The sequence below is a fragment of the Pleurodeles waltl genome, chromosome 8, assembly GCF_031143425.1.
Source record: "Pleurodeles waltl isolate 20211129_DDA chromosome 8, aPleWal1.hap1.20221129, whole genome shotgun sequence".
Lineage (NCBI taxonomy): Eukaryota > Metazoa > Chordata > Amphibia > Caudata > Salamandridae > Pleurodeles > Pleurodeles waltl.
The window spans coordinates 1,454,382,728-1,454,671,085 of NC_090447.1; the positions used below are offsets into that span (position 1 = coordinate 1,454,382,728).

At 44.5% G+C, this 288,358-nt stretch overlaps 1 protein-coding gene across 4 annotated transcripts; it reads right to left on the reverse strand.

The window, feature by feature from the left end:
- Positions 1–35,317: 35,317 nt before the first annotated feature.
- LOC138248762 (OX-2 membrane glycoprotein-like) lies at positions 35,318–159,161 on the reverse strand. Of its 4 annotated transcripts, XM_069202637.1 has the most exons (8): positions 158,655–159,161; positions 134,833–134,865; positions 110,971–111,052; positions 97,332–97,661; positions 78,473–78,802; positions 68,737–69,009; positions 62,669–62,755; positions 35,318–36,478 (listed from the first exon to the last, which is right to left on the reverse strand). In XM_069202637.1, exons 3-7 carry the CDS (start codon positions 111,050–111,052, stop codon positions 62,694–62,696), a joined length of 1,077 nt encoding a protein of 358 aa, XP_069058738.1. In that variant the 5' UTR covers positions 134,833–134,865; positions 158,655–159,161; the 3' UTR covers positions 35,318–36,478; positions 62,669–62,693. The 4 variants fall into 4 exon arrangements, with proteins under 4 accessions (XP_069058738.1, XP_069058736.1, XP_069058739.1 ...); XM_069202635.1 differs by lacking the exon at positions 134,833–134,865; XM_069202638.1 differs by lacking the exons at positions 134,833–134,865; positions 158,655–159,161 and adding an exon at positions 157,029–157,147.
- Between the last annotated feature and the right edge of the window lie 129,197 nt (positions 159,162–288,358).

Below are 288,358 nucleotides of genomic sequence, written 5' to 3' on the forward strand. Positions count from 1 at the left end.
AGTCGCATCTTTAAACAACCAAGCAGGTACCTCAGGTCCACAGGACTGCTACTCGTACACATCCCATGTATACACAGAAGCAGATCAGGAGTCCGGGCATTCTTTTACATCAATTCTAAAGTGTGGAACTGCCTCCCATTTCACATTGGAGCCCCCTCCTCTTCTTGAATTCTGCAAGAAGCTGAAGATCTGGTTTGTCGAGTAACAAACCTGCCATAGTTGGGCCATAGGCATGGCTAGATACACACACCTTCTCCGCACCAGGATACCCTCACCGGTGACAGTGCGATTTACAATTACACATAAGATAACATCCAAAATAGGGAACCATTTTCCCCTTGTGCAGAGCTCTTGTATCCACTCAGAAGTGTGACCAGGGAAATCAGAAGCCCACTTAAAACCAGTTGTGAGGGTAGCTTCTATTCCACTAAGTTTTCAGCCAACCTAGCTAGTGTGGGACTTTGGTACAAAGGCTTTCCTTTCTTCCTATCTCTCCTTGAACTCACCTATGAATGGGCAGGCCTCATATTGCTGCCTTTGAAATTAAATAAGTTATTGGGTCCACCCAGTGACCTTCCTGAGCTCATGTTGAAGAATTTAGTACGCCCAGTCCACCCTGTCACCAGAAACATTTCCTTTGCTCTGGAAGCAGTTTTCACATCTCATAAAGGTCAAAGACTTGCTAGGCATCTGTTGGCAGGCTAATACAAATGAGCATTCAACTTCTTCAGGCAGAGAAAAACTAACTTTCTAAAAGTTTATTTTCCTTTTGTTTTTAAGAACTGGCTTCACTCTTGGACTTGGCCCTCTCTTGAAAGTCACCTCCAAACGTTTTGCCCTCACACCTCCCTTTTTCTAAATCTAGTTTTTGTTGGTATTAGGGCTAATCAGTGCTAAAGTGCTTGCTCCCTAAAACATGGTACAATTGGTTTACACCTGTTGACATATTTAATTTACAACCTAGGATAGGTACTACATGTACCGAGGGCCTGTAAATTAAATGCTACTAGTGGACCTGCAGCACTCATTGTGCCACCCACTTAAGCAGCCCTTTAAAACATGTCAAAGGCCTGCCCCTGCAGGCTATAGTACAGGTTTAAGCTGCCAAATTGACCTGGAAAAATTAACTTTCCACTAGGCCTAAACATTCTTTATTAAAACATAGGCCTTGAAAATCTTGTAGGATGCATTGTATTTAAAAAATAGGACACGTTTTTACGTTTTTCGTGTCCTGCCCTAAATACATTTTTCCCTACTACAAGCCTCATCTCTTCCATTTTATATAATTGGGTACCTTATTACATTTAATTAGTGCTAACCTCTGATTGGGAGCAGGTTTGAATTTCAAGTTTGGACACTAATGAATTGTAATTTCAAATCCTTTTTAATGGTAAAGTCTGATTTGGGATTTCAAGTCACAATTCTGAAAATGCCACCTTTAGAAATGTTGCATTTTCTTGTCCTAACCAATTGGTGCCTGCTGCCTGTGTCACATGACTGTGAATAGCTTGGCAGTTTGAAGTTGTGTAATGCTCCTAGACAGTGAGACAAAGGGGTGGGTGGAGCTGTTCCCAACCTGACTTACATTTCAAAGGGCTGCCTCCAGCACACATACACAAAGGAACCTGACACCAGACGTTTCTCACACCAGACTACTAGGAGCCTTGGCAGGGAAAGGGGAGAACCTTCCAGAAGCAAATGTGGGGGTAGCCAGGATGTCAGCTCCACTTCAAAAGACTGGCACCCGGTATAAATATTGGACTTGCTGAACCCCCTCTTCAGTACACTCCTGGACCTGCAGACATTACAGAAGGACTGTTGTGTTCCCAGAGGACTGTCCTACTGCTTGAGGCCTGCCTTGTTCCCTAGAGGCCGTCCCTGTTGCTTGAGGCCTATTCTGCTCTATGGGAAGGAAGACTGGACCTCTTCCCCTCACTCCAGGCTAACCTCAGTGGCTCCAAGTGTCAGTTGGCTGACTTCCTGTTCTGATCTACAGGGTCACAACATGTTCCAGAGGCCTACAACTTCACAGCAGAACTGCTGCACTGGACCTGCAGCTGGGCCTGCCTGAGCCCTGCTGGCCTCTCCTGAATTGAGCCACTGATCCACTAGAGATGCCTCTCCAGGTCTGACCCTTGGCCAACATCAGAGAGAACTCCTCCTTCCCTAATTGAAGGTTCCATCAATTGAAGCCTCGCCTCACAGCTGAAAGTTTCATCATAACTAACACTGAGCAACACAAAGCTCTGCAAATCCTTGCATATCTCCAGTTCTACTGGTATCATTTTATTGATGAAATGTACAATTTTACCTGAATTGGTTTGGGATTTGTCACATGTTCCACTTTTAAGTATCAGGTACCCTAACTTTTGGGAGACAAGGGGTAGTTAGGTGTGACTTAATAATACTTATGTTTTTCCTGTCTGTCCATAAATGGTTATTTTGACAAGTTAGATAGCAGGTTTTTAGGCTGCTGCAGTCAGGCTACCCATGATAGGCCTGAAGCGATGTTTTACAGGCTGATCTTGTTTATGCCACCATAGTGCTGCAGTCTACAAGTGCCATTTACCTTCCTGGCCCTGGGTGTATTGCTTGCACCACAAACTAGAAACCTATAGGCAAGTTAAATAATTCAACCAGAAGTAAGCCAATTTAACCATGTTTAACGGAGGAACGCAGGTACATTGCGCCTGTTTAGCAGGGGTTACACAGAGTTAAAAAACCAGCAAAAAAGGATCCAGAAAAAGGTGAAAAAATTTGGGGTCATCATGCAGAAAAAGCTGATCTGCTACACCTTAGCATGTTAAAGCCCGACATACTGGCTATGCAATGGTTGTTTTATTTTGCATCAACACTCCATATGGAGTGTATGTGTCTCCTTGCTCTCTAACTACATGGTCCTACGTGGCCCCCACATGCTCTCTTTTCACGCTTCTCCCCCCATTGTTCATCTTGATAAATGTTTTACTTATTTGTATTCACCTCTACATGGGCCCAGCATCTGCAAAGTACTACCGGACCTCTTTGTTTCCTTTTTTTGTGCACGCATTCAGTTTTTCATTGTTTTATTTTTACTTTTAACTTACTGTTCCCATATATCTGCCATGTTAGAACAGTACATTTACAAGCATTCACAAAGCCAATAGCTGATTATTGGAAAGGATTGCAATACATGTGTGAACTTGCTTGTCTCTAAATTGCTTTACAGAAGAGCAAGAGAAGCAGACATTGAGGTCAGAGAACGTGGGACCTGTTTAGATCATATGTTGAGCTGATTGGCAGCAGACATAGAAACTTAAACTAGCAGAGAGATCTCTTGTCAAAGCATCAAAATACTGAAGGCAACAGAGAATGAGAGTCTAACACTCCTGGACCAAAAGCCTACCCTGAACACATATCTTAGGTACCCTATGAAAGATGTTGAGATCTTACCCAGCCCACATGCCCCTACATACATTTGTCCACCAACTGCACATGAAGAAAACACCAGAAAACATACCAGAAAAAAAGCCCAGCCACCACAGTCCAAGAGCTGTTGGTTACTTGAATTTAACATGTCATATATTTGACAGCCGAACTGCCAAACATTCTTGGAGCATGCCCACATGCCCGCTCCACAGTAGCCCAACACCTAGATTCTGAGAATAAGGCCTAATTCACCAAAGGAGCTGGCTCTAGACCAAGGGAATGAGCCTGCCTTTTAGCATACCCATCCCCCACCAGTGCAGAAACACTATCACCAAAGCTTCATAATGGAACTGAAACAAGATCTCAGAAACATCCTGGCCTGCCTCCTGTACCACCAGTCTCAACACAGCAACAACCTCTCCAAATCCATCTCGGGAGCTGAAGACAGGAAAGGAGACCTTTACCTGATGGACGCAGGTAGACAAAGTAAAGTCAGACAGATCAAATGTACCTAAACCTTTAATATGTTTAAAACTAAAAATGTAAGTAATGAAACAAAGTGAAACGAATGGGCAACCAATGTAAACCAAATCAATAAGGAATTTATTATAAAAATAAAAACTATATATTGAACAATAAAAACTATATATTGAAATGGGAGCATAGCATGCTAAAACCAACAGTAACGTAATTGTGATATATTTTAAGAGAAAGGGTTTTTTCTGAACATAACAGAAAAAAAGAACCAGGTTTGCAGTATATTGTAAATGTCAAATTGCAAGAACAAGAACATCAAAGATACTTATTTTTAAAAGATAAGTGAAGACACTAAAATGCTACTGTAGAATGACATCATAGTCATCAGTGTTCTGCAGGACCACAAGACACAGCCTGGAGCAGAGCCGAACAGTTACTAGGACCTGAGTCAAACCGACCAACTTGAGAGTCTGCAGCTGAAGGAACTGTTCAGCGGCCTCCTTGCTAAGGTTTAGCTTGTATTCTTCCTCAGCTTAGTCTGGAACCATTACCTCCCGTCCCTCCCTCGCCTTCCTTTCCCAACCAATGAGGCTCCTTGCCTCCCCCAAAAAGTCCCCCCCACCTCCACCACTTTCTGTTCTTTTTGTCTAACCCGCTAGACTTACCTTCTCTTCCTCCTCCACGGTGGGGCCTGGGGGGCCTCGTGTTGACTCTCGGAGGGTCCGCTGCTCCTCGTGGTGGGTCCCCCGGCAGTCGCATCTTCCTGTAGGTCGGCGGCGCTGCCTTGTGGGACACTTCTTCCAGGTCGGCTGATGGAGTCGGACAGCTCTCTGGATCTGCACTTCTGGGTCTTTGCCTCGCGTGTGCTGGGCTGCTTCTCCGGTCGTGTGGATCTTCCTGGATGCGGTAGGGCGGGTGTTTCTGCCCGCGTTTTTCTTGTTTTTGATTTGTTTACTGTGCTGTTTCCATTGGCTGCTTTTAAATGGGGTGGAGGGGGTTTCTCCTTTATTTTACTGGCTGCTGTTGGCATCTTGGGTGCATTTTGTGTTTGGATCATGTCAAGGCCGGGTCCTTCCAAATGGCACAGGATTGTTTTTTCTTCTTCGGGGGAGGATGTTGAGGTTCCCCTTACCACTCTTGGTGGGCGCCAGGTTGCTCTGGGGGTTCCTTTTCCTCTCATGTCCAGGGAGGAGGTTCAGGACATGATTGAGGTGGCTGTGTCTAAAGCACTTCAGGCTGGGGCTCCTAGGCCTGGGCGTTCTTCTGCCTCCCGTCCTTCGGGGGCGGTGGAGGGGTCCTCTTCATCAGATGATGACGCCCCTTCAACGTCTTCTGGTGGGAAGTATGTCTCCAGGGAGGAGATGTGGGATGTTCTGACCCATGTTCGGGACAATTTGGGGTTTCCTGTTCTTCAGCCTTCTGGGACTGATTCCCACTTGTTCCCTCAATGTAAGACACCTTTGCGGTTTGCCATGCCTTTCCAGGGCCCGGTTAAGGATATGGTTTTCCGTGAGTGGAAGGATGTGGACAAGCCTCAAGTTCCTCGCTTCCTTCAGAAGTTGTAGTTGCTGGACGGGGAGAAGGTGTTGCCCACTTCCATTATGCTGGATTCCATTTTAGCTACTTTAATTGGCAATCCTGAGGACTGCGTTCCTGCTGATGCCACTGACAGGAAGGTGGATTCGGGTCTGAAGAGTGCCTTTGCAGAGGAAAATTTAGCCCTCAGAGCTGGTACTTTCTCTGCTTATTCTGCCCAATCGTTGGTGCAGGACTTTGACAAACTTGTGGTGGCTGTGCAGGAAGGTTCTGAATGTTCGGAGCTGCTTGTGGTTATGACTGGCATGTCTTCTGATGTGGTAAGCACTTCGGCTCTGGTTTCTGGGGCTTTGATTGGGGCTCAACGGTCCCTCTGGTTGAGGATGTGGAAGGTGGATCCAGGGGAGAAGTTTGCTTTCCTGCGGCTTCCTTTTGAAGGCCATAATTTGTTTGGGGATCAGTTGCCTTCCATGCTTTTGAAGCTTATAAGGAGAGGAAGCATGCCTTGCCTTACAAAGGTGGTTCCTCATCTGGCAAGGGTTGGCGGAAGCATTCTTGCTCATCTCCCAAGATTGATTCCAGATCTTTTTCTTCCAGGAAACATCGTTTTTAGCCCTGTTTTTCTCCTAATAAATCTGGGCCTTCTGGTCGGGGTGGCCTCAAGAAGGGTTCCTGACAATCACTGTGCGCCTGGCAGTTGGCCGGTTGGGGGTCGTCTGAGACACTTTCTTCACGTTTGGCAGAGGGATGTCAAAGATCGCTGGACATTGTGGTTCTTCCAGATATGGGTATTCGTCCTACTTCCCTGCCTGTGAACAGTGCCCGGTGGGGGCATTGTTGGAGGGTGTCCGGGACTTGCTTGTAAAAGGGGCCCGAGTTCCTGTGGGGGTCAGGGTCAGGGTGCTTATTCCGTCTTGTTCCTGGTTCCAAAGGTGTCGGGGGGTTTTTGTCCAGTACTAAATCTCAAGTGGGTGAATTACTGGATATTTCCGGATGCTGTCCATTCAGACAATTTTTCCTCTAATCAGTCTGTGGGATTTCCTGGGGTCTCTGGATCTGCTTACCTGCATGTTCCCGTAGCCTTGTCTTCTCAGAGGTTCCTCCACTTAGCAGTAGGCCGGGACCATTTTCAATTCTGTGTTCTGCCATTTGGCCTCAAATCCTCTCCCCAGATTTTCACCAAGGTGCTGGCTCCTCTGGTAGCTCTTTTGCAATCTGAGGGTGTGTTTGTCCATCCATCCATATTTGGATGATATTCTGATTCAGGCTCCCAGACGGGTTCTGTTGCGGAGTTATGTGGCACGGGTGCTGTTTGTCCTGCAAGGTCACAAGTTTTTGGTCAACTGGGGAAAGTCAGATTTGGTTCCTTCCTAGGATCTGGTTTTCCTCTGGGCCCGCTTTCTAACTCTCCAGGGCTTGGTGACGGTGTCTGAAAAGCGGTTGTTGTGTCTCCAGTCACAGGTGTTGTCGATCTTGTCCCAAAGTGCTCCCAGAGTCCTTCAGTGGTTGCGTCTGCAGGGTCATTTGGCGTTGTTGGTTTTTCTGGTGCCTTGGGTGCGGTTTCATCTTCTTTGCCTGATGAACTGGTTTCTCGCTCATTGGTTTCCAGCTCCAGGATCTCTTCGGACACGGATTCATGTGTCAGGATTCATTCGCAGGGAGTTGGGTTCCTGGCTGGTGCCTACTCATCTTTGATTGGAGGTTCCTTTGTCTCCTTCCCGCCCGGTTATAGTGATGACCGATGCCAGTCTCTCCGGATGGGGCGCGTGGCTGGGGTCGGAACAGGTCCAGGGATTTTGGTTGCCACAGGAGTTGAGCCGCTCCTTGAATTGGAGGGAGTTGAAGGTGGTTCTTCTGGCTCTGGTCCATTTTCAGGGGCCCCTGTAGGGCTTGGATGTGCTTCTCCGGACGGACAACTTGGTGGCCAAATCTTACGTGAACAGACAGGGTGGGACCAGGTCTCGTCTCTGTTTCGGATTGCGAGGGGCATTTTCGTTTGGGCTCAGGAGTGGATTCTGTCTCTTCGGGCCACTTACATTCAAGGGGTGGTCAATGTTCGGGCGGGTCTGTTGAGCCAGTAATTCCTTCGTCCCAGATTTTTTCCCTAGGATTGCCTCTGTTACATCGGCTGGTTCGCATGTGGGTCTTCCTGTGTTGGATTTGTATGCCTCCCTAGAGAATGCGAAGGTGAGGCACTTTTGCTCCCGGTTTCGTTGCCCTCTGGCTTGGGTGGTGGACGGGATGTCATGTCCTTGGCATCAGGATCTTCTGTATGCATTCCCGCCCTTTCAGTTGCTCTGTGCTTTTCTGGTGGGGTGCGTCTTCTGAAGGCCAGGGTTCTCTTGATCACTCCGCATTGGTCACGGGCAAATTGGTTTCCGTTGCTTCAGTTGATGGCCTCCTGTCACATGTGGGCTCTCACTCTCTGTCTTTCGCCTCTGGTGTTTCCTTGCCTCTCTCTGGGGTCGTTGCGGCGGTTGAACTTGACGGCTTGGAGTTTGAACGGAGGGGGTTAATGGGCTTGGGGGGTTCTGGTCCCTTTGACTTCGACTTTGCTGGCTTCCCGGCGTCATTCCACATTACTGTTTTATGGTCGGCAGTGGAAAGTATTTTCTGCCTGGTGTTTGCGTCATCTGTTGGATCCTACGGAGGCTTCTCTGTTTGAGGTGATGCAGTTTTTTGCAGGATGGGGCCCATTTGTGTTTGTCTGTGGCATCTTTGCGGGTGCAGTGGGGTGCAATTCAAGCTTTTCAGGGTCCCTGGCGTAATCTATCTGATAAGGGTTATTTGATGCCTAGATTTTTTCAGGGCCTTCTTAACTTGTTTCCTCATCCGGTGCGGTCCTTTCCTTCCTGGGATCTTTCATTGGTGTTGGAGGTCTTGACTGGTCCTCCCTTTGAGCCTTTGGAGTACTGTGATTCACGTCATCTGACGTTGAAAACTTTTTTTTCAGGTGGCCATTACTTTGGCCCGACGTTTGGGGGAGTTGGAGGCTTTGGCCGGCTCTTTTCCTTTTTGTCAGAATTTTCCTGATCGGATTATTCTTGTGCCTGTTCCCTCATTTGTTCCTAAAGTGAATTCCGCTTTCCATACTCGGCAGTAGGTTACCCGGCCTGCCTTTTGTCCCGACCCTTCCTCGGCTGAGGAGGTTCAGTTGCATTCTTTGGATGTGCGTAGGGCATTGTTGGAATACCTGCGGGTGTTTGCTCCTTTCCGGAAAGGAGATGCCTTGTTTGTAAATTTTGGTCCCGCTCGGAAAGGGGAGAAACTGTCCACTGCTTCCTTGAGTTGTTGGATCCGCTCACTGGTTTTGATTGCTTATTCTTTGAAAGAGGTTGTGCCGCCTCCGGGGATCCAGGGACGTTCTACCCAGGATATGGCTGCTACAGTGGCTGAGTTACAGGGCGCTTCTGTGGTGGAAACTTGCAGGGCAGCTACTTGGGCCTCTCCTTCTACTTTTGTTTGTCATTACAGACTGGCGGACTTGGGGGGTTTGGAGTCTGTGTGTTGCCCTCTATGATGCAATAGGAGGGTTCCTTTCCGGTGTCCTGTTGTGTTGTGATTAAATTTGTTGCAACTCAGTGTCCGTCTCCTGTGTTTCTCTTGCTACATCTCATTGGTTGGGAAAGGAAGGCGACGGAGGGATGGGAAGTAAGGTGTCCATTACTTACTGGTAATGGCATTACTCCTAGTCCTACTCCCTCGCCTACCTGTCCGTTCCCTCCCGCCCTCCCGGTACGGAATGCCTGAGTTCCTGTTTTGGGCTTGTTTCTGTAGAGGAGGTGGTGGGGGTGGGAGGGACTTTTCAAAGGGGAAGAGAGGGGTCTAGGGAAAGGAAGGTGAGGGAGTAGGACTAGGAGTAATGCCATTACCAGTAAGTAATGGATGCATTACAACAGAATGTCTGGTGCTACACACAGCTCATTGAGGTTATTTTGACACTGGCTTCTCTGCAGAATAGAACACACTGCCAGTACATCATTTTCCCCTTACGTGTCTAGACATTTGGCCTCTTTGCCTGTGTTGGAGGATGATGTCTTGCCTTTCAAGGACTGCGAAAACAATGATGGATGGAATGGTTAAAATAATCGCCGCCGCTGACAATAGCTCAGGGACACATTCCATTCCATCTTTTATCACCCACCACACTACTCTAGAAAAAGGCCCAATTTATGCACATCAGTACTGACCCAGCTCCTCAAGGGAACAATCTGTCCCAAACTGACAAGTGAGGCACCCACCACAACCAAGCTGCACCCGACTGAAGAGCTCCATCTTGGGTAAAACCGACCCTGGATTGCTTATGATCCAGTTCAGAAAGGACCTGGCTTGGCAGTTTAGGCTGGCCTGTTCATACTGGAGCAGGATCAAGACCGATTTGGATATGGCTGATCTGATCTGATGTGTCAGGTTGGGCAAAAAATGATTGGCTGGTATGCAGTCCCAAGTAATTACCAGTGACTGAGATTAATTCAAGCACACTACCAATCATTTTTTTAAACTCTAGTTTCTTTTCAGGGAAACAACCACCTCCTCAGTGGGAGAGTTCCGAGACAACGAGGAGCTCTCCCGATAATCACTATATATATTGGTCAGACTTGGGCACTGCCAGCTCGTCATTTAATTTTCCAGATCTCATGGTCCTGCTTGAAAACCTGGAATAAATGGCCAGGTTAAGTTTCAATAGGAGAACCAAATCTACCAGCAGAGCATTGATGCAGTCATATATGGGCTTCAGCGCTTGGCCTTCAATGATCAGTACCTCTACATACTTGGCCTTGGCAGAAAGGCAACTCTTGGACAGTTTCAAGTTTTGGCATCAGGGACATGTCTGACTCAGGTGCTCATTACGTGTCTGGTCCTGGGACTGCCAGACTCGCGGTGGTGGTCTGACCGCCGCCAAAGCAGCAGTCCAGCCTCCACTTAATGACCTTGGTGGAGCCTCCATGATCCAACCACCGGCACTGCCAGGTTGCCACCTGTCAGTCTTAATCCACCAGGGCAGCCCTGCAAGCAGCAGTGCCATGTAAAGGCTGGCAGAGATTGGGGCCTCTGCGCTGCCCATGCTCCTGGCATGGGCAGGGCAGGAGCCCCCATGGACAGTCCTGTCACACTTTTCACTGCCCAAATTACAGGCAGTGAAAAGCGCAATGGGTGCTGTTGCACCCAACGCACGGCATCATTGCCACCGCCTCGGTTACGAACCAGCATCAATGTTGTGGTGAGTTTCCCGCTGGGCCAGCAGGTGGAAATAGCAACTCTTAAAAGGGCCAGCGGGTGGAAAACTGGAGTGGCAGTTTTCCGTCCTAAAGAGTTAGGCAGGCAGCCTCCGCCACCCACCAAACTCTTAATAAGGGCCCTAGTATCCAGATCAGACAAGCGTGGCCTCTTATGTGAACGCGGTGGATGGATCCAAAGGGCCATTGCTGTTATGGTCAGGACAGATTATGGGGCAACACTGGTGGTACTAGTAAGCAAAGGTAGACCACAGCTTGCATCTGGCTCTCAGACACAAGGGGATGCATTGGGGTACCCAGGAGCTGCTCTGAAGGCACCAGAAACGGCAGAGGATGACTCAGTGGACCTCCCTTGCAGTTATCTTCGTGAGCAGAGCATTCAAAAGGGATTGGAAATCACAAATTAATATTTACGTGCACATAAGTGACACTTTTGGGACTCAGACCCATTATATATTTTCTCAATTTACTTCACTAGTCCCAAAATAAGACTGGTCTGCTTTGGAAGTTCTAATTAATTTTATCGCTCGTTTGCAATTCTGTTATTTGGTTTTGGTACCCTCTAGTTCCCAGAAAGATTCTGAGATGTTCATGTTGCAACAACTTTACACTTACTCAGCAAATAGTTTGAGCCAAATAAACTGGAAAATGATAGGGTATACACATTATGCCCTTTGATACACAAATAGGATAATAATCTAAAATAAACGATTACGAACGAACGAGTGGCAAGCAACAGCTAAACACTGTGCAATAACCACTGTGCTGAGAAGTAGAAATGTAAACCCAGAGAGAATAGCTTATTTTGGAATATTGAATCAACATCTGGAATCCACCTGGCAGCCTGTGGTGGCGCGTCATGAAGTTCTAATGAATGCCAGGCACCGGATTACTGCAGAGGAAGAAGTGGCCACAACATCTGAAGAGGTTATGCCGAGTGCACGAACATGGAGGCAGGTCGCCCAAAATAACAATGTTGTGGAGAGAATAATATGTATGCATCTTATACATTATGTTATAGCAACTGGATTTTCTGTAGGAAAGCTGAAATGTACTTTTTTCTAATGCAAACTGCACCTGAGGTAACACTATCCAACTTACTCAAAATATTACCCCCAAACCCTCTTTAAAAAAACCTAACTGCCTTTTACAAATTTTTTAAGAAACCTTGCCATTGTTTATCATGTCTATCTGTGAAAAGTTGAAGCTTGCTAGTTTTTGCCACGGATCAGACGGTATTAAGTTTAAGTACCGTGTTTGGAATTGTGGTCTGCACACTGTATTTCCTCATAGACCTTCTTAATAAATAAATATGTTGCAACTTCAACAAAACGAACCTAAGAATTATTTTATGAGCATGTATATTGACACGTGGAGAGAGCTAGAACTCTGCATCCTCTGTCAGTAGAAGAACCTCCAGGGTGTAGAAGGGATGCTTAGCAGAGGACATTGTGGAGAACAGAGCTGGCTTGCAATACCTACTCAGTATTCAATGGTTAACTCCATCACACGCTGGTCCCTTTACGTATTCACCTATGTCCCTCTACCCCTTGCCTACAGCTTATGAGGGATGCACCTCATACCTATGCACAGTAATTAACTCTTTATACGTTATAAAGCTCTATTTTGTGTGGGAGTATATTACGACGTGATATGTCACGTATTTTGTTTTACCAAAGAGTGTCTGGTATAAATAGGTGGGTCTGTTACTTTAGGCCTCTAATGCTAACCTACATCAAGTGTAAGAGTTAGCATAGATTTTTAAATTACGCTTAATTCTCACAACTATCTCATTAGTGTCCACAAACATGAAACATGAAATCACCTTATTTCATGGGACTATTATAAACATCATGTCTCCGTTACTGAGTAAGGCAAGAGTCCTGCATGCTACAAGGATCTGTTCCAAAGGGCATCCTGGCATAAGAAGCATCCCATAATGGATACAGCCGTCGGAAGCAAGGGCTGTAACAGAAATATATTGAGGGAAGGTTCTATGGTTTTCTCAGCAGATAATGAAACATCCACGAAGGATATCATCAGGGCTAATGCGTCAATAATACTCTTGGTAGCTCTAATACATGTGTGTAATATACAAATAAGTGTAATAATTCCTTGGTGTACGTACACTGGCTTCAGATGCAAATGAGAAAGGGGCTCTACACAGTGAGACGTCCCTGGCATGTTTGTTGCTTCGCTCTACATTCCTGTGCAATCAGTATTGTCCACAAGTAGCTCTGAGACAAAACACCGTAGGTTCAGCATTGAAGGACCACAGACTGTAAACTCTAAAAAATATACTGGATGGTGTAAGAAAAAAAGGAAAGATTGCTTTAAAAACAGTAGGAAATTAAAACAAGATTTATAAGTGGCGAGGCAGACGGGGATGGTCTAATTAAAAGTTTCTCCATGAAAGTTTCTCTATGACTTCTAATCCTTTCTGCACATCAAAAACCTTCAGCATGCCAAAAGCAGGAAGCTTGCACGAGGCAAGAATTACCTTCTGCAGCCTCATCTTCTCACAGAAAAGCTGTTCATGAGTGAAAACACCAAGATGAAGCCTTTGTACTGTAGCCAAGATGAAAGTTTAACACTTTGTTCTGATCTTCAAGATAGGTCATCGTTTCCAAGTCCCGGATTTTGGAAACATCTGCATCTTCTGTTTCTTAACTTTAAACACATGAAAAAATCCATGACACCTTCAACTACCAGTACATGGGTTCAAGCTGGAGCAGGTCTCCTCAAAGCTCCAGTTACTCTCCACAGAACAATTTTCCCTTACAACTTAATCCTAGATGATGTTTGCAGCAAAACCAGATTCCTATGTCCATATACTGTAATTTCGCATGATCATGCAGGAAGAATGCCATCTTTAAGTGGCTCACTGGTTTTATTTCTGCCAGGATATAATTTATTTTGGTCCAGGATCTTTTAGGGTCGAACCTGCAAGTGCATGTACTAGTGCATGTGTCTCGCTTGCCAAACTCTTGTGTACAGTAACGGGATTTAGAGCCTGCCTGTCGCTCACCCTTTGTTGGCTTGCATGGCACTCTTCTTTACAACTTCGTAATTTGTCCACTTCAGGCCTGGCATAATTTCCATTTCTCTCTGTGGTGCAGGGACCAAGCACTGATTGATTCAACTAAATCAGTACCTATCTGCTGCTCCTGACATGATTGAGGTACTATTTTGTTATTTTTAACTTCTTGTGCCCGACAAACAGAAGGCTTGTGACTGGCAACAACGCACCCAGCAGGACAAAAACAATTGCAAAGTTTTTTTTTTTTATAACTAACTTTCTTTTATTTTGCCAAGTTGTCCTTTCTCACTTTCCACTCACATTTTACTTTGTTTTTGCTCGTGGGCACTGTTCTCAAAAGGTTAGGTGCAGTAAACCCCAATACACACCACTCTAATCCGCCCCACTACAACTCACTGCGATCTACCCCACTTTACCACAATCCAATCCACCCCACTCCAATCCAAACCAGTCATCTTAATCTAATTTGCCCCACCCCAATTTGCCCCACTCTGTTCCAAAACAATCTGCTCCATTCCAATTCAAAACAATCTGGCCCACTCCAATCCAAAACAATAGGCCCCACTCCAATATACCCCACTCCAGTACAAAACAATCTGTCCCACTCCAACACGGTGTGCCTCACTGCACTCTGCTGTACTCAAATCAAAAACAATCTACTCCACTCCAACCAATCTACTCCACTCCAACCTGCCCCACTGCAATCCAAAACAATCTGCCCTGCTCCAGTCCACCTCACTCCAATCTGCCCCACTTTAATCCAAAGCAATCTTCCCCACTCCCATCTGCCCCACAACAATCCAAAACAATCAGTCCTATTCAAATCCACCCCACTCCAATTTGCCACACTCCAAACCAAAACAATTTGTCCCACTCAAATCCACCCCTCTCGTTTGCCCCAATCCACTCCAAAACAATCTGTCCGCTCCAATCCGGCCCATTCCAATCCACCCCCTTCAGTTCACAACAATACGCCCCACTCCAATCCAAAACACCCCAATCCAACCCAATCCACCTCACCCTAATCCACCCCACTGCAATCCAATCACCCGTAATACAATTTCCCCACTCTAATATGCCCCACTCAAACTAAAACAATCTGCCCCACTCTAGTCTGCCCACTCCAATCCAAAGAAATCAATCCCACTTCAATTTGTCCTACTCCAATCTGCCACCTTCCAATCCCAAACAATCTGCCCCACTCCAGTCCAAAACAATGTGCCCCACTCCAATCCAAAACAATCTGCCCCACATCAATCCAAGACATCCTGCCCCACTCCAATCCATGACATCCTGCCCCACTCCAATCCATTTCAGTCTGCCCCACTTTAATTCAAACTAACCTGCCCCACTCCAACCTGCACCATTACACCCTGCCCCACTCCAAGCCCAAACAACCCACTCCAATCAAAAACAATCTGTCCCACACCAATCCAATCCACCTCACCTAATCCCAATCCAATCCACCCCATTTAATCCAATTCACCCTACTCCACAACAATCCACTCCACTACAATCAAGTCCTCTCCACGCCGATCTAGTCCACCCCTCTCCAATCCAATCCACCCGAATCAAGCCGAGTCCAATCAAGCAGAGTCCAATCTACCCCACTCCAATCCACTTCACCCCAAACCAATCCACCCCAATTCACTCCACTACAACCCACCCCACTCCAGTCTATCCCTCTGTGCTAAATCCTCCCACCCCAATCCAACCTATCCCAGTCCAACCCAACCTACACCAATCTAACCCACCCCACTCAAACCCACCCTACTCCAATTCATCCCTCTCCAATCCAATCCACCCCTCAAAGCCACCCTACTCCAATCCTCCTCACTCCAATAAACCCACACTACCCCAGTCCACACCACTCCAATACAATCCACATTAATCCACCCTACTTCAGTCCAATCCATCCCACTCCAAACAACCTTTATCCACACCACTTCAATCTAATTCCATCCACCCTACTCCAATCCACTCTAATCCAATCTACTTCACTCCAGTCCAACCCACCACAACCCACTCCAATCCATTCCACCCCAATTCAATCCACCCTACCCCATCCAATCCACTGTAATCCAATCCACCACACTCAATCTAACCCACTGTACCCCAATCAATTCAATACACCCCACTCAGTCTGACCCACCTCACTCCAATTTAGTCCACTCCACGACAATCAGATACCCCCAATCTGATCCATCCCACTCCACAACACTCCACTCCAACCCACCTCAATGCAATTCACCCCAGTCCAATCCACCCCACCCAAATCCAATCCATCCCATCCCAGTCCACCCCCTCCAGTCCATCCCACCCCATTTCAATCCAATTCACCCACTCCAATCCACCTCATCCTATCCTATACTAATCCAGCCCACCCCATCCCAGTTCAGTCCACCACACTCCAATCCAATGCAGCCAGCCTATCCCACTCCAATCCACCCCACTCCAGTCCAATCCACCCACCCCAATCCATCCACCTTACCACACTCCAATCTGCCCCACCTCAATACAATCCACCCCACTCCAATCCACCCCAATGCAATCCAACACACCCCACCCCACCCCATTCTAATCCATTCCAATCCACCCCACCATATTTCAATCTGCCCCACTCAAGCCAATCCACCACACACTACTCCAATCCACCCACTCTATCCTAATCCAGTCCACCCAACTCCAATCCATCCAATTCATCCAGCTCACCCCACTCCAACCCATCCAGCCCACCCCAATCCAAAACATCCACCCCACTCCAATCCAGTGAATCCAATCCACCCCACTCTAATTCTTCCACCTTACTCCAGTCCAATCTAATCCACCCCACCCATATCCACTCAACCCCATCCATATCATTCCAATCCAATCCACCCTGCACCAATTTAACCCACCCTCCTCCAATCCATCCCACTCGAATCCAACCCACCCTACTCCAATCCACCTCACTCCAATCCACCCAACTCCAACACAATCCACATGAATCCACCCTACTTCAGTCCAATCCATCCCACTCCAAACCACCTTAATCTACACCACTTCACTCCAGTCCACCCCTCTCCAATCACTCTAACCCACACCAGTCCAATCCACCCCACTCCAATCCAATGTAATCCAATCCTCCACACTCAATCCAATCCACTCCAATTCACCCCACTCAGTCTGATCCACCTCACTCCAATTTAGTCCACTCAACACCATGACAATCAGATACCCCCAATCTGATTCACCCCACTCCAATCCACCCCAATCCAACCCACCAAAATCCAATCCATCCCACCCCATTTCAATCCAATCCACCCTACTCCAATCCACCCCACCCCATCACACTCCAATCTAATTCAGCCAGCCTATTCCACTCCAGCCCACCCCACTCCAATCCATCCACCCTACCACACTCCAATTCACCCCACCTCAATGCAAGCTACCTCACTCCAATCCACCCCAATCCAATCCTCCCCAGTGTAATCCAACACACCCCATCCTAATCCATTCCAATCCACCCACTGTATTCCAATCTGCCCCACTCACTCCAATCCACCACACACTACTCTAATCCATCCACTCTATCCTAATCCAATCCACCCAACTCCAATCCATCCAGCCCACCCTACTCCGACCTATCCAGCCCACTCCAATCTAATTCACTCCATTCCACCCAATCCATCCGCCCCACTCCAATCCTATCCACCCCACTCCAGTCCAATCCACCCCACTCCAGTCCAGTGAATGCAATCCACCCCACTCCAGTGAATGCAATCCACCCCACTCCAATCCATTCCACTGCACTCCAGTTCAATCTAATCCACCCCACCCAAATCCACTCCACCCCAGCCATATCACTCTAATCCAATCCACCTACCCCAATCCAATCTAATCCACCCCACTCAAATCAACGCTTATCCCTTCTACCTCATCCCATTTCAATCCACCTCACATCAATCAAATCCACCCAACAATCCACCCCACTCAACTCGAATCCAATCCACCCACTCTACTCCAATTCCATAAACCCCACTACCTCTATCCACTCCAATCCACTTTATTCCACACCACGCCAATCTCTGCCACTGAACTCTTATCCCCTCTACTAAATTCTATGACACTACTCCTCCTACTTCACTTTACGACATTCCAACAAATCCACTCTGCAAGACTCTACTACCCCACTATACTGTGATACTCCATGCCACTGACTTTTAGCCATGCTGAACAGTAGCTACACTGCTGTTCAACATGGCAAACCATTGCTGAAGCCAATATATCTTGTATAGGCGAGACCTATTGGCTTTGCCACTGCTTGTTTACTTTCTAGCCATAGAAGAGAAGTTCCACATGCACAAGCAGGTTCCCCTGGAAGAACCAGGCAAACCCCACATTGATGAGGGTCAGCAAAAGCCTAGGGATGAAAGCCTTTGGAACAGCTTTCTAGTACCAGAGATTCAAGACAACCGAGGCAATCCTGGCAGGCAATCAGGAAGTTTAATATATGGCAACCTGAAAAACATTTACATTCTTCTATTCCAATTAGCTCGGAGTCATTTGTACTAAGAAAATCTAAAATGTAAACAAGTCAGCAAGTGGTGAGTTAAACTATAATTACATGCTTAAATATATTTTTTTTTAAATCCCACAGTCCCTTTTACCAATGAGTGTCAAGGAAGGATTTTCCTTGACCCAATGGTCATGATGGGCCAGCACAGCTGCTACCGCTCTGGATCAACCCCACACTACCAGCGGTCAAATGTGACATGGAAATCCTAGGATTCACTTTCCGCCTATGTGTTGGGCTGTCTTTGTAGAGCAGTTGCTGACTCCCCCAGCCATGAAACGTGGGGTTTCAGGTTGATTATGTGTCCATGGTACCCAGTCAGCCAGGAAGATGGATGGCCTCTTGCTAAAATTACAGCTCAGCTTCAGCAAAACTATATTCACTAATTCAAGCATGAATCAAACACCTAAAATATTCAATTAATCTTTTTGGATCCTATTACTATACGGTGTAGATTTGGTTTCAATAGCATTTTGTCTTTCAACGATTAACGAGTTGTAATCTATGTTTTCCATTTAACATATACTTTGCAGGTAGGCTGCAAACATTGCAAAATTGCATTGTCTAACCTACGTGGTTTCATTGTAGATGCTAGTGAGTAAAGATTTCACTCATTGAGGCACCCCATTGTTACACTTTGCATAACAGTGCAAATAAACATTTGATTATTCACCAGTCAAGCATGGCAACTTTCTACTAACAAAGATTGTCCTTTTAAGGAGCACACGTGTAACTAGGTCCGGGTCCGTAGGCCTCAGCTAATCCAGAGGTCAAACATACCTTTACCTGGCAAGGGCTAGGACAAGTGGGGTGGTGCACCCTTATATTGGGGGGTGGGGAGTAACTGTAACCTAATATCATTTCATGAGGAATCATTTGCAAACAAGAAAGGCTAATAAGCACGAAAGGTAATCCGCCTCTAAGCACTTAGAGATAATTGGAATCTGTTTTGTGTGCATAGAAATCCTACTGTGAATAGAATGTGTTTTCGCGTAACCTCTGCGTAGGTGGATGTACAGAACGTTTTTAACAGTGAAATGCCAGGGGCCTAGTGAAGCAGATTTACTGTGAGCTGGTTGAAATTGTGAATTCCACTTTCCGAAAACATAACTCAAGGAGTCTGCACCAAACATACTAATGGTGACAGAGGCTAGCTCAGAACTCCTTATAGGTGTATTTGTGGCACTTTTAGCAGATTCATACCACTGTTTTTCTGCACTTTATAATACTATTCAGAATGTTTGCTGTGCCAGGTCTTGCCTGAATAGATTGATGTTGATTTACCGAAATTACATCACAGGAAGTGACATCATATTAACTTTGACACCAATCTTTCCAGGGCATGATGACACTTGTGTTTTGATCCTCTTACTACCACACAAATTGCAACAGTTGATATTGAAACGCTGGTTAAGTGCATGATTAATACAGTAATAGTTACTAACGTGGATGTGTGGCGTTTTAATTTGGGTACTGCATTGATAAACCAGGGGCTCAGTCATACAAACATTGGTACGGTCATCATGTGCCTTAGGCATTTATATGTAATTGAAGTGTAAAATACCCAGGCCCAAACGCTTTAGGCTCAGACTTACAGCAACAATGTTCTCCCGTTCTTGTCAGAATTTATTGGCAAAGCATGGAATTAAAAACATAAAATGAATACAATATGTGTAACCAATGTTCTGTTATAATGAGAATGTCAACTTTTGAAACCCACTTGTTGTTCAGAATAGAACATTTAAGAACCAACACAATTGTTGTTATATAGCACCACAACCTGCATGATGCTGCCCTTTAACCTAATGTACTTTGCCTGTGTAGCCCCTTAAGCCAAGCCTCAGGCCCCTCAGTGTCAAGTCTTCAGTGAGAAGTGCATGGGATCTCTTTACTACACCCCGAAATAAGATTCCCTTGCCTATCTACTGTCATTATTACACTGAATTACTTTTGTAATCCAGTCATTTGCAAAAAAGAAGTCCATTCAAATGAAGGGGAAATTATGAAATGAATATAGGTTTGACCATCTTTAGCTTTAAAATGTCTTGGTCTCTGTTGGACCTGGCCCTTTTTGAAGAGCATCCCCAAACTTTTTTGCCACCCCCTCCTATTTTTTATGACCTGTTTTCGCTGGCTTTAGAACTCTGGGCACTTTACCACTGCTAACCAGTGCTAAAGTGCATAAGCTTTCTGTGTAAACTGTATTTGTAATTGACTTTTCCATGATTGGCACACTTGACTTACTAGTAAATCCCTAGTAGAGTGCACTAGAGGAGCCCAAGGCCTGTAAATCAAATGCTACTAGTAGGCTGCAGCACTGATTGTTCCACCCACACGAGTGTAGAGTTTTAAACTGCCAATTCGACTTGGCAAGTGTACACACTTGCCAGGCCCAAACCTTCCCTTTTTGTACATGCAAGGCACCCTTAAGGTAAGCCCTAGGTAGCCCCAAAGGCAGGGTGCAGTGCATGCTAAAGATAGGACATGCACTGATGTGTTTTGCATGTCCTGATAGTGAAATACTGCTAAATTAGTTTTTCACTATTGCAAGGCCTAGCTCTCTCATAGGTTAACATGGGGACTGCATTCAAATGGCGTTTAAGTTCAGTTTCCCGTTGGTAACAAATTGAGATGTGGAGTTTGGGGTCTCTAAACTCACAATTTAAAAATACATCTTTTGGTAAAGTTGTTTTTTAGATTGTCAGTTTGAAAATGCCACTTTTAGAAAGTGTCACAAAACACTTATCCACGTGAAACTCATTTTCAATCAATTTAAATATTACAGCAGAAAAATCTTGCTACTGGTTAACTCATAAAACAATTTCTTAAAAGAAGACAAAAATCATCTGTCTAGAATCTTTAAAAAAAAAAAAAAACACCACTAAATCCAGTACCAACACATATGTGAAAAACGTGTTTTCAATGCTTTGGAAGCTGCATCAGCATATAATGGTGAATCATTTTTATAATCATACTTTAGGAAAATAAACAAAAAGAGTGATAGTTGAAAAAAGTGATCCCCAAGTGAGAAAAGACACCACACCATAAAACAATAAAGAAATTGCTTATAGTTCTGTGATCTTTGGTGTATCTCACAAAGACAGCCTCTTGTTAAGTTATAAAGTATGCCGGTCAATAAACTGATTGATAAATCAAAACATAATTGAAGAGGTCTTGTCTGATTAACGTGTCAACAGCGTTTGGACCCTCATGCTGGATACTGGGGTCTCATCAGGACAAAAAATGACCCAGGGAATGGTGAAAGGTTGGAATTATTAAAGTCTCAGCTGGATGTTGAATATTGGTATCACTGTCTGACTGAGAATGGTGCTTTTGCACCTTAATATAAGAGATGGGTAGACTGGCAGCATCTTCCCACAGTGGGAAACAATGTATTTTCTCAATTCTGAAGTCTGGATATCCAGCAATAGTGATACCAATATGCCTCACATATCATCACCGATTTAGTGGCCAGATTCCCTGGTAGCATAAATGACTCCTATATATTCCTATCTATTCAGGCATAGTGGAATCTACACACGGCTACTTGGTGAAGAGTTTGGAGAAGGATACCTACTTGGTACTTTAACACAGAACAATGTAGCATAATGTACAGGTGAGGTTATAGATGACAATGACTCAATATTCACTTCTGTCATTGTAGGAGACAGTGCGTATGCAGTGCGGTCCTTCATCCTCACACCATACCTCAATCCAGCTACACCAAGCGAACGGCCTTACAAAGCTGCACATAGGATGACGTGAAGTGTTATTTAGAGGACCTTTGGCCTGCTGAAGATTCGCTTTTGATGCCTGCACAAAAGTGGTGGGGCACTACAATGCAGTCCTGAGACATGCTGCAAGATTGTGGTTACATGTTCTATGTTGCACAAAACTGCAACATCAAGAGGCATACCCCTGGAGCCCTCAGACACGGAGCCGGATGAGGATGACGACTCATTACTACCCAGTCACCGAGCAGATGGATCAAGAGCAGGAGAAGGCAGACAAAAGCGTGCAGAACTTATGCAGAATTATTTTTGAGGTAAGTAATGAAGAGGTCACATATTGTACCTTACTGCTACAGGTATCACATTTATTGCCTTAACTTCAGGTCAAATATGTGGACATACAACATAGGTAGTCCAAAAGCACTACCTGTACCTAAATCAAATGCTCCACAATAAATATCATATAAATAGTGCAGTGTCACAAAACAGCAAGCCCTGGATTATGTCTCCATTAATTTTTGCGTTCACACACTCCATTGGAATGGTTAGTGGGCTCAGCGGCAACTCTTGTAAAGGCTTCTGAGACCGCACTGTCTGGAACTGCGATGCCTATACTCCATCAGAGTCAGTCACACTGCTGAGGCTAGGGTGCTCCTCACTATACTCACCACTAAAATCACAGTTCCCAGTGATCCAGGGTTGCCTTCATGTTCTCCAGTGCATTGGTAACCAGCACCAATCCCCGTCCAATGTCTCCACTACAATGTACCATCTCCACTTGCATGCCCACGGCATGTCGTGACAGTAAAGCAGTTGTATTTGTGAGACGATGGACAGATCTGCTAAACCCATGCAATCTACCCATCAATTGGTGATGACGCCTACGGTGGGTGACGTGGTCCTGCAGCATTACTGTGCAGAGTTCCTTAATTGCATTTCTCATCTCCCTTAAATTGTCTGCTGCTGCTTTCTGTCTTTCCAACACTGTTGCATTCAGATGGCACAGTTCTTATTGAGAGACACTGACTATGCATTGACTTCATGTGCTTACTGTAGGAGGCTGGCCTGCTATGTAGTGTGCAAAGCTAGGCACAATGTGCAGGGGGTCCAGGCAACCACACAGTGGTTTACAGAGGTAAAAACTAGATCACCTAATGCTCTAATTTTTAAGGTAGCTTGGTCGAGCAGCTACGCCAATCTTAGAGAGGTGCAAAGCATTTGTTGTACTCACAGTATCAATTATGCAACTCACACAGTCGAAGAAATAACTTCAGAACAATTTATAAAAATAATTCAGATTTTTATGTAATTTTTGAGACCAAGAGTATTAAAAATTGTTTAAGTACTTTTTGAGATATGGATTTTTGAAGTTTAATAAAAACAGTGTTTTTTGCGTAATTACGCATCATAGGAATCAATGAAAAGTCAACTTTAAATATATACATAAAATCGTACCGTTGAGTTACCAAGTTCTTCTTTTGCAGGTTGGTTGGGGTGGTCGGTGGGCACGATGTGCCAGCCGGAGAAGTTCGATCAGCTCCAGGTTCCGGTGGGAGCAGCGATGAAGTCTTTGGAGCTGTTGCAGGGCCACTGAGAGGGAACACTTGGAAGAAGCACTGCACCGGTAAGTTTAGAGCTAGTTCCTTAGGGTCCCCTTGGAGTGTTGAGGTAGTCTGCAGTAGGGGTCCCTTAGGGCACAGCAGGTTCTTCGCTACAGGGCGGCCGGGTGCAGAGCAAATTGGTGAGCCAGGAGCTGTGAGCAAGGATGCCCTTTGGAGCTGGAGGTAAGTCGGTTCAAGGGTCATTTGCAGGACAACAGGGGCGCTCTGGCAGGATGTCTGTGGTGTTCCTGAAGTTCCTCGACTGGGCCTTCCTCCTGGTTCTTTTTCAGCCCGGGCAGGCTTGTTTTCCTGGTGTCAGATTGTCAGCTCACCAGTACCCCAGGGTATCGCTATGGTTCGACCACTAGAGGGTACAGTGCCACCAAACTTGGCACACTGGCAGGGTTTGTCTGTGCGGTCATCAGAGTGTCAACGGGTCTGGCTGCGATTTACGGTTCTGGGGTTAGAGACAGTCAGTGAAGTGACCCTCAATGGGTTGCTGGTTTCCTCTGTGTTGCAGAGTGGTACCTCCACTCTGGAGGGAGTTATTGGGCGATTGGTGAAGCCTAGAGGTCCTCTGGGTTTCTTGAGGTCAATCCAGTTGTCCAGCAGTTCCTTAGCAGCAATTGTTGGGTCCTGGAGACAGCAGGCAGGGTTTGGTGCCTTTTCTTTGTGCAGCAGGTCCTGGGATCTTCTTTGTGCTGGTCTTTGTGTCCTTCGAAACTAATTACCTGGTCTAGGGATGACCACTAAATACAGAATTTAGTAGGCATTTTAGGGGGGAACCTGGTAGTGTCCACGGGGGCACTTACCTTTGGGTGGCTGCACCCACTATAGTGACCACTTCCCGTGAAACGGAGTGTCCGCCTCGCAGGCAACACCTTAGGGGTGGAGCATGGCAGCTGGGGCCACACCCCCTACTCTTTGTGTGGTTTTCCACCTCTGCTCCCGCTAAAAGGGGTTTGCAAACGGGCTGACCATCTGCTGCTAACAACAGGCCTGGGGGTGGCGTTTCGAAGGCGATAAGCCCTTTGAAGCTCACCAGCAGGGCAGTGCAGATTCCTGAGGGAGGGAGCGTTAGCACCTCCACCCAGGAAGGGCATTGTTTTACAAATCAGAGAGACAGAGATCTCCCCCAAGGTTTGTAGATTGGGTGTCTGGAGGTGGCAGGCTGGACAGAACCAATCAGCAACCATGCAAGGGTAGTTAGCTTTTATTGGGGGGCACCTCTAAGGTGACCCCAGGGGTCATGTTATAATAACTCCAGAATTGGTACCAATTTGGATTTATCATTCTGAGTTGTTTGATCCCAAACAACCCAGGGTTCAGAGTAGCCATCATATAGCTGTGAAACTCATACTGACCATTGTCCAGCACATGCATTTAAAATGGATGCTCTGTTTATTTCCTGTGTCCTAGGTTTGGCAAGGAGACAGTGGGGGCATATTGCTCATGTAACTATGCCCTCACATAGAACAAAGTGCACCCTGCCTTAGTGCTGAAAGTCCTATCAGAAGGGTGACTTAACCATACAGTATGCAGTGTATAGTAGACAGGGCACCCAGGCAGTGTGCCATGTCGAGTTTGCATTTTAGGATTGCACAAGGACATTCAGCCTGCTATGGCGGTGCTGGGTGCATCTTGATGTATGGCCCTAGAGTTTGGCACAATCAGTGCTGCTACCCTTAGAGGCCTACCTTTAGTACACCATGCCCTGGTTACCCAAGTACCATTTACTAGGGACTTATAGTGGCAGCTAAAGGTGTTTCCAATTAACTTTGCAATTTTAGGGAAAAAACACTGGCACTGGGAACCTGGTTAGCAGGATCCCAGTGCACTCCAGTCCAAGTTGCATCCAGAAACCAGGCAAAAAGCAGGGACGTACTGCAACAAGGTGCCAGCTTCCCACACTTACATTGTAGGCGCTGCACCTTCAACATTGATGCCTCCAGACCTCCACACATAGATGGGCCCTCACCTTTCTCGAAGCTCAGCCTGGTATCTGCTCTATATCTCCTGAGAGGAGTGTATTGGCATTGGAAAAGGGACTGACGTCTGTGGGTGCGTCTATCCTCTGAAGGTAGCGTATGCACATCTTCTGTCAGCTCATCAGACTCCAGATTGAACTCAGAGAGTGGTTCCACTATTGCCTTGCGTCTGGGTTGTGCAGGTGTTATGGACACATGGCTGGCTTTTGTCATTTCCCCCAGGTTCTGTTTCTCCTGCATGTTGTGCAGAGACATCTGCAACATCAATAAGCAGTACTTCAGTTACAAATTATTTTTGCATGTCTCAGTTCACAGTTTCATTTTGAAGTAAACAGTTTCCCTGACATGGTGTTTCTGCTTGCCATTCGTCTTGTCTATCTGTGTGGGGCTGCACAGTGCTGCAATGTTTGATCTTGGTTCACTGTTGGAGTATGGACTACCACTCCCTTTTGGCATTGTTTGGTTGCATGGAATGTGTGGCACAAACTATTTTAATCAGTGAGTGATAACACTGATTTTCTCTAGGGGACAATTTTGCCTGCACATATGGTAATTCAAATAATTGTTGTCCTTACCTTTGCTGGTGCCTGGTGTGTCTATGTCAGTGACCCAATGATGGCTGCAGAGTTGCCTCCGTCTTGTCCTCAAGGGGGTGGATGGTGTCTGGGTGGATGGTCCTCCACCAGTGCTCCTTGCCTTCTTAGCCTGGTTGCTACCCTCTCCTGTGCACTTGTACATAAATTGTACCAGCGCTTGCGTAGCTCCTCAATGGAGCACAGTGCCACACTCACCGCGCTGATCTTAGCCTAGATCTCACTCAATAATTTGCCCTTCTCACTCTCTGGGACATGGAGTGAGTTTTTCCCAAAGAACTTGTCATGGCTCTTAACCACCTCTTTGGTGAACACCTCCAGTTCCTGCTCACTGAACTTCACCTTCCTCTTTCTGCCTAAAGCAATCTTGGCATTCCCCTCGGTGGCAATGTGTTTAGGTCCTGGCTGACACTCCTGACCTGCACCCTGATGCTAAGCTCAAAGAGTCTGCCTCCTCCTGTGACTCAGGCTTCTGCAAACAGCACTTCATGGCTGTGAGGTCATCAAACTGCTCCAGAATGCAAAAATCACAAATTGTGGTTACCAAGTAGCGGTTCGCTATTTTACTGAATCACTATTTTGTAATCGCAATTTGCGATTGCAAATTTTATTTAATAGCAAAACGTTTTGCAAATATTTTGATACATAGCATTTAGTGAATTCCAAATAGCGATTCGGTAAAAATCACTATTTGGTAATCGTTAATGCAGTGCTTCATAAATATGGCTCTAAATGCGTTACATACCTGTCTCCTAAATTAAGCGTGCCAGCTCGTTGCCAAGCTACTAGGGGTTGAGCCAGGGGCTAATGTTTTAAGACCCTGAGTGGACCCAACACTGTTTGGTGGCCTTATTGCTAGTGGTAGCTGCATACTTACAACTACTAATAACCAGCCTCCAGCACACTCCACTGCACTTCGTGCCATTCCACTGTACACTATTGCACTCTATTCTGCACCACTCTACTCTATGCCACTTCACTGCACTCCGCACCATTCCACTCTATGCCACTGCACTCCACACCAATGCACTCCATTCTGAACCACTGTACTTTTCGCTACTCTGCTGCACTTTGCATCACTGCACTCCATTCTGCACCACTCTACTCTGTGCTACTCCTCTGCACTCTGTGCTACTGCACTCTATTCTGCACCTCTCTTCGCCACTCCACTAGTCTGTGCCACTGTACTGTATTCTGCAAAACTTTATGCCACGCCACTACACTCTGTGCCGCTGTACTTTATTCTGCACCACTCTATGCCACTGCACTTTGCGCTACTGCACTCAACTCCACACCACTTCACTACACTCTGTGCCACTCCACTCTATGCCACTCTAATCATCTGTGCATCATTGCACTGGCACTGCACTCTATACATCTTTGTTGTTTGTGATCACATGTACCTCATGCCAGACATCTGGATACATATTAACTGGCCTACATTGTGTCCACATCCACCTGGATTTGTTATCAGGATTTATTTACAACTCCAAAGACAACCACTGTTATCCCCAAACAAGAACTAAATGTCTCAATTATTTTATGGTCTACAGAAAATTGTATAAGAAGGGACTCCAATTTGATGTACTTTGAGAGACAGTCCTCAAACCCCCACTCTGTAACTGCTCTCCCAGCTGTAATGTTTAATTAAACAAACTGTTCCTACTTTGCCAGATGTCTCTTGTACGTTGTTTTTAAGGTAAGATTTGCATTCAAGAAACAACTTTACTCTGCGCCTCTACCCTGCACCACTCTGCTCTATGCTGGTGCACTCTACCTCACTCTTATATACACCACTGTCCTCTGTATGCCACTGTACATAAACGTTGCACTTGTATAACACACTACTCACCCATTAGGGTCTCAAGTTGCTGTACGCATACCACTGTGGAACCCCTCCTGGCTTTTCCCTGAGATGCACCCACTCCTGGGCAACCCCCAGGGTGAAGCCAGGCATCCAAGCGCTGTCAGGGCCTTTGTGGAGATTAAGCAAGCTATTGCCCAGAGTTACAGAGTGGGACCCATTAATTAGATTAGGCACTGAGGCGAGAATTATCTGGTCCAAGGGAATTGAGCCCAAGATCCGAGGCGGGAATAGAACCATGGTCCTGGGCCAGATCTCTGCATCAGGATCTGCGGCTCTAATCATTGTGCCACACTTCTCCACTACATCACTGCACCACTATACTCTGCACCACTCTACTATAAGCCAACACTCTTTGCCATTCTACTCTATACCTATGCACTCTACCCTGCAACACTCCACACCACTTCAATCTGAAAATCTACTGTACACCATTCTACTCTACACCACTGGACTATGCCAATGGACTCTACACCATTTTACTCGAAGCCAATGCACTGTATGCCAAGCTACTCTGCACCACTGTGCTTTACGCCACTTCACTCTAATCCACTCTACATGCCACAATACTCTACTCCATTAAACTCTACTCCACTCTTCCACTTTATCCCACTCTGTGACACCACTCCACACAACTCCCTCCACTCAACGCCACTGTACTTCACTCTATTCTATGACACACTACTCCATTCTATGCCACTTAATTCTGACACTATGGCACTCGACTCTACAACACTATATCATTCCATTCTCCTACACTTCTCAACAATCTACTTCACTCTACTGCACTCTATGCAGCACCATCTACGCCGCTCTACACGGCTCCACAACACTCCACTCTGACAGTCTACTCCACTGTGCACCCTCCACAACACAACACTGTACTCTATGCCAGTGGTTCCCAACCTTTTGAGTTCTGTAGACCCCGACTTTATCATTACTGGAACTCAGAGAGACGCACTGAATCATTATTGGAATCTGGGGACCCTCCACTGAGTCATTACTGAAAGTCGGGGCCTTAATCTGTTAACATTATGTCATTTTCTAAGCAGTCGCGGACCCCCTGAGGATGCTTTGTGGACCCCTAGGGGTCCCTAGACCACAGGGTGGGAACCATTGCTCTATGCTATTCCATGACACAACTCTACACCACTCTACGATCCTCTAAATATACTTCATAACGCTTCACTCTACTCAACTTTACAGCACTCCTTTCCACTCTCCCATACCCAACTAACCTTTAGAGATGCTGAACAGCAGCCATGCTGGTGTACAAAATGGCTAAAATATATTGGCAAAGCCAATAGCTGTTGCATAGGTGAGACCTTTTGGCTTTGCCAGTGCTTTTTTCTGTTGCAGGAAGTAAACACGGTTGTGAAAACACTCTTACCTTTTGTTCCAAGGCAAGCCAGGGTTCGCAAATGTGCCCCCAAAATAGCGTCAGGCTGAATGGAACCGTGCAGAGATTGAAGAATATGATTACAGTTTGATAGTGTGACCAGAACTATCTCAGTACTTCGGCGTGTCCAGAAGATGAAGTGGAGATAATGAGAAGTCAATTTTAAGCCACAGGTAAAAGTACCAGATTTAGAAAGCTTCCACATGAGAAGCAGGAAGAAAATGGACAGAAATCAATGGAGCTGGGATCTTTACGACTGGAGTAGTTATGTGGGAGAACACATAACTACTCCATTATACTAGATGAAGTTTAGTTACTGTACTGCATTTTGCACATAGTTCACCACGAATATGTGACCGAAGAATTGCCTGAACAACTAATATATATACATATTCTAAACAACTAATAAACCATAAAAGCCAAAAAGAAAACCTTACCTTAAAATTAGTTGTTCAGGCAATTGTTATTCAGGCACAATTGTTGTTTAGACAGTAGCTGTTCAGTACTTAGTTATAGAGACTTTTTAGTTGTTTAGAAGTAGTGGTTCAGGCAAGTAGTGGTTTAGACCTAGTTGTTCAGGATGTTTCCCGTTCAACACTATTGCCAGTGTAAGGCTTCTGACAGTGAGGTCCACATTACGAAGGGTACCTAGGTTCAGTGACAGGTCTTGGTTGTTGAACAGAAGTTAAAAATAAAGTTGATTAAATGTATGATACTGAAGATGCCCATGACAGATAACATGTTTCTACCTCTAAAATAACGCTAATCAGACTGTTAAGGGTTTGGTTTAATAAAATAGTATTGTATGGCTGCTATGCCCGAGGCAATGGATGGTCCTAACCGATTCTGTACTGTTGGTACATTCATAAGATTACAGTGGGCACAATATCTTTTAAAAAGGTTCGGCCATAGCCTACTATGAAACTGGTGCACGCATCCGTAGGAATGTGTCCATTCAAAGTGCTTCTGGCTGTGTGTACTCCTTTCATAGAAAAGCCAGGAAGGTGACTGGGTTATGCAATAAAGTGTGCTGTTAAAAATGCCTATAAAATTATTAGGCCAACACTCTGCCTGTCCTGTGCCACTGAATGGGGTCTGCCACTTGGACACTCTTCAGGCACTCTGCTTGTCTGGTGCTGTCCTTCAGTGGAAGGAAATGACCCCACCACAGCACGGTAGAGGTCAATGTATGACACAGGCGTGGGCAGATGGAGTGCAGCTTTGTCCAGGCGCTTCCATCTGTAGAGAGGTACAATTGTGCTCACAGAGGGCCGCTTATCAGGCCAGATGAGGTATGGAGAGGATACAGATGTGCTCCATTGAGACCACAAAGAAACCGGTCGGGTGTTGCAGTTTTGGGACCTATATCCTGCCGTTATGAACCATAACGGGGCCAACACCTGGCAGAGCAGATGGGAGCCCTAGATAGTTCCCTCCAACGGGTATATGAGGAAGTAACAATGAAGGGCAGCGAAGAATGTCTGTAAATAATCACAGAGGAGCCCACAGGCTCAGGAGCTGAACACCACAAACCACCGGTGAGCAACTAAAGTAGGCCACAATAAGAGCGATGGAGGAGGAGCAACCAACCTCAAGCAGCTATCTACTCTCAAGGTGTCAGTGTGTCCCTGAAATGCAGGCTACACACACTCAAGAACTTTTAACCTTCTGGTCTTGAATGAAAGAATTCCAAATCAACACATGGACTCTCAAGATGTTTATTTCCCATCGTACGCCTTGACAACTGTTAGTGCAATCCAGATGGAGCACCGCTCCCTAATAAATAATTCAGTAGTCACTGACATATGGATCTAGGCCCCCAACCGGTTTATCTAGAATCTGCTCGATTCAGTCTTGAAAAGATATTTCCTTCATTACCATAGACACAGCCAATAATTCTACGATTGAGTACACTGTATTTCTCCTGTTCATTAACGAGGTAATCGACAGTCAGATGTGTCTAACACGGACGTCTGCAGTTCTGTGTGCAAAATTACAAATCACATTTGCTTACCTACAAATGAGCTTTTTTTTTGTTTAAACTTGAACCATTTGCAAACCTGCAAGGGCACTTTAGGAGCATCCCGATGCTTGGTGACCATACATTAGCAACCCCCAATAAAAGAGTCCATTTACACCTACGACTTATGCGACTGGGATTGGTACTTGTGGTTTATGCTTTCACACAAGGGGCCATATTTGTAAAATAGCTTTTTTTAATATTAGGTTGAGTTCCGGAGCATAAGGGCCATTTGCTAGTCCCCACAATGAGCACCATGCAGTGGAGTGGACTCTGGGCCTGCTGCCCTTTGGTACCTCAAGAAAGGTGGGAGATCACAAACCATGTGTTGAACTGTCCAAAGCAAAGAGGGACCATAGCTACTCGGGAACAGTTACTCCACCCTTTCTCTTTTCAGAGTATCAACATCCTAGGATATTAAACGCTTTAGGCTGAGCAATGGGTCTGCTTTAAATGTAAGTCTTGATTTCAACAGTTCACAGAATATTGGTTGAGAAAAGAAACATTTAGACTTCTGTGAATTTAAGTAAATAACAGCTCTACCTTAAGTTAAATTCCTTTGCTTCGTCTGACTTTCTGTTAGTCTTATGCCTACGTTGCACACTGGTGGCTTGATGAAGGGTCTTTCTATTTACAACATGAAGGCAGTATTTCTGAACCTTCCTATGCTGCAACACAGCTTTAAAAAGTCCCAAGCGCCTACCGCAGAAGTCAGCCCCCCCCCCCCCCTCCACCACCCCCACCTCCACCACCCCCACCCACCAGTGTTTGCTCAGCTACCGTATGCTTATCTTGGTAGAAAGCCTTTCAGCACTGGCTTTCGAACATGCAAAGGAAAACATCAATTAAACTGCATGACAACCACTTTCCTCATGCTACCGAGTGAATCATCATCTCCAGTCAATCACCCGGTGCTGGTACCGCAAGCCTGAATCAACAGCAGCACCACCCTTTTCCATAGACCATAATCTGAAAATCATCACAAGGCGTGGAACAAATCCGTCTGTCTCACCGCCCGGCTGATGTGTGTGTAATGTCAATGCAGATGTCAGCGTTGTTTGTCCCCCTGTAGACTGTAAACCTGGACTGCTCGGCAGCCTCTAACCATTAGCTTTCTGCCAGGGTTTCCATGATCCCACTGACTTATAATTAAAATGCTGTGGTTCTGACTTTATCTGCTTCTGGCCCGTTTAGAGCATATAATCCAGAACTCTGACTCCAAGCACCACATCTTTCGCAATGCCTGTCTCTGGTTGGCTCGAGTGCTTGGAAACTCACCTTGAATTCCCTGCCTCCATCCTTCTTTGACTGTGCTACTAAAATTCGTGATACTCTATTTTTTAATCGCCACAAGAATCCACATATGTTTCCTCATCTGAGAACTGCATTCTCGACCCCCAATTTTCAACCAGCTGTGCCACTCCAAGGAGATATTTATTACCTAACCCTGATGTATCTTTCTACCTTTGTGCATCCTCCCCGCTGCCTTAGTTTGTCCACACACTGGAAGCGACTAACCCCTCACCAATCTACTTATATGTACAACATTTATTCTTTTCGCCAGCCTTTGCTTACCCGCACCTTGGGTTAATGTTGCTATTCTTTCCACTCCACCCTATTTTTTTATTATTATTTTTTTAACCTTTAATGTGCATGTACTGTACACCGGGGTGGATCCTCCTGTATGGAGGAGTGTCGCCCTCTCCCCAGGCAGCAGCAGCTGCAAAACATTTACAAGAAAACGATTATTAACTATGTTTATTATCGTTTTCTTGTAAAAGAGGCAGGGTCACAGGCCATGACAGGGATGGAGGGGGAGTGCACAGCAGTCCCCCTTCATGTGCAGGCATGTTTGGCCTGCCGTCTCAGGCCGGCCAAACACATATGCGCACTAGGCTCTCTCCAATCCGGCACTGCGCTGCTTTCATGCTGCCAGCAGCATGAAAGCAGCGTTAAGGTTAGACGAAGGACAGGCTGGGAGCCTATGCCTGCAGTGGAAGACTGAGGAGCGGATCGGAGCGGTGCGGCAAGAAAGGTAAGTTTAAAAAACAATTATTAAAATATTAGATATATATTTGTTGTCCCACGCCACACGCCGTCCACCCCTTTTCCCTTCCGTGAGCCACCAATGACTGTACAACTCCTTTTGTCAGCTCTTGAACCACACTTCGCTCCAACATTTTTTCTTGCTGATTTAATTTTACTTTGTTTTTTTTCTCGCTACATTTGTACTTATGGTTGAACTATCTCGATCCGAATCGCCACAGCAGGGGAGTAGTTTGGACAGTTAGACCGGGGAGGAGGGAGAGCGGTGGTGAGGTGTGAGCTGCAGATTACTTAATTACACTAGCACATAATGGTAAAATACATTATAGGACAAGCAGGGCGCACATAGAGGGGCTTAAGGGGCAGCGGAAAGGGGTCGGGGATGCACATTGGTTGGGGTACTAAGTTAGAAAAAATAAAATATTCTGTGAAATAACTGACATTTGTCAAGTTCTTCCAACCAGACAGTGGAAGAGGTTAGTTGTGTGTTTTTGTCTGTGTGTAAAAATCCCTGGTGCAATCCAACAGACACCTCACCTTGTCCGACTGAAGGCACTTGTACCCAACTATTTATCAGAATTACATTTAATAGGACGGTGTAGCACCCCAAACACCCCTCCACCCCTTTTAGCTATGCCCCTACTTGCTGGCTCTATAATAAAACTAAAAATTATAAAGAACATCAATTTAGTGACCTGATACTGCACTCCTCCAGCTGAGGGTTTGTTTGTGTAAAATGTATAGTTACTGGGTTTCATGCTGGGTCAAATCAACCACAATGGCAATGAATTTAGCTTAAAAAGACCTACTCAGTAGCAAACAGGCATGGCACGTACATGCTGTAAAAGCTGATCCAGCAGAAAAGCAATACTGGACTGTAGAGCCAGACAAGGAACGGGATCGCAGAGCTGGAAACAGTCCTAAAGTGGCACTTTCAACCAGCTGCATTCAGCTGCCAGCAATGCGCATGCGGACATTGAAAATGAAATTAAATTAAAAATTCCAGCATGCGCAGTGCTGGCAGCTAAACTCTGTAGCCTGTATTTATAGGGCTAAAAGCAAAACTACATGACAATTTCTGCCACCTAAAAAGCCAGGACTGTATGAAGGTGTCGCACACCATGGGGTCACCTGGCATCTATATGAACTTGCAGGGCACTGTATATAACACAGAGAGAGAGTTCTGGTTTCTGTGGCAGACACTAAAGTAGGCTTCTCTGTTGAGTAACTCTGCAAGCTGTGCTGCTGTGTGCATCTAAATTGGAACCTTTTGCTTGGCTGAATGAATATATGTAAACCAAAATTGAATATTCAAGACGAAAACGTGTGTATTTTCACAATTCATAAGCTGAAGTTTGGAGAAAAAGTTCGTGAATTTTCTAAATATTTAAAGTGGATTTTTGAGTGATAAATCATCTGGGAAGATTTTTGACTAATATTACTTTTGTGACGGTTGCTGCGCTGTGGCTGGCATGTATTATCGACACAGAAGCATTCCAAACTGATAAAGCCTTTTTTACATTACTGCCGGCAACAATGCTTGATGCACGGAGGTGATCACTGGTGGTAAACTTGCATATGGTGGCCATTAATGTAATCTTGACTGATGCAGTCCTTATAACAGCATAAATAATGAGTAGCTCACAATTATTTTAAATGAACACATGTAGCTCCTATTATGCAAAAGGTTTGAGTCCCGTGCACTAAAGACTGATGATTCTGCATCCATGTCAGAGTCACTCTTTCAAGAATTTGGCCTTTTCCAACCTTTCGAACTGCAGGTGGGATGTGCAAGATTGAGGTGCACAAAGTGAAAAAAAACTTGTTTCCTGGTTCTAATTTTCATTTAATAAATAACTTATATTAACATCAAATACAGAACAATATGGTAACAACACAACAGTTAAACCACATGTAACTTCCATGCGCTTGAAAATCTGCAAATTCGGTCTATCTAAATACCGCTCATAAACCATTACACGGTGTGGCTTTATCCCATACCAGCTGCTATTAAACAGAACAACGCTGCTCAACTATCCGGACCCACGTTTGACAGAACTATCTATGAACTTGAACACAAATTGAAAAAGGGATGGGGAAACTATTGTATAACTTGATTGCTTATAAACATTACAGAGCTTTCTTTCATCTCATTCTTGAATTTTAGTATTATCCAGACATACTAAACTCCTGCCAAACCAATTCTTGTACTTCCAACTCAACTTGCCTTGCATAGATACCCACTTTGTTTTTCATAAGTTTGTGACATACATCAACAAGTGCTGCATTACAGTTTTGGTTTAACCATAAACAGTTCCCTTGACTGATCTAACATTTGTCTTCATACCCAGGGAACAAGCTGAGCTCCTCTGTGCAGAACAACAGACTAAAACCAAGGGTAGTCACCTCCTGTTTTACATTTCTTGCTTAAACCTGCTGACCACTCGCTCCTTCTTGTTTCCTAAATGGTTTACACGGCCAGGAAAGCTGCTGTGCTGCCGACTGCAGGCTTGTAAACGATGAAGGAGGCTTTGAAGAGGAGGGAGTCCTAAAGAAGTAGATGGCGCAGATCATTTTTCTTGATAAGTATGATCCGCTGGCTACAGAATGAAGATTCATCTTCAGCTGGGACTTGTGGCATCAAGGAAGCTGACATATTTTGCATTGCCCGGTCCAGGTTAGAGAGGCCCTTAGCTTGGACTCTGGTTTGGAAATTTTCATCCTGGCCCTTGTAGTGCTCGATTCTTCAAACAGCGGGAACAGAGTTGGTTAGGTTTTTATGGCTAATGAATGTCTCATGGATTTGATGTGTCCACTTACGAAGTAGAGATTACAAGACTTGATATTGACATAGGAAAGCAGTAGGAAGAAGCAATCTAGCTCAATATCAGACAGCCACACTTGGAAGTGGCCTTTTTGGTATCATTGGGGTGGAGAAGACATTCCGCTATGGTTAGATCGAGGCAGGTACTTCATTTCATGCCTGTGTGAGAAAAGGTTTGAGATCTAGGTTAGGCAAGTCTATTGGAATAATACTTTTATTCTACTAAATAAAATGTAAAACTGATGCAACATATTAATATTCACGGTCTCACAAACATCTTCAGATCATATTCAAAAGTAGACATAAATGGTACATTAGATGGGTGAGAACATTTATGCATACAGGGAGTGCAGAATTATTAGGCAAGTTGTATTTTTGAGGATTAATTTTATTATTGAACAACAAACATGTTCTCAATGAACCCAAAAAACTCATTAATATCAAAACTGAATATTTTTGGAAGTAGTTTTTAGTTTGTTTTTAGTTTTAGCTATGTTAGGGGGATATCTGTGTGTGCAGGTGACTATCACTGTGCATAATTATTAGGCAACTTAACAAAAAAAAATATATACCCATTTCAATTATTTATCATTACCAGTGAAACCAATATAACATCTCAACATTCACAAATATACATTTCTGACATTCACAAACAAAACAAAAACAAATCAGTGACCAATATAACCACCTTTCTTTGCAAGGACACTCAAAAGCCTGCCATCCATGGATTCTGTCAGTGTTTTGATCTGTTCACCATCAACATTGTGTGCAGCAGCAACCACAGCCTCCCAGACACTGTTCAGAGAGGTGTACTGTTTTCCCTCCTTGTAAATCTCACATTTGATGATGGACCACAGGTTCTCAATGGGGTTCAGATCAGGTGAACAAGGAGGCCATGTCATTAGATTTCCTTCTTTTATACCCTTTCTTGCCAGCCACGCTGTGGAGTACTTGGACGCGTGTGATGGAGCATTGTCCTGCATGAAAATCATGTTTTTCTTGAAGGATGCAGACTTCTTCCTGTACCACTGCTGGAAGAAGGTGTCTTCCAGGAACTGGCAGTAGGACTGGGAGTTGAGCTTGACTCCATCCTCAACCCGAAAAGGCCCCACAAGCTCATCTTTGATGATACCAGCCCAAACCAGTACTCCACCTCCACCTTGCTGGCGTCTGAGTCGGACTGGAGCTCTCTGCCCTTTACCAATCCAGCCACGGGCCCATCCATCTGGCCCATCAAGACTCACTCTCATTTCATCAGTCCATAAAACCTTAGAAAAATCAGTCTTGAGATATTTCTTGGCCCAGTCTTGACGTTTCAGCTTGTGTGTTTTTTACAGTGGTGGTCGTCTTTCAGCCTTTCTTACCTTGGCCATGTCTCTGAGTATTGCACACCTTGTGCTTTTGGGCACTCCAGTGATGTTGCAGCTCTGAAATATGGCCAAACTGGTGGCAAGTGGCATCGTGGCAGCTGCACGCTTGACTTTTCTCAGTTCATGGGCAGTTATTTTGCGCCTTGGTTTTTCCACACGCTTCTTGCGACCCTGTTGACTATTTTGAATGAAACGCTTGATTGTTCGATGATCACGCTTCAGAAGCTTTGCAATTTTAAGAGTGCTGCATCCCTCTGCAAGATATCTCACTATTTTTGACTTTTCTGAGCCTGTCAAGTCCTTCTTTTGACCCATTTTGCCAAAGGATAGGAAGTTGCCTAATAATTATGCACACCTGATATAGGGTGTTGATGTCATTAGACCACACCCCTTCTCATTACAGAGATGCACATCACCTAATATGCTTAATTGGTAGTAGGCTTTCGAGCCTATACAGCTTGGAGTAAGACAACATGCATAAAGAGGATGATGTGGTCAAAATACTCATTTGCCTAATAATTCTGCACTCCCTGTACAAACTAAAAAAAAAAAAAAAAAAAAAAAAAAAGATAAAGAAGTATTGATGGGAAAAGAATATTTCAAATATTTCCCTTCTCTCCGTCATACAGGAATTAGAAGGTTTTCAGACAGCAAACCATCTTTCCCTGGATATTATCACACCTCAGAACAAGCACTGGCAAAGCTAATAGGTCCGGCTTTTACATGCCAATGCATTTAAACATATTTGTGAATGTAAGCTTCATTTATGAAAGCATATAACATTGAAGCATGCCCGATTGGCTTTGCTACTGCAAGGAAAAAAACTGCAAAAAGAGACTGTGGTAGATTAAGAATGAAAAAAATTGAAAAATAAAATGAAGGCAACAGATAGTGTTATGACACACTACACTTTTCAGGTGCAAAATAGTCTAGCAAGCATTCAAATGGAAGCTCAGAAGACAGAGTGAGAAACTAAACACCCTACAGCATGAGATGGGAGAGTAATATGTTCAGGGTGGCGCCAAAACACACTATGTATAGTTTAAAGAATAGTTTTTAGATGTGACTTGACAGTGCAGCTGTCTTAAGATGTACTGTGAACTGTCTTGTAAGCATCCTGCAATTACAAGGCCAATTTCCTTAAAACCAAGATTAAAACCGTAAGTGAGGGCTAGTTAAACCAATCACAAAAACAAAACTAATACCAGTAAGAATTGGGAGCCAAAAAACAAGGCTACTGGAGCAGAGGACCTCAAACCTGACACGAGAAAAGCTCCCACATCTATGCAAAGGGATAAAAAGAAACCTTCACGAAGGCCAGGCAAACTTTGTGGGTCAGCATCAATTCAGTAAGTCTGTCTAATTCAGGTCCATCTGTTATGGGCAAAAATGGGGAACAAAGTGCATGCAGTAATTTTGTAGTGACGTGATATTAAGCGGGGCTAGAGATACTACTTATGAGTCACTGTGGCTCAAGTAATGAGAGTGGTACTCCAAATCTTCTTGTGCTAATTGGAGGACACGCTAAACAATAGCATGCTAACAATGACCTATGATTAAACTCTTCAGTATTTTGGAGAAAGCAGACATCTAGTATAGTCAGGTATAACTTCTCTCATGGTTTACAACACACTGTGTTGGGCAATTGTGATACAATGTTCCTGCACCAACAACCTCACTTCATGGGATATTCCTTGCTAAGGCGTATTAACTCCTAAGTTTTCAGATTGATGGACATAGAATACAAAAACATTCTGTAAAGTTGTGTTGACATTAAAGCAAACTTTAAACTAAATTTAACATTTTTCTGAACACTAATGAAAACTGGGGCTGTTATTTGATAATAAGAGTCCCTGCAACAGAAGAGGAAGACTTCTTAAGAGTGGACTACGTTGCATATGCACATATGAAGGCCACTGCAAGGTACTAAGAGTTCTAGCAGGCACGTACGGATTTCTAAGCACAGAAAACAGGATGTTAACATTCTTGATTATAGCTCAAACTCGTCTTCCGCAATAGAACATAAAGGCCCTCATTCTGACCTTGGCGGGCGGCGGAGGCCGCCCGCCAAAGTCCCGCCGTCAGATTACCGTTCCGCGGTCGAAAGACCGCCGCGGTAATTCTGACTTTCCCGCTGGGCTGGCGGGCGGTCGCCTTCAGACCGCCCGCCAGCCCAGCGGGAAAGAGGCTTCCACGATGAAGCCGGCTCGGAATCGAGCCGGCGGAGTGGAAGCTGTGCGACGGGTGCAGTTGCACCCGTCGCGTATTTCACTGTCTGCGCAGCAGACAGTGAAATACATGTAGGGGCCCTCTTACGGGGGCCCCTGCAATGCCCATGCCAGTGGCATGGGCACTGCAGGGGCCCCCAGGGGCCCCGCGACCCCCCCTACCGCCATCCGGATCCCGGCGGTCGGACCGCCGGGATCTGGATGGCGGTAGGGGGGGTCGGAATCCCCGCGGCGGTGCAGCAAGCTGCGCCGCCGTGGAGGATTCAATGGGGCCGCGGTACACTGGCGGGAGCCCGCCAGTGGTGCCGGTCCGACCGCGGCTTTACCGCCGCGGTCGGAATCCCCATTGGAGCACCGCCGGCCTGTCGGCGGTGCTCCCGCGGTCCTCCGCCCTGGCGGTCAAAGACCGCCAGGGTCAGAATGACCCCCAAAGTGAGGAACCTTGGAATACCTTTCCATTTTAATTAATTTTCTCTGATTTAAAAGCAATGAGACAAATGTTGTTTCCACCTCCAATATCAAACTGACAAGGACTTTTATTTGTGTTTTATACCTTACTGCTTCAATTCTTTGCTTTTGTGCCTCACCATGGGTTATAAATCTAACCCCACCACTGCCTATTATCAGGTGGTGCTATCTGCGGCCTGGTGATAATAATGTAAAATAAACATAGCCTTTCCTTAACTTTAAAAGGAATTCTAAGAGGAAAAACGTTACCCTGTGCCTATTTAAAATTAACACAAGGTTGTGAGGTACTCTGAAAGTGTCTAGGAGCTACTGGGAGTTTGCGATCCACTGGCTGGAGGCACCTAAGCTAGATTATCCCAGCCCAGTTTAAGGAAAACATTTGTGGTCTAAGCCAGGTTTCAGTGTCCTGAGCAGTGCTGCTGTAATACACATATATGAAGGGGAGGATTGAGATCTTGCAATGGTACATTGCTCCTTGTTTATATAGCAAGCACTCTAAAATCAATAAGCAAAAGAAGTGTCCCAATTATGAGGGCCTGCGAGATTTAATCATGGGTCATTTGATGACTCGCACAGTGGTGGACAGAGAAATGGTTCCATGCCGGTCATGTCAAAAACCACCACAACCAGTTGGCTCTTCATAACCTTGTTTAAATGTCTACAGTTATGGAAATCTTCAGGTATTCTCTTAGTGCACCATACCTAGGTTTACTCCTTCAGCATCACTTACCTTCTCGCTATTTCTGGGGAAAGCTATTCCTTCACCTCCCCCTTCTTATGTTCCCATCCTCATTTTACCCAATCCTTCATCCTGTTAATATACCTGATGAACTTTTTATTTAACATCATTCTTCTTTTTACCTTTGTTGTTTCCATTTATTTCTTGTAATAATGCAAGGCAGCCCAAGACGTGGGTAGGCTATGATTGACAATTTTCCTTCCTGACAAGTTCACTTATCTTGCTGCCAGTCATCATTTTTGACCTGTTCTTGTGTAAGGCTAATAGTTTGCAGCCTTGGAACTTCTTCTTTTTAACATCTCCCACCTTTGCTCCTAATGTTTTTTGTTAGTTATATTTAGTATATCAAGCCTTCTTCACCTCACTGCTGGCTCACCCCCTCGCTCTGCTCTTTCACACATCTATTTTCCCTCCGTCGCTAGGGGTTCAGGTTATTTGACATCTTTTTTCAAATAATTAGTCACATCCAAGTCATTGTATCATGAGTAGTCGTGCACATGCATCATCTCATATACGTCTAAATTTACTTATAAATCCATCTCATTAATCATTCCTATTTTTATAGTTTCTTAAATAAGCCTATTCAATCTCTCCACTTGCACATTTGATTTGGAAAAACATTGCAAACTATGTTGGCTTTACACCATCCCTTGTCAGGAAAGAAACCATTTCCTCAGAAGTAAACTGGACCCTATTATCATTAACAACTTCAGCAGATGGCCTTTCCCTGCAGAAAACCCTACTGAATTATAAGGTGATATCCTCTTCTTTTTGTTATAGCTGAGTTGTGTTAGTTGCAAGAATGCTCGAGTTCAATTTTATTGGCATTTAATGAGTAGGCCTTTATATTGTAGTGCACATGAGTGGGTGCAATTTGTATTAAATAAAAAAAAAAGGGACAATAGTATCCAGTATAACAACATAAGAAGCAGAGCGAGTTCGGAGTTACCTTCTAACTTCCAGCTTGTCTCTACCCAGTGGCGTAGCTTGGGGGGTGCAGGAGGGGGCGGGCGCAACATCTGGGGGGGGGGGGACTCGAGTGCTAAAATCCACGGGCTAGGGGGCGCAAATTACTTGCCTTGCCTCGGGTTAGGGGGCGCAAATTACTTGCCTTGCCTCGGGTGCTGACAACCCACGCTACGCCACTGTCTCTACCTCCAGGATATGACTCTTCCAGGAGGGTCGAATCTTTCAGCAGAGTCATATGGTGTGAAGTATGTCCCCCGGCTGTTTGCCACATCATAGGCATTCTGGGAAAGGCATCCTTTCAAAGGGCCAACATTTTTTCTACTCAGGTATGTCTTATGCACACATTTAACCTGGATTACTCTTCATTGGGTACCTCCCGAGTTATGGTCACCTCCCGAGGGGGAACCATCTGGGTTTCTGACATTCCTCATCCTTGAGTTTTGCCATGCCATTCTCCCATGCCTGCCAGAGGTGTCAAATGTAGCAGGGATATATTAATCACCAGTGAGCAATAAAGTAAATATATTTTGTGTCTTTGCATGTGCTCCCATCTAAAGATTCTACTCAAGAGGATTAACGTCCGGGGGATATGTCAGATGTCCCATGTCAGAACTGGAAGTGTTTGAAGAACAGATGGACCTGCTTCTAGTAATTGGAATAAAGGTCTGCAAAAGAATGCAGCCTTGTACCAGACATCATGTCACCCGGATGAGAGATTCTAATGGTTGCCACCTTCAAAAGCCTGACAGGGCATGCTCCTAGCTCAGTATATTTCCCCTTCACAGCTGGGTTTCTTTCATCAGTTTGTCTACCCTTTCCACTGTGTGCAGAATTTCCTGCCACAGCTGTAGCACAGGGATTGTCGCAGGAGGGACACCCAACTGGATATTTACTACATTTAGGAATTGTATGTGGTGTTTTCCTCCCATCACCCATTGCTGTCACAAAGGCAGGGTCGCTGCATGGGCATTGAAGCCATTTATTCCTAATTATCAAGCGTGAGGCCTGATACTTTGGAACTGTGCCTGCTGCACCATGCCCTCCATCATATGAGGACTTGAAGTCTTTTTTTGTGGGTAAGCGGAGGAATGCTACAAATCCAGAGAAATCCAGGAATAAGAAAATTGGTGTTGGTGAAGAAATCCCATCGCATTTTGCGCAAGTAATCGGAGTGAAGAACCCATTCTAATTATGGATGGATGCACTGTCGCCGATAGGACAGGGGACCAAAGGAGAAGTCTCTACCTAGCCTGTCCAGTAGAGCCTTGGGTCTTCTTAGTCATATGTCCGTGGGTAATGGAGACCTTCTCTGGCAATTTTAATATTGGAGGTCTGACTCTGCCACTCCAGTTGGGTAAAAAACTGTTTTGGGCAGGATAGCCCCAAGCCCTGAGAACTTCCCGAAGACCTTGAGCATCTGCAGTACTCGGGCCAAGACCATCTAGGGGTACTGTAGGTTAAGATGATCTGAGTACAGTGATGCCTTATCTTTAACCAAAAGCACCCATTGAAATTCTTTCAACTGGGTGTCAATCTTGAGCCGTGCTTCTAGCAGCTTGGTGGCAAGGGATAATACTAGACAGGCCCCGTCTTGATAGCGCTATATATTGAGAAGGCATCTGATCGCAGACCTCTTACCCCGACTCTTGCCACCAGATGCATATAAAGGACGTGTATAACAGAGGTATTTGGGCTCTATATTTTTTCTAGGCATGTAAACTGGCGGTCCCACTAGACCAGTTCAAATGCCTTTTCAAAGTCTATCACTGTGAAGTGACCACCTTCCCTGCTGATCTCTGAAATTTGACATCACAGTTATTTCTTAATGTATATATGAATTGATGCCAACATAATGGGGAAAGTAATTGAGAAAACAAACTTCTCACCCACAATGCAGCTACATTTTTGCACTTGTACAAGGTCCAGCAGAATTTTTCAAACAAGTTGAAGATTGTATGTGCTATTCATGCTCATGAAGTTTGAACAAGAAGATAATTCGGCATGGCCAGAAGCCAGTCTCAACCCTCTGACCAGTGATTATCCCAGTGTATAGCACCGATTGTGTTTATATATATATTTTTTTTTACCGAATGTGTCTTCATAAATAGGAGAAGGAAAGTCCTCATATCTATTCAATGAGCTAGCTAGGAAAAAAGGCAGGTCTGATAGCTGCCAATCAGAACGGTCTCAATACACGGACCCTGCTCACAACTCAAAGTAAAGCTGGAAGTTCGTGCCATTCGGATTGGTAAATAGGGGTAATCTCTTAAAATACCCCATGAGCAAGCTGCACAAAAATCCTGGGTTCCAGTAAGACTGCAGCAGTACTTACAACGTGTAAGTATGCGCTAACCTTGTGTGGATGTTCCAGTAGGAAAATTGTGCTCACCACACCCACCAGTGACCACATACACAGAAATGCGAGGGCTGTTGGTGGAAGCGGGAAAAGGGTAATAGGGCTATAGAGCAAAACAGAAATATGGGACTTTACCACTCTAGACTCACCTCTTCTGTTAGTCAAGGATGGCTGCAGGAATAGTGGATATCTACAGGGCAGGTGATGCCATTATGGTTTATATGGCGAACTGTAAAAGTTAACTTTTCATTAAGTTAACTTTTCATTTTAATTTTCTCATTTTTTTTTTCCAAAGTGTTCCATTTACAAACAGCAGGTCTTTTGCTCCCAGTGGCCAGTAGAACACTTTGTTATAGTTATAACTGAAAAATGCAGTCATTATTTAAATAGAAGAAATTTAAAGCACAGAAAAATGTTCCATGCTATGAATATTTTTGCACTTTAAGTTTGTCCCATTTAAAAAAAAATGGTTGTATGTTTGTGTCACACAGGTAACGGTGCCGCAAATGGTGAAAGGTATGTCATGTGCCACAATTACATAAAATACAGGCTATCAGACACCCATACATATATGTACTATTCATATGCACGCATGTTCATACATCCCCGAAGACCACTATCTCAATGACACACATGGCAGCCTTGTCATAGTGCACACAGTCAAAGTATTTTGTTTGAACCATAGTATCGGGCTCTGTGGACATTAGACTAAAAGTCAGTGAAGCTGGTTGTGGGGGTGCCTGGAAACAATAAGCGGGGTTTTTAGCCATCAGTAGCACATGATGATTTTCACCGATCTGAAGTAGCTCTTGCTTCAGAAAAGTTTGGAGAACCCTGATCTAGCAGGTCTCCTCCTTATGACCAGAAAATAATGAGAATAGCCTGCAGTGCCACCCCATGGTACTGTTTTGCAGAAAGGGAGGATGTTTCTGCTAAGTTTTAGATATGATAAGCCCCACAGACAAATGACAGTCGGACATAAGTAGCAACGAAAGAATCTCACAAACACCCTTGATTAAGATATGCCGATGGAAAAAGCCCCTGCTGCTTTATCAGAAATGGCAAGCTTGGAAAGAACAGACTGGCATTGTATCAAAGGAAATTCTATTCACAGAGATATATTCATCAAGAACAAGAACAAGGCTTGCTTGAAAAAGGCATGTGCTTTCCAAGGAACAAAATACTTGAGGTCAAAGCTTGATGCCATGGCTTGGGTTGCATAGAAAGAAATGTTTTCTAGAGCACTTACAAGTCGAATAAAGCGTACTATTCACCAGGACATAAGATAACAAGGAGGCTGTGCTGACAGCATTTGCAGCTGACCTAACAGCGTGACAAAATGGTGGCAATGAGAAAAACAGTCTTGACAGTGCGGTGCAGTGCAGAGCTTCAGTAGCATGCCCATCAGAAACACGAGGACCAACTTAAGGTCCCGTGGAGGCATAATGAAGGGCCTTGCAGGAAACATGTGCGTGAAAACCTTTAATACCTTCATTACAACAGCTGACTTTAATAAAGAACACTGATCAGGCAAGCATAAGATAGAGTGCAGACATATAAACTAATTATGGCCACCCCAAAGCTTTGCTGGGCCAAAGTCAAGACAAACAGCAAAACATCTAATAATTTGGACTGTAGGGGTCAAGTTGAGAGCTACTGCACTAGGTCGTACATTTCTCACAATGCCCTGAAGAGACTTATTTAGTCAAGGGTCCCATAGCGACAAGAATCACATCCACAACTGCAGCAGGTAAGTTGAAACTGCTCTGTTATTGCCGCTTAATCGCCATGCAAGGAGGTGTAGATTCATGGTCAGGATCCAGTCTTGTTGCAGAGACAGAAGGTCCTCCCGGAGAGGCAGACAAATCTGAGGACAAATGCTCAAGATCACCACATAAGGTAACGGCCCTCTCCTGACCCATAAAAATAAATTGGACCAGGCCTATCCTGACATTTCTCAGAACACTAGTGGAAAGACAAGTCCTATTCAACGCTTCCTTCCATAGCGGAACCTTCACAGATAACTAGAAACACGCGGAGGTCAAAGCTCTACTGAAGAAACCTTCTGCAGGCACTGATCAGTATATCCAGAGTTTCATGGACAGAGCGGAACTGCCAGGCTCATCCTCCTCGACCTCTCAGCAGTTTTCAGCACCGTATCGCAAAGCACTCGTGTCAAGAATTCACAACTCTGGAATTCAAGGACCTACCCTAAAATGGATCGCCTCCTTACTCTCCGACAAAACACAATGAGTCCGACTCTCCCCGTACACCTCTAAACCCAAGAAACTCACTTGTGGAGTTCCTCAGGAATCCTCCTTTAGGCCGACCTTCTTCAGTGTGTACATGGCACCACTCAACCACACCATAAGAACCCATGACAAACATTTTCTCCTATACCGAAAACACACAGTCTATCCTTTCCGTCACCACCGAGTACACCAGGACCAACTAGATGAGGGAGAAATGCATAAAACTTAACACTGACACAACTGACATCCTGATCTTCGGTAACAAGAACTTTCTGTTGGACTCCTTGTGGCCAATGGATCTTGGGCCCACACCTTTTCCCATATGCCACGCCAGAAACCTCAGGATCATCCTGCATGAGAAGCTTGCGATGTTCAAACAAGTGAACGCCATGACCTTGTCCTGCTTCTTCATACTCGGAACACACCAGAAGACCTTCAAATGGCTCCACACATAAATGAGACTCACTGTCAACCAAGCCCTCATAACCAGCAGACTGGATCATGGCAACGCACTTTACGCCAGCATCTTCAACTAACTCACTCAAAGACTCCAGCTCACCCAAAACACTGCTGCCAGACTCATCCCATACGTCCAAACAAAGTGCTCAAATCACTCCCCACCTCATAGAACTATACTGGCCACCCATCCAGAAACTTTGCCAATTCAGCTGGTTGCCCATGCCTACAATGCCCTCCACAATGCTGGATCTTTGTACCTCAAGGACAGCCTTCAACTCTACCATCCAACCAGAAATCTACGATCAGCCTCACTCACAGTTGCATAAGTCCCCGGCAAGCGCAGAAGCAAGGGAGGAGTATCCTCCTTCAACTACACCAGCACCAAGACCTGCAATGACCTCCGGCAACACATCAAGACCTCTCCATCGCTACTCAACTTTGGCAAGAAACTGAAGACCTGGCTGTTCAACTAGGAGCTCCTCAAAACCTTTCCTCCTGCTCCAGCACCTGTATAGCCTCACAGGTGATAAGTTGTGCTCTACAAATCGATTTAACATACCATTCTCCATTCTGACCCTGCCAGATGATTGGCTAAAAGGTAGATACTTGATGGTCCAGGAGGATGCATGAGGTAGCTGTCTAAGAAGCTTCTGAATTTACTTCAGTAGGACTCAGGATTAATCCAGTAATATCAAGATCATAACCCGAATGTCCCGGGCTCTTTCTGGAGGTGGGAAGTCTTTGAATGCTAGAGTGTCCAGGATAGCCTCCGAGAAGGCAATCCTCTGTAGGTGCCAGATGGGGCTTTGGTTTGGTAATTTAAATTGTTGTGGATTAAAGGGCAATATTCATTCGATGATGTATAACAACTGCAGTGACCCTGCCTTAAGCAGCCATTCATAGAGATGTGGGAATACATATCCAAGTCCTGTGAAAGTGGGCTTTTATCACCGCAGTCCCATTTGTAAACATTTGAGAGGCAGAGACGAGGCTGGATGGTAGAAGGGCACATTGGTAATGCTCCAACTCAACAACGAACTAAAGGTAGCATTTGTGGGGCTGTAGGAAAGGCACATAAAAAGTATACATCCTACAAGTCTAAAGATATCTTCAAATCCCCCAGGATCCAAGGCAGAAGGAACCTAGGCCAGAGTAAATATTTTGAATTTTTGTATGGCAGGAAAGCCTTCAAAGAGCAAACATGCAAAATAAGCTTGAATGCTCCATTCTTTTTGGGCACCAGGAAGTGGTGGGAACAGCATCCCCTGCTCTTTTCTAATTCAAGTGCACTCAAAATGGCATCATCTACCATTAGCAATTTGACTTCTTGCAAAATGTTGGTGGCATGATCCACAGAAAAGTGAGTGGGAACAGATGTGATACAAAAGGTGATAGCAATAGCAGGGTATAATCTTTAATAACAATTCGTAGCACTGATTAGAAGTGCTGGATTCCCATTTGTTAGGAAAAATCGAATCCTGTCTCCTACCAGCTGCACATAGTCCAGATGGTCCGTCAAGGGGAAATCAAAGTGGCACTGGAGTTGGGGGGTAGAGGGAGTGAAATACTGCTGTCCTTGGTGATGTACATGGCCCTAGCCACCACCATGTCCCTTTGGAGGCAACAAAAAGTCTGGGCCAGTTTCTAAACATTTTACAATGGCTGCCAGTGCCAAAAGGTTAGGAAGAATGGGTAGCCTCTACATTTTTTTCAAGTATTGCTGGTTAGACTGGTGAAAGTAAGCCAATGGGAAGGGCTGTAACATGGCCATGTGTAAGATTTTCTAGCATCAAGTCAGACCTTTCTCCGAAGTGGCTGGATCCATCAAAAGAAGTGTCCATTAAGGATGCCTGAACATCTTCAGAAAATCTTGTGTCAAGGCCAGTACTCAAGGTTTTGACAGCAACCTGTCTGTCCTGAATTGTTTGAGCGTAGGCTGCCCTGAATTAGTTAGAGGCAGCTGGCAAAATCTTGCTGGCCAACTCCCAAAAAGCAGAAGAGTAATGCATATGGGGACTGAATAGGAAACTGGAGGTGAGAAATATTTTTTTTTGTCCATGCCCTAGTTGTCAGTGCAGAAGGAAAGAAGGGATCATGTTCGGGTTGACCTTGCTCATGTAAGCCTGGACTTTCCATAGTCAGATACGGAGTAAAAAAAGGTCGGGTCACCAAGGGTTGGCCTGGATAGTCTAGCCACTAGATGAATGACTGGAGGAGCAGTGCACACCTTTGCCCAAGCAACCATTAGGGTATCTGTGAGGGCCTCATTAAAAGGAAGTAATAAGTGTGAGATTTCCATCAACAAGTCTGCTTTTGTTTCAACCATAGGTAATTGCAAATCAAGTACTTAAGAGGACTTGCAGAAAAGCACCACAAAGCAGGCACTTTCCACAGTGACTAGATCTGGAGGACCTTCTAATTCAGTTTCAAGAAAATTGTCAAACTCCTTAGTATTTTGTAAGTCCATGTATAATCTAGCATTCGTATAGACAGGTGGATCAAGTTGTTCATCTCCTGTTCATCATTGCGAGCTATGTTCTGAAGCCCTTGAACAGTGTCTGAATCAGAACTGAAAATGGCCTCTACCCTCCTATTGTACTGGGGTAAAGGGAGAGGCTCTGTATCAATCATAGTTTGAGGCTGTATTTGGTGATTTCATAGCATGACAAAGGTCAAATGTGGACAGTAGTCAGCCCTTGGTATTATATCGTCTTTGGGGCAGGAATGGGTGCTGACTTAGTCTAAGTTGGCACCGGTGCAGTCAGGACTGGTGTGACCTCAGAGCCAGAGTGGAACTGAGGGCCAGTACTGAAAGGAACTGGGAAGGTCCCAATAGAGCTAGTCAGCACAAGGGCTGGATTCACCAGCAGAAGTGTCAGGTGGCTTCTGTGGGGCAACAAGGTATTCCAGCAGGTGACAGTATCAACTTGAAGATCCTGCAGCATAGCATCTTCATAGCCTCCCATATTCTGCACTACTGATGGTAGCCAAAGGTCACTGTGCATGCCTAGACCAGCCACAGAATAGGCTTGGTGTCAGAAGACAAATGGGAAGTTGGGCCTTGGAATGTGAAATGCTAGCTTGTTGCCTGTTCTCGAATGACGAGCAGACAAATCCCACTGGGCTTTTTTGTGCTTATGGCGATACATGTAGGTACAACTGAAGCTGGGAGTGGCAATTCTGATCTTCGTTAAAGGGTGCAAAATAAAAGCCAAAATAAAGGAACTTAGAGCACAAAAGTGGCACCTATATGCTGCTCTTTAAATTCACTCCCATGATGGTACAAGGTTGTTGTGGAATCAGATATTGCCACCTGCAGATGTACGGGAGACATTACTGTTGACAATCTGGATCCAGTCTAGGAGCCAGAGAATATTCTAAAAGGTGAAGAATAGTAGCCACCAAAAGTTGCTGAACCAGCCTAAGGGACTCTGTCTTCACTAGTCAGTTGTTCAAGTGCCAAAATACACAGACTCCTGATCTCTGCAGTGAAGTTGCTATGACCACAGGCACCTTCATAGAGGTAGACGTGGCCAAAACTAGTCCGAGTGGAAGGACCACAAACTGATGTCGGGGCCCCACTGTGAACATCAAGTAATATCTGCGGGGCAGGAGATTTTGGGAATGAAAACTGGTGTCTGGCAAAACAACAGACAACATCAAATTTCCCAAAGCCAACAGGGCTTGGTTCAGGGACAGCATCTTGAGCCTCGCTTGTCAGATTATCAATTTCATAAGGTAAAGGTAGAGACAGAGAACAGGTCTCAGGTCTCCATTCTTCTTAGGGATCAGGAAGTAAATAGAAAAAATCCAGTGCCTTTGTCTTCTGCATGGACCACTACTATGGCCTCTCTTTCAACATAAGGCTCAGGTCTCTGTCTCCTTGATTGAGGCATGGTCTGGCAAAGAGCATAGCAAGGGAAGAACGTAGCCCTGAGAGATCACCTGGATGACCAGCAGTCCGAAATGATTGCATCCCAGTTTGTCAGAAATGAGACCCTCACCCCACCCAACCACAGGATGGTGGTGGAAATGGGGAGGGGATGTGGGAGAATTCAGAGGGCTTTAGTGGCAGCAGAGAATACAGAGAAGAAAGTCTAAACCACCAGTGATGGGTGGGAGAATAAAATCTGAGGGCCAGTAGCAATCAGCATATAGACTGCTGACTTGAAAAAGGGTTCTCTTAGGGAGCATCTGAGCCTAGAGCCACATTCTTAAAAGGAAGCAAGGGCTTTGCAGAAACTTTGGAGGGTTGCAAAATGTCCATCAGAATGTTTGACTTCAGTTTCACAGTTGGTAAAGTCTGTTCAAAGACCTCCAACCACATTCAAACGTTATGAACAATAAGACCTACCCTGAGGCAGGGCCAGAGAGACAGGCAAAGTCTAGACCACTGCAATTTTGTGAATTCAAATCAAGGCAGGTACCAATATTATAAGAAGGCAGGAGGTGAACAGCTTCTGAGTACTCATGTTCCGTTCATCCATAACCCTTATCCTCCAAAGGTAAAGCATCTGCATTTGAACCAAAAATCTCTTCTTAGAAGGACTATGAAGCACTATATAAATCTCTACCCAGTTCTTCCCAGGAACTGGGGAGACGTTTACATAGTGATTCATCGCTGAAGTTAGCCCTGACCTTTTCCTTTGCCACACACTATACTTACTGCTATTGTTAGAAATGGGGTTTCTAGTTGGCAGAGTTATACACCCTTGTCCAATTATAGACCGCAATCCTAGCCAGGGTAAGTGATAACACAATCCAAATTATCCTGTGCCCACCCTCTCATACCTTGGCACTGAGCCATCAGGCTTAACTTAGAAGGCAATGTGTAAAGTATTTGTGAAGAACTTTACACAATAACACAGTGAAAACACCACAAAAAGACAACACAAAGGTTTAGAAAATTAGGGGAAATTTATCTGAATAAAATACTGCTGAAAAAATTAACATCTAATGCACACAAGCAAAGTTATTACTTTTTAAAGACTGAATCCAACTAAAGCGCCTAGAAAACACAATGGCTAGTACTGGGGCTAACACCCAAACAATCAGGCACCACCTATGCTGGTCACGGAGTCACACGGACCCCTAGGTACAGTACCCTTTGAAAACGAAGAACAAGGACGACGCATGGAGTCAGAAAGAGGCGTCAATGGAGTTGGTGTGGAGTCAGTCTTTTACGGCTTCTGAGGAAAGAGGCATCGGTTCAGCGCTCCGAAGTGGGTGGTGAGGCTTTGGTTCTGTCCGGATGCAGGGGGAGATGATGTGTCGTGATCTGTGATGCGTTGATTCCTTGTGACCTGGCGGGGTCGCTGGTTCCGGTCTGTCATGATGTGATGTGTCCGGATGACCATGAGTGACGTCAGCGGAGTCGTGGCAACATCGGACTTGGGTTGCAGGCCGCAGTCATTGTGTGTAGTGATGTCCACGGAGCGGGAGCAATCTGCAGCACCTCTGGAGTTGAAGTCTTTGCTGTCCCCGAGACTTCGGAACAAGAGGGAACCTCAATCCAAGCCCTTGGAGAGCACTTTTTGAGGGGAAGGCAGAGTCCTTCCAGCACAGTCAGAGGCCAGCAGGGCTTCAGGGCAACACCAGGGCAGCAGTACTTTGCATCGGAGCAGTTCAGAGAGTCCTTTGGGCACCCAGGCAGGTCTTCCAACAGAGCTCAGGTGCAGGTCCAGAAGTGTCTGAGTTGGTGGGGTCAGAGACCCAATTTATATACCCAAAAATGCCTTTGAAATGGGGGAGACTTCAAAGTGTGGTTTTAAAGTGCACAAGTTCTCCACTTTAAGCCCAGCCCTGTCTGCCAGGGTCCCAGTGGGGGGTTATCAGTCCATTGCATGAAGGCAGGCCACTGGCCTTTGAAATGTAAGTATCAAACCCTCCTCCCTTTCGGACCAGGCAGACCCATTCAGTATGCAGACTGCATGCAGGACTGAGTGTCCTGTATTGGTGCTTGTCTGGGTCAAATAAATAAGGGAGCTGTCAACCAGCACAGACCAGACAATGCCTGGAAACAGGCTGTAAGGCATAGATGGTTTAAAGTGCAAAGAAATGCTCACTTTCTAAAAGTGTCATTTCTAAAATAGTATTATATCCAACCTCACCAATAAGCAGGATTTTCTATTACCATTCTGGCCATACTAAATATGACCTGGATACCCCTTTCAGATCAGAATCTACCACTCAAAAAGTATCTGAGGGCAGTCCTAGTACTAGTCTCTAGTCTCTAGTACTAGTACAGGAGCAGGCCTCACAGTAGTGGAAAAACAATTTAGAAGTTTTTCAATACCAGGACATTTAAAACACATATGTGCATGCCCTGCCTTTTACCTACATAGCACCTAGGACCTACCTTAGAGGTGACATATGTAGAAAAAGGGGAGTTTGAGGCTTGGCAAACACTTTTAAATGGCAAGTCGTAGAGGCAGTGAAACTGCACAAACAGGCCTTGCAATGGCAGGCCTGAGACATGGTTAATGGGCTACTTATGTGGGTGCTGCAGGCCCACTAGTGTTATTTAATTTACAGACCCTGGGCACATGTAGTGCACTTGACTAGGGACTTAGAAATAAATCAAATATGCCAACTTGGGATGAACCAATGTTACCATGTTTAAGGGAGAGATCATATGCACTTTAGCACTGGTTAGCAGTGGTAAAGTGCACAGAGTCCAAAAACCAGCAAAAACAGGGTCAGAAAAGTTGAGGGAAGCAGGCAAAAAGTTGGGGGATGAACACCCTAAGCTGTCAGGTCTAACAGCTCACTGGTCGATGCCAGACCCAGCTCTGTGGGCAACATCATCAGCTTTGGGGATGATGCTGAGGGAAGCCCCAAATGAAGGGGCAGTTAGAGCCTTGGTCAGTTTCAGCTTTGCCTTAGAACCCAGGGCTGAAATCGGTAAAATGAGTGGCAGCCAAGCAATCAGGAACTATCCCCATCAAAACACACCACTTTTCCCAGTGACGTAATCCAGAGTGTTGCTGGGCTAACATGAAACGATCCGGTGCAGCTAGCCTGGAGGCCTAGACATGACCTGTGTTGATCAAAAGATCAGGGAATTCCGTTCTCCGTTTCCAAGGAACTGTGTGCTTTCCCAATGTCAAGGAAGAGTCCAGTGTTCTTTCCAATGCATTTTTACTCCTCCAAGGACATTTGCCGATCCAAAAGGAACATAATGAGGCTTAGAAAAACAGGAACTAACGTCAGTGAGCAAGTTAGCGCCAATGGTACTGCGTTTGAACACGTTTTTGGTTGCGATGGTACTATCTGTCCCTTTAAGAAACAAAGGGTAAACCCTTGTGCTTCAAATGCCAGGAAATGAGGAATGCTTGAAAGCATATGGATGTATTCATTGGAATAGTGAGAAAGAAAGCAGGCTGCTCAAATACAATTTAAAGCCGACAAAGGCCATACACTAAAGCTACCTCACCACAGACAACTAACAAGGGGCGTGCAAGAAGGTAGATCAAAGCCTTTAACAAGCATCACTGATTGACTCCAGATCACAAACTACTGGAGTTTGTATGAACTTAGGTGTTTGCTTCTAAATAGCATGATTATAAACAGCAATTGTAAAATGTGCTTCACAGCTCTCTCTATATATGAGTCATGGGACCGAGTGACTCCTCCCTCCCTTTCGGCACCATTACGCATGGGCATCGACTCTATCTTAGATTGTTTTCCCGCATAGGGTGAGGTAGGAGTGGTAGAATGAGAACAGTAAAGATATCCATGCAATGGAATAGATTTGTATGTACATAGTTTAGTTTAGTCTAAAGGAATGTTTATTTACATATATACAGTTTTCTAATTGCAACTCAAACGGCTACAGGCTCCTCTGCAGCGGAACATGCCACGAACTGATGTACACTGGGTAAGTGACATTTTCGGTTCAATGGCATGTGTAGCTGCAGAAACACATGCTGTGCATAGACTACAAAGCAGTAATCCTCCCAAAAGCGGTGGTCAGCCTGTAGGAGTTGAAGTTGTTTGAAATAATGTTCTTAATACAGCCAGTCCTACTGTGGCTTGGTGTGTTGCTAACATATCTACACAGTAGTGTTTGGTAAATGTTTGAGGTGTTGACCAAGTGGCCGCCTTACAAATCTCTGTCATTGGTATGTTACCTAGAAAGGCCATTGTTGCCCCTTTCTTCCTAGTGGAATGTGCCTTTGGTGTAATGAGTAGTTCTCTTTTAGCTTTTAAGTAACAAGTCTGTATGCATTTAACTATCCATTTGGCTATACCTTGTTTGGATATAGGGTTATCAGCATGGGGTTTTTGGAATGCGACAAACAATTGTTTAGTTTTCCGAAATGGTTTTGTGCTGTTTATATAGTACATTAAAGCTCTTTTAATGTCTAACGTATGCAGTGCTCTTTCTGCTACTGAGTCTGGCTGTGGGAAGAAGACTGGAAGTTCCACTGTTTGGTTTAAATGGAACGGTGAAATTACCTTTGGTAGAAATTTTGGATTAGTGCGGAGAACCACTTTAGGTTTGTGTACTTGTATAACGGGTTCCTCAATAGTGAAAGCCTGTATTTCCCTAACTCTTCGTAGTGAGGTGATAGCCACTAGAAATACTACTTTCCAAGTTAAGGATTGGACTTGACAAGAATGCATGGGTTCAAAGGGTGGGCCCCTGAGTCGTGTAAGTACAATATTAAGATTCCATGAGGGTACCGGTGGTGTTCTTGGCGGTATGATACACTTTAGTCCTTCCATGAAGGCTTTAATAACTGGTATTCTAAATAGTGATTTTGTGTGTTTAATTTGCAAGTAAGCAGAGATTGCAGTGAGATGAATTTTGATGGAAGAAAAAGCGAGATTTGCTTTTTGTAGGTGTAGTAAATAACCCACAATGTTTTGTATGGAGAAAACTAACGGTGTGACTTTGTTTGCTTGGCAGTAGAAAACAAACCTTTTCCATTTATTAGCATAGCAATGCCTTGTGGTAGGTTTTCTTGCCTGTTTAATGACTTTCATACACTCATTTGGAAGATTTAGATAGCCAAACTAAGACTTCAGGAGCCAGATTGCTAGGTTGAGCGTTGCTGGATTGAGGTGTCTGATCTGTTGTTTGTGTTGTGTTAACAGATGCGGTCTGTTTGGGAGTTTGATGTGAGGTACTACCGAGAGGTCCAACAGTGTGGTGTACCACAGTTGGCATGCCCACGTGGGTGCTAGGAGTATTAGTTTGAATTTGTTCTGACTCAGTTTGTTGACTAGGAAAGGAATGAGTGGGAGAGGGGGAAAAGCGTAAGCAAATATCCCTGACCAATTGATCCATGGAGCATTGCCCTTGGACTGAGGGTGTGGGTACCTGGACGCAAAGTTTTGGCATTTTGCCTTTTGTTTTGTTGCGAACAGATCTAGGTCTGGTGTCCCCCACTGGTGAAAGTATTCTTATAGTATCTGGGGATGTATTTCCCACTCGTGAGTTTGCTGGTGATCTCGACTGAGATTGTCCGCTAATTGATTGTGAATGCCTGGAATATATTGCGCTATTAGGAGAATGTTGTTGTGAATTGCCCAATGCCAAATCTTTTGTGCTAGGAGGCATAGTTGTGATGAGTGTGTTCCCCCCTATTTGTTTAGGTAGTACATTGTTGTCATATTGTCTGTTTTGACAAGAATGTGTTTGTGAACTAGAAGAGGTTGAAATGCTTTTAGTGCTAGGAAGACTGCTAGCAGTTCTAAGTGATTTATGTGTAGTTGTCTTCGTTGACTGTCCCATTGCCCTTGTATATTATGATTGTTGAGGTGTGCTCCCCACCCAATCATTGATGCATCTGTTGTGAGAATGGCGTGAGGCACAGGGTCTTGAAAAGGCCGCCCTTTGTTTAAATTTACAGGGTTCCACCATTGAAGCGAATAGTGTGTTTGGCGGTCTATTAACACCAGATCTTTGAGTTGACTCTGTGTCTGCGTCCATTGTTTTGCAAGGCACTGCTGTAAGTGCCGCATGTGTAGCCACACGTTTGGGACAATTGCGATGCATGATGCCATCATGCCTAGGAGTTTCAAGACAAATCTGACTGTGTAGTGCTGATTTGGTTGTATGTTTGATACCATGGTTTGGAATGATTGTACTCTTTGTGGGCTTGGAGTGGCAATCGCTTTTTGAGTGTCGAGTGTTGCTCCTAAGTATTGTTGTAGTTGGGATGGTTGTAAGTGAGATTTTTGGTAATTTATAGAGAACCCTAGTCTGTGTAGGGTATCTATTACATACTGTGTGTGATTTTGACACCGTTGTTGAGAGTTGGCTTTTATTATCCAATCGTTGAGATATGGGAATACGTGCATGTGAGGTCTCCTTATATGGGCCGCTACTACAGCAAGGCATTTTGTCAATACTGTGGGTGCTGCGGTTATCACGAAGGGCAATACCTTGAATTGGTAATGCTTCCCCTGTATTACAAATCTGAGGTATTTTCTGTGAGATGGTTGGATGGGTATATGGAAATACGCATCTTTTAGATCCAGTGTTGATACGCATTCTCCGTGTTTTCGTAAGGGGACTACATCTTGTAGTGGGACCATGTGGAAGTGTTCTGATTTGATGAATAGGTTTAGAGTCCTGAGATCTAAAATTGGTCTTAGCATTTTGTCCTTTTTTGGGAATATGGAAATATAGGGAATAAACCCGTTCCCTTTTGTTGGTGAGATACTAGTTCTATGGCTTGTTTTGTTAATAGTGCTTGCACTTCTATTTGTAACATGTCTAGATGTTGCAGCAACAGTTTGTTCGCTCTTGGGGGAATATCTAGAGGAAAATGTGTGAATTCTATACAATAACCATGTTGGATAATTGATAGGACCCATGTGGCCATGATTATGTCTGACCAATGTTTGTGGTAAAGTGTTAATCTTCCCCCCACTGGTGATGTGTGTTGTGGAAGGGTGACAGGCAAGTCACTGTTTGTCATTAGTGGCCTGCTTAGTGGGCTGAAACTTTCCCCTTGACCTTAGGAATTGTCCCCTGAAGGACCCGCAAAACCTCCCCTATATTACGGTTTCCTGAATGTCCCTCTATATTGGGACAAGTAGAGCGCGCCCATGGCTTTGGCCGTGTCAGTATCTTTCTTCATCTTTTCGATGGCTATGTCCAATTGTGGCCAAACAGTTGTTGCTGATTAAATGGCATGTTCAGTACTGCCTGCTGTATCTCAGGTTTGAACCCTGAGGACCTTAGCCAAGCGTGCCATCTAATTGTGACTGCCGTGTTCATCGTTCTTGCAGCAGTGTCTGCGGAATCCAATGCCGAACGAATTTGATTGCTCGATATCGCCTTCCCTTCCTGTACCACCTGTTGAGCCCGTTTTTGATATTCCTTGGGGAGATGCTGGATGATATCACTCATCTTGTCCCAATGAGCTCGGTCATAACGTGCGAGGAGGGCATGACAATTTGCAATACGCCACTGGTTGGCAGCTTGTGACGCCACTCTCTTTCCTGCTGCATCAAATTTCCGACTCTTAATCTGGAGGTGGTGCATCTCCTGATGATTGTGAGTTGCCTCTTTTCCTTGCAGCACCAACCACTACAGAGTCCGGAGGCAGCTGTTGTGTGATGAACACTGGGTCCGACGGGGGTGGCTTGTACTTCTTCTCCACCCGCGGTGTGATGGCTCTCCCCTTCACAGGCTCTTGAAAAACTTGCGGAGCATGTTTAAGCATGCCTGGGAGCATAGGCAGGCTTTGGTCGGAGGCATGCGTGGAGGCCAGGGTATTAAAGAGGAAGTCATCCTCCAATGGCTCTGAATGCATGCTAACATTATGGAATGCAGCAGCTCTGGCCAAGACCTGGGTGTATGAGGTGCTATCCTCCGGTGGAGACTGTTTTGAAGGGTAGCACTCAGGGCTATTGTCCGAGACAGGGGGATTGTAGAGGTCCCAGGGGTCTACATCATCTTGCGACTGCACAGTGTGTGTGGGTGTCTGTGCAGTGGGCGTGGCAATAGGTGGCCCTGTCCTTTGTGGCGAATGTGGGAGAGAAAGTTCTGGCGAAAAATGGCGAGTTGACGATTTTTCCCAGGCCACTTTAGCTCTTGGCTGATCAGTCTCTGATTGTTCCTGGAAAGCCAGCTTTCTCTTGAATTTGAGAGGAGGGGCAGTTTGGATCTTCCCAGTATCCTTATGGATCTGTATCCGTGCCTGCGTTTGATCAAACTCTCCAATTTGAAGCTCCTCCTCAAATCTGTGCCTCTCTTTTAGCTGCTTAAAGAGCCCATGTTCTTATGTGTACAATGTCTTTTTCGGCTCCGAAGCCGGTTTTCTCAGCACCGAAATGCCCATGCTGATGGAAGGTCTCAGCTCCGAAAGGCTCTTTCCAGGTTTAGTCGACTCGACAAGTCGGTGTCGAGGTTTTTCGACACCGGGCTCTCGGCTGAAGTCGGAAGACTTTGGCATGATTTTGGCCTTTTTCAGTGCCGAAGGTATTGCTTGGTCACTGCTTTGTTTTTTATGGGTCAAGCCATGGCCTTCAGGCAGTGTCGTCCCCGAAGCCTTATGTTTCTTAGGCTGACTGTGGGGTTGGCTCGGGGCAGACGTACTCACTTGTTGGCCTGCTGTAGGTGGTTGGTCTCCGTCCGAGTCCGATCCCTGAATGGAGATAGCCATCTCCTCCTCTTCGACGTCGAGGTGTTCCGAAGTTTTCGATGCCATGTGCATCCGCCTCGCCCTCCGATCCCTCAAGGTCTTCTTTGATCGAAAGGACTTGCAGGGCTCGCAATTATCTTCTCTGTGCTCCGGTGACAGGCACAGATTACAGACCCGATGCTGGTCTGTATAGGGATACTTAGCGTGGCACTTCGGGCAGAAACAGAAAGGGGTCCGGTCCATTAGGCTTCAATGGCGTGTGAGTGGTCGGGCCGACCAGGCCTCGGCTGGGCGCGGAAGCCCCGAAGGGCCACTGAAGCTGTGTCACGTCGGTGTCGATGGAAGATGCTTCCCGATCGCAAACAATACCAACGCTTTTCAAGGAATTATAGTACTTTTCCGATTCGAACAACGGAGCGAAGAGGAACACGTCTGAACCCGATGGCGGAAAGAAAACAAGATGGAGTCGATGTCCATGCGCAATGGAGCCGAAAGGGAGGAGTCACTCGGTCCCTTGACTCAAAAAGACTTCTTCAAAGAAAAACAACTTGTAACACTCCGAGCCCAAACACTAGATGGCAGGAACAGTGCACAGCATGTGTATCTGCAGCTACACATGCCATCGAATATATATATGGAAAACGTCACTTACCCAGTGTACATCTGTTCGTGGCATTAGTCGCTGCAGATTCACATGCTGTGCACAGTCCGCCGTCTGGTGTTGGGCTCGGAGTGTTACAAGTTGTTTTTCTTAGGAGAAGTCTTTTTGAGTCACGAGACCGAGGGACTCCTCCCACTTCGGTTTTCGGCGTGGTATCTCGGTGCCGAACGTCTTCGGTGCCGCTGTCTCTGCGCCGAAGTTTCTCGGAGCCGGTCTCTCGGCTCCGAGGTTGCTGTGTGGCGGTATCACGACCGGAGTCGGATGACTTCGACACCAGCATGCCCTTTTCCGGTGCCTTGGCTCGGTCACCTAATTTTTGGGTTAAGCCATGGCCTGTTGGCAGTGGCGTCCCCTGGGCTTTTGTGGTTTGTTCGTGAGTTTTAATTTTCGACGTCTTACTCACGGTTGGTATGTCTTCGGCGTCGGATTCCCCCGAATCCGACTCGTGGATGGAGAACGCTTCTTCCTCGTCCTCGATTTGCTGTTGTCCTGTCGGCGTGGACGCCATTTGCAATCTCCTGGCTCTTCGGTCTCTGAGCGTCTTCCTCGACCGAAACGTGCGACAGGCTTCGCAGGTATCCTCCTTGTGCTCGGGGGACAGGCACAAGTTACAGACCAAATGTTGATCTGTATAGGGATATTTATTATGGCATTTAGGACAGAATCGGAACGGGGTCCGTTCCATCAGTCTTGAAGTCGCACGCGGTCGGGCCGACCAGGCCCCGACGGGGGATTGAAATTACCCCGAAGGGCTACCGGAGCTCTTCAAGATTCGGTGTCGATTCGTTCTAACTAACCCGATACCGAACGCAACAATACCGACAAATTTATCCGAGATTCTAACTAACTTTCCGACCCGAAACACGGAGCGAAAAGGAACACGTCCGAACCCGATGTCGGAAAAAAAACAATCTAAGATGGAGTCGACGCCCATGCGCAATGGAACCGAAGTGGGAGGAGTCCCTCGTCTCGTGACTCGAAAAGACTTCTTCTAAGAAAAACAACTTGTAACACTCCGAGCCCAACACCAGACGGCGGACTGTGCACAGCATGTGTATCTGCAGCTACACATGCCACCGAACATATATATAAAGATGGAAAACAGATAACTGAATCTGACCTTGTTTAATGTAATATGGTGCTCATGTTAAAGTGGTCCAATTCCTGTAAGCTGAGTTTGAGCTACATAAAAATGTGAAAAAAACCTGCAGGGGGAGGGAAGGGATGTTGGAAAGGTTTCCTACAGGGTCATCCTGATTTTGTTTTGCCTTTTGCTAAAGCCTATTTTTGCTGCCTGTAGAACTCTGTGCACTTTACCCCTGCTAACGGAGACAAAGAACTTGGGTGTGGGGACCTGCTCAGTTTTTCTGTCAGGTTGACAATCTGCACTGTGCCCGACATTAATTTACTTCAACAGGACATACAATGTCACAGACAGATATGGCTAACACCTGGGCCTGCCGCTTTCATTGTTCGCGGAGCCAGTCAAGCACCAGGCTCAGTGGGAGAGGAGCTGCCTACCAGAACCAGTTTTGAGTGACAACAGAGGAGGGGTTACTCATTTCCCGGGCCACACCAATTGGATGAGCAAAGTAGCTCTGCATTGAGGAATAAAGGTTCTGACATATTGGTTTTAGGGAGAGCGCGGCACTGTGGGGTTGTTTTACAGTAACACACATGGGAAGTGCTGCAAAAGTAGGTAGGGTTACCCAAGGGAACATTTATCCCATTTTTTAGGGAGTGGCCAGGGGCTACCCCACCCAGTGGGCATAGATGTGGCACCCAGAGTATCCTCCTCAGATCATCGCTGGATCTTTGGAAGAACAGATGAGGACTGGACCCGTTGTCTGTGGCCTAAGGCTCTGACGTAGGCTCCTCGTCATCGTCAAACACAGCTTTGACCACATCCTGCAACCCAGGCCCTGACTTTCTGCTCCAAAAATATTTCTAAACGTGAAGATACATTTTTGGTCATATCGAGCTTGGTGTTGTATCCGACCTGCAGTACATCATGGTCAGCCTTGAAACTTACTCTTGCCCGGGGGCAACCAGATGACTGAGTGCAATTGGTGCTTAAAGCTTTTGTGAGCTATTTTAAAATTTTCTTTCAAATTCATAACTCCAGTTCTAATTCTGAATGTTTACGTTTAAGTGTTATTTTATTTACTGAAATGTACTCTTTCATCCCATTTCCTTAGCTCATAAAAATGATTTCAGTTCAATCTTTGCTCACAATACTTACTCTATTTTCCTTGACCACCATGTCACTATATTACCGCAACAGCCAGAGCTGCAAGTAACACAACATTTGTAACATAAAGAGGATGACCTACAAGACAAACAAAAAAAAGAAAAGAATCAGAGAGCTTTAAAATGAGAGTAAAAATACAAAAGCAGAAGTGAAAAATATGTGCCATTAATTTTTAGAAACATTAATCCGTTAGTCCCCTTCAATAACCTCTCTCATTTGAAAGATGAGAGCGCGCTAGAACAATTAACACGATCTATAGGAAACGATGATTTACATCCACAAATGTTCTACATTAACCCATCTATTTCGCAAGACTGCCACAACTGAAGAGCTCCATGAGCAACAATGCACACTACTGCAACAATGGCAACACGAATTAAAAAAACACAACACATATCCTCTACTATATAAATTCAAAGAGGAAATGTATAGACATACTTTCCTTATCAGTGGTTAATGCACATATATGAAACAGAGTTAAATTTCAATGTCATTAAGGTAAAAACAGACCACTGACTCTTTTGAACATTTTATGAAATTGACGATCACATTAATGTCAGAGACATTAAGGGCCTTATTACGAGTTTGGCGGACAGTTTAGGCCGTCCGCTGAAATTCTGACAGGGAGGTTGCGGCCATACTGGCTACCTCCCTGCCGGGCCCATTAAGAGTTTCCCGCTAGGTCAGCAGGGAGACACCTCGGTTTCTGCTCTGGCTTGTAATCGAGGGTGCACCAACAGCCTCGCAATGTTCACTGTCTGCAAAGTAGACAGTAAATACTGTGAAGTTGGTGGCCAGGGGGACCCCTGCACTGGTTTTCCACAGCCTTCTATGGCGATGCTACTGCCATGAAAAGAATGGCAGAGAATGAGGTCGTAATCATCAGGGCAGTGCTGTTTGCAGCCCAGCCCTGGCAGATTAGGGAAGCCACAACAGGGGCTGGCGGGTCCCTCTGCGGCACGACCACCGTGGTCAAAATATGGCACTCGGACCGCCGCATTGGTGGCGGTCCGACTGCCGCACTGGTGGCGGTCCGACTGCCATCTGCGAGTCTGGTCGTCAAGTGACCACCAGACTCGTGATGAGGCCCTATGTTTCTAAGGCACCTGAATAGCAGGACAAAACTATACTTTCTACAAAGTGTGGGTCGTTTCACAAACATGCTTTATTTCCTCTATGTTGCAAAAGGCTACACCCATTTGCACTACAGAGCTCACCTTAGCAAATCTAAGGTGTAGCTCGATGAGTACCTTCTAATACGAGAAGCATAAAGCAGACTGTCACATTCAATGATGAGGTTTTCAGTGATATCATTCAAAAGGTCATGAGTATTGTAATATACAATGTCATACGTAGTGCATGGTGAGAGGGCAATTTAGTGAGCTCAGTAAATTATAACTGGGGAATTTCAGTGGATTTGGATTTTAAATATGTTTGTGTTATCTCAACACTTAACTATAACGTCACTTTACCCTTTCGTTTTTTTCCAGTCAATGACTGAGTTTTTTTTTTGTTTTAAACATTAGATAAGATCTCTTTACCATGCCTAGTGTAAAGTCATCTTAAACCTTGTTCTTTCAGTTAACATGTAGCCTAGCACTTCAAATACAGTTGATAAGATTCCATCTTATTTTGACACATGTCCAGAATCCATCAAACTTTAAATACCCCCCCCCCAATCCAAAATGGGACAAGGCGGCCAAAACAGACATTCAAAAATTCAGAAAATGGTAGTCAATTGTGGACTTATGTATTTTTTAAGATTGTTGATACCACTTATTAGAACATAACGCTGAACAGTTTGATGCACCCATACATCAACTATCACAGTTTTTCCCCTGGTATTTAGTATTTTTTTTAATATGGTGGTAATCCTTGTGAGAAACATTCTGAATCACCATTATTGCCTATTTCATCGCTTTTAACTAGACCAATTGTTCTGACCTCACCTCCCTTTTTTTTTTTTTTATCTGCAAGGCTCACATTCTGTTATCGCCATGCATGATCATTTCTATTGAGTTTTTCAGTTCCCACCCGCAAATACCCCTTGCCAGTATACCGGTAGAGCAGAAGAGAAAGAGGCCTCTAAAAAAAGCAGAACTATGGGCAGAAGTGGTAAGATGCCTTTTCCATGATCCAACAAACTATTTGTTATTTCTGTATTATTCAGTCATAATGTGACCGTCATCATCCACAAGCTAACAGATCAGAACTTCCCAACTGGCAAGTTAATATGCCAGTCATGTGTACTGACATGGACATAAATAAGAATTAACTTTTTCCTTTTCCTTGGAAACTTTGCAGACGTATTAGACCAATACTGGACAAATTAAATTGCCAACTACTGGGCAGAATTATTAGACCAACACTAGACAAAAAGTATCAACTACCGGAACAAAACAACACCATTTTGATATTATAAGTGTATAAAAGCCACTACATTTGTGACATCACAATCCTCCTTGGCAGTATTCAGGTAGGCAAAGCTGTTCCAAAGTTATGTGTGGTAATATACATCAAGGTATACAAGCCATCAAGGCATACAAAAGCATGACAGAGGAAATCAGCCATCCAGGAGAGAGAACTCTTTCTTGCCATTTGTAAACTGCATAAAGCAGTTGTTACTCCAACAACTGCTAGGTGGTTGAAGAGGGTCATGCAGGAATCTCGCAATGATAAGAAAAACTTTTTTAATACACATTCATCAAGAAGGGCCATGGCTTCCAACACCTTTGTTTTGGGTGGGAGACTGGAAGACACCCTAAAAGCATCATACTCAACTTTTAAGCATCCTGACTCTACTTTTAAGTAATAAACCAGATGTAACTACTTTGCTGGTCATCAAGCTTTAAACTAGTCTAGCCCTATGTCCAGTCCTGACTTAGTATAACTAGGATTTTTTATATTCTAATGTAAAGTTCCAATTCTATTAAGGACGACGACCAGAACATCATTCCCACTCGATGATCAGGAGTAAGTCTTCTGACCCAAGGACCTTTCTTTAGAGGCTCACAAGGCCACTGGAATATATATATATATATATATATATATATATCAAAAACGAAGTTGTCCTCATGTGAAAGCGCACTCCCAACAGGTTAATTAAACGGGAAGAAAAAGCAAAGCCAGCAACTCACAGTGAATTTCTTTAAGCTGTTTCATTATTCCTTAGTTATAAAATCATCTCTGGACACGCCTACATAGGTTTTGCATTTGGGTTCATTATTTCGTTTGGCTCCAGCAACCCACTTGGGGCAAAATTAAAAAATTGCAGGACCACCATAACCAGCATGCACTGCTCACTTGAGAGGCCCACTGGGGCGGACTGGTATTTAAAGAGACTAATCAGGTGCCTGCAATTAGACAAGCGGAAGCCATGCCGGTCTTTTCAACAAGAAAGAAATGCCTGGAACACTTCCAGCACTGGCTGCACCTACGAGGGTGAAACACTTCTATATTTTTCTCTGCTGAAGAAAGGATTGACCTAGAAACACGTGTCCAGAGATGATTTTATAACCAAAGGCCTGGAATAATGAAACAGCTTAAAGAAATTCACTGTGAGTTGCTGGCTTTGCTTTTTCTTCCCGTTTAATTTACCTGTTGGGAGTGCGCTTTCACATGAGGACAACTTCGTTTTTGATATATATATATATATATATATATGGTAGGTAAATGACTTTTTCATGGAGTTATGTCTAATTTAATAGTTCTCTTGCAGTTGATAAACGCCCAGTTAATGTTGATCTTATACAAATGATGTTGTTTGGATATATATCTTCCCTATGAACGACCTGAGAATATATATATGTTTTTTGCATGGACTGAAACGTTCAAGAGAGCATGGTCTGCAAACACAAACCAGCTACTGTTGCACAAAGAAAGAGGGTGAATGATGGTCAGTTTTCTGTCATTGGCGCCAGTTTTGTGTTTACTTGGCTGAGTTTTCATTGGAAAGATTGTTCAATATTGCTGCTGGAAAGTTAAACTCCAATGGGTTTTGGCTCTGAGTAAGAACTGGTAATGTTATTTTTATTTAAGTCATACATGATAAGTGGCATGAAATTGTTGCATTTGAAATGACAATTCTTCATACATACAGAGCTCTGTTTTCATGGCCTGGGCTGAAGTAGGCCCCATTTAGGCCTCGAGCCCACCTTAGATTTTACCATAATCAGGAGCAGAATGTGCACTGATGCTTTGTGATGATATGCTGTTCTTCAAGAACTCTGTAGGAAGCTTTTCGTTGCTTTCAAGGCTCTGCCTGCTCGCTCATTGTATGCCTATTCAGTCATTAGATTGCTATTGTTTATGTAACCAGATTTCTACTGTTGTTTTCGATGACATTCAATGAAAATGAAGTTCATTATTATTCGGTAAGGGAGATACTGCTAGGAGGGTGGCATTACATAGGCTCAATTCTGTATTCTGATGCGACAATGTGTTAATAAATCTGCTCACCTTTTTTTGACTGCATTGTCCACTGCTTTCAATAATGACATTTTCTATAGAACCAATGATGTTGAGCCCGTCTTGTCTCTTTTCAGAGCCTCTAGAGATGCTGCCCGATTTATTATTGATTTCCTGCATATTCTGGACTTGGACAATTGTTCAGATTTTGCTCATGCTACTAATTCCGTATGACTGGTTTGTTATTCATTTTTAGAATATCTATATGTTTGCCTTCTATATTTAATTTAATGATTTGGTTTAGTTGCTTATATAGCACGTAAATGCCTTCCGGTGACTCCAACCAATCGTTTGGAATAAACTCCCCAGAAAACGACATGCACAGAGAAGATTTATGACAAAACTGTCTAAAAGAACAGGATTTTCAGAAGTTTACGAAAGCAAAGAAAATGATGCTATAGTTTCAGGGCACATGGCATCTTGTTCCAAAGAGCACTGGTAAGGTGTACAAAGCTTCTACCTCCCCACTTTACTTTCTTGAAACGGGCACAATCATTCATCGTAACAATGTTGAGCTAAGTACTCTATTTGGCCGGTACAATATTTTACACTATTTTATACTACAATATATTAATAAACTTTCATGGTTTCTAATTTACTAATCTAGAGATCCTTTTCCGAGCTTCCAGGATTGTGAACTGTTTGCTATTTGAAATGCTGTTTTGAATCTTATCATTAATTTATGGAAACGTTACCTCAGCAATGCTTGAGGACAACACCGCCTCGACTCTGTGTGGGCGCTTTGCTTCTATCGCATGAGATTACCTGAGCGGGAACAGGAAGTTTCAGATGTTTAAGTACATCTGAAGTTTGATTTCCTTCATTTCTGTATTATTTTACCAGCCACGAAGACAATGGGCCTCATTCCGACCCTGGCGGTTTCAAACCGCCAGGGTGGAGGCCAACGGAAGCACCGCCAACAGCCGCGGTCAGAAAAGGGGAACCTGCGGTTTCCCGACGGTTTTCCCCTGGCCCAGGGAATCCTCCATGGCGGCGCTGCTTGCAGCGCCGCCATGGGGATTCCGACCCCCTTCCCGCCAGCCTGTTCCTGGCGGTGTGAGGCTGGCGGGAACGGGTGTCGTGGGGCCCCTGGGGGCCCACAAAGATTTTCACTGTCTGCTTAGCAGACAGTGAAAATCGCGACGGGTGCCACTGCACCCGTCGCACCCCTGCAAATCCGCCGGCTCCATTCGGAGCCGGCTTCCTCTTTGCAGGGGCTTTCCCGCTGGGCCGGCGGGTGATCTTTTGGAGATCGCCCGCCGGCCCAGCGGGAAAGTTGTAATGACCCTGCGGTCATTTGACCGCGGTGCGGTCTTTGGGCGGTTTCCGCCCGGCGGGCGGCGCCCGCCGGGGTCAGAATGACCCCCAATGTTTCTAAAAGAAAAACTAAACCTCAATTAAAAGCGCAACAGCCAGCATTTACTAAATAAATGCTCGTTTTACAGACGAACCTCAGAGTGCTCATTCAGAAAGAGAAGTGGTTTGAGATTTTAGCTGAAGGTTTTGCCTTACAAATTCGCAAAAAATAAATAAACAAATAGAACATAAAAAAGTAACTTTTGTAAAGAGGGGTTGCTGTGTGCAACACTCACCTTCATTCACCATCACACTACGTGCAGCCTCCTTCCAGCCGCTCTGTGCTCTGCATGTAACTGTTGCGTTTGCCAGACTCTGTGAGACATTCAGTAGGACCCAGCTGCTGACCGACACAGTCCCATTGCTGTTGTGCACTTTCCAGCTGCCATTTTGAACCACCTGTTCCTGCCCAATCCACCGGAGCAAAGGAGCTGGCCAGCTAGTTGCAGAGCACGTGGCATTAAGTGCATTGGTGGAGCGAACAGAATGGGAGGACATCCAGAGTGGACCTATGAGTGAGGAAGCACGACAAAATAAAAACACGGAATCTTTAGTAGTTATCAGCTCTAGCTGCAAACATGAACGATTTGAGGGTCAGTCTCTGCATACATATGAGGTTTACAACAGAAATCCTCCATTAGTTCGAGTACCTATTTTTATGCCGGTGGTTGCAGGTGGGGCCCACCGGCACTTTTTTTTTGGGGGGGGGGGACCAAAAATCATTTTTCCTCAACAAATTTTGATCCAAAGCAAGAGAGAAAGAAACACCAGTTATCCCTCTGAGCTCTGTATTGAGGAGAGGCCCCCACCTTCCACAGTTTACACAGGACAAGAAGGACAACTAACAACAACTGGTCAAGATGTCAGGAGGTAGTACAAAGTAGATATCACTCAAAATAAAGCTTAGAGTAGGGGTCAGCTAAGTGGAATTTGGGACACCATCAATGCTGGATACTTTACACATTGCCTCTAAGTGAACCATGACTGCTTTTGTGCCAAACTACCAGAGAGTTAAGCACAGTTTTATTTGACGTTTGCTTGTGCTCCACCCTTACAACAACTGTGGTTGCTGCTTGAGTAGGGTTTCACCCCCTCAACCAGTAACCCAATTTCATACACTTCTGTATTGCACTTTAATATCTAATAAACCTTCATGGCTTTTCAATTTCACGAGCTCACTTACTGAGTCACTTTTTATTACTCACTATATTGAAGTGCTATTTTGAATCTGGTCTTTAGAAGCACATTGCCTCATCTATTCCTGAGGACAACACCGTCCCCAGCCCAGCGCCTGAGACCTATGAGTGTTATGACTATCATGAAGATTATCTAAGAGACAGCGCTCACAAACCCACTTCAATTATAGTATGGTGCTCTAAAACAGGTCTGGGTGCAGGACCCTTTCAACACCTGCTCAAATTAACTGCTGCATATATTGCTGCCTCAAATGGCCTGCGTAGCTTACTTAAGTAATACAGTTTATGGTATGGCAGCGATTATGTGCCTATATTTAAATACATTTTATTCTATTTGTATTCCCTCAATGTGGTAAATCTTATTCACTATTCCCCGTTTATATAGTACCTCTTTGCTTCTTCGCTGACCTTTTCAAAATGCACTGAAACCTGAATATCTGTGCATACTTGTATGTATTTCTTTTGAATGATCCTCACTGTTGAAAGTTGAATTCTCTTTTTTTGGACTATTCTATTTGACATCCATCCTTGGTGACCAGTACTATGCACATCTGGATTGCATTGCTTCATATAGCTCTCAGATGGTTGCAAGACTTGTTTACACTGTATAAAAGCACAAATCAAAATGCACACTTCCTAGGAATCATTTTTTATACACTGCAAGTTCTGATACCATGCAGTTTAGAAACACCTAGGGACTTTCTTGCACTGTAGTTTGGTATTTCAATTGCAGTAATCGACCTCTTTACTTTTGGCGGAGTGCCTTCTACACCACCCCGAACAAACTGAGGCAGAACTATGCCCTTCACCATCAGGTAGGCATCATACACCCTTTCATACCCTCCAATGGGGGTAGGGGTGGCTTTGTGCGCAGTCTACCCCATTTTCCAGGCTACACAACAATGGTATACACGTGACTTGTTCCACTTTTGTGGGGAAACAAATCAGTAGCTTGCCACTTGGTGTGAATTTGTCTGTCGGGTAGTAAATGGACGTTTTCATTGCATCATTCTGGCACGTACAGTCTTCAAAGTTGGGTAACATAACCCCTTGTTATTTCTCTTCACTACCCACGCCTCCCCAGTCCTGTATACACACTCCCTTTGCCTTGCCGTTTTATCATGCTGTTCTTTAAAATAAACATTTACCTTTTCCACTGGAACACATTTGAAAAGAAAAGGTGTATTGTCCTTTTTACGTTTCTCTTTTAAAAAAACAAAATACAAAAAAAAGTTTTGCCAGCCTGTTTTAGTCAGGCTGGTTGTCTTAATTTTAGAAATTCATCAACATGACCGATAACGCTCTTTTTCATACAACACTTCTATAATTTCTAATAACTGTACACATCAATTCTTTCTATTTACACAAGATAATCGTGCTCAATTTAGTGAGCCCCAAAGGAAGGTGCATATGGACTAACCAGGATTCAATTTGTAATCTGCATATCACAGCAATGTCAATAGAGAGGGTTTAGTTTACCTCACTAAGCCATCTTGGTGGCCTAGCGAAAGTACTAAATGTATGCCATGGATGACAATGAACGGTAGCACCCGATATCAATGCCTTGATCTTCGTCACATAAGTGCATAATGCACATACCACAAAGAAGCCTAAGCAGAAGAAATACTCAGGAGCGCCTCCTCCATTTTAGCGGAGGAGCGTCACGCCCCTGCTAAGTCAGGCAGGGGCAAGCAAAATGATAATAAAATGATGGTATTATAATTTTGTTTGCTGCGGTTTGTCTGACAGCTTGGAATGTAGGGCGGGTGGGGCTGGGCCATAGGAAGGAGTGGTGAGCACTGTAAAGTGCGCATGTCTGTTTGGCCGGCCGGATCAGGCTTACATTTCTGCATCCTGGCTGTGTTGCACAGTCAGACTGGTGAAATGACACAGGCTCCCTGTGCCTGAGTGAGCATCAGACCACCCGCTCAGGCCAATCCTGGTGCTGCTCTCATGCTACCTTGAGCATGAGAGCAGTACCTGGCTTGGAAGCCTTCGGGGACTGCTGGGAAGAGGAGAAGCGACCGGCAGCAGGATCGGGAGCAGCGCAGGACAGAGCAGCAGGTATGTTTAAAAAAAAAAAAAATTATATATATATATATATATATATATATATATATATATATATATATACACATACACATTATATGTGGAAAATGTCACTTACCCAGTGTACATCTGTTCTTGGCATGAGACGCTGCAGATTCACATGCTTTGCACATCCTGCCATCTAGTGTTGGGCTCGGAGTGTTACAAGTTGTTTTTCTTCGAAGAAGTCTTTTCGAGTCACGAGATCGAGAGACTCCTCCCCTTTCGGCTCCATTGCGCATGGGCGTCGACTCCATCTTAGATTGTTTTCCCCGCAGAGGGTGAGGTAGGAGTTGTGTATTACAGTAATAGTGCCCATGCAATGGAGTAAATATGTATGTACATAATGTAGTTTAAGGTGATATATTTACAAATTTATAGATGTTCAAGATAAACTTCGAAACGGCTACAGGCTCCCGGGGAGGGGGGTGGGCGCATGTGAATCTGCAGCGTCTCATGCCACGAACAGATGTACACTGGGTAAGTGGCATTTTCTGTGCGATGGCATGTGTAGCTGCAGATACACATGCTTTGCATAGACTAGTAAGCAGTTATCTCCCCAAAAGCGGTGGTTCAGCCTGTAGGAGTTGAAGATGTTTGAAACAAAGTTCGTAGTACTGCCTGGCCTACTGTGGCTTGTTGTGCTGTTAGCACATCCACACAATAGTGCTTGGTAAACGTATGAGGTGTAGACCATGTGGCTGCCTTACATATCTCAGTCATTGGAATGTTTCCTAGAAAGGCCATAGTAGCACCCTTCTTTCTAGTGGAGTGTGCCTTTGGTGTAAAAGGCAGTTGTCTATTTGCTTTGAGATAACAGGTTTGAATGCATTTAACTATCCATCAAGCAATGCCTTGTTTGGAAATTGGATTTCCTGAATGAGGTTTTTGGAAAGCAACAAATAATTGTTTTGTTTTCCGAATTTGTTTGGTTCTGTCAATGTAGTACATTAACGCTCTTTTGATGTCTAATGTATGTAGTGCTCTCTCAGCTACAGAATCTGGTTGTGGGAAGAACACTGGTAGTTCTACTGTTGGATTCAAGTGGAACGGTGGTATGACTTTTGGTAAAAAAAATGGATTTGTCCCTAGAACTACTTTATGCTTATGTATTTGAATAAATGGTTCTTGTATGGTAAATGCTTGGATTTCACTTACTCTTCTTAGAGATGTGATGGCAATTAGAAATGCAACTTTCCATGTTAAGTATTGCATTTCACATGAGTGCATGGGCTCAAAAGGTGGCCCCATGAGTCGTGTTAAGACAATGTTGAGGTTCCATGAAGAAACTGGTGGTGTTCTTGGTGGTATAATTCCTTTTAGGCCTTCCATAAAGGCTTTTATGACTGGTATCCTAAATAGTGAAGTTGAGTGGGTAATTTGCAGGTAAGCTGAAATTGCGGTAAGATGTATCTTAATGGATGAAAAAGATAGTTTTGACTTTTGCAAATGTAGCAAGTAGCTTACGATGTCTTTAGCAGATGCGTTTAAGGGTTGGATTTGATTATCATGGCAATAATAAACAAACATTTTCCACTTATTTGCATAGCAATGTCTAGTGGTTGGTTTTCTAGCTTGTTTTATGACTTCCATACATTCCTGTGTAAGGTCTAAGTGTCCGAACTCTAAGACTTCAGGAGCCAAATTGCTAGATTCAGCGATGCTGGATTGGGGTGTCTGATCTGTTGATTGTGTTGAGTTAACAGATCTGGTCTGTTTGGTAGTTTGATATGAGGCACTACTGAGAGGTCTAGTAGTGTTGTGTACCAAGTTTGTTTTGCCCAAGTTGGTGCTATGAGTATGAGCTTGAGTTTGTTTTGACTCAACTTGTTTACTAGATATGGAAGGAGTGGGAGAGGGGGAAAAGCGTATGCAAATATCCCTGACCAACTCATCCATAACGCATTGCCCAGAGATTGATCTTGTGGGTACCTGGATGCGAAGTTTCGTCATTTTGCGTTTTCTTTTGTAAACAAAACAGGTCTACTTGTGGTGTTCCCCAATTTTGGAAGTAAGTGTGTAGTACTTGGGGGTGAATCTCCCATTCGTGGATCTGTTGGGGATCCTGAGAGAGATTGCCTGCTAACTGATTCTGAATTCCTGGAATGAACTGTGCTATTAGGCGAATGTGGTTGTGTATCGCCCAATGCCATATTTTATGTGTTAGGAGACACAACTGTGTTGAGTGTGTCCCTCCCTGTTTGTTTAGGTAATACATCGTTGTCAGTTTTGACAAGAATGTTTTTGTGGCTTATTATTGGTTGAAATGCTTTTAACGCTAGAAATACTGCCAATAGTTCTAAATGATTTATGTGAAACTGTTTTTGTCGAGAGTCCCATTGTCCCTGAATGCTGTGTTGATTGAGGTGTGCTCCCCACCCTATCATGGAGGCATCTGTAGTTATTACGTATTGAGGCACTGGGTCTTGAAAAGGCTGCCCTTGGTTTAAATTTATATTGCTCCACTATTGAAGCGAGTTGTATGTTTGGTGGTCTATCAACATTAGATCTAGAAGTTGACCCTGTGCCTGTGACCATTGTGATGCTAGGCACTGTTGTAAGGGCCGCATGTGCAATCTTGCGTTTGGGACAATGGCTATGCATGAGGACATCATGCCTAGTATTTTCATTACTATTTTGACTTGTATTCTTTGGTTTGGATACATGACCTGTATTACATTGTGAAATGCTTGTACTCTTTGTGGACTTGGAGTGGCAATCGCTTTTGCTGTGTCGATTGTTGCCCCTAAGTATTGCTGTGTCTGACACGGCTGAAGGTGTGACTTTGTGTAGTTGATTGAGAAACCTAGTTTGTGTAGGGTTTCTATGACGTACTTTGTGTGTTGTGAACCCCGTTCTAGTGTGTTGGTTTTGATTAACCAATCGTCTAGGTACGGGAACACATGTATTTGCTGCCTTTTAATATGCGCAGCTACTACTGCCAGGCATTTTGTAAAAACTCTTGGCGCAGTTGTTATTCCGAATGGCAACACCTTGAATTGGTAATGTACCCCTTAGAATACAAATCTTAGGTACTTTCTGTGTGAAGGATGTATTGGCATATGGAAATATGCATCCTTTAGGTCTAGTGTTGTCATGTAGTCTTGTTGTTTGAGCAGTGGGATTACGTCTTGTAATGTCACCATGTGAAAGTGGTCTGATTTGATGTAGGTATTTAATGTTCTGAGATCTAATATAGGTCTCAGTGTTTTGTCCTTTTTGGGTATGAGAAAGTACAAAGAGTAAACTCCTGTTCCTTTCTGTTGAATTGGTACTAATTATATTGCTCCTTTTTGTAGCAATGCCTGGACCTCTAGTCCTAGAAGATCCAAGTGTTGTTTTGACATATTGTGTGTTTTCGGTGGGACGTTTGGAGGGAATTTGAGGAATTCTATGCAATAACCATGCTGGATAATTGCAAGTACCCAAGTGTCTGTTGTTATCTCCTCCCAATGTTTGTAAAAATTGCTTAGTCTCCCCTCCACAGGTGTTATGTGTTGGGGATTTGTGACTTGGAAGTCACTGCTGGTTTTGAGGAGTTTTGGGGCTTTGGAACTTCCCTCTATTCTTTTGGAATTGTCCCCCTCTATATTGCCCCCGAAAACTTCCCCGCGGATATTGTCCTTGATAAGTGGGCCTTGCTTGTGAGGTTGTGGGTTCTGTTTGACCTCGAAACCCCCCTCTAAACTGTGTTTTGCGAAATGTGCCTCTGCTCTGTGGGGAGTAGAGTGCGCCCATGGCTTTCGCCGTATCAGTATCTTTTTTAAGTGTCTTGATAGAAGTGTCCACCTCCGACCCAAACAACTGCTGTCCATTAAAGGGCATATTCATCACGGCTTGTTGTATTTCCGGCTTGAATCCGGATGTACGCAACCATGCGTGTCTCCTTATTGTTACTGCAGTATTTACTGTCCTTGCAGCTGTATCTGCTGCATCCATTGCTGACCGTATCTGATTATTTGAGATACTTTGTCCTTCCTCCACCACTTGTTGTGCCCTTTTCTGGAACTCTTTGGGTAAGTGTTCTATGAAATGCTGCATTTCGTCCCAATGAGCCCTATCATATCTTGCCAGAAGTGCTTGTGAAGTGGCAATGCGCCAATGGTTTGCTGCTTGTGCTGCAACCCTTTTCCCTGCAGCGTCGAATTTGCGACTCTCCTTGTCTGGAGGTGGTGCGTCTCCCGAGGTGTGAGAGTTTGCTCTTTTGCGAGCTGCCCCTACTACCACAGAGTCTGGTGTTAATTGCTGCGTGATATACACAGGGTCTGTAGGCGGTGGCTTGTACTTTTTCTCCACCCTTGGAGTTATGGCCCTGCCCTTCACAGGCTCCTGAAACACCTGTTTGGAGTGTTTTAGCATTCCAGGTAGCAAAGGTAAGCTCTGGTATTGGCTATGAGTGGAAGATAGTGTATTAAACAAAAAGTCATCCTCAATCGGTTCTGCATGCAAGGTGACATTATGAAAAGCTGCTGCTCTTGAGACCACCTGCATGTAGGATGTACTGTCTTCAGGTGGCGATGGTCTCGCTGGGTAACAGTCTGGGCTGTTATCTGATACTGGCGCATCATAAAGGTCCCATGCGTCGGGATCATCCTGACTCATTGCAGTATAAGTTGGAGATTGCATTAGTGGTGGAGTGACTACCGGTGATGTGTGCATTGATGGTGGTGGAGATGGTGGCGGAGTTGTTTGTCTTGCCACCTTTGCCTGTGGCTGCTTGTCCTTTTCTTGAAAGGTAAGTCTTCTTTTCATTTTAATTGGGGGAAGAGTGCTTATCTTCCCTGTGTCCTTTTGAATGTGGAGCCTCCTTTGAGTGTAGTCTGGCTCCATTGATTCAAGTTCTTGTCCGAACTTATGTCCTTGCATTTGGGAGGACAATCCCTGTTCCTCTGTGTAGGAACCTGATTTTGGTTCCAAGGCTGGATGTTTCGGAATGGAAACCTTTTCGGTAGCCTTTTTCGGCTCCGACGACACTTTCTTTATTTTCGGCGTCGTGGTCTCTCGGTGCCGACCCATTTTGGTGCCGCTGTATCGGTGCCGAACTTGTTCGGAGCCGCTGTCTCGGGCTCGAGATTGCTGTGTGCCGGTATCTCGACCGGAGTCGGATGACTTCGACACAAGCGTGCCCTTTTTCGGTGCCGATGATCGGTCACCTATTTTTCGGGTTAAGCCATGGCCTGTTGGCGGTGGCGTCACCTGGGCTTTTGTGGTCTTCTCGTGAGTTTTGTTTCGACGTCTTACTCACGGTTTAAGGCGTTTCTTTGGGATCGAGCTCGTCCGAGTCCGACTCCTGGATGGAGAAGGTTTCTTCTTCTTCCTCCAAATGCCTTTGTCCTGTCGGCGCCGACGCCATTTGCAGTCTTCTCGCTCTTCGGTCTCTTAATGTCTTCCTCGACCGAAACGCTTGACAGGCTTCACAAGTGTCTTCTCTGTGTTCTGGAGACAAACACAAGTTACAGACCAGGTGCTGATCTGTATACATATACCTGTTGTGACATTTTGGGCAGAAGCGGAATGGGATCCGTTCCATCAGCCTTAAAGAGACACGTGGCCGGGCCGACTAGGCCCCGACGGGGATCGAAAAAACCCCGAAGGGCCACCGGAGCTCATCAAAAGTCAGTGTCGATCTGTTGTAACTAACCCGATACCGAATGCAAACAGTACCGTCGATTTTTCCGAGATTCTAACTAACTTTCCGAACCGAAACACGGAGCGAAAAGGAACACGTCCGAACCCGATGGCGGAAAAAAAACAATCTAAGATGGAGTCGACGCCCATGCGCAATGGAGCCGAAAGGGGAGGAGTCGTCCCTCGAACTCCTGACTCGAAAATACTTCTTCGAAGAAAAACAACTTGTAACACTCCGAGCCCAACACTAGATGTGCAAAGCATGTGTATCTGCAGCTACACATGCCATTGAACATATATATATATACCCCCCCCAACCCGGCCACTCAACCCTACCACCCTAGATTGGTGGTAGCCACCACTGGACATACGTCCGTCCTTGAATACTGCTTGAAAATAACAGCCATGTACCCCCACCCGTGATTATTCCTGATGAAGGAGTCAGACCATCAGGAGCCTCTTGACAATGAAGGAAGGGTGAGAATTGTCGTTTTAAGTCCGTGAATGAGAGTGAGCCCTACCAAAACAATTATGTTTTTTCTGGCGCACACACTAGACTCCTTTTCATACTACAGATCAACACAAATTTGAAGGCTGTGTATATACAAGGTTTTAGATAGCACATCTACATGGGGGGGTACAAAAGTTTTAACAGGAGTAAATAACAGACCTATTCACAGGGTGCATCAGCCTATCTTCTAAACTGCTCTACTTTTTAAAAATATCTGATGAAACATCTGAAAATCTGGGATACCAGCTGGCCTCCCCAACTCCACATTACATGAGGTTTTTTTTTAAACAAATAATTGAATTAGCATTTTGTAAATACCTTTTCATAGCTAATTTAAATCCATCAGTTGAACTGAAGAACGTAATGGGGTATTTTGAACAGAAAGTATTCCTCCCACACACTTCCTCAAGGTCAGTGTATTTTGTAGTTGGGATGTTAAATTTGGCAGGATCTACTCTGACCTAGTGAACATTACTCTTGCCTTTCACATGGGAGTCATTAAAACAACCATTACGTTAACACAAGCCTTCAAAGGTTTGGATCACTTACCACTGAGGGATAAACAGGTGGTGCCCCCGATCGAGCCAGAGGGAAAGGAATTGAAGAGACATTGGTAACAACCCTCATCACGGGTGCTCGTTTTCCAGAAAGTGATCGCAGTCTCATTTAAGGACAAGAGGGTGATATTTAGGTGGTCTTTATATCTTTTATCAACATTCACTCCTGTCTTAGGGGCAAAGGTTGCCAAGTTGATCATTTCTGCACTTGCATTTTTCTGCCAGGTGACCTGCACAACGTCCAAGATTTTCCGAAGGACACATTTTAAGGCAACTCGTGCTCCAATCTCAGCCACAGTGTTCTCTTCTGTCGCTACATCACCTATGGAAGAAAAGAAGAAAGACAATCTTAGAATGCAAAGTTTGGATTTCAAATTTTATTGAGGACAGTAAGATTACAAACTTTCAAGCAGTGTCACTAAATGTCACCACGGTGTGAACATGTACGGATTACAACAGTAACTATAACAAATCATTTATCATTGGCAAGTTTACAGTATCTGCTCTCAGCATACTGGCGTGTAAAGATAATTAAATTTTTCAGTGACACAGATGTCTGCATATACGGGTAACTCTCTGCGGAAATTGTCACATTAAGTGCTACACATCTCACACAGAACACAACTAAAACATAATGAATACACTGTTAATATGAGCTTTTCAAAGTAAACACTGAGGATATCTTGGAAAAGACCTCACTTACAAACTAGAAAGAGTTCTTTCCATCACTAGTATTTCTACGAATCTATACTTTCGAATCTACCCGTGACCGGGAGGCCACTAACATACTTTGAAAATGGCATTTTAAAACAAAAAACAGAAGTGTATTGCATGGACTAAGCATATTTAAGGGAAACAAACATCTGCTTTTACAAATCGATAATTTTCAGCAATAAACTATGAATGCAGGAAAGATACATGTATGAACTCTTCAGTCTCACAAGCACAGGTAGGTCACACATGATGCTGTTACAGGAACACAGCTTCAAACAAAAATATGGCTAAGTAAATCATTTTTTTCTTGCTGTGTACATCTGTTGAAGAGTCAAATGTTCTATTTTTAAGATCACAAATTCAAAACCATTAACTTGTTCTTTCACCCAGAATATCTTTCGGTGACTGCCACTAGCACCATCCACTCAGAGGATGAAGAGGATACAAACCTTGGTGGCCTCTCCTCTCTGAGGAAGTTCTGGTTGCAGGCATCCTTCGCAGTGCCTGGTGGAGTTTGGCCGTTCAGGGTGAGGATGGATACACGTGGGCACCCTGATCTGAGATTAAAGGAAGGCTGTTGGAAATGGCCCTTTTTGCAGGGTTATCCCAAAATATTTTGCCTTCTTCCTCCTATTTTTTCAGGTCTGTTTCTGCTGGTTTATTGTCTCTGTGCACTTTACCATTGCTAATCAGTGCTAAAGTGCAAGTGCTCCCTACAGAAATTGTACTGTTGATTCGTTTATCCATGATTGGTATATTCTATTTACTGGTAAGTCCCTAGTAAAGTGCACCAGAGGTCCTGTAAATCAAATGCTACTAGTGGGCCTGCAGCACTGGTTGTGCCACCCACATTAGTAGCCCTGTAACCATGGCTCAGACTTGGCACTGCAGTGTCTCTGTGCAGTTTTAAACTACCAATTCGACTTCTAAACCTTCCCTTTTACTACAAGTCATGCTCCCCTAAGGAAGGCCCTAGGTAGCCCCCAGGGGCAGGGTGCAGTGTATGTTTAAGGTAGGACATATACTAGTGTGTTTTAATGTCCTAGCAGTGTAATTCTGCCAAATTCGGTTTTCAATGTGCAAGGCCTATCTCTTTCATAGGTTAACATGGCAGCTGCCTTTAAATATGCTTAAACGCAGACTCCCCTGGAGAGCAAATAAAAATACGGAGTTTAGGGTCTCTGAACTAACAATGTAAAAATACATCTTTTATTGAAGTTGGTTTATAAATTGTCTGTTTGAAGATGCGGTTTTTAGAAAGTAGGCATTTTCTTGCATAAACCATTCTGTGACTGTGACTGCTTGTGGATTTCATGTCTGGGTCAGTTTGACAGTTGGGCTGTTCACACCTCTTCTCTAGACAGTGACACTAAAGAGGGTGGGGTGTAGCCTGCATATCCCAATGAGACACCTGAGATGGAGGGGAGGGGGGGAGGAGTGGTGGTCATTCACACCTGAAAGGACTGTGCCTGTATCACACAATGCAGTCTCCGACCCCCTGGTGTATGTCTGGGGCCCGAGGACACTTGAGACCTTGCTTTGAAGTTAGCGAACTTCTTAGACAGAACAGGGTAAAAGAAGCCAAGCCCAAAACCCCAGACTTTTCTAATCTTTCTGGCATCAAGAGGAAACTCTGCCCAGGAGAAGAGCTGAAGGAGTCGTCGTATCCCTTTGCTGTGCTGCTTTGCTGGACTGGCCTGCAGTTGCTGCTTCTGCCTGAAAAGAGTGCAAAGGGTTAACTTGGCTGTGTGTCCCGCTTGAGAAATTTCTCCAAGGGCTTGGAGTAGAGTTTGCCTCCTGTTGGAAGTCTCAGGGACACCAAAGACTTCAGTTTCCTCAACCTGCAGCACTGGGAACTGTGTGTTTTGTGCTGTTCAAGAGGAGAAACCACTGTGACGCCGCCAACGAAGCCGCTGGCCGCACCGTGACCTGCCGACGTGGCACGGAGTCACATTGCCCTGCAACCCTGGTCCCACCGACACTGCCATCAGACGACTTCACCAAGCCACTGCTCGCACCGCGACCTGTGGACCCCCCCACTCTGCAATCGCCTGCTCACACCGCAGCCTAGGCCTCCCCGACGACCCTCCTGCGGACACCGGCGCCGCTGCCTGCCCAGTGGGCTGTGGACACCGCTCATGAGGAGCACGAAGCACCGTCCTGCACCACAGCCCCAGTCCACCGACACCAGCACCATCGACTCCTGTGTCTTCACCAGGCATCCCTGCCTGCACCATGGCCTGTAGGCACGGCTCGTGAGGGTCACGAAGCACCGTCCCATCCCGCACCGCTGGCTTGGGCCTACCAACGACCATGCTTCCGCAACGACGACGACGTTGCCTGCACCGTGACCTGTGGACACCGCGTGTTGCAGCCCTGGTCTCACCGACGCCACTGGACGCCGTCACCGAGCTGCTGCCTGCACCGTGACCTGCGGGCTCCGCACCACAGCCCCGACGCCATCAACGCCGGCGCTCCTGACTTCATCAGCCTGGAGTTCGATCTGCAAGGCGTGTGACTTCAGGAGCCCGACGACTCCTGCACCAACTCTGGAAGCGACACCAAGACGCCACTCCCCGGAGCTCACCGCAAGGATCACAACGCCCTACAAAACCAAGGTACTGTTTGCGGGTCTTCCCAACACCTTCGCTGGCCCACAACACTGCAGCCGGCCTGAACTGTTGGTTTTGTTGATCATGACGCAGTGATAGCCCCAGGTGGAGCTATTGACTTCGAGGAACTGTATTTTTGAGTAAATCTTGCATAATTCATATTTTTATTACTGTATATTGGATTTTTATCATAGTTGGTCTTGTATTCAATAGATAAATATTGGATGTTTTTCTAAAACTGGTGTGGTGTCCTTTTGTAGTATTTTCACTGCATTACTGTGTATTATGTACAAATGCTTTAGACATTGCTTCTGAGATAAGCCTGACTGCTCGTGCCAAGCTACCAAGGGGGTGAGCAGGGGTTATCTGAGTGGGTATCTCCCTTATCCTGACTAGAGTGAGGGTCCCAAGTTGGACAGGGTGCAAACTGACTGCCAACTAGAGACCCCATTTCTAACAAAGGCGAGCCAGGAAAACACATTTTTTCCAGTATCTTGTCTTGCCCAACACCTTCCTAAGTGCACAGCCTTGGCGAATCATGTCCAGGTTGCCTCAGTCACTGCTGTGACAGATGTGCCACTCGATGCCGCTAACACCACCGAAATAACACGAGCGCATAAGTAAATGTACAGAGACGAGAACAAGGTCTGCAAACACTAGCGGGACCACAATCCAGCTCAGCGTAGTTTTTTTTTTTTTTTAGTTAGATCCCTTTATTTGCCTCAGTGATGAACACTTTTGTGTCCTAGTCTTTCTTCAAAAATCAGATAGATTGTCAGAAGTCCTAGACATAAGTGTCTAAGACGACTTCCGATAAAAGTAATTCTTGCTCTCACAGTGTCATCATCCTTTTTAGCCTTAACTATTTAGTCTCCTTTTGTGAATGGTTGCTCTGCTCTTATGGTTCTTGGAGACAGAAGGCAAGACCAAATCACTCAGGCCTTGTATTTTAATTAGATTTTGTTCACAAAGTCGTCATGGATGGCTTCATGTTACATAGCTTATCAGAACCCCTGCAATAGAGCCACTACAGCTTAACTATACAAGCTCTTTATCCATAACTGGAGGAGGGTCACTAAAGGCAGGCCTTCTATTGCTTCACAACGAGCCTAGCAAATCTTGAATTTTGATACCGGACTCTTTTATAAAAGGCACACAATAGACTAGTAACATATTCACTTGTCTGCTCCTAGTTTATTCTTTACCTCTCATGTGTTTACATAGCTGTTTCATGCTAATTACCTCTATGTTCCACCTGGTCTGTTGCAGCATGGGTCTCTTTAGGCCATTACTCAAGGATACCAGGAATTGTTTCTTGAAGTGGACAGTGGTGTGAGTGGAAAGAACACGAGTTTCTCCAAATATGTGCATTCTTACAACGTGCTATGATGGGATGACAAGGGCAGAGGGCTAAAAACACAATAGTAATTTTAATTCAGCAGCTCTCTTTACAATTTGTCACAGTTCTAGCTGCTACTATCATTTGTCAATTATTACCCACCACAATGGTAATATTGTTATACACCTCAAAAAAAGAAAGCTGAGAGAGCTCGCTGGTGTTCAAGCCTGTGACCTTCAAGTTACACAAAGAACTGCAAACTAATTCAGGTAGGTTTCAAAGCCACTAAATACAAGACTGCTGAATGCATCTATTCCTCATCTCAGGTGGGTTGAAAGTTAGTCGGATTTGCCCATACACAAGAAGTGCTCATGTGACACTTTGAAGGAGGACAACAAACAAGAACAGCTGTAAAGAGATAAGAAGCAGAATGACTGCTTTTGTGTACGGTGACATCCATGATGTGCAGGCAAGAACACAGATCTCGTGCAACAAAGGCTCACTTCCAATATCATAACTGATGGAGCAAAACAGCATGTTGAGCCACCATGTTTGAGCACTGTCTCATGCCCTGTTGAAGGAAATAAAACAGTCAATATTCCTCAAGCTTTCCTTAACGAAGATCACCCCCAAAACACACCTCTTCCTCATGCAGTGCTAACATGTTTCACAAATGCAAGCAACTTCATGTGTAGACAATCACCGTTTTCGGCTCCTCAGGTCCCTATAGCTCAATGTGGATAAAACTAGTTGTGTTGTAGGGTGAAAACTGTTGAAACTGCACAAAAATGGTTCAACGTCTTTTAAACAGTGTGAACACTGTTACATTACTTTTCCTCCTTCTGCAGATGTCACGGTGTGACCATTTGGACACCAGCAGAGGAGGCAAAACTCTTATATTTAGCCCTTCTGCTTGACACCACAAGCCTAATTTGATATTCATTTTACATGTAAACACTTATGCTGTGAGCGGTAAAAGCCAGGGGATTTATCTCCTTTTAGTGGCTGCTATGTAATGGTACTGTCTAAACCTGGATTTATTCAAACTCAGTAATTTTTAAGTAGAAAAATGTGGAAAATATGCTAGCCAACACGTGTTTCGCCCCCTAGTTGGCACGGAGGCCTGGGGCTTTTTCAAAGCTTTTAAAAGTAAAACATTAAATAAATCAACAACAGGAAACGAACAGCAAAGGATTTAATAATCATTCCCATATCTGGAACAAAAATAAACATTGAAACAAATCACAATTGTCAAATGGGAGGACACATAATACAGACAATAGACTGACATTATATTAAATAAAACAAAGGAAAAAGAATAAAACATACAAATGAAAAAGAATACAAAATATTCTATTATTGATGCTTTATCAATACTTTTGGTATTGCCATACACTGTAATTGTCATAATTTGGTTGGTCTATGCATGCTCCTAAATTAGAATAACTTGGAATTGTAATAAAAAAAATCAACGTGTGCTACATCTATCAAAAGTGTTTTGTTTGAAAGTCAAGGTACCCTTATTGTGTGAAAGGGGAAATACACCTCCTAGTGTGTATAAGAGGAATCAAGCACGTGCCTTACCTCAGGCCTAATAATTAGTGCAAAAGGTAGGGGAAAATGGTAACATACCCAAAGATTAATTGTATAGCGTCTGGTTTTTAGAATGAATGAATAGAATCTGTAGACAGTGGAATGAAGTAAATGATTTGCAAAGCAATTTGGAAGAGTAATATTTTTGAAAGGTGCATGGCGCATACGGGCCTTACCAGATAGGTAAAGGATGCTATTGGTTTGAAAGGAAAGAAAGAGAAGGGAACGGTTAATTTAGAACCAAGGAATGGTTAGCTACACACTAGAGCAAAAGTTAAGCCAATTATTTAAACGAGGGAAGGGGTGGCTCACATACCCGATAGTAATTTTGAAATACAGGGTCTCTGCGGTCGAAGAAATTACTCCACATCAGTATCGGTCCTATAAACCCGTACTGACAATTTGAATATAAAATACTGTGGCATCTAAAGATCACTGAAAAGGATGTGTGAACATGTAAGAGAAACGTGGCTGCCATCTTTGAATATAGGGTGTTACTGTAAAGAAAATATATTTATCATAAAATATCAAAAAAGAAGATAATGTAATTAAAATGGGTAAATTCATGTCGCCAAGTCAAGGTAGAGTAACGAAGAGTCAAGAAAACATTAAACCTGGCAGCCATCTTGTAAATGTATGGTTCCAAGAAAACGAAAACTATGTTTATCCACATATTTTTACGATATAGTTAATAAGAAGCAGGATTTGGTTGAAAATAATGCTAAAGTAAACACAATTGGTAGGTATAGTAACCACAGCATATGGCTAACACTGGGAACTGTAATGAAAGTTAATAGAGTAAAGCGGTATCTAGAAATGCAGGCACTAAATTAAACAGAATGTGTTGTGTAAGGTCAAGTCGCCTTACTGGACCCGTGTGTTACGTAAATGTATAATGAGTGCACAATGAAAAAATAATAGAATCTGGTAGAGGAACACGACAGCCATCTAAAAGTGTCCAAGACAAATATGAATATTACAAAGGAAAACTAAGTGAACTGTTCATAGTAAAATACTACATTTACTTGAACAGAGGGATCTAATATAAGCATGAGGACCCCATTGGTTGTTGGAGGGTGCTATACGTCACAAGAAAAGATATTTACATGACTACTAGGAATGGTGTTTTTGCCATGTTAGAAAAGTGTTATGACACTACAGCGACTTTCATTTTGGGAAGAGTGTGAAGAACCTAATATTTAAAATCTTAGATATATTCCTGCATCGGATTATAGTAACTAATAATCAAAAGAATTACTACCTGAAAAAATCTAAAAAGAATGATAGCTAGAACCGAGAAATAAGACAACTTTAAAGAACGTGTAAGTCAATTAACCACCCTATGAAAAAGACAAAGTAGAAAAGGAAGAAAATAGCTTGGAAACTAAATAATGATTTATTGAGGAAAAGAAGACGAATATTATGTAATAAACTATCTTTGATTGTATATTCTACGCAAGTTTTGTTCAGGCAGGAGAAGTAAATCATATGGGAAATACCTGGACAGGTGCCTAAAAAGGCTATATAATATACAGCCAATAGTCCATCTCTGCATCTTTAAGACCCTTGGCAGTTGTACTTAAGTTCAAAATCAGTTCACTTTCACGTCTTCTCATTTGTAGCTCACAATTACAGCTACATGAATGGGCCTTTTCATGTTGCCACTCAAAAAAACCTAACAATCCTGTTGTTGGGGTGAAAGTGGTTGTAATGCTCTGTAAGTGGTGGACCGGTTTCCAACTTGTTGATATTTCTATAATGTTCTTGGATGAAAGTTTTCAATGGTCAAATTGTACTGCCTACATATACTAGAGAGCAAGGGCAGATGGTGGTCTACACAACATATGTGCAGTTAAAACTGATTCAATCTTTATCAGGAGTTTTAGCCGAGTGAACAGTTCAAAGTGTTTGATTTTGTTGACTCCTAGTCTGCAAATAATGCAGTTATGGCAGGTACAGAAACCCACTGGCTTACCTATGTAAGTGTCTTGTGTTGTCAGATTTGCTAAGAAGTTGTCTTAAAGGTCTTGCTCGCCTGAAGCCCATTTCTGGCCACATACTGATAATGTTATTGATAGATGGTGTTAGAAATGTGGTCTCTAGTTGGCAGAGATATGCACCCTGTTCAAGCAGGGACCACAATCCTAGTCAGGGTAAGTCACAACACTATTCAAACTAACCTATGCTCAACCTCTGATAGCTTGGCACAGAGCAGGCAGGCTTAACTTAGAAGGCAATGTGTAAAGTATTTGTGAAATAACCCATACAGTAACACGGTGAAAACACCACAAAACGTGTGCCACACCAGTTTAAGAAAATAGATAATATATATCTGAATTAAATAAGGCCAAAACGACAAAAAACTAAGCACAAGTCAAGATATCACTTTTTAAAGGTTCAAATGAGTCTTAACCCACAAGAATCAGTGGTTGTATCCTTTTACCACACAGTATGTGGGATACGTTAAAAAAATGACGCAGAGGGGCCGCAGAGGAGGAGATGAGGTGAAAAGTAAAGTGATGCATTGGTTTTTCGATGGCGGAAAAGGCGATGTATCGTAGCATTGGTTCTTCACTGCAATTCAAGGATATTTTCATGCCCAGGGATGAGCGTGGAAAACCCTGAAAGAGTTGAGCAGAGGCAACAGGTGCTGTGTCGACACAGCAGGTGATGCACTAATTTTTCAGTCGCGGAACTGGCGCTGCGTCGATCAGGCAGGTGTTGAGTCGAATTTTGCAGGCGTTTGCATAGATTTTCAGACACGCTGGATCATCATCTTTTTGGTGAAGTCTTTGATAGCCCTGAGGCCTCAGAACAGGAGGCAAGCTCAATCAAAGCCCTTGGAGAGCACTTGAGGTGGAAGGCAGAGTCCTTCCAGCAGAGACGGGGGTCAGCAGGCCAGCAGTCCTTCCAGCAAAGTAGTCGAGAGGAGTCCTTTGGGCAGCCAGGCAGTCCCTCTGACAGAATCCAGTTGTAGGGCCAGAAGTGTCTGATTTGGTGGAGTCACAGAGCCAATATATGCCATTGAAGTGGTGGAAACTTCAAAGAGTGGTTTTCAAGTACACAAGTTCCCCTTTCAACTCAGTCCTGTCTGCCAAAAGCCCTGTGTGTGTGTGTGTGTGTGTGTGGGGGGGGGGGGACCTTACATAAAGGGTGGATCAGTCCTTTATGTGAGGTCAGGCCACTGACCTTTGAAATCTAAGTGAGAGTCCCTCCACCCTTTCTGCCCAGGAGGACCCATAAGTATGCAGATGCAGCTGCATGTTCTGTGTTTATGGCTGTCTGGGCGGAATGCACAACGGGAGCTGTCAACCAGCACAGACTAGATGTGGATTGGAGACAGGCTGTAAGGCACAGAGAGCAGTAAGGGCAGAGAAATGCCTACTTTCTGTAAGTGGCATTTCTAAAATCATAATGTAAAATCCAACTTCACCAGTACGTAGGGTTTCTCACTACCACTTCAACCATACCAAAGATGACAAACCTATTCCTCTCAGATCAAAAATTACCACTTAAAAGGTATAGAAGGAGATTTCCAATCCTGGCCTATGAGAGGAGTAGTAAAAAACTACTTTGGGAGTTTTTCACTACCAGAACAGGTAAAACTTATAAGTTCATGTCCTGCCTTTTACGTACATAGCACCCTGCCTTACTGGGTACCTAGGTCCTACCTTAGGGATAATAAAAGGGGAGTTTAAGACTTGGCAATTAGTTTTAAATGCCAAGTTGAAGTGGCAGTGAACTGCAGACGCACGCCTTGCAGTGGCAGATCTGAGACATGGTTAAGGGGCTATTTATGAGTGTAGCACAATTAGTGCTGCAAGTCCACTAGTAGCATTTAATTCACAGGCCCTTTACACATATAGTACACTTTACTAGGGACCTAGAAGTAAATTAAATATGCCAATGGGGTAGGAGCCAATGTTACCATGGTTTAAGGAGAGAGCACATGCACTTTAGCCCTGGTTAACAGTGGTAGAGTGCACAGAGTCCTAAATCCAGCAAAAACAAGATCAGAAAAAGAGGAAGAAGGCAAAATGTTTGGGGTGACCCTTCTAAGAGGGCTATTTTCCAAAAGATGACTTATTAGTAAGAAGATGCCAGGGATTTTCAGACCTTTTCTACTTTAAAAGTTAAAAAAGCGAATATTGTGTTGCTGTTTACCTTTGCTTGAGATATGTTTGATTTGTAACTGTGTTGAGCACGTTTTCCTAATATCATTTGCAATGGGTTGTAAATAAGTTATTTTGTAACCTCTTTCTTGTAGTCTAATTAGGTCACTTGAAGCTGCTTGGTATGTTTCATCATCGTTACAGTTACGTTTAATTCGTTCAAATTCTCATTTATAATAGTGTCAATAGTGCTTCGTGGATGACCGCTATATGCTCATAAGGTTGATTTAGTGGTTGCAGCTTTTCTAAATATTTTTGGTTGTATTCTGTTGTCTTTGATGTAGATTGAAATATGCAAGTAATCAACTTGTTTAGGGGAGAAAGTAGAAGTTGCCTTAGAGTTCTATTTATAGTATAGTTGTTAATGTCCACCAAATAAGTTGTAAGATGTGTTTGTGGTCATTGCCAGATGCATAATAATTTTGTCTATATATTTGCTGCAGAATATTATGTGGCAGGTAAGGTCACTGAAGTGGTCATCCCAAAGCCAATATCTAACTCTCCCATAAATATATAAGGAGCAAGTTTTGCACCTATTGCTGTTCCTCCTATCTGTCTGTAGTATTCTCCATTAAAGCTAAAAAAGTGGTTTGATAGACAAAACGGCAACATCTCAATAATCATGTTGATATATTCCAAAGGTTCAGCTGGTTGTTGTTTAAAGTATTGTTAATTCCATCACTGTGTTTGACTGAGGTGTAGAGGCAAACACCATCTATAGTTACCAGTATGTAGTCAGATTCCCATGTTATGTCTTGTAGTTTTTGCAAGATATCTTTATTATCTTGTATATATATGAGGGAAGATCCTTCATTAATGGTTGCAACTAATGGTCAATGAATTCACCCACACAAGAGCATATTAAACTAATGCCTACTATAATTGGACGTCCTGGTGGTGGGAATTCTTGTGTGGATTTTTGGTAAAAGATAGAAGGTAGCCATAACAGAGTGATCAATGCAAAGATGCAATCTTTCCTCCCATGTTAACAGGGCAATTGTATACCATTTCTCTAGTTTAGATTTCAGATTAGATTGTATCTGCTTAGTTGGGTTGTTGGGAAATAACTCATAGCAAATGATGTCAGAAAGTTGCTGTGCTTCTTGTTCATAATATGCTGTGTGTAGGAGGACTATGTTCCCTCCTTTGCTTCCTTGATGATAACTTCTTTGTTATCTTGCAATGATCTGAGAGTGATCCTTTTCTTGCAGCTAAGATTTCTGGGTAGAAATCTGCTTTTCTTGCTCCATTTAGAAAAGCTGATATTCAAATCATGAGTAACAGCAGTATGGAATAAATCTATGGGATAGCCAGGTGTCAGCTAAGGAGTAAAAGTTGATGTCTTTCGTATAGTACTGACCATCGTTAAGGATGTGTCTATCCCCACTTTTTGTGCTAATTCAACAGGTGTCATGATAGAACCGTCTGCGAGTGAGGTAAGTAAGTGTATATCTTCCACGTCTCCTATTGTAGTGGTAACAAGATTCAAAATGGTGTTCCTTTGTGATTTGTGGTGGTTTCTCATTGAAAAAGGAAGTAAGTTTGAGTTTACGAGTAAATCTGAAAAAAGGCCAATCTTGGTTTTGACAGGGTGCCAAAAGCTGCTGTGCAAAATGATAATCCACGGTCAAATACTTTCTGTTGTTGTTTAGTCAGTGTGGTGTTAGAAAAGTTTATTGTTAGTTGGTGCAAGTACTTTGTTGTTTCTTTCTCCTTCTGGCTCTTTGTTGTTACTCCGGAGGAGGTTTGTTGATTTCCTTGTGCTTGTGAAGTTTCTAGGTATATTTTGGTATCTGTGGTATTTATATTCCTATATTACTTATCAGTAACATTTGACCTCTTCGAAAAAAATCCACATTTGTTTCGGAAGTAGTAGCTGAAATATCCCTTGCTGGTAAGTCTGCTCCTGAGCTGGGGCCTGTAGAAAGAGGATTGTTGTCTGGTTCTTTTGAGGTCCCAGTTGTAATGTTGTTGTATCGTTAAGCAATTGTATATACTCTCCCCTGTTGGTAATCTAATTAATTCTGGCAAAATGTTCTATTTTTTCATTTGATTATATCCTCCTCGTAATCATCTATGATTTGAGAATTTAATAATTCTTAGTTGTGATTTCCCCTCACTTTGCTTCCTCAATTCTTTTTGTTAATAAATCTATTTCTGTTTTGTAATTTCATATTCTTTTTCAACGATGTCAATGAGGTGTGGAATCATACTGTACAATGCTTCCTTGAAATTGGCCTCCAATTATTATTTTCTTTTTTCGGGATAGGTAGCTGCTAGTGGAAAAATGAAGATTCTAAGACCTTTGGGTATGCAGTCTGCTTTTAAATATTTTAAAGGGATGTTGCTTCCCACGATTTGTCTGTTTCCTTTTTTCAGGGCATTTAGGGTGTTTTCTAAGGCCTGGATAGTACCTTGTCCTAAGGTGTGATTCAGTCTACTTGGTCCAGATTGTTTATTGATAGGACAATGCAGTCATCAATTCCATTATTGTAATTGTCTCTCCAATCTTGATAGCCGGCCATAAAGGTTAGAGATCCTTGTTCCCAAGGAAATGGATGTTAATTTTCTTTTTATACTAAAGCCTGTTGGGAGACAGCATACAAAACCTGACTGCAAATAGTTATGCTGAGAGGGGTAAAAGCCAGGGGTTACATCTCCCTTCTGCTTGGAACCACAAGCATAGGATATCAGTTTTAAACTTGAACAGGTTTATTTCTGACACATTAAAATCCAGCATCTGCAGAGACACGCAAGCATGTGATTCAAGGTGGTCACCTCCCAATAAACATCAGAGAGCTTGGTTTTAACAACAATCGTTTCACTGATATGGGGGTGCTTTTCTCTCAAACTTTGCCTCACACCCTGTTTACCTTCCATATGTCTTGCTTCTGATATAGCCGTTTTCCAGGCGTTTTCAGCTGCTTTGAAGTTGGAACATGCCTGCAGTTTCTCCTCCTTTCAGCTGCCCATATTCCTGTCAGAGAAGGAGGAGTTACTCCAGGAAAGAGCACGGTTTTTGCCTTTGAATACCCCCACAGCTGGATTCAGCTGCTGCACCTGCGATAATACTTTAATTTGACTCCATATTTTATTTTCCACTGAATGTAACAATTCTCATCATTGATCCTGCTTCTGGTAGTAGCTTTCTTAAAAATGGATGGGAAAATTGTGCTTTCTAATGCTAATAAGTGCAAATAAACAGCCTACCACCTATCAAATTAAACCTTGTTAACTCTTCTGAACCTTCCTTGCAAGAATTTTGGAAGAATTACAAGCAGTTCAGTTTAATGCTGTCAATACTGCGAATTAATTTAAAAATATTTGTTAAGATATGGCTGGTCTGTCAATGAAACTCTCTAATGACAAAATTAAAATAAGAGACAATAAAATCAATGATCCCGAACAAACTTCTACTGGACTTGAAAAACTGAAACATGCAATACATTTTGGGAGTTTTTAATTTGCCTGAAAACACTGAAGGTACTGATTGCAGGAGATATCTTGAAAGCAGATTGCCTAACTTATTGCATCTAAAATCTATTGTCATTTGAAACTGATGAAACATATCAGCACATCACACCATAAGCCAGGTCAAACTAAATCCAGACAAGTCATTTTTAAGATTCTATAACATAACCATGTTATGATCAGAAAAGCTACTAAAGAAATTCCTTTTCTATTGGTCGGCGGAGAAAAACACGTTCTTCAACAAGATTTCGCAAGAGAAACAGTTGCCATGCGTAAGGAGTTTACTGTGCTACATTCCAGACTGACAATTCTGGTTTCAAATATGGCCTTTTTGACCCTACCACCATGTGTATCTGGAAAGACAACATCTCCAAATCCTTTCGCCACCCTTACGATCTTTGTGCTTTCGTTGATCATCATTTCCTCTACCTATGGACACACCGAACTTGGTAATTGATGTAAAATAACAGCTTCATCATCGCTCAAGTGGCTTTTTCAGTATACTTACTGATTATGGGATTGTGCTTGCTGGCTCATTTTCTATATGTGCGTGCAACTCCCATCTGTTATTTATGTTCTTTGTTATTGTTTCTGTGTTGTCTTTTGGTTCTTTTATTCTGCCTCAATATGTTAATTTCCAAATCTACTTTCGTGTCTATAACTCAGTACAAATGTTCTTGATCTTTGGTTTCCAACTCCTTTTCTTCTTCTTCTTATGTTATCCCATTGATTCTTCAAAACAACTTACACTTGTCTCTTTTAATGTTAAAGCATGATAAAATATTAGATTACTTAGCTAGAAATAAAGCTGATATTTGTTTTCTCCAAGAAACTAATGTTTATAATCAAATATTATCTTATACGAAAAAAAGGGGTCAGGAATATAAGTTCCTCTTCAGCAAAGGGTAAAAAAAAAAAAAAAAAAAAAAAAATGGAGTTGCAATCTTATTTTCAAAGAAGCTTCAAGTACATATTATAGACAAATACACTGATACCGATGGCAGATAATTATTTGTTAAAGTTCACATTGAAACAACAGTTTTGCAGCTCATTAATATTTATGATCTACCCTTTTGGAACAATTTTACTCTGGAATTATCAAACTTTACAATGTTTCCCTTATCGAGGTGGAGATTTTAATATGCAACCCTCTCCTTGATAGACTTTCTACAGCCAAATTCAGATGTCCTAAGTCTCTCCAATCACATTAAGTATTGTTTAAAAAACACCACACGTATTGATATTTGGCAGCTATATTTTCCAACTCACAAATAACTTACCTTTTTTTTTACCAACCTTCTTAATTCTCAATCCTGAATTGATTACTTCCTCTAGTCCTCTCTATCACTAATCCTATTATTAGAAATATTGAAGCCATAGACCATGCTATTTTTCAGTGTCTTTGCAACTGGATAACTCCAGTTTCTAAACAAGATGGCACATGAATGCTGACATTGTACTCAATCATTAATAAGCCTAAAATGTTGTCAGCCACTGATAAGTATTTTTCTCTTAACACAGATGATGTCACAGCTAATACAGTATTATGCATTGGGATACTTTTGAAGCTGATATTAGAGGTAAACATCTCTCTAATGGCTCATGAAAATAAATCACTTAATTCTAAACCTGCAAATCTCGAGAAGGAAATAGCTAAATATGAACGTTTTTTTACTACTGCTAATGACAGTCTTTTTAAACATGCACTGCAGAAGCTTTGTTATGAACACAACTGCTTGTTAAATAAAAGGCCTGGATTACAACTTTCAAAAACGCAAAGCAAAAATGTTCTTTTAATGCAAATTAGTTGGGAAAATCATTAGCAAACTACCTTTGTGTTAACAGTGACAGAACTCAAATTCATGGGAGAGATGGGAAATTTGCTTTACCTTCATAGGACATCCTTAAATTTTTTTTTAGAGTTTTACTCCTCTTTGTATAGTAAACTGGACATCACGGACAACCACAGTAGAGTTTATTTTCTAGCTTCATGTAATATTCCAATAATATCACAATCTGGTAAACCTACCCTAGACTCAACCATCTATATTGATAACATTAATGCAACTTTTAAATCGTTACAACAAAACAAGTTCCTGGGAGCTGATGGTATCCCTGCAGAATTCTAAAAAATGTTTTCTAAATACCTTGCTCCTCATCTATTTCCCCTACTTACTACCTTCAGTACTACATGATGGTATCCAGCTCCCCCACTGAACCTCTGATCACAGAATTACCCACATCTGACACAGATCATACTAAAGTATCTAATTATCACCCTATCTCCCTTATCAAGACTGCAAACTTTATGCAAAAATTCTTGCCATCAACTATACTGTCTCATATCACCCATACAGATCAACAGGTTTTATGGAAAAGTGACACTCTGGCAATAACACCAGACTCTTATTTCATGTTTAAGATATCTCTTCATTACTTTGCCCTTCTGACCTTCTCACTCTTGACTGAGAAAGCTTTTGCTATGGTCTACTGGCAATTTTTATTCCACACCTTAATTTTTGGTGATTCATTCATTAAAATGGTTTCGTCCGTTTATTCATCCCCTTCAGCAAAGGTTTTAATCAATGGGCAATTTTCAAACTCTTTCCCCATTTTTCGAGGAACTAAACAAGGTTGCCCGTTATCTCCTATAATTTTTCTTTTAGCCATAGAGCACCTAATACCCACTATACATAACTCAATTGAGATTCAAGGATTAAATATTTAAAATATTAAAGCATCTGCATATAACATTGTAACCCACATACCACTATACCGAATGTTCTCACTCTTTTACATCCTTATTCTTTAAATAGCAATAAAACCGGCATTTTTATTAAAAATGTTTAGCCTACCCCTGACATTGTTTGCCAAAAGATAAACTAAAATGCTTAGTCAATCATATCTCATACTCAATTAAACAAACTGCTATATTAAACTGTAATTATTTACTTTAAAAATTATAGACAATTCATCAATGGTGTCCCCTCACGTCTAACATGATGGGGAAAATTGAATCCATAAAAATGATTATTGCTCGTAAAATATTTTATGTATTATCTACGATTCCTCTACAACTACCTCTCACTTTTTTTTTACAAGAAAATACATAGAATTAATAATAAACCTCCATGAATTAGTTTTGATAAACGAAATGTTGCTAAAAATCAGTGGGGAACTTGGCTTTCCAGACTTCTACAAATATCATAAGGCCTTTAATATTAAAAACATGGATCCTTATGGTTCAGACAACACAATTCTACTGATATACAGAAATGGCTTCAAACTGAGCAACATTTATGTTTTCCATTCCCTTTACTAAATCCTCACTTTGGTATAACCTATTAAAAAAGCTTGACAACAAATGAATTTTTTTTTTTTTGTTTTTTTAGAAAACTTGGATAGACAAGGGCATTTATAGTGCCAATGCCTTTTTATCTTTCTCAGATTGACATCAAAATTGTTTTTTTACCATGTACAGATGAATGTTTTCTCAAACACAATACCCACAACAACTTTTTTGGACATGGAATTGTGTTTAACTGCTTTTAGTATTTCTGCATATACAATTTCCAAATGTTATTAAAAATATTTATACAATATAGGAGACGTAACTCAATAGTAATGTTTTTAAAGAAAAACTTACAAAGGCCTTTTCTGTGGACACCTGGAGGAAAACTTGGTTACTAAATATTTACAGCTGGCTCCCTGTTGCTTTACACCAAGCAAATACATTTCTCTTATTCAAATGTCTATGGTCGCCACTTAATTTATTTAAAGCTAAACCTCTGGATACTCCATTGTGCTGGCATTATAATATGGTTGAGAGTTTTTTTAAACAGGTTAAATTTGAGTGTGCTATTATTTCTGAATTTTGGAAGAAAGTCTGAATGCTACTACTACAATTTTCCCCATCTCGGATACATTCTCCTATGTTGTTTGCAAATCATTTGCACGGTCATGTAACTTATCTGATATCCATAGCAAATTACTTCATTTCTTATTATCCTCAGCTACTAAGTCAATTACATCAAATTGGAAAGATGCATTTTATTATATCAGTGCACACATGGTGGTCCTGGGTTATTTTGACTAGATCAGATTCTCATTTATGCCTTAATGCCACCTCATTTCAACTGTTTCGGAAACCTGTTATATTTCCTTGCTTATGCATCTATAAATAGATCTTCATATTAATTAAGGATTCATCTTAGATCTTTTATAGCTACATATATAAGAAGTAACTAGTCTTTGTTCTTTGAATTTGTTTTCTACCTTTACTTATCATATGCATATTTGTTATTTCTACGGGTACAGATAAATGACTTTTGTATTTGCACATTTTTGTTCATGCACCTTTTTGGTAATATTTTCATTTACCTTTTTGGCAATATTTTTTGTATTATCGTCATTACTTTTGAAAAAAATATTTAGAACTTTAAAAAAAACATCAAGCACCTACTAGTGTTCACTTCCATTATTTTAGTCATTCCACACTCCTGATGGAATGCAGGCAGAGGCAGCATGTGGTGTCTGGGTGAAAGATAAATGAAAACTGGTAGCAGACAAGAGTCACAAAAGACTGGTAAAAATAGGAGTAGGTTTTTCAGAGCATGCTGCAGTTGAGAAGTTAATAGGAATCCTCTCTGGTCAGCAGAAAAAGGAGCTTCAAGAATGAGGTGGGCCAAGGTAAACTGTACATGAGTCACTCAGGAATTATGCTAGCAAGCTAAGCATGTGCTTCCTTCAAAGAAAGAGTTTGAGCCCTCTTATCAAGCTACAGATATTTGAACGAGCTAGTTATGTATGCAATGCTCAACCCAGATAGTTATACATCCGTCTCATCTTTGTTACACCATCACTCGTCCCGGACTACCTTTATTTACAGAAGGTTGATTTTTACAGCATTCTGAGATTTAGATTAAAGCATAACTGTACCACACATCTCACCTCTGATGACCACGCAGGTGGATCCCTGCTTCGACCCTCCTGGAAATGTGTTAAAGATACACAGGTAGCATCCTTCATCCTCGAGTCTGACTCTCTTGAAAGTGATGGCCGTCTCATTCAACTGCAGAAGGGTAACGTTCAGGCGATCGCTGTAACTTTGCTTCACATTTACCCCTTCTCGGGGGGTGTAGGTCGCCACATTTTCCTGGCCAGAACCAGTCTTCTTCTGCCATGTAACCTGTAAGATATCTGATGGAACGAGAAGGGCGCACTGCAAGGTGATTGTTCCACCTAAACTCACTGCTGTGCTCTCTGCGGTTGACACTTCCCCTGAAGGAGGAGGGAAAAAAAAACCAAATACATAGATGAACAGCCTAGCTGGGATTAAAAACAATTCTCATTGTTTAACTTTTTTGTCCGACAACTGATGGATAGTGAAAAGGAAAATTAGGCCACATTTTCATAATTTCCCACCCTGAACTCGAGACTATCATCTGAGGCAGGGTTTATAATTTTATATGATTTCATACCATGAAAATTATTTGTCAATTTAAATTTGATTAACACAGACCCACAATACTGGATACATGTTATTCTTCAGGCAGGGTGCAAGTATACGTAACCGGGGAGGACACACAAAAAATGTTAGCCCCAAACCAGAAGAACCATTAGGTCTGGTTTGACAGTGGTGTTTTCTGCAAAACCTACACAGAGTGCTCGTTGGCTATGCTTGCAAGAGTATTTCATCTCTCCTTATGTTATTGGCTGCCTGTTGTATAGTTCGACTTTCTATGGGGTGTTTGCATCCAATGAACAAGGGACTATTTTAGAACTAGTGCCTTTCATAAAGCGCAGTTTGTTTTTGTGCTTTGTGTGGCACCACTGATGCATAGCTATGGATTCCATATGTTGTGTAAATAATATAATGGGACACGTGTCCTGTCGGTAGTACACAGGATACACAAAGAATGCTTTTAGATGGAACATATTTACAATGCACTTTTTGTTTCAGTGCAGGCGTAGGGCTGCATTTGCCACAGATAGCTTGCCTTTCAACAACAATACTCTAAATTACCATTTAGAACTGTACATTAAAATTGAAAATCAGACCTGCTGGCTTTACCAGTGTGTGTTTCTATTAAGCAGTTTACGTATCGGGCAGTACATCTAGTAGAGGAGTGGTTGAAGCATGCATTACAAACTGGCAAACAACAATACGCAAAACAGGACTGAATCATAGGACTACTCCGCAGACACTGCTTGCCTTCCTATCTGGCATATTTTGTTCAAACAGAGACTGCAGACTGAGTACAGAAGGAGGGATCTTGTTACTAATCAAACAGAAGGAACTGAGGTCTACCCAATTGCCGACATTTATAGTATTTAACTCCACAATTATCTCAGTCATCAGGAAAAAAGGGTGACATCGGCACTAACATACGTGGAATGAATAAGGAAGAGCAGAGTAAGTGCTCACTTTGTTAGGTCGTGCCCACTAGACAGTGCATGCACTGGATTACAGTGGATTTATAGCCCATCACCCCTTACCATTGGTAGGCTTTATGGTCACTCCTTTTCTAGCTTCCATTTGCTAGAGAGCTGTGAACTTTGCTTCCTCTTTGCGCTTTTGTCCCTCCCCGGGAGCAGGGATGCATTACTTGTTTCCTTCCACTGTTCGCTTTACAAGTGCTGCCTTTCTTTTTCTTCAAGCACTATACACGAGGGTGTTTTTCGTCATGGGCTTCTCTCTTTCGTCTTCATCGCACTCCAGGTTCCTCTTGCCACTTCCCTGTGTGGATTTTGTTCCAGTGTGCGCCTCCCTGCCAGCTTCAAGTTGCTCTTCTGTTCTCTCAAGCCCTCAGATCCAGTTTTGCTCTCATCTAGCACCTCCGGGTTGCTTCCACCCAGTCTTGCTTCAACACTCCTTCACACTCCTGCTAGTGTTGCTTTTGCCACCCTCATGTTGCTTCCCCGCAGCCCACAAAAAAAAGTGTGATTTTTACCTTTATAATTAAGAATTCAACACGGATCAGTGATGGAAAAAAACCTAAATGATGTGGTGGCCGCATCAAAGGTTAGGCACTTGTTTGCATATTTTTTGTGTTTCTTTAGTTAAACTACACAGCATTGGGATGCAGCATAGCTCAAGCCAATAAATCCCAAAGGCGAGACCTATTGGCCTTGCCAATGCCTGTTTAATTGTTGGGGTAAGCTCCCCTTCAGCAAATTTCAGATTTGTGCGCTTTGTATGGTTCACAGGAAAAGGGATGAAACTCTTAATTTATCAGAAATACACACAACAGCCAGGGAACAGTCGGGTCCTCAAGGTAAACCATATTCTCAATCCTCCTTTAATCCCGGTGAAAAAATAATTCCTGATGAATCCTCAGTATTAACTAATCGGTTCTTGACAAAATGTTCGGGTGCTCATGGTGGGAGGTGTGCTATTGGGCTGGACACAAAATGGCTGTATGTTTATCAGGCTCTAGCATGTCAACAAAATGAAGGAGAAAAATAAGCAGTGGCACCTCAAAACAGCAGTAGGGAGTCAACTTTTGACACAATCAAACAATCAGCATTTGTATACCGCAGCTCTGTCAACCCTTGGGGTATCTGGGCACTGAGGATGCCATGTGACAAAAAAGCCAGGTCTTGAGGTTCTTTCGGAAGCCCACTAGAATGGGTAATGTTCGGAGGTGTAGAGGTAGGTTGTTCCAGGCATTAGCAGTGAGGTAGGAGAAGGCACTGCCCGCTGCGATGAATGCCGGGGCTGAGGGCGAGTGAGGTGGATAGAAGTTGTCTTGTGGGCAGATGGAATCACAGTCAATGGTTTATGTAGGATGGTCCTTGCTTGTGTAGAGCTCTGTAAGAGAGTGCAAGGACCCTGAACTGGCATCTTTTCGGAATGGGGAGCAAGTGGAGATGTCTGAGGTGGGGGAGATGTGGGTCCTTCTCAAGAGGTCCAAGATTAGTCTGGCTGCAGTGTTCTGCATTTGTCTGGAATCTTCTGAGAAGCTGGGTGGAGATTCTGGCACAAAGAGCGTTGCCGTAGTTGAGGCGGCAGGAGACAAGGGCTTGCGTGATGGCCAAAGGCAGCTTACACTTGGAATTGTAACTGAAACTATGATCTAAGTGAAATCCATGCTGAGCATTTAAAAGCAGCAATATTTGAGAAAGAGGCGTATTGAAGAGCACTAATAAAAGTTCTTGTTAGAAAGAGGTGTAAAGAAAAGAGCTAATATTCTATCACATCTAATTTAGAGTAATGAACAGAGCTCACAGCAAGTGTTGCCACTAACAGATGAACACACAAATAGTCACTGGAGGTTTGATCAGTGTGGGGTTTATTTTTTGGATCTCTGAACAGCAGCCAATAACAAATGCCTACAAGAGTATTTAGACCAAGTTGAGCCTGGATGGTGTAAAAGAGGAACAACACTGCAGCATATTACCCAGAGTAGGAAAGAAATTAAACTAGGATGGACACTCCTGGAACCTGGAGACACATTTTTATGGTTCACAGACCACTTCAATACCCAGATGTAGGAAACTGGGTTATGGGGGGTGGAAACTCTAGTCAAGCAACAACTACAATCCTTGTTAGGGTAAGCCACCAAAGTAACTACGTTAACTTCTGCTTAACCCCTTAGTAGCTTGGCACAAAAGCAATCATCCTTAACTAAGATGCATAAATGATAACGCATTTATGCAACACACAAACAGTAACAGAGTGAAAACACAACACAAGGTTGACTGAGATGGAGCACGAGCTGGATACAGAGACTAGGTAAGTCTCACTGAAAAAGTTATCTTCTTAAATTCCGATTTCACGAGTTTGTGGCAGAAGAGGCTGCAAAGAGCAGGGAAGAGCATTGCAGCTGTTCATCCCTGTAGCGTGAAGAGAAGGCCTGGCATTGTGGATGGTCATAGCCGCAGCACAAAGATCCTGTAAGGCGTCGCAGACTGTAGTTCATGAAATTTCGTGGTCACCATGGGATGTTGCTGTAGAGCGACAGCTCGGGTTCACTGGAGCTTCACACTAGTGGTTAAGGGAGGAGGGAGAGTCTTGGCACGAACAGGCTAGTTCATGATCACGAAGAGACCAGTGTTTCAGGATTTCTCCTATCATCACAGAGGAGTGCACTCTGATGTCATTCAAGGGTCCAGGACCCGTGGAGGCACCTCTTGGGGATCTGGGATTGACCCTAGCAGACTCCAGCAGGTCACAGGCTGGCACCAGTTGCAAGTCCAGGCAGGTTTGGTTGCAGAAGGTCAGCCTGGCAGTTGCAGGGAGGCCTCTGGGGCTTGGTGTGTCCCTCTTGCTCAGAGCAGGATGTCAGTCAACAGGCCCCTGGGTTTACTCAGGTTAGCATGGGATGAAGAGGGCAGGTCGAGTCTTACTTCTCGGAGAGCAGGGCAGGTCTCAGGCAGCAGAGCAGCACTCTGTAGAACAAGACAGGACACAAAGAAGTAGGCCAGCCCTTTGGTAGCAGCAGAGCTGTCCCCTGAAGAAAAAGGCAAGCCTCAAGCAGCATGGCAGTCCTCTGAGGAACAAGACAGTCCTTCCTCTAATGTCCACAGGTTCAGGAGTGTACAAGTTGGCTTGAGTGTCCAATGTTTATACCTGGTGCCAGCCTTTTAAGTAGGGGGAAACTTTTAAACTACCTCCACATCTGTTCTGGAAAGTTTCTTCCTTTCCTTCTCATTGCTCCAAGAAGTCTAGGGTCACAAAATACTAGTATTAGGTTCCTTTGTGTGTGCGCTGGAGGCAGCCCTTACTGAAGTGAAAGTGGCACAGGGAACAGTTCCACCCCCACCCATGCTGTCAAGATGGCCCATCCTCTTCACACCCAAGCCCTTAGTCCCAATGTCTGGGAGGAATACACAAATCATAACAGCAGGGCCATGTGATCCAGGACATTGGCATAGGGCACCAAATGGCTAGGATAAGAAAATGTCAACTTTCTAAAAGTGGCCTTTTCAGAACTGTGACTTAAGATCTATCTTTACCATTAAGGAGGACTTTAAATTACAATTCTGTAGGGACCATACATGACATTTCTCCCTATTCTCAATCAAAAGTTATCACTTATTAAATGTAATAAGGTAACCCAATGTTATCCTATGGGAGTATGTGCGTTTCACTCCAAGGACATTTAAAACTTAAAAGAACATGTCCTACATTTTAAATACAGTGCACTCTGTCCTATGGGCTGTTTAGAGCCTAAAGTAGTGGGGACTTATGAATTAAAACTGAAGGTTTAGGCCTGGCAAAAAATTTGATTTGTCATGTCAAAATGGCAGTTAAAAACTACACTATAATCTACAGTGGCAGGCCTGAGACATGTTTTAAAAAAAAGTTACTTTCATGGGTGGCACAATAGGTGCTGCAGTTTCACTAGTAGCATTTAATGTACAGGACTCAGGGTACATTTAATGCCAAATTGGAGGGGGTGTTGAACAGAGGAGAAACTTGGTGCTCAAAGACCCGGTCGGCACACAATAAAAAAACATATAAAAAAAGCAGTGCTCACATAGGGGAAAACACCTAATCCCTCAATCTGACAAAACTACAAACAGAGACATATGCTGAAGTAAATCAGTACATATCTTCCGTTAATGATTTAAAGTCCATATGGAAATATCTTGATCATGTAACGATTAAATATCAAAGCCCAAAACACATTATCATAAGAATAGTTTGATCTTATAACAAGCATAAACAAAACGTTGCAGTTCTTCGATGTAGTTCAACCAATCTGTGATTTATTTGTTTCAAACATAAATCTTGTTCTCCTATATGTATGGATGATGCATTCCAAATGTACCCCAACCAACACGTGTTTCGTCTAAGGGAATAACCCCACGACTTCCTCAGGGCTAGAATCATAGCAAAAAATAACCTAATGGAAGTATACAATTTTTTATATTTACAGCTGTAATAGACAAACCCTTCACCATAGTGTCCTAGGAATGGAGACTAATTGTTACAAATCACCTCATTGTAAGCGTTCTAAAAAAATAAAATAAATAATGATTCAGTAATATTCTCGTGATTTATAAAACTTCTAGTGCATTGACATGCCACAATTATACTATTTATTATAACAAGAGCTTCATATGCACATATTGTGCAGATACCAAAACGCTCAAGTAAAACGGTGTAATGAACCATGCACACACATGTGCAACAGAACCTTGTGATAGCATAAATGGAAAAGTCTCAACTGCTCTCAAAAACCTACCTGATACAATATAAATTTTATAGTCAACTACCAATTTCACAAGTCCTATCGGGCGAGCTCCAACATAATGCCCCAGGTTGTACCAGCTGTCAGAATTCAAATCAGGAATGCTAAATCAGTCCAACCTACCATGCGATAATGTTACGATCTATTCAGTGGAATTGTGAACCTCAATTTATCACGGTGCTTAAGAGTTTCAACGTGATAACAAATGTTATAGAAAACATACATAAAGTGCATTTGCAACATAAACATTAAAGTAACCCTAACCAACAACTGATAAATGAGTACACTGCCCAACATTATAGCACGAAAACAATTTGTTCTAATGCCTATAGACAAGAGTAAAAGAGTAAAAGAGCTTTCGGCGCCATTGGCGTTCATCATCGTGAAAATGTTATTGTTTCATAATTTGTGGGCAGAAAACATAACCAGTATCATTTATATCATAAAGAGAGTGTAGTTAATTAATATGCTGAGCAACTCACATTATAAGTGGAAACGCCTATTGCAGTGTTCCATCGGTCAGCTCAAACCCCTTGGAGCTACGGCACAGAGCAGAGAGGCTTAACTTAGGGCAATGCATAAAGTATTTATGAAGTACCATAACAGTTTTAATTTAAAGGAAAAATGCAAAACAATTCAAATCTCAAACCAAATTACAAAAGGAGTAAAATGTAATAAACAAAATTATACCAAAATGAAAATCCCAATAAGGGGGAATCCAGAGTTATGACTTTGTTTTACGTAGCCATAGCACCCTAAAGCACAAAGTGACAATGATACTCAATGGTTGCTGTAGACCGGGACCTAGGCGCAATTTGAGGATGGCTGAGATGGAGCGTGAATCGGATACACCAGCCAAAGTTGTCCTTGTCAAAGATGTTACCTTCTGACTGAGCACTTTAAGTACCAATCCATTACATGAGTAAAATTCAAAAGACTCCAAGGGCTCAAGGAGGGTACTTAGAGATTCATAGGGTGTCAGGCAGAGGCCAACAACCGGGTCCAGTCCACGTCCAGTTGCCACTGGAGCTTGGTGCATCCCTGTAGCTTGTACAGCAGATCAGCCTTATGACCCATGGAGTACACTTTTTCTCTTGGGTACAAGGGAGAGCAGGCTCAGTCCCTCAGGCTCCTCTCAAGTCATAGACAGCAGATCCAGTCCTTTTCTGTTCTTCCTCAGGTCCAGGAGCGTTCTGAAGTTGGTGCCCTGAGATGTCACATTCATGGCTGGCACTAGCTAGTGATAGGGAATTACTGCTGGGCAACCCTTAACCAATGAGGTAAAGGTTCCTAAGATCAAACGTACTTTCTTTAAGCATTTTTAAGTTAGCAAAAGTCTTTGGCCGCACTAAACTTGTGTTATGAGGGGTGGGGTATGTTTGTGTAAGGAGTGTAGTGTGGTAACCCTGGTATCCTCGCACATCTAACACTAAAATCCAGTTGAAGCAGTCACACAATAATTCACAGTAAACCCGGAGACAGACGTCTAGTAGAGCAAAAGTAGGATTTTTGAGTTACCAGATAGTGGACACACAACAATTGTCTTGGTACGCTCTTCTTTCCCTTTCAAGCCTTACACGTGGCTCAGACCTGTCAAGTAGGATTCAACACTGTAATCACAAAGGATGCTCACAGCCTCCACCTTGCATGTTTGGTGAAGTTCAGCAGAGTCCTCTCTGCCCATTCAGGTTAGCCTACTGTTTACTCCTGTGGGGCCTTTCACATCTTTTTCCACACCTATTCAAATGCTAATCCCTGGCAGGGAGAAAAAACTGAGAGCCTTCAGGAACTTCAGGTAGGGAAAAGGTAACTTTCTAAAAGTTACTTTCTTTAATATATATTCAAGATCCGACTTCACACTGAATTTGATTTTTTTCATAACTAATAAAACAGTTGTTTACTTATTTTTCTAGCTAGCCCCATTTCTGCAGGCCACTAGTGGCATTTAACTTGTGAGGACTAGGACAATTTTATACCATATATTAGGGACTTAAGTGCAAGTGAAAGATACCAGTTAGGAGTATACCAATTTAATCATGTTAAAAGGCGGAACACAGGTGCTTTATTACTATTCAGCCGGGGCAATGTGCACAGAGTTCAAGATCCAGCCAAAATACAGGGCCCACCAAGGGTGAAAAATATGAGGTGACTACGTAGAAAAGGCAGAGTACCTACAAAATAGACTTAAAAGTGAATATGGAAATGTATTTTGAAGCCACACCCTCTCCAGTGAAACAAAAGACACGGTTATTAGAAGTCATTCAAGGGCATCAGCTCAGTTCATAATTATCTGGTATCTTGAGACTGAAGAGGAAGGTAGACACCGGAGGGATTTCTAGTAGCTGCATACGGTAATGAAACCTAATTAGAACAAGGCCATATTTGCGACTCAAGGGACTGCTCCCTGCTTCAGAAAACAATGGTTTCAGACACCTACAGACCCACAGATATCTCTAGAAAAGACCTAAGGTAGTTCAGCCTCAAAGATGAATTGGTAAGAACATAACTTCTTGCTACGAAGAAGAAACAGAATGATTATTCAGTGCTCTTTCATAGGGCACCGTTGGTGTGAATGCTTTGTCATGTGTCACCCAGACAATAACAGGAACATAATTCTCACATAGAACATTTGGATTTTCCACTAGGTGTTATTTATTGGATTGTATGCTCATGTAAGGTGCTTTAATTAAAAAAAAATAAAAAAATAAAATAAAAAAAAATACACACCCAGGAGGTTAATTACAAAAAAAAAAAAATACATCCTGCAAAAATTCCACGTCAGATGCAAAGCAATGACAGAAACACTGACCAACCGTTTGTCCCTGCAGGCCTCTCTACAGAAGACCTCAGGTGGTTTAGCTTGAGGCTGCCAAACAAACCCACAAGAAGACTGTATAGAAAAAGTTCACTGAACAAGTAAACCATCTTAGTTCCTAAATTCAGTACAATCACTAATGATATTTGAGAAACAAAATATTTTCATCCCAGTCCGTGTCTTAGTCACCTTGTTCCACTCTCCTGTACAATGTTGCGCCTTTCGTTGTGCATGGTACACTAAAGATTACTGGTGTTATCAAAGCAACACAAGCCACAGAAATATGATGATTTATTTAGCTTTTCAAATCCTTTGATGTTGGTTCCACTCACAAATGAAAGCAAATCTATGCCACACCCTCGCAAAGACATGGTTACCAGCACAATTAAAAAGTGGATCCCCATCATACATGTCCGTGTCACACTACTACCAAGCCAATATTTATCCCAAAAGAGGTTATATTTCTTCTTTTGAGATTACTACACCAGTGGACCATTATTAGAACCAATCACTTAAAATCAACAAGCCTACACAACACACCCTAATGTCACCTGCAACAGATCAAATACACAACTGTTAACTATTTGACTTGAAGAATCAGACTCTTTTGCCTAATGATTTAGTTTGTGGTCAAGAACGCTGAAACACAACTGGACCACAGCTCCTGGCATGTAATCTACAACAGAACCATTCAGACAAAGTTGCCTCTTTAAGAATCTACAAGCTACAATAACGCTTTGGGTTCAAGACGCCACAAAATGCTGCCACTGGTTCCACAGTTCCTGGGAAAAGCACCAGCAGCCACACTATAAAACATCCAAATTAATTATTTATCGCAACGTCCCACATAGAACTCCAACTCCATGTGCCTAACACGTCTGAGATGAGTAAAAAAAAAATGTGTCTCCATAGACAAAAAGCGCCAAGGAAAATCTTTTTGCACCATACCAGGCACTTTTTAATGTACATTCCAATAGATCTAGTCTACCCACAACCAATTAAGACATCGTACACCCCTCTGATGTTGGTATACAAGTTTGCTCTTTCCTTTTATGTAGTACAGATTGACAACTATTCTGACACAGGAGCAGGTATGAGTTCCTGCTTATTTTTTGCTCACCGAGTCCTCGCCATACATAGAACAAGTTAATCCTATTTCTTAATATGTATCTTTTAAATATAATAATGACCCAGTACGACACTCTCTCTCCTTCTCATATGCTACCAAGGGCATCAAAATGTATCAACATTATACCATATTGTAATGAATCTTTAAGTGACTTGAACAACAATGTCTTTTTTATGCCCAATATGCACTATGAATGTCTCTTTATCATTCATGGAACAGCTGCCAGGCTGAAATAACTGACCCTTTCTAATACAACTAAAACATTACAGGTGGCTTCTTTGTTTATTCTTAACATTTTACAATGTTTGACAGTGTTGGGTCATTTCACTAATGTTCACCTTAACCTGCTACAAATCGATTTTTTCATGTCCTGTCTGATTAAATATCACTTGAATGACTGACTTGTATTGATGCTCATATGAATTAATGTTTATGCCACAAATTTAAATTTAAGCAAACTACATTTCCAAGTATCTAAATCAACTAAACAAACAGATTTCTACAATGCATTTCCTGCATGTATGCACTAAAAAAGGACTCCCATTCATAGGCAGAACATTGTAGCTCTTTTGCATTGTTTTACTATACCCAATCCCTTAGGAGGGGGCAACCCTTTTGCATAAACAGATTCTAAAAATCTGCCACGAATTCATGGCCTGGTATTAGACACCTCTGCAATATTAAGCCAAAATTAATTAAATAAAGGATTACTAAACGTAAGATTCTACCCAATTCAAAAGAGTTATTGCAAAAATGAATTATAGTCCTGCACAACCTGTTGCACCATGTGGTACTATTAACGCAAATGTTTTTGATTAAAATTTATTAATGAATGTTTATGTATTCTGAATAATAAAAAGTGTAGAAAATAATTAACGTAGAAAAATAATGCGCACGTTTCAAATGGTGACCTTGAGGAGTGTCCACCACATTTCATGTATAATATTAAAAGAGTAATTAACATATGGGAAATATTGAAAAATGTATTAAAATAATGTAATAGTATGTCATATTGAGAGATATAACTAATGCTTTGCATTATATTGTAGAGCTTAATTTAGCCAAAGTCGTGGCCTAGTCTTACCAGGCCTTATGCAGAAGCAGTATTTCTATTGTTAATTGAAGATGCTGATGAGCTGAATGACTGAACCGCTCATTGTTTAATAAAATTTACTTAGCTGAAACCTTTGCATGAACTGACAGGCAGGAGATGATGGAATTGGAAATGTAGCAAAAAGGGTGTAAAGTGCTCTCAGTGTACTTTCCCAGGACTCGAACAATAGAGACACTGACTGGAGAAGAAAATGCAACATTTTAGATACCGGACGAGCCGGATGATGAGAACATCGTACAGTGAACCAATCAACAATCTGAGAACTGTGTAATATTAGAATTGAGATTTGAATTACAAAATGTATTGGTTAGAGTAAAAAATTAATTGACCAATTAGGAATTGGGGGATAGTCTGGGTTACATTAATATAACAACGTGACAGAGGGAAGAGAGGGGAGATGTTAAGTGCAGATGTTAGGGGAAGAAACCTTATACCGATATTGATGCAAAGAGATTTGAGATTCTGTTATTGGGCTCATGCTCTTGAGGGCCTGATGTGATGCTGATTGACTGATGACCTGAAGACGAAGACTGACTTTGTTGCTGATCCATATCGAGGATATGTAGATAAGACAATGTGACTGAATTATATTTTTGTGCCTTTCCTTTCTAGGTACTAACTGCACTCTCTAATAGTTTTTCTCTTAGATGTTTTTCCAAATTCATGTTCTAAACTGTTTTTCGTATTAAGTCCCACATGCTGATGCTAATCTGGGTTAGATGAGGTTCCTACTCTATGACAGAGACAAATGATTGACAGACTGATTTGCTGAACTCTACTACTTATGTTGGCATATTAGTCTTTCATTCATATGTTGACTTATGCTAATGCTTTAGAATGTGTTCTGATGCAAGTTTTGATTAGATTATGTTTTTGGCGCCTTATAACGAATGAATACGGAATTGTGAATTTGAACTAATTATTAGTATTGTAACTAATAAGGAATAAAAACTACTAAACGTATCTTGAGTTGTGGTTATTCATGGCAGAAGGGTCATGGTGTGATGTTTATTAACTGCTGATTAATGACTAGCCAAATGATTTTTTGTGTATTGATTATTGAGAAACATTGGTCACACCGTAGCCAGGATACTCCATGTGAATCAAAAGTTTCATCGACCTATGCGTGTCCCCTTGTCAACACCAGCACTTATGACAGCCAGCCACGTGGTGGCGCTGTTTGCCTAATTAGGAGATGGTCAAGACAAATGCTGTTTGTTTCTTCAATACTTATTGAACATGACTAAAACCAGTCACCAAAGCAATTTTTGTAGCTTTGGGAGCCTAGAACACTCTGAATTGTCACACTTATAGGAGGTTGAGTGTTAGAAGCTGTGCTGGTACTACCACTGGCAGCGCATCCAGAGGCAATGGGTGGTGCATGCAGCAATGGCCCCCTGACGAGGGCCCTGGCACTCGAGATTCAATCAAGGTCCAAATAACAAGAAGCTCTACTAATATCACAACAGCACTACAGGTTAGCCTACTTGAATTTACTGACAGCATACCTAAACGTTTCAGATTTTTCCGGTGTGGAAACATACTGAGAGGTATTCGTTGCTCAGGTTGTTTAGGACCTCCCTCAGAACTACACTTCCAAAGGACAATACCACTCGAGGAGCACTGCAACACTTCTGCATACCTAAGGAAAACCATCATTACCTGGCATGGCCTTCACAATCACTACACAAACTAATACCAAACACAAAGGCAAACTACTGTACACATCAGAAAACTAGTGCAATTACAGATATGTGAGGAAGACAAATGCTGGAGGAAATGGCATGCCTAAGGCCAGCATCGATATGTATGAAAAGCAGAATTCTGAAAGTGGAAGGCCATGTGCACATAATGCTAACTGTAACAACAAGCTGAACAAATCAAATCACATGTGTACAGTAAAAAAAAAAAAAAAAAAACAACAAAAAAAACCCACCAGGGTGACTATACGCTGAGCAACCTGATAAAATGAAGATGAAATTATTTTAATTAGTAGCAGTCTTTAACCACTCATCCAGATATTTGTTCACCCCCCCCCCCCCCCCCCCCAAAAAAAAAAAAAAACGCTGTAAGCCAGTATGCTCTGATTTGCCTCAGGTGAGCTTCCAGGAATTCACTTCAAAGGTTTCTGGCTTAGCAATTTGGGTACCATGCTGTTAAAAGTACTGTGCTTGCACTCTGTCGATCAACTGGCAAACTATATGATTATGGACAAGACAACACAACTATATATACTAACTATATGTGGTTGCCTTTCTGTGAAACAATGCATTTAAGACTGTTAAATGCATTCAATATAAAACCCGGCCGAATGTTCCGAATATGCTTACCCTGCGCCCTGCATGCCACGTCGCGGATAAGTGACAAAAGAAATCCGCAGAAACAAAGGAGGAGGGCAGGTGTTCTTGTCATCTGTGGAGACAGAAGAGAGTCAATTTCAGATTGAACAGCATAACAGATGACAGCAGTTTAACAGAGCATTTATAGTGCATTAGGAGAGAAGGCAGCAACTAGCATCCTTCAAAGAAAAAAAAAGTTTTCAAAATGAGGATGGTGAGTAAGAACAAATGTAACTTATTACTTCATAGAAAGAGGGTGAATGTGTGTAAATATATATATATATATATTTATTTTATGTACTGACGGTCACCAGTAGGTAGTTGTAGTTAGCACCATTTTTTCCATAGACAGATTTTTAAATTTATTTTGCCAAAAACTTTAGTGCCGTTTGAAAAATCTTCACAAAACTTTCAAAACGTATACTTCAGTCAGTTCAGCTGCTGTGTTGAAAGTATTGGGGTGATCTGTCCAGCAGGGGCCAATGGGGTTTTTCAAATTTTTGAACACTATTACAGCCTGAACTTCTAAACTGACTTACACCAAATTTGGCAGAAAGTCTAGCTCTTGGTCCATAAAGAGTGTTTTTAGGTCGCGTGTGCAAGCGCTTTGACCTGTTGTAAGTATTGGGGGCTTTTAACCACGCCCATCACTTTCACTCGTTTGTGAACTTGCCTTTCAAAAATAACTTGATGTCATTGGTAATTGCTTTACGTTTGTCCTACCTTGAGGCTGTTTTTGGCACGCCTTGCAGACTGCCCTTGTTACATGGATTATTGCACAACTGCTGATATACTTCAGAGTGGGCAAACTATTTTTTTTTTGTCTCTCCCCTTCGAGCTGCACGGCAGCCATGGCACTCACTGCACGAACAGGCACAACAGCGCAAACTCGATTGGTGGTATTGAAGCAGTGGTCAAATTGTTAACAGTTACCTAATCAGAGTCATTTCTTGTGGCTCTCCCCTTAAAACACTTGAAATTGGTAAATGCTTTACATAAACCAGAAATCCTCAAAGCAATAGCCAATACTACAATATTCACTGCACTTGGGAAAACCCAACCCAAAATGCTTTGCAAACATTTTTTTTCATAACATGTTTGCCCATACTCAGCCTGTGGTGGTCCTAGGACAATAGAACCACTATCAAAATGTTCAGCACAACATGCTTTTTCTGTTTAGGTCATATCAGAGTTCCCACTCTAGGTTAGTGGGGACCCCAAAATAATAACCTCTCCCACCATTCAAAATCTTTTAAGTATTTTCATGGCTGGACTTTTACGTAACGGTTACGTCCTTGGCTGTGGTGCTGAGGCCATTACGTCCTTGGACCAGCTCCTGGCGTCTGATGATGTCAGCACATGATCGCATGCTGACTTCATCAGAGGCCTAACCCTAACCGCTAGACACCAGGGGTCATTTATTTTTTATATGTGGGGAGCGACCCCTTAGGCAAGGGTCGTCCCCTGGGGGAAAAATTACTTTTAGGCCATTTCTGCCCCATCGGCCTATTATAGTTAGGCCAATCTGCACCCAGGAGGGGCAGAAACCCCAAGACACCAGGATATATATATATATTTTTGTTTACTATATTTCTTTTATATATGGGCGACCCCTTAGGCAACGGTCGCTCCCCTGGGGGGCAAATTATATTTAGGCCATTTCTGCCCCCATATTTTTCTTATGGCCGATCTGTCCCTAAAGGGGCACAAACCACTAGGCACCAGGGATTGGGGTGTGTGTATGTGTGGGTTTTGTTTGGGAGGGCAGCCCCTTGGACAAGGGTAGATCCCCATTACTGTTGGTCATATCTTGGGGGCAGATCGGTCTATTTTTGGAAGGCCCATCTGCTCCCAAGGGGGGCAGAAAGCCCACCAGAGACAAGGGAAGATTTTTTTTTTTTTCCAAAATAATAGTGGGGGTATGGTCATTCCCCCACCCCAAATAAATGGGGCCAAAGTTTTTCTGCCCACCAGTGGGCAGATGGGGCAATTACCCCTGATCCACACCAGAGGGCAGAAAGTCTACTAGATGCCAGGGAATTAAAAAAAATAATTACAAAAAAAAAAACAAAAATAGTGTGGTGGTGGCTACCAACCAGTATGGGCATGGTAATACCCCCACCCCAACTGAAGGGGGCAACAGTCTTTCAGGTCTCCCCCCCGCACACTAAAACATCTTATCCCATGGCAAGCAAGAGGACATTTGATTATTTTGGGTTTTGGTTTTATATTTGGGCCTCAAGAGCTTGGCTAACTCTCAAAATTGTCTCACTTGGAATGGTGAGGGCTGCACTTTTTGGACTTTGTGACACGGCCATGCAGAAAGATCCACAAGACCTAGACACATCTGAAAACTAAACATCTGGGTAAGGACCGGGTGGTGTGTTTCACATGCACCCCGCACCATTTAATTACCCACAATGCCCTGCAAACCTCAAACTTTGCTGGAAATCACACATTTTTGTGATGGAACCTTCCGAAATCTGCAGGAATCCACAAAATTCCTACCACCCAGCACTGTCTTATCTATAGCGATAAAAATTCTGCCCCACTTGTCAACCTAAATTTAGTTTTTTCTTCCCAAACTGCCCTTTTGGACCCGCTTTGGTTTCCCCTCAATTTCAACATGTTTTTGGCTCTTCCTTGTCACAGGCACTTGGCCCACCTACACAAGTGAGGTATCACTATTACCGGGAGACTGACGGGAACGTTGGATGGTAGGAAATTTTTCCTGGTGCAGTGATCCCAAAAAGAAATGAGGGAAAAATGTGATTTTATTTTAGCTAAATTTGAGGATAAATTTCTGGATAAGAAAACACTGGGGGATCCACGCAAGTCACACCTCCCTGGACTCCCTCGGGTGTCTAGTTTTCAGAAATGTCTGGGTTTGGTAGGTTTCCCTAGAACGGCCGCTGAGCCCAGGACAAAAACGCAGCTCCTCCCCGCAAAAACAGATCATTTTGTATTTGATAATATTGATGTGTCCAGATAGTGTTTTGGGGCATTTCCTTTCGCTGGCACTAGGCCTACCCAAACCAGTGAGGTACCATTTGTATCGGGAGACTTGGGGGGGAACGCTGGGTGGAAGGAAATTTGTGGCTCCTCTTAGATTCCAGAACTTTCTGTCACCAAAAAGTGAGGAAAAAGTGTTTTTTGGCCAGATTTTGAGGTTTGCAAAGGATTCTGGGTAACAGAACCTGGTCAGATCCCCACAAGTCACCCCATCTAGGATTCCCCTAGGTGTATAGTTTTAAAAAAATGCACAGGTTTGGTAGGTTTCCTTCGGTGCCGGCTAAGCTAGAGGCCATCATCCACAGCTAGGCACTTTCCAAAAAAACATCTGTTTTCTTTGGGAAAATGTGATGTGTCCACGTTGTGTTTTGGGGAATTTAATGTCGCGGGCGCTAGGCCTACCCAAACCAGTGATGTACCATTTTCATCGGGAGACTTGGCGGAACGCTGGGTGGAATGAAATGTGTGGCTCCTCTCAGATTCCAGAACTTTGTCACAAAAATTTGAGGGAAACATTTTTTTGGGGCCAAATTGTGAGGTTTGCAAAGGATTCTGGGTAACAGGTCCTGGTGAGAGCCCCACAAGTCACCCCATCCTAGATTCCCCTAGGTGTCTAGTTTTAAAAAATGCATAGGTTTGTTAGGCTTCCCTAGGTGCCGGCTGAGCTAGAGGCCAAAATCTACAGCTGAGCACTTTGCAAAAAACACATCAGACTTCAATGTAAAAATGTGATGTGTCCATGTTGCGTTTCCTGTCACAAGCATTAGGTCTACCCACGCAAGTGAGGTACCATTTTTATCGGGAGACTTGGGGGAAAACAGAATAGCAAAATAAGTGTTATTGTCCCTTGTCTTTCTCTACAGTTTTTCCTTCCAAATGGAAGACAATGTGTAAAACAGACGTCTATTTGAGAAATGCCCTGTAATTCGCATGCTAGTATGGGCACCCCGGAATTCAGAGATGTGCAAATAACCACTGCTTCAACACCTTATCTTGTGCCCACTTTGGAAATACAAAGGTTTTCTTGATACCTATTTTTCATTCTTTATATTTCAGCAAATGAATTGCTGTAACTCAGGTATAGAATGAAAACCCACTGCAAGGTGCAGCTCAATTATTGGCTCTCGGTACCTAGGGTTTATTGATGAACCTACAAGCCCGATATATCCCGCAACCAGAAGAGTCCAGCAGACGTAACGGTATATTGCTTTCAAAAATCTGACATCGCAGGAAAAAGTTACAGACTACAACGTGGAGAAAAAAGGCTGTTTTTTCACCTAAATTTCAATATTTTTTAATTTCAGCTGTTATTTTCTGTAGGAAAACCTTGTAGGATCTCCACAAATTACCCCTTGCTAAATTCAGACTTTTGTCTACTTTTCAGAAATGTTTACTCTCTGGGATCCAGCATTGGTTTCACACTCATTTCAGTTACTAACTGGAAGGAGGCTGAAAGCACAAAAAATTTTGAAAATGGGGTATGTCCCAGTAAAATGCCAAAATTGTGTTGAAAAATTGGGTTTTCTGATTCAAGTCTGCTTGTTCCTGAAAGCTGGGAAGATGTTGCACCGCAATCCCTTTTTTGATGCCATTTTTAGGGGGAAAAACACAAGCCTTCTTCTGCAGCCCTTTATGCAATTTTTTTTTTTTAAAACAAAACAAAAATGTTGCTGTATTTTGGCTAATGTTTTGGTTTCTTTCAGGGGAACACACAAACTCTGGGTACCTCTAGAATCCCTAGGATGTTGAAAAAAAAGGACGCAAATTTGGCGTGGGTAGCTTATGTGGACAAAAAGTTTTGAGGGCCCAAGCGCAAACTGCCCCAAATTGCCAAAAAAAGGCCTGGCAGCAAAGTGGTTAAGGGTCTTGTTTGTAATATCATTGATAAAGGCCTGCCACCCCTGAAAATATGTCATGCATTATGCTTTCTAGGGGCTACATATATGGTTATTCTGCATTATTTTTTGCTATTTTTGTGTGGTTATGCTGTCTATGGGCTAATTATATAGTTATGTGACTATGTTTCTTACAAATGCTATTTTTATTGTGGTGTTCCCTAGGGGCTGTTTGAAGCATTACAGTCATATCAATCCACTAAAATATTAATGGCATGGAAACTTGCCCCAAAATGCTTTGAAGGGCATTACTTTTACAAAACATTTTTGATCTTAACTCGGCCTGTGGTGGTGGTCCTAGGACAATGGGACCACCTTAAAAACGTTGAGCATAATGTGTTCTGTCTAAATCATCTCTGCCCCCCCACACTATGTTAGTGGGGACAATAAAATAATAACCCCTTCTCATCTTTCAATGTCTTTTACACTTTTTCATAGCTAGAACTTTTGATTTACAGTTAGGAGAAGTTTTATTTTAAAGGCCTTGTTTGTATTATCATTGCAGTAGGCCTGCTAATGTTCTCTACGAGCTAAGTATACGGTTACACTGCATTACTTGCTCTGTTTTTTCATGGGGTTCTGCCCTCTAGGGGCTAACCATATTGTTACTTGACCATGTTTATTACATATGATATTTTTGTTATGGTGCCCTCTAGGGGCTGTTTTGAGCATTACAGTCTAATGCCAAGTGTCTTTCTGATAAAGCTTTAAATGATAATTGTATATGTTATAATAATATCTCCCTATTACAATTATGACCATAATTCAGGCAAGCCTAAAATCCTTATTACAGTATGACTGTTTAAAAGCTCCCAATATGTTTTGGTGACCCTTCTAGTTTATTTCTCCTCTGTGCCTGGCTTGTGTCTTTTTGGGGGGAATTGTGTTAGGCAGCCAGCAACTCTGATGGTGGGGTGGTGAAAGTGGTATTCTACTGGAATTAGCATGGCAGATTTAAAGTAGGATGCTAAATGGCAACATTTTTATTTTTTGCTTCAAGTAGAGGAAGAAGGTAAATGGAAGTGCTTTAGTTATATGCAGGGTCGCTGGAATTATATGGCAGGAAGAGACAAAATTATGAGACAGGATTGACCAATTTATGTGGCAAGAAGAGTACAGTTATGAATTTACAATGCTAATAGCTCTAACTCAAGCAAATGAGGGACCTATTGCATTGCAAACTCTTGTTGTGAATTGGTGTAAATCCGTTCAGTATTTCTTGAGATATTAGTTTAAAAAAAATATAGATAGATATCAAGCCATGTGGATAATTTGCAGTTCAAACTCTCCTTGTGCTGATACCTGACTGGCTGCCTCACTTCAAGTGTTGGCAGCCATCTTGCCGAGTCCCACAAAAAAGGATTAAAAAAAATAAATAAGAGAGGCCAGGGTTGGGTCACCTTCAGCCCCTAGTCTTGGTGTGGGACCCCCACAGACCCTGCCAAGGCAAAAAAGCATTAAAAAAAACATCTCTAAAAAAATCTGCGGACGGATCGTCAGAATGTTTTTTTTTTTTTTTTGTTTTTTTTTTTAAAAAGGTGGTCCCCTTTTCTTTTACTTTGCCCAGGTAGGCCAAGTCCTTGGGGCATTGTAAGCTTTAAAAAGGAGGGGGCGCACAGGGCTAACAAACATAGCGGCTGCCTTCAGAAGTGTTAACACTCACATTTTTTATTTTTTATTTTTATATTCATGAATGCAGGTATGTTAATACCATGTTAGTTTCTTTATGTTGAATACTGTGATCAAGGCTACATACATACACAAACACACACACACTTCCATATATGTATCCAAACCACAGAGTCCTCACCACTTCCAGTTCTATGACAGTGGTGTGTGAGCAAACCTGAGCACTTGACCAAATTCTAAAAGCGCCTTTCCATCTCCGGAAAAAAAAAAAAAAAAAAAAAAAAAAAAAAAACACACACACTAAATTGCTGCGTACAACCATTTATTCTGGCAACCCATAAAAATCCATCCAGACTGCGTAGGTTGCTGGAAAAAGTGGAGTGCATGTTTTCTTTCTGGAGGTGCAAAGGTGCTGTTGCAAGATATATATGTGAAAGTACTATAAGGTTCCTACTAAAATAATAGGACTGAATATTAGGAAGACAGATCTTCAGAATGCAGGGAGTCCGCACCTTAAGAGGAGGTCGGCCCAATTCCTGGCTAGCTCATAATGCCTCACCCAAACCGCTAACCTTACCTAAGTGGAAGGTGATTATGGCAACCTGAACATGTCACTTTGATCCCCAAGGAAACTGTGGAACGAGGTCTTACCCTTTTGTTGTCTTACTCATGCATGCCCATCCCAAACACAAGAGAGAGACTAGAAGTTTGAAATACATTTATTGAAACAATACACATTCTAGTTCATTAAGATGAGCTGTGGCTAAATGCCTTCAGGAACAAGTAGGAGCGGTCTGTAAGAAACTGGGTCATCATTTGGGGTGGGTGACTACCCACGTCAAAAAATAATCACAACCCTTGTTAGGATACACATGCAAAGTCACTAAATTAGGGTTTAGGGGTGGGTAAGAATATTAGGTGGCAAGGGTATTTTTAGGGTTTAGTGGTGGGTAAGATTATTCAGTGGTAAGGGTGATTTTAGGGTTTAGGGGTGAGCAGGGGTGTTTTTAGGCTTTAGGGTTGGGTGAGGGTATAGGGTGGTAAGGGAATTTTAGGTTTTAGGAGTGGGTGAGGTTATTGGGTGGTGAGGACATTTATTTTTTAGAGTTTAGGGAGGGTAAGGGTATTTGGGTGGTAAGGGTATTTTTAGGGTTTAGAGATGAGTAAGGGTATTGGGTGGTAAGGGCTTTTTAGGATTTAGGGGTTGGTAAGGGCATTGGGTGCCAAGGGTGATTTTGGGGTTAAGGGGTGTGTGAGGGTTTTTTAGGGTTTAGTGGTGGGTGAGGGTTCGGGGTGGGTAAGTTTATTTGGGTGGTAAGGGTAATTGAAGGATTTAGGGGTAGGTAAGGGTATTTCTAGGGTTTGAGGTGGGTGAGGGCACTGGGAGGTAAGGGTATTTTTCTGGTTTAGGGGTGCCAGAGGGCATTGAGTGGTAAGGATATTTTTAGGGAGGGTATGGGTATTTGGGTGGTACTTTTTTAGCATTAGGGTGGGTGAGGGTATTTTGGGTGGGAAGGGTATTTTTAGGGTTTAGGGATGGGAAAGGGTATGGGGAAGGGTATTTTTAGGGTTTAAGGTGGGTAAGGGTATATAGGTGGTAAGGAGTTTTAGAGTTTAATGTGGGCAAGGGCATTTGGGCAGTAAGGGTATTTTTAGGGTGGGTAAGGATATTAGTGGTGGGTAAGGGTATTGGGTGGGTGAGTTAAAGGATATATAAGGGAATACAAATATAGGGGTTTCTCTTAAATATTATATAATTACTATTTATTGCAAAGGCATGCGTGGTAAAGACTTGCATAGTTTAGGCAGTTTGTGGTAAAGGCATTATGTGATACAGGATGCACGGTAAAGGCGAGTGTGGTAAGGCATTCGCTGTAATGTCATACATCTGACTGGGACATATGCACAATTTGAAACTAACCGCGATAAAGCATGGGTCGGATACACTAACCATGTTGGTCATGAGCAAAGAGTTTATCTTCTGACTTGAATCCTTTAAATCAAAATCCACCAAAGAAGTGCACTTCTAAAGCCACTCAGGACCTAAGGGAGGCAATTAGAGACTCACAGGGAGTCAGGCAGAGTCCAACAGCAGGTTCCAGTTGACATAGGATGCTGGGCAGTTGCTGAACAGGCTTATTATAGCTTGTTATACCCCTATTTCTTTAACAGGATGTCTACCTTATGGTCCATGGAGTCCACTTCTTTATTCTGTGTACAACAGGGAACAGTTCAAGTCCTTCAGGGCTCTGCAGTGGACACATACAGAAGGTTTAGGCCTCTCCTTTTCTTCCAGCAGTGTTTTGAAGTGGGTGCCTGCAGGTGCCACATTTATGTCTGACACTGGCTAGTGGGTGGTAATGACTCCTGGACTTGCCCTAACCTATACAGTAAAGATTTCCGTGGCTAACCCTACCTACATTGGGCATTTTCCAAATGGCAAAAGTATTCAGCCACACTAAACTTGGGCTTTGAGGGCTGCGTGTTTGTGTGCAGAGCCTCTATGGTGATTATAGTGTCCTCCCACATCTAACACTAAAATCCAGTTTGAAGCAACCACCGTACCCACAATAAACTCAGAGACATAAGTATTACAGGGTAAAAGTAGGGTTCTCTAGCTACATAACAGTGGTTACACAAACATTCTCTTGGCATCCTGTTTTCTTTCCTTCAAGTGTTATATGTTTACCCCAGCAAACCTGTCAAGCAGGATTTGGCCCTCCAGCATTATGTGACACTATAATGTCGTAAAGGATGCAAAAATCCCTGCATATTCTGTGAGGGTCAGAGGAGTCATCTCTACCCATTCAAGTCAGCTGGTCAGTCACAATGACCTACTCTGTAGCTCCTGGGAGGAACTGCACACCTATTTAATTGTTAATCATGGCTTGAAGAAGTTGGAAAGCAAATGTAATTAGTATCCAGGAACTTCGGGCAGGGAAAAAGTCACTTTTTAAAAACTACTTTCGTTAAAATATTTATTAAAAATTCTACATCTTAGATTGGCTTTTTAATTACTATTAAAATAGTTGCTTAATTATTTTTTTTAGTCACTTTCCAAAGATACAATATTAGGATTTTGAATCTGTATCTGGTTTTCTACATAGGACGGCTACACCAGCCACAGAGAAAAATAGCTTTTAGGTGCTTGTCACTGTAAGGGCATGTTAACAAATTTGTACATGCCCTACTTTGAAATACTATTCACCCAGCTTTGTAGACTAGAAGGCCTACATAGTGCTGACCTTAATGTTTGAGAGGGAGGATTTAACCTGTCAAAAGTGTTTATTTAGAAGGGTTGAATGGCTTACAGTTTTTACACTGCTATAGTCAGGCTACACAGGGTAGGCCTAAATCCATGTTTGCACTGTCACTGTGGTGGAAGGCACAATACCTGTTGCAATCCACCTGGGACATTTAACCCCCAGGACCTGGTCACACTTTGTACCAAATACTATGGACTTCAAGGCAAGTTAAATATTCCAATTAGGAACATGCCAATTTAACAATGCTTAAAAGAGGCGCACGGGCCCTTTACTCCTGGCTAGCAGGAGTAAAGTGCACAGAATTCTAAAGCAAGCAAAAATATAGGGCCCAGCAAAAGGTGCAAAATCTGTTGTGATTACACAGAAAATGTGGATTTCCTACACAGGCATTTTCAAAATCATAGCAAATCTTGATCAAGTGTGACACAGAGGTGAAGGGAGCTCTGGAAGGTGGCAAATTAAAAATGAAGGGAGCTCCCAATGGACTTCAGGAAATTGGACCGTTAACAGGTTAAGAGATGCTGACCCTAACCATGTGGCCAGCTGACATGGTTTCAAACTCGAGACTCATATGATAGAGTAGAGTTAGGACAGCCAACCTATCAGAAGTTATAGAGACTTGTTTGTGGCTGGAGACCTCTGAGACTTATGTGCTATCATTCCTGCCTTTGGTTTACATTTTGCAGCTCCTTAAAGTAGCATGTGTTCACTTGGCTTATCTACTTGTTCTTAAAGCTCCTTTTTCTACTCACGTCATAGCCCCTAAGGTAATGTCAGGAAGGAATACAATACTGTGAAAAATATAAACATGATATGGAAGATGGATCTTTGACCCTGAGGGAGTTTGGAAGGAAACAGCTGTGGTCAGGCAATGTGGATTGTAAGAAGCAAAGCAGGGACTGGCGACAAAACACAAAGACTGGAAAACATTCGTAGGATACAGAATTTGATAATGAGCAAAAAGCCAACATACAATTTACAGAGAAACATGGTTAGTGGAGTGATGATTAAGCACTGTTCTTCCAATACACTTACAATGCATGGATTTAACAACGGTCTGCTTATTTTTTTCTTTTTACTAACCATTTAGTGATAACTTTTATATTGAGCCAGCTATCAGCTCTAAACTGGGACAATCACAACAGTCAGTGATTTTAAATTACAATTAAAAGCAAGTTAACTGTAAAAGTAAAATGTTATCTCTTGCCATCCACAAGAGGTAGAACTATCAACAAGGAAGGCATTTTGTGAAGGAGATTTGGATCTGAATCCTATACATACGTTTATTACCCCCCTTGGTGCAATGGGCATCCTTAGGATGTCCTCAGTGGTACCTGTGCAATGTGGAGGATATCAACTGGTCACCCAAAAGGGTGAGAGCGGGGGACCCTCCGGTGCTTGAACTGGGCATTCCTCTCCAAGTGGCCACTGATGGAGGGACGACCTGGAATCACTTCCACCTCAGCCCCTGCCCCTCAGTAATGTCAGTGCACGGTCACAGATCCGAACAGACAGCAACACCAGCAAGAGCAGCTGCAAGCATGCCCGGTGAGATTTTCTCCACCAAGCTAGCCGTCTGTCCCATTTCCAGCAACTAATCTCTCAAGTTCATTCCTACTAATGGATAACAAAGGGGTGGGGGTGCCCCAATCGGGCCCCAGATGGGGAGGGATTCCCAGAAAGAGAAATAAATGATAACCATTTCTTTCTTCAACACTTCTGCTGCTCGGTCTCTTTCAGGAGTCCCACCTCTGCAGCACAGTAGAAACAGCAATAAAATGGGGGCCCTCTGACCCACATTATATGCTGCTGTGTGTCAAAGAAAATGTGAATGGACAATAAAAGATAAACGGCTCTGGTGGACTCAATTGCCCTTTTTGGGTGGGCAGACCCAATTTTTCAACTAACCTAACAGATGCCTTGTCTATGTGCTCTGACCCCCGCCCCCCCAAAAACAAAAATAGAAACGGGTTTAAAATTTGAATGGAACATTTAAATTCCCCATGAAGCATAGTATATGCTGCATAAATGCACCCAGGGTATGGAAAGTGAAATACTGCGTGTGGACTGCAGCCCTATTGTACCCTCTCCTGCAGTGGCAGTGAATAAAGGGCTTGAGGCATATTCTGTGTAACAAACCTGCAAGAGCTTCAACCTTGCTGCATACCTGTGAAAATCGCCTCTTTTAACTGATAGGAAAACCTGATTTTAGACATTAAATAAGCCACCTTTAAAAGCATCTTGTTGCCCACAAGCTGGGATGCGTAATAGTTAATAATAAAAAATTATATAAAGGGCATGCACGTGTGTGACCAGGCCCAAAATTGCATTGTGACTGGTCAGGCTGTATCTAGCACATAGGAAAAGTCAAAATACACATTATAGACTTTAATCTATAAGCTTTGACCTTTACCAGTTACAGAATCCATTTAAATACTTATTTTAAATTTAATAAAAATCGAATCTAATGATGACATCTGATTTAATTTCAGTATGTCATATATATGACATTGACAAAATTATAAATACCCTGCCTGAAGGAGCTGAAGGCTAATTTGCTTTAGCTCTCCAGCAACTTCACAGCCTGTACCTGGCCTAGAATTAAGCACGAAAGAGGTGTAAAACTACTCCCAGAGCAGAGACAACAGCCTGGAGGTGAGAGGGGTGTTTCCTTACCCTGGCAGGAATACCAATTGGGGTGTGGCCAGGAACCTAGTTAACTTTAAAGGGACATGCCCTGTCACAAGCAAATGTTGTGCAACACTTAAAAAGCCCCATCCTTTCACCCCACAGTCAAGCTGTCTCCAAAAACAGTGGGGGGAGAGCTACCCCTGCGACCGTTTTTAAATAACCACAGAGAAGGGACAGCTCATTATCCTACCCACATCTCTGGGTATGAACACAGGCTCTGCACAAGAGAAGAAGTGATTTGCCATCTTGGATTTTTAGAATGAGGGGAAATGTGGGATTGTTTGTAGTAGTGCAAACAGGAACTGCTGAAAAATCGGGTAGTGTTGCCCCTGGGAACTTTTACCCCAATATGTGGTAAACAATGTGTGTGATGGTGCAGGACAAATGTGGCATCTCCATGCACCTTACTTAGAACACTTTCTGGACCTGTGAAGAATAAAAGGACTGGACTTGCTCTCCATGACCTAAGAGGAGCCCTGCAGAACTGGATTTGCTCCTCATTGGACCCACAACAATGACGTGGACTCTAAGAGTCATAAGGCTGATCCCCTGTGTCTCTACATGGACACAAGCAGCTGCAAGAGACCTTTTGCTGGATATGCCCAGCTGACCAGTAGCAAATGGATCTGGACTGGACTTGTTGGCCTCTGCCTTCCCCCCTGTGAGTTTAAGTGCCCTTCCCTGAGGTTGTGGGGCCTTGGCAGTGTACTACTGTAGCTTGAGCAATAAAAGTACGTTTGAAAATCTTGAAAACCTTATTCTCCAGAGTTTCAGGAAACTTGGAGAGGGGGGGAGAGGGAAGAGGGGAAGGTAACCAACCAGGAGTTCCACAGTGTCAGATTTTAATTGGTCTTTGTCCGACTCAAGGATAGCAGCATTTTAGAAAAAATGTCCAAGTCCCCTTCTGTGTTGGGACTTAAAAACAAAAATCAGCTAGCAAATCTCCATAGCTCAAGAGGGAGCTATCTTCAAGTGTCCGAACTTCAATTTAATTTTTTTTCAAAATTGTTGACTTCCAGACTTTCACTGGGACCAACTAATTTAGTGTTTCTGACCAGGTCTCCATTGTGGTCAGCCTCAAATCACATCTAGGTCCCGGCCATAAACGATTTCTCTTTAATATAAAGTTGGTTGTGGAAATTGTATTTTGTGACCCTTCTACTGTGTATGTACTGCTTAAGTACTTTACACATTCCTTTTAATTTAAACCTCAGTGCTTCGGGTAACATTACGAGGGATTGAGCGCAAGTTTATTTTATTTAATTTGTGAGAGATCTAGGAGGCGGTGGCTTTATCCTTCGAGGTGGACACTTGTCCACCCCAAATAATAATCTTCATTCATACATCCAAATATAAGCAGTACTGAGTGGAAGTAAAATGTGAATTACACAATAACTGATCAGTGGATGGAGAAGGATGACACATTGCCCGGTGCTATGGTTAGCGGAAGCAGAGGGGCATTTGGTGCACCTGGCTAAACTCACTGTTAGTCAAGTAGATTTTGCTCTTTCACAATTATCTTACAAATACGTTTCTCACGGGGTCAGAGACCACTACGGCAATATGTGCTTTTTGCCTTATTGTGTTTTGCAAGTTTGAAGTCATTTTTTATTTCTTTTTCAGATTCTTTGGAGAAGTTCTTCACATTGCAGCAGTCAGAAAAGTGATGTTTCCCTTCTGAGACTGTCTTTGTGCTCACACATTACTACACTCTCTCAGCATTGCATTCTGTTCTTTCAGTTCATAGCATACATACAGCATTTATTTGTATGGGAACCTCTGTGTTCTCCTTCAGTCAGAACACTTTAGATAGAAAACAAAAGAATGATTTCTTCAGAGGTTCTAACTCAAATAATGGAGGAGAGCTCTGAGCTAGAACGGATACTAAGAAATAATTTGAGAAAGATATCAGACAGCAGAACCTGAAGTGTTTTTTCAGTTATAGTTATTGTTCCTTCAGATAGTAACTTGTATTCCAGTGATGCAGTGGGCATGTTCATGGAGGTCGTATGTCCCTTTGTAACCACAATCTGTGCAGCATACACCCAGTGGCAGGGTAGCCCAGTCCAGGCAGGCACTGCACAGAGCACAGGCAGAGTGTTACCTTGTTAGCCTCCTAGTTTAGCTCAGCCACAAAATCCACAGTTCACTGCAGATTCTAGGAGTAAGGTCAATACTACAATTTATTTTCCTACTGACTACTTCCATCTTTTTCTGGATGAAGACCTATTTGAAGAAGCTAAGCACCAAGCAACTCTGTGTCCTGAGCAGTTTCTTAATGGGCATGGAGGGACTATGGTAACTCACTCTAGGGCACACCTATGGACTCCCACTTAACTTGGGGAGTTGTAAACAAATCTTTGGGCCTATAGCTTGTCATGGGGATAGTACACAAACCAACCATACAGTCCTGCTGGTCTGCTTTGATCAACACCCAGTTTCATATGATTCATGAGCAGGCAGAGGTTTTTGATCTTGCAGTCTATACTGGATTTCAATGATTTTTCTTCTGCATTGCTCTGGGACCACACACAACACAAGAGGTTGTTTAAAACTCAGGCTGTCGTAGAACCTTTTTCTGCCAAGTTTCCGAGGTTTATACACGTGGAAAGAATGTAGCGGTGAATGAGTCCTTGATCTTCTACAAAGAATGACTGCTGTTCAGGCAGTACATACCAAGCAAAAGCACTTATTAAAGCACCAAGATGCAGATGTTGTGTGAGAGCTCTACTGGTTACGTGTACAGATTCCTCAATAAATCCTGCAGGTTGGCCTTTCACATTAGTGAGAATGGAAGCTTTCCCAATCTCTCCTTCATAAAGGTTATAATGTAAATATAGATAACGTCTATGAAGTATCAAGCTGTTTACTGAAGTGTACAAAGCTGGCACTGTGGATTGCAGTACAATTTGAAATTACTGCAGAAAACTCCTTCAGGAGCAGTGTGTAAGAAGCACCAAAAAGTTCAGAGCAGTGTATTGCACAGCAATAAACTGCTTGTTATTAAATTATGAGACAGGCCGGAAGCATATGTGCTCGCTATAATTCACAATGACAGCCCTCCTCCGGTCACAGTTTAGAACTAGTTGGCAGAAGTGTAGAAGCCCACCGGCACACTTGATTACAAGTTCATGGATGGAGTGGATGAAAATGACTTGGTTCTTTCTCATATAATGTGAGTCGTAAACCTCACACAAGGTTTAATAGGTTGGTTACCCACCAGATTCAGTTGGCAACATACAATACAATGGGCAGACTGATGTCCTTGACTTGGCATCATACAATACTACGTGAAGACTGATGTCCTGGACTTTCAGTTGGCCGTTACTGAAAGCTTTTGTGCTGCAGAAGCATATTCTGTTGTGGAGGACATAGCAAGGCAGCAGAATCAGCACTCTGCCGACTGCTTTCCTGCAACAGAGCAAAACTGTTGCTGATGTAGCTGATACAGAGATTGTACTCAGGAAGGAGTAGGGGCAGGGAGTAAATATATCTGCCTGGCCTGTGTTTTTCACTGTTTCACTATAACAACAAACGTGAGGTTCTGGGAAACTGACTCAAATGGAGCACACTAATTAAGAGTTAGTATCTGCCCCAAATGACTTTTTATGAATTCATACCTATGGGGACAAGTGTGGGAACGCTTTGTGTAAGTAAAATGTGAATCACACAATGACTGATAAGTGCATGGAGAGGGATGACTGCTGTGGTGAGCAGAAGCAGAGGGGCATATGGTGCACCCACTAAACTCCTCGAGTCACTAACATTCTGCTCTTTCATAATTAGGTATTCGGAAAACACGCAAAGTTTGGAGTTTGCAAGGCACTGTAGGTAAGTAAAACTAAATATAAAATGCTGTCACCAATTGGGATTTTGTGTAGGAAAAAAACAATGCATATTTTGCCTACATACAATTTGTGCAAATAAACAAAAATATGAAGGCCCATACGCGAAGTGCCCCCCAACATTAAAAAAAAAAATACAAAAAAAAAAAAGGACTCTTTTACTGGGGATGGAAAAGCCTCAGCAGCTGCGTGGTTATATTACCCTTGCTACTTTGAAATGCCAACATTGATAACTATGAAAGGATACCAATAAATTGTGGTTTTCTTAGGAGGGCAATGGTAAAGCCAAAAGGCTGCCCTTTTCTTAAGCATACAATAGTAAAGCCAATAGGCTGACTTTTCTTAAGCAAGTAATGGCAATCCAATAGGTTGCCCTTTTCTTAAGCATGCAATGGTAAAGCCAATAGGCTGACTTTTCTTAAGCAAGCAATGGCAATCCAATGGGTCTAACTGCATGTAAGGAGAGGTCCATGGTAAGTGGTGGACATGTTTGTAAGCTTTTCTCCCATAAGTCATAAAAAGAAAACCCCCATAATTAAGACATCACTTGGGCTATAACAATATGGAAGCTGAGAGTAGGATCACTTTATTGAACAGACTGCATTAGGAGAGTTAATCTGTACCCTCAAAGAACCATATCACATAAAGAAATCAGAAGATGAAAATTGTGTTACAAGCAGTGAAGTGTGAAAGTGTAAATGGCAAAATAATGTATAGTAGATACTTTTGACAATGGGCCAATATTTTGGTGCGGGTTTAACAAACTTATGTGCACACACATCTTTACTTTGTGAACAAAAAGTTGTAAATCAAACAGTTGGGAAACATGAACCTCTGATGCACATGTGATTCCGGTTCAGTGCTGTGGATGTTCTGCACATCTGGGTTTGGGGGTTCAAAAGAAAGAAAGGCATTCACTACCACCAGCTGTGAAAAATAAATCTGCCTTCCTAAGCTGTAAGAACATTTTTCAAACACATCTCTTCTCCAACATGATGGTTTCATTGTCTTGCATCGGTGGTTCTTCACCCTCATATTTTGCAATTGATTTGTCAGGCATCTAGAGAACGTTTATTGTGTAGCTTGTGCTAGATAAATAAATACTAAGAATATTACATAATTTATAAAGAGTAAAAAGAACAATGAATGTAACTACTACACTTTTCATGCATATATACTACAACATTCATACAGCTTTTCACGTCCACACGTCACCATTCCACATCCAACATACACCACAAAACCATACATAAGCTACGGCAGACCCTACCCCTCTACACACTCATTCAACAACCGCACCAAAAAGACAAAAATAAGACAAAGTCCAAATTAAAATAGCTCACTACTAAGTCTCTAAATGTAAAAGGAACACAACATCCACACACTTTTTTTGCACAACAAAACTAGGTGCTGCTGTCACTTTCTCCTATCCCAAAATGCCTATTGTTGGGAAATAAAATGACATCTTCGTGGTGAAGAGTTTTGTTCCCCTGTCCGAGAGCTTAGCTTCATGTATCTGGCATCCCGATATTTGATTTTGGCCTGGTGTTGTGCTAATCGGGCATGTGCACAGAGGCCTAGGCCTGCCCTTGACAGGAGTAATGCCCTGCACTTTTCCTATGACCTGGAGGAGCACAGTGTGTGCCCTCACTGACTGGCAGGGAACTAATGGTACAGGTATGGGTTTAGCAAGTAGAGAGTTGGTAGCAGTACACCATGTTTTGTGAATCCATAGATGTGACCAGGCCTTTTTATCTGGGTCACTAGAATGGAGGCCAACTGGCCCACTCATGTAAAGTTGTGCTTCTATGTGCTTTCCTCGTTCTTAGTGCTAAAATCCTGTGTTTATCTGTGAAAGTAACATGCATGGTTACTGGGAGTGCGCAATAGTAATGCCATTTTGGATAGCCCCCTTCTACCCTTTGGATAAAAATGGAGGTTGAAGTTGTTTTTCCACACAGTGGAAATGTAGTGCTGGAAGGAAGAGAACCGGTCAATAATGTGAGGGAAGTGGAGACAGAATTCTATAGAAACTGGAATGGGCCCTTGCTTGCAAGAAGCTGCGGGGTAGTCTTCCTGAACACTGCTACCGGGTAGATGGAACGCATGAGGGGTGGGACTGGACACTATGCTGTGCCAAGGTGAGGAAACCTTTTGGTGAGGCCTATATTTTTTGTCTTCCTCCATCACTTTTTCAGTTGGGCTGATGGCGGCCATATGCAGAAACCTCACACCTTTTTGAGCCTCTGTTGATGCTTGAGAACAGCCTTGAAAGAAAGTTAGAACTATCCCAATTCTGCATCTTTAATCAGTCGATCCACATCTCTGATCTGTACGTTGTGTGTAAATGTGGGATCTAAACTACCCCAATTTGTTCCAGTTCCATGTCCTTTAGGACTAAGGTTGGGAGTACTCTGCAGAGTATGCAAAGGGCTGCTGTACAACTAGTGTCTGCTTGATAGCCAGTGTACCTCAGATAAGGGACATTACCAAAAGTCTGCATCTCTTGCTGGAGGAGCTGTATACCAGCCCTAAAGCGCCTAGAAGCTATTATCAATCTGCTGATAGAGGGTAGGACCCTGCCAGGGCCTGCAGGATAAGAGACCACCTAGGAAGGAGCGAATATAACGCATTATGTCAATGCTGCAATCACTGCACTGGCTACCTATTGGAGGGAGCACGTTCTGGTTGGCTGTGGCAGGGCCCCAGACAGGCAGATCATACCACTCGTCAGGGGTGGGTGATTACACTCACTGTATAACCTCTGCTCACCCTTGGGTAGCTTGGCAGTAAGACGTCAGGCTTATCACGAGGCAATGTGTAGAGCATTGCCACAGTACTCTCATGCAGCAAATACAGAGTGTCAGAAAAGAGATTGCACATGTATGGTAGGAAAATCCAGTTTGTATTCAGTAAACACATTGATTAACACAACATAGAAAACATGAACTTCCGGGCCTAAATCATACTCAGTAATATTAGTAACAGTACTAGGCCCAACCGTGTTAAAATGACATCAGCAGCGTGTACACTCGGAAGAAATCCGACGCTACCCTCCCAGGACCCTTATTTGGTGAGGAACATTGTCAGAACTAGACCCACCCTGGTAATTAATATAATGCAATACAACACACAGAGGATGGACCCCAGATCACAACAATATCACGAATATGTACACACAGATAATGACAACACTTTTAGCAACAATGTGGACCAAGATCGCACGGGTAGAACCAATGTCAAATGTAGTATCCAGTTGGCAAGAAATCAACATGTAAAGTAGCACCACCAGTCAATGTAATCACTCACAGGCGGCCTTCATGCATTCACTAATCACTGCTACACAGTGCTACGGATATCAAGCAAGTCCGTATGGAGCACACGTGTACCCACAAATGCACCATAATGCAGTGCAACCGATATCCCGCAGGTCAATTGGTAGCACAATGCAGTTCCTGTGGCCCAAATTCTCCTCTACCCTCCATCTCACCCAGACTACCCCACACCCATGGATTAGAAAGAGATCACCCGCTCATCCCGAGATTAGGCCGCTCTTGGCTAGAGTCACAATTAGTTGAGGTCCCAGGGAAGAAGGTGGGGGGTGGGTAGCAGGACTGATTAGAAGGCAGTTGACAGTCAATATGGGGTTGGCCACCACTCAGGAAGTTCACCCACAGGATGCGGAGCAGAAGCGTCTGAGGGTAATAGTTCTTTCAATTAAAGCATTCCGTAACATGCCTTCTGGCACCAGCCCAGGTATGCAAAGCACCGGAGTAGGGGGTGGCAAGGGGGACCGGGGGTAGTAATGGGTGACGTAGTCTGTTGATTCACTTTCAATCACTCTTGGAAGCATTCCTCCAGCCCAGTCAATTGCTCTTGCCACCCAGGCCCTTTTCAAGCAACACTACCTGGCACACACTGTCATCGGGGGCCAAGTGAGGAGAGGGCAGGTAGTTTGCTGCTGAAAGGGACAATAAGGAACGATCAACGAAGAGGGGAACAGAGCAGGGAAGCCTCTTGGAAGGTAGAGGTACCCAGTCACATACATGTGGATCAGAGTTGCACCAAGGAAATCCGGGAACAGCGTCTGGTGCATGATGATCCGAGCCATACCGGGCAATTCGGGCTTCACACACAGTAATGAGTTCCAAATTCCATGCCTCCCTGGAAATGGGGCACAACGCCCAGTACGTGTTGATACAAGTTACCCTAGACAGTTCTGGTCACTTAGGATGAAGAGTTATCAATCCCATGCCTCCCGAGAAATGAGGCACAACTCCTGGAGCGCATTAATACAAGTCGCACCAGACAGTTCCATTCACACACATTCGAAGAGATGTCAATTCAGTAACTCCCTGGAGATGAGGCACAACGCCCAGTGCGCATTGACATGGGTTGCACCAGGAAGTTCCAGTCACACGCACAAGTTCAGCAATGCCACATGAGGTAGAATGAGGCACTACTACAATTACGCCCCTACCTCGGAAGGTCACAATCTGTAAATCGGACACCACACACAATGAGCATGCAGTCGGCGTGACGCACAAGGGAGTAATCATTTACATAATTTTCCCTACTATAACCACCTTTTTATAGTTATTTTGGTTTTGCCCAGATCTAGTGAGGTCACTAGGGCATATTCCTGATTCCGATACCTAGCACAAAGGAGATGCAGCACAATTGACGAAGTGGGCCACGCGGGGTCCCACAACCTGTGAATCCGCTCACCAGCAACAAGACGCTTATGTGTGCTGAGGCCCGACGATGTAGGAGCCACACTCCTTAGATGCGGGCAATGCTTTTGGGGGCTCTGCTCCAGGCAAACTGGTCTCCAGGCACATTTCTTAGTTTCACGCTCACTCCGCGCTGTCAGTTGGAACCCAGCAGGCAATATAGGCACTTCTGAGGGCACCGTTCTCCAGCTGTCATGAGCAGATGATGTGGGTCCCTCGGGGGAGGTCTTTTATGTTCCTGAGACCTCTCTACCCTGCTGCAGTATGGCACAAGTAGTTATACTGTAGTGTGCCTTTGAAGTTTGGGGTGGTTCAAAAGTAGTCCCTTTGAACCACAGATGTCTCTCCTGAATTTCAGTCCTGTCTGCCATGGGGCAATTGAATGCAGATCTTAATATTTAGTGGGGCCATGATATGGCTCCCAGAAGCCAAGTGTCTAAACCTCTTCCTGCACAATCTATCCAGCCAGGCCCTCAAATGGCAGAGGTCTGTCATTCCAGTTTCCAGAAGTGACATTTCTCAGCTATTAATGACAAAACCACCATTACCATAGGAAGGGGTTTATCACTGCGAATCCAATGATAGGCAACATCCTGAGGCTGCTGCACTGCAATTCACTATTGCAGTTGGCAGTGATTTCAATCTTTCCCCTAAGTTAGCCTATGGGGAGAGCAACCCTCAGAGGTAGCGAGAATAGCACATGGGTATTCTTCACCACGTTTAGAAACACCCTTGGTGAGAGTGCAGAAACACTGGCCTGCGATGGCAGGCTGGACACATGTTAAAATACTATTGTGCAAGCATGCACACACTGGCCTGCAATGGCAGGCTCAGCACACACTGGTTAGCGCCACTTCCTAACATATGTAGGAAGGGCGAGCGCACTTTCACACTGTACTTACAGTAGGTAAGTGTCCACGGCCCTAAGGCCACTAAAAGAGAATCAGCAAAACCAATGAAAAGAGCCTATCTCCTAGGTAGGGAAAACCTAAGTGGGGGTTCTTCACTACCGGGGCATAGAACACCCATGTGTATCTGCCATGACTTCCGCCTACCAACTGCTGCGTCCTTCAGGTGGTGCTTTAGGGGTAGTGCAAGGCCCACTCAGGGTTGTCAAAGGAGTAAGAAATGCCACCACAAGCACCAGCGCAGTTGTGCCTCCCCAGGCCTGCAATGGCAAGCCTAATATGGTTGAAAAGCTATTCTGTTGGGTGGCACGCTCCATTCACCGTCCCACTAATAGCCGGGGCTTTATACTTGTCCCGGGTGTGTGGTGTACCTTTTTACAGAGCACTCCTAGGTATAGCACCTCGACCAATCAAGTAAAAGCCTTTTCCTGGCATGTGCAGGAGGGGTGCACGTTCTCACTGCAGTACAGTGGGAAAGTGCCCAGAGTCCTAAGACGAAGCAAAAAGTCAGCAAAAAAAAACTGGGATGAAAAAGCAAAAGGTTTCGGGGATATCCCCTAAGAAGGGTCATGTCCAACACTACCTATACCTAGAAGGCAATGTTCAAGGCACTTTGCATTGTCCGCAGAGCCTTCCAAGTTGAAGGAACGCTATACCTACAAGTTATATTCAGGCAATACAAACCAAACAGCGTGCTGCACTTCATGCATGCACCACTTATCACTCCACCTTCCAGAAAGAAATCCATAGGAGGCACTTCTCTCTAAGAACAAGCTGTTAAGCTTTGGAACTCACTACCATCCAACTATACAAGCACCCAGGGGCATACACACTCCCAAAGACAGCTGAAATCATAGTTTTTCCTTAGATAACTGAATCACCCACACCACTGCAGCAGAAACCAGTAAAAGGTTGCACCCTCAACCTCAATCCTCAGCTTACAATCCACAAATTGGAAACAACTCAACCAGCAAACTGCGTTCAATATGAAGATAAGCTAGGAAGGGCTGACGTATGGTTTTCCATGGCATAATATAATTATGTACTAGCACATAACAGTTCTTGCCCTCGACTATAATATGTAGCAGTAAGCAGCATACTGTAACCTATACCTCTTAAATTCAGATATGGTTTCAGCTAAGTGGGTTGACCATTACCAGCACTGACAGACAAAAAGCCAAACATCTCCAAATGAACAGGCAATGAATAACTGAAGAGATCTGTTGCACACTGTTGGACAATTCCAAGGGCTTTAATATAGTCACCCACTATAGGTCCCAAATATCTATACAATCTGACAGCTTCTTTACATCCCAATTAAACACTCAGACCTTGGATGATAATAAAAATGTGCATCCCAAAAGATCTCTTCACTTCTTCCTCCCTCCAGCCATGCCAGCTCAGGACCACAACTATACACAAAAACTCAGATTGGGCAAACAAAAGCAGTAGAAAGCTATAGCATAAGAAATACCATGAAGGGTTTCTGCAGAGCCATGGAAAGCTACCAGCAAATTGAAAGCCATAAAACTGCATGTCTGTCTTTCACACATCCACCACACTGTTACGCTCTGTGTTCCAAAACATAATAGCCGCACCTATCAGTGGTCATCAAGCATGACATGGAAAGACTTTCCACAGAGGATCAAAATAAACACAACATCCTTCCAACCATGCACCCTACACGCTGTAAAATGCTAACCATGCGGGCAAGTGCTTCATCCTCCCACATATGGGGAGTGAGCACAATATAAATGCTGCAATACAATACTGCATCTACTCTGGTGGTAAATGAACCTGCTCCAATATCAGATACAGTACACCACCTGCTGGAATTAAAAATTAATTCACAGAAGCCCTTCAAGCAGCCTCACCTGATCTTATTTGGAACAGTAATTCTGCCTCATCTGGAGGAAGAAGAAAAAAAAGTTTAATACAAATAATTTTATTGCATGAGTAGAACTCTCAAATTGTCTTAAATGCATCTTCTGCAAACTTAATTTGAAACCAGACCGGCTAATATATTTCCAAATGGAAAATTTAAATTATTATGTAAGAGGATAATGAAACCGAGCAGACACATTTATCCAACTAAGGAAGTGCATCATGTTTTTAAAACGCAATCGAAATTATGAGCTCAAAAGATGAAACGAGCTGGCTCTAATACGAAAATGTCAATTTTGCCGTGAACAATATAAAAAGAAGATTTTTGTAACTTAAGTGCCCCTGTTCTCTTGATTAAATAAGTGAATCAGATTTTAGACATTTTAAGCAGGTTTTCCCTTTTGGTTGCAATAGAAAACGAATTGGCTAGTAAACAAGGACTTTATAGAGTAAGTTGCTTTCTAGGTTTAATTCAACATATTTGCATCGAAGACATGCAAATGGACTTGGGAGCTAGGGTTGCTACCTGGCCACAGGCAAGACCAGTATTTGAAAGTTCCAGCTTGCTACCAAGGCGGGGCACCTCCAACCCTTCCTTTTCATTCCTCCCCACCACAGAGGGCTGTAGGCTTTCCATCCTCCCGGGGAGGGGTAAATTGTGAGTAAACCTTGCCAATCACCACCCCTTCTTAGGTCCTCCGAAATAGATTTATTTTTTATTTTTAAGGGGAGGGTAGAGATGTGGAGTACTAGTAGAGATGTGGAGTACTAGCCCTCACTTGAGAGCGGGATTGGAGTGTGACATACTCACAACACAAAACTCATTTCCTGGCATTAAGTGGGTGGATCTTTGGTGGAGGATCACAGCCATGAGGTGATTCCCAAGACGAGATCCACTCAGGAGGTTGCTTTGTATTTTTACTTTCTTTGCATCAAACTGCAGCCAGTGATTCCAATCTTTCATGCATGTTGTACAGTTTGGTCATCTCACTCTTCCATCCTGCAGCCCGCTGCTTTGTTAGTTGGGAAATTTGATATTCACACACCCCACCGCCAACCAATTGGCTAAGCTATGCTGTGGGTAAAAAAGGCAACAGCGTTGGGAGTAAAACAAGATTGCAAATCTTAGTCACAGTTCTGGCCAGTGGCCCATAGTATGTATAGCTGTGAGCGCCGATTTTTAGGAAAAGGGAGATTTACTGATAAACAAGCATCTGAAGGTTCAGCAGGCACGCGAGGTGCACTTGATTTGAGACTGATTACCCTCCCACTCCTTTTATCTTTACGAGGCAAGTCTCCCATGTAGCAAAGTTCCCAAACCCTTACAATGTGTGAGAGATGTGCTTGACATATGACTGACCCCAACAGTTTTCAGAGGTCAGTCAAAAGTCTCCATATTCGCTCAGACAAAGACGCCTCCAAGCCAGCGGCTTCAGACTTTACACAAGTGGCGTCTCAATCATTAGGGGACTTTTAATGTTCTCAGAGTCCGAGACTGTCTTGATGGGGAGTGCTCAATGAATACATTAAATTGCACATAAGAAGGTGCTTTCTAAGCATCTAAATCACTGGTTCCCAACCTGTGGTCCGAGGACCTAAGGGGGTCCGCAAAGCCTCCTTAGAGGGTCTGTCCGTGACTGCTTAGAAAATTACATATTAACAGATCAATAAAGTGTATATAAATAAAGTTGCTAAATGCACAACTGAAAATGTTAAAAACGTACTGTAAACATCAAGATATTTGAAACTGGAGGCTAAAAATGTAATTTGTATCCTCAGATTGATTTGTGGAAGGAGTGCAAATTAAATAATATGGGGTAATCACTTGTGTACGTGTTTTATTGAATGCTTGTTTCTGTATTTTGTGTGTGCTGTTTTGAAGTTCAAATCATCAACAATGTTTAGGCCTGCGTCCCTGGCAGTAATGACTCAGTTTGGGGGGCGGGAGGGGATGCGAGGGGTCCCCAGATTCTAATAAGTGTGGAGGGTCCCCTGGATTCCAGTAATAATAAAGTGGAAGTCAAAAGGTAGGGAACCACCGATCTAAATCATAGCTCTACAAGGTACAATGAGCTTCTATACAAGCAAAACCTGCCCACAGACCATTGGCTTTCATCCCATATTGCTTTTGACAGTACCATGTCTGCCATACACGGTCTGTGCTCTTCGGCAGGCACTAAATGAGGCACAGTAGGCATTTTGGTGATAATGGGCAGCATCCGGCATATGCCGATCTGTAGATATGAACAATGTTTTCCAGTGGGGAACAGAAGAGTGCAGTGTGTCTGCCACTAAGTGGCAGCAAGATCAGAAGGAGTGTCTCAAATTAGCTGCGAGGTGGCATCAGAATGTGAATATGTTTGCTATGACTATCAGAAAGTGAAAGTGGAATCAGAAGGACTGTGCCACAGGATAAGTGTGCCTGACGAAAAGTGGCACTGAGTTGGAGGACTGTATAAATGCCAAAGGAGGCAGCAGGAATATGAAGAGTACGCATCCCCTACATTACGATAGCAATGAATTCTGAAACAGTCTGCCACACCTACCACACAGTGACGTTTGGATACATAGGAGTACAATATGCCTGGTGAATGATGACAGTAGAACCTAAAAGAGTGGTCACTGCTGGGTAATTAGCTGTTGAAATTAGTGACTGGGCAGCAACATCAGGAGGGGATGTTGGAGATCTGAAATGCCAGTGTGTGCTCACAGGCAGCCATTTTGCCTGATCCCGTAGCATCGCATAACATGCGGGCCGCATCACAACACAGGCGCTTAAGAACCTCTGGCAACATCTACAACCTGGGCTGCACACCCTGAAGCATACCCCCTTCTTTTCATTTTCTACCTGACGGGGGCTCTCATATGCACCAGTACAATATTTGCAGATACCCTGCTTCAACTCTCCTCCACCTGAGGCTGACAGAGACAACAACATAACTTGAGGACAGGACACAGACTGCAGAGGGGAATTTGATACCACTTGGAACTATGAGGGCTATGATTGACACTCTGCACTCTATCATCATCTTACTGTTGGGACAACGGTCCGGCACGCCATTGGACATTCTTACATACATGCCTCAAAGGCCCACTACTCCTTCATTGCCCTGTCCCAGTCTGAACTGTGGTAATCAACTTATTGTATATGGCTCTGAGGGCAAGCTTTCAACCGTGTGGATGTCTGTACACTGACACTGAAGCCCCTGGTGACAAATACAACTTGGGCTGCCCGATGTAAATATTTCTCCTATCTTACTGAGGCTCTCTTGCCAGATCGTCCTGGATACCCAACAGCTGGTACTTACGTTCTATGCTGTCTCGGGCAGACAGCATTGTGAGACGAGTCTGCACATTGATAGGCCGCAGTAGGGAGGAATGCAATCTTGCTTCACTTAGAGCTACGATGACCTAGTCATGCTTCTTACTTTGCTCTTTGCATTCATGCAGTGGTTGGCTGTGAACATTTGGACCACTCCTGCTGACATTTACTCATCCACCAGCCTGCCTCCCACTTAGTTGCTGGCAAATACTAATAACCTATGACACTGGTGGCAAACTCTTCACTGTGAGCTGCTCATGCCCCCATGTCGGACAAAATATACAAATATATATGGGAAAAGCAGGCATCCCAGAAGAATTTTGTCACATGGGCAAGAAAAAGGATGCCCACAGGCTTTCAAAGGACATCCCTCCCACGACTCGGAGCTCACCATTCCAGATCCCAACACCATCTGACTTGCCTGGGAGGGAGCAGATAGAATCCACATTGGCCCCACCCCCATAGGGTGCCTCCCCCGAAACCCTTCTCAAGATGGATCGAGGAGTCCCCTCAGATAACCTTGACATAATCCTAGCAGCGATAAAAGACTCCCTTGTGGCCTTGGAGGTCAAATTTTACTCTTTATCTAATGACTGTCAGATCCTCCTGGAAAAAAAAAAAAAAAAAAAATACAACAACAAAAGCTCAAATAAAATAGATGATGCAGAATGGTGCTCTCGCAGTAACATCGGCATCATGGGCCTGTCTGAAGGAGCGGAGGGAGAGGGTCCTATTGCCTTCTTGGAATACTGATTGAAACAAGATATCTCTCCTGAAACTCTCTCCCCTCAATTTGTGATTGCAGAAGCATGCAAGGTTCCAAAGAAAATTCCTGTCTCCAGGAGCATCACTTTGGGTGGAAATCCAGCAGTAGTCGTGCTGGCGGGCGGAAGCGATTGGGCGGTTCCACCACCAGCCCCGCCCCACCACGAGGACACCACCTGCCGTATTATGAGCAATAATATGGCCTGGCGGGGCACTGCCGGCGGTGGAAGCGCCCCTTCCCGTTCTCTGCCGGACAACATCCTCCCCAGACCAGGTAAGTTGATAGTCCGACTGGGGACGGGGGTGGGAGGGTGTTGTGTGTGAGTGTGTGTTGTCTGCGCATGTGCATGAATGTGTGTATGCGAGTATGAGTGTTCTGGTGAATGCATGTTTGCGTGTGAGTATGCATGTTTGGATGGGTGTTTATATTGGTTGAACGCGTGTATGATTGCTGGGGTGAATGAGAGTATGGATGCGTGTGAGTGAATGCGTGTATGTAAGTGTAGGGATTGAGTATGCGTGGTGTGTGTGTGCATGTATGTGGGGAAGGGGGTGGGGGAGTGCTGTGTCTGGAGGGGGAAAAGGGGTAAGGGGCAATGTGTCTGGAGAGGGGGTGGGGGGGGGTGTTGGTATTGCTGGAGGGGTGGTGGGGGGAAATTGGTCTACCGGTGACTTATCCTTTCTGCCAGGGTTTTCGTGGTGGTAATACCAGCCGCAGAAACCCTGGTGGAATGGCGGCTCCTACTACCGCCAACAGTCTTTTGTGGACTGCCAGGTTGGAAATACTCATCTCTGGCCTGGCGGCTCAGACCGCCCTGGCGGTATGAGTGGAGATGTGGCGGGTTGGTAGAGGCCAACCGGCCACAATGTGGCAGTCTTCACCACCAGCCTGTTGGTGGTAAAACTGTTACCTTTACCCTGGCGGTCGCCATGGTCGCAATGACCCCCATAGTCTGTAGAGTTCGCTGACACATACAACTTGATTACATGAAATGTCTGGGGTATGAATTTTCTGCAAAAGCATTACAAAGTTCAAGTTGCATTGCTCGGTTGGCAAGCTCAGATTGTCTTCTTACAAGAAACCTATTTGATGACTGCACAGATATCTAAGCTGTAATCGAAATGGCAGGGTCAGGTCTTTGGCACATGTTTTTCAGCCTACGCCTGAGGAGTTATACTGTGGATTATGGCAGATGTCCCTTTCTGGGTGTGGGAGGCACAGACTGATGCCAAAGACCATTTCATTTTGGTGAGAGACAGCCTTAATGACAAACCTCTGAATTTAGTAGTAGAGTCTGCTCCACATATCGACCAATTAGTCTTCTGGATCCAACTGTCTCCCCTTCTAATAGACTGAACCAGTGTCCTTTGGATTATTGGGGGCGGTGGGATTTCAATTGTGTCCTAGATGTTCACTAAGATAGAAGGATGCCTTTACTTCCCTAGTCTCCCATGCTTCTCAACTCCACCCATTTCCAACACTGGTTGGCACACTCGAATCTAGACAACACATGGTGTCTCAAATACCTGGCTCGTCGCATAATACTCCTTTTATTCCAGTCACAAATTACATTCAAGACTGGACATGTTCACCTGCCCTCCATCCCTCCACATACAGGTCACTCCTATATTCAATCACCCCAGGTCTTATCAGACCACAACCCTTTGGCCAAGAACGTAACTTGGGGCAGGTTGCTCACCGCAATCCCCACTTGGAGGCTTTCGGTCTCTATGTTGGACGATGTGGTTTTTTGACAAACATTACTCGACGCTACAGACACAATCTTCCAGGAAAACACAGGGACTTCCTCCACTCCATGATAGAATGGAAAACTTTCAAAATGGTGATGAGGGGACTATGTATTAGAACTATGGAGGGCATATGATTGGTTCTATTAAGAGATATTGCAAAGACTGAATCTTCATTATTCAATCTGGAATGAGATGTACTATCCACACCAGATAAATTAGGTGACTTATGGATGGCTAGAGCCGCTTTGATATGTAGAATCACATTGATGCAATGACTTCGCCATATCAAACTGGAACCCATAACAAAGGAAATAGACCTAAGTGCTAGCTAACACAGCTGGTTGCCCATCGTCATGCCAGATCTAGCCCGCTCTCCATCAAGTAACCATTGGGTGAGATGGCCCCTAAACATTTTTTACACTTAATATAGTGCATTGCATACAGCTCATCAAATGATCCCAGATTCTGTGATACAGAGATTTGTAGCCCCTATACAACTTAGTTGCCTTACCCCAGAGGCCCAGATATCTGTAGACACCCCTATATCTACACAGGAGAATACATTGCTAATGGGAGACCGTCCCTGCAGAAAAATCCCGGGTACAGATGGCTTGCTAGGTGAATTTTAGACCCAGTTTGTCAATACTTAGCATCCAGGTCTTTGTCGGTTATTTTTTTACTTCAGGCTCTCTTTCCTCCACCCTCAATGAAGCACTTATCTCCACACTGTTGAAACTGCACAAAGACTCATCTGATTTGGCTTCCTATCATCCACTGCCTATTTTGAACATAAACTAGAAAAGTTTAACTAAACTACTTGCATTTAGGCTACTGCAAAGGTTTCCAGTCATAACTGATGAGGATCAGTAAGGGTTTGTGCTGTGTCACAATATCTTTCTCAATATCCATTGGAGGAAGCTTTCAATTCCTTGCATTAGGGGCATATGCACAAGGAATTGTAGCTGTTTGAGGATGGGCCAATATTGGTGGACGTCAATACGAATTCTATGCCCTAATCCCTATGTATGTGGAGGCATGGGGAAATGTTTATGTGCCTCATAGGCAGTGGGCAGAGACACTAGGCAGGACTGCCTCTTAAGGTTTTCCGTGGAAATGGAACCCTTGGAGGTCCACCTATGTCTCCTTAGAGTGCAATGGGGGATACCAATCTTCGGCACTACTCATACGGTTTCCGCGTCTGCTGACGATATACGGTTATATATTCGAGATGCAAGGGTGAACTTGTCCTTCATCGCTCACCTACTAGACAAATTTGCAACTATTCCAGGCCCTAAGGTGAACTGGACGAAAGTTTGCATTTACCCTCTACAACAAGGCTTTGAGTTTCCTTTACAGATGTACCTGGATCCCAGACTGAGGTGTGAAGAGGTCACCTTCTGACATTTATTGCTTAATATTGATCACTCTTGAGGGGAGCTGCAGGATGGAAACCTAGGTAGAGCGGTAAGAGCTCCATGAGCTATGTACGCATTTCTGGTCTTCCCTCTCATTATCAGTGATGGGCTGCGTAGCCTTAGTGAAGTTGGTAGGTCATGCCTCACTACTGTATTTCTTTACTAATATACCACTGCTCGTTCCTTTATTAGGTACCTTCACTCATCCCTTGTTGCAATGAGCTGGGAGACGGGAAGATGCCCAGTATTCCTCGCCACATTGAAGCTCACCGTGTCTGCAGGAAAGCTGTCCCTCTTCGGTTTTAAATGCTATTAATTAGCCTGGCAACTTCAACGTGGGATCCTCTGGCTTTCCAGCCATTCCCTGCATGAAACAGGATTTACTTATGAAGACTTTAAGGAGGGACTGCGGCATTCTTCCTTATTCCCAACCATTTGCTCTGGTTTATGTTTGTGTTTTACGAGGTTGCTTCCCACAGCCTTATCTTTCCTGGCCAGAACCATTAAATCTGAGGTGACCACCTATGCTCCCGCCATTCCCCTGCTGGAACTCTCCACCAGAACGGTATGGCTAGGTCATGGTCAACTATAGCTTTGTACAACTGCAGGACTACTCACACTTGGTGATTTGTCAACTGAGAGATTTTAGACTTCTGGACCCTTATGGCAGATTATAACCTTCTCCCAGGTCACTCAACATTGTCTTATACACCAATCATCTGGCACCACCCTCACACAATGCATCAGACACCCTACAAGGCAGGAACAAGTGGTAAATTGATCAAATGGTTTATTGAGTATTCTTACAGCAGGCTGATGAATCCAGGGTTTCTCTGCAGACCGCCTGGGGAACAGACCTAGCTAAGCCATTCCATGGCACTAACTGGGCTATGGTGTTAGAGTATCTTCATAGATTATCCCGGGGCGCCCCCAGTTTAAATATATCCAATTTAATATCCTGAACCGGGTCTTTCTCACACCAGCATGGATCAATACAACTTTTCCAGAAGCTGTAGCAAACTGTCCCCACTGCGTGCTCTTCAACATGGATCTCCTGAGCTGGCTGTCACTTTATCCCTGCAGGTTGAGAATACCAGATGTACTGTTAACTACGAAAGGCTGTACGTTAACAAATTTCCCTGAAGGGGTGGTGCTAGGACTCTTCCCTCACACTAAACTTGAAAAACCTGCAGTCAAGTTTCTTGACCTGCGCCTTCTGCTAGAGAAGTGGAGTATCAGTATATAGTTCCACTTTCCCAAATATTACATCCTGGGCCAAGACCACAATCTTCTGGTGTTAATCAGAAAGTACCCTGTTTCACAGAGAGGGACAGCCTAACCTGAGCAAATAATGTAATGCTCATGCCTGGGACATGCTTTTGTAAGAGTTCACAGGTGCTACTAACGATGATACTCACCCACCATGAATCACTCCTGACATGCATACATTAATGTCACGTTTTATTTACCTATATCTGGTTTCAGAAGCTTTTCTACTCATAGAGAGCCATATGCCTTTAAAAGGAAGGAGTGCACTTGATTGATAAAGGTGAAACTTAATATTAAGTTGCCCACCATCACTGGGCAAGATACATAGATATAGAAATGACTGTCAGGGGGTCAAGGTGTGGGTAAGGGAAGGTTGTTGGGGATGGTTTCAATTCTTTCATAAAAAAACAACTGTTTATGGATACTCCCGAACTACAGTTTATCTGTAGGACAGTATTACTTTGCCACTTTTATTGTTTAGCTTCTAACACTGGCATATTGATGCTGACAAGTTATATACTGATGATCCATGTCCATCAGTAAAAAAATATTTTTAAAAATTAAAAAAAAGTAATATATAGCATAAAAACTTGCCTAAGGTAGAGCATGCATGTTAGATTTTCTTAAATTCATCAACATAATCTTGTTTGCAACAGCATCCACCCTCTCCTTGCAATCCAGCTCCATTAAGTGTGTGTTTGTGGCAGACTACGTCTTCACTTGTTTTCTGCCAGTGCAGTGTTGCTGTCTACACTATGGGACACCAAAGCTGGGCACCATGTCCTATCCTGTCTCCTTCAGTCTGGTGGAGTGTTTCCCTGCATGGAACTGCAGTACAATTGTACGAATGGTGAGAAAGGGGGAGCCTGGACATTTTCAAGAGGGACCAAGCAGGACTTTTGTACCTTGCTGGACACTGCTATGACTCATTTATGTCTCACCTGATCCTCCACTTAGCCAAAAGGCTATCTTCTGATTACTGCACTGGCAATGGGAATGTGAGCGCTGTGCACACATGAGTACTCCATTAGTGTCTTTGCCTCAGAAACAGCATTTTCCAGGACATCAATTGTTTTATGTATGACCACTGTGACATTCTGTGGGAATAAAGTGCATGCTAGTGGTGACAAGACACCTTTTGTATGCCAAGGCCTAACTACAGCAGAGCCCTGATGGCAAACAGTTGCGTGCTACAGGAAACAATACAGATTCTGTGAAACAAGAGGTTTCCATTGGCCTGGAGACTGACGGAAGGTCCTGCTGTAAACTGGCACAGTCTAATGCCGGGAGCAAGAAGCTGCTGCCTAGTGAAAGGGAGCCGGCCTGGGTCAAGGTAGTATCTACAGTTGGCAACACCACCTTTGGGATACGAGAGGTGTACTTAAACCAAAAGGAGCCCGAGTGAGGCGGTAAAAGAATTTGCCTCTACAGAGTGGTGTGGACATGTCTCTCAAGTTTTGCAGGCACCATTTATACAAATATTATAAAACCAGCTCATAGAAACATTGTTGGACTTTTGCTTATGCAGGGTCATCCCCAGTCTTTTTGCCTCCTGCCTCCTATTTTTTTTCTGACCTGTTGCTGTTGGCTTTTCAACTCTGAGCACTTTACCACTGCTAACCAGTGCTAAAGTGCATATGCTCTCCGTGTAAATTGTATGTAATTGGTTTATCCATGATTGGCATATTTGATTAACTACTAAGTCCCTAGTAAGGTGCACTAGAGGTGCTAGGGCCTGTAAATCAAATGCTACTAGTGGGTCTGCAGCACTGGTTGTCCCACCCACATAAGTAGCTCTGTAATCATGTCCCAGACCTGCCTCTGCAGTGTCTGTGTGTGTATTTTTACACTGTAAATTCGACTTGGCAAGTGTACCCACTTGCCAGGCCTCAACCTTCCCTTTTCTTACATGTAAGGCACCCCAAACGTAGGCCCTAGGTAGCCCCAAGGGCAGGGTACAGTGTATGGATAAGGTAGGACATATAGTAATGTGATTTATATGTCCTGACAGTGAAATACTGCCAACTTCGTTTTTCACTGTTGCAAGGCTGGTCTCTCTCATAGGATAACATGGGGGCTACCTTTAAATATGATTAAAGTGTAGTTTCCCCTAGAGAGTAGAGGGACATGTGGAGTTTGGGGTCCCTGAACTCACAATTTAAAAATACATCTTTTAGTAAAGTTGATTTTAAGATTGTGTGTTTGAAAATGCCACTTTTAGAAAGTGAGCATTTTCTTGCTTAAACCATTCTGTGACTCTGCTTTGTTTGTGGATTCCCTGTCTGGGTCAGTTTGACAGTTAGGTTGTTTTTCACCTCGCACTAGACAGTGACACAAAGGGTGCTGGGGTGTAGCATGCATTTCCTGATTAGCCATCTCTGCTAGGAGGGAGGGGTGGAGTGGTCACTCATCTGAAAGGACTGTGCCTGCCTCCGACAATGCCAGCTCCAACCCCCTGGTGTGTGTCTGTGGCCTTGCCTGGGCAAGGCAGAATTTCACAAGTAGGTGTGAGTCCCCGTTGAAGAAAGGGGACTTCAAAAACTAAAATGGGTATAAGAAGGGCACCCAAATCTACAGACTTTAGAAACACTTCTGGAACCAAGAGGAACCTCTGCCTGGAGAAGAGCTGATAGCTGAGGAAGAAGTGCTGCCCTGCCTGTGACTGCTTTGTGGAGCTTTCCTGCAGTGCTGCTTCTGCCAGAGTAAGAGGGCAAAGACTGGACTTTGTGTGCCTTCCATCTTGTGAAGAAATCTCCAAGGGCTTGAGTTAGAGCTTGCCTCCTGTTGATTGAAGTCTCAGGGACAGCAAAGACTTCTCTCTGCCAGCACCTGGAGTCTCTGGAAAGACTCCTGCCCCGACAAGTGGTGCCCTATCCAGTCCCTGGGCCCTTGAAAGGAAACCTGGTGGAATCCAAGGAAATCGACTTCGGACCGACGCCGCTGCTGAATCCGGTAACGCCGCCTGCACCTGACGCCGTGACCGTCGCTGGAACGCGACGCTCTTCGCAGGCCCGACGCCGCAGCAGCCCCGCTGAAGTCCGCGACTCCGTGGAAGTCGCTGCACCACATCGTGACCGACGCCGCTTGAAGTGCACGGATTCAACGTTTCGCACAGACGCCGCGATTCCCGACTTCGCGCATCGGCTTGTTTTCACTCTTCACCAAAGGTACTGTACTTGGGGGTCTACACGACTCCGTGTCCGGCGCCGCTGGTGTCGGCTTGTTGGGAACAACTCCGCCACGACGCCTTGTTAACAGCTCATCAAAGCATTTTTGTTTCTAAGCACTATTTTTGAGTTTAATCTTTAAAAATTCATAACTTGACTTGTGTATGTCGGATTTTTGTCAGCCTGGGATCTGAGACATACTCTTTTTTGCAATGTTTGTTGTCCTTTTGCCCCTCCTGCAGCATAAAGAGATCTCCAGCACCCTCAGGAAGGACGACTGAATAGAATATACATCTCTCCTCTGCAGGTCTCTCCTCTGCTATATATAAACGCTATGTTGTATTATGCCTATTCATGATTAGTTGTATTTTGGAGTGTTTTACTAAGCATTGTCATGTCATTTGCTCTATACTCCCCTCTCAACAGGACCTCGGCACACCTTTACTCACAGGCTTAGACCCGCGGTACACAGTCATTGGCTTCCCTCAAGGCTTCTGCCTCAGTTCCTAGACAGTTTATTTTTCTTTTCTTCTCCATCTTTTCTTGTCTACTACCCTTACTACCGAGCATGATTTTTTTCTCCTTCTTCTTCCCCCAAATTTTAACATTTAGCACTTGTTCCTGCTTAGGGTTATCTGCCCCCTCCCACGCCTGACTGGTTCTTCCATTTCCTTTTTAGGGTCGAGCCCGTGTAGCATGCGCTTGTGCATGCATATCGCTTGTGAGATGCTGTAGTAGCTAGAAAAGGGCTTGGAGCCCCACCCATGACACGTCATTGTCTTTCATTGGTTCATGGGCTTGCCTTTTTAAATTCTGTTTGCTTTCATTAGTGGAAGGCATGCATATGTCATGCCTTTTCCGGTGGTTAGCCCTCCTCGAGCGCAGCGACCAAGTACTGAAAACATACGAGGCTCGCTGTTTTCCGTCCGGTTTGTGGACTACTTTTTCTCTTTTTTCGCAGTGCAATCTCGCTTGTTTAGGAGCGCAATCTTGCTCGTTTTTTTCCATTTAATGAGGCAAGAAAAGTCCGGTTGGGAATTTACAACTGCTAATAGCAGTAACTCAGAGAAATGCGAGACCCTGTGCATTGCAAATGCTTGTTCTTTTTTCCTCCCCCTTTTCTCAGTTTCTTTCCTTGCTTCTTTTCCATTCTGGTTGTAATCCCTTTCTCTTCTGCCCCTTTGTTCCGTCCCTCCCACACTCCCACCAACCTCCTCCTTACCATGATGGCCAACATTTTTCCACCGCCCCCCTTGCCTCCAAGTCATATCCTGGAATGTTAAAAGCCTTACACATTTTATAAAATGTAAAAAGATGATATCCTATCTGCAGTCTAAACAAGTTGATGAGGCTCTCTTCTAGGAAACCCACCTTCCTCATGCGGAATCTAAAAAGTTGCATCATGATTAGGTGAGTGGGTAGTCCATAGCAGTTGCCCGGGTGCACCAGTAGATGGCCTCAAACAACCAAGGAAGTGCAGAGTTGTGATTCTTTAGCGCAGATCCCTCCCTCTCACTATCATCAAGACAAGACGGATCCAGATAGACGATATGCCTTTGCTAAACTTCGGCTTAACGGGGGGACACTTTACTTACTTTTATTAGAATTTTTTTTTCTTCACCTCCGCCGTCTTCTTATGGAAATCGGGACACCCCCCCCCCCCACCCCCCCCCCCCCCCCCCCACTATCTCAAAGCAGGGGATTGAACATGGGACAGGATGCGGAACTCGACTGCACCGGTTCACTTGATATAGGTAATAATGCGGATTGGGCCCTCCTAAGGTATGATATTTCCCAAAGGTGACGGTAAAGTGACGGATATACCACCAGCTGTATTACGAGTCCATTATATCCTATGGAACTCGTAATACGGCTGGTGGTATATCCGTCACTTTTGGGACGGTTTAACACCTCTTCCAAAGTTGTAATAACTCCCATAGTCTAGTGGATGTCTGGCGACTTTCGCACCCAGAGGCCTGGGAATATACTTTTTTTTTTTTCTTTTAAATTGCCAGTTAACAGCACTCAGTCTCATCTGTAATACTTCTTTGTATTTCAACCAGTGATAGCACTCCCCGGGGACGCCCAGATCCTGGAGGGTGCACTTTCGGACTATTCCCCGATCCTGCTTTCCTTGGACCTCGGAATTTCCTTCCCTGTACATAAGCCATGGCGTTTAAACATCTTGCACTATCTTACTCCCTAGGGCAAATCTCAGCTCTGATCGCATGTTGCCACTTACCTGCCAAATAATAGGGGGCTGTCACTTCCCACTGGGTCTTATGGACGGCTGCTAAAGGAACTATCTGTGGCCAGCTCATGAGAGATGCAGCTCTAGCCAATGCTCAGAGGGCAAACCAGCAGAAGGGCCCTGGAGGACAAGAGTACATCCCTCACACAACTCTGCACTCACAATCCCTCGTACCCTCTCCGTTGCCTCTTGGAGAAAGCCTGGATGGACCTCAACGCACTGTTCACCTCTAAAGCAGAGTATGGACTTCAACAACCTAAAGGTTGTCACTATGAGAAAGGCGATAAGGCAGGGCAGTTGTTGGCAGCCCAGATGTGTAAACAGGAGTTGGCAATTGCCATCTCAGTCACTAAATCCACGGATTGCACTATCCTCACTCGCCTACAAGACATGGTCAATGAGTTCATGGAATTCTACCAGACCCTGTACACACCAGAGGGGACAGACAACCCTATCCGCTTGGAGGCCTTTTTTGATAGTATGCACCTCCCTAGCCTGAATGAGTCTGCCAGGGACTTACTGAAGGGGGAAATCCGGAAAAAAAAGACAGTGAGCAATCCATTTTTAAACTCCCTTATCACAAGGCCCCTGGAGAAGATGGCTACCCTGCACAGTTTTATAAGTGGGCTGGTGAAGTTGTGGTACAAGGCCTTTTGTGTAGCCAAACAAACAGGCTCTCTCAGCTCAATCTTAAATAGGGTGGAAGTAACAGTCTTTTCTATGCTGGGGAAAAAAAAACCTACTCTGCTAAAGTTAAAGGCTCATTTCCCTGCTTAACATGGACATCAAGATACTTGCCAGGGTGTTCAGGGCTTTCCTCCAAATGGTGATCCGATCTATGATTCATCAAACACAGGTGTGGTTCGTCCTTGGCCGCTCTGCCAGACTTCACCCCAGCACATTTCTCATGCCCTGTGGTCAGTTAACGACCTACAGGATGAGGCCCTTGCCCTCTCACTGGATGTCGAGAAGGCATTCAATAGGATTGAGTGGGATACCTTTTTGTGACCCTCCAGCGATTTGGTCTGGGGGAGGACTTTATAGACAAAGTTCAATGGCTCTACAAATCGCTTACTGTCCAAGGTAATTGTGGGGGGTTTCTCTCAGATCCATTCCCAGTCCAACGGGGGACCCAGCAGGGCTGCCCAAGGTCACCCTTGTCGTTTTTAATTGCCCTGCGGCCTCTTGCAGCCTCTCTTCTCAATCCCCACACCTTACCGGAATTACCATGAACGGTGGGACATCTACTATTTATTTTTACGATGATGACATACTGGTTACCCTCCCAAACCTCTCATTCCTTCCTGGCCCTCCTAGACATCCTCTCTAGATCTTTGATGCTCCCAGGGTACCGGGTTAACTGGAACAAAAGTGAGGCTTTACGGTTGACCACCAGTGCAGCAATATCCACTTATCCCTTTCAATGGAAGTACTCGCACCTGAAGTACCTGGGGGTTTACATAAACCAAAGACTAGACTGCATAGTGGCAGATAACCTTGATACCCTGCTGGTGTGTATGAAGTTGGACTTTGAGAAGTGGACCCACCTCAGACTCTCCTTATGGGGCAGGGTACAAGCGGTTCAAATGGTGTTGCTGCCACAACACACCTATGTCTTCGGCATGTTGGCCCTTCTGGTTCCTCTTTCATTGCTGTGTTCCATGGACTGGAATATAAGGTCTTTTGTATGGGGCGCCTCCCTTCCCCGGTTAGCTAGTAGAAAACTCATGACCCACCGATCTTGTGGAGGCCTGAGATTCCCCTCGATTCAGTGCTATGCTCTGGCACTGCACTTGGCACAGCTCTCTTGCATGCTTCCTGGGCTTCCGGATCCACTGCAGTGGCTACTGGTACTGCGCACCCTGCTGAGTCATCCACAGGGACTGCAGCCACTCTACAAGAGTGGTGCTTCTATGCCAAGCCCCACCAACCTAATGCTGAAAGCCATGATCAAATCATAGAGGAGGGCCCACTGCCTCTTAGGGGCGGATCCTCTTCTTCATGACCATGCCCTTATATGGGGCAACTCTGGCATCCCTATGATCATGCTCCATTATGGGGCAACTCTGATATATGTATAGGTGGTGAGATGTTGAACTGGGAGCCAGGGCGTTCTGCAGGCATTTACACCCTTCATCAAGTCCTTGAACGGGGTGTCCTTAAATCCTTTGCGTCACTCCGTGAAGAATTCAGTTTGCCATACCATCTGTCCTGGTGATACCTGCTGCTCCAACATTGCCTTCATCATCGTGTGGGCGCGCAACCCTGGGCCCTCCAGTCCTCTCATGTAGTCTCCTACTTAGAACTTGGGGCCGCTTCCGTGGGGTGATATCTGGCTTCTATAGCCTCTTGTGCCGTCATCTTGTCTCCATGCCCTTTTAAATAACCTCTGTAACACATGGCAAACCAGACTTCAAACAGAATATGAACCAGCATACATTCTGGAGGCACTGGATCGTGGAGCTCAGGAGGCACGATTGAAGTTCTGTCTCTAAGTCATTGCATAACTTGCACTGGACTCCTGTAAAACTAAGGACAGCGGGCCTGTTGCCATATGTAAATTGATGGCAATGTTGCCAAGACCAATGCAATCTGACATATGTCCTCTATGACTGCCTTTCGGTACAACCTTTTTGGGAGGCAGTCAGTACTACACTGAGCAAGACACTACCAATCACATCACCCCTGCTTCATTCCCTGATCCTTCCACATGATCTCACAACCTCCCCCGCCCTTACCCACCTCCAAGGCCATCTACTGCATATGGCTCTCACCACAGCTAAGATTTGCATTCTCCGACACTGGTGTTCCCCCGCCTCCTTCCCATGATGAATGGCTTTCGAAGATGTACCAAACAGCCTCCTATGAGCGGGTCATATAACCTACAAGATAAGACTGAGACCTTACTCCTCACCTGGGCGCACTTCCTCAGAGAAAAACCTTAGCTGAGAGAGTCCCTGTTATTAGAAGGGTGATCAGATATTATATCATAATGACACTGCCTTTGAGATTCCATCTGATCATGATTCTTGAGGGTGTGTGCCTACTTTCCCCACGATTCTCTCACACTCCAGCCTTTTTTCTCTCCCTATTCTCTCAGCCTCTCCGTCTGACCCTCTCCCTCCTACCAAGGTTGAATGGATGCGAGTATGGATTACCTGTTTGTTTCTCTTCTATTTGTTTGGTCACATTATATTTTTCTGGTCCCCCCCTCATCCTTCTGACTATTCTGTGTATAGATGTGGAACTGCGTGCCCTCCTTGATATTACCCTTCCCTAGCCTTCAAGGACCCCTCCCCAGTGGGAACACCACAACCTATGGTAACTTATGTCCCCCCCACCCCAGCTCCCACCCTAAACATTGTTTTGTTTTAATCTTCCAATAAAGAATTGTAAAACCAAAAAAAAAAAAAAAGAAAGAAAAGAATGTGGCCCCAAATTCTTAAAGAAAGTCACAAAAGTGCACCCATGGTATATGTCGTACCCCTATAAAATATTTGTGAACTGTATTTTAGCATTGGTAAATACCATGTGTAGATTTGCTCATGTGAAAATCTATTGAGCATTTGCAAGTTCATTTTCCCTCCAGCCACTTTCTTCCCAACCCTGGAAGAAGTTCTAATTCTGCCATTGTCAGGAGTAAATGTCCAACCTTTCTTATTATGGGAAAATATTAGAGAGAAGCTGGTGAAAATCTTTAAAACATGCAGGTTAGTAGGTTTGCAGACTCAAAGGCATTCCAGCCCTGGAACTATTGCTTACTGCTTCCTCCAGCCCCAGTATGCAGATCTGCAGAAAGGTGGCAAAATAAGGAAATTGCTACAGTAGGGATTGAAACTGCAAGTATTCAAGCCCTACTATGGTAGTAGCCCTGGCATAATCAGAGAGGCTATTATCAGAGCTCTTACATAATGAGACTGCTGCCATAATTTGGCGCCACACTACATGGCACCAAAGGGACAAGTAGATCTTTTTACAGGACAAGTAGATTTGAGAAGCAACCTGTCCCCTGGACAAGTAGATATTTTAATAAATTCCACACCCCTGCATCCACATTGGAGTCCATACTCAGCTACCTGTAGTATTTTATCAATAAATACTTTTAGTTCAGTTGCACCTGAATGGTCAAAATTGCACATAATGGTAATTGTGTTTCCAAGACAAACAAGGGGAACGAACAAGGTCTGACCAACTTATCAAATTCAAACGAAAGATCCAACACTTTTAAGACTGCTCCAGATCCTTTTCTAGAGGCCTTCCATTAACCAAAAATGTCTTCACTTGATCGAAATGCGTAAGTAACTCGCGCCTCTCCAGCTATTCCTTCTTTGAAACAGAACCATCACAAGTATTACTGGCATCTACTACAGTAACCACACGTTCTTGTTCATCATGCAGTTTCCTCTCCCCCCAATCAGACACACCGTCTAAAGCAGTGGTTCCCAACCTGTGGTCCGGGGACCCCTGGGGGTCCGTGAAGCCTTGTCAGGGGGTCCGCGAGAGCCTAGAAAATTAAAAAATATTAACAAATATTGACAAATTAGGTCCCCAGCTTCCAGTAATGACTCAGGCCGGGGTCCCCAGATTCCTATGATGATTCAGTGGGGGTCCCTGGGTTCCATTAATGCTAAAGTGGGGGTCCACAGAACTCAAAAGGTTGGGAACCACTGGTCTAAAGGCATCCTGGACAATCAGCAAATATATTTTTTTCACACCTGAAATATTCTTCAGTAGAAAACTGAATTTGCGGAATCTTGAGATGTGGATCACTGACCTAGGAGACGCCTTACCAGCACCGCGTCTATCCAACATATAAACAAATGGTTATATCAATATCCAGGTCCAACTCATTTCCCCAAAGGTACATTTCTAATAGCTCACACACAGACACATACCTCCCTCTCTATGGTGCAAGAGACGATACAGTTTGTTTCTTGTTCCAGACTATATTTAACCCAACTTGCATCTGCTGCAACAGTACAACCTCCTAAACTGCCAAAAAGGTGGTGAGCTTGATATCATATTTTTGACCTTTTAAAAAGTACTGTTCTTGATCCTACATGAATATTGCTCACTTTTATATAACAACCTCCTGAACTCTGAAGACTTGTACAAACCCAGCGTAGTACTCACCCAAGTCCAGGATGGACTTGAGAACATCCTTTTTCTGTGGTTTGGGTGTTTTTCTTATAACATCTATCAAATAAGATTGGAGTAAGATACCATCTGCAGTAACGGAATGCCCCAAATACTCAACTTCATATTTCAAATATGTGCGCTCATCCCTACTGCCACCCCCATCTTTCAGGATTTGTAGCACTTTGTCCAAAAGCTAATTATATTCCTGAATGGATTTAGTAACAGCCAATATGTCATTCTGAAAGGTTTGAACATGAACAATGCTCTTAAATAATACTTAGTAAAATTCTGAATAACGCTAGTGGCAAAGGTCAAGCATAAATGGAGTCTCAAGTACCTCTATGCACCAACGAGAGGCACAAAAGTAGTTAATTCGTGCGACTCCACCAACAGATTTACTTGGTGATAAGTGGACTTGAGATCTCTGATAGAAAACAAAAACAAAAGAGCTCCCCCACCCACAGCATCTCATGACTTTTGAGGATGGGATTATAACAATGTTCTTATTAAAGGAGCACAAATCCACACAGACGGGTATTCCAAGTGTTTTCGGGTTATTACAACAGTTAACACCCACTCGGATGAGTTGGTAGGTTCCATTATACCATCTATGCACAGGGTGTCTAAACGTTTTAATTAATCCCATGGAACTGACCTCTGAGATTGATTTTATGCTCTGGCACTTCGGCATTGCTAATGTTGGGTACAAAAACATCTTTAAACTTTTGTACAAAACCATGTACATCACTCTCAGCACATCCGTGATTCAAAATATGCATTTCACCTGAAACAATTGGGCATTCCGAACTAAGTCTAAGAATCGAGCCCAACCTTCCTAGATCACGTCACTCTACAATGCCACGTCATTTTTCAGCAACAAAATATTTGCATATATTTTAAAGGCTTCTGGAAGCCTTCAAGATGAGACCAACCCATCATGCAGCGAATGTCGTATCAGAAATAATAGTGTCAGGCAAACTGAAGGGTGTCACGGTATTCGTGGAAAGCTCAATATTAGGAACATAACACATAGGACCTTTAAATTTGTAATCAGGGTCATTCGGATCTCCAATTGTAAGTATTAGATTGTAACTCAACTCCTAATTTATCTCATCAAACAATTCACCTAAACACTCAAGCCAGATATACCACACTTACACACACTATGAAAGTGTCCCAATATGTTACCATTGTTGCAACTTTAACCAATTGCTGAGCAATTAGGGCTATTACTCAAATACCTCTTTCAAACACTATTTTTAAGATTCCCATGTCTCTGACGAATGGCACATATAGATGACCCCGAGTTGGAGTCATGGGTGGCAAAGGCCTTTGTGGATACTGTGGAGCATTTGGTCCCCTCAGCAGTATCCAGGACTAAAGGTAAAGAGGAAGCCCAGTATGCTATCAGCCTTTCCTGTATTATTTTAGAAAATCAATAAAAGACAAACTTTTCTGTAATGCAGACATCAATAGTCCTCAGATTCACATGTAGCTGAGAATATTATGTAAGCAGCTATGTACTATTCTACAAATTCATGACTCAAATGCTTAGTTTTAAATAAAATGCCATCTAACATCAAGCTACATTCTTCTTAAAAATGTTTGTCCAATCGTATTTTACTTTTTCACAATCATCCCATAGCACAAAAAGACCACAATCTGCTTCAATGTTAGGTAGACTGTAAATATTTTTTTGAATGGTGTCACCTAGAGGCCCAAATATTGTCTGCTGGAACAAAATGTCATCAATGCCTATCAAATAGTTTACAGAGGCTCAGCGACACTGCTTCCACTTAAGCATTGGTTTACAGGGATTCTATTCAGATAATCTGGGTTGAAACTATATGGAGAGGCCATTGCCATGAACACAAACTCAAAACACAAACCGAAAGAAAGCTGTACGAATACACAAATTGTACAACTGTTACACTTATGCAAAATTATCTCGAACTATTGTAAAATATATGAGCAACGTTTTCCACTCCAAAATTAACTTGTTAGTCATCTTTTTTTAATGTGCAAGGAATAATAACAAAATACAATTATTTAGGCAACCAACCATATCCCACAATACCTGCATATCAACAATATTTTCGCTTCAGCAGTTCTGAGCTATCCTCATACTGTCCCAAACGATGATGAATTGGCTCTCAGTGCTGGAATCCATTAATAAGAAAGAAATCCAACTAGCGGATACAACCACACACACAAAAGTGTGAGACTCCGCGCCTACTATGATATCAAAGGGCAAGTTAAGCCAACTATATCACACAGGCAGCCTGACTAGGGAGATTAAGCTCTTGCACGGACGTGGGTTCCGGACTCACTAACTGGAGTCAAGCTACGCACGATGATGAGGGGCGACACCCGGAAACCGGTCCCAGGATGCTTGTTTCCAGGCCAGGGAGGACCGGGCCTGGCAGTTCGGGCTGGACTGTTCCCGTGGGGAGAAGGATCAAGTCTGATTTGCATATGGCTAGGTCCAAACTGGGGTGGGCAAAAACAATGGATTGGGACGTGGCCAGAGCGAATGCCAGTGGCTGAGATTAATTCAAGCATTCCATCAATCACCTTGTTATTTTTGCATTTAACATACATACCAGCATAATCAGAGACTATTATCAAAGCTCTGGTAGGAGAAAGCTGCATAATTTAGGACTTCAGTGCAGGTCATTAAATGGGACAAGTGGAATTGTATACAGGATAAATAGGTTTATGAAGCATCCAGTAGATATTTTATAAAAGTCTAAAACTGCTGTTAATTTATGTATTTGCTGGTTTTTTGGTGCATGTTACTCTGTTTGACAAGCATAGGGTTAAACAAACATATGAAGTGCTACAAATGGCCCTCAATGGTGATAGAGGGAGTTTTCTCTTCAGGTAACTCTAGAGTTAACAATAGATCGCACATGCTTTGTAAGGAAAAAGAAAAAAAAAGAAAAAAACAACCAAAAACAATCAGGTGCGCTACGAAGCAGGTCAGTCCACAAGGCATACTAGAAAGACGCTACCAGGTATGTGATGTCCAAAATACAATCAACAATTTCCCACAAGAACCCAAACACAGGAAAAGAGGGAGGCCGCTGCCTCGCTGAACACACACCTGGTGCAGCTGGAGCTATCTGCGTGGAATCCACTATGGAACCTTCTGATGTATAAGACATCAACTGTCTCCGCTCCCTCAGCAGTGTCCAAACTGCAAGAAGACACCAGTAATGCTGCAGGGAAAGAAGATTATCTGACTCAGTAATCAAATCCTCCCTCCTCTTTGTCTGCCTGCTCCACGGAAAAACCCACGGAAAAACTAGTAGGTCTGACGTATTTTCACCTAAATTACCCATCCAAATGGAAAACTGCTTAAGTAAATGAGCCTAGGCAGATGTATCAGTGGCCCCACAGAGGGCTTTTATTAGCACAATTATATTATATATATATATATATATATATATATACACACACACACACACACATATATACGTGCATGGTCGAGGGTGCACAAGAACATACATCAATCCCAGCAGTTTGGACACAGTACAACAGATTTCCAGGAGTACTCTAATGCATGAAATGTATGCACGGGGAATTTCCACCTAACTGAAAATTCTGCATGCGTAAATTTGACAAATGTATATTACAACAATGATGTTCTTATTTTTCACAAGTTATTTCCACCCTACACTTCCATTAAATATTGGGATGCCATTTTCTCATGCTTGCCCTAGGAAAATCACGTCTTCTTACTTGGACATAGGTAACCGTGCATCCACCTATAGTATGAGTAAGTACCTAACAAGAGATGTGCCAATACCCAGCAAATACTTGGGTGTCCATCTATTACAAACGAGTTCCCACCACAGACGTCCAATATATTTAGATACTCACCCTGTAAACTGACCAATTCTACCGTTAAAGTGGAACATAATCATAAGTGAACTGCCGAACATAAATTCTCAAAATAAGTCATCAGGGCTTTTTAATTAAACAATCGCTTGATTACAACACGTCACTGGAGTTTAAATTAAAACATTGGTGTTTAACAAAAGCTCAGAAAGAAAACGAAATTGTTTTTCCAAAATGTTGCTACCTCATAGCACAAGAGAGTACGCTGTTCAAAATACTTTTGGGCACGTGCCCATCCCTATCAAACTGCACATCCGCGCCCCGGAGTATTATTTAGTATTTATGCCGATTGCAGATCCTGGATTAGTAGTCCTGTTAATCTCACTGTCAAGACTGACGCGAATCCTGTTATGGCGGTACTTTTATGGCAAGTTTCGTAAAATAAACTTAAAAAGGAAACGCAGACAAAACAAAAAACGGTCACAATAAAATATACCCAACACTGCAAATAAAAAGGCGAAATAACTTTAGAAGCATGTTAATGCCGACAAAGCGATTCTTTAGAAAAATATAAAACAGATGCAGTTTTGCCAGATTAATAAAAAAACGATGTGAAACGAATTAGATTCCCCCATCTGTTCGAAACAAGAATGAACCGTCGGCGCACGGGGGTACGGCTCCCGAAAAGATGCCAACTAGCTAAACGGATCTATCCGTGGCCCCTGGCGTAGAATGAACAGACTTCACGGAGGAGTAAAGCCAGGGTACGCGGTCCTCCATGTCGTGGTTCTGTGCGGCTGTCGGGGGCGTGACTGTGATGCAGCATTGTTCAGGGGAGCAGGGCCGAGCACGCGATGCAGCCCCACTGCGGTCCCGCGCCACCCTTTACCTCTCGTGCCATCCCGGGCGGTCGCGGTCCTCTTTGTTTGCCGAGGTCGCCGTCTCGGCCATTGCCGGGAAGAGCGGTCGAAGATTGATGTCCGAGAAGCCGGTGTTTTGCAGTCGCATACACTCGCATGCGGCTCCTCCTCCCCTTCCTCCTAGCCCCTCCGTCTCCCATATAAGATGTGAGCTGCACGTGGACTGCGTATATGCGCGAGACACACACTTACCCAGTCACTTCCCCCCTCCCACAAACTAAACAAGCATTTGCAATGCATCGGGTCTCGCGTTTGCTCGTGTTAGAGCCGATCGCGTTGTAAACTCCTAACCCGACTTTTCACCTATCGGGCAAAAGTGCATTTATGCACGTAACCCGAAAAAGTGTAATCAAGTAGGTAAAGCGCTCGACTTCTGCCAAGCGAGATCGGGCTCGTAAATTAGTTAAAAAAAAAAAAAAAGTCCACGAGCCCGATGGAAAACAGCGAGCCTCGCATGTTTTCTGTACTTGGTAGCTGCGCTGGAGGAGGGCTTACCACCGGAAAAGGCATGACATATAGACTAATGAAAGCAAGCTGATTTAATTAGGGAAGCCCACTAACCAATAAAAAGCACTGATGTGAAGTTCACAGGGCTCCGAGCCCTTTTCTAAATACTAAAGAGTCTCCCTGCTATACGCATGCGCGAACGCATGCAAAGCAGGCTCGACCCTAAAAAACACGCGGCAGCAAGTTTATTAATAATTTAATGGCACCTTCAGTACTTCGATTACAAATGCATATTTTTTAAAAGAGGGCCTGCGCCCTCTCATGTTTGTCTCCGTTTACGTTGCAAGTGGAGAAATCAGAGTACGTGGGGCATGGAGATGGGCTGGATTGAAATGCAGAGACCTGACCCCTAGCCTAAACTTAAGACTTATTACTGACGTAAATTACATTTTATTTATAGTAATTCTTTACTATTCAAGACGTTTTTTTTAACAATCCTGTTTTCATCTCAATCCTTTGTAGTACTGTGTTGCTTAACGTTTAGTAAGTGGTTAAACTCCTAGAACTAAGCATAAACTCCACCTCTGAGGCTCATTCCATTTAGAGCTGGTACATTTAATTTCATCCTTTTAAAATTTCTTGCACTTTTACTTTCTTGTTAAAATCATCTGCACTTTCTTTACCACATTAGGCCTCTTGATGTTATGTTGCCTGAGTGTGAAGCGCTCTGACCCACCTCTGACCCTCGAAGGCGCTATACAAAGCCAGATAAATAATCAGAATACCTTTTAAAGACGCCTATCTCGAATGCAACCAACGATGTAGGGCAGTAGTCTCCAAACTTTTCAGTAGGAGGGCCACATGTATATGTTACAAATATTCGCAAGCCGCAAAAAATCAGTTTTATAAATGCATTAGCTAAAATTTAAATGAATGAATAAGGTTTACTTGGATTTTTTTGTAATTAGCATGATATCATTCGGAACAAAAGAGAAATGTGAGTTACAAAGAAACAATACCATGCTTAAACTGAGATAATAAATAATTATAATAAATATAATATATAAAATATAATATATATAAATAATATAAGAATATTAAAATACAAAATATAAATAGTAATAGTGATATATAAATATATAACTAATGTATAAATATATATATATGCTCCACATAAAATTCAAACGCTGGCACTCCATGCAGATTACTGTCCTTTATTTATATCCAAAATTCCATATCAATCCATATGACTCAAGAAATCACAGATTTAAGGCGACGCGTTTCAACCATCACGGTCTTCCTCCTTGGCCCTCCAGGTATTCCTGAATTGCAAGAGTTAACAAAGGATTTTGGGGGGATTTCTGGTTATGCAGTTAACAATCAAAAGACCGAAATTATGGCATGGAATATGGAACTAAATGATGAGGTAGCGAATGTAAAAAAATAAGTCAAATATTTGGGGATTACGGTGACACATGATATATGTAAAATGGCAGAAATAAATCTTGCTCGGGCTATGAGGGAGGTGGGCCTTTTACTGAGGAAATGGCTAAATCTTCCACTAACTATAATAGGTCGGATTAATGTGGTAAAAATGGTGATAGTCCCTAAATTAACTTTTATTTTTAATGCATTGCCATTAATGTTTATCAAGGTTGCTTTATAGAAATTGCAGGGGAAAATTAATAGTTTCATTTGGGCATCAAAAGGTGTTTGTATATCATGGAAAGAGCTCAGGAGAAAGAAAGAAAAACGTGGTCTGGCAGCTCCTGATATACAGTGCTATGCATGGGCATATCTGTTAAAAACATTAAAACAGAGTTTTTATGCATTTCACCATTCTGAGCTGGGGCAGGTGTTAACTGCTATGATGGAAGGCCAGGAGGTCCAGAGAAGTTTCTTGTATAAGTTTGGGGATCTGAAGTTCTTCCAAAAAATTCGATTTAAGATAATATATGAATGGGCAGTGTTGTGGTATGAGGTGAGGAAGATCACGAAGTTGTCATATTACAATGAATATGCGCCGATTTGGGACACTCCTGGTTCCCCGGGGTGGACTAAAGATGCCCTGGCTATTCCCCTGAAAGAGGCAGGTTTTTTGCAATGGAAACATCTTTGTTATAATGGTGAACTTAGAGACTCTGATAACCTTAATATCAAGGTAGGAGGAGGGCTGTCTAAGTTTAATTACCTAATAAATGTAAAGGGTACACTGTTCCAAAGGGAAAGAAAAGGGGCCTAATCCTACAGGAGCGAGAACCCTCATGCATCGCTTTGGATGACTAGTTTCATCATCGGGAAAGCTCCTCGTCAGGCCAGTGCTGCAATGCCTGACAGGCTCCCCGAAGGGGGCTCTTAACCGTATTGCTCTGGGAGTAGCAAATAAAACTAGGTCGTATAGGTGAACTACCTTAATCAGAGTACCTGAGCACTAGGGAGAGAAAAAAGGATTAAAATTGGTTATCCATCTTGAACATACATCATAAATTTAATCAGCAATCATAAGATGGAGACCAAGGTTAAAATCAAAAAGGAGAGTAAATGGGTGAGTAATAATGCTCACTTACTCTTCTACAGGAATGCGAGAGGACTAGACCTATTATGGTACCTCAAGTCATGACCCTTTGGATCGGGACGCTGTCAGGAGGGTAGGTGAATCGACCTAAAAACACGGCAAAATTATTGTCTGTTCCGGTTCCTGACATGTGTTACCTATGGAGCTTTATCCTGAGACTGGGGATGGGCGATCTTTTTTGACGTAGCAGGTTGACTCAAAGTAAGTGACTGCTCTTTGTTTTTGTTGTTTTTGACCCCCCCATTAGAGTTGGCAATTATTTATTGTTTGGAGAAGTTGTTATTTTTGCACGTGTCCTGATGAAACGTCAATGGATCCCGCTGGACCACTAGACGCGAAACATGTAGACCCACGACTTGCGGTGCCATAATAGGTCTAGTCCTCTCGCATTCCTGTAGAAGAGTAAGTGAGCATTATTACCTTTTCTTTCCCTTTGGAACAGTGTACCCTTTACATTTATTAGGATCATTATTGAGAGATTGTGCACTGGACCATTATCCTCCTGGTCCCTCCCCTTCTTTAATAAGTTTAAATAACTTCAGATGAAGTCCTGGGTTGGAAATGTAACAGAGGAAGTGGGAAGTACTAATGGACTGGTGGACCAGATGCAGCTGGACATCTCGATGAAGAAGGAAGTGGCGAGATGGTATTGGCTGATGTTGGATATTGTGGATGGGGAATTTAACCTCCCGGAAGAAATCTTAAAGACTTTTGGCAAGTATCTAGTTGTATAACACTGTTAAACCCGCTGCGTTAAGGAGAAATCATCTATTCTCTATCCACAGAGCCTTCTGGACTCCCAAAAATTGTCCAGGCTCAGACAAGATAACGTGGTGAGGTGTAAGAAGTGTGGTTTTGCATCAGCTGATGATCTACATATGTTTTTTGACTGCCCTTTACTTCGTACGTTTTGGCAAGAGGTGGGGGATGCAATTAATGACATTCTTCCCTCAAGACCAAAGGTAAGACCTTCGATTGTGATGTTTGTCTGCTCATATGAGACACATAAGATGGGTAGAGATGGAGCTAAACTGTTTTATATGATGCTTGTGGCGAGAAGCAGTGCTTAATTTATAAATAAAAAGGTGCCGGTGCTCAAAGCCCTCCTCTTAAACACGCGGCTGCTGCAATTAAATGTGTGAACACGGAATACTGAGGCGGCGTAATCCTGGAGCCATCTCGGGCCTCTTTAATCTATACAGAGCCACTCCCTGCCCCTTCAGCTCACTCTTGCAGCTTTCTACTTTCTTCCTTTGAGACGCTTTTTTTTATTTTTCCTTCATCCGTCTTTCCGATATGTGTCTTTTGCTCCCAGCAAATGCTTGAGGCAGAAGAATAAGCTCCGGCCCTCAAAAATAAGTGCCGGTGCTCAGCACCGGAAACAACAAGCACAAATTAAGCACTGGCGAGAAAGGAGATTTGTAGGAAATGGATCAGCCCTATCCCCCCTACTTTTATCAAATGGAAAAATTCTCTAATTCACTATCATAAGTTTGACTGTTATAAAGTTTGTAAGAGGATCAGATTTTGGAATCTGCTGAAGCAATGGTTGGGAAGTGGGGAGGTATAAATAGATAGGATGTGATCCTATGATTATATCCTTCCCTCTGCTTTCCGCACTAGAGTTTTGGATGGAAAGTCTGTCCCGGACAGGGGTGACGACGTTAGGGTTGGGAAGAGAACAGTTGGGTGAGAACCTTTGCTGCACCTCACCCCCACCCCCCATTATCGGTCATGTGAGGGAAATTTGGAAGATATATGAGGATAAACCCCCCCCCCCAAAAAAAAAAAATCAGGTAAGCAAAACAGTCAGAAAGTGGTGCAAACACTGTAGAATACAATAGGATGCAATAGGCCTAGGGGCAACACAAACCATATACTAAGAAAGTGGAAAGCGGACCACAAATGGACCCCTAGGCTAGTGTAATGTGTAGAGGGTTGCTGAGAGTGTAAGAAAACAGTAAGGGTGTAAAAGATACCCCACCCCAAGAGCCTGGAAAGTAGGAGTAAAGTACTACTATTTCCCCAGAAACACACTAAAGTCGTGATAAAGGATTTTGAAAGGACCACAACAGACTGCAAAGCACTGAAGATGGATTCCTGGACCTGAAGACCTGCAAAGGAAGGGGATCAAGTCCAAGAGTCGCTAAAGTGTCCGGGGGGCAGGAGCCCACTAAACCCCGGATGAAGGTGCAAAATGGCTGCCTCCAGTTGGAAGAAGCTTCAGGTTTTGCAACAACGAAAGGAGCTAGGAAGTTCTTCTTCGTGCAGAAGATGTCCCATGGTATGCTGGAGGAAGCAGAGTTGTTTCCTTGGCAAAATACCGCAAACAAACCTTGCTAGCTCCAAGAGTCGTGGTTGAAGAAAAAGGGTGCTGCCCGGGCCCAGGAAGGACCAGGATGTTGCCACTTGGGAGAGGAGACAGAGGGGGCCCTCAGCAACGTAGAGAGCCCACCATAAGCCATAAGCAGGAAGGACCCGCAGAAGCCCTTGAACACGGGTTCAAGAGGTCTGAACACGGCAGTCGTCTCAACACTGCAAAGAGAGGTCCCACGACACCGGACATCAACTCAGGGAGCTGAGCATCGCAGGACAGAGTGCTGGGGACCTAGGCTCAGCTGTGCATGCAGGATTTCTTGGAAATGTGCACAGAAGCCCTTGTAGCAGCAGTTCACGTAGTGCACAGGATTACTGTCTGGAGAGGGGAGGCAAGGACTTACCTCCACCAAATTTGGCCACTGGACAGTCTGTGTCACTTGGGTCCACCACCTGTGTTCAATGGGCCACCGCTCGTCAGGGTGAGAGGGGACCCAGAGTACCAGTGAAGCTGAAGTTTGGTGCCTGCTGAAGCAGGGGGAAGATTCTGTCGACCCACAGGAAATTTCTTTGTGGCTTCCGGTGCAGGGTGAAGGCAGGCAGCCCCCAGACCATGCACCACCAGGAAACAGTCGAGAAAGCCGGCAGGATTATGCACTACAATGTTGCTGGTAGTCGTCTGTTTGTTGCAGTTTTGCAGGCGTCCTGGAGCAGTCAGCAGTCAGTCCTTGGCAGAAGTCGAAGAGAGAAGTGCAGAGGAGTCCTGCTGGATTCTTGCAAGTCGTTATCTGAGGAAAAGCCCACTGGAGAGACCCTGAGAGGAGGATTGGCCACCTAGTCCGGTAAGCACCTATCAGGAGGGGTCTCTGATGTCACCTGCTGGAAATGGCCACTCAGAGGCCTCCAGAGTGCCCTCACACCTCTGGAAACAAGATGGCAGAGGTCTGGGACACACTGGAGGAGCTCTGGGCACCACCCCTGAGGTGGTGATGGACAGGGGAGTGGTTACTCCCCTTTCCTTTGTCCACTTTTGCACCAGAGCAGGGACCGGGGGTTCCCTAAACCACTGTAGACCGGCTTATGCAAGGAGGGCACCATCTGTGCCCTTCAAAGCATTTCCAGAGGCTGGGAGAGGCTACCCCACCCCAGCCTTTAACACCTATTTCCAAAGAGAGAGCGTGTAACACCCCTGCTGTCAGAGGAAATGCTTTGTTCTGCCTTCCTGGGACTGGGCTTCCCAGACTTCTGGAGGGCAGAACCCTGTCTGTGGGGTGGCAGCAGCGGTAGCTGCAGAGAAAACCCCAGAGAGCTGGTTTGGCAGTACCGGGGGTCCATAGTGGAGCCCCCGGATGCATGGAATTGGCTCCCAAATACCATATTTGGCATAGGGGGACAATTCCATGATCTTAGACATGTTACATGGCCATATTCTGAGTTACCATTATGAAGCTACAAATAGGTATTGACTGGTGTCCCGCACCCACAAAGTCCGGGGAAATGGCCCTGAACTATGTGGGAGCACCTTTGGTAGTGCAAGGGTGCTCTCACACTTAGTAACCTTGCACCTAACCTTCAGCAAGCGAAGGTTAGACATATAGGTGACTTATAAGTTACTTAAGTGCAGTGAAAATGGCTGTGAAATAACATGTGCGTTATTTCACTCAGGCTGCAATGCCAGTCCTGTGTAAAGGTTTGTCTGAGCTCCCTATGGGTGGCAAAAGAAATGCTGCAGCCCATAGGGATCTCATGTAACCCAAATACCCTGGGTACCTAGGTACCATATAATAGGGAATTATAAGGGTGTTCCAGTATGCCAATTGAAATTGGAAAAAATGGTCACTAGCCTATAGTGACTAATTTAAAGGCAGAGAGAGCCTGAGCCCTGAGGTTCTGATTAGCAGAGCCGCAGTGACACAGTTAGGCACTACACAGGTATACACATTCAGGCCACAAACTATGAGCACTGGGGTCCTGGCTAGCAGGATCCCAGTGAGACAGGCAAAAACATACTGACATACATGTAAGACTGGAGGTAACATGCCAAGAAAGATGGTACTTTTCTACATAGGTGCACTGAAAGTGTGCCACTTCTTTGTGGCACACTTTCAGTGCACCTCCTAGAGGGATGTTTGCTTCTGACCCACACTCATAATATGGCACGGACACAGAGGCAAACACTACTTCATTTGCCTGGGCCCATGTCCCCATGCAAATGGGGGAATGCCCACTTATGATAGTGCCAACCTGCAAGGGGATGTCTGGGTGTTCCCCCCTCGAGAGGGCTGCCTTTAGGAGGCACACGGAAAGTGTGCCACTTCTTTGTGGCACACTTTCAGTACACCTCCCAAAGGCATGTTTGCTTTTGCGCCAATGTCCATAATATGCAACGGACACAGAGGCAAACTGACTCCTTCATTTGCATGAGGCCACACATGGGCACCCATACAAATGAGGAACGGCCTCTTGTGACAGCACTGGCGCAAAATGTGTGCCAGCACTATCTGTATTATAGAAGGGGATGCACAAGCATCCGCAGCCTCTTCTGTAATACCGTTATGCCCCAGGAGTACACAAAGCAGGCACGCTCACCCGTTGTGCCGCCAGGGTACAATGTATAATACGACCCTAAATGTTTATGCCCCTGCTCATTGAGGAAAATAATCAAATGGTTGGGACCAGCCGTTTTGAAAAGCAGTTGTGAAAAGATTTGAGGCAGCTCTGCACGGGTACATTAAAACAGGAGTTATTGATGTTAAACCGGGAGGGAGACTTACAATGCCCGCTGTCTCCCCACCGCACTCCGTATTCCTCCAGTGTTCTGTTCTACGCGCTGCGAGCTGCGCACAGCGCACACACAGCGCGTGGATCAGAATCAATGAAATACCACACATCTCCCTTCCTTCAAATAAAATGAACAACAACACATAAAATGCCTCAACATCACTTAAAACGAATATATGTGTGATTAATACACAAAGTAAACATCACATCATAGAATACTTAAACACAACCTAATAAGAATGATTATGTAATTAATTTGTGTAATGCATCGATACAATGAACATGAATGAGAAGGATTTCCTTATATAGCACAACATATTGATGATACTAACAAAGTTTACTTTAAGCAGAGACAAAGTCAACAAACCTCTTAGGCCTTCTCAACATCGACTTGTCTCTCACCTTCACACCTACCCGCCCACTCTTATTCAAGGGTGTTTCATTAGTACTAGTAGTACCCTTACCAACATTGTTTCCCAAACTGTTTTCCACCTTCCACAACTTTTCCTGATTAAACTGTGCAGGAACCTTTATAATTTTTCCTCGGTTCCACACATTCCCATCGCTCAGCAACAGGGTATACTTGTACACTTTCCTCACCTCCAAAGGCTCTGAAAATTTAGATTCCCCTTTAGCTGTCCATGCACTCTTCACCACTCGCACCCAATCTCCAACTTTGTAATCACCAGGTATTTCACTCATCTCAAATTGCTTTCTTCTCACACCTTTTGACAACAATGCTCTCGGTTTTCTACCTCTCATGACCTCAAAAGGTGACTTTCCCGTCAAACTATGGGGAGTAGTACGGTAAGACCAAACCAGATCCTTCACTGCCTTATGCCAATTCACTCCATTATAAATCGCTAATTGCAACCCCTCTTTCAGCGTCCTGTTCCACCTCTCCACCAAACCATTACTCTGTGGGTAATAAACAGATGCTCTGATGTGCTCTATGTCAAATTTACCTTACAAATCTTTCATGACACTAGATACGAACTGCACACCATTGTCAGAAACTATTGTCTCAGGAATCCCTTCTGAGTCAAATAAATCCACCAAGAACTCCACAACTCTCATTGTATTTATATTTTCTACAAATCTCACAACCGGCCACCTGGAAAAATAGTCCACAACCACCAAAGCATATTTAGGTACACTTCCTAAAATATTAAACGGACCCATAATGTCAATGTGTATTTTCTTCCACGGCCCGTCCAATTTATCAGACACAACAAGATCACTTTTAACCAACTTTTAGGATTTGTCGCTCCACGCACACAACACGCACTCCCTCACATGATGTTCCACCTCCCTATCCAGGCCTGGCCACCAATACTCAGATCTGACCTCTTAGTAGCGCTCATCCCAAGATGACCCTCGTGAGCCAATTTTAACACCCGTTCCCGCAGAACAGATGGAACAACCAACTGCTCACCCCTGAACACAACTCCGTTCTCCATACACAACTCTATGCCCACTTGTCGAAAGTACTCAGCCTCGCAAGAAGCACTCCCTCTATTTGGCCATCCTTGACGACAATAACCCATCACCTCTTGTAACACGCCATCATTTTGAACTTCAGACATCCACTCTTGTGAGATTCTGCCTTCTGTCACACATCCTACATCCACGTCCACTGATGCTATGAGTTCATCGGGTTCAGATTCACCCATACAACCCAACACAGACTTTACTGGAAGCCTTGACAGACAATCAGCCAGCACATTTTATTTTCCTGGAAAATACACCAAATCATAGTTGTACTCCAACATTCTGGCCACCCAACAAGCTATTCTAGGTGTGGCCCTACCCGCACCCTTGGTCGAAAATACTTCTACCAACGGACGATGATCAGTGCGAATCTCAAATTTCAAACCCCACACAAACTTACGGAAATGATTAACACCCCACCAACACGCCAAAGCTTCCTTTTCGATGGTGGAATAATTCATTTCTGATGAACTCAATGGTCTAGATGCATACCCTATTGTCACTTCCTTTCTAGCTCTTCTTTGCATTAATACGGCTCCCAGTCCCACGGAACTGGCGTCAGTATTAATTATGATCTCATCCCTAGTGTCAAACGGTTTAAGAGCTGGAGCTGAAGCAATTTGTTTCTTCAACAAACAAAACTCTCTCTCACAATTCTCACTCCATACAAATTGTTCCCTCATGCACAATAACTTCCTCATGTTTACCGTCTTGTTGGCAAACTTGGAGATAAATTTTACTCCGCAAGACCTAAAAACAATCTCAATTGATCCTTACATGCGGGAGAAGGCGCACCTTCAATTGCCTCTACTAAATTCAATTTAGGCAAAATACCATCTTTGTTAATGGAGTGACCCAAGTATTCCACTTCAGGCACACTCAACCTGCATTTCTCCAATTTGATCGTCAGCCCGCTATCCCTTAAAACACTCAACACCTTTCTCATGGCACCATCATGTTCATTCTGGTCTCCGCCAAACACCAAGATATCATCTTGAAAATAAGTAACGCCAGAGACATCTTTAAGTAAATGATGCATTGCCCGTTGAAATACTGATGACGCTGACGCCAAACTAAAAGGCATGCGCTTAAATCTGTACGCCCCCTCTGGAGTGATGAAAGAGGTTAATGTACGTGACTCAGGATGTAACTCAATTTGGTGATACGCTAATGATAAATCCAAGGTAGAAAATACACTTGCCCCATTCACTGTGGATAACATTTCACCAATATTGGGCAGAGAGTGTATATCCACCCATATAGCAGCATTAAGGTCACGCAAATCCACACTCAAGCGCATGTCTCCATTAGCCTTCTTAGCAATCACCACTGGCGCCAACCACTCCGACGCCTCGACCTCTTCTATCACATCTTGCTCTGACAACTTGGATAATTCACGTCGTAATTGTTCCCTCATTACAATTGGCACAGGACGGGGTTTATGCGCCTTTGGTACAGCATCCCGCTTCAAGATAATTCTATGCATAAACCCCTTTAACTTTCCTAACTTATTGTTAAACACTTGGGGAAATTCTTCCACAAAATTGGCCTTTTGCACCATATGTACGCTGGACTTCGACCCCAACACTTGATCGAGGTGATTAGGATCAAGAATTATGCCAAGGTCCTTTTGCTGCGGCCAACCTAACAAATTAGTACCTTCCTCCACAAAATATACCTTTGACTTGATTACTGTCCCTTGAAATTCTAGAGAGGCATCCATATACCCCACAAGCTCAATAGGTTTGTTACCATACGCTAGCAAACGCACATCAGGAGGTTTAATATAATGCGCAGGAAAACTAGACATATTTTCTTTTCCAATCAAAGTATATCTCGCCCCTGAGTCAGCCATCACGAGTACATCTACTCCATCAATGTTAATTACACAGTGCAGACCATTTGAACTCACACTCCCAACATCCACCACCTGCAAAATAAATTGTTGAGAGTCAATATCTTCACTATCACTACCCACAGGATTGATTGCACCTCTACCCCTCCTTGAGCTCATTGCGCTCATTTGCTTCCCTTTGCACACTCTTGCGAAATGTCCTTTGGACTTGCACTTCCTGAACACTTGGCCAGCAGCAGGGCAGCACACATCAGACGCTATGGGTCCCTTGAGGCCACATTTATAACAAATAGTATCTTTTCTTCCCTCCATCTTCGCTGAAGTTCCAATTAAATCCTCCTTTTTGAACTTATAGTCTCTTCCAATAACCGCATTCACAGCTCCCGACGCGGTAGATAGTTCCTTTAAGCCATCACTCGTTATTTCAATTCTTTTGATGAAGTCAATGGCTTTTTGTAATGTCAAATCTTCTGTATTTAACAATTTTTCTTGAGTTTTTTTATCATTAACTTTCAAAACCAGTTGGTCTCTCAGCATTTCATCCTGAAAATGACCATAGTTGCAAGTTGCAGCCAAAATCCTCAAACTTGCCACATAACTTTCAACTGACTCTCCAGGCAATTGGCTTCTTTTAAAAAATTTAAAACGCTCCACAACAACATTTTTCTTTTTCCCAAAATTGGAGTTCAACTGTTCCATGGCAACCTCGTACTCATCCTCATTCTGGTCTTCATCCTCATAAGGATATGGTAAATGTTTCAAAATGTGCCTTCCTTCAGCCCCCAAACAGTGTTTCAACATGGCCAGTTTTCTGGATGCAGTGAATAAATCTCCACCCACAGCCAAGACATACGCTTCGAAACCCTCTTTCCAGTCCTCCCATGATATGACAGGTTCCCCAGGAGTGTTAAAAAAAAAACTTGGCTCTATAAAACCTTCCATTGTTATTATTATTGTTTTTAAAAATATATATATATATATTTTTTCTTATTTATTAATTGTCACAAAAAAAATAAAAAACACCAAAATTATAGTATTTTCCGTTGCAAACCAACTAATATGGGCTTGAAAACTCCGAAGTAAGCTTCTTACAGTTGCTAGGCAACAAGCACCCCACCATTTTCTGTTGACAAAGCCTTCAAAAGAAACTAGATACTGTTGCTAAACAACACTCCCACACGACGATTGTATCAGTCTCTCAACTGGGAAGAAGTTGCTTTCCATGTAAATTTGAATAAACAAATTTAAGAGGCTCCTATAGATGTTTAAAAACTGAACAAACAGCTGATGAGAAGATTACACAGCCGTTGCCTCAGTCGATAAATACAGCATGTCTCTCCGGTCAGCAAAGCCACACATCCTCGTGGCCAGTGAAAAGATTTGAGGCAGCTCTCCACGGGTACATTAAAACAGGATTTATTGATGTTAAACCGGGAGGGAGACTTACAACGGCCGCTGTCTCCCCACCGCACTCCGTATTCCTCCAGTGTTCTGTTCCACGTGCTGCGAGCTGCGCACGGCGCACACACAGCGCGTGGATCAGAATCAATGAAATACCGCAAGTTGCTCTTATGTGAATGAGTCTGTAAAGTACGCCGCCGTGGGAGAAATCTGGAAATGTATTCCTTGGCTACATTTATGAATGTGGACATTAAATTGCTGGCTGTTAAGGAAGAAGGGACTCTCATTTACAGGGTCCCTTTTTTGTGATCTACTGCTCTATTAGTGGAGCAGGTTTTTAAATCATATGTTACTTTTTATATATTTAAAAAAAGGTAATGATTTTTGTCGGAAAATTAGCTTCCAGAACAGTATATTTATAATTACTTGATTAGTTATATATATGTTTTACTCGGGTACTAATAGCTAACGGTCACACAATTTTTTTATATTTAGTATATAGTATGTTTATCTCTGAAATTTCAATGGTTTTTAACCCCCTTAGTATGTGAGTCAGACAATGGTCGACTCTGGCACGGCCTCCCCAGGACATTTGTCAGCCATGGGTTGACACTGGGAGAGCTAAAAAGGATACTCCGGTGCTTGCACCAGAAGAATCCTTATTTAAAGACAAATGGCGGGAAGACTCGGAATTGCTTCTGTGTGAGCCCCTGCTCATCTGTGGCACCAGCACACCGCGAGGCACAATTACGTCATGGATTCCCCACCAGAGCTGCAAGAAGAAACAGGTGATTGCTCTCTCCCACTCTGGTGTTATGGTATGTTATTTTAGTTTATAAAATGCAACAAATCATACCCATAGTATACCTTAGTGCTCAGCCAGCACATAGCACACCTCCAGAGCCGTAAACAGCCAGGTTTTCAACATTTTCCTACATTTGATCAAATCCATGCAGTAGCAGAGATGGAGAAGGAGTTGATTTCAGCGAGTGGGGGTCATGAAGGAAAAGGCAGTACCACCGCATCTAGAGGTGCAGATATGTGGGACCTTCAGAAGCTCCTTGTCGCTAGATCTTAAAGTACGAAAAGGTTGATAACGATGCAGTTAATCCATTAGGTATCACAGGTTTCTACCCATCAAGGACTTACAGGTAAAGCAGCATATTTTTAAAAAGATGCACTTTCTGATGGGAGCCAATGAAGAGCTCCAAGAGTAGGCACTGAGGGGAAGCATGCCGGAAGACTACAGACCAGCAGTATTTTGCACCACCTGGAGCTTAGACAGTAAGGTGTTATCAACTGCCAGAGCCAAAGCATTACTGTAATCAAGGCGGCTTATGACCAAAGCCTGGAAAGAATGCTAAAAACAGCCTTCCCAGGTTTGAAGGAGGTCTCATTGGAAAGGGGTGGGGCACAGCCAGGAAATTCACAAGGCCACCTAAGATATTTGTTTGGAGGGGGTCAGCCCTTGTGGCAATAGGCAGACATCCCCAACCCTCAGGGGACATAATTTGTGAAAATAACATGATTATTGGAAAAAGTTAACAAAAAATAAAACCAGTGAATTTGTCAAGGAATCAGTTCTCCCTGCATCAGGGCTGTCCCCATGTTGTGCCCCATTTTATTTTAAAAATATGTTTTCCCTTGGAGATATGGGGACGATCACGGCCCCCAGGGGAGCTGCACTTTTCTTGAAAAAACACTAACTGGGATAGACCCTGAGCACATGGGTTGTCCCCTTTTGGGGGCCAGATATATATATTTAAAAATGTTTATTTTCCCTGGAAGGGCACATTATTTCCACCGAGGGTAAAACACACATTTCTAAAAATATATACATATTGCATATGGCACACAAATCTACCTTCTGCAGATTATGCAGCAAATAGTTGATTTGTGTGGCATATGCGTTTTTTTTCTTCTAACACAAAGGGCTCAATGTGTGACGACAGTGGAGTGGCTTGCACAAAAGTTGACTTGCCATCTTTCAGTTGCTTATTTCTGCATTTGGTTGGCAAACCGTTACAAATGAGGTGAACTGTTTGTCCAGACATTATTACCATGTTTACAGATTGAAAATAATGAAGTTATACTATACAAAATGCGGCACATTATGCCACATAATTTGCCTTTAATTGCTGTATACTTTTGTCACTCCTGTTGCACTATTTGTTGCTCTCCTGCCACATAATTCCAGTGACCCTGGTGACAGCACTGTGAGTTTTCACAAGGAGCACACCTGTGCACAAAGATGCATGGGCTACTATGTGAATGTATGCTTCTTGAGATCAATATTTAAGTTGTAGCTTTGGGAAATTATTTTTATACTGGCAATGCCTCAGTATAATCCCCCAAAAATAAAGTTTTGCATAAGCCACAATGAAAGTATGCTGTGGAAGTATGGGGCAAGGGGATGTAATACTGGGTCTTTTTCGTCTTTATTTGTGTCTTTGGAGAACCTGCAGATTTGTCAAAAAAAGATAAGACTTTTTTTTGTTTATTTACTTCTGCACACATCTCACAGACTCACACATCCACTGGCTGATTTAGAATAATACTTTATCCTTTTTTGCTAAGAACAGTGTTTTAGAAGGAAGGTTTTAGCTGGTCAGCAGAGGTGGTGTCTCAGTGGATGACTCCTGCCTAAGCCCCAACCTAAGTTATGGAGGACAGATCTTACGCAGGATCAGATAGTAAGATAGCATCTGAGGGAGAGGAAAATGGAACAGAAGCCAGAAGTGACTTTTCAGTAGGTGGAGTTCCAACCGATGACTTATTTTCCCTCAATCATGAGGGACATGATGATGACAGTCATGATGTTCCTTCACAAGAACAGTCTGTGCCATGAAGTGACCGTAGCAGGGTAGACCAACCCAGAGAACAGACACCTGCTGCAGCAAGCACAGACAGTGCTCTGTTGGCAGCCCCCGAATTTAGTGCTGCCCTAATTCCCCATTCACTGGCAGCACTGGATATACAGTCGATAAAGCACATTTTGTGCCCATCTCCTTTTGAATGTTGATTACCATGAGCAAATTGTACAGCAAACAAATTTATGTGCAGAACAGTTTCTAAGGGATCATGGAGGCACTCTAGGACATAATTCTAGCGCACACTGGTTGACTTTCACTTCACTTGAGGAGTTGAAGACAACTTTAGGCCTTACATTCAAAATGGGGTTGGTGCACAAACCAAGCTTGAAGTCCTACTGGTCTACTCACATGGTTTGGGTAACACCTTTGCACCGTACATGAGCAGAGGTCAGTTTTTGCTATTGCACCGTATGCTGCATTTCAATGAGAATTCTGCAGCTTTGTCTCAGGACCATCCCGACCATAACAGGTTGTTCAAAATTTGGCCTGTCATGGAACATTTGTCTTGCAGGTTTCTCGAAATTCATACTTCTGGGAAGTATATAACCATTGATGCGTCCTTGATCATGTACAAATAGCAGCTGCTGTCCAGGCAGTACATTCCAAGCAAAAGAGCTTGCCATGGCACCAAGTTATACATGCTGTATGAGAGCTCTACTGGCTATGTATAAAGCTTGAGGGTGTATACAGGGAAAAACTCCACTTTAAACCCTGTAGGGTTCCCTTCCATGCTAGGAGACACAAGAAGGATTGTACAGGAGCTTGTCCAGCCACTCATTCACAAAGGATATAATCTTTATTTGGATAACTTTAATACAGTATTAGAGCTGTTCAATGAGCTGTACAAAGCTGCCACTGTGTCATGCGGTACAGTTCGTTGTCACCACACAGGATTTGTTTGAAAGAAGCTCCAAAAATTCCACCGCACTGACTTGCATTCTAACAAACTGCTCACACTCAAGTTCTCTAATAGGAGTGAAATGTACATTCACAATCCCACCTCTATACTTGATCACAATAAGTACAGGAGTGGAAAAGAATGACCTTGTTCTTCAGCCATGCAGCATGAGTCATAAAACTTGGTATAAGAAGTTGTTTACTCACCTGATCTAAATGGTAACATACAATGTGAATGCTGTTTCTTGTCAGACAACCACAGGAAGACTCATGTCTTTCTTGACCTTTAGTTGTCCGTCATTGAAAGTTTTACTGCTATAGAAGCAAGAGCCTCCACTTCTGATGGATGATGTGGCAAGGCTGCATGATTGATACTCTGCTGACTATATTCCTGCAACTGCTAAAAAGACTCGACCATGTCATTGTTGCATAGTCTGCTGTAAGCAAGGAAAGAGGCTGGTGAATTGTTGTTACTGTCTCCAGTGCCCAACTCAGCCAGCCCTTTGTTTTCCTATCTGCTTTGTTTTGTACCACACTGAAGTGGAGCTGTCGGAACATATGCCTTTCAATGGCTGTGCATGGATAACTCCCTTCAATGGGCTACTACTTCACTAGGGAAGCAGCTGTAGACATTTTTTCCCTCTACTTGAGGAAATCATGGATTTGCTTATGGTATGCTCTAACCCTTAATACCCCATGAAAGTGGTGGGTGTTCTGTTTGCCGAATGACAAGTGTATTATAGTCACCACACTGCACATAACTGTGGATGGAACACAAGTACCCTGTGTGGCAAAAATGTAAAATCTTGCTAGTTTTAAAAGTACTCTTTGGAGAACTTAGGCAGTCTTCACCAGCACATTTGCCTTAGTTTTAATGGTAGATATGCTCACTCAGTTTTAGGTCTGTGCCTTGCATGGCAGTCTCAGACACTCTGAATTTGCATCCACTAACTGGAAGGAGTTGGATTTAGAAACTTGAATGCACTCAGGGCGCTTTGAAAACAAGTTTTCTTGAGCATCAAGTAGTTAGTAAAGGTTCACTTGACAAGTATACAGGATTAGTCAGGACTTTGAAGAGGACAGAGACATAAACAGATAGGAAAAGGCTGGGCTAGGTGTGTTTTCACAGGGATATCCCTTAGGTAGAAGGCAGCTAGTCAAGGTAGTACAGCTACACAAGCTGTCACTTCATTTTCACAAACAGCCAAACTCCATCAGCACTGCACTCAGCCCGATACCTAATTACTTCCTCACTCAACTAAGCAGATGACTCCACACCATACAGAATGCAGCAGGCAGCCTCTTCACTCAACCTCCTGACATATGCACACCCTGCAAGCTCCTTACATACACGAAACACACCCTCAAAACTGCCTCTGATTTCAAAAACCTTCCAGACACCATTGCTCAGGCAGACTTATACTCACACACATTCCATGCATACACAACACCAGTACAGGGAGAAGTAACTTCTAATTTGCTCTGAAAGCACAAAGCAGAAGATGTGGCTCTTCCACTAGGTGAATCCATAGATTAGTCCTGACTGCTCCTGGGTCAGTGACAGGATACCCTTCTGGGTGATATTGCACTTTACAAACACTCAAAACATTACAGCGAACTCTGCACCCAACACTACATGTATGGGTGACATGCATATCGTGCTTGCCATGTTCACCCTTCGTCAGAACATAGTAGATGTTGAGTTTGCCATATGACAAGTGCATTACAGTCATAGCACTACACATAACAGTGGACGGGACATATGCCACATTCTCACTGACTCCAGTGTATGTCAAAAACTAATATTCTTAGTAGTTTAGGGCATGCTCTTTAGGGCACTAGGGCAGACTTCCCCAGCATGTTTGCCTTAGTTTCAAAAGCAGATATGCTCACTGAGTTTCGAGGACTGTAGGCCTTGTATGGAAGTCTTGGACATCATCAACTTGCATCCACAAACTAGGAGGAGTTGGATTTAACACAGTGAGTGCGCTTAAGGTGCATAACATATACACCTTGTAAGCCTCATGTGGCTGCAATAAAAGCAGTTGGTAAATATTCACTAAGTACGCATCCAGTAATGCTCAGAATGTTGATGGAAGCACATACCTGACAGGTTGTAAAAACGTGGTCAGATTTATTATTAATTTGTGAAGGTTGTGGAGGCACCAACCGTCAACATGTCTGGACATATGTTTTTATAGAGGTTTGTTTGTAGTGTTTTTGTATGCAAGTTATTTGATGACTGGTTGAGAAGTTGTTTTGAATGGGTATTCCGTCCTGTGGTGTATAAATGTGATGAACCCTTGAATGGCAGTGGTATGTTGATGTGACCTCACTGATATGTTGGATTCGACCCGTGGCTGGCAGTATGAAAGTCTTGTGTGTGGTGAGTGAATGTATCATAGAGCAGTTGGTCCCTTGATGTAGCTTTGTGGCTCACCTTCAGTAGTCTTGGTTGCAATAGTCTGATAATGTTATTAGTATCTGTTCTTTAAAGCTAGCACTTCTGGAGGTGCCAAACCCAGCCAGTGTAAGTGGTGGATTGATGTTAAAAAATGAGTGTCAGGCTTATATCTGTGGCGTTAAGGATACTCTGCCCCACGGCGACAGAGTATCCTTACAGCCGAAAGTCTGTCCTGATGATTTATATGCAGATGGCCCATTGATGTAACCATGGCGAAGAGTACTCCCTCTCTGCCATGGTAATAGCCTGACTGGGTGAAGGCCTTTTGCGGTTAACTTCTATGTCCACCCACCTAATTTAGATGATTGGAAATACAAGTCGGTTTTCACTGTCCGTCACCACTTGAAAAACCCTGGCGGTAAGGTGAAACTGTCTAATGCCACCCTTGCCAGTGGACTCCAGTTGACTTCGGTTTGATCTGTTTCTGTTGCGAGCACTTGATCCAGCCACACAAGCAGGGCAATGCTTTTATCGGCACAAGAGGCGTAACCCTGGGTTGTAATAACTGTGTGGATTCCTGTGGATTCCAGAAGATTCCATCGCAGAAAGGTAAGGAAAATGGAAGATTTCAGATATGTTTGAGGTTTGCAGGGCATTGTGGGTAAAAAAAACAAAGGGCATTCTGGAATGCACTCAGGGCACTACCGTGAAATCCCCTGGTTGTCTAGTTTTAAAAAAAGTCTGTGGTACGTAGGTTTGCATGTGTGGCGCCACAGCACGGGCCAAATTCCACAGCTACCACTATTGCTTATCTCTCAATGTATTGGTTTAGGGTTTTTCATGGTGTCTTACCCTCCCCCACATAGTTAGGGTACCCTCCATAAACAGAGACATGAGAGAAGGAAATGTGTGGCTCTCAACAGATTCCAGGACTATCTATCAAAGAAATGTGAGGAAATGTGTGTTTCATACCAAAGTTGGAAGTTTGCAAAAGTTTCCGGAGTACATTACCTAGTGAGAACCACGCAAGTCCTGCACTCCTTGACTCCCCTGGTTGTCTAGTTTTTACAAATGTATAGATCTGCTAGGTTTCCCTAGGTGCTGGCTTTGCCTAGTGCCCAAAATCGAGAGCTACCGACACTTCAAGGGAAAGATTTATTTTTTGGGTGGAAAAATATAATTTGCCCCTGTTCATTTTTTGGCGGGAAAATATAACTTGCCCCTGTTAAATTTTCCCCTGTTAAAGTCGGATACAGAGACAAGTGGGAACCCAGGGTGGCAGGAAATTTGTGGCTCTCAACAGATTCCAGAACTTTGCATCAAATAAATGTGAGGAAATATGTGTTTCATACCAAAGTTGGAAGTTTGCAATAGCTTCTGGAGTAAATTACCTAGATGAGAACCACACAAAACCTGCACCCCATGACTCCCCTGGTTGTCTAGTTTTTATAAATGTGCAGCTTTTCTAGGTCTCCCTAGGTGATGGCTGAGCTAGGGCCCAAAATCCAGAGCTACCCACATTGCAAGAAAAAGGTAAATGTTTTGGTGGAAAAATATAATTTGCATTTGAATTTTGGGCCCTTTCCTATCATGGGCACTAGGACTACTCACACAAGTGAGGTACAGTGTTTATCATGAGATATGGGGGTAAGAGGTTTGTGGCTCCTCACAGATTCCAGAACTTTCCTTCACAGAAATCTGAGGAAAATGTGTTTTTAGTTAAAGTTTGAGGTGTGCAAAGAAGCCTGGGTAAAAGAAATCTGGCGAGAGTCACACAAAACACCCAACCCTGGATTCCCCTGGCTCTCTTGTTTTAAAGAATGTTCCTGTTTGCTAGGTTTCCCTAGGTGATAAGCTTGGGCCAAAAATCCACAGCTACCCACATTAGAAAAAGGGTACATTTTCAGTGGAAAAATGTGATGCATCCATGTTTGCCTTTTGGCCAATTTCCTGTTGAGATCACTAGACCTACCAACACAAGTAAGGCACCATTTTTATGGGAAGACATATAGAAACATAGTATAGGAGAACTCTTTTATTACCAATTGGTTTTCTTTGCATCTGTGCCTTAAAAATGTATGCCAGTGTGTAAAAAAGAAGATATTTTAAAAAATACCCTCTAAATCACGTTAGCATGGGTACCAACAAATTCAGAGATGTTCAAATAACCACTGCTCCAAAACTCCATATCTGCGCATTTCAGAAATACATAGGTTTCTTTGATACCCATTTTTCACTCTACACAGTTCACCATTGGTAGAAATGGGGTCTTTGGTTGGTAGTCAGGTTACCCCCTGTCCGAGCAAGGACCCTCACTCTAGTCAGGGTAAGTCACACACAATACAAATTATCCTGTGCCCACCCTCTGGTAGCTTGGCACTGAGCAGTCAGGCGTAACATAGAAGTGAATGTGTACAGTATTTGTGCAATAAATCAGGCAATAACACAGTATAACACCACAAAAATACACCACACAGTGTTTAAAAAATATGGAATATTTATCTGGCTAAATGCAGGTCGAAACGATTAAGATTTGATAAGTACATGTTGAAATATCACTTCAGAAAATGATAAAAAGAGTCTTTAGTCTTTAAAAAGCAACAAATGTCTCTTGCAAGCCCAAAGTACATGGTTTGCGTTCAAATTCTCCGCAAGGGACCGCAGAGGAGGAGATGCATGGAAAATGGGGAGGTGTGCATCAGACGATGTGTCAAAAATTTTCCACGCAGGAAAGGCTTTGCGTCAATTTCCGGCGTGCTGTCCTGGATCCTCTTCGAGTTGCGGAGTATTCGGACACCTCAGGGATGATGTGGAGAAATCCTGGGTGTGCAGGATGAAGTCACAGGAGCTGCGTCGATCCAGTGGGCGAAACTTCTGTCGCACGGCAGACACTGCGTCTATTCTTCTTGCAGGAAGTCGTGCTGCGTCGTTCAGGCTCGGCTATGTGTCGATCCAGTGGGACGTGCGTCGAAGTTCCAGTCGCAAAGCTGGCGCTGCGTTGATGTCCTTTCGGGAAGCCAGGCTATGTCGTTCCAGTTCGGCGTGCAGTGATTTTCTCACCGCAATGCAGACTGTGCGTTGTTTCTGGCAGGCTGTGTGTCGAAATTTTCGCTGCACAAGAAGTTTTTTTCAAGATGAAGTCTTTTTGGTCCTGAGACTTCAAGCAACAGGAGGCAAGCTCTGTCCAAACCCTTGGAGAGCTCTACTCAGCAGAGCCAGAGGGCAGCAAGGCAGCAGGGCAGCAGTCCTTTGCAGTAAAACAGTCAGGTGAGTCCTTTGGGCAGCCAGCCAGTTCCTCTTGGCAGGTTGGTAGGGTCAGAGGCCCTGTTTTTATACCCAAATGTGCCTTTGAAGTGGGGGAGATTTCAATGAGTGGCTTAGAAGTGCACAAGGCCCATTTTCAGTTCCATCCTGTCTGCCAGGGTCCCAGTAGGGGGTTTGGCAGTCCATTGTGTGATGGCAGGCCACTGTCCTTTGAAATGTAAGTCCCTGGCCCTCCACACTCCCAGCCCAGGAAGACCCATTCAGTATGCATATGTGTGCAGGTGTGACTGAGCATTCTGGGTTTGGGGTTGTCTGAGAGAAATGCACAAGGGAGCTGTCAACTAACTTAGCCAGACGTAGATTGAAAGGCACAGAAGGATTTGAGTGTAGAGAAATGCTCATTTTCTAAAAGTGGCATTCCTAGAATAGCAATATTACATCCAATTTCACCAATAAGCAGGATTTTCTATTACCATTCTGGCCATACTAAATATGACCTTGTTACTCCTTTCAGATCAGAATCTACCACTCAGACAGTATGTGAGGGTAGCCCTAATGTTAGCCAATGAAAGGAGCATGCCTTACAGTTCTACACTACCAGGACATATAAACTACACAGGTATAAGTCCTGCCTTTTACCTACATAGCACCCTGCCCTATGCATTACCTTGGGCCTACTGTAGGGTTGACTTATATGTAGAAAAAGGGGAGTTAAGGCTTGGCAAGTACTTTTAAATGCCAAGTCTAAGTGGCAGTGAAAGTGCACACACAGGCCTTGCAGTGGCAGGCCTGAGACATGGTTAGGGGCTATGTATGTGGGTGGCACAACCAGTGCTGCAGGCCCACTAGTATTATTTAATTTACAGGCCCTGGGCCCATGTAGTGCACTTTGCTAGGCACTAACAAGTAAATTAAATATGCCAATTGGGTATGAGCCAAGGTCACCATGTTTTAGGGAGAGTGCATATGCACTTTAGCACTAATTAGTAGTGGTAAAGTGTGCATAGTCCTAGAGCCAGCAAAAATTGAGGTCAGAAAAAGAGAAGGAGGATGGCAAAAAGTTTGGGGGTGACCATGCAGAAAGGTCATTTCCAACAACCATATAAATTGGTCTATATTCGGTACACATTGAAAAACCATTGTATGATGCAGCTCAGTTGTCGGCTCTAGGAACCTCAGGTTCTTGGTTTATAGCCTATGTATCCCTACATTCAGAAAGGTCTAGTGGACCTAATGGTGTATTGCCTCTGTAAGTCTGCCAGGAGACCAGCATTTAAGGGTTGATTCCATATCAGTAGTTGTTTTATTAGTTTTTACTTTGCCTTTAATCTTCTTCTTTTTTCGTGGTGTTATATGCTCTGTACCAATGAATCCTTTTATGGTTTTAATTATCTAAAAAAGGGGTTGTTTGCTTATTTTCTTGCATATATGAGTATGTTCTTTAAAGTGAATACTGAAGCGAATCACAAGTGAAGTAATTTGCAAAAGTTTGTGCAGTTCCATGAAGTGTGAAATTCAGACTCTGGACATTTTCTCCAGTTTTGCACCTAAGAACACTACTTATAAACTCGTTTCATTTATGCTGATTTCCAACCCACAAAAACAACATAATAAATCACTCAGCACTAAATGGGATTTGTTTTAAACAAGTTACCAAAATCAAGTTGTATAAAATCTCCAAAGGAGAAACAATGCAAATGAAATTCAAGAAGACCCAATGGGATCAATGAATTGGCTTATCAAACAAAAGAGGCCACGGGTGGGTGAGTGTTTTTTCCCCTTTTAATCTTTTATTGAAACACATCTGTGAAGCAGTACCTAATTAAACATGTAAGTGACAGAGCACAAGATATTTCTCAGGAGGCCACCAAAGTTGTGACTAGTACCACTGTCCCTGCCAACACTGCCAAATACTATTACTTAAGGCAAGTGTGACATTTTGATTATTACAGGTAATTTAATGTGAATATCGACTGGACCCGCTTGCTTTTACTATTTTTTTAAGTATATGGGACTCATTGTTTATGAGCTCTGCTCAAAAGTATATGGACAGTGCCACCATGTGGTAGTCTGTCAGAAGGGGAAATAAGTGCAATTGCTAAGCACCAACAGAACCTTGCACAAATTAAGCATTGATCTCAAATGTCCCATGTACGAAGTCTGTAGATTCACTTTTACCTTTACTGTCCTCTGAAAGATGCTCTTATATTCCAATTTCAAGTCAGAAATCCATGGAGGTTGATCATACAGCGATGTTTAAAAGAAAAAAAAAACATTTTTATGAATTTACATTTTCATACATATTAAGAACAATCATCAACAAATCCTAATTGTAGATAAACGTAACCTCATATAGCAAATAACACATATATTTCAATATTTATTAAATCATCCACCAATATTCAGTAGCCTTGTGTAAAAAGGTAAGTGCACCCCATGGTTCAACCACACACTCACACTCTTCAGAAGCAATAACTTGAAGTGAACATTCCTCTAAGGCTTAACCAATCTCTCACAACTCACTGAAGGAATACTGGCTCACTCATCCTTATGAAACTGCCTAAGTTTGGAGATGTTTGAGGGCGTCCATTTATGCAAAGCTCTTCATCACTGCATCACAATGCATTTGGGTTTTGGTTTGGCCATTTCAAAATCGTGATTCTTTCATTTTCAGCCATTCATTATAGTTTTATTGCCGTGTTTTGCATCTCTTTCCTGTTACATTAGCCACTCTCTTCTAGCTGAAAGATGGTTCATAGATGGTCTCACTTTTCTGCTAGAAAGTGCTTAGATTTCTGCCGGGGTCAAAGATCCGCATGTCTGTTAGTCACGAGTAAGAGAAAAACAACTCAGCAGACTTCTGGTAAGGCGACTAATACTCCCAATTGTACTGCTAATGGTTACAAATTGGGTTACTGGTTGGCCAGGATGTGAGCCCTGATGAAGCAGCAACCATGATCCTAGTCAGGGGAAGGCACTACCCCAGATTAACTTGTGCCCCCCTCCTGGTAGCTTGGCACAGAGCAGTCAGGCTTAACTTAGAAGCAATGTGTAAATATTCGTACAACACTTCAAACAGTATAACATTGAAAACGCCTCACAAAAAAGATCCCACACCAGAAAAATAGAAACCATATTTTAATAAATAAAACAAGACCAAAGTTACAAAAATCCAATGAGTAGAAGCAGAGTTATGAAATTTTACAGAATAAACTGCAATATAGCACCTAAAAGCATAAAGCTCCAACCGCAGCCATCATTGCGCTGTAGTGGAGCAAAGTCAAAAGTTGAAGCCGACCACGATGGAGAAAAGGTTGCATACAATCCCAGATTAGTCCCTGTGATGTTTTACCATCTCAAGTTCTGTGCCAAGAGTTTGGTTTGCATTGGAGAGGATAGAAAGGAGAAAGAAGAGCATTGCGCACTGCAGGCGGTGTGGCACAAAGAGCAGGTGGTTTTTGTGGACTTGCGAGTTGAAGCTTCGAGGTGGCGGTCCTCTGTTACGTTGATACTTGCTGTGCAAAGAGACAGGCTGGTGGCAGATTGCTGTGAACAGTGTTGGCAGCGCTGTACTGGTGTGAACAGGGCAGTTCGCAGTCGCAAAGCGTCCAAATGCTTCATTTCAAGAGCTCGAGCAACACCAAGGATCCAGGACCTGAAAGGCACCACTTGGAGGTCAGAAACTCTCCAAAAACTGGTCCAAGATCTGTTGGGGAGGCTTTTATGCCCCTGAGGCTCAGATCAGGAGGCCAGCAGACTAGCCCTTGGAGTGACACTGGGGTCCCAAGTTCAAGATGTAGTTGCAGGTCTAGTTCTTCTTCCCCAGACAAGAGGACAGCAGGTCAGCACAGCAGGGCAGCAGTTCCTTCAGACAAGCAGTCCAGCAGAGTGGCAGTCCTTGTAGCAGCACAGCAGCTCTTCTGTCAGAGGGAGTATCCTCAGGTTCAGAAGTGTACCAAAGTGGTGGTGTCTGAGGTTGTTCTGTTACACACAGTTGTGCCTTTGAATTGATTAGAATCTTCTAGGAGCATGACTTTGAAATGCAATGATGCCCTGCCTTCCCTGCCCTGGCTCCATATTAGACTGACTACAGGGGGTATATTGCACTTTCTGTGGAAACAGGACGTAGCCTATTCAGGTGAAAGTGAGGCTGTGCCTAGCTCCTCCCTCCCATCCTTACAGTGATGGCCCACCCAGTCAAATCTAAGAGCCCACAGTGTGTGCCTATCTAGAAAAGTAACACAAATCCTAACTGCCAACTACACCCAGTCATGTGACCAGAGACAGACTGAAGGCACCAAATGGCTAAGGCAAGAAAATGCCAACTATCTAAAGGTGGCATTTTCAGAACTCTAATTTAAAATCCGACTTCACCATAAGTTAGGATTTTAAACTAGGATTCCAGAAACACCAAACATGAACCAGTTATTTCTTCCCATTTGGAAATTATACTCCTAATGTTTAGAAATGGAAGGACAATGTTATCCTATGGGTGGGATAGGCCTTGCAGTAGAGAAAAAAAATCTGAGAGTTTTTTACTACCAGGAGATGTAAAACATAAATGTACATGTCCATTTTTTAAAATACAATGAATCCCGCCCTTGGGCCTGTCTAGGGCGTACTGTAAGCGTGACTTATATGTATTAAAAAGGAAGTTTTGAGCCTGGCAAAAGGTTTATTTTGCCAGGTCTACATGACAGGTTAAAACTTTACACACAGGCTCTGCAATAGAAGACCTGAGACATGTTTAAAGAGCTACTTAAGTGGGTGGCACAGTCAGTCCTGCTAGCCCACTAATAGCATTTAGTTTACAGGTCCTGATCACGTAGTGCCCTGGGCCCTAATGCACTTTATTGGGGACTTAAAAGTAAACTGAATATGCCAATTGGGTATAAGCCAATGTTACCATGTTTTGAGCAGACAGCACAAGCACTTTAGCACTGGTTAGCAGTAGTAAAGTGCAAGGAGTCTTAAGGGCAGCAAAAACAGGAGGTCTGAAGGCAAAAGGTTAGGGGGAAACCACACCAAGGATGCCAGGTCGAACACCAAATATGTATCTGGGGCCATGGGTTGGATTATTGGTAAAATATCAGATGTTAGGAGGGGCATGTCAACTCTCATTGGTTGGTAAACAGTGCTATGTCAAACCTTTCTTCCGAAGCCTTAGAGAGAAAAGGGGGCCCTTCCGCATAATTCTGAGACCAATCCATTGATAATGAACCCTTGCCAAACTTTGTGTTTGACACTCCCCTTTGAATGTGACAATTTATTCTCCGCCGATGGTAGAAGACACCCTTCCTGCTAAAAGAAAAAGAGCACAACCCAGACCACCATGTACAAAAAGAATATCACTTGACTTGGGTCAACCACAGAGTACTCTTAGATTAGGTTCTAAACAGGTTGTCTCAAACCCTGTTGATCAGAAGGTCATGGATTGTGACTTGTTTGTGAAGCTGGTTTTACACAAACTCTTTAAAAATATATATATATATTTATTGATCTGGTAGAAAAAGTTAGTTGCACTAACAAAAAAAAAATGCATCAAAATTGAAAAATGATTCCTAAAGTACACAAAGTGAAATAAACATTCAGCAATATACTCATTAAAAGGAATATAATAATCCATAAAGTGAAAGATATCTCGACTCCCCAACATGATACACAATACAAACACAGCTAAGGCGGCAGGGGAAACTAAGAAGCTTTCCTACAGTAACTCAATCGACCCAATTATCCTTGAATTCAATCTTTGCATTCCACTGTCACAAGAAAACTATAGTTCCTCATTATACCCATCCAATTTAATGGTGCTTTGCTGCAAGTATTTATCTGGCCAAATCGGATCCCATATGTTTTTGAGGATTATGTAATACAATGAACCAGAATCCACTTCCTGTGAGACATTTCATATATCTATTTTCACCACACAACATGTTTTGTGCCCCTGAACCCGTACTTTGGTTATGATTCATGCATCCCATTTCTTATTCTTCTGTTTCCTCCATGTTATTTATATATATGTTTTTATTTCATTGATGATCTACACATTCTCGCAAATAGCCCCCACCCATTCTCCTTATCACACTTTTTGCCTTGTGCTGAGCATGTTATGCTTTATGCTAAATGGTTCACACCTCCACATCTACAGCACATCCTCTCTGCTGGTCTTTCAGTCTGCCTACTGTTGTTACCTTGTGCCCTTCTGCCTCTAAAGTCCTCTCTCCTTTATTTACACTTCCTCCTTTTCTTGAATTCACAACTGCTGTTGCTTTTCCATATGCATCATAATTACATTTCCATCAGCTCCCTTGTGTATTGCGTAGTATTAAAATGCCCTTTGTTCTTCTGTACTAAATAGGTCATTACTAATGTTTTTTTTTGTTGAAACTATTAATATTATCTATTGCTTCTACGTAAATATTAAACTTTTTTATAATCATAAGAATGAATTGGTGGTTCTCCTTCTATCCCTAGAAACATGAATGGTGTATTTATTGACTATATTTTGTTGTTGCATCCTTAAAATGGAGTTTAACAAGTGCTTAAAATGAACTTAGACATGATTTCTGTTGTAAGCCAGTCCTTAGGTATGGAAAAAACACTTTAAAATATTAATTCAGTCACTTTCTGAGTTGACTTTGCCAAAAGTATGTAAACCTTCCTTTCAGCGTATGCGCAGGAAAAAACAGTATTTTTCTGCCAGTAAAATAAATATATTTAATTAATTTATATAAATATTTAATATACAATACTTGTAAAATTTATTTTGAGCAAATTAAACTTTTATATTTTTCCCTACACTTTACCATATTGAGATCTCTGGCCTGACTGTGGATTCTCCCTATGCTAAAGTATAGGTAAAATAAAAAATTTGTTAACCCCCGCCTTAGACCCCAGAGCCATGCGTTCAATCGGGACCTTCAACTTCACCCCCTGCATCAACTTCTCCTTCCAGTGCCTGCCCGGATGAATAAGGGTAGAGGGGCATTTCTGCTTCTGACACCGCACTCTCCACTTGTGATGGATGCCTCAAATGAGGATCTGAATATAATTGTCAAAACAAAGAGTAAGAATGACCAGGGACTTTTGCCCCCAAATCAGGTGCCAAGGTTAGACCCATCCTCTGGCTTGGGGGTCTGGCTGCATCTGGACTCTTGTTTTTTGGACTATTTTGGGACTATGGACGTGTGTTAACCCTCTTAGTGTATAGAACCCAAATGCTGAAAATGAAAGAAGCAGATCTGAGGTTGTGGACAGTATATGGTTTCCTTGAAGCTTCCTGACATTTTTTGATAATTTGCCAGCCTCCTTTAAGTTTGCATTTACGATCTGCCTTAAGAGTTCCTTTTCTTTTCTTTTGGCCCCCTTCCCCAAGGAGAGTTGTTTTTCAAAGCACCAGTACTTTGTTTTTCTGTATAAATAATATTATTCTGCTAATGTGTATATTTTGAACTCAAACAGAAATCGTGTCCTTGCATTTAGTAATCATACTGTCTGATGCATTTTATGTCTTCCCAGGAAAATATTTTGCTATTCTGAAAATGCTGTTGTGTAATTTGTGAATGGCTTACACTAGAAAAGAAACAAAAAAGAAACCACTCATACCATATTCTAAGTGGAAAAGTAAACAAAAAATATTCAAGTCAGATAAGAAAACTGGACAGAGATTTGTGGTGTACAAAGTTCTCATTATATTATTCTTTTTAAATGATGACAATGAAAAGTGAATACACTTACTACGGGTTTTTTTCCTAATGCTTTGCCTACACAATGCTAATGGTGAGAGTGTTTGAGACTGTGATTAAGTCTGGGGTGGTCGTGGGAGTGAGGTGGAAGGTGGTGCATGTTCTGCAGGTGGTGCTGCAGGTGGTGGTGTAGATGATGTTGCAGGTGATGCTTGCTCTATAGATGGTGCTTTAGGTGGCGTTGCAGGTGGTGCCAGTTGTGGTTGATGCAGGTGTCTGTGTATAATCTTCTATATGCTTTTGCAATTTTTGCCAGTTGCCTCTATCATCTTCATGGTGGCAGCATGATGTTTTGCACTCTCTTCCCTATACATTCTTAGCTGGTTGTGATGCATCTTTGCCATCTCAAGCTAACATTTTGCAACAAGTCAGTGCTCTGCCTGTCAATCATCTGAAGGATTCCATGAAGTGGGTCTGCAGTTTCATGCAGAGTAGCCACTTTTGCATGAATATCCTGCTACACACTGCTTTGTTGCTGGGAAATTGATCCTGAAAGTGACCAGCTTGATCTCATTCCAAACCTGCTGCATGTGTGGCTGTTGCAAATGGCCAGCATGTTGACCAACACAGAGAGGGGCTGGTACCTGGGAGTTTGTGGGGAGGAGAACCATGTGGGGTACCTGCTCTTCACCAGGGGTATGCTATCCTTCAGATGATTGAGAGAAAATTAGTTATGCACTTTCATGGAAAGAATGTGTAGGAGATTATACAGAGATACCTGTGATGTGAGGGCCATGTGGAGGCAAGTGATGCATAGGAGGACATAGCATATGTTATTACATAGGTAAGAGTTTGCAATCTTCAGAAAGGATTTAGGAGTACCATTCTGCCTGGCCATCATCAGGATTTTCAATCAAATTCATTCAAATACTCCTCCTCAACCAGCTCCTGTTGCTCCTCCTTCTCCTCCTCTTCCTCTTGAGTAGTGTTGGCTGCAGATATTGTTGCTTGGATGAGGATTGGATTCTATCCTGGTATTGCTTGACATCCTCAGCTTGTAGAAGGTTCAGCATCATCATCCGGCCCAATGGCCCCAATACCTGGAAGAAGAACATTGCAACTGATAAAGTACATCACGTCCAGTTTTGAACCAAATTCACAACACATTAATTTATTAAAGGTTTTCCAGCAAATCAAGGTTAAATGTATTGCCATGTTAGCCTAAGTCAACATATGGTATGAAGGGTTGATCCATGGATGAGATTAATATATCTCTACAATGTAAACTCACCAGCTCCAGCCACAGAGGTGAGTGTTTCGGAAATCCCCTGTGATATCATGTGCTGAACCTAGGTCCTTATTGTTCTTTCGGACAAAGAATGTCTAGATCCAGCAGCTAGAAAGAGAAGAGGTAGGTTGACTTGATGCAATCAAACTTGATAATTCTTCCTGAGCACAAAAGGCGATATAATACAGAGGCATTTGCAGTAGCTTTGATGCCACCATGAAATGTATTTAGACATTTATATCATACAGTCTAATAAGACAGTGACAGAAAACATGTAGAATTTAAGAGCATAGGTTGCCAGACTTACCTGACAGGCAGATGGTAGAGGGTCTAATTGCTGCTGCCAGGACGTGCTAGTTGATGTTTTTTAAAGATTACAAGGAGCTGGTGTAGGACAGAAGATGATAGGAGAGAGAGAGACATACATAGAGGAGTAGGTAATTGTAAGACAAAGAGGAAGATGCTAGCTACATGCTTTTCCTACCCATTTTAAGAGACACAACAAATGCTATTAGGCTAGCTTGACACAAGGCCTAACATAACTTGAAGTCCTACCATCACATTGGCAAAATTCTGCAAAAAGCTTAAAGCAAAACAACTATGTCAAATAATACCCTGACATTAAGCAAGTTGACAACAAGGATGTGTGAGAAAAGAAATAAAAGTACTGTTTTGCCATAAAGCAAGATATTAGTTCGTTAGGGAAAAGAGCTGATATAGAACTTACCAATGTCTACCATCCATCAGCTGTTGTGCCAGGCCCGGTGTGAGAGCACAACTAGGAGCAGTAGTTGCTCTTTAGGCAGGTGGTAGTTTGGACAACAACAGAGCACCTAAGTATGTCAAAGAACAAGCATTAGCATATAGTAGTGTATCTCTATATTTTTAGCCCTCCTTTAAGGCATGGCAAAGCATATACTGATATTACCGTGTAGGTTTGGTTAAAACAAGCTAAACAGATCCTTTATTGTCTGCATGTCATTGTGTTAGAATAGGCACATGCCGGTCTTTGTAGGTGATTTGCATTGCAAGATTTGCCCTTTGTGTTGCCCTGCTGCAGTTACATGAATATCTGCCCTAGCTGAGGAATCAAAGTGACTGTATGAGGAATAGTAAAAATAACATTAACACAACATGTAAACATCTTGCTACTTGTGTTGCAGGGTGTTCATGACAGAAAGAAATATGGTGTGCAACAAGCAATGCAGGCATAAGTGAAGGACAGAGCGGGATAAGTGCTTGTAGTTTTAGTTTAAGAGAGATAGATTAATGGTTGGCAGCTTCTCAAGGTCCATGCATGACTAGCTAGCCCAGTCCCAGTTTTTTTTACTTAGAATTCTTGGACTTGTAGTCTTATTTAACCTTTAACCATGCCTGAGAACACTAGTACAAAGCAAAAAAGAAAACGTGGACTAGCTTACCTAGTCACACATGAAACAGGGAACATGAGGTTAAGGGGAGTATCGCAATGCTGGTAAGATTCTACCTGGCACCATATTAGTATTTCTGAAAAAAGTAACCCATATAGCATGAGGTGGGTAGGCTTGGTGGAGAAGACATACTTCTTGAGGGAAGTGATATGGAGATGGGCTCCAGTTGGTCCTCCAGACAGAACTCCAACTCAGTCCTGGAGAACTTCCCCTGCACTCACCTCCTCTCATTCTGCCATTTTTTATGTCCCCAATGGTCCTGAGCTCCTCCTTAGTGCATTTATCACATCAGTGACCTCCTACCATAAGGCTGCCTTCTGGGTTCCTTGGGGCATGATTCACAAAGACCCTCTGAACTTGTGCCAGAGGCTCCGTAGTCGTGATGGGATTTCTGCACTCATGGCAGACTCTCCTCAATGAGAAACTGCAATGCCGAAATAATATATCTGCAGACATGATGAATAAAAGCAGAGTTTAAACGCACTAAAAAGCAGTTAGTAACTTGTTGCATGAAGACATTAGAATTAGATTCATATGTCTGATAAAAAAAATCTATAGCACAGAAAATGTATAGAAACATGCATAGATATTCCATCTCTCCTGTGAAAACTGATAGCATGCAAAAAATGTATATGTTTCCAAAAATATCACTTTCTGCTGATAACTATTCATTAAAAAAAACAAATCACAAAAATTAAAAGCCAGTTCTCGTTTTTGTTATTGATACTGTGGGTGGAATTATGGTCTGTCAACAGCCTTTCATCTTGATTGTGGGCTCAGCCAGCATGCATTATGAGGTCACAACTCAACTGTAATAAATTCTTACAGTTGTGCAGATACAACATTTTCTTTTGTTTGGTGCCTAAGGACGTCAAGCCTGGACTGCAAGGTATTATATTGATGAGGTTGATGGTTCTATTTTTTATTGTTTGCTGGTCACAAGGGGCCACATTTCAAATAAGGAGCACAGTCCCTGTTTGCGATGCAGCGCACCGTCAAATTGGTGCACTGGATGCAAACAGAGAGAGTGCACTGTAGCACTGAAAATACACTGCCCCCAGGGCAGATGCGACTTTGTTCTGCCTTGGGGACAGTGTTGAAAGTAGGATGGCTGATTTAAGCAGAATCTCTGTCTTCCACTGTGCAAGTGGCATCCATCTACACTTCCAAAGGAAGACAGAGGGCCTGATTTAAACACCGGCTGTCAGCCCTTCCTCCACTAATGCAACACAGTTGTTTATTCTGGCTCCCTGGCAAAGGTGCCAGTGGCACATTTTGAAATGTCTGCTGGCCCGACAGACCTTTCTACCATAAACAGGAACCGCCATCATGAAAGTTCCTGCCAATACATTGTCATTTTGCTACACGGCTGCATCAACATGAAGGAGCCGTATGGCAAACATACCAAGTTTTTTTTATTTTCAGAAAGAAAATCCCCAAAAAACAATGCCCCCCTAGCACGGGAGATTTCTCTCATAGCAATGGAGGCACTGAGCACTTTTCAATGCCCTTTATCACCAGTTTTTTTCTGGCAGAGATGGACACTGAAAAATGACTATGTGTCTGCCTGTCTTAATTAGGAGAAAAGACATTTAGCCAAATCTCTGACGACGCTCACTTAGTTGTGCGTCAGAGAAGTTTGACCACATCAGAGATGGAGTATTTTCTTCCATTGTCAAACTTCGGTGCACGTGCATATCCACATATAAATCGTGTGGGTAGACCATAGTCATGGAATTGCAACAAAGTTCCTTCTCCTCCAATAATTAAGTGGCCTAGTGACCCCCATGCTGGTGGGTGCAGTGAGCAGGAGGGATGTCTCGGAGTGCTCTTTGCCTCTGCGCCCACATCCATAATAAACATGTGCATAGAGGCAAAGTGTTTTCATCATTCGCACAGGGGCCTCCTCCCTATGCAAGTGAAGTAAAGCACACTTAAGACAGTGCTGCGCGGTATGTGCATCAACACTAAATGTATTATCCAAGGGCCGCACAAGCATCTCCATCTCCTTCTGTCATAGTGCAGTGCCCAAGGGATACAAAAATGGGAGCATCTGCCTGTTGCACCCTTGGAGCATTGCATGAATTGTGATCTATAGCCATGTGCAGTCTACCATGGTCCCCCTCCTAGTATTGTATCAAAAAACTCACTTACTGTAACATCTGACTGTTGATATGATTGACATAGAGAAGATAGCTTCAGATCTCAAACTGCTAATCCGATTTAGAACATTGGAATGCTGGGGGCTCCATTGAAAACAATGGAGTGCTGTGGGCTTTTACTGGCCGGTAAAAGCCCGCAGCGCCAACATTCCAATGGTCGCTTTGTTCACAGCAATAGCTGTGAACAAAGCCTCACGGAGCCCGAGGGGATTTTAATCCCCTCGGGCTCCGTGAACATTTTTTTTTTTAATTTATCATTCTACCCTGAGTGGCAGAATGTTCTAATAGCCTTAGAACCCGCCGTAGCGAGCTCTACCGGCTATTAAAGTCCCTCTCCCTTGTTAAATGCCCTCCCCTTCGGCTCAGGCATTTAATGCGGGGAGCGGGCCTTTAATAGCCGGTAGAGCCCGCTATGGCGGGTTCTAAGGCTATAATATGGTCACAAGTCTGCTTCAGATTGCTCCTTTCACATCTTGACATGTCATTTAAATGACTGCTTTCTGCAGACTTTCTTGAGTGTGTTACAGCAGGTAGGGAGTCATATTCAGTTTTCTTTATTTCATAGATGTATTTATATCTAAAACTAAATTTGATTAATGTGTATTTTACACTTTATGGTGCACCTTGAAGCCTACATTGTATGCAGTACAATGCAGTATAAATATAAAATAAAATATGCTGCATTAGCACACTCCAGGGGCCTCCATCATGCACTGTGATTGCAACAGCTAAACTACTCTGTAGTTACCTAGCCCCAAAGTCCTTTTTTCTGTTTCCAAAGGGATTTTCCCATTTTTTGCAAACACTCGTCTCTTCAAGCCTGTGAAGTGAGACAACGCTTCACTTGTGGGCTCATTACTTAAAACATGTAAATATATAAGTGCTTTTTTGTGGCTGTACAGTACTGCAATTAGCCTCCAGGCTTGGCACGGCGTATTATAGCCCAGACACGCAATTATTAAAATACAGGTATCATTGTTTAAATGCTCTTCTAAGGACATATGAGTAATGTAGGTGTTTTTTCATCTTTTTGTATCACCATTTAAGACATAAAAGTGTAGCAATAAAGAAAGCATAGGGAAAATGAAAAGCAATTTTAATGTAACAATTTGGTGTCATGGTCTTTTAGCAGTGAATCGCTAGAAAGTGTCTGTTTCATCAATTACACATTCCCATTTCTAACATATAGAACTTCCTTCTCTCTTCCCTTTCTCTCCACAGTATTTACTGTGTATTGAGATAGGCATTTGAAAGCTTGTTTTTGGGTTGCCACAGTAGGTGCCATATGTTCTACCCACAACTGTCCTATCCACACGCACCCATAATGTTTCTGTGGCTCTTGTTCATCATTCTGGTAACACTCGCAGCCCTAGAGTGTGTCAGAAAATTCAGTAGGGCTTACACCCCTCAACCCCACTACTTGGGTGGGCACAAGATATTGGGGGTCATTCTGACCCTGGCTGGCGGCGGAAAGACCGCCGCGGGTATTCTGGGTTTCCCGCTGGGCTGGCGGGCGACCGCCAAAAGGCCGCCCGCCAGCCCAGCGGGAAACACCCCTCCATGAGGATGCCGGCTCCGAAACGGAGTGGAAGGGGTGCGACGGGTGCAGTAGCACCCGTCGCGAATTTCAGTGTCTGCTAAGCAGACACTGAAATTCAAAGTGGGGCCCTCTTACGGGGGCCCCACGACACCCCATACCGCCATCCTCTTCCTGGCGGCCGAAACCGCCAGGAACAGGATGGCGGCATGGGGGTCGGAATCCCCATGGCGGCGCAGCAAGCTGCGCCGCCATGGAGGATTCCCCAGGGCAGCGGAAAGTCGGCGGTACACCGCCGACTTTCCGTTTCTGGCCACGGCTGAACCGCCGCGGTCAGAATGCCCCAGGGAGCACCGCCAGCCTGTTGGCGGTGCTCCCGCGGTCCCCGGCCCTGGCGGTGTTTACCGCCAGGGTCGGAATGACCACCATTGTGTGATAGTCTTGCAATTCTACCCTTCCGTATGAATTTCAAAACAGTTTACTTTAGTTCTTAAAAAAAGTTGGCAGGTATCTTGAGGGACAGAGCGGAAAGAGGCAAAGCACTCTTGGCTGGATGCTGATTTTGATAGCATGGATTGTGCCTAACCAAGAGATAGACAGGGAAGCCTAACTATGCAAGTCTTAGTTTAAAGTTGTTAACAGAGGTTCAAGATTACTTTTGTCTAAATCAACTGTATTCAATATAATAGTAACTCCTAGGTATATAATATTTAGAGTAGCCTATTGATATGGCTCCCTTGCAACATTAGAAAAACTGTCACCCACTGCCTAGTCACCAGCAAGTTGGCCTACGCTGACACCCTCTAAACAGGGGTCACAACTCACTAGACGACTACAAACCATCCAGAATTCAACTGCCAGACTCATCCTCAACTTTCCACACAGAACACAGATCACACCAAACGTTAGGGAGCTCCACTGGCCCCCAAATACATAAATGTGCTGATTTCAAACTCCTCACTCGCAGATTCAAGGCACTGCATAACGTAGTGTGCACCTACGTGAACAGTTGCATCCCCTTCTACCAACAAACCGCAGACCTATGCTCTGCAGGGCTCCTACACACACACATCCCACACATAAATAGAACCAGATCAGGAGGACAGGTGTTACATCACTCCTAGAGCAGGGAACGGCTTCCCACTCCAAATCAGAGTCTCCTCCTTTGTTCTTGAATTACACAAGAAGCTGAAGACCTAGCTTTACAGTTAACCAATTTACCATAGGCAGGGCTAGGCACAACACCTCTTCAGCACCAGGATATCCTTACAAGTGATAGTGAGCTTTACCAATACACATAACATGACATAACATATGAGGTATTAATATTTCAAACGTTATCTATAATTTTTGTTATTATCATCTATTATTTTGAGCCCTGCTATTTTGTCATACTCCGTAATAGTGGTTTAGTATTGGGATGGTAATGGATGAGGTTTCATCATAAGGAGCACATCATCTACAAATAGCAAGACTTTATACTCATCTGGTCCAAATTTAAATCTTTTTATTTTAGTATTGTCTCTGACTCCTATTGCAAATGGTTCTATCCTGATGGGGAAATAATAAGGGGAGTTATGACATGTTTCTCTTCCTAGAGGAAAGGAGTCAGATGTCCCAAAGTCCAAAGGTACTCTCCAAATGTGTGTGTAATATCTCACCAAGACTTCAAGAGAAAGTTTGTTCCAAAGCCCATTTTTCCATAATCTTAGAGAGAAAGTGGCAGTCCACCTGGTTGAAAGTCTCCTTGTGTAGAGTCATGGAGATTGAAGACCAGAGCTGTTGCTTTCTTCCTGGTAGATCCCATGTCTAATATTACCATGGAAACATCTATGTTTAATTAACTTTGTCTGATCTGGATCAGTGAGGTCCAGAGGTATAGTTTCCAGGCTTGTTACTAGTCTTTCTGTGTAGGTTTTAGTATCTGTGTTTAAAAGTGCAATAGGCCTGTACAAAGTGCACAACTCAGGGTCTTTCCCTTGTTTCAATATTGAAGAGATACTAGCTCTGACATTGTGGGAGTCACTGTTGCATTTGTGAGAATGTGTGCATTACTTAATTAGGCACAGTGGTTTGAAGCCAGAGAAAGCTTTGTAAAACCTTCCTGTAAATGTACCCAGGCTTTGGGCCTTATGTAGTTTGAGAGCTTTATGGAAACCATGGGCCTGATTTAGATTTTGGCGGAGGAGAATACTCTGTCACAAACGTGACGGATATCCCGTCCTCTGTGTTACGATCAAAATCTATCCAGTAGGGATTGTAATACAGTGGACGCAATATCCATCACGTTTGTGACAGAGTATTCCCTCTGTCGACTTCTAAATCAGGCCATATGACTTCCTTTCTAGAGATAGGAGCCTCTAAGGTTTCTTGCTGATCTTGTGTTAACTTTAGGATGGGCATCTATCCCAGTAGTCTTCTTGCTCTGTGTCTGATCATTGGTCAGGGTGTATGGAGTTGAGTAGATGTCATAGAACACTTTTCTGTTGTCTTCTCCTCTTAACATTTCTATCCCTTCAGCGGACTGGATTTTCCCAATACAACTGTTCTCCTGCTTTATCAGCAGAGGCCTATCCTGACAGAGTACGATGAGCTTGGATTTATTTGTGTCCCTTCTGCTTATTTTCTTGATACTGGACATTCTCCCTATACCCATGTCTGGCTGCACTGCATTAAAAGTGTCCAACTGCCCAGCCATTGAGACTTCCACTGTACCATTGTGTAATGTGGGTGTGAAGTTCCCTTACTGTGTCTCCAAGCAAAGAAGGATATAGTATCCACTTGTGTAGGAAGTCCGTCTCTACAGTGTGGTGCATCACTTTGCTGGATCTGAAATGGCTATTGAGAGACTTTCAGAGGTAATGCCTAGAGGTATCAATGCAGCTGTTTTTGTTCTCAAGATGTATCTTACTTTTGTTGCTTTCACAGGGTGCGAAGCGTAATGTTATATGGAAGAATAAAGCAACACCATTGTGCTTAGTGAGAGATGAAGTGTACTAGGCTAGAGGATACTGTTTGTGTCAAAACCTAGTTTATTCTAGCCCCCTTAGGTGGATTTCCTGGACTGCTACTGTGTCAAACCTTTCACCCTAGAAAAAGTGACATCCTTTTGTTCTCTTATTAGGTGAGTTCCACCTCTTTGCCATCAGCAGTAACACATAACCATGTCCTAGCGATGAAAGTAGAGTTTCTTTGTACAAATGTTCCCTATCTAGATGTGTGTTTCATGGTTTGTGTGTGTACCTTCCTTCCCACACCTCTCCAACTGTATGGTAATGATAGAGAACCTCCTAAGTAATTTAGTGAACGTGTTGTTCCTCTACCAGTATTGTGTACCCTGCATCAACTTCCTTACCTCGGTCATAACCGATCAATGTCAACAGTTACAACACTGTTACGATGCAAGGGATGGATCCCATTCAGTCCTCAGTCCTTTTAGATCATGATCAAAGTTTGTACCATGCGGGTGATTTCCTTGTGGATTCCTTCCCTGGAGGTCTCCCCTCACCCGTGTGCGTGTCTGTACATATTGTTTGACATTACAAGGGTTCAAGCTAAGTATTTCCATCTGAATTGAAGCATCACATCACTTCTTCCTTTCACAAGCTTGTGGGGACGGTTCTCAGAAACTGAGTTTTGCATAGTTGTGGATATGATCGCGTGTGAGGTGCAGATTCCCTTATCTCACCCATCTGAGTTTTATGGCCTGATTTGACTAATATTGTGCCTTTGCAAAGTTTCAGCTCTTTTCCTGTATCTCTTCGTCTCTGTGGTATTGGGGGTCAACCGCCTGCTCAGCCGTATTTCTCTGTTTCACTACTTTTCAACCCGGAGGGTGCATTTTCCTCTGCCTTGTTCTTAAGCTGAATACATAAGACCTGTGCAGCAGTTACTTTGTTTGATGGAATTTATTTTGATGTTCGAAGGCAGTGCTGCAAGGATACAGACAGCGATAATGAAACCTTGCCTCTTAGTTTATTGTAATAGGTCGGAGTTATTGATGCTGTAGCAAAGTTGCTGGAGTGATGTCTTAGAAATGAGTGCTCTCAAATCCTTGGTGAATGATTTGTTCTTTGTTTGTGCTGTCTTCAGCACTTTCTCCTTCATCTAAAAGCTATGAAATTTAGCTACAATGTTTCTTATATCACTTGTATCTCTCCTTATTGCTGACTCTGCGGACTCTAGCCAGTTGAAGTTGTATCTGGCTATCTGCTAGTGGCTTTGAGAATAGGCCTGCCATAAATGTCTCTACATTGATTCCTTCCACTCCTTATTGCAGGCTCCTCACCCTTTGTACAATTTTCAAAATGCTCATATTTTAGAGTTGTGCATGAGCTTGAAAAGTGGCCAGTTTGTATGTGAAAGATGTGTTTGCCACGTCAAGACCTTGAATTTTGATCTTGGTGTCCAGCACCCTGGTACCTAATGAGTTTATAGCCCCTTCACCCCAGCTTTGGTTTTAAGTCTGCTAGGCCCTTGGAAAGACCTGCCTTGATTTCCTCTCTCAATTAATATTTAAATTGCAGTCTGCCTATCTGATTGCACTTAGTTAATGCATATAAATTGATGGATGGAATGCTTGAATTGATCCCAACCCCTGGCAATCACTCGGGCCACATCCCAATCCATTGTTTTTTCATCCACCTTGTCACTTCAGTTTGAACACAACCATGTGCAAATCAGTCTTTACCCTGCTCCTTTGGAACAGCCCAGTCCAAACTCCCAGGCGAGGTCCTCCCTGAGGACCGGTTTTGCCTTTATCAGGCCTCATCAGCCAGGTATAGCCTGTTTTTGGCACAGTGTGCACAGGGCTTCCATCTGGCCACCATGCAAAGATTCAAGAATTAGGCCAATGCAAAATTTAATTTCCTTCGTGGAAATTTGGCAAAATACCTGAAGGGACATTACATGAAATGCTGAGTCTGCACCTTGCGCTATTTTTTAGACAGGAGAATGCATTTTGCACTAAAATTCAGTGCAAAATCATACATGAGGCAAACAACAGCTACTCATGTTCCGTTTATATGCATGGTTCCTGGTTGTCTGCTGTTGTTTTATCCAAACATGAACACCTTGTTGTGCTTATCTTCTCCAAAAATTACTACTGCGTTCTAGACTCATGAAAGCTAATTTAAGTGAAAACTGGGATTACCAGCCAAAATGTCATTTCTTGCAGTCTAGTTTGTAGTTGATTAATGACTCCAAAACAAACAAATGAGAATCCATGGGGGAAAAAGAGAAGGACTCAAATTAGCTGCTGTAGTTTGAAGCAGCAGTCCTTCACCATTTTGTCCAGGGTCAGCTTTAGCATTGGTGGTGCCCTGTGTGACAATCTTTTTTGGTGCCCTCCCCAAATGACCTCCTCCTCTGATTCCCGCACTTCCAGCCAGCAAATGTGCCCCTCATCTCTCCATAGCTTCTCTCTTACATGTGTTTCATTTGCTTTAAAGCTCTGGTAAAGGCTAACTTTACTAATCCACTCAGCTATCCACATAAACAAAATACAGATCTGATTTTTTCAGCAGGCATATGAACCCTAGGCACTACTTAATGGCGAGTATAAACTGCCAATGGACACAACTATAATCTTTCCCTTTGTCAGGAACGTTATTTACAAGCGTTATCTTGACATTTTTACTGTTGCCTGACAGCTGGATGCACATGGAACTCTGGTTGAAGTGCTTTTAAATTGTATGTTATTGCTAAACACAGTGACCCCCATAAAGCCAGCGCCCCCCTTCCAGGTCAGCACCCAGTGCGGTCGCACCAGTCGCACCCTGTCAAAGGCGACCCCGACTTTGAGAGGTGATGATGACTATATGCACATCCCATTACACCCCTCTTTATTTTTAGGTCTGGCTCTGGCAAGAGCTTGTAATACTACATCAAGTATGTGCATAATAAGCTTACTTAAAGGGGCTTTCAGCTAGCACTCTTCGTCAATTGGTCTGTTAGTCACACTGAATGAAAGTGATACACACTACAATCAGAATTTTGAAGAGACAACAAAAAAGATCCAATTTTCACGCTTTGGACACGACCTCCCTGAAGTCTGGTCAGAAATGCTCGCTACCACCCGACACAACACAGATAGCGAGTGATCAACGCCGCAGGTCTAACATAACCTTATCTACTGGCAAAGAAAGATGTATGTGAAGTTCTGTGTCTGAAACGGAGGTTGTGCCTGCGGTGATTGTCTTAAAGTTCTGACTGTGCCACTCCTTCACGTGACTATCCGGGGCCTACTTCCGCTTTCTGTAAAATAGTTTTGACCAGATGCAGGTGTTGAGGTTCACTGTGTAGTGTTGGGGCCCTAGGCCCCCATACTACTAAAATGAGATGACACAGACACCGTTTCTGTGTGGGTGGAACTTGCCCTGGGCACGTGCGCCCAGCCCTTTTTATTGCCAGGGTCACCTGACCGGTGACGCCTGTGTTGGGTGCATGTGGGAGGCCAGCCCTCTGTAGAGAGGCTGGCCAAACACTAGAGCGTGTCCAGCAGGACACTACATTCCTCCAAAACTTTGAGGAACAAAAACAAAGTCCAACCTGCAAGAGAAAAACATAGTAACAAAAAAAAAGACAACACCATCAGTCTCTCGGCCTCCGGAAGGCAGGCCGCAGGATTGCAGTGGGTAGGTGCAGCTGGTAGCACACGGATCCTTCTGCACGAGTTCATGATTTAACCAGTCACAGCCGGGCACAAACACTGTGTGGAAGAAGTCCTGACTCTGACAGTCATATGGTTGGTTAAGTGTCCACTGATGCGCCGTGGTTCAGTCCTGTGGGCACTCGTGGCGAGGCTGGTGGTGTTTACAGTTCAATTTGTTCGAATAGGGCGTGTCATTCGAATTGGGTGTGTCATTCGAATTGGGTGCATCCCCCGAATTGGGTGCATCACGAGCGTTGGTGGAGTCCACTGTGAATCTGCTTGCCGAGACATCCTGGCTTCACGAAGGCCAATCCCTAGAAGACAGATGACATCTGTGATGGCGTGAGGTCCTCCTCTGAAACCTTTGCACGTTCTGACCCTCTGATGGCAGAGCTGCTTCCAGACCACCTCTCGGTTTTGGATTCTTCACTATGGAACTTCCTTGAGGCCTTTTCTATGGGTTTGCCACGGGATTGGCATGGACTGTGCTGGGCTGCGTGTGGGCCATCTGCCGGCCGCTGCAGGCTCTCCGACAGGAGCCATGGTCAAATCATTTGTGCAACCACAAGAGTGGATATTCCGTGGTCAGGGGGCTTGCCGACATGGATCAGATGCATGTGGGCTCTCAGACGATCTCAGGGCAATTGTCTATCATGTTGCCAGGAGGGCGTCTAGTTGGTGTCATGTTAATTCACTGAATACAGTCTTGGTGTGCTGTGACCTGTTGGAGTCTCCATTGCACAGCCCTGTTTGTCTCTTTGACTTTATCGGTGGGGCAATGTCCAGTCCTCTCTCAAGCTTGAGAGGCCCCTTGTCTGGGTTGTCACGGGACTGCTTGTGGTCTGCGCTGGGGCTGCTTGTGTGCCACATAGGGTAGCTGCAAGACCTCCTAGGAGCCACTGCCTAGTCGCTCGTGCAATTGCAGGGGTAGATGGGTCTAGGTCACGACTTGCTCTTGTCACCGAGAGCAGGATACAGTCAGGGCGAGCAGTTGGTCATTGATTGACTGGTTCTTCAGAGCATTAAAGCAGAGGTGTAGGACTCCAGTCTGGTCGTTTAACTGCTCCTTTGATGGATACCGTGATGCACATGGCAATGATGATGTTTGCCATTTGGGGACCTGGACGACAAGTGATGTTGCCTGAGTAAGGGTGATTGGAGTAACTTCGTCATAGCGAGTGCAGTCTTTCTTTTACTCATGTGCAGATGCTAGCAGTGGTGCCATCTGCTTCAGGAAGCCGATGACGGGTGGCTTGGATGGTCACCTTTGACGTGTGGGGTAGGTACGCGGTTCGCGCATGGCGTCTTACATTTTGGCACTCCCGCTGAGCTGTCTACAGTGACGTCTCCGCACCCCGGTGGATGTCTTGTCTGTGGGTGCACTCTTCCTTTGTTGTGTGAGTCCTCCATCTCTCCACCCTGTTGATCTTCTGTTCTTGTTCTTCTGTGGTCGTCAGGTGCTGCAGTGTGACAGGTGATCTCACACAGTCTCCTTTCTTTGTTGCAGTGTGACAGGTGATGTCACACAGTCTCCTTTCTTCCTTCTTCATAGCGTGGTGCTACGCCATGCTTTCTTTTCCTTTGTTGTGGCGTCTGGCCACTTGTCTCCCTTTCGTGTGGACCTTCCGAAGGTCCTGTCCTGCCGAAGGACTAGGGGCTCTTCCACGTGTTGCAGTGGTGGCATCGTGCCACTCAGGGTGTGCGACTCTCCTCTTGCGAGTTGCGAGTCACTGCCGACTCCGTCTTGAGGCAGTGTGGGGGAGGACACTCCTTGTGCGACTCTCCTCTGGCCTGTTGCGAGTCACTACCGACTCCGTCTTGAGGCAGTGTGGGGGAGGAGATTCCTGTGCGACTCTCCTCTTGTGAGTCACTGCCAACTCCGTCTTGAGGCAGCGTGGGGGAGGACACTCCTTGCTGAGTCTCCGGCCCGTTGCAGGTCAGTGACATAGGGTCACTTTCTTTTCCGCTTCCTCTTCACTTGAGGGCGCAGTGCTAGCGCCTCAAGGCAGTGCTTTCTTGCCACTGGGTCTTGCTTGAACCTGGGTGTGCTTTGCAGGGTTGGTCGCTTCTGATGACCTCCTGTGTGATGGGCCAACGGTGGCCATCTTGTGTTGCTGAAAGGCCGGCTGGCACGGCCTCTTGTCCCGTGCGTTACGTCACGCTCTCGGGTGCTCTCTCCAATTTTGCGGGCGTTTTTCTGTGTCGTCACGTTCTCTGGTGCAGCTCTCTGCAGACATGACATAGTCTCTTTTTTTCTGGGCATCCTTTGATATTGCCTGGCATGTCCCTTGCTTGTCCTGCGGTGATGTCCATCACTGCTGGGGCATGTGGCGTGCTTTCGGCGGTGGTGGCGGATGGCTGGCAGGGTCTGAGCAGTCCATGTGCGTTCTCCTCGTGCCTCACGTGGCACTTGCGTCTGAGAGAGCGTAGTTTAAATATTACATACATTAGATGTGAAATGCTTATATAAATATCTAACAATGCTGCATATAGAAACGATCATAAAATATAAGTTGCTTAAATGTATCTTAACATGAATATAAGTGTGAAGTTACTATTGTGCACATAAACTAATGTCGACTGTAAGAAATAATTGCTTGCATATGATTAATTGAATATGTTAACACTTACGAAGAATTGCATTAGAACCCATAGGCCTTAAATTAGCGTGAGTTGAAGTTTAGCCGTGTAGCTCTCATATTAAAGCATATTTTTCTGTTTTCCAGTGTGCTGACTCGTAAAAGGCCATGACCCAGCATGTGTTCTTTTCTTTTGTTTTATGTTGCAAGCTATGCCCTGTTCCCATCCGCATGCTAGCTGCCTTAGTATGAGTTTTATACGTTTTGCAACAAATGTAGAAACATTCAAGGACATTCAACCATGGAAAAGAGAACTTTTGACCTGAAGAACGTGCCAGGAGATGACATCCTCCGGATGTGCCACCTACAAAGACGTCAATTATGAAGACCAATCAAAACGTTATAAATTATCGTGGAGTGACAATTTGGATTACCTAATGTATAATTTGATAGGCTAAAGATAGTGGGGTATAGTGATTATCCAATAGAATTTTGGGGGAATGTATTGTGAAAAAGGGATAAAAACTCATGACACAGAACAGTCGAGAGAATTAGGTAGGGAATGATATTGATTGCGTCCAGAAACTCTGTCACTCTGTTTGGTTATTTGAGACTTAGACAAAACCATCTTCATCCATAGACTGCCCCTTTACACTTCTCCTCCTTATGAGGGAAGTGTCCCCTGTCCCTTAGATGAAATAAACTATTGGCGATCTAACTGATGTTCTGAAGACTGATCCTGTATGCTGACTTATTCCAAGGAGGGTAATTATGACAATGCTATTGTAATTTTGTCTGTTTGCTTTTCCTTTCTAGGTACCAACTGCTGTATTTTTGGATAGAGTCCTTAGTCAGATGTTTTCCAAATTCGTGTTCAAAATTATTTTGCATGAAGTCCAACATGCTGATGCTAATTAGTGGTTAGGCTAGGCGATCACTCTGACTGACGCAAATAGGCGTGACTGACATTGTGCTATGCTGAAATGAGACGTATATGACATTCTATGCACTCTGATCTATGCATATCTTATCTTGGTACTCTTATGTTTGTGATCTTTGCATTATTGAAGCCTTATCATAACTGTTGTGATGTGACTTTGCTCATATGGTTCTTGGTTCTGAGATTGACACTATTATTATTAGATTGTAATCAATAGGGAATAAAATTCACAAAACTCCAATAAAGGTGTGGTTATTCATGGCTGAAAGGTCATGGTTGCACCGAACAGTTAATAAATGTCTTTATCCAAAGTAAAGTATATTGTGGTGATATATGTTGATAACGTCATTGACATATTGCTTGACATATTGATCAGTTATCTCGTTCTACGGTATCTCACAACTGGGTAAAAAGATTCATCGGCCTAAAATGAGTCCTAATGTGTATAAAATTGACATAAAGGGACGCGTTATCAGTTTGGTAGCAGAGGATGGTTTGGCCCTTGGGGGCCCTAGGACGGAGACTCATTGTTTGATTTGTTTTTCTGTGATAATGCAAATTGGAGGTATGATGGGTTTCTAAATTCACCATGACTTTCCCAGGATCTCGGAGCCTGCCTGAATAAGTTGGGAATGTTCTCGGCGCCATAGTGTATGTGGTTAGGGTCTCTGCGCTTGCTTAAGCTTATGCATTTTGTAGGTAATTGTGAACATTTGTGTGTATTTAGGCCAAACTAAGTGTTGTTTAGTAGGAGTGGGCGTACTCCACAGTATGAGAGTAGGGAAGTCGGCGTACTTCATGTGAATGTAGCGCTTGGTGCTCAAAAATTATCCACGTGGTTGGTCGTTATGTACGGACCTGTCGAGGTCTAAGAATCCGGAGTATGAAGACAAATGTGGTTTATGTTGTAATCTGTGCGGTTTAATAGGTCAATCGGGCGTGGTTGACAAGTCAAGTTTGAGTCATAATGTGTGCATGAAAACCTTTGATGGAGATTTGGTGAGTTCTAAAGTGCACTAGAATAAGCCATTGACAAGTCGAGAGTAGAATTTGCGGGTCAAATTCTGCTTGCGTATGCGGGAACTGATAAGGAGAGAGTAGCGGCCGAGGCTTCAAGTGAAATCTCTGTAAAGTTCTGAAGCGAATGTGTTACCCTTTCTGTAGAAAATCGGCAGATTTGTGTTGTCATTTTAAAGTGCTCGCAATAATTGCATTAGTTTGTGTGGGTTTGTATGGGTTCAGTGGAAAGCGGACGAGCTGCAAGACTTTGTCAGCTGCAGTGTGTGTGACGTCAGTGGTGCCACGCTGAGATAGGTCGCTTGTCGAGAGGGGTCACGCACGGATTGGCTGCCGCCCGTGAGAGACAATAGATTGAGGAAGGCGGGTGGAGAGTGTCCAGGGAACTAAGTCACTTCTGATAAAATACAAAATAAGAGAATCACAAAAATGAATTTTGTTAAAGCATTTAAGAGCGCTTTGAAAGGAGATGTATATATTGTTGCAACCGATGGGGAACCTACACCACCCGAGGCTACTCCAGCTTATATAGTCATGGAAGAGAAAGGTGTCGCGCCTTGCTTATGGATGAAACAGTGGCGCAAATTAACAGAGAAGGAGGGATGTTTAGCGTTTCCAGAACATGGGACGTTTAATCCAAAGGTACTAGAAAATTTGTGGTGGATGTTAAGTACGCAGAAACCACCTCCGAGACCAGCTCAGTATGAGGCTTTGGCAATTTGGGACTTGATGGCTCCTAAACATAGACAAGAAAGGTTTCAGAGAAGACTGAGAAGGGCAGAGAAATCCTATGCAGAGGCTAGGTGGGATAATGAGAACAAAATGTGGAGACGGGGAATTGTAGACAGATTGAAATTATTCCCAGCAATAACACAGGGAGAAGTGACGCAGGGAAAGAAAGCCTCCTGTAAAACCAACAAAGATTCAGGGAAATCTAAAGAGAATAAAAGATCTTGGGAAGAGGAAGACGATTCAGATGATGAGGAATTTATGGACAGATTGTTACATGATCGTCCGCCACCATATGCGGTGAGCGACAATGCTCCAAGTACCAGCTTGGATCCTGGGAACCAGACGCAGGAAAAGGGAGTTGCTGATGCGGCACAGACTAGCGATACAGCTTTGATACAGAATGGTGTCAGTGTACCAACTGCACCAGACATACCGATACAGTTGCAGCCTCCACTGCAGATACAGAGAATCTATCCTGATGTCCCAGTGCTTGAGACAACTGTGAATTTGATAGTGCAGCTAGACCCAATATACACGAAGCCAAAGCTAATACAGATTGAATCAACTCCGAAATTAATATCTCAACCACAACCACAGCTGATACCAGGGTACAACCCTGTAGCAGGTCCACCATTAGTGCCAGTTCCGGGTACATTGGAACAGACCTATGGAGTTGCTGCTCCAAAAAGTCTGGGTCCGGGTCAGACACCTGCCGCTATATCGTTACCCATTACTGTCAGTCCTCCTGTGCCATTATATGCACAGGGTAAAACGGGCGTGTGTGATCAGGGAGTGATGACTCAGGAGGCGATAAGAGGAGGGTCCATAGGAACTCCACAGTTAATGGCCCCTGGGGAATAAGTAATTGAACAGCCTAGGCCCTTAATGGACCTTAGTCCAGTAGGAGCACCTCTCGAAGCAATGCGTCAAGCAGGTTTGGGAGTTCTAACCCCACAAACCCTGAGTACGAATACCTCACATTCCCCAATGATGCATGCAGGGAACATTTCACTGCAAGGTTTCACAGTTCAACAGTTAAATGAATGGTTAGAAAAAACTTATTCTTCACAGAAAACCGCAGTGGTTACAGTTGAACCAGAGAAAGAAAAACAAGATGAATACTTGAACTTTGTATGATTAGGGGCGGAAGCTGCCGAGTTGGTAGAAGGGACAATGGGAGTAAATAGATTGGAGTCCTACACAGAGGCAGAATTGAGATACTTATGCCCCAAGATTACCAAGGAGGTAGGCAAAGTACATCAGAGATTAGCGAATTTAGCAGACAAATACAATATCAATATCGGAAACACTAAGCATTTGAAAAGAAGTTACAGATTAGATTTTGATTCAAAAGACTTTGAGCATATGAGGTCTGCAGGAATGAAGGCACATTTGAGAGAACTGTTGCAAAGCGCACAAATTTGGGGTGCACTGGAAAAATGGGAAGCAGTTGGGCAAAGAAAAGAGATAAGGGAAAAGGTGACAGCTCAGGGTCTAATCAAGCCAAGACCTCACCTGATTTGGAATCAGTAAAAATATTATGCATGAGAGAAACAGCTGGTGGTGTTTTAGTTAATGTGCCTTGGACTAGAGGAGATATTCTATCCTTTACTAACGATTATCCCAGATTGAGAGAGAAGCCGATCGAGTGGTATCAACAAACTGATAGGTTTGTGAAACTTGCAAAGTGTCTCTGAGAAGACTTGAATACCTTGTTTGAGATCATTGTTCCGCCTGATTTGTGGCTCGAGTGCAAGAGAGGCGTTGATTGGCCGGCAAAAGAACCAGCAAGGGATAAGGTGACTGGAGCACCTTCTGAAGAGGTGATGAAGTATTAACATAAAGTGATTGAGTTTTTTAAACAAAAGGTTTCGCCGAAAGTGACTGACTGGCAGAAAATCGACCGGACCTCTCAAGAGGTTAAAGAGTCAATACATGCTCATTACGACAGATTTTGAAGGCGTTTAAGCACTACAGTGGTACTGAGACTATTGAACCAAAGGACATGAACCACCTTGTGTTCAAATTCGTCGAAGGATTGAGGCCAGAAGTTAGCCAAATGATTAAAAATCATTTGATTTGTTGGCAAGCTAAACCGATTGATGAGGTGTTGCAGTATGCAAAGTACTGTAGTGATGAGATTGAGTTAAAGCAGAAAAAATTGAAGGAAAAGGTGATGGTGATGCAGATAAGGGCTGCACAGGCAGGAATACAGGGAAATGGAGTTCAACAGATGATACAGCAGCAACCACAAATGAATGGTGTGTTTCAGACTCAACCGAGGGGTCGAGGTCGTGGGTTCGTAAACCGCGGTTCAGATTTGAATACAGTTGTTATTCAAAATGATGTTCAAGGGGCGAAAAAGATGTCACCATGTCACGCGTGCGGGGGCGTGGGGCACTGGAAATGGGAGTGCCCGAATATGGTACAGGATGGTGCAGTTCAGCAGAGCACTAATGTTGGTGCATTACAAAATTCACGAGGCCCAAAAATAAGACATCAGAACCCAAATTTTCAAAACAATTTGGTACAAATGCAAGGAGTACAGCCCATGCAACAGATGAAAATTCTGCGTTTCCAGTCAATACAAATGCAACCATTGCAGCAGCAGATTCCTATGGTACCTAGACAGCAAGTGCAAATACCAATGGCTCCGATGGGACAGCAACAGGTCATGCTTCCTCAGCAGGTCACAGGCCAGGTAACAAATCAAAACAATATTGTACAAAAGTTCCCATTACGAGGTGAAAATGGCATGAATGAAGATTGGTCAGATGACAGCTCAGACAGTGAAGAGTGCAGGCTTGCAGCATCCTTAGAGGTAGATCAGAGAGGCCCATACGTCGAGGGAAAGGTGATGGGGTATAAGGTTTCATTCCTGATTGACACAGGAGCCACACGCTCTACAGTCAGAAGTGCAGAAGTTCCAAGATTGCCACTGTCAGGGCGTACCATACGAGTGGTTGGAGTAGCAAATCAGTATCTGACCAACCCGATTACAAATCCAGTACAGGTCGAGATTGGCAACTTCCAGGGACTACATAGGTTTGTAGTATGTGATTCAAGTCCGGGATCCCTACTGGGAAGAGACTTACTGTGCAAGACAAAATGCCCAATTACCTGTTCCAATGATGGAATTGAGGTACAGACAAATAGTGACGATGAAGGAGATGAAAGTCAAATTTTTGAGGAAGAAGCAGGAACAAATGAGGACTATCCTCTGATTACTTTATACCCAATGCATACCTTAATCGAATTACCTGTCGAACTACAAGGAACAGTAACAGAAAAGGTGTGGGACTTAACTGGGAAAGAAGTAGGATTGATAAAAGGAGTAGAACCAGTTAAAGTTCAGATAAAACCAAATGCAGAGTTCCCACAAGTGCCACAATACCACATGACCCAAGATGTTCTCATTGAAGTGTCACAAATAATTGCAGACTTTCTCAGACAGGGAGTTCTGAAAGAGGTTTTGAGCAGTCCATGTAACTCTCCCATAATGGGGTTAAAGAAGCCTTGTGGAAAAGTTCGAATTGTGCAGGATCTGAGAAAAATAAATGAAATTGTGATAAAGTGTTGCCCTGTGGTGCCCAACCCAGCAGTAATCATGTTTCAGGTCCCCTGTGATGCTGAATGGTTTACCGTAGTAGACCTGTCACAAGCTTTCTTTTCAATACCTCTTCATGAGGACAGTCAATTTTTGTTCAGTTTCAAATTCCTCGATAAGGTGTACAGTTGGTGCAGAATTCCTCAAGGGTTTTCTGAGTCACCATCCATCTTCAATCAAATATTGAAGAAGGATTTGGAGCCACTGGTGCTACCTTTTAATTCAACTCTTGTGCAGTACATTGATGATTTGCTAATCGCGTCCAAAACAAGGGACAGTTGCAAGTATGATACCATTGCATTACTGAATCATCTGGGAAAGAATGGACATAAGGTGTCACCCAGAAAACTACAATACTGTCAGAAGGAGGTGAAATATTTGGGACATTTGATTGAGAAGGGTTCCAGGAGAATATCAAAAGAAAGAATCATAGCTGTCTTGCAAATGAACCCTCCAACAACAAAAAGTCATGGGATACCCTCTAACAGTAATGGTTCCACATTCATTTGAAATTCTGTTAACTCGAACTAAGACTCAGCACATGACAAATGCACGTCTTACTAGATATGAGACGATCATACTGGGGTCACCGAATGTCACGCTTAGGAGATGCACTGTACTGAACCCAGCAACTTTACTTCCAAATGAAAACACTGAAATCAAAGATGGGGAAGAATTTGAACATGATTGTCTCGAGGTGACTGAACTGTGTACCAAACCTCGTCCAGATATTCAGGACACTCAATTGAAAGAAAATGACTGCATCATGTTTGTTGATGGGTCCTGTCTTAGAGACTCTGCCAGAACACTGAGAGCTGGTTATGCGGTATGTACTATAACTGGCATCGTCGAAGCCTCCTGGCTCGAGAGAGTGTTTTCCGCACAAGTGGCAGAACTAATCGCCCTTACTAAGGCATGCCATGCAGCTGTAAATTTGAAAGTCACTATCTATACTGACAGCAGATACGGATTCGGAATCGTAAATGATTTTGGCCAACTTTGGTCGCAGAGGGGTTTTATGACCCATCTGGTTCTCCTGTGAAAAATGGTGAACAAATAAAGGATTTGTTGCATGCGATTCAGTTACCTCTTGAAATTGCCGTGGTGAAATGCAATGCTCACATTAGATCACAAGACTTTGTGTCCATGGGAAACGGCTATGCAGATCAAGTCGCAAGATTCTGCGCATTGAACTGTATATCGTTCAAGGAGCAATGGGAATTGTTACCACAAACTGAGAATGACACATGTTTAAGCCTAGCATTGCGAGTGGTTGACACCCTAGATGAACTAAAAACACTAAAAAGCTGTTCAAGTAAGGAAGAAAAACGCTCTTGGCAAAGAATGCAATGTGTACAGAGAGCTGATGATTTATAGGTTTCAGAGGAAGGAAAATTAGTTTTGCCAAACAGCCTTCTATCCCAGTTTGCCAGGCTCTACCATGGGCAGGCACACCTGGGAAGAGACGCCATGATCAGGTCATTTAAAATTGATTGGTTTAACCCAAAATTCAGACATGCCGCAGAAATTACTTGTCACAGATGCATCATCTGTCAACAGATGAATGCATGAAAAGGAACCATGGTAACTTTGAGCCATACTGGGCGAGCTGGAGGTCCATTTAACAAAATGCAAATGGATTTCATTGAAATGCCTGTTTGTGGAGGACTGAAATATGTGTTGGTGATTGTGTGTGTTTTCAGTCATTGGATTGAGGCATATCCCACACGTAGAAATGACAGTCTTACAGTAGCCAAACTACTACTTAGGGAACTGATACCAAGGTTCGGGTTTCCAGTTTCTATAGAATCAGATAGGGGTAGACACTTCGACAATGAGGTGATTAAACTTCTGTGTGCCGCACTCAACATTGAACAAAAGCTGCATTGTAGCTATCGCCTGAAGCATCAGGACTTGTAGAGCAAATGAACGGTACTTTGAAATCGAGAATGGCAACAATGTGTGCAGCAACTAACATGAAGTGGCCAGATGCCTTGCCTCTAGTGCTGATGTCAATGAGCAATACCCCAGACAAGAAAACGGGACTATCCCCCCATGAAATCCTCATGGGCAGAGCTATGAGATTACCAGCAGTACCTGCAAATGCACTAGTGAATATTACAGATGATATGGTGTAGGATTACTGCAAAGGTTTGGCTGATGTGATTCGCTCTTTCTCTAACCAGGTGGAAGCTAACACGTTGCCACCGATCGGAGATCCAGGCCACTCTCTTCAAGCCGGTGACTGGGTGGTTGTCAAGAAGCACGTGAGAAAATCGTGTCTAGAACCACGTTGGAAAGGGCCGTATCAAGTAATATTGACGACTACTACTGCTGTAAAGTGTGCCGGGGTTCCCAACTGGGTACATGGCAGTCATACAAAAAGGGTAATGTGTCATGTTGAAGAGGAACTTGAAGTTTCCGGCACAACAACTCTAGAAAGAGAAGTCTCAGAGCCAGAGAACAGTCAAGAAGAAACTGAGACTGCCGGAGAGCCCACTGAGAACAGCCTTGTCCCTCAAACAATTAATGAGTTCGAGAGAGGTGACAGAGTGCCTATCTCAGAAGAAGCGACAGGAGAACTAAGTCAAGGAGAGGTTCTCCCAGAAGCAGACGGATACAGGTTAGAGTTCGAACCCGGCACAGAACCAGAAGAAGAAGAAGAAGAAGGAGAATTTGTAGAAAGGAATCAGAATGAATCAGAACCTCCTGAACCAGTTGCAGGTCCATCAAGAGAAAACACCATATCACAAGAGGAGAGTACTGCCCAACGTCCTGAAAGGGCACATCGAGAAAAGACCGATAGAGGCGACAATTGGCCAGATAAGCCACTCTTCAAGATAAGAGATGTATCAAATGATACAATAGCTGAAGAGAACAATACATCTAGAGTGGACGATCTGAGTGAAGGAGAACAACAGGGTGAGCGAAGGTTAAAGAGAAAAAGAATCGCAAATAGAAGATATGCAGGTCCTAAATGGGCATATGCTACAACTTCTGAATGGCAACAAGAATTTCTAGCATTCTGCTTTGATCGAGAAGTACCAGCCCAATACTATGGTACCTGAATGAATCAGAGGGAAGCTTGGTTAAATTTGTGGAAATCTTTGAAACTGAAAAGAGATATTATAAACTACCGGAAGTGACACTAAAAAAAAAAACTGGATTGACTTTAAACCTGATTACGACAAGCTGCTAACCTGATTTGACAAAAGGTCCTGGAGTGAGTGAGGACGCTGTAAATAAACGAAGAAAGCGAAATACATTTTTTTTTTTTTTTTTTTACCTATCCTCTAGTTGATTGTTGCTCTACTGTCTGATTCTATATAAACATGGCTTACAATAGAAATAGTAGCAAGGGAAGTAAGGTGTGTGGTTGGTTAGGTCTTATAATAGGTGTTGTGTGTGCAGTAATAATTGTGGGAGTGATTGTAGGAATGCTCTGGATAGAGAAAGAAACTATTACTTATCATAGCCTCCCTTTAACCTATGGGAATAGGTGTAGCTTGCTATTAACAAGATTCTATAATCAAGAGCATGTGCAATATTTTTATTCAAATTTGGATGTTGTGTTTTCTTTTGTGCCTGTGATTGAATTTTTGAATAAGTGAGCTAAGGAACATGATATAAAAATAGTTAGTGGATTCTTTGAGCCGACGCTTACATTTGGAACTGCCTATGCACACCGCAATAATTTGACTTGCTTATTATCACCTGTAGAGAAAAGCTTCTTAGATCACACAGATGATAGACGCAAAGCATTAAAAGAAAGATTAGAAAAAGGATTAGAGGAACGCACATATGCAAATGATTATGCTTACACTGCAATCAAGACACAACGCAAATTAGCTATAGATGCATTACATGTAGGTAGGCTTTGTATATATAGGCCAAAATCTGAACAGGATAATTTGTTTGTGGGAACGAGTGAATGCAGGCATGTGTTTTTGTTTTAGAGTAAATGGACCTTTATGCTAAATGGACAAGATCCAGCGATTCCTGGAATCTAAGGGATGGTATGGGACATGTTATTTGGGGATAGTATTCCCATAGATTTACCAAATTGATGACCTAAAGCAAATACCTAAGACGTCTGAATTACAACATCCCAGACAGAAATGAGAATCAGTCAGTAGGGGTTATCTTGATTTCTATGAAGATTCAAAAGTTGTCTACTATAGTGGATAACATGCTGACAAATTTTACAGGGGCTATACTCCTGATGGATACTGAACTTGCTGCAGAAAGAGCTATGACTCTTCAATATCGGCTTGCTTTAGACATTCTTTTAGCTAAGAGTGGAGGGGTCTGCAAGATGCTCATTGTTGTTCATTCATGCCAGATAACAGTAAGAAGATTAGAAGTATGCTTACTAACCTTACTAGAGATAGTACAGATTTGAAAGATTTGAAAGAACTCGGTGTTTGGGAGAAATTTGGAAAGGGAATTGCCAGAGTGGGGAGCTGGTTTACCAACATTTGGAATGGGGTACTTGCAAAAATATTGATGGGTCTATTAATTGTCCTGGTCTGTCTATTAGGATTATGGGGGGCATGCAAAATCAATCACAAAATAAAGAGAAATTGGACCAAAAGAACCAGGAGAAATGAAGAAAGTGAAAGAGAGAAAATGTTCAATGAAATTTGGGAAAGTTCACATAAAGGGCAGGATGTCGAAATGCGCATTATGCGAAAGGTGAAAAATTAAAAATTAAAAGTCAAAGAAAGATTTGTGTGATGACGAACGTCATCAGAGGAGGGACTGAGAGAGCGTAGTTTAAATATTACATACATTAGATGTGAAATGCTTATATAAATATCTAACAATGCTGCATATAGAAACGCTTAAATGTATTCTTAACATGAATACAAGTGTGAAGTTACTATTGTGCACATAAACTAATGTCGACTGTAAGAAATAATTGCTTGCATTATGATTAATTGAATATGTTAACACTTACGAAGAATTGCATTAGAACCCATAGGCCTTAAATTAGCGTGAGTTGAAGTTTAGCCGTGTAGCTCTCATATTAAAGCATATTTTTCTGTTTTCCAGTGTGCTGACTCGTAAAAGGCCATGACCCAGCATGTGTTCTTTTCTTTTGTTTTATGTTGCAAGGTATGCCCTGTTCCCATCCGCATGCTAGCTGCCTTAGTATAAGTTTTATACGTTTTGCAACAAATGTAGAAACATTCAAGGACATTCAACCATGGAAAAGAGAACTTTTGCCAGGAGATGACATCCTCCGGATGTGCCACCTACGAAGACGTCAATTATGAAGACCAATCAAAACGTTATAAATTATCGTGGAGGGACAATTTGGATTACCTAATGTATAATTTGATAGGCTAAAGATAGTGGGGTATAGCGATTATCCAATAGAATTTTGGGGGAATGTATTGTGAAAAAGGGATAAAAACTCATGACACAGAACAGTCGAGAGAATTAGGTAGGGAATGATATTGATTGCATCCAGAAACTCTGTCACTCTGTCTGGGTATTTGAGACTTAGACAAAACCATCTTCATCCATAGACTGCCCCTTTACACTTCTCCTCCTTATGAGGGAAGTGTCCCCTGTCCCTTAGATGAAATAAACTATTGGCGATCTAACTGATGTTCTGAAGACTGATCCTGTATGCTGACTTATTCCAAGGAGGGTAATTATGACAATGCTATTGTAATTTTGTCTGTTTGCTTTTCCTTTCTTGGTACCAACTGCTGTATTTTTGGATAGAGTCCTTAGTCAGATGTTTTCCAAATTCGTGTTCAAAATTATTTTGCATGAAGTCCAACATGCTGATGCTAATTAGTGGTTAGGCTAGGCGATCACTCTGACTGACGCAAATAGACGTGACTGACATTGTGCTATGCTGAACTGAGACGTATATGACATTCTATGCACTCTGATCTATGCATATCTTATCTTGGTACTCTTATGTTTGTGATCTTTGCATTATTGAAGCCTTATCATAACTGTTGTGATGTGACTTTGCTCATATGCTTCTTGGTTTTGAGATTGACACTATTATTATTAGATTGTAATCAATAGGGAATAAAATTCACAAAACTCCAATAAAGGTGTGGTTATTCATGGCTGAAAGGTCATGGTTGTGCCGAACAGAAAAATAAATGTCTTTATCCAAAGTAAAGTATATTGTGGTGATATATGTTGATAACGTCATTGACATATTGCTTGACATATTGATTAGTTATCTCGTTCTACGGTGTCTCACCAGTGGGTCAAAAGATTCATCGGCCTAAAACGAGTCCTAATGTGTATAAAATTGACATAAAGGGACGCGTTATCACGTCCATTTCTCGCCATTGTAGCTTGGCTGGGACAGCTGCAGTCTTCTCCTTCCCTTTTCAGCGTCGTCCGCGTCGCTTCCTTCTTCCTCGTCGTCTCTGTCTTCTGCGCCGTTTCTGTCCACGGGCGCACTCTTGGTGTGGAGCAGTCACTTTCTGAAGGTGCTGCTGTAAACTGCCTTCATCCAAGATTGTTTTCCTTTAAACCAGAAATAGGGTGCAGTGCCTCTGTGGCCACTGGATGTCAGTAGTGCACTTCTTTCATGCTTGAAAAACACTCTTTCTTCCTCTTGTGGCTCGTTTGTTGGAGACAGACACCTGAGAGGATCCAGGCTGGAGGGGGCTCTGGAGGGGGCTGCAGAAGCTGCAGGTAAGTGTCTTTTCCTTTTTTTTTTCACTTTTCTGTCTTTTTTTTTTCCTATTTTTTTATTTTTTTTCTTCTTTTAGCCTCGTTGAAAGAGGCTGTCAGACACTATGAAGTTTTCATTGGGGGTTTGGGGGCTCCGGGCACTGTTCTCTGTGGGTGCATGTAAGCACCTCACTTCTTTATTCGTTTGTTGGAGGTGCGGGCGCGGCCCTGGGCACCTGGTGCTTTGGTGCGTGTCTGCACCATGTTGTTTGAAATTGCTTTCGGTGCGTGTCTGCACCTTGTATTTCTCTCGTGTTTTCCTTATTTTCTTTTTTTTCATAATGGTGGGGGGGTGGCCTTTGGCAATTATCTTGTGTTTGGTGCGTGTCAGCACCATGTATTTCAAGTTTTCGGTGTGTGTCAGCACCATGTATTTAAAGTTTTCGGTGCGTGTGTGCACCGGAGTACTTTCGGTTTCGTTTTGGCCGCGGCAGCCCCCAGCCATAACTTGGCATTTTGTTCGAGGGGGGGGGGGCGGCCCTAGGCATGCTCCTTTTCATTTGGCTTTGGGTGCAGAGGAGCACCTCTCCGCACGGCAGCATTTTCTTTTTCCTTCTTTGTCTTTTTTTTTTTTTGCGTATTGCTCGGAGCACAATCCAGGCTGGTGGGGTCGGCGTACCTCTGTATCGCTTACCCCCTCTCCGCCAGGTGGATTCTAGCCCTCCCTCACTTGGGTTGCTTTACTCAGGGGCACTGCTCCTACCTTTTACCGCCGGGCTCGATGGCAGCATGCCGGGCGGCAGGAGCGTGGCTGCAGTGCCTCACTGGGTGGCATATTCTTCCTCCCATAGGAACAGCAAAACTCAAGGCGCAACACACGTGGGGTCCGACCCACTCATCGCCAATGTAGTGTTGGGGCCCTAGGCCCCCATGTTACTAAAATGAGATGACACGGACACCGTTTCTGTGTGGGTGGAACTGGCCCTGGGCACGTGCGCCCGGCCCTTTTTATTGCCAGGGTCACCTGACCGGTGACGCCTGTGTTGGGTGGGTGTGGGGTGCATGTGGGAGGCCAGCCCTCCGCAGAGAGGCTGGCCAAACACTAGAGCGTGTCTAGCAGGACACTACACACTGGTGAATATTCCCTTTTTTTGAACAGTTACTGCTCACATGATAGTGATGCAAGGGTCAGGACAGAGCCAGGGAGATTGCAGCTCCAAGCATTACCAGCTAACTGGACAGTTAGGCACACACAAGCCTGTCAACGGACAGGTGCATTTCGATGATCATAACCTTATCTCTGGTAGCCTGAACCGTGTGACATGGCAAACCTAAAAAAATATTAGTAGTGCAGAGGACAAACCAACAAAATGATAGAGTTAAAAGTAAAACCTTAAAATACCAATTCTACGTTCCAGCTAAATATAACTAAATAATAAGAAAATAAAACACTAACAAAATGGTTAAAGGATTGAAATGTTATGACAACAAAATACCAGCAATAAACGTCCAATGGTAAAATAAGAGCACTTTTAAAAGGAACGAAAATTGAAAATAATGAAAAGCTTTGCCATAAAACATATTGGTCCCACGGAAAAACAATAAAATATGAGAAGGTTTTTTTAATGTAGCACTGCCCGAAGCACTTCTTCCGATTGTAAGCACTATAATTCTAGGTACGCAATTTACCAACCTCAAGAAATATGGAGACTGGACTACCTTCGAGTCTACCTTCGAGCCCCTGCCCTCTGACATACCGCTCTTTATCAGCAGTGAGTGTCATCTTATTAAGTCACCCTGCCAGTAAGTGCCACCACTAAAACATCAATGGTAAAACTTTCCATTAAAAAATCAGTGGAAAATTACAACAATCAAAATTATCCTTATCCAAATATAATGTATGTAATGTGTTAAAACATGGAGAAAAACAAAAATATAAAAATAATTCAAAGTAAAAATTGACTTGCAGCTGGCTTGGAGAATGAGCCTAATTTTACATGGAGGAGGTTGGTTAGCTCTAGTGGGTTACCTGGTTAAAAAATAATACAATAAGGATTGCTCCAAAGAGTATCAACCTGACAAGGCTACATGAACCTTTTAAAACATTTATGGAGCTTCCATCACTCGTGGATGACCTTGTACCAAATTTTACTTCCAAAGGAGCTCCAAGATGGACCAGATGGCAACATTACACTGACATGGCACCAGGGCATAGGATATAGTTCACATAAAGCTGCGGTCACCAATAGACATCTGGCATGACAATTCTGAAAATCATAAAGACAGATCCACTTCCTATTATGTTGCTGACATCATTAAACAGGCCTCTAATTACCTTGTTCATTTACAGAAACAGTTGTCATTGTGTTCTTTACACAACCCAGACAACACAAGTCCCTTTGCAGCTGGTTATTCCACTTTACGGTTCTAGCACTCTAAACTTCTTCCAGGCTTGGACAGTGGTTTCAAAGGCCATCTATGTAAATATTCTTGTAAACCGTTTGATCAGGGGATCTAACTAATATTAAAATAATTTCTGTTAGACCTGGTCTCCCCTGTCTTTTTTTACCTCTGCTTCCCATGTTTTGACTGTTTCCTGGGTTTAGGCAGACAACAGGCCCCTCAGATGGTTAATGCAGATGAAGGGTGAGAACCCCCAACTGTTGAGGTGGTCTATTTCCCAACAGGGAATGGACTTTATGGTGGAACACTGCCCTGGAACAAAACACACTTATGCTGATGGTCTGTCCAGATTCTTCCACCTTAGTGGTGAGAACTCCCATGAGGTTGGGTAGTTCTCCCCACTTTCAGCTGGGGGGGGCACATGTTGGACCTGGCATCCTTGGCGTGGTCTCCTCTGTCTTTTTTACCCCTGTTTCCCATGTTTTGACTGTGTGCTGGACTCTGTTTTTGGTACCCTGGGCACTTTACCACTGCTGACCATATGTGTAATTGGCTTTTCCATGATTGACATATTTGATTTACTAGCAAGTCCCTAGTAAACTGCACTAGAGGTGCGCAGGGCCTGTAAATCAAATGCAACTAGTGGGCCTGCAGCACTGATTGTACCACCCACATGAGTAGCCCTGTAAACATGTCTCAGATCTGCCACTGCAGTGTCTGTTTGTGCAGTCTTGCACTGCCAATTCGACCTGGCAAGGCACAAACCTTCCCTTTTCATACATGTAAGGCACCCCTAAGGAAGGCCCTAGAGGTGGGACAGGGACTGATGTGTTGTACATGTCCTAACTGTGCAATACTGCCAAATTCAGTTTTCACTGTTGCAAGCCCTATCTCTCTCATAGGTTAAAATGGGGGCTGCCTTTAGATATCCTTAACGTGCAGTTTCCCTTTGAGAGCAGTTAGAGATTTGGAGTTTGGGGTCTTTGAAATCACAATTTAATAATACATCTTTTAGTGAAGGTGGTTTTAGATTGTTAGTTTGAGAATGCCACTTTTAGAAAGTATGCATTTTATTGCGCTAAAACATTCTGTGACTCTGCCTGATTGTGTATTCCCTGTTTGGGTCATAATGACAGTTGGGCTATTTGTGAATTCCCTCTAGACAGTGACACAAAGGGAGCTGGGGTGTAGCCTGCATATCCTGATGAGCCATCTGAGCTAGAGTGGAGGGAGGAGTGGTCACATACACACGAATGAGCTGTGCCTGCCCTCACACAATGCAGTCTTCAACCCCCTGGTGTGTGTCTGAGGCCAGGCCTGCTCAAGGCAGGATCTTGTGAACAACGGAGACTTTCCTTTGACGTTTGCCTACTAGAAATGGGTATAAGTAGTTGACCCAAAACCCCAGATTTTTAGATCACTTCTGGAATCAATAGGTTCCTCTTCCAAGGAAAAGAGCTAAAGAGCTGGAGGAGAAGTACTGCCCCCTGCCTGTGGCTGTGCTTTGCTGGGTTGGCCTGCAGTTGTTGCTTCTGCCTGAGAGAGGACAAAGACTGGACTTTGTGGTATATTCCTGCTTGTGAAGAATCTCTGAGGGCTTGGACTGAGGTTGCCTCCTGTTTTGAAGTCTCTGGGCAATCAAAGACTTCCTCTGCCAGCACCTGGACTCTCTACTGAGACTCCTGCCCTGCCAAGTGGTGCCCTATCCAGTCCCTGGGCCCTTGAGAGGTGAAGTTGGCAGAACAAGGACTGAAATCCATGCACAGAACACTGCGCAGTTAAAATTTCAAAGCACCACCTGCAACACAGCTGAAAAACGACATGCCATCCGCTTCGCAGCTAAAATCGACGCTCCACCTGCATCACAGCTGAGAGATCGATTCAGCACAGCTGGAGAAACGACGCAACACCCGCTTGCGGCTGCTGATAATGATGCAGACCCCACAAAGCGTGGTTTTCCAATACCGCGCAACCGGATTTATCAAATGCTACTAGTGGGCATTCAGCACTGGTTGAGCAACCCATATGAGTAGCCCTTTAAAAAATGTCTCCGACTTGCCATTGCAGTGTCTGTGTTTGCAGTTTTAAACTGCTATGTCGACCTGGCAAGTGCACCCGCTCATCAGGCCCAACCTTCCCTTTTAGTACATATGAGGCACCCCTAATGTAGGCTTTAGGTAGCCCCATGGACAGGGTGCAGTGTATTTAAAAGGTAGGACATATACTGATGTGTTTTACATGTCCTGATAGCGAAATACTGCCACATTTTTTTTTTTACTATTGCAAGGCCTATCTCGCCCATAGGTAGACATGGGGATTGCCTTTAAATACCTTTGAAGTGCAGTTTCTCATTGGGAGCAGATAGAGAAATGGAGTTGGGGGTCCCTGAACTCACAATTTAGAAATCTGGAAAATAGATGCAGTGCCTGCCTCGCGGCTGCAGAAATTGCCACATTGCCAGCTCAGCGTGACTTCACCATTGCCATTAGGCTGGATTTACCATGCATCGTCCCTGGGAGTCAGAGTCTTCAACATCACCACACGGACATGAGGCTGCTTGTCTGGAAATCGACGCATCCCTTCCCTGTGAGGAAAGAATCAAAGCATCGCTTGCCCAAAGGAGAAAGAATCGTGTATTGCTTGCTTTTATGACTCACTCTCACCCCTGTGGCTTTATTTTTGTTTGTCAAAACTGTTTTTATTACGTTTTTAAACAGCTTAGTACTAGTTACACACCAATCAGGTCTCCTCTTACAAATTAGTACTGCCAATACAATATATAGTTTGGTTTGTGCGTAAGGTCCATGAATGCTTATCTATTCCAGCAATTGTGCAGTCCGTTGGTACACAGATACACATATCTAAGATACCATAAAGAGAAATAAAACAATAAAAGTGAAACATGGAAACCAGTACAATGGTGGGCAGATGCTCTGGAAAGCAGAGTAGGACACATAACAAATGTTTCTATAGCTGTCCTTCGTGAGTTGGGCTGTAAATCAGGCCTGGGCACTGGTGAAAGTCAAAGGCACCATTGCAGATGCTAAACCTTTAAGGGGTGACATGCTCTATTACGAGTGAGACAAGCAGTCAGGCAGAGGCCTTTAGAGAGATCATTTATCAAGGGGCCCCAGATGTACTCAAAATTTTTAAAACGGTCAAGAGAAATGTCCCTTATTCTCTCCATAGTGACACTGTGCCATAATAGTGCATGCCACTGGGTCAGGGATGGTGCCTTCTACTTCTTCCATGCGGCGATTGCCATTTTGGTCGCTCCTAGGCATAGCTACATAACAGCTCTATCACTACGTATGTGATGTTTAAGGGATGCATCCCGCAGGCATAGCAAACTTGACCCAATAGTCTGTTGAAGGGGGTATCCCATATGTCTTTAATTTGGGCCAGGATCTCCGTCCAGAAGGGCTGAAGCACGGGGCAGTCCTACCATATATGCTGAAAGTCCTCCAGGAGACCACAGCCCCTCCAACCCAAATCTGAGGTATCAGGGAAAATGGATTTCAATTTAGTTAGGTACAAATGCCAATCGTAGAGGACTTTGTAGTGTGCTTCTCTGAGTTCCATTAAATTATTACACTGCCCCACATCTCTCCAGAGATTCTGCCATGCCGCTTCAGGAATGTCTTCCCCAAATATCTGTTCCCAGACCCCTACATGACCCCGTCTTCTCTCTTCTTCTGTGTGCTTCTCAGCCTCTCCTGTCACCTCTCTTCTTCCTCATCTTGTTCTGTGGTCTTCTGCCTTCTGTTCTTCGTCTTCTGTATCTTCTTCTGTGATCTTCTGTCTTCTGCTTCTTCGTCTTCTGTATCTTCTTCTGTGATCTTCTGTTCTTCTGTTCTTCTGTACTTCTGTTCTTCTGTTCTTCTGCTTTCTCTGTCTTCTGTCTCTTCCCGCCCCTGCCCTCCTGCTCCTGCCTCACCCCCCTCCCTCACTCGCCTCCCCCTCTCTATCACCCCTATCTACCCCGTTCGCTACCTGCCTCCCTCACTCCTCCTATCTACCAATCTACCTATCTCTCTATCTAACTCCCTCACTCACCCCCTCCTCCTATCTACCTATTTTTCTATCTCTCCACCTATTTCTCCATCTATCTATTTCTCTATCTCTCCCCCCCGTCCCGACACCCCCTCTGTTACCTATCTTCCTATCCTCTCACTCTACCTCTCACCCTCACCCACCTCTACAACCCCCTCCCCTATCTTCTCAACCCTACTCCTATCTCTCTCGCTAATCTCCTAAAACTCCTAACACTCACCCCCCTCCACCCTTAAATCCCCCTCCCCCAGCTCTTCTCACTCTACCTGTCCCCCCTCCCTCGCGCTTTCCCGCCGCGACCTCCTGCACGCCCCGTCCCCCAGCTCCCATTCGCCCCCAGCTGACCCCTCCCCCCCTCCTCCCTCTTATGGCGGCCGCTGCGTGACAGTGGTAGCGACCCTTGACCCAAGGGTAGGTCGCTCCCCCTGCCGCTGCAGCTCCTCCAGCTCCTCCAGGTTCCTGAGACCCACCTCGCAGTAAGTACCCCCCCACCTCCCAGCCCCTCGCCCTGCCCCGCGCTACTCACCCTCTCTCCTGCTCCTGCTTCTTTTCCTCCTCTCTGTCTCTTCCTCCTCGCTCCTCTTCGGTAATCTTCTTCTGTCCTCTTCTTTTCCCCGTCTTCTCTCTTCTTCTGTGTGCTTCTCAGCCTCCCCTGTCGCCTCTCTTCTTCCTCATCTTGTTCTGTGGTCTTCTGCCTTCTGCTCTTCGTCTTCTGTATCTTCTTCTGTGATCTTCTGTCTTCTGCTTCTTCGTCTTCTGTATCTTCTTCTGTTCTTCTGCTTTCTCCGTCTTCTGTCTCTTCCCGCCCCTGCCCTCCTGCCTCACCCCCCTCCCTCACTCGCCTCCCCCTCTCTATCACCCCTATCTACCCCGTTCGCTACCTGCCTCCCTCACTCCTCCTATCTACCAATCTACCTATCTCTCTATCTAACTCCCTCACTCACCCCCTCCTCCTATCTACCTATTTTTCTATCTCTCCACCTATTTCTCCATCTATCTATTTCTCTATCTCTCCACCCGTCCCGACACCCCCTCTGTTACCTATCTTCCTATCCTCTCACTCTACCTCTCACCCTCACCCACCTCTACAACCCCCCCTCCCCTATCTTCTCAACCCTACTCCTATCTCTCTCCCTAATCTCCTAAAACTCCTAACACTCACCCCCCCTCCACCCTTAAACCCCCTTCCCCCAGCTCTTCTCACCCTACCTGTCCCCCCTCCCTCGCGCTTTCCCGCCGCGACCTCCTGCACGCCCCCGCCCCCCAGCTACCATTCGCCCCCAGCTGACCCCTCCCCCCTCCTCCCTCTTATGGCGGCCGCTGCGCGACAGTGGTAGCGACCCTTGACCCAAGGGTAGGTCGCTCCCCCTGCCGCTGCAGCTCCTCCAACTCCTCCAGGTTCCTGAGACCCACCTCGCAGTAAGTACCCCCCACCTCCCAGCCCCTCGCCCTGCCCCGCACTACTCACCCTCTCTCCTGCTCCTGCTTCTTTTCCTCCTCTCTTTCTCTTCCTCCTCGCTCCTCTTCGGTAATCTTCTTCTGTACTCTTCTTTTCCCCGTCTTCTCTCTTCTTCTGTGTGCTTCTCAGCCTCTCCTGTCGCCTCTCTTCTTCCTCATCTTGTTCTGTGGTCTTCTGCCTTCTGCTCTTCGTCTTCTGTATCTTCTTCTGTGATCTTCTGTCTTCTGCTTTCTCCGTCTTCTGTCTCTTCCCGCCCCTGCCCTCCTGCCTCACCCCCCTCCCTCACTCGCCTCCCCCTCTCTATCACCCCTATCTACCCCGTTCGCTACCTGCCTCCCTCACTCCTCCTATCTACCAATCTACCTATCTCTCTATCTAACTCCCTCACTCACCCCCTCCTCCTATCTACCTATTTTTCTATCTCTCCACCTATTTCTCCATCTATCTATTTCTCTATCTCTCCACCCGTCCCGACACCCCCTCTGTTACCTATCTTCCTATCCTCTCACTCTACCTCTCACCCTCACCCACCTCTACAACCCCCCCTCCCCTATCTTCTCAACCCTACTCCTATCTCTCTCCCTAATCTCCTAAAACTCCTAACACTCACCCCCCTCCACCCTTAAACCCCCTTCCCCCAGCTCTTCTCACCCTACCTGTCCCCCCTCCCTCGCGCTTTCCCGCCGCGACCTCCTGCACGCCCCCGCCCCCCAGCTACCATTCGCCCCCAGCTGACCCCTCCCCCCTCCTCCCTCTTATGGCGGCCGCTGCGCGACAGTGGTAGCGACCCTTGACCCAAGGGTAGGTCGCTCCCCCTGCCGCTGCAGCTCCTCCAACTCCTCCAGGTTCCTGAGACCCACCTCGCAGTAAGTACCCCCCACCTCCCAGCCCCTCGCCCTGCCATGCACTACTCACCCTCTCTCCTGCTCCTGCTTCTTTTCCTCCTCTCTTTCTCTTCCTCCTCGCTCCTCTTCGGTAATCTTCTTCTGTACTCTTCTTTTCCCCGTCTTCTCTCTTCTTCTGTGTGCTTCTCAGCCTCTCCTGTCGCCTCTCTTCTTCCTCATCTTGTTCTGTGGTCTTCTGCCTTCTGCTCTTCGTCTTCTGTATCTTCTTCTGTGATCTTCTGTCTTCTGCTTTCTCCGTCTTCTGTCTCTTCCCGCCCCTGCCCTCCTGCCTCACCCCCCTCCCTCACTCGCCTCCCCCACTCTATCACCCCTATCTACCCCGTTCGCTACCTGCCTCCCTCACTCCTCCTATCTACCAATCTACCTATCTCTCTATCTAACTCCCTCACTCACCCCCTCCTCCTATCTACCTATTTTTCTATCTCTCCACCTATTTCTCCATCTATCTATTTCTCTATCTCTCCCCCGTCCCAACACCCCCTCTGTTACCTATCTTCCTATCCTCTCACTCTACCTCTCACCCTCACCCACCTCTACAACCCCCCCTCCCCTATCTTCTCAACCCTACTCCTATCTCTCTCCCTAATCTCCTAAAACTCCTAACACTCACCCCCCTCCACCCTTAAACCCCCCCCCCCAGCTCTTCTCACCCTACCTGTCCCCCCTCCCTCGCGCTTTCCCGCCGCGACCTCCTGCACGCCCCCGCCCCCCAGCTCCCATTCGCCCCCAGCTGACCCCTCTCCCCTCCTCCATCTTATGGCGGCCGCTGCGTGACAGTGGTAGCGACCCTTGACCCAAGGGTAGGTCGCTCCCCCTGCCGCTGCAGCTCCTCCAACTCCTCCAGGTTCCTGAGACCCACCTCGCAGTAAGTACCCCCCACCTCCCAGCCCCTCGCCCTGCCCCGCACTACTCACCCTCTCTCCTGCTCCTGCTTCTTTTCCTCCTCTCTTTCTCTTCCTCCTCGCTCCTCTTCGGTAATCTTCTTCTGTACTCTTCTTTTCCCCGTCTTCTCTCTTCTTCTGTGTGCTTCTCAGCCTCTCCTGTCGCCTCTCTTCTTCCTCATCTTGTTCTGTGGTCTTCTGCCTTCTGCTCTTCGTCTTCTGTATCTTCTTCTGTGATCTTCTGTCTTCTGCTTCTTCGTCTTCTGTATCTTCTTCTGTGATCTTCTGTTCTTCTGTTCTTCTGTTCTTCTGCTTTCTCCGTCTTCTGTCTCTTCCCGCCCCTGCCCTCCTGCTCCTGCCTCACCCCCCTCCCTCACTCGCCTCCCCCTCTCTATCACCCCTATCTACCCCGTTTGCTACCTGCCTCCCTCACTCCTCCTATCTACCAATCTACCTATCTCTCTATCTAACTCCCTCACTCACCCCCTCCTCCTATCTACCTATTTTTCTATCTCTCCACCTATTTCTCCATCTATCTATTTCTCTATCTCTCCCCCCGTCCCGACACCCCCTCTGTTACCTATCTTCCTATCCTCTCACTCTACCTCTCACCCTCACCCACCTCTACAATCCCCCTCCCCTATCTTCTCAACCCTACTCCTATCTCTCTCCCTAATCTCCTAAAACTCCTAACACTCACCCCCCTCCACCCTTAAACCCCCCTCCCCCAGCTCTTCTCACTCTACCTGTCCCCCCTCCCTCGCGCTTTCCCGCTGCGACCTCCTGCACGCCCCCCAGCTCCCATTCACCCCCAGCTGACCCCTCCCCCCCTCCTCCCTCTTATGGCGGCCGCTGCGCGACAGTGGTAGCGACCCTTGACCCAAGGGTAGGTCGCTCCCCCTGCCGCTGCAGCTCCTCCAGCTCCTCCAGGTACCTGAGACCCACCTCGCAGTAAGTACCCCCCACCTCCCAGCCCCTCGCCCTGCCCTGCGCTACTCACCCTCTCTCCTGCTTCTTTTCCTCCTCTCTGTCTCTTCCTCCTCGCTCCTCTTCGGTAATCTTCTTCTGTACTCTTCTTTTCCCCGTCTTCTCTCTTCTTCTGTGTGCTTCTCAGCCTCTCCTGTCGCCTCTCTTCTTCCTCATCTTGTTCTGTGGTCTTCTGCCTTCTGCTCTTCGTCTTCTGTATCTTCTTCTGTGATCTTCTGTCTTCTGCTTCTTCGTCTTCTGTATCTTCTTCTGTGATCTTCTGTTCTTCTGTTCTTCTGCTTTCTCCGTCTTCTGTCTCTTCCCGCCCCTGCCCTCCTGCTCCTGCCTCACCCCCTCCCTCACTAGCCTCCCCCTCTCTATCACCCCTATCTACCCCGTTCGCTACCTGCCTCCCTCACTCCTCCTATCTACCAATCTACCTATCTCTCTATCTAACTCCCTCACTCACCCCCTCCTCCTATCTACCTATTTTTCTATCTCTCCACCTATTTCTCCATCTATCTATTTCTCTATCTCTCCCCCCGTCCCGACACCCCCTCTGTTACCTATCTTCCTATCCTCTCACTCTACCTCTCACCCTCACCCACCTCTACAACCCCCCTCCCCTATCTTCTCAACCCTACTCCTATCTCTCTCCCTAATCTTCTAAAACTCCTAACACTCCCCCCCCCTCCCCCCTTAAACACCCTTCCCCCAGCTCTTCTCACTCTACCTGTCCCCCCCTTGCGCTTTCCCGCCGCGACCTCCTGCACGCCCCCGCCCCCCAGCTCCCATTTGCCCCCAGCTGACCCCTCCCCCCCTCCTCCCTCTTATGGCGGCCGCGCCGGAGGCGTGCCAATGGCAAGCCCGTCTGCGCCTGGCCCGCGCCCAGTGCCACGACCCCTGGTCCCCAGCTCTCCCGAACCCCGCTGACCCGCTACGACCCCACCACCCTCCACGCCCTCAACCCAGGGCGCTCCAACACCTGCTTCCAAACTCACCCCAAACGCACCCATGGAACCTTCGCCTGTAACTCCTGCAAACGCATCTTCCACCACGCAACTACCACGACCACCAGCCCACGCGCCATCAACCACCTCAAGTGCATCCTGGTCAACGCTCGCTCTGTCCACAAGCACGCCGTTGAACTCTGGGACCTCCTGGACTCCACAGCTCCAGACGTCGCCTTCATCACGGAGACCTGGATGAACGCCTCGTCGGCCCCAGACATCGCCACTGCCATCCCCGAAGGCTACAAGATCTCCAGAAATGACCGCACCAACCAAGTAGGAGGAGGTATCGCCATCGTCTTCAAAGACTCCATCAGCGTCACCACCTCCACCGAAGAAATCCCTCTCGCCGCTGAACATCTGCATTTTCAGATTCGCACCGACCCCAGGACCACCCTCAGAGGATCCCTCGTCTACCATCCCCCCGGACGCGCGCCCCTTTCAGCGACGCCATCGCCGACTTCATCTCCTCCCACGCCCTCGCCTCGCCGGACTACATTCTCCTAGGCGACCTCAACTTCCATCTGGAACAAAACATCGACCCTAACACCACCACCCTGCTCGACAACCTCGCCAACCTCGGCCTCAAGCAACTAGTGAACACCGCCACCCACACCGCCGGACACACGCTTGACCCTATCTTCTCCTCCAGCAAACACATCTTCTTTAGCCACACCTCCTCTCTACACTGGACCGACCACAGCTGTGTCCACTTCACATTCCGATGCGAGACCCGCCACCTCCGCACTCAACCCATCCCTCGTCGACAGTGGAACAAAATCCCCGAAGAGCAACTCTTCTCCGCACTCGCCGCCAACCAACCCACCCTCACCACCGACCCCAACGACGCAGCCCTCAGCCTCACGAACTGGATCTCCAACTGCGCAGACAACCTTGCTCCCCTCAAACGCACGCATCGACAGGCCAACACCAAAAAACCTCTCTGGTTCTCTGACACCCTCAAAGAATCGAAGAAAACTTGTTGCACCCTCGAGAAGGCCTGGCGCAAGGACCACACCGCTGTGAACATGACCGCCCTCAAGAACGCTACCCACGAACACCACCACCTGATCCGCGCTGCCAAAAGGAACTTTTTCACCGACAGACTGGACAAAAACAGCCACAACAGCAGAGAACTTTTTAGCATTGTCAAGGAGTTCTCCAACCCCAACGCCAACGCCGTCACGCCCTCACAAGATTTGTGCAACTCCCTCGCCACCTTCTTCCATCGCAAGATCAGCGACCTCCACGACAGCTTCGGACACCAGACCCAACCAAGCATCAGCCGCCCGCACCCCCGGCCATCACCCTCAACGACTGGACCCACATCAACACTGAAGAAACCAAAACCATCATGAACTCTATCCACTCCGGCGCCCCATCAGACCCCTGCCCTCACTTCATCTTCAATAAAGCCGACGACATCATCGCCCGCACCTCCAGGCCATCATCAACTCTTCATTTTCTTCTGCTACCTTCCCCGAATGCTGGAAACACGCCGAAGTCAACGCCCTACTAAAGAAACCTTCGTCTGACCCGAACGACCTGAAAAACTTCCGCCCCATCTCACTCCTGCCCTTCCCCGCCAACGTAATAGAGAAGACCGTCAACAAACAGCTGACCACCTTCCTGGAAAACAACAACCTGCTCGACCCTTCACAAACCGGATTCCGAACCAACCACAGCACTGAAACCGCCCTCATCTCAGTCACAGACGACATCAGAACCCTGATGGACAACGGTGAAACAGTCGCCCTCATCCTCCTCGACCTCTCGGCTGCCTTCGACACCGTCTGTCACCGCACCCTAATCACCCACCTCCGCTCCACCGGGATCCAAGGCCAGGCCCTGCACTGGATCGCCTCCTTCCTCTCAAACCGTTCCCAAGGAGTTTACCTCCCACCGTTTTGCTCAGACCCCACCGAGATCATCTGCGGCGTACCTCAAGGCTCATCGCTCAGCCCGACACTCTTCAATGTCTACATGAGCCCCCTCGCCGACATCGTACGCAAGCACGACATCATCATCACCTCCTACGCCGACGACACCCAACTTATACTCTCCCTCACCAAGGACCCCGCCAGCGCCAAGACCAACCTACAAGAGGGCATGAAGGACGTCGCAGATTGGATGAGGCTCAGCCGCCTAAAGCTGAACTCTGACAAAACGGAAGTCCTCATCCTCGGCAACACCCCATCCGCTTGGGACGACTCCTGGTGGCCCACAGCCGTCGGCACCGCACCGACCCCCGCAGACCACGCCCGCAACCTCGGCTTCATCTTGGACCCTCTTCTCACCATGACCAAGCAAGTCAACGCCGTGTCCTCCGCCTGCTTCCTCACCCTCCGCATGCTCCGCAAGATCTTCCGCTGGATCCCCGCCGACACTAGAAAAACCGTGACCCACGCCCTCGTCACGAGCCGCCTGGACTACGGCAACACCCTCTACGCTGGGACCACCGCCAAACTCCAAAAACGCCTGCAACGTATTCAAAACGCCTCGGCCCGCCTCACCCTCGACGTACCCCGCAACAGCCACATCTCCGCACACCTGAGACACCTGCATTGGCTCCCAGTCAGCAAAAGGATCACCTTCCGACTTCTCACCCACGCACACAAAGCCCTCCACAACAAGGGACCGGAATACCTCAACCGTCGCCTCAGCTTCTACGCCCCCACCCGTCTCCTCCGTTCCTCTGGCCTCGCGCTCGCTGCCGTCCCTCGCATCCGCCGCTCCACGGCGGGTGGGAGGTCCTTCTCCTTCCTGGCAGCCAAGACCTGGAACTCCCTCCCCACTAGCCTCAGGACCACCCAGAACCACTCCGCATTCCCGAGACTCCTAAAAACCTGGCTTTTCGAGCAGCAGTAACCCCCCCCCCCTTTCCCCTAGCGCCTTGAGACCCGCACGGGTGAGTAGCACGCTTTATAAATGTTAATGATTTGATTTGATTTGATTTGGTTTCAGGCAATGGTGTGAGGAAAGGGGTAATGAGTATAGAAAAAAAACTATACCCTTTGACGAATTTGTCCTTCTAACAAATTGTTTTATGGGGGAGAAATCCGTGGTGGCAGCGAACCGAATCTCCAGCTGCAGTGCCCAGTGCCTTAGCTGCGTATAGTGATAATATTCCGTATTGGGTAGGTGGAAGTCCCTTTGGCAACTGGGGAACGACAACAAATCCCAATGGAACAGGTCTGACAAAATGAGGCACCCCCTTTCCCTCCAAGCATCAAATGGTTCCGGGTTCTGCGCTGAAGGAAAGGCTGGGTTGAAATGCAGCGGGGTATGTGGGGAGGGAAAGGTGGTTCAATTCATCATTTGGTCACCTCATCCCACACTGTAAGAGTTGTCCTGGTGGGTGTCCTTATGAATGCATTGCGGGGGCGATCAGCTTTAGCTTTCCAAATTAAATCATAGATCACCCTCCATTCTCTAACACCCTGCAGCCAGTGCTTATCGGACTCCCGCGGTGACTACTCTGATATCACCCTTAATTGCGCTGCCTTATAGTAGAGGTGAAAGTCTGGCAATGCCAACGCTCCCTCCGTCCTCGGGAGACATAGGAGCGTGAGTGGTAAGTGGGCTCCTTGGTTCTGCCACATAAACCGGGTGATATAAGTACTCAATATGGGTAAGAAATCTTGGTCCATTGCTATTGGGAGGCTCTGAAACAGATGGAGTACCCTGGGTAATATAGTCATCTTAACAGTGTGAATTCTCCCTAGCCATGGGAGGCATATGGGGGCCCATCTCTATAGATCACACTTGATTTGTTGGAGCAGTGGGGGGAAACTAGCCCGGTATAAATCCCTAATTTTGGGGGTAATTTTAATTCCAAATATGTAATTTCCTTCTTGGCCCAGAGGAACGGAGTAGTTGATGGCAGTCTTTACATATCACCTACAGGGAGGGATATGTTCAGCAGAACTGAATTTGTGACATTCATTTTAAGGCCTGCTACTTTTTCATAGCCATGCAATACGTCCAGCAAAGCTGAAATCGACCACTAAGGATCTGAGAGAGGCAGCAGCATGTTGTCTATGAACATGGAGACCTTGTGCTCCGTAAAGCCAAAAGGAATACCTTTAACACTGGCCATGGATTGTATCTTCTGTGCCAAGGGTTCTATACTTTGGGCAAAGAGGAGAGGAGACAAGGGGCAGCCCTGTCTCGTGCTTCTCTCTAACTGGAAGAGGTGAGAACTCAACCTGTTAACTAAAACCCGAGCCAGGGGCGAAGTTGTTGGCTCTCAACATTGCTATGAAGTCATGAGTCTGCCTCCCCTTTATAAAACCAGCTTGATCCGGGTGTATCAGATCAGGCATATCTTCTGATCTAGTAGCCAACATTTTTGGGTATACTTTGGCATCTAAATTTAACATGCATACGGGTCTTAATGAACTGCAAAGGTGAGAGTTTTCCCCGGCTTTGGAATTAACGTATAATGCTTCGCTCATAGACTGGGTGACCGCCTCCTGAATAGCCATATAGTTGAAACCCTCTGTCAGATGGGGAACGAGTTCTGTGCTAACGGTTTTATAAAAATGAGCAGTGAGACTGTCAGGTCCGGGGGATTCATTTATTTTTAAGGCTGCTGTTGCCATCTTGACCTCTTCTTCGTTGATTGGTTCACCCAGTTCCACATTTTAAGCGAGAGTCCCCTCCTTGCACCACATTGGCTTAATTTTTTATGACCCTAAGTGGCTCAAAGAGGCCAAATTTGCCGCACCAGATTTACAAAGTGGCACATTGCATGCATTGCTCCACTTTGTAACCCCTTGCGCAACATTATGCCTGAGCCGAGCATAATGTATGCAAGGGGGGCGCTATTCAATTAAGAGGACTGCAAAAATGGCACAGTGGAATCTGCCATTTTTAGCTGCATTTTAACACCTGCACAGAGCAGGCATTAAAAGGAGGCAGACCATTATTTACAGGATTAGTGCCAACATTTTTTGCCGTTAATCCTGCAAAGTACAACAATAGCGTCAAACATTTTGACGCTATTGTCCCTAACCTGCTCCATGGTGCACCGTATGTTTAATACCGCACACACAAGGTGGCATTAGGGAGGCACTAAGGGGCAAAAGAAAAGTGACGCTGCATCTAATGCACTGCCACTTTACTTAACTTTGGGCCTATGTCCCTTAAATAATCTGACTGAGCCTAAGGATTCGGGTTTCTGCAGTGTAGCTTTCCTTATAAAATCTACTGGAGAGCTGAGCTTCCACCTCGTCAGAACTGGTGTGTTCGCTGGCAGGGCCTTGAATTACCCCAATTTATTCCTTTTCCCATTTGGCCCGCAGTTGACGAGATAGATGTGAGCCTATTTTATTGCTGTGTTCATAAAATGAGTGTTTAAGGCGCAGTAATGTGAGTTCGGCCCTGTTAGAGTACATAGCATTATGCTTCCCTCTCAAGGCAGTGACTTTCCGCTGCACAAACAGGTCTGGTTTGCCTTATGTGTCCGTTCAAGAGCCTAAAGTTCCTGCTCCAATGCAAGGCGGTCTCTTGCCCTTATTAAGGCTAGCATTTAAATAGATGCATGTTCCCCTAATCACTGCACTAAAGGCATCCCTAGTGGAGGGGTCCGTATCCCCAAAAGCATTATGTAAGAAAATCTCTCTGATTGATTTCCGCAGTTCATCCCTAAAATGACTTTCCCTAGTCTGGGAGACCCGGAAGAACCATCTCAGTTTTTTGGACCGTCTCATTCTAAATATGCTTCAACAGGGGCGTGGTCGGATTTAGTGATAGGGTGAATGAAAACGGACCTTAAATGTTGGATCATTGTTTGGCTTAAAAACAGATAGTCTAGAAGGGTGTAGGAATGTTGCGAATGCAAAAAAAAAGGGGTAGTCCCTAGTTGTGAGATATTGGGATCTCCAGGCATTTACCATGCCCATTGTGTGAAACACCTGTGTCGATGTGTGCTGTCATGTTCCTGAGTGCCGTGTGAGGTTAAAGTCCCCAATTAGCAGAGTCTCACCTTCTGCAAAGCCACCCAGCATGGTAAGGCGGTAACATAGGAATGCAGCTTGATTTGTGGTAGGCGGATATATAGAAGCTAAAGTCAGCAATCTACTTCAGAGCAGACCCTTCACTAATACTATCCTCCTGCCCCTATCTGTTTTATGATCCTGAGATTGAAAATCTTAGTGAGGAGTGAAACATGATGGCCACTCCATTATTTTTTGTGGTGGAGGAAGATCTGTTATATAGTAAGGTATGTTTTATGTAGTAACCTATGGTCCTTGCCACCTTTTAGGTGTGTTTCTTTTAAGGCCACTACATCACAATGGCGGTCAAGGAGATACTTCCAAATGTTGTAGTGTTTAGCAGAGGACTTTAGTCCCTTCGTGTTCCATGTAAGAGTAGTTATCACCATACCATAAGCATAAGTAAAGCATGGTCACTGTTATTGCTTATGCACAAGTAGTTAGTTTCTCACCCTTTGATGCATATTGAGTTACTTAGCCTTCTCTTCCCAGCCCAATATATATTAATGCATAGTGTCCTCATGGAAAAGTCGATTTGACCTCTAATGCTCCCATCGTCTAGTAACAAACTCCACACAGAATAAAACAACAGGTCTCAACAAACCATAATAACTCAAGTACAGAAACATGTTGATGGGCGAATAGGTCTACATCCGCTAGTATGCTTAGAAGGAAGCAGTTTCTTTGGGGTAGTAAAGTTATTGAGGACATGTTGCTGTAAAAACTTCCTCAGAGCCCCCAGAAGGGGTCCTACCCTGAAACCATTAGTACAAGACAGTCCTTCCCATTATTGGTATCATTGTCTGGGGTACTTCTCGTGGGTGCCTCTGCACCCCCCTTTGGTACTTTAGGGTCGATGGACCCCAGAGGGTCCGCAGGCCATACGGACCAGAAGAGTGAGCATGCAGTTCCGCACCTCAGAGTTTCCTTTGCGGGCATGGTAGACGTTGTGGCAGCCACCTATATCTAATGTGTCTTTGGCGCAGCTTTTTAAGTAATAGGGCAGAACTGTTGGCGTCTGACGAGTGTAGCAGACACAACATCTTGAAAAAGCAGGCAAGTAGCTCCTTGAAGGGAAATGGAATCCGCTTTATGCACCGCCTGCAGGATGCTTTCCTTTGTCCCAAATGAATGAACTTTTGCGAGCACATTACGCGCTTGTTTCTTCTCCCTCAGTCCCCGTGGACAAACTTGGATCTCTCTGTCCAGTATGATTCCCCCTGTTCACCACCCAGCAGTTTGGAAAACAGGCTAGTAACATATGCCTCCAGGTCTGGTCCTTCAGTGCCTTCTTCCAGATCACGAATTCTTATATTCTCATGCCGTGACCTGTTCTCCAGATCTTTCTGCTTCAGTGTGGTGGCTGCCAGCTGTTAATGGAGAGACTGCGAAGTCTCTGCTAAATCTCCTGTTCGTTTGCCCAATTCTCCATATTTGCCCTCTACGTCTTGGACTCTAGTGCCAACCAAGTCGATCTCATGCTGCAGGGCGGTGGGCTTGACTGTCAGACCAGCCCTCAAGGTGTTCAGTGTCTCCATCATTGCAGCCTGTGCAGTTCATTGCATAGTTCTTTTTTAAAGTCTTTCAGGGTAGTGAGAAGATCTTCCTTTGTGAGAGCCATGCCTGAAGTACCCTAAATGTCAACACTGGGGTTATGCTGGGCCACCAGACTAAAGTAAATAGACACACGGTTAGGGTGTTGTTTCCTGGGTGGCATGGGGGATGGGGTCCCCACCACTATTATTCTATCTCGCCCCCGGTAAGACCTTGAGTCCATATATCCCGATTTTGAGCCATGCACCCATAGAAGTTTTTGTTTTAAGCCCCGGACCTCCTCTGCCTAGGCAGCGTGGCAGGGTGCCATGCTAGGGTCAGGCAAGTTCAGGCGCTGCTTCATTTTGCCTCGCCGTGTACTGCACGGCTCATTCTCCCAGACCTCTAACGCATTACAATGTTTGCATGGTCTTCCTGAACACCTGACCCCTGGGGGGGAGGTTCAGAATGTACTCTCACCACTGTCAGCGCAGCCCGCAGGCCGGCGCGGTCTCAGTTAGGCCCCACCCTGCCCGTCAGCCTACCGCTCACTGGGCCTGACTCACATGGTCTTGGTTTCCTGACAGTCTGATCTCCAGGTCGGCGGGGCACAGTGCTGCAGGAGGGGTGCAGAAATAACAGCTGCTCCGAGAAGACGTAGTCTCTCACCACCGCTCTGAGTCTCCATGCGGCTTGACCACATCACTCCCATCCTACAGGGCCAAAGTGTAATGGAGCTATCAAAATGCTCCTGATGCGCCACTGCCAGTAAATGCCAACTTCAACACTCCACGGGTGTCGATTAAGGGCACATTTCACCCTTTGGTTCTCCTCTGTAGAGGGCCTTAGCAGGTTATGTTCACTCGGCCATCTTGCAGACCATGTCTCCTGCGGCTTTAATTTTTACACATACCAGGTACTTTGTGAAAAAAATAACGCATAAATTGATCCTTAGGGACTAAGACTATTTTTACTTTAAAAACTGATATCTTTTCCTGTGTATGTTGGGTTTTTGTTGTTTTGGTCTTGTTTGTTTTAGATAAATACTGGCTATTTTTCTAAACTGGTGTGGAGTCCTTTTGTTGTGTTTTCACTGTGTTACTGTAGGTGTTTGTGCAAATACTTTACACACTGCCTCTGAGTTAAGCATGACTCATTGTGCCAAGCTACCAAGGGGGTGAACACAGGTTAAATGAGCCCGTGTATCTCCCTTATCCTGAATAGAGTGAGGGCCCCTACTTGGACTGGGTGTAAACTGACTGCCAACTAGAGACAACATTTCTAACAGGCAGTGATTGAAACAAGTGTAAACCCCATCTTGAGACTAGGCATATGTGGTGAAAAACTGAGTTGTAATTGGTGAGATGGAAAATATTTAAATGTAAAATAGTCATCTTATCAAAATGCTCCCGAATGATTTGGCTAAAACACACATTTCCATGATGTACTAAACCACGAGGTAGGATGTAAGAGTGGCAGTATGGTTCACATCACCAAGTGTAAATTAAAACAGAAATCTTGAATTTTCAAAAGTCTTCTAATATTAGATGTCTGAACATTTGATCAATTTTATGACTGCTATTTTCCCCAGAAACCGTGCAATTAATAAAGTAATAACTGGTCTGCATTTCGAAAGGAGCCCATCACATTATGCTAATGATCCTGGCAGTGGCTGAACCTCCCTCAAAACCAGTGCCACTGGAGTTATGAGCATTTTGCACCTGGGGCGATTTATGCAAAATTATGGATTTGACGCATTTGCCACGCACTCCACCATCTGCCGCATAATCTGCTGATTTTAACAAAAATAAAAATCTAGCTCAAACTGATCAAAAGTTACAAAACATATGGTGGCTCATCTTCCTGCACCTCGGAAGGTTTTGGGCAAAGGTTGGAGGAACATCTTTCAGTTGCCTATTTCTATATTTGGGTGTTAAGTTGGTCCCAATTAACCTGAACTCTTTTCTCAGACACTGTTACCATGTGTAAAACTTACAAAGTGACGAAGTAATGCTAACACAAAATGTGCTGCTCTATGCCACAAAATGTGTCTTTTATTGCTACACAATTTAGTCAACCCTGCATTCAAAATAAGCATTGTGGTCACTGTTGTACATCCTCAACCTTTGCAGAGGTAGGATATCAAGCCTGCTATAGAGCAACGCCAGCACAGCCAGCATGAGGCATATAGCATTAAATATCACCTTAGGAAAAAAAATATTTAAAAATAAGCCAGTTCTGTTAAGATCCTTTCAAGCACTTAAATATAAACATGTATTTAAAAAAATATATATATGCTTTGAAAGTTTCGCTTCATGCTCCTTTTTGAGACAAATAAAGAACAAGGGAAAGAACTTTACTACACTCAGAATCCAACACCAGTTCCCTGAGCTGAGGCAAAGAACTTCACAGACTATTTGTGTTTAAATTGGATTTAATTTACAGTGTATTATAAAATATATTCTTCACCCTGATAGGAAGAACACAGAACACAAGCGAGCACATGCTGCTTCTTTTTATGGCTAATTTACAATATCACGAAAAGCACAGCACTGAGACACAATAACTACAGATTTAAACAGGAGTAGAAATACATCGCAGATTCTCCAGCAAACCCTGACACATCCACAGTGACAAGCTTTGTCCCTGAATACAGTCAACGCAGCGTGGTTTGATGACTACTGAAACCTGCCACACTGCTGGACAGAGCTTGGTGAACTCTGCTTCATTAGCTGAAGTGCAAGGCAAGGGGCAGTCCTCAGAAATCCAGCCCCTAACTCTGGAAAGCAACGTGGAGAATATGGTGAGAGGATGCCTGGTTATGAAAGTGTAAATTAAATGCTTGGCAAAGCCAACAAGAAAATGTAAAGCAACCATTGGCAAAGCCCAAGTAAAACATGGAGTACAAACCTGAGATTGAATTGAACAATATCTAGTGGGTGTGAACAAGTGCACAAACAAAACGCAGTCACTGAAAGTGGAGAAAACCAATGGGTGAAGTTGGTTGCCCTATTTTATGGCAAGACCAGAGGCTTTAGCATGCATTTATTTTCTTGTTTTATTAAATAGCAGCAGTCAAGAGAAAAACACTACAAATCCCAGCAGGCAAAAGAAACATGGCCAATGGGAGAAAACGAGTAGTCCATGAGTATACACCAATCACAGTACAGTGTTCCCATAAATACTAATCTTGACTGTGAACAGCCCTCTTTTCTTGCTGCTCGCAGTCAAGATAAGTATTGCATAAAGTTATCTTCCATTATTTATTGTTCAACATTGTTCGCTGTTAAAGTGTGCTGCGCTATGTTTTATCGCACTTATTTATTGAAATGCTGTTTCTAGCCGGCTCGTAGCCGCATTTTAACTTGCGTCTGTCTTTGAAACGTGGGTCTGTCAGCGCGAGCTCCTCATCGAATCTTCGGCGTTTTCTCTCACTGCGTCGCCATTTTCGGCACAACGGTTGAGAGAAACGTTGTTTCCAGTCAAGCGCTCGTCTACAATATTAATATTTGGTATTTTTTCTTACTGTGAGGTTTTCTGCTCTGCCCTCCGGTCGTGTCTGCTTCTTCATCTGGGTTTTTCCTTTCGGGCCTTCCCCTTTCTCCGCCCCTTTCTCCGCCCACAGGCAGAGCCGAGTTGGTTTTTCCTCCCGTTGAGGAAATTAATAACCCTTTCTCTCCCTTCAGTCTCCTCGGTTTTTTCTGCCCTATTATTATTATGGATACAGATTGTTCCTCTCTGGATAAAACAATGAATGAAGAGGAGGATATGATTACTGGACATTTCAATTACTTTATTTAACTTTCTGTTGAACAGGCTGTTTCAGCCTCTATAAATAAACTATCCAAAAATTTGAAAAATTCTGTTTTAAGTTTGGTTTCCAAGACGATGTTGGCCCAGTCTGCGGGGGATAGCAGAAAACGCCTTCTTTCTAATTCTACTCTGAAAACGGCGTTGGTTGGTGAGGTTTCCTCACGAAAGGCAGAGGACGCGGATCCTCACAGGCCTCCCTTAAGGGAGGGGTTTTCAAATATAAATAAATCGTCTTTAAATTGTTCTAAAAAATCCAAGCATATTTCTGCGCCTATTGTTATTTACAATATTTTGGATACGGATGATGAAATTCCAGATGTGGTTTCAGATGCAGACAGATCCGATAAGGATGATGGGGATACTGTTAGTTCTCCTCCTCCTAAAAAAGCACTATTTTCGGCGCAAGAGGTTTCTAAACCTCAATTATATTACCGACTCGGAAGGGGTTCCTATGTTTGACCCAAATGACATACACCATCCGCACTCCATGGAATGGTTTCCGGCAGATCATGTTGGGGATTATGTCGCTTCTAGGTTGCATACTTCCCTTGACAAACAATCTAGAGCGAAACTTCGCTCTGAATGTCCACGTCCTTCGCTGCACTCCAAAATAACTGCTACTCCATCTATTGATCCTTCGCTACTGACATTTTTTACTAAGTTTGGCAAAGATCCCCACAAGGGGGTTGATAAGGCATGGTCCTCATGCCAGGCCAAACTCCTGGAGGTCGTTGGTCCATTGACTCGCATTTACGATATAGCGGAAGCAGCTCGTCTGGACAATTCCTCTATTAATCCCGCCGATTTATCTTTATGGGTCCAAAGATCTTTATGTCTCTTGGGTAATGCCAACGCTGCTATTACTCATGAATGCAGGAAAGGTCTCCTCCTAAAGCTTGACCCCAAACTTGTCAACCTGGCCACCTCATATCCAGGCATCAAGGCAGAAGGTCTCCTTTTTGGGGACTCCTTCATAAAAGAGCTAAGCAAATACGTGGCTAGATTTGCTTCATTGGATAAGGCCCAGCAATCCCTTAAAAAGATGTTCACCAACCGGGTTTTTGCCAGGGCCGGCAGAGGCAGGAGCCGCTTTGCAGGCTGAGCCTACAACAATCAGGGTTCCCATGGTGCCTACAATTTGTCCCATCAAGAATACAGACCTCAATTCTACCCGCAAAGAGGTTGTGGCTTCCGCAACAAAGGCAACAGAGGTTCCAGATTCTCCGCCCAAACTGGTAAGTCCCTTTTCTGGGCTTCCTATTGTAGGAGGTCGCCTTTCGTTGTTTTTTCAGAAATGGCAGTTGATTACAGCAGATCCGTGGGTATTAAACACTGTACAGGGTTATTCTATCGAGCTCTACTCAACGCCGGTTCAATGGGTGTTTCCTCATCCACCCAAGTTTCCTCTACAGATAACAAAGCTAATATCTACGGAGAGCCAATCCCTTCTGAAAAAACGAGCAATTGTTCCTTGTCAGTTAGATCCTACCGGTTTCATCAGTTCGGTTTCCCTTGTTCAAAAGAAAAACAAGAAAATGCGCCCAGTCATCAACTTAAAACTCTTCAACTGTTTTGTGGTCTATCGACATTTCAAAATGGAAACCATCCTCTACCTCAGGGATTCTCTTCTTCAGAACGATTGGATGGTTCGTTTAGACCTCCAGGACGCATACCTAACCATTCCCATTCACCTAGAGTCAAGGAAATTCTTGCAATTCGAATGGTTAAACCAGAATTATAATTTTTCCTCTCTTCAGCTCGTTGGTGTTTCACAAAGCTCATGAGACCGGTGGTAGCTCGTCTCAGAGCCCAAGGGGTCAGATTAATTATCTATCTGGACGACATCCTTATCATGAATCAGAGTGCCTCCTCTCTTCTATCTCATCTCCAGTTAACCCGTTCCCTTCTGTTGAGCCTCGGTTTTCTCGTAAACATCGAGAAGTCTCTTCTAGTTGAAGTACAAAGATTAGAATTCTTAGGGTTTCTAGTCGGCTCTGTCTCAACCACCCTACATCTTCCTTCCGCAAAAGTAAAATCCATAAAATCAGAAATTCTTCAAACCCTTCGCAAATCTTCTATATCCATAAGAGCCCTAGCAAGGATAGTAGGTCTGCTTTCTTCTTTGATTCAGGCCATCTTTTAAGGCCTGCTCCATTACAGAGCTCTTCAAATACTGAAAATACATCATCTTCAAAAAGGTCTCTCTTATTCAGACGACGTTATTCTAAATCAAGAATCTCGCGCAGAATTGCAATGGTGGATAGACCATTTAGATGCCTGGAACGGCAAGACAATGTTTGCATCAATGCCAGATCTAGTATTAGAATCCGATGCAAGCCGTTCCGGCTGGGGAGCCCGGTGTGGACCAATCTCAACTGGAGGCACATGGGGCCAGATGTAGCAAATCGGCAATTTGCGACTTGCAAATTGCGAGTCCCTGCGACTCGCAATTTGCAAGTCGCAAATTGCTATGCAGTACGGTGTCTCAGACACCGACTGCGACTCGCTATGGGGTCGCAATGACCCACCTCATGAATATTCATGAGGTGGGTCGCAAATTGCGGCCCCATAGCGAGTATAGGCACTCGCTAACATGGAGGCCTGCTGACGTCAGCAGACCTCCATGTTCGTGACCTGCTTTTAAATAAAGCAGTTTTTTTTTTTTTAAGTGTAGCCCGTTTTCCTTATAGGAAAACGAGCTGCACTTAAAAAAAACACGAAACCTTTTGTTTCGGTATTTTTTCAGGGCAGGGAGTGGTCCCTTGGACCACTCCCTGCCCTGAAAAAATATTTTTGGGTCCACTCACAAACTGGAAGGGGTCCCATGGGGACCCCTTCCAATTTGCGAGTGGGTTACCATCCACTTGAAGTGGATGGTAACTGCGATGCCATTTGCGACCGCGTACGCGGTCGCAAATGGTATTGCATTCCACTGCGACTCGCAAATAGGAAGGGAACACCCCTTCCTATTTGCGAGTCGGAAATGCATATTGCGAGTCGGTAACGACTCGCAATATGCATTTCTGCATGGCAAACCCACGTTTGCGACTCGCAAACGGCGATTTTCGCCGTTTGCGAGTCGCAAATGGTTTGCTACATCTGGCCCTCGGTCTTTACAGGAGTCAAAATTGCACATCTATTGTTTAGGGATGCAGCTCCTTTACAATAAAAAGCCTGGCCAGGGACAGGATTTGTTGCTCAGTTCTTCTCAGAATGGTTAACTTCTCAGTGGTCCATTACATAAACCATTTGGGAGGCACAAAATCCAAACCTTTAGTGGAATTAACTAAAGGGTTTGGGGAATTTTGCTTCCAAAACAGGATTTCCGTCCAGGCAGAGTACTTGCCAGGCAGCCTGAATACAGTGGCAGATTGGCATTGTAGATATCTCCTGGATTCAAGCGATTGGAGACTTCATCCCACGATTTTCAAGGCTATTTCTCCCAAATGGAGCCCTTTTCAGATAGATCTTTTTGCATCCCGTCTCAATGCTCAACTCCCCCTTTTCTTCAGCTGGCGACCAGATCCCTTAGCTTTAGCATTCGATGCTTTTTCTCAGGATTGGTCAACCTCCCTCAATTACGCTTTCCCTCCGTTTATTATGATAAGCAGATTTCTAGCTCAAGTCAGACGTCAACAGGCCGTGGTGGTTCTCGTAGCCCCTTTTGGCAATCCCAAGTGTGGTTCCCTTCTCTACTGGAGTTAGCAACAGATTTTCCTTGCCTACTTCCGTCCTTCCTAGACCTCCTCTCCAAACCCCTCGGTCTTCCCCACAACTTGATTGTGGAATGTAGGAAGTTGGCTCTGTATGTGCTATTTCAAAGTAAGGAATAGCATGCACAGAGTCCAAGGGTTCCCCTTAGAGGTAAAATAGTGGTAAAAGAGATAATACTAATGCTCTATTTTGTGGTAGTGTGGTCGAGCAGTAGACTTATCCAGGGAGTAGTGTTAAGCATTTGTTGTACATACACATAGACAATAAATGAGGTACACACACTCAGAGACAAATCCAGCCAATAGGTTTTGTTATAGAAAAATATCTTTTCTTAGTTTATTTTAAGAACCACAGGTTCAAATTTTACATGTAATATCTCATTTGAAAGGTATTGCAGGTAAGTACTCTAGGAACTTTGAATCATTACTTTAGCATGTATACTTTTTACATAAAACACAATAAGCTGTTTTAAAAGTGGACACAGTGCAATTTTCACAGTTCCTGGGGGAGGTAAAGTATTGTTAGTTTTAACAGGTAAGTAAGTCACTTACAGGTTTCAGTTTTTGGTCCAAGGTAGCCCACCGTTGGGGGTTCAGAGCAACCCCAAAGTTATCACACCAGCAGCTCAGGGCCGGTCAGGTGCAAAGGTCAAAGAGGTGCCCAAAACACATAGGCTTCAATGGAGAGAAGGGGGTGCCCCGGTTCCAGTCTGCCAGCAGGTAAGTACCTGCGTCTTCGGAGGGCAGACCAGGGGGGTTTTGTAGGGCACCAGGGGGGACACAAGTCCACACAAAAAGTACACCCTCAGCAGCGCGGGGGCGGCCGGGTGCAGTGTGCAAACAAGCGTCGGGTTTCCTTTAGTTTTCAATGGGAGACCAAGAGGTCTCTTCAGCGATGCAGGCAGGCAAGGGGGGGGGGGCTCCTCGGGGTAGCCACCACCTGGACAAGGGACAGGGCCTCCTGGGGGTCACTCCTGCACAGAAGTTCCGTTCCTTTAGGTGCTGGGGGCTGCGGGTGCAGGGTCTTTTCCAGCCGTCGGGAAATGGAGTTCAGACAGTCGCGGTCAGGCGTCGCTTTGGGGGCTCAGGGGGGACAACTTTGGTTACTCACAGTCGTAGAGTCGCCGGAGGGTCCTCCCTGAGCTGTTTGTTCTCCACCAGTCGAGTCGGGGTCGCCGGGTGCAGTGTTGCAAGTCTCACGCTTCTTGCGGGGAGTTGCAGGGGTCTTTAAATCTGCTCCTTGTAACAAAGTTGCAGTTCTTTTGGAGCAGTGCCGCTGTCCTCGGGAGTTTCTTGTCCTTTTCGAAGCAGGGCAGTCCTCAGAGGATTCAGAGGTCGCTGGTCCCTTGGAAAGCGTCTCTGGAGCAGGTTTCTTTGGAAGGCAGGAGACAGGCCGGAAAGTCTGGGGCCAAGGCAGTTGGTGTCTTTTGTTCTTCCTCTGCAGGGGTTTTTCAGCTTAGCAGTCCTTCTTTTTGTAGTTGCAGGAATCTAAATCTTTAGGTTCAGGGAAGCCCTTAAATACTAAATTTAAGGGCGTGTTTAGGTCTGGGGGGTTAGTAGCCAATGGCTACTAGCCCTGAGGGTGAGTACACCCTCTTTGTGCCTCCTCCCAACGGGAGGGGGTCACATCCCTAATCCTATTGGGGGAATCCTCCATCTGCAAGATGGAGGATTTCTAAAAGTTAGAGTCACTTCAGCTCAGGACACCTTAGGGGCTGTCCTGACTGGCCAGTGACTCCTCCTTGTTGTTTTCTTTGTTTCCTCCGGCCTTGCTGCCAAAAGTGGGGGCCGTGGCCGGAGGGGGCGGGCAACTCCACTAGCTGGAGTGTCCTGCGGTGCTGTGACAAAGGGGTGAGCCTTTGAGGGTCACCGCCAGGTGTTTTTCAGCTCCTGCCTGGGGGAGGTGCAGCCCTTAGAGACCTTCCCTGGCATCAGGGCCCTTGGTACCAGGGGTACCAGTTACAAGGGACTTATCTGGATGCCAGGGTGTGCCAATTGTGTATACAAAAGTACAGGTTAGGGAAAGAACACTGGTGCTGGGGCCTGGTTAGCAGGCCTCAGCACACTTTCAATTCAAAACATAGCATCAGCAAAGGCAAAAACTCAGGGGGTAACCATGCCAAGGAGGCATTTCCTTACACAACCCCCCCCCAAACGAAAGAGGATGAGACTAACCTTTCCCAAGAGAGTCTTAATTTTCTAAGTGGAAGAACCTGGAAAGGCCATCTGCATTGGCATGGGCAGTCCCAGGTCTGTGTTCCACTATAAAGTCCATTCCCTGTAGGGAGATGGACCACCTCAACAGTTTTGGATTTTCACCTTTCATTTGCATCAGCCATCTGAGAGGTCTGTGGTCAGTTTGAACTACAAAGTGAGTACCAAAGAAATATGGTCTCAGCTTTTTCAGGGACCAAACCACAGCAAAGGCCTCCCTCTCAATGGCACTCCAACGCTGCTCCCTGGGGAGTAACCTCCTGCTAATGAAAGCAACAGGCTGGTCAAGGCCATCATCATTTGTTTGGGACAAAACTGCCCCTATCCCATGTTCAGAGGCATCTGTTTGCACAATGAATTGCTTGGAGTAATCTGGAGCTTTTAGAACTGGTGCTGTGCACATAGCTTGTTTCAGGGTGTCAAAGGCCTGTTGGCACTCTACAGTCCAGTTTACTTTCATGGGCATTTTCTTGGAGGTCAATTCTGTGAGGGCTGTCACAATGGATCCATATCCCTTCACAAACCTCCTATAGTACCCAGTCAAGCCAAGGAATGCCCTGACTTGAGTCTGGGTTTTTGGAGCTACCCAGTCCAGAATAGTCTGGATCTTGGGTTGGAGTGGCTGCACTTGGCCTCCACCTACAAGGTGTCCCAAGTAGACCACAGTTCCCTGCCCTATCTGGCATTTGGATGCCTTGATAAAGAGGCCTGCAGATTGCAGAGCCTTCAAAACCTTCTTCAGGTGGACCAGGTGATCCTGCCAGGTGGAGCTGAAGACAGCAATATCATCAAGATAAGCTGCACTAAAGGATTCCAGCCCAGCAAGGACTTGATTCACCAACCTTTGGAAGATGGCAGGGGCATTCTTTAAACCAAAGGGCATAACAGTGAACTGATAATGCCCATCAGGTGTGGAGAATGCTGTCTTTTCTTTTGCTCCAGGGGCCATTTTGATTTGCCAGTACCCTGCTGTTAAGTCAAAGGTACTTAAGAATTTGGCAGCCCCTAATTTGTCTATTAGCTCATCAGCTCTAGGAATGGGATGGGCATCTGTCTTGGTGACAGAGTTGAGACCTCTGTAGTCCACACAAAACCTAATCTCTCTCTTTCCATCTTTGGTGTTAGGTTTGGGGACTAAGACCACTGGGCTAGCCCAGGGGCTGTCAGAGTGCTCTATTACTCCCAATTCCAGCATCTTGTGGACTTCCACCTTGATGCTTTCCTTAACTTGATCAGACTGTCTAAATATTTTGTTTTTGACAGGCATGCTGTCTCCTGTGTCCACATCATGGGTACACAGGTGTGTCTGACCAGTGGTTAGGGAAAATAGTTCAGCAAACTGTTGTAGGACCTTCCTAAAGTCAGATTGCTGTTGGCCAGAGAGGGTGTCTGAATAGATCACTCCATCCACTGAGCCATCTTTAGGGTTTGATGAGAGGAGATCAGGGAGAGGTTCACTCTCAGCTTACTGGTCCTCATCTGTTACCATCAACAGATTCACATCATCCCTGTCATGGAAGAGTTTTAGGCGGTTTACATGGATCACCCTCTTGGGGCTCCTGCTTGTGCCTAGGTCCACCAGGTAGGTGACCTGACTCTTCTTTTCCAGGATTGGGTAAGGGCCACTCCATCTGTCCTGAAGTGCCCTGGGAGCCACAGGCTCCAAAACCCAAACTTTCTGCCCTGGTTGGAATTCAACCATTGCAGCCTTTTGGTCATACCAAAACTTCTGGAGCTTTTGGCTGGCCTCAAGGTTTTTGCTTGCCTTTTCCATGTACTCTGCCATTCTTGAGCGAAGGCCAAGCACATAGTCCACTATGTCTTGTTTAGGCTCATGAAGAGGTCTCTCCCAGCCTTCTTTAACAAGAGCAAGTGGTCCCCTTACAGGGTGGCCAAACAGAAGTTCAAAGGGTGAGAACCCTACTCCCTTCTGAGGCACCTCTCTGTAAGCGAAAAGCAGACATGGCAGGAGGACATCCCATCTCCTTTTGAGTTTTTCTGGGAGCCCCATGATCATGCCCTTTAATGTCTTGTTGAATCTCTCAACAAGGCCATTAGTTTGTGGATGATATGGTGTAGTGAATTTATAAGTCACTCCACACTCATTTCACATGTGTTTTAGGTAAGCTGACATGACGTTGGTACCTCTGTCAGAAACCACCTCCTTAGGGAAACCCACTCTGGTAAAGATACCAATGAGGGCCTTGGCTACTGCAGGGGCAGTAGTTGACCTAAGGGGAATAGCTTCAGGATACCTAGTAGCATGATCCACTACTACTAGGATGTACATATTTCCTGAGGCTGTGGGAGGTTCTAGTGGACCAACTATGTCCACACCCACTCTTTCAAAGGGGACCCCACCACTGGAAGTGGAATGAGGGGGGCCTTTGGATGTCCACCTGTCTTACCACTGGCTTGACAGGTGGGGTAGGAGAGGCAAAACTCCTTAACCTTCTGGGACATATTGGGCCAGTAGAAGTGGTTGACTAACCTCTCCCACGTCTTGGTTTGTCCCAAATGCCCAGCAAGGGGAATGTCATGGGCTAAGGTCAGAATAAACTCTCTGAAACCCTGAGGCACTACCACTCTCCTAGTGGCACCAGGTTTGGGATCTCTTGCCTCAGTGTACAGGAGTCCATCTTCCCAATAGACCCTATGGCCCTCATTCCGAGCCTGGCGGGCGGCGGAGGCCGCCCGCCAGGCTTCCCCCCTCCGAAATACCGCTCCGCGGTCGTAAGACCGCGGAGGGTATTCCGAGTTTTCCCCTGGGCTGGCGGGCGGTCTTCACAAGACCGCCCGCCAGCCCAGGGGAAAACTCCCTTCCCACGATGACGCCGGCTCGTAATAGAGCCGGCGGAGTGGGAAGGTGCGACGGGTGCAGTTGCACCTGTCGCGTATTTCAGTGTCTGCTTTGCAGACACTGAAATACTTTTAGGGGCCCTCTTACGGGGGCCCCTGCCGTGCCCATGCCATAGGCATGGGCACGGCAGGGGCCCCCAGGGGCCCCGCGACTCCCCCTCCCGCCATCCGGTTCCCGGCGGGAGAACCGCCAGGAACTGGATGGCGGGAGGGGGAGTCGGAATCCCCATGCCGGCGCAGCATGCTGCGCCGGCTTGGAGGATTCCTTTGGGGCAGCGGGAAACCGGCGGGAGACCGCCGGTTTCCCTTTACTGACCGCGGCTAAGCCGCCGCGGTCAGAATGCCCCGCGGGGCACCGCCGGCCTGTCGGCGGTGCCACCGCATCCCACGGCCCTGGCGGACTTGTTCCGCCAGGGTCGTAATGACCCCCTATGTGTTCCATTTTTCTTGCCTTTGGACTCTTCAGCAGCTTGCTGCCTAAGGCCTTCAAGAGAGGGACAGGTTTCTTGTCCCTTACACAACTCTTCCCTTGAGGGTCCCCCTGGGCCTAAGAGCTCAACCTGATAAGGTTCCAGCTCCATAGGCTCAGTTCCCTCAGAGGGCAGAACTTCTTCCTGAGAAGAGAGGTTCTCTTTTTGGTGTTGTGTTGCAGCCGGTTTCCCAGCTGACTTTCCTTTTCTCTTGGTAGGCTGGGCCATTCTTCCAGACTCCAGCTCTACTTTTTCCCCCTGTGCCTTGCACTGTGCCCTTGTCTTGACACACACCAGTTCAGGGATACCCAGCATGGCTGCATGGGTTTTCAGTTCTACCTCAGCCCATGCTGAGGACTCCAGGTCATTTCCAAGCAAACAGTCTACTGGGATATTCGAGGAGACCACCACCTGTTTCAGGCCATTGACCCCTCCCCACTCTAAAGTTACCATTGCCATGGGATGTACTTTAGTTTGATTGTCAGCATTGGTGACTGTATATTTTTTTCCAGTCAGGTATTGGCCAGGGGAAACCAGTTTCTCTGTCACCATAGTGACACTGGCACCTGTATCCCTCAGGCCCTCTACACTTGTCCCATTGATTAAGAGCTGCTGCCTGTATTTTTGCATGTTAGGGGTCCAGGCAGCCAGTGTGGCTAAATCCACCCCACCCTCAGAGACTAATGTAGCTTCAGTGTGACACCTGATTTGCTCTGGGCACACTGTTGATCCCACTTGGAGACTAGCCATTCCAGTGTTACCTGGAGTGGAGTTTGAAGTGGTATTTTTCTTGGGACAGGCCTTGTCTCCAGTTTGGTGTCCAGACTGACTACAGCTACGACACCAGGCCTTTTTGGGATCAAAGTTTTTACCCTTGTACCCAGAATTGTTTTGTGAAGAGGCTCTGGGCCCACCCTCCTGTGCAGGTTTTTGGGGGCCTGTAGAAGACTCTTTACTATTTTTGTTTTTGGCTGTCTCACCACCCTTCCCCTGGGGAGGTTTTGTGACCCCTTTCTTTTGGTCACCCCCTGTGGAAGTTTTGGACACCCTAGTCTTGACCCAATGGTCCGCCTTCTTTCCCGATTCTTGGGGAGAAATTGGTCCTAGGTCCACCAGATGCTGATGCAGTTTATCATTGAAACAATTACTTAATAGGTGTTCTTTCACAAATAAATTGTACAGCCCATCATAATCACTTACACCACTGCCTTGAATCCAACCATCTAGTGTTTTTACTGAGTAGTCTACAAAGTCAACCCAGGTCTGGCTCGAGGATTTTTGAGCCCCCCTGAATCTAATCCTATACTCCTCAGTGGAGAATCCAAAGCCCTCAATCAGGGTACCCTTCATGAGGTCATAAGATTCTGCATCTTTTCCAGAGAGTGTGAGGAGTCTATCCCTACACTTTCCTGTGAACATTTCCCAAAGGAGAGCACCCCAGTGAGATCTGTTCACTTTTCTGGTTACACAAGCCCTCTCAAAAGCTGTGAACCATTTGGTTACAATCCCTTTGGGGATTTTCAACATGTCAGGAGAATCTCTGACCCTACTTATGTTGCTGCCACCATTGATGGGTCCTAGGCCCATCTCTTGTCTTTCCCTTTCTATGGCTAGGATCTGTCTTTCCAAAGCCAATCTTTTGGTCATCCTGGCTAACTGGATGTCCTCTTCACTGGAGTTATCCTCAGTGATTTCAGAGAGGCTGGACCCTCCTGTGAGGGAACCAGCATCCCTGACTATTATTTTTGGAGTCAGGGCTTGAGAAGCCCTGTTCTCCCTAGATAGGACTGGTGGGGGGGAATCACCCTCCAAGTCACTATCATCTTCATCTGTGTTGCCATCCACAGAGGGGTTGGCTCTTTCATACTCTGCCAACAGCTCCTGGAGCTGTAGTTTGGTAGGTCTGGAGCCCATTGCTATTTTCTTTATTTTACAGAGTGACCTTAGCTCTCTCATCTGGAGATGGAGGTAAAGTGTGGTGTCGAGTTCCACCACATTCACATCTGTGCTAGACATTATGCTTCTAAAAGTTGGAATACTTTTTAAGAATCTAAAACTAGTTCTAGAATCTAATTCAAACTTTTACAAACTTTTAAACTCTAAAAGAAATGCTAACAGGGACTAACACAAGGCCCTAGCAGGACTTTAAAGAATTTAGAAAAATTTCAAATTGCAAAAATCAATTTCTAATGACAATTTTTGGAATTTGTCGTGTGATCAGGTATTGGCTGAGTAGTCCAGCAAATGCAAAGTCTTGTACCCCACCGCTGATCCACCAATGTAGGAAGTTGGCTCTGTATGTGCTATTTCAAAGTAAGGAATAGCATGCACAGAGTCCAAGGGTTCCCCTTAGAGGTAAAATAGTGGTAAAAGAGATAATACTAATGCTCTATTTTGTGGTAGTGTGGTCGAGCAGTAGGCTTATCCAAGGAGTAGTGTTAAGCATTTGTTGTACATACACATAGACAATAAATGAGGTACACACACTCAGAGACAAATCCAGCCAATAGGTTTTGTTATAGAAAAATATCTTTTCTTAGTTTATTTTAAGAACCACAGGTTCAAATTTTACATGTAATATCTCATTTGAAAGGTATTGCAGGTAAGTACTTTGAATCATTACTTTAGCATGTATACTTTTTACATAAAACACAATAAGCTGTTTTAAAAGTAGACACAGTGCAATTTTCACAGTTCCTGGGGGAGGTAAAGTATTGTTAGTTTTAACAGGTAAGTAAGTCACTTACAGGTTTCAGTTTTTGGTCCAAGGTAGCACACCGTTGGGGGTTCAGAGCAACCCCAAAGTTATCACACCAGCAGCTCAGGGCCGGTCAGGTGCAAAGGTCAAAGAGGTGACCAAAACACATAGGCTCCAATGGAGAGAAGGGGGTGCCCCGGTTCCAGTCTGCCAGCAGGTAAGTACCCGCGTCTTCGGAGGGCAGACCAGGGGGGTTTTGTAGGGCACCGGGGGGGGACACAAGTCCACACAAAAAGTACACCCTCAGCAGCGCAGGGGCGGCCGGGTGCAGTGTGCAAACAAGCGTTGGGTTTCCTTTAGTTTTCAATGGGAGACCAAGAGGTCTCTTCAGCGATGCAGGCAGGCAAGGGGGGGGCTCCTCTGGGTAGTCACCACCTGGACAAGGGAGAGGGCCTCCTGGGGGTCACTCCTGCGCAGAAGTTCCGTTCCTTTAGGTGCTGGGGGCTGCGGGTGCAGGGTCTTTTCCAGCCGTCGGGAAATGGAGTTCAGACAGTCGCGGTCAGGGGGAGCCTGGGGATTCCCTCTGCAGGCGTCGCTGTGGGGGCTCATGGGGGACAACTTTGGTTACTCACAGTCGTAGAGTCGCCGGAGGGTCCTCCCTGAGCTGTTTGTTCTCCACCAGTCGAGTCGGGGTCGCCGGGTGCAGTGTTGCAAGTCTCACACTTCTTGCGGGGAGTTGCAGGGGTCTTTAAATCTGCTCCTTGTAACAAAGTTGCAGTTCTTTTGGAGCAGTGCCGCTGTCCTCAGGAGTTTCTTGTCTTTTTCGAAGCAGGGCAGTCCTCAGAGGATTCAGAGGTCGCTGGTCCCTTGGAAAGCGTCGCTGGAGCAGGTTTCTTTGGAAGGCAGGAGACAGGCCGGTAAGTCTGGGGCCAAGGCAGTTGGTGTCTTCTGTTCTTCCTCTGCAGGTTTTTTTTAGCTTAGCAGTCCTTCTTCTTGTAGTTGCAGGAATCTAAATCTTTAGGTTCAGGGAAGCCCTTAAATACTAAATTTAAGGGCGTGTTTAGGTCTGGGGGGTTAGTAGCCAATGGCTACTAGCCCTGAGGGTGAGTACACCCTCTTTGTGCCTCCTCCCAAGGGGAGGGGGTCACATCCCTAATCCTATTGGGGGAATCCTCCATCTGCAAGATGGAGGATTTCTAAAAGTTAGAGTCACTTCAGCTCAGGACACCTTAGGGGCTGTCCTGACTGGCCAGTGACTCCTCCTTGTTGTTTTCTTTGTTTCCTCCGGCCTTGCCGCCAAAAGTGGGGGCCGTGGCCGGAGGGGGCGGGCAACTCCACTAGCTGGAGTGTCCTGCGGTGCTGTGACAAAGGGGTGAGCCTTTGAGGCTCACCGCCAGGTGTTACTGCTCCTGCCTGGGGGAGGTGTTAGCATCTCCACCCACTGCAGGCTTTGTTACTGGCCTCAGAGTGACAAAGGCACTCTCCCCATGGGGCCAGCAACATGTCTCTAGGGTGGCAGGCTGCTGGAACCAGTCAGCCTACACTGATCGTCGGTTAAGTTTCAGGGGGCATCTCTAAGGTGCCCTCTGGGTCGTATGTTACAATAAAATGTACACTGGCATCAGTGTGCATTTATTGTACTGAGAAGTTTGATACCAAACTTCCCAGTTTTCAGTGTAGCCATTATGGTGCTGTGGAGTTCGTGTAAAACAGACTCCCAGACCATATACTCTTATGGCTTCCCTGCACTTACAATGTCTAAGGTTTTGCTTAGACACTGTAGGGGCACAGTGCTCATGCACTGGTGCCCTCACCTATGGTATAGTGCACCCTGCCTTAGGGCTGTAAGGCCTGCTAGAGGGGTGTCTTACCTATACTGCATAGGCAGTGAGAGGCTGGCATGGCACCCTGAGGGGAGTGCCATGTTGACCTACTCATTTTGTACTCACTAGCACACACAAGCTGGTAAGCAGTGTGTCTGTGCTGAGTGAGGGGTCTCTAGGGTGGCATAAGACATGCTGCAGTCCTTAGAGACCTTCCCTGGCATCAGGGCCCTTGGTACAAGGGGTACCAGTTACAAGGGACTTATCTGGATGCCAGGGTGTGCCAATTGTGTATACAAAAGTACAGGTTAGGGAAAGAACACTGGTGCTGGGGCCTGGTTAGCAGGCCTCAGCACACTTTCAATTCAAAACATAGCATCAGCAAAGGCAAAAAGTCAGGGGGTAACCATGCCAAGGAGGCATTTCCTTACAGATGCTTTTTCTCAGGATTGGTCAACCTCCCTCAATTACGCTTTCCCTCCGTTTATTATGATAAGCAGATTTCTAGCTCAAGTCAGACGTCAACAGGCCGTGGTGGTTCTCGTAGCCCCTTTTGGCAATCCCAAGTGTGGTTCCCTTCTCTACTGGAGTTAGCAACAGATTTTCCTTGCCTACTTCCGTCCTTCCTAGACCTCCTCTCCAAACCCCTCGGTCTTCCCCACAACTTGATTGTGGAGAATCTTCTCACCCTCTCAGCATGAAAATTGTTGGGGATTCCCAACCAATCCCTTCTATTTCGTCAGAGGCTGCTGTCTTCATCGAACATTCATGGGCCTCCGGTACCAAGAAGGCTTACAAATCAGCCTGGTCATTTTGGCATAGCTGGTGTATGGGAAAATGTATCAATCCCCTTTCAGGGGATGTAACTTTTATCGTTAATTTCCTTATGGCGGAAGCAAGCAAAGGTAAGTCCTATCTCACGATCAATTTGTATAGGTCAGCCATTTCCTCTGCCCATCCTTACATCAATGGAAAACCAGTTGGCGAACACCCTTTGGTCTGTTGTTTGTTAAAGGGAGTAAAGTTTTCCAATCCTCCTACTCCAAAGTACAGTTCCCTGTGGGATGTTAATGCTGTTTTCAATCTATCTTTATCTTGGCTAGATAATATTTTGCTTTCTTTAAATAAGTTATTGGCTAAACTTGCTATGTTGTTATGCCTTGTTTCTCTTAAACGCCTTTCAGATGTTAGAGCTCTGGACATCACAGCTCGCCATTTTACTCCTTAAGTTGTATTATTTAATGTTCATAGACATACTAAAACTAAATTGTCTACAGTTTTTTATCCTTATTTTCCTGACCAGCCTAAACTCTGTGTAGGTCAATGGCTAAGAAGTTATGAACAAAAGACAGCCGATTTGAGATCTTTCGCTTCCCAACTCCTGATTTCCTTCAAAAAAACTTTTAAGCCTGTTTCCTCCCCAACTCTAGCCCGTTGGGTTAAATGGATTATGGGGGTTATTCTAACTTTGGAGGAGGTGTTAATCCGTCCCAAAAGTGACGGAAAAGTGACGGATTTACCACCAGCCGTATTACGAGTCCATTATATCCTATGGAACTCATAATACGGCTGGTGGTATATCCGTCACTTTACCGTCACTTTTGGGACGGATTAACACTCCTCCAAAATTAGAATAACCCCCTATGTCTTTAGTGGGAGTAGGTATTTCAGTTTTTGAGGCCCATTCTGCCAGAGGGGCTATGGCCTCTTAAGCCTTCTGGGCTGCCTCTCGGTTGGAAGACATTCTCAAATCGGCTGACTGGTCTAACGATAATGTGTTTGAAGTATTTTACTGTAAGCCAGTTCCACATACCTCGTTAACTGTGATTAATTTGCTTTAAACTAGCATAATAGGAGCCTCCGGTCTTGCCATAAAATGTAGATTTTCCTAGTAATTTATGAAGGCAAGTCTTAATTTTATTAAAGACACGGAGGCGAGTATTATCCCACCTCAACATATCTTGATATTTTGTTTTCTACCTCCCTTTCAGCAACTGCTACTGCTTCACAGTCGTCATCCTGATCAACTGTTCCCTGTGAACCTGTGATGGACTCGTCCACAACCTCTGATTGTCAACATTGCCTTCTACACACGGACGGCTTTCTTTTTGCCAGTTCCAAGTCTCCGTTGTTGAACTTTGTTCAAGACCTCCTGGCTTTAGTTATGGCAATCTGCATTGTTAATTCCATTTGTACTTTATTTTTCACTTTCTAGACCCTCAAACAAGAACAGAGGGCTGTTCACAGTCAAGATTAATGTTTAGGGGAACACTGGACTGTGATTGGGGTATACTCATGGACTACTCGTTTTCTCCCATTGGCCATGTTTCTTTTGCCTGCTGCGATTTGTAATTTTTTCTCTTGACTGCTGCTATTTAATAAAACAAGAAAAGAAATGCATAATGCTCGTCTCTGTGTCTTTAATAAAATGAAGACTTTCCTTCATAACTTACTAGGAAAATCTACATTGTCCCATACTGTATGCTATGGTGGGCGGAATCAAAATGTGAATGACAGTTTCACAAACCAGCGGATGAAGAAGACTAACAAAAGCCCCTCTATGTATGTGTTTGTGTGATTTTTATGGAAAAACAATAGTCTTGCAAGGCACATAAAGCTGTCTCAAGGGCCAAACCTAAAAAGGATAGACCCATAATGCAGCCAAAAGCAGTTATTATGGGAGGTCCAGCAGTGACTTTCTGAGATTTTGTTTATTACAAATTAAGCACTTCGAATGGGACAGACAAACATTAAAGTATGTCACGGACACGTAATTATAAACTGACCTGTGACTGAGCTTTGCCTGGTTAATCATTTAAAGTGAGAGATATATTTTGAGAGCGCCCCCAGTACAGAAGGAGATGCAAAATAGTACATGTATGGACAATAATTAGCCAACAGGAAATGCAAAGTTATGTTGTGGTTGTAATACTAGTGTTTAGGAATAGAGGAACTATTATCAATGGAAAAAGCTTAGCTCCTGTTCTCTCTTATTCCCCACCCAGACCCCAACATAGGACCTTAGACAGGCTGGGACCCCTCTTGATGTTAGGAGACACTAATTTAATACTATCTTATGACATGGACAGGCAGCGACATAATTCCAGCGGAAAAATCTCACAACTTTGTCAATGTGGTGGACTGGTGGATGTCTGACGAAGGCATCATTCTAGAGAATAGGAATATTATTTCTACGTTGTGGCCCACAGCCCCTTTTCCCACATAGACTACCTCATCACACAGGGGCGCGCATATAGACTCACCAAAGTGAAGTTCTTCCCAGAGAGATATGGATTACTCAAAAATAACAGCTGATGTAGAGGAAGCATGAAATCAAAGGAAATGGAAGCTAGATAGTTGTTAGAAAACAATGAAATGACAATCTGCGCAGGCCACTGAGAATTATCTTGCAGAAAACAACAGAGAAGGATACAAGCACTCGCTCTTACCTTTGGGCTTAGAAGAGGGGAGTGGGCAGAGATGAACAAAGGTGAGACGGAAGAACTTCCATAGCAATTCTTCGGGAGATGAAAGCCGAAGTAAAGATATTATTATGGGATGGAGGGGGTATCAGTTAATAAATTAACCTGTGCTCTCTATGATGGAGAATTTCTCTTCCAGGTGTTCAAATATGTTACTGGGCCACCCAATTAGTAGTGGTGAATGATTAGGTCCTCTCCTCACTGGATGAACAATCTGTAAGAATGAACAACTACTTCGGGGCATCGGAGTGTGCAGCAAAAAGGGTGTTAGAGAGGCCCCAGCGCCCATGGTATACCAGTGGTAAGAGCTCGATGGACTGCGAATAAGGATTTGGGCTGGGTTAAGACCTTAATTAAATAAACCATCCTGTGTGACAGGAAGATATTCGCAGAAGTAGGAAGATTGCTGGGATTCCAGAAATGGGACTTTAAAGGGAGCGGTAAAGTAGGTCATGTATGGGGGTAAAATGGACTGAAGCCATTTATCAATATGAAAATCAATAGCAAATGTCAGAAACTGAGATCTTCAGTTATCCACAATTTAGATATCTCGTTATCACTCACATTCACAACAAATACTCATATCGAAGAGGTTAACCCCTTGGGAGACAGAGTCCTACCCAAACTCTTGCCCAACAAAAGCAACATCATTAATATACAAGAAAAAAATGAACAGCTTACTAGACCCACAAAAAAGATCTTAGGGTAAGATGGAAGAAAGACCTAGGGGAACTCTTTCACGAAGAGTAGATGGGGGCACTTCTGGGTCTTAGAGAGGTGGCAATAAGGTTGGGTGTCCTGATTATACAATGGTGAATTTTATATAAATGCCACTCCGCAAAGGGCACTCATGGCAAAATTCAGCTGAGCTAATTCTGACATATGCTTGAGAGGATGTTGCCACAAAGGCACATTCATACATAAGATATGGGACAGTCCCTTCTCAAAGAGAGCTGGGCGAGGTGTTCGACATGCCTAGCTAAGTGTTCAGGAGTCAATATGACTCCTGATGCAAAAGGAATTTATAATAAGAAACACCACTTAACTACTCAAAACGAATTTGTAACTTGGGGTTAGTGGTGGCCAGGTGAGACATAACTGGGGTTCAAGAAATCTCCCACACTTCAACTATGGAACTATGGAAGAAAAAGATATCCAAAGAAGTTTGAAAAATATGGGGACTGTGAAGGCATTCAGAGGATACTACTGAATGCTGCCAAAGCCCGATGGACAGTAGCATTAGCCTAACTGAAGTTGTATTATGTGTAATTCCAATTAAGGCTTCGTTAAGCGGATACAGATGTTATGAATGGTGACAACATTTGGGAATGGATGTACAGTAGGGACTGGTATATGTTCCCATTAACTATCAACTTTTGAATAAGTGAAAAAATTAGACTTGCAATGTGATATAATTTATTGCTAATAATTGAAAAACTCATAGAAATATATATATATATATATATATATATATATATTTTTAATGCTGCATCTGCTCAGACAGCAAGTCAAAGTGGTGTTTGAGAGTCATTCCTAACAGCTGATAAAACTCAAGCCTATGCTTGTCTTGCTCTAACAGAAAAAATGCCAAGGCAACAGGCACAGCAGTCAGCTAAAGGCTCTACTGTGGCTTGCAGCAGGCCGTGCAGTCTAGGCCCCACAGGACTCTGAATGCGGCAATTTGTGCCAGGAAGCATCTCCGTAAAAATAGATCATGTGTCCAAAGAACAGTCTCAAAGAGTGTATGTTTTAATAAGTGCATTACATTGGAGTGCCTAAAGCAACAATTCCCAGTTAAGAGCAAAAATAAAAGTTTATAAAATGTTCCAAAATGTTATCTCTATACCAGGCTGGACGCTCTTCTGGTAAAAGCCTCTACTATCTGGTGTTCTTTGACATCCTACACCAGACATCTACTCCACTGTCAAGCTTTAGGCAAAGTTGGAAACGTGCATTTTTCTCTATACGGTAATCTAAGGCCAATGCCACGGGAGTAAATGAGCTATATAAGTACAGGGAGTTTTGCATGTAGTCCTTGGATCCAGGGGTAGCCAGTTGAGTGATTTCAAAAGGGATGAGATGTAATCAATTTTCTTTTTCCCAGCAATAAGCCGGGCAGCCACATGAATCTCAGTCTAGGCACAGAGGTGTTTTTCTCCTTCCCACATTCTTTACCGGGGGATCTCGCGCTACATTAGGTTGATATAGCAAGTGTTAGACCTGTCAGCCTTAGGGTGGTCTTCCCCCAAGCATTTTGCCTGTTTCCCTCCATTTGTTTGCTGATTTTTTTGGGGGGGGGGCCTTAGGACTCTGTGCACTTTACAAGTGCTAACAACTGCTAAAGTGCTTGCTCTACTAAGCATGGTTAAATTGCTTTACACCGGATTGGTATATTTAATTTTCTTACAAGTCCCTTGTTGAGTGGTATACCCATTGCCTATAAATTAAATCCTACTAGTGAACCTGAGGCACATATTGTGCGACCCACTTAAATAGCTCCTTAAAACATGTCCCAGGTCTCCCATTGCAGCCTGAATACAGTTTTAAACTGCCAATTTGACTTGGCAATGTAACCCCCTTGGTATTCCCAAAGAGCAGGGTGTGCATTGTAATTAATAGATTGGACATGTCCTCTTATGTTTCACATGTCCCAGTAGTAAAACAAACTCTTAGATTCACCTTCACTACTGTGAGGCCTACCTGTCCATAGTTTCACATGTCCCGGTGGTAAAAAAAACTCTTGGATTCACCTTTCACTACCGTGAGGCCTACCTCTCCATAGGATAACATTGGGCTGCCTTAATACATTTTATAAGTACTAATGTTTGATTGGGGACAAATACGCATTTCATGTTTGGTATCTATGAAATTGTAATTAAAATCCTGTTTAATGGTACTGTTGGATTTTAAATTACAATTTTGAAAATGCCACATTTAGAAAGTTGGCATTTTCCTGTCCTTACCTTAGTCATTTGCTGTCTGCAGCCTCCCCTGGGTCACATGACTGGATGTAACTGACAGTTAAACTTTTAAAATTCTTCCCAGACAGTCAAGCTGTGCTCTGCATTCACCCAAAGGGCTTGTCACCTCCATTTGATCTCTGCAGGCAGCTTGGAACCAGGGCAGATGCATCAGGAAATTGCAAGCACTTCAAAGTGAAAACTCTAGAAATGTGTCCCAACTTCAAAGATGCCAAGTATAAAAATAAGGCCCTCAGACCCACTCTTCAGTTCAATTTCTTGATGTGCGGAGGGACTCTCAGAGGATTGTCTGTTGCTGTGGCCTGTTGTGTACTCCACAAGACTGCTTTGCTGCCTGGAGCCCACCATGAACCTTCAGAGGCCAGCCCTGCTATTTGACCGCTGCATCTTCACCTGAACCCAGGACTACCAAAGTGACTACAAGGGCTAGTTTGCATGCCTTCTATTCGGAGCCACTGGGATATAAAAGGCTCCCACCATCTTCACGCACCTGGACCCTGTCTGAGTTCTGAACCCTCAAATGGTGTCCCACCAGTCTTGGCCCCTTAGCCGTGGTGCAAAAGGTGTCCAGATAGCCAAAACCTAAACTTTGTACTTAGAACATTTTTGGTTAAAAACTGCTCAGAACTGGGGGAACCTGGGATCAATCTGCTTGTCTGCCCAAGGTGCATCATCGGTCGGCTTGACTTTGTGGCTGCTCCCGCTATGCTCTTCTCTGCAGCAGCCAATCCTGTTCAGCAGTCTTTCGCCAAAGGGTATCTGATTTCCTGGAAATATCTTTGGCTACAACCACTTGCCTCGTCCTGCTGGAGATTTTCCACTTCTATAAAAGTGACTAAGTCCGAACATAGAAATCTTCCCACAACTTTGTCCAGTTTATCCCCGACAATGACGTTCCTTCCACAGACTCCGTTTGCAGCCTTCCCCACGGAACTTTACCTTCTCAAAACTTTATTCTTGAAAGTCCTTCCAAGTCTGAAGGAAGGCACAGACCAGGCCCAATCCACTTCTTGTATCCAATGCACGTTACATCGAGGTCAGCCATATTTATTGTCTCGCTCCACGCATGTCCACAGTTGGTGCTTTGATCTTTTACTAAAAACTCTACAAATTCTCCAGTTCTACTGATTAGATTTTTGTCATTTTGATGTCAAATAATTTCTTACAATTGACTCTATTTTCCTAAATTGGTCATGTGTTATGTTTTCAAATTGCTGTTTGTGTGCTGCATAAATATTACAAATTGCCTCTAAGTTAAGGCTGATTTCCTTTTGTGGTTCACCGTGCCAGGGATTGTGGCTGTTGCTTGACCAGGGCTCATACCCCAGTCAGCCAACAACCCAATTTTTCACAGCATGTCATTTGGTTGTGGTCAGAGCACCAGTATTCTCCAGCTTTATGACTCAAGTATCTTGTATGGATGGTATTTTAAATAATGTAGAGTGATTTGAAATTATGTTTCCTGAGACGGTATCCAGTGAAGATAAATAATGGTGACTGGAAAAGATCTGTTTGTGCCTCCTTTGCATGAGCTGTCAGCTGCATGGAACATGTCCTTGAGGGAGCTGCTGTAGCATTGAAGAGGCCTATAAGAAGGGTATTACCGCCATTATTAAGGGAGATGATGAGAGCTAGTATTGTAGAATGGATGATGTGGGTTGGGAGTAATTGATTTATCATTTATACAAGATTTAGCTGGTACCAATCAACTTGGTTTACTTCTTCACTTGTCCTTTGACCAAAACCAGAGACTTCAGCAAAAGTGCAGGGACTTGGCCTTAGTGAACCCACAGGGGACAAAGCCTGCCAGGTGCATATTTTTGACATTCTTTGATTTATGGCTGTAGCTTGCCCTCATTTACATAATCAAACTCTAATTTGGTTGAATTAGGTTTGAGATTAATCCCTGATATGCAGGACTGCATAATGCCCAGGCAGTATCTTACATGGTGTGAGACACAGGTGGGCACACATACAGTACAACTATATATACAATAGTAGAACTGCATGTTATCAACATCATTGATATAGTGTTATGATGGATCTATATAGAGATATAGATGTCTATCAGCAAGGTGAGGAGAGAGATTAGTTTAAATCTTTTTGAAAGATGCCACTTCGATGGGATGGGTACTGAGTAGGACGTGATGATTGACTGTGTCAACAATTTCTGAGATACCAAGATGAGTCAGTGTTTACCTTTGTTTTTGACATTCATGACATTGTCGGAAATCTGGAATGTGGCAGATCTGCAATGTGGGCAGAACCCTTACGATTGGTATGCCTGAAGAGTGTTTTGATTTGTTATTGTAACTGAATGGATGTTGCACTTTCATGGACTCCTGATGAGGTAGGGATTAGCCTTACCTGACTGAAAGGAGGATCACCACATGATACCCCCCTGGGTGTCATTCTACAAAAAATGGCAGTGGCAATGAAAGACCCAGTATGTAACATCATTAAGTTATCACTGGCTTCGGATGGTGAGGTGAGTGTTGCCCCTGTATTTATTTGATAGTCTTAAAGCATGAAATTAGTTAGAAGGTAGCCAAGCACAGTGCATGGCAAAGGACAAAGATAAAGGCCACACTTGATTGGAGGAGGTAACTGGCTTCTGAGAGTGGAAGTGAACTGCTACTGCACTGTGATGTAATATTCTTCATAGAGCTATATCTTCAGGTCCTAAACTGACACAGGTCTGGGGAAGTCCTGCTGTGTAAGGGGACAGTGTTCAAGATCCTGGGTGCATGGACAGAGATGGTTTATTGTTGCCCTTTTTTGCACTTATTTGTCTCTGGTATCATAGTGTCTAGGCTGCACGCATCGGGAGTGGTTGCAGATGATGTACTTCTCAGACAAACAAACTGCAATGGCTTTGTAGATGATGCTGCTGGTTATGAAGATGGTAATGGCAGGCATGTAGAGCCAGTGACCAAGGGCCACACACTCCACACATCTCAGTACTCCCAGTTCATCTTCATGCCCTCTTTTTGTTCCACTATAATACCTTTCATCTGGGACATCTTTCTTTCTTTTATCTGGGACATCTTTCAGGGGTCAGAATCATTTCATTTCCATTCTCATTCCATCTACTCACAGTGTGATAATCCACACCTCTAGCTTTAAGGTTTTGTTTTACACTGACAATACTTGCCTTCATGATGAGATTCAATCGTAACTCAGCCAACTCGAACATTTGCTTGAGTGATTGCATAATTACCACAGATAAGCGTATGGCAGCCGGCATCCTCAAAATGAATCAGTAGGCTGAGGTTGGGGAGACCCTTCATGCTGGACCAATAAGCTAAGCTCAACAGACTTGGAGCCCATGCCGTCTGTGCTAGGTAGGCAGGCTTGGTCATCATGTTTTTAAAGTCTTGGCTAATTAAAAAAAACTGCCTTTTATTCTGCTCCACCTTTATGCTTGAGTTATTGAGCTCAGGGTCTTGGCACATCTTGACTACATGGAATTACTCATATCTTGGTTTTCTGGATGCTGCATTTGGCATACGCCATAGGAATCAAAATATGATTTTGAGGTTGGTGTGAAAGCTATGTAGGTTTGACCACAATGGTTTGGATACTGCTCTTTCCCACTGAAAAAACGCACAAACATTCAGGTGCTGTTCATTGCCTACTGAGCCTAATATAAAACAGAGCTATCATAGGGGGATAGAAGTAGAGAGCATTTTTACCATATGGGTGGTCTGGCGGTGATGGGTTAACTGCGAAACTGAGACCTTAAAAAATAGAGGGACTTAATGTAGAGAGAGGACTAAAAAAGGAAAGAATAGAAAGGAAAGACTAAGGAGAGAGGTAGACTGGAAGTGGGCTTAAAATAGGGAGGAAAGTCAAATAACAGGCAACAGAGGGAAGGGAGAGAGACTTTTTCAAGGACAGGAAGGAGACGATAGAGGATAATGTGGAGAGAACAGACTCAAGAAGTTGCAGATGACAATTCAAAGAACTCGGAGGAACTATACCACTCCGTGGGAGCAGAGTGCACCATCCGGTGGACAACCAGGCGTTCAAATAGGTGAAGAGGCAGCACCAGAAAATTGAACCCTACCTGAGAGAGGTGGTATAGATGTCTCCACCAGGAGATGGCTAATGACTCTCTCCCAGGGCTCAAGGATCTCTTGTGGACTAGGAAAGTAATTGGGGAATATGGGTGGGGGGGGAGTTATCACTTTATCTGAAAGAGACATTTTGGTCTGCGAGAGAGTTTTGTTGTTGTGTGTTCCTTTAATTTTTATGCATATTTGGATATGTGGAAGTTAAAGATATGTTAAAATGGTGCTTAAAAAGGGTAGATAAAAAGAAAAGAGGCAACGAAAATGGTTGACGAACATTTCCATGGTCAAGAGAATTACTGAACAGACAGGAAAAGAAGTGAAAAGTAGCCTCATATATTGTGGATGAAAGGAAGGGCTTAAAAAGCATATAAAAGAAAGCATACATTGAAGGATGCGCATGAATAAAAATGCATGTCTAAATATATATATATATACTTTTATTTCATGTTTATTATTCTCACATGCACTTACCGGTGTTCCCACAAGGACAGCTATCGTGGGGAGACGGGAGGCCAAGGAATGGAAAGTAGGACGTATAAGGAAAAAAGGAACTTATATTGAACTAGAAAATTTAAAACGTAAACTGAGAGTGTATGAATATGGGAAAATGACTAATAACATAAAATGTGTTCAATTCAATTTGACTTTGTTCGGCCAAGTTATTTAAAAAAAACATAAAAGTACAAGCACAAACAGCATGTTAGGATAAAAACCAGTAAATATATACATAGCTAAGATACTGAAATTACCTATAAAATTAAAAATTACAAATCTTCAGAACATCTTATAATATATAATTAAAAATCTCTGTTTAGGTGAGGAGTATAGTAAACAAAACATGAAATGCGTGGTTGTTCGCTCTGTTACCCATCGCATGGACAGGGTGAAAGAGATGCATGCCACGCCCTCGCCACCGGAAAGGCAAACAGATGATGGACTATATTCAACCGTGATTGGGTGAGACAAAACCTATATTGGGGCTTTATTGGCCATGTTAGATAGGGCTGTAGGGTAGATGATGTGGTTATGTGCATATATCTTATTACAGAGGACATGCCTACAACACTTGCTATCCTGAGTTCTTCACTATATGACAAGTAAGACTCAATCACCTTCGCCTTACAACTTGGTGTAAGAAGCTCTGGATGTTCAAATAAGTGCTCACAACCCACCTTATAAAACACCTTTTCTATATAGGTAAGCGATGGGATTAAAGCCCTGTTGTCCAGTTTCAAGCAATCTGCCAAAACATTTCTAGAGAAAGTAGCCTGCGGCATACTCCATATTTTTATCCATAGGAGCAGGGAGTCCAACGCAACAGGATCTTCGGTATGACCCTCTCCTGGTTCCAAATGGGTAACAAAGCTAGAAATAGTTCTGGGAACGGCTAAAGGCCTACAAAAAAAGCTATATTTGATAATCTAGAGTTTCTGTGCCCCAGAATAACCCCAGCACCGTGGGTACCTACAGCTATACTTTACTTTTGTACAACTGGACTAGGTCCTGTATCGGCTTTTGCCCTAGTTTTCTCGAAAAACGAAATATGGCGCCATCTGTTAAAAACCCTATGCTTGTGCTTTCCAGGGCCGTATGACATTACAAAAGCCGTTTGGTTATTTACCTTTAACTTAAGACTAGATATAAAATAAAAATAAAAACATCTAAGAGTTTTTGCAGGCCAACAGCCATATGCACCAGTAAAGCCGCATTGTCCGCGTATAACAATACCGGACCCAGCTGATTACCAATCTTAGGAAAGTCGCCTGTGCAGAAGATTAAAGCTTTATCTAGAGCATTTATATAAAATAAGAAAAGAAAAGGTGCTAAAATGCAGCCTTGTCTATTGCCTCTGGCTACACTAATCGGGGCTGTACAATCACCACTGCAGGTGTAACACACTCTAGTTGTAATATCCTGATGGATCTGCTGGATAAGATGAAGTAATTTTTTTATCCATGCCTGCTCGTTCCATCACATCCCAAAGGGCCTCCCTATCGACCAGATGAAATGCGGTGGAGAGGTCCATGAAGGCCAAATGTAGGGCTCCACAATTAGCCGTCACATACTTTCCCAAGATAAGAGTAAGATTAAGGGCCTGTTCCACTGTCCCCAATCCAAGGCAAAAACCGTATTGTACAGGGCTAAAAAAACAATTTTCCTCCGCCGACAATTCTAGCTTATCCAGTATTACTCTGCCCAGAATCTTCAACGATGAATCAATTAACGAAATTGGGCAGTAGAACGCAGGCGAGCTCAGATCCCCTTTCTTGAAAATATGTACTATACTTGATTATTTCCAGGAGGGGATTGGGCCTGCCTTAATTGCAGCCCCCAGGACATTCGTAACTAGTGAGGCCCAGAGATCTATATCTGATTTAAACAAATCAACTGGGGCCCATCAGGGCCTGGTGCCTTACCCAGGGGTGCGCCTATTATTGCATCAGAAACCCAGGCCATTTCCACAAGGTCTGCCACCCAACAATCTTCCCATACTAGCGTCTCAACCTCTCTTATATCAGATTCCCTATTTCCAGGGTTAAACATTTTTGTGAAATGATCAACCCAATTTGGCTCAGGAATATGACATATATTCTCACTGGGTTCACTGTCTGCAAAAAAAGGCCAATTTACTATATTCCAAAACAGCCTATTATCCTTTAATTCGCCTGCTTTGCATGAATCTTCCCATGCTCTTGTTCTAAGTTCTGCTTTTCTCTGTGTGAGGGCTTGTGTATACTTAGCTTGTGCTAATCTAACTCTTTCCATATTTCAGAGAATACTACTGGTAATCACCTTTAGTGCCTGCAGGGCTATGGTACAATCATGGAAAAGCAAAAGAGTGAACAGGGCGTATCATTGTTTTTCTTTTGTAATTTGCGCTTTTGAAATTGCCTTGCACAAGTCTCCGAAGTTTTTTAAAATATACAGAGGCTCATCTAAAGAGGAGGGGCAACCCAAAATTTCTCCACTGTTTTTAGAAGCCAAATCCCCCAGAAATTTTACCGGATCTATTGCTTCCCATAAAAGCCGTACCCTCTTATTCACTGAGTAGGAACCTAGGGCCATTTGCTGCAGAGATGTCAGCGGTCTAGTTCTCTAAAACTAGACCCTGTTAAAACGCCGGATGCTGCGGTTGCAGAAGCGAGAATTTAAGCTTAGCTCTCGCCCGCTACAGTTGCGAAAGTATGTTTTTTTCTTTGGTTCTCAACCCTACTTTCACCTTCACAGGAGTGTTGCTTTATTGTCCTCCGGGACCTTCTGATAATTTTTTAAACACTTTCCCTGACCACCTGGCCGATTTAATATGTAATAAGTCTGATCTAACGGTTTTAGGTGATTTCAATACCCATATAGATAATTTGGACTTGATAGCGACTAGACTCCTCCTGGCGGACATGGAAGTTCTCAGTCTAAGACTACTAGTTAAAGGCCCGACGCATGACAAGGGGCATTCCATTGATCTAGTTTTTAGCAATTTGGCAGTGCTCCGCTCCATGTCCGCTCTTCCTTTGGCATGGTCTGACCACTTATTAATTCCGCAAAAATTAGGTATCTCCTCTATAAAAGGTCCCGCCCAGCCCACAGTTCGGCGGCACAGGCGGTGGCACAGTCGTAATCCTGGCAAATGGATCAGGCTTCTAGCTAGCCGGAAATTGACCTACTTTAAAGCCAATCAGATAGAAACTGAACCGTTCAATGAGTGGATCACTGACTGTCTTGACACTCTTCTTCCCCACAAGACAATAACTGGGATTCGTCGGAGCGTCGACCCACCGTGGTTCACCCATCATTTGTTATCACTCAAAAGGAAGTGTAGAAGTCTGGAGAGAAAGTGGAGGCAATCCCTAGACATGGCTGCAAGGGAGGAATATAGGCAATCCATCAGGCACTACCATGCAGAAATAAGATTAGCACAAGGTTCATACTATTCTGGCAGAATTGAACAGGCCTCAGGCTCTTCTAAAGAGGTTTTTTCAGGTGCTTAAAGAAATCCTTCATTCCCCCATAGCGGCAGATCCAATTGAAGCCTCAGAAGAAGATAGTGATAATCTAGACAGTTTTTTTCAACAAAAGATTAATGCTATCTATTCAAACTTTCCAAAGGATAAGGCCAAGTTGGTATGTCAAGCTATAATTCCCCCAAAAAGTATAGCCACCTTATCACATGTCTCCTAGATACCTTAGGAACAGATTGCTTCTTGTCTCTCCGCATTAAAGTCAGGTTCACCTTTGGATCCAGCCCCTCCTTTTGTGTTAGCTCTTGGTGCATCGGCCATTGTGCCTGTTCTAACTGAATTGTTGACTTCCTCTCTCTCTAGAGGCTTTGTTCCGAAACAGTGGAAAGATGCGATAGTCAAGCCCCTGTTAAAAATTTTTTTTAGATGCTATGGATCTTAAAAACCATAGGCCCATATCTCTACTTCCTTTTATGTCTAAAATATTGGATAAATATATTAACCCCCAAATTTCCATATTCTTGGAAGAGAATAATATTTTACATCCTACCCAGATGGGTTTTAGGCCTCTTCATAGTACTAAATCTGCACTGATAGCGGTCATGGAAGAAGCTAGAAAGCGAATGAATCAGAGTCACATGACAGCTGTTATAATTCTTGATTTGAGTGCTGCCTTTGACACAGTAGATCATCAGCTGCTTATACAAAGGATAAAGGCATCGGGAATCAAAGGCCTCGCATTCAATTGGCTCAGCTCTTTTCTTGAGGATAGATCCTTTCAGGTCTTGGATCGCTCTAATTTCTCCGATGGGTTTAATTTGAGCTGTGGGGTTCCACAGGGCTCTTCGCTTAGCCCTACTCTATTCAATATATAGATGGTCCCTTTGGCAGAGCTAATAGAGTCCTTTGGATTATCATTGGTCTCCTATGCAGGTGACACTCAATTGGTGGTCTCTTTCTCTAGGGGTCAGAAGGATCTGTATTGCCTCAGTGTTTACAGGCAATATCCAGTTGGATGACTAATAGTATGCTCCAACTTAAGGGGATAAAACAGAAATAATGGTCCTTGGCCACCATCCCAAGCCTGGCAATAACTCTTTGGCTACTTCTCTGTAGGAATACCTGCCCCCTCCTAAGAATTATATTAAAAGCTTGGGAATCTGGTTAGACCCTCATCTCACCCCGAAACATCATGCCAAGAAAATTTCTGCTGCTTGCTTTGGGTTATTAAGACTTTTGAGAAAGGTGTTGGAAATACTCCCACCGCCCCCAGCAAAAAGACTTATTGTACAAGCAATTATCTTGTCCCGACTCGAATATGGTAATAGTCTATTTCTTGGCTCTCCCAAATATGTGGTCAGCAAATTGCAGGTGGTCCAGAATGCCTCAGTGCGTTTTCTGATTTATATTCCAAGGCATACTTCAGTTAAACGGGCCTTGTCCTCTCTCCACTGGCTTCCGGGGGTACAGCGTATAAAATTTAAAACTCTCTGCATTATCCACAGATCACTGCACAATAGAGGACATCATGTGTTAAAAACTTTAGCGACCTTTTACAAACCTGTCAGAGCTCTTGGATCTACATCTACAGCTTTAGTTTTACTTCCTAAAGTCAAAAAAGCCAGATGGGGTGGTGCTACAATGGAATATTAGGGAGCCAAATTATGGAACTCCCTCCCCCTCAATACTCGACTAATTAGTCACGAACTTAATTTTCGAAAGGCGATTAAAACCTGGCTTTTTAAAATTTTAGTTGCTCTCTTTGCTCCTGTAGTTGTCTTTTAGCGCTGTGAGGCCCTCAGGTAGTCAGGTGCTTTATAAGTGCAAATAACATAACATAGCATAACTTTGGTGTTTGGAACATTAAAGATAATGAAACAGGACAGTGGTCATTAAATGGGAGGGTAAGCACCTCAAAACATACAAGCCGACAGGCTAAGTCTACTGATAATAAAACAAGATTCATTGTTGTGCCGCTCCCCATTCCTACAGAAGTAGGTAAACTAGCCTTTTGATTGCCTAAAACCTCAGAAAAGAATGCTAAATTTATAGATGTCATTTGGGGGTTGAGGGCTTCGCCATACCCTGTGTGGGAAAAGTGGCTTACTTTGTGATCATAGAGATCCATAATCCCACTGGTTCACTGCCCCTTCATTTGCCATTTAGTGATATTAAAATCTCCAGCACAAATAATGGAGCTGGGGGTATTGCTTCAACTAATGTGTCCTAATTCCTCTATGATGTGAAGTGGATGAGAGTTAAAATAATTAAAATAAAAATTGAGTACAAATACACTTGGCTGGGCTGGTAAACATACCTTTAAAATCTGGTAACAAGGCCTCAACTCCATAACTTTCACTTTCAATGAGCTGAGGGAACTCGTTACAAAAACCGCTAATCCCCCTTAGCTCTCCCAGCAGCCGATGGGATAGCACTCAAGGAATGAGATCCAAGTCCATTTAAGGACATGTTCTCTAAGGCCCATGTTTCCTGGCAGCAAAAAATATCCTAGTCCCCTATGAAAGATACCAATTCTCATCATTCAGATTACCACCGAGTCCCTGGCTCCTATTGTTTAATATTAACATATTCAAGGATATCAGGGGAACAAACGGGGCCCTGGCTCCTCAAATCTGTCATTGATGAACTGAGATTTTCATTAGGACCCGATTGAGAAGATGTGGGAAATGTCACATAAACCAATATCTGTGTCTGGGTTGCTATTCGGTATAGTGGGAATATCAACAAAACACATTGGAGGGGATGCGGCCAGAACACGTAGGCCCATATCGTTATCTTATTTCTTATAAGACCCATAAATTCCCTCATGAAGGAGTTAATCATTAACATCTAAATTATTTAATGTAGAGAAGCGGTTTGCCAGTAAATGCTGTAAAACCTGCTGACTGATTTGAGGTCTAGAATATGGACCTATCCTCGTTCTTGCTATGGGCGGACCTGCCTGCAGGTGTCTATAAAAAACCCCAGTGGTAAGATCAGTGTAGGCTCTGATTTGATCATACCTGCCTTCACCCGTGACAGGATTTCCCCATCTAGTGCAAGTCTGTGAAAGTTTATTATCACAGTGTCACCTGGGTACGTTTTCATTAGCGGGCCAACACCACTCACTTGCCTTACATATAAAATCTCATCGATCGGGTTCCACTGGAGGTCTGTCCTTTGTTTTAACCAGAAGATTAAACTCCTCCTGGAAACTTTGATCATGTGCCGGAACAGACACTCTCACCCATGGTGATACCAACTGCTGGGGGTGCATTACTTGTGGGGGATTAAAAAGGGGAGCTACATCATCTAGAGTGGCCCCGGAATCTCTAATACTTAAGTTACCAGGGACACAATTTTTTTCTGTATGGTGGATTGGAGAGCAGGAACAATTTTAGGGGCTTCATTACCCATGTGAGTATCAGAATAAAATTTGTAACTTATAGGTGGTTCTGGTGTTAAAACCACATCTCCCAACCTTTCCTCCCTTTCCCGAACGTTCAATACTCTAGCTATCTGACTCATATTCTCTTCTATCCTTACTAGGCGGTCACATGTTGGGCACAATATACTATCAAATAATTTGTTTAGGCGGTACTTCACACATCCAAAGAAGTCTCCTGGGGGGAATTCCTTTGTACCAAGGATTGTTGGCCACCCGCTTCCTGTATCTCTCATTTCTTGTTCGGAGCCCTCTTAACAGTCCTTTTACTTCATTTGGTTGGCCTTTCCTCACCAAGTTCATTCTCCACAGTACTTAAAATGGGGACAATGGGCAGACTATCTTCATAGTCATAGTCCTGCTGTTGCGGGGAAGTTGTTACTCCATCACCCACCATATTATCCTCAATGTACCCCTGCAATTCCATGCTGGAAGTAAAACCAGGCCTTGAATTTAAGCTTTTCCCGTTACCGGCAGTACTGCTACTATTTGGTGCTGCAGAAGTTGTTGGCACACTTATGAGCGTTAGATTTTCTGATGTCAAGGAGAGCCAGCGTTCAGCCAATTTAATTTCATTTGTAACTAAATAAACTGCCCTCACTAAAAGGTTATTGATAGTTGAAACTGGGGTTTTGATTGTGCCTCTACCCCCCCTCCAGTGGCCACCTTTTTTCTCCCCATTTGTCCTTGGATGCAAATGTATTCATAATGAGGACTGACTGAAACTCGCATATTAAAGGGATCTGACTTTTGTCTGATCTCTTTCTGCCCTACATACCTGGGAGACATCTGCACTTTGATGGCCCTATTTCTAGGGCCTAAGGCCTATAGAACATTCTTTCATCCCAGTTATGTCTCATTGAACACCATATGAAATTCCACAAAGCACTGAATGTGCATCTTTTCCGTTAATTTGCATTCCATCTGCCTGCTCTTTTGATAGGGGATGGTACATGACCTATGATCCCTGGTGCAGTGATACCCGTGGATGACAGTGCACCAAGTAATTAAATAAATAAATAAATATAAGTCTGCGTAACAACTTTCTGTTGCTTTTGTTCCTTGCCCTTCTACCAAGTTTTTTCTCAATTAATTATTCAAACATTATGGCGGTCATTATGAACATGGAGGTGTGGCCCGCCATGCCGGCGGTGGCGGGTAAACCTCCAGCCGGCATGGCGGGCCACACCACCACATAATGTACCCCAGGAGGGCCGCCATCGGCAGCCCTCACTCACCGCCAGGCTGCCTCCGTCAGGCAGCCTGGCGGCAGTCGGAAACATTATCCGACAGGGCAGCGGTTCTGCCCCTCGGGTAATGTTTCCTCAGCCACCAGCCTTTCCCTGGTGGGTTTCCCCACCAGGGAAAGGGTGGCAGAAGGGGTGCACCAGGCACCCCTGGGGGCTCCTGCACTGCCCATGCACTTAGCATGGGCAGTGCAGGGGCACCGGTGCAGTGCCCCAACGCGCAGGAATCGGACAGTGATCTGCTCGACGGGTGCAGTTGCACCCGCCGCACAGAGGCATTGGCGGCGGCTCCATGTGGAGTCGCCGTCAATGTCCCGGCCAGCCCTACCTGTGGGCCGGTGGGCGGAAACAATGTTTCCGCCCGCCGGCCCACAGGGATGTTCTTTATGCGGCCGGCAGGGATCCGGGGACGCTGGCGGTCAGTGTTTTGACCGCCAGCATGAACAAGGTGGTTTTCACCGCCGTGTTCATAATGAGGGCCTATATCTCTATGCAGAGTTCACTTGATTCCTTATTTATTGCCTTACTTAGGCCTTAGCCACAATATTTATACATCCCATCATTCCTGCCTGTATCTCTAAGCTGTGAAGGGATTTCTCAGTATGCCAGCTCCCTCCACAGCAGTGAAGTTTGCTCAATGGGCACCATGTTTAAACTGTTTCTTTGTATTCAGAGAACATAAGCTCCCAAAGCAGCAGTTTGCTTTATTTTAACAAGAAAACTGAAAAGTGCCCCAATATTCTGGGAATTTAGGGCCATATGTACGAAAGATTTTTCCCCATAAACACAGAATGGGTCAAATCCTTTGGTACGTCTGGCCCTTATTCTCTGCACTTTGGGGCCATTTAACATTTTTATGTCCGTCTCTACAATACCTTTCTCAGCGGACATGGGCCCTTTGCGCAAAAGGAAAGCAATACCTGATCACCACTTAAATATGGTTCTGCACATATTTTCCAGTGAGACAGATGACAGACTCTCAGTTCCTCATGATTTATTGCTGCCAAGGTGCCGCCGTCTCAGTACCGTTCCCCTATTCTTGAGTTGCTTTCCTGTTGCGCAAACACACTGAGGAAGGCAAGTGTTGCTGAAACGCGTCTGTGGCGCAATACAGTGGATTTATGCCCGTAGAGTGCTCCATTTTCTTTTTGGTTTTAAATTTAATAACGAAAGTGAAGCCACTTTCACGTAATGGATGCACCCGACAAGAGTTCGGTATGAAAAGTGGACTTAGTGACCAAGTTCCATTTTTACAATGCCTGAACCACCGCTCGCCAAAAATGAATGCCATAGCACACGCGGCCAAACATCACAAGAATGGAAAAGCTCTGAGTACAAAACCGGCGCTTTAAGGTATGGGATGTCTGATAAAAGGCAATATGTGGTAAACGAGGGATTTACTATCCAGCAGTATTTCAACTTAGGAAAGCAAGAAAAATTCGTTTTTGAAAGCAAGATGGGTGAGACTTGTTTTCAAAATGTTTAAGGAACACGCCAGAGTGCAGTGACTTCCATTCACTGGGAATCTGACATCTACTCAAGGATAGGAGAACGGTACTGAGATGGCGGAACCTTGGCAGCAATAAATCATGAGGAACTGAGAGTCTGGCATCTATCTCTCTCCAAAATATGTGCAGAAACTTTTTTAAGTGGTGATCAGGTGTTGCTTTCTTTTTGTGCAAACACACTGAGGAAGGCAAGTGTTGCTGAAGCAAGTCTGTGGCGCAATAAAATGGATTCATGCCCGTAGAGTGCTCCATTTTCTTTTTGGTTTTAAATATAAATATATATATACATATATATATCACACAAAAAAACATAGAAATTTACTGAAAAAACAAAGGTTACAGGGATGTTATAGGTAGGATAACATTTTAAATGTACAAAACGTTAGAAATTCACCAGCTATAGTTAGAGTTATCTCAAGTAACTATAACTCGTGCCCTAAGGTAACTATACCTCGTGCCCCAACCTGCTTTGCAGGTCCTGCTGTCAAAAACTGAAGTGTTTGCTGTAGCTTGGCTGAAGAGCTGCAGCCAAGCCACAGCTATGTCCAGGGGGGGGCACCCCGGGAAATAACAGGAGCCGGCTCTGGAGAGTGGGGATCCCCAGGGCCATTAGGCCCCCTCCAACGTTTGCATAACCCCGGGGAGGTGGTGGTCCCCGAGGCTTGGGGGTCCTAAAGGGACCTCCTTTCTTTTTTTAAATATTGGCCCAGGGGCCGGTGATCCCGGGGCTGTGGGGGAGGCCATTAGTCCTCCCCCACTTATTTGACGCTTTTTTGCCCCAGGGGGTGGTGGTCCCTGGGGCATGGAGGGTCCACAGGCCCCCAGCATTAATTACATTGATTGCCCCGGGAAGATAGTGGTCCCTGGGGCAGCGGGAGGGGGCATGCACTCTGCATATTGAATTTGCCCTGGGGAGGTGGTGGTCCCCAGGGCAGCCGGGGTGCACGCTGCCCCCGCATATGACTGATAGGACCTAGGGAGGTGGCAGGCCCCAGGGCAGTGGAAGGGGGCCAGGAGCCCCTCCCCGCATTTTTTCACAAAAGCCCCCAGGTCTAGGCCCACCCAGGGGCAAAACAAATAGAAAGCGCAGGGCACCCTGGTTTTTTTTTTAAATCTCAGAAAAATCTGAAGATCCATCTGCGGATTTTTCTGATGTTTTTTAAAATACTTTTTAGCCCTATATATCAATATTTTTTGGCCTTGAATTACTCCGAAACCACTGAACGGATTCCTACCAAACCACAAAAAGCGTGATCTGCGATACAGAATCTAGCTTCGGGTCAAATTTGGTGTAATTCCGTTCAGTGGTTCGGACTGTAGGCGTGTCTAAAGGTCCTATGGAAAAATGAATTGGGAAAACGCGTTTTGGGACCCCCCTTTTTCTCAGCCCCCGCTTGACGATCACCCCAAAACATTCAAGACAGAAGCTGAACTTAGCAAAGTATATGTTTTGAAAATTTAGTGAAGATTCATCAAACGGCCCCATAGTTATTAGCAAAATAAAAAATGATTTTTCTATAGAAACTTGGTCCTAACTATAACTACCTAGTGGCGACCGCCACTAAGTGACATATATATATATATATATATATATACATATATATATGAAGCAAAACATTACAACTTATTATTGCCCTGTATAAGGAGATTTGGATAATGGTCAAACTGACATACAAGGATGAAGTTTCTCCTACATTTTACATCGAAAATGGTGTGAAACAGGACAGTGTTCTGGAACCCCTACTGTTCAAATCTTTTGAACTTTCCAACAGTTGTGATGGTCTTTCACCAAAACTGGACACCCGATCAATCAGCCACGTGGATAGGCTGATGACCTTGTGTGTTTTTCTTCACCCCCATCCAGACTGTAAAGACAATTATCAAGACTGGATCCTTTCAACATTGCTAATAGTCTGACTTTAAATTCTCAAAAAACTAAAAATATGGCATTTGTGAAAAAAGAGAAGCATCTTGCTTGGAAGATTAGGTCACAATGCATAGATCTCTTTTATAATAAATATATATGGGTACCACCAGTGGTTCCAAATTATGTTGGTATGATCACATTAGCAAGCTAAAAATAAAGGGCCAGATTTACAAGGCCCTTGTGCCCCTTAGTACCACATTTGCGGCAAACTTTTTGCCACAAATGTGAAGCTAACGGGCCACTACAATAGTACCATATTTACAAGGTGGCACAAAGCAGTTTTGCGTCACCTTGTAAACCCATATGCATGACGTATCTAAAGGGGGTGTTCCCTCATTAGAGGGTCTCTAAAAAAGCTGCAATGGAATCTACAAGATTCCATTGCGCCATTTCTAGCGTCATTTTGAATGCATGCTCAAAGCAGGTTTTAAAATGAGTCTCCTATTGATTTCAATGGGCCTCTTAACACTACAATGGATTAGCGTCATTTTTTTTGTCAGTAATCCAGTATAGCGTTACAACAGGGTAAAAAAAATGATGCTATTGCTCCTAACAAGCGCCAAGGTGCGCCGTATTGTAAATAAGCGCTACCATGGTGATGTTAGGGGATGCAAGGGGGCCGCAAGAAAAGTGGTGCATCACTAGTGATGCACCACTTTCTTGTAATTATAGCCCAAAGAGTCTACAGTAACTTAAGGAGTTAAACTTTCTTCAACCACCTAAGGCAGCCAAGCCCTCACTCCATCGCTCTGAACGCTAAAATCCTCCCGCTTCTCATTTACTCCTCAACGGTATTCAGAGAGAGACTGATTATTGAACTCAAGACCCAGCCATGGCTCCTCTGTAATGGCGGGGTACATCGCCCCCTGCTCAAAGCCAGTAGATGAAAAATAAAATGATAATAAAAATGTTTTATTATCATTTTATTTTTTTACTGACAGTTAACGCAAATCTAGGGTGGGGCTGGGCTGGGCCATCCTCTTGGACAGCAGCAGGGAGGAAGAGTGGTGGACACTTGTAAGTTCGCATGTCAGTTTGGCTGGCTGGCTGAGATCAGCCAAAAAGACATGCACACTTATATTTCTCCAACCCAGCTGTGTTACATGCCTGGTAATAGCATGGGAGCACCATCTGGACTGGGTGGGGACTCTGGGAGCCAGTGCTGTATGACTCATGGACTGCCGAGCGCAGAGGACCACCGAGGCGGCCGGCTGCGTCTGCAGCAGGTAAGTCTTTTTTTTATTATTATTCCCTCATGCTGCCCCACCACTTTTTATTTGCAGTAGCTGCCTCTATCAACTGCCTCTGTCAACACCATCTACACGCAAAACATTAATCTTCAACTCTACCTCCTCACCACAGGCAATTCTTCGCTTAGACCTTAACTTGGGTGAATAAATGAATGAATGACATTTATAAAGCATGCCTCTGCTTTCCAAGAAGCGTCCTGGTGCTGAAAAAGCCTGTGGAGCAGAACAGAGAGAAGCAGTAGCATTCCCTAAAAAGATGTGTTTTAGTGTTGCCTTAAAGGTTTTCTCCGCTTTTTGATCTCTCAAAGCTTTAGGGAGGGAGTTCCAGCTTTTAGCTGCCAAATAGGCGAAAGACCGACCACCTGTCCTTTCTTTCTGTATTCTAGGGAAGCACACCAACCCCTGGTTGTAGGAACGCGGGGCCATACTGGGGACACGCTTCTTTAAACTCCATTGTAGCTTGGGAGGTCCTGCTTGGTGCAGAGCCCTATGAGTGATTATCAGAGCCTTGAACAAGACCCTCTGTTTAATGGGGAGCCAATGTAGTGTTTTGAGGTTATTCCTAGTAGATTATTTTCTCCTACAGTTCGGGATTAAACATACAGTGGCATTTTGAGCCAGTTGTAACTTATTAAGAAGCCCTGTCAGTAGTTCAAGGTAAAGATCATTCACATAATTCAGCCTCGCAGGAATCATAGCATGAAACACGATTTTGACAAATTTTATGTCCAGATTCCTAACCTTACATTCAGATATTGGCGGAGGCCCCATATCATCAGGCAGGGCCAGCTTTAGGGCGGTGCGAGCGGTGCAGCTGCACCGGGTGCTGACCATAGAGGGGTGCTGTGTTTAGCAATCACTTACGAAACTTGCGATTTAAAAGAACCTGCTGAAAAGTTTTTTGTGCGTCCAGCCTTCAGGGAAGCAATTCAAATATCAAGATACCTCTTGTGATTAGTGTTCCTGCTAGGGAGAGAGATGGGGTGTAGTCTAGCTGCAGCTTTGCCTCTCCATAGAGTAGTTTAGAAGGTTAATGTGCCTGCTGCAAAGAACAGAATGATATTTGTGTGGATTAGTAACGCCAGCCTTTACAAGCGCTTTAAAACAAATGAATGTATGTGAAAGTGGGGCTATGAAGAGATGAGTGGTACATTTGCCGGGTGGTAGTGAGGGATCTGAGGAGGTGGTCATGGGGTGGGGGTGCCAAAAAAAGACTGTTGCACAAGGCGCCGCCAATGCTAAAGCCGGCCCTGCTATCAGGCCACAAAAACCTGGCAGCAGGAGAGCCAGAGGCGCAGAAAAACAGCATTTCTGATTTATCAGAATTTAGCTTTAGATAACTGTGTTTCCTCCCCTTCACTGCAGCTGTCAGACAGCCGTTAGTGTCATGCACCATTGAGCTATCTATTTTCTGAAAAGATTGCATCAGCTAAGTGCCATCTGCTTAAAAGAATCTTCCATATAGACTCCTTGTTTAGTTTTGCATCCAAGTGGCAAAGGATGATTTATGAGGACCCAACTGTCAATGCTTGAGATTACTGAAATTGTGCTATAACCATCATCGAGCAGCTTATTAAAAAATATAATTTACCTCCACTTGACTTATTATCAGGATTGCATAGATGCAGCCATAAACAGTTAATAAGAACTTCTCTGCCGCAATTCAGCTGCAACAACGGCCAAGGGGGCATCCTAAAATGCAACAAGCATTTGCAATGTAATAGGTCTCAAATTTGCGAGAGTTAGAGCTATTAGTTTTGTAAATGCCTAATTGTTTTTTTTTGCCACATACATTGGTCAACCCTGCCTTATAATTTGGTCCTTTCCTGCCACATAATTCCAATGGCCCTGCTTATAATTAAAGCACTTCCATTTACCTTCTTCCTCTATTTGCAGCAAAAAATTCAAATTTTGCCATTTAGCATCCTAATTTAAATCTGCCATGCTAATTCCAATAGAATACGACTTTAACCACCCCTCCTTTACAGTTGCTGGATGGCTAAAACAACTCCCAAAATAAAGACACAACACAGCCACAGAGAAGGTTCTAGAGAAATAAACTATAAGGGTAACCCAAACATAGCAAGAGTGTTCAAACAGTTGGCCAGAATCATAGTCACAATTGCAATAAGGAGAGATTAATAAAACATATACAATCATCATGTAAGCCCAATAAATCAATCAATCAATCAGTGATTTATTAAGCACGCTACTCACCCGGCAGGGTCTCAAGGTGCTGGGGCTGGGGGAGGTGGGTTCTACTGCTCGAAGAGCCAAGTCTTGGGGTGCTTCCTGAAGGTCAGGAGGTCCTGGGTCAGACATAGGTTGAAGGGGATAAATACCTTTATCAGAACAACATGTTGAAAAGCAACTCTTGAGAGCTGCTATTCTCGACCTGAACAGCAGACTACTTTCTTTTGTAGGCTGGAGAAATAAGGAGGACAACTCCATCTGGTAAATATTTGTAACCTGCTCAAAACAATTATTTACTAGAAAGCCATGCAAAGAGCTATTGATTTTTTTGAAAGTATTGTCCTGCAAAGTTGTTGTATCTGTTTTCATAACTTTGTCCTACAATATATCTTGACAAGTCAACAGTTTTCTTATATTTATGAAGAGTGCACAAAATAAAGAGCAACATTAGTCAACATGTGTGCAGAAGCAATTTCGAATATGGCTTTAGAGTAAGTCACAGACACAGAATTATTCCTTTTTGTACACTAGAAGCCAAGACACAGGAAACAGATGGTACGTTACCATCTGAAATTGATAAGCACTGCATGATACAGTGCACATGGCTATTATCACAGCTGCATCACGTCGTGAATATCTGAAACATTCTCAGTTTAGGCATCACTGGGGTTTAGAGTTTCACGAGACGCTACCTAGGACATTATGGGGGTCATTCTGACCCTGGCGGTCAGTGTTAATGCGGCGGCCAACCCGCCAACAGGCTGGCGGTCAAAAAAAGTGAATTCTGACCCTGGCGGGAACCGCTAACACAGGCCGCTGCATTAACACTCCGACCGCCACGGCGGTACAAACAAACAGCGCGGCGGTCACCTCCAACAGGCAGGCGGCAGACAATGTACCGCCCACACTATCACGACCCACCAATCCGCCACCTTTTCCGGGGCGGGAGCCCCGCCGATAAAAACACGGCGGAAACAGACATCTCCAATGGAAACCGCTTACCTCGACACACTCCACGCCGAATCGGAACAGCATGGAACCCGAACTCCACATCCTCCCAGCCATTGCCTTCCTGCTCATCTTCCAGGATCACGAACCTCGCCGCAGAGGACAACGGTGAGTACTGCACCTACGACACAGGGGAGGGGGGAGGAGGAAAGGTTACAGGCACACACATACGCCACACACCCACCCCCACCCTCACCCCCACCGAAATCCCTACACACCTATGCAGATAAAAAAGTCAGAGTGACACCCCCAAACCCCCCCTCCAAAAAGCAAAGACAAAAGGCAATGAATATGAATGTAGAAATATATTATTGCAACAATAAAGTATAGTGATCTTAGCAATATATGAAGAACCAATACACATCTAGATAAATATCCATAAAAGTGTCAAAAGTCCGGCCCAGTCTTTCCAAGTCCAAATGTCCGTGGGCCAATGTGCTGCAACACATGGGCAAAGCCCACACACGAGATCGAGTCCTTTGGAGAGAACACTGCAGGGGCATCACAAAAAGTAAAAACAGGCACCTCAGGGGGAAGGGAAGGGGGGGGCACCTCAGCCACATGAGTCCACGACGCTAGATCCACGAAGGGCCTCCATGCCCACTGTGCCATCCTGGGGAGTGCAAAGCCACAGTCTCTCAAGTCTCTACAGTGGGTGGGTTGCCCACTGTCACATCCTGGGGAGTGCAAAGCCACAGTCTCTCAAGTCTCTACAGTGGGTGGGTTGCCCACTGTCACATCCTGGGGAGTGCAAAGCCACAGTCTCTCAAGTCTCAACAGGGGGTGGGTTGCCCACTGTCACATCCTGGGGAGTGCAAAGCCACAGTCTTTCAAGTCTCTACAGTGGGTGGCTTGCCCACTGTCACATCCTGGGGAGTGCAAAGCCACAGTCTTCCAAGTCTCTACAGTGGGTGGCTTGCCCACTGTCACATCCTGGGGAGTGCAAAGCCACAGTCCATCAGGTGGATGACAGAGACCACTGGTCATGGAGGAGGCATGGTGGGCAGAGTGCGTCGTGAAGGCCTGCCCGACACAGAACCGGGACTGCCAATGGGCCAGCTGTGCTTGAGATGAAGGGCCCAGCGGAGCGGTGATTGACAGGAAGGGCCCAGCGGAGCGGTGCTTGAGATGAAGGGCCCAGCGGAGCGGTGCTTGACAGGAAGGGCCCAGCGGAGCGGTGCTTGAGATGAAGGGCCCAGTGGAGCGGTGCTTGAGATGAAGGGCCCAGCGGAGCGGTGCTTGACAGGAAGGGCCCAGCGGAGCGGTGCTTGACAGGAAGGGCCTAGCGGAGCGATGCTTGAGATGAAGGGCCCAGCGGAGCGGTACTTGACAGGAAGGGCCCAACGGAGCAGTGCTTGAGATGAAGGGCCCAGCGGAGCGGTGCTTGAGATGAAGGGCCCAGCGGAGCGGTGCTTGAGATGAAGGGCCCAGCGGAGCAGTGCTTGAGATGAAGGGCCCAGCGGAGCGGTGCTTGAGATGAAGGGCCCAGCGGAGCGGTGCTTGACAGGAAGGGCCCAGCGGAGCGGTGCTTGAGATGAAGGGCCCAGCGGAGCGGTGCTTGACAGGAAGGGCCCAGCGGAGCGGTGCTTGAGACGGCGGTGCCCAGTTCAGCGGTGCTTGTCTTGGCGGTGCCCTCTTCAGCGGTGCTTGTCTTGGCGGTGCCCAGTTCAGCGGTGCTTGTCTTGGCGGTGCCCTGTTCAGGGGTGCTTCTCACGGCGGTGCCCTGTTCAGCGGTGCTTCTCACGCCGGTGCCCTGTTCAGCTGTGCTTCTCACGGCGGGGCCCTGTTCACCAGTGCTTCTCACGGCGGGACCCTGTTCACGGTGCTTCTCACGGCGGGGCCCTGTTCAGCGGTGCTTGTCTTGGCGGGGCCCTGTTCACCGGTGCTTCTCACGGCGGGGCCCTGTTCAGCGGTGCTTGTCTTGGCGGTGCCCTGTTCAGCGGTGCTTGTCTTGGCGGTGCCCTGTTCAGCGGTGCTTGTCTTGGCGGGGCCCTGTTCAGCGGTGCTTCTCACGGCGGTGCCCTGTTCAGCGGTGCTTGTCTTGGCGGTGCCCTGTTCAGCGGTGCTTCTCACGGCGGGGCCCTGTTCAGCGGTGCTTCTCACGGCGGGGCCCTGTTCAGCGGTGCTTGTCTTGGCGGTGCCCTGTTCAGCGGTGCTTGTCTTGGCGGTGCCCTGTTCAGCGGTGCCTGTCTTGGCGGGGCCCTGTTCAGCGGTGCCTGTATTGGCGGGGCCCTGTTCAGCGGTGCCTGTCTTGGCGGGGCCCTGTTCAGCGGTGCCTGTCTTGTGTATCCAGTGAACCACACCTGGCCAATAGTTGCCGCTCAGTCTGCATCGGACCTTTCCGTTGCGGGCCCTCCTCTGATGGAGCCCTGGGGCCCTGGGTCTCCTCCGATACCCCAGGAATGGGGCTGGTGGGGCCCTCATGGCCAGGTCGGCTGCTCCCTGCCTTTTTTGTTTTACTGCCCTTGGCCACCTTGGCAGACTCGCCGTGGCCCTTGGCTCCCTTAGCCGATGTGGCAGGTGACGGTGCAAGGCCACCCTCCTTGGGGGCAGGCGTATCAGGCCTGTCACGCCTGCCCTTGAGTTTCTTGCTCCTCTTCCCAGGGGGAGGGCTGGCTGTGCCTTTGCTGCTGGTCGATGTCCCAGACCAAGGAAATGGCGGACTCCAAAAACCAGGCACGACGTGCTTGGGAGTTGCTGGGCTGTTGGTGGCTGAGGTGTTTGTAGAACTCTTACGGGACGGAGGGGGTGGGTCAGGTGAGGAAATTAATTCAAGTTTAGAGAGGAAAAATGTCTTTGGAGCCATGGAAAGGGTAGCTGGAGTGGGTATGGGAGTGGAGGAAGAGGATGTGGTTGTAGGAGAGTCAAGTGTGCTGTCTTTGGGTGCAGGTGCTTGGGCTGGAGGCTGACGTGAGGTGGATGGCTGTTGGGTGGGTGCCTGCCTGTGTTTGTGTGGTTGGGAAGCGGGGGTGACAGACACAGTGGGAGAGGACACAGGGGACGTGTACATGGCAGTGGGGGTGGTGACTGCACGTGTGCGGACTGGTCTGGAGGGTCTGCTGGTGATGGGTGCAATGGCTGATGGTGGTGTGCTTGCAGGTGTGTGTGGAGACGTCACAGGGAGGGAGGAGGGAGACGAGGAGGTGGGGGACACAGAGGAGGTAGTGACTGTTGGCATGTCTGCATCTGGATGTTGCTTGGGTGAATGCTTGTGTGTTCTGTGGTGCTTATGTTTGGATGAGCTGCCCTTGGGTGTTGAGGTGTGTGCAGGCTGGTCTGTAGGTGTGGATGGGATAGGCAGAGGAACAGGGGAGTGGGACTGGGTGGAGGAAGTCAGAAGAGGGAGGCTGGAGACAGGGACAATCGCTGCCGTCAGTGCTGAGGCCAGAGCGTTGAACGATCGTTGATGGGCAGCCTGACCCGAATGAAGGCCCTCCAGGTATGCATTGCTTTGATGCACCTCCCTCTCCACACCCTGGATGGCATTCAGAAGGGTAGACTGCCCAACAATGATGGTCCTCAGGAGGTCAATGACCTCCTCACTGAGGGCAGCAGGGGTAACTGGGGCAGGGCCTGAGGTGCCTGGGGCGAAGGAGATGGCTGGCTTCCTGGCCTTGCGGGCACGGGCCGAAGGCCGAGGGGCTGCTGGGAGGGCGGAGCTGGTGCGCTGGGTGGCAGCTGTACCTGTAGGATCGGTGGGCACGGTTGTTGCCGCCACCGCAAGGGAGCTCCCTTCCGAGGACGTGTCGGTGTCGCTGACGTCTCCACGGGTCCCCGTGGTGGAGCCCCCCTCGCCCTCCGTCTCACTGGTCATGTCGGAGTCCGTTGCATGGCCCTCCGGGGCCATGTGAGATGCAGCTCCCTCTTGTGCCGATGCCACTTCTCCTCCGCCTGATGATGCTAATGCACACATTCACAGAAAAACAAAGAAAATTGTGGGGGGGGTGGAAAACATAAAGACAGGTTGAGTGCATGCATTGGGGACACCGTTGGCGGAGAGGACAGACACAGAAGCCCCCTGCACTACGCTGCGCACTTGGGGTACACTACTCATTCACTGGGACATGCCCTACAAGCCTATGGGCGACAACTGACCACACAGTATACACTGGTCCATGAATCACGTCACTAGGCACCCTACAGAGGTGGGGGGCGGGGGCACAGGACCATAGCTCACGGACGGACCTATCCTACAGAAATCGCCTTGGCCTAGGGTTACCCACAGCCCTCCTCCCCCACCCAGGCACCTCCACTGTGCGCAAAATAGCTGAATGTGCTTGTACTCACCCCCTTGTGTCTGCTGTGATGTCCTCAAGCGCCCATCTAAATCGGGGTAGGCCACCGCCAGGATCCAGGACATCAGGGGGGTCAAGGTCCGACTGGCACCCCTCCTAGGTTGGGAGGCCATCCCCAGCAGAGCCTTGGCGGTCTTCCTGCTCCCGCGGCGGATGTCCTCCCACCTCTTGCGGCAGTGGGTGCCCCTTCTGTTGTGGACCCCCAGGGCCCGGACGTCCTTGGCGATGGCAAGCCAAATCTCGATCTTCTGATGGGCGCTGACCTATGTGACATGTACAAGGGGGGAACAGAAATATCATCACTTTTCTGCATGCTCGATGTGAGTGGCCCCCCCTCCCCAACCTTGCCATGTGGCACATGCTCTCATCTGTCGTGCCATGCATTCGTCATTCGCTGCCCTACCCTCCATCGTACATCCTCCCCACTCAACCCAGGCATTGGGCAATATGCATTGCCCTCCGTGTACTCACCTGTTGGTCTGGAGGCCCGTAGAGTTGGGCCATACTGGGGGAGGACCCCTTCCACGAGCTTCTCCAACTCCTCGGAACTGAAGGCGGGGGCCCTTTCCCCAGTCACAGCAGCCATTGTCACTTCCAGACCGAGGTCACAGCAGCACTTGCAGTATAGGTCCTCTCCTGTGGATCCTCAGGTCTCGTGTGATTAAGCATAGAGAAAATGGCGGTTACGGCCGCAGCGGTGCGTACCGCGGCGGTGTGTACCACGACTGCCGGCGCTCACCGCCATTGGCTCCTGAAACCCATAGGGTTCAATGTTGTCCAATGCGGCTCTGCGCCGCGGACTGCGACCGCCTACCGCCACGGTGTGCCACGCCAGCACAATTACCTCACTTCACATTGTCACACTTCACAGGTAAGGCAGCCGCCATTTCAAGGGCCCACATGGCTTAATTCCTACTGCGTCACACATGGCTAGGCCTTGCACTGACATTCACACTGGCCATTCAATCCCGAGAGATTCGTGTACTGTGCATGCTGTGGGCACTTACCTGTGGGTTGCTTGACTCTGTGCTCCATGTTGTCCTTCCTAGGCACCGTCCGGTGGGACTTGCGAGGAGTCGGAGGAATCTTCCCGTGTACAGACCGCTGGTGGACCTGTCGACAATGGAAGAAAGACACGTCATACTCACCTACAGACTCAACCGTGCCACTATACAGGAACTGTGTGCCCAGCTGGAGCCAGACCTGATGTCACCCATCCGCCAACCCACAGGGATTCCGCCTCTAGTGCAGGTGCTGTCAGTACTGCATTTTTTTGCCAGTGGATCATTCCAAACTACAGTGGCCATTTCATCAGGGATGTCTCAGCCTATGTTTTCAAAGGTGTTGTCCAGAGTGTTGTCTGCCCTGATGAAATACATGCGGAGCTACATCATTTTCCCTGAGGTGGGTGACTTGCCTACAGTGAAGGGTGATTTCTATGCCCTTGGACACATTCCCAATATCATTGGTGCCATTGATGGTACCCATGTGGCTTTGGTTCCCCCAAAAGACAATGAACAGGTGTACAGGAACCGAAAAAATTATCATTCGATGAATGTCCAGGTGGTCTGTTTGGCTGAACAGTACATCTCCCATTTAAATGCCAAGTTCCCAGGGTCAGTGCATGACGCGAACATGATGGCAAATAGCAGCATCCCTTATGTGATGGAACAGCTACAGAGACAGCGTGTGTGGCTAATTGGTGACTCAGGATACCCCAACCTGCCTTGGCTATTGACCCCAGTGAGTAATCCCAGGACCAGGGCAGAGGAACGGTACAATGAGGCCCATGGGCGTACTAGGAGGGTGATTGAGCGGACCTTCGGCCTCCTGAAGGCCAGGTTTAGGTGCCTGCATATGACTGGTGGATCCCTAATGTACTCACCAAAGAAGGTGTGTCATATCATCGTGGCCTACTGCATGCTTCACAACCTGGCTTTGCGACGCCAGGTGCCTTTCCTGCAGGAGGATGGTCCAGATGGTGGTGTTGTGGCCACTGTGGAGCCTGCGGAGAGTGAAGAGGAGGAAGACGAAGAGGACGACACAGACAACAGGGACAGAGTCATACTGCAGTATTTCCAGTGACACACAGGTAAGGATCCACTCCTGCATTGTATTATATCTGTAACTGTAGAGGCTCTCTACTGTCTGACCTTTCACCCCAATGTATGGTAACTTAGTTGTGTATTTCACTTCCTATTTCAGTGATCTGATCCCCACCGAGTGCCCTCTGGTTTTGTTCCCCATCGACTACCGCTGTGTGACACTGGTATGTTGTCATCACAAAGTAAATAGAAATGTTTTGTTGGTTATCTCGAATACATTTGGTTTGAATAAATAGATAGCAGAATCCAGTTGGTTATTGTGCCATAATTGTGTTTATTAAAGTTATAAAATAGGTATATAGTTCAAAAAGGGTGATGGGTGATGGTGGAGGCATGTCCATGGCAGTGTCCAGACTGTCGTTCCTACAGGTCCATTGTCCATATGCCTGTGGAAGGTGGAGCAGGGGCAGTTCAAGGTTGGACAGGGTGAACAAGTGGGACAGTGGGATGACATCCGGGGGATTCCGTGCATGGCGGGGGTCTTGACATCCTACTCTGTCTTCTTCCTAGATCTCAGACCTTTCTTGCGGGGTGGTTCTTGTTCTGCAGGGGGTGGGGTCCGGGTGGGCCGTTGCTGTTGTGTCGGGGCATCCTGACCACTAGCACCGGCGGAGGTGGTGGGCTGTTCTTCCTCTATGCTAGTGGCAGGGGCCCTTTGGGGGGCCACATGGTCCCGCAAAGTGGTGACAATCTGGTTGAGTGCCACCACCATTGTACCCATTGCGGAACTGATGCTGCGCAGTTCTTCCCGGAACCCCATATTCTGTTGCTCTTGCAGAAGCAGGATTTCCTGCAACCTGGCCAGGACCGT

Coding starts and splice junctions, on each gene's coding strand:
- LOC138248762 (XM_069202635.1), bottom strand. CDS start 158,825: ATGGGAGACGGAGGGGCTAGGAGGAAGGGGAGGAGGAGCCGCATGCGA. Junction 97,662..110,970: donor CGTGGCATGCAGGGCGCAGG/GTAAGCATATTC, acceptor CTCCTCCTTCAG/GGGAAGTGTCAACCGCAGAG. Junction 62,756..68,736: donor TAGTGTGATGGTGAATGAAG/GTGAGTGTTGCA, acceptor TTTGTCTTGTAG/GTCATCCTCTTTATGTTACA.